The sequence below is a fragment of the Pararge aegeria genome, chromosome Z, assembly GCF_905163445.1.
Source record: "Pararge aegeria chromosome Z, ilParAegt1.1, whole genome shotgun sequence".
Lineage (NCBI taxonomy): Eukaryota > Metazoa > Arthropoda > Insecta > Lepidoptera > Nymphalidae > Pararge > Pararge aegeria.
The window spans coordinates 15,899,224-16,133,931 of record NC_053208.1 but is presented as its reverse complement, the minus strand read 5'-3'; the positions used below and the strand labels follow the sequence as shown (position 1 = coordinate 16,133,931).

The window sequence follows — 234,708 nt, the reverse complement described above, 5'->3', positions numbered from 1 at the left end:
ATACTTTTAAGCCCAGTCGAGTTAGTGAAAATAAAAGCTTAAAATATAAGTACTTCGCATTTGAATTTTCTTGTTTGTTTCTAAAATTTATCAATTTAATAATATAACCGTTTTTAGTAATTACTTGAGTCGTTACTATTTTTGTCGGAAAGCTGGCTAACCTATACGTCAAATTCAAAATGGTTACTGACGTAACGACCTACTTTGGTAGATTTTTTAATATTATAAACTAGCAATTTCTTTTATAAAGTTCCGGTCGACAGATAATTTGAAATAACTTACACGACTGGGTTATTTAGGTAACATCTAAATGTTGTTAAATAGTAGTAGATATTCTAACGTAAGTTGGGCATTTTAATTAAGGCAAATGGCATTCCAGAGCGGCTTAATCAGTCGTTAATAGAAATTATGTAGATATTTTAAAATAAATCACTACAATGTACACAATTTTATTACTTTATGCATAAAAATTAACAGAAACTTAGACGAAGTTATTCTAAATCGAACTCTGTATTCAACTATGTTAACCAAATTTATTATTTTATGAATTTACGTTTGAAATAAAGTAAACATTTATTAATAATTAATGCATTTTTCAATATATTTGCTTGTTAAGTGGCTTTTATTTTACCGTTTTGACTTTATAGAGTAGGTAAGTAACAGGATTGTTTAGGTAGAGTCCTGCTCTAAGGCCTAGTTCATCTTGCTACTTACACCTATATATGACAAACATACATTTTAGGTGGGGAATAATTTAGGGAATGTCGGTATAAAATTAACTTAAACATAGAGTATAGAAGGAATAGTACCAATTTTAAAGAAAAGAAATCATTGTGCATGCGGAAGTATTCATTTAAATCGCATGCCATTATAAACAATTTTCTGTGGCGATGTAGTATTTGAGGACACGGAAAGGCATTTTGAGATGAATTGATTCCACCATCCACTGATATACATGGCACTAGCAGCCCTGTGTACCCAAATATATACTTACCACCAAAGCGTAACACGGCATTTTGCTCCGTAGCGTCGCGTTTTCTCTCCTAGGTAAATTAAAACGGCCACGTCCTAACGCAATAAGCGTCCGGCACTCTCCAACTAGGGGTAAATACAGCGAAAAGCAACCTCTTGCTACAAGGCGTCGCGTCGCCTTAACTTTGAGTAGGTAACGTACGTACACGTATAGTGCTTTGACTATATTTCTAGATTTTTCCTAACGAAAGTTTCTAGGTAACACCCTGTCCACTGATAATAATTTACCTATGGATTGTATACTTATAATATATTGCTTTGTATTCGTATATGTATATAATTAAAGTCACCAAGATACGTCAAATATAATTGGAAATATATTGGAAAAAAAATGCCTATTAATTGGAAATATTTATTTATTCTTTTTTTTATTTGTACTTTGAGCTATTTTTAAATGGCGACAAAATTTTATTATCATTTTTCTTTATAATTAAGATATGATGTTATATTAACATTTATATTATTTATTAATTTTCATATGACTACCGTAAAAACACTTTTTTATTTAGAAGATATGTAAAGATGATACAGACAATCACAACAATCGCGCGCATCTTGTATGATTGTTGTTCTAATGTGTTCTAAGAATGTAGTCTATCTGTTTGATTATTTTAATAATGTTCAAGTACTTTTTCAGTATCCCGTCTAAAATAAATACAAGGGCTCTAAAATTGAAAACCGTTGGTTATTTATCATAACCGTTTATTATCATAACTAATCATAAAAAACAACATTTATTTAACAAACGATTTACTCACAAATGTATTGGAAAACGCAGTAAAATGTTCGAGTGCATTGAGAATTTAACTCTCGCGTTAATAAAACCCTGGCCTGCGACTTGGGCTTAGAATTGGCGCCTCAACTTGAATTCCCAACTTTACGCACTTGTATATTAGTTTACACTTATGAAGTTCCTGTTAGTTTGTGTAACTGTCGATGTTATTTTTATAAAAAAAGCAATAACTTAACTTATACTTAACTTATACCTTCCATTTTCCGCTTCTAAATATAGCTTTGCCATGACCTAATGACGATATTGCTCATCAAATTCATGACAAGTTTTCTTGTATAGAATATTTTTACCGACATAAGTTGTAATGAGCAATGACAAAACGCCAATAGGTCCGGCCATGATTTTAAAATTTACTAGAATAACATCATTCAAGGAAATAACTGTGAATTTTAAGTTTTAGGTTACATACTCAAAGTTCTCGGCCGCTTATTTGTAATGCACAATTTTAATATATATGTAGTAGTTATATAAAAAGTTTTTGGTTAGTAGAAATTACATTATAACTATAGATATCCATTTTTATGTAATTAACGGCTGGAATTAACGTGAATTTTCGTCAGAATACGCAAAAATACTTTCGAACCCATTCGGGACTCTTAACAGTAGCTCTGGCTCTGTATTATCAGATAGTTCCTGCTGATATTCGCTACCTTCACCCTCGATGTTATATAGACTTACTAGGTGTTAGGCTCCAGGTCCAACGAATGAGACATGGTGTCAAAAAACGGTTTTCACTCAAACGGCAACAATCATCTGAAGTCTTGCTTTCTGTGTAGACAGTATATTTTTAAAGCTCATCGTTTCTTGCCAGTTGCAGTACTAAAACTTTCCCCGGCCGGTACGAAGACGTTGTCGAAAGGGTTTTCGCGTATTATGACGAAAATACACGTGAATTCCAGCCGTTAATTACATAATAAAATGAACCTTCCTCACAACAGCTTAAACAATAACTTAGAAATCATGTAGTTACCATCTGTCTTGTATCTAGTTTATAAAAATGTCACAATATTAAATTAAATAAGACAGCTCGTCTAAATTAACAGAAATATGTTGATGGTCGTACGATTTTTTAAAAAATAGAATTTCAAGAGCTGTTTCTAAAATAAGGCTTTTTATTAGCTTACCACTTCTGGCTTGTTGACGCAGTTTCAGAATTATGTGGGTAAGTATGTCATATACCACTAATTTCAAAATAAAACAGTGATGGTATTAAACCCCATCCCAGAGTATCTACTGACGACATCAAAGGTCCTTAAACCATTTAGACAACTGGTAACGTCACATATTTTTCAATTATCTAACTCAGTTGTAAGTGTGTTTTTAATTTCGAAAATTGAAAAAGAAAATTGGAGAATACGAGAAAATTTGAGGATTTTTTTTCTACGCTATATTTTTAGTTAATAATGGCACTTTGAAAAATTGTCACATATGTAGTACCAGTCAATCAAAGCAGAAAGATGTGTCACAACAAAGTGTGATATTGTGTGATACAACGAAGTGTGACCTTTTGTGTGTGACACCCCCGTCACAAAATGTCACACATCGTTGATCCGCTAACTTGTGAAGTGAATTATGGAAGCCCCGCTATTAAAAACACTGACAAGTCTTTAACAAAGCAAATACAAATATTTTAAACAAAGTTAGCAGACTGAAGTTTTAATACAGGACTTTTAAAATGGCTTTTTGTATCTACTTTGCTAATGTTAGTACATGCAACTTTATTTTTATTAAGACTAAGTTTGGTTTTATATAAATAATATTTAAAAGCGTTTCAGCTGAAGGATTCGTCAGCAAAATTACGTGACCTATATGACATTAAATCTAAGTATTTTTTTTCAAGATTACATTCCTTTAGCTCTGAAATACCTCCAACACTCAGATTGGTCCAAACAGTAAGTTCTTGAATAAAGTTGCCATTCATTTCTGTGTAATCTATGTTACTATAATATTACATACCAAGGACGTATACATCCTATACTTATTTGGATATTTAAATATAAAGCAAAAACTTGTGTAACAAATAATTAATGTTACCCTACTCTTAAATGATTGTTTGATATTTATAAAGCACTTTTCCACATCATACATACTGCTAAACAGCGATAGCAACAACACGCAAAAAAATGTATACAAAGATGTTTAACTTAAAATAATATGCAAAAAATAATTACAATAAAGATTATTTATTGAATAGAAAGGCATCATACATGCTGCTCTACAACGATCAGTGGAGCAAAAAAATACAAATAGATGTTTTTGATTCAATCATACCTGTTGAGAGAAAAAAACAAATACATATTTTAATATTGATCGATTAAAAGACAAGCTAACGGGTGCAAGATACGCATGAATAGTTTAGCAATCATACAATTGCCTAGGCCTAAATATTTGGTACCAACGAGACGAAAAACGAATAAAGAATGCAATCGAAAACATTTGGTGGAATATTTGAATATTATGTGTGTCCATTTGAATATTTGAATTTGATGGGATGTAACTAAGGCTTGAGGCACTTTCTTTTGTTACCGCGAACAACTTTGTTTGTTGCAATTGTACGATTGCTGAACTTATATATAGATGTTAGTTAGTTAAGCACCTAAGTTTACTATGCTTAAGTATATAGTTATACGTAATTCGTGCAAAGTTTGCGTTTTCTTAGTAAAAATAGTAATAGAGCTCACCTCAAATAATATCTACCAATAAAATGAAAAAAAAATTCAATTTCTGGTAATATCTGCAAATACTGTCGCAGACATTAGGTGTTGGGTGTATAATCTAATAAAATTAGATATTAAGAATTGAATTGTGATTGTATGTCGAAACGAACATATCATTAAAAGTGATATATTAATCCAATTGGTTGTCGAATATCATTTATCTCTTATAAAAGCTGAACACTCGCTACCTAATATATAATATTAACACTATTAGCATCCATATTACAACAATAACACAATCCTACTCCGACTGATTTGGAATTTAGATCGGTCGTTTATTTTTATTAACACTTTTAAATGACTTAATTTTATGTTTATTTTTGTTTTAAATTAATACAGGTAACTCTATTAATTAAATTAGCACTACTTACAAAAAAAAAAATATGTACACACAATCAACTCTATTCCAAACACTCTCTCTCACTGCCACTCTCTGTCACCTCAAGATGCAAAAGATTTATAATTTCAATCAATAACCTTAGCATTTTTATCCTTAAGACCATCTGACGCCATCAAATGTACTGTACACGTACCTATTATAATCAAGTTTAATACTTTAGGATGCTGATCGTCTTATAAATGGAAGTGGTGATCTAAAATTTGTAATATAGCAAAAGCTTTAAATTAATTTTTGTCCATTTCGTTTTAATGCTCAACCCAAGTGTCGCTGACTTCACAGCAATGAAATCTTTATATTTAAGTGAATTCTCACCTTATCAGCACCTTTGGGTTGTAGTTATTTGGCCTTATTAAAAAATAATAGGAGCAACCTTATGAAATAAGTAAATAATAAACATACTTATTTAAATTATTATATTTATATTGAAGCTTAGCTAAAATACTATAAAAGCGATTAGAGTATGTACAAATACTTGATTTATAACAGCGGGAGTTTTCTTATAAAGTAACGATGCCACATTGCTCCTGTGAAGGCCGACAGCATGTACCAGGTGATAAGGTACGATAAGTGCTCGTTCCTCATTGTCACTCTAGTCTGATTTGGTAGGGGCCAACCTGAAGGCGGATCAGGGATTCCCTTTGCGTCTAACCAAACAGGTGCAGTACCAAGAGAAGCGCTCATTTGATCCAAATCTCTGCAATGAGAATAAAACACATCATTACTAATAGTTAGGTTGTTGAGAGAATGCGTTACTGACCAGTAGATTTAATGAAAGATGTTATTTTAAAGTGGCGCAGGTGTTGCTTTATGATTAAAGTTTTTTTTTGTTTTTTATTTACCCTAGTAAATAATGATTACAATATTAAATAAAACGATTATTTTGAATACATTTTTAATAATGAAATTTTTGAACTAAATATCAATTGAGGAAATGTTTTTAAAACTCATACTGTTACAAGGTTATGTCACCTTTTTATTATTGTTTTATATGACCAACTGAACATCAGGAATACATTGTTACAGCTTGGTATAGATTATATTTTGACTATTAATGTCACCATCATGATCAATATTCCACAGCTGCTGGGCGCAGGTCTCCACCCTCATAGGAGAGAGGAGTTCAGAGCTTAGTCAAGACAACAGCACGACTAGATTTGTGCCTTAACAATTATAATCATATGATACTGCCAGAACTAAAGCTTAACAAACTCGGGCAAATACTGAATTTTTTAGACATAAAACAAATACTTTACCCTACACCTCTGTGGAACTGATTGCCTGATGTTGTCTTAAGGGTCAATAATAATGCTAGCCACTAGAAAAACCCCAAATGTATCACACTAAATGTTACTCTATTATTTGAATACCTACCTAGGTCAACCAATCGAATAAATCACAATTATTAGTAGGGTTGATTATTAAATCACAATTATTAGTAGAGTTCATTTGATATTATGATAGCTGTTGCTTTATGAAAGTTGTGCAGGTCTTCAATTGTAGAAATCTATCAGATTATACAGGGTGGCAATTTATGACGTCAACTGACCGGCCACCCTGTATTGTTTATTCTGTCAGATTATTGAGTGATTTCATATGGGTCTAATACTTACTGGCTGATAAAATATATAGAATATTAAATTAATAGATAAAAATATCAAGCAATACCTGTAGAGCCATGAGCCCTTTTCTGGACTATTTTTCGGCATAAACGGGCTGCGAACTTCAGTAAGACGTACTAATCCAGTCAGCTCAACTTCACCAGAAATCATTGAGGGTTTTCGTTTTTCTTTAGGACGCATACTCTGTGGTATCCATCCTCTATTAACTAAAATTATTTTTCTGTAATAAAGCACATAATTGTCAAAACAAACACAAAGGCACAATTTTAATCTAATAATTATATTTTGATACTAGCTGTTCACAGTTACACCCATGTTAGTGTCAGTATAGGGGATGCAACCTGTACACCCACCTTCCCCCACCAGTGGGTTCAAAGGCAAGTGTACACAACAACAATGCACACATCCACAGCATTAGTCATTTATATTTACACAATTGACTTTTGAAAAGTTGTAAGTGAAATATGTATAGTTTTAGCCAATAAGTTATGAACTTCCTACAACAGGCTTTACTGCTAAATCATGTATGTTTTACTAGTCGTTTTGCATAACTTTGTCTGTGTTTTTTTGGATTGTCAAATTCACACCACATAAAATAGCAGTGTACAGTGTACAGTAGCAATTTTCTGACATTTGGGTTTAATAATATGGCTCTTATAATATGGCTGGTAGTTTCTGAGATTAGTATGTTTAAATATACAAGTCTTTAATCATAATATCAACAATCCATTAGTAGTTCCTACAGGAAACGGGACCCTCCTAAATTGAGGAAGGTTTGAGGCCCCCAAGCCAGCCAAATGCAGATTGGTGGACTTCACATACCATTTTGAGAACATTTTTGAGAATTCTTAGGTATGCAGTGATACTCAATTATTCAAAACACACAAAACTTATAAAGGTTAGAGGTGCCTGCAGGTGTTCTGCCCCTGAAAATACTACACTAAGTTTCCATTGCTCAATGAATTCTACACTGTTATCATAAAATTGTTGTAACTAATATAACTATTGATGCGAGAATTGGACCAAAGCTTTGACTGAAAGGGAAGTTAGGGATGGCTCTAAAAGTAAAAAGGGTAGACAAAGAAAGCAGTGGGTTGATGATATCAAGCAGACAGCAGGCATACTATGGTCAAGGAAAGCTCGGAACTGGCACACATGGAAACACCTGATGGAGGCCTATGCGTCAGGAGACGCGCTGATTACTATTAACTAAAGTGCAATATATTGGTGTTAATAATTTAAATTTACATAATGTACATACTGTATATCAGCAATAAAGGCTTTATTTATTTATTTATTAATATAACTATTAGCAAAGCCCATCAAGCCAACATCGGAGCAGGGTGGTGGGTCCCTAAAACCATCCTCTTATGAGAGGAAGTCTGTGTGCAACAGTGGTGCCTTAATGGATTAGAGTGATGATGATAACAGCCAAGACTGCAATGTAATTACCATAATCGGAATAGATTAATAGCAATGAAACATACACCAAATCATAAAAAATTTATAAAAATTACAACAAGACTAATCCATTTTCATGAAAGATACATTCATGTTTTTTTTATTATCAATAGGCCAGCACCTGACGATGATCTTGCCTGTGAGAAACCAAATATTTGATGCTTAACTATCTCATATTTGGTATTCCTTCTAACTCTTTGAATTTCTATTGGATACCTACATAGCCTATTCCATATTTAGAAATTGGTGGGCGAAGGAATCTATGCATGGAAACTCTTTGTCATAGAGAAACTGAAGATCTAGCTTCTTTCTATTTGTGAAGCCATATAAATTTAGATTCCTTTAAAAATCATATTGTAATAATAATAATGTTCTTACCCAGTCTCGGATAATTTAAAAGGGGTTATTACAAGCCAACCTTGGTTCTTCTTAGGATCTGATATGAGTGAACCAGTACGGGGCATAATGACATCATTTTCAATCAGAGCCCTAGGGCCAATCAGAATTTCTCTTTCGTGTAAGAACTCGCCTTTAACTTTGACTGGTCTATACTCCATACTTTCTAGTGCTTCGAAGCTGGAAAAATTTGAATGTATATTTATTTATATTCACAGAAATAAATAAATAAACTAATTAATAAATAGGTTCTTCTCATTCCAAATTTTTAAAGCTGGATATGCTTGCAAATGCCGTGTGGTGACAGCAGATTAGAATTCAGTTGTCCTTCCACCTCTGGGGCATCCAACATTCTCTGTGCTACTACTACCAGAAAGAAACCATTTACATTATCGAAGTATGTGGAATTAATACAATTTTAATCTTACTCATCTGGAATTTCTACAGGTGCAGAGTTAGATTTCGCTTGAAGGATTTCGAGTAATTCGAGCTTCCACTGCAATCGGTACACTTGCCAGCAGCCCAAACCAAATGACGTCACAGGGATCATCTTAAAAATATATAAATAAAAAGTTTAATTTCGAATTAATGTATTCGACAATTTAACATTGAATACATTACTTGTTTATTAAATCAAACAGCCAAATAAAAAACGTAAATAAAATCATACCATTAGAACCCATTTTATAACTTCACCCGGCTCCTTATCCTTTGTTTTTGGTACTTTTATTGAACCGCTAAACGTTTTATTAGTTCGCACAACGCTAAGGATTACATTTTTGGATGTCTCACGCGAGGTAAAAATATTTATTACTTTCGACAAATTTCGCAATATTGACATTTTATTTACTTCAATTTATTTTGGGGTTATTACAGTTATGGTCTATGACAAAGTTGCAAATATAAACTTTACTCTGTAACACAGATTACTGTGGAATAGAATCATGTAAAAAAACTAAAAAGTACAAGTAAAAATAATAATAATTTCTTGTACTTTATTGTTATTCTAATCTTTTTTGTACATCATATTTTAACATTGTTAATAATTCATCAGTTCAAAAGTCACGCACTTAAATCATTATATATTATTTTTAACTGTAGATTTTTAAGTTTATGTATGAAACTAACAGAGTTCGTAAAACCAATAACTTAATGTACCGTTAATTAATGTTTTTTTTCAGAATATTGCTTTTGACTTTTACATAATAAACAAAATCATGCACACATGTACATTAAACATACACAGTACACATAATGTATTTCATTTTTAGTTCCGGTGGTCTCCGTTTACTTTTTCATAGCCAATCTATAGTATTATTAAATCTATGTCTGCAATAGTTTTTTCGTTATTGTGACCTCAAAATTAGTGTGCTCGAGGAAAACCAAACATGAACCATATAAACATATAATTATGCTTTCCAAAAAAATTATATCTACATGACGATTTTTTAAATGAAAGAGGAAATTTTAAGGGTTTCGGTTTTAATTATGGAGGGTAGAGGTAAGGAGAGTCATCTGTGTATATGAAAAAGTGTCGTCAAAATGTATTAAATTAGGATGGCGCCGCATTTGCATCAGGGTAACTCTTAAAAGAAGCGCCAAATATAAATATTGTTAGAGTAGGCTTGAAAAATAAACAAGGAAGTATGGAGATACAAGGAAGTAAGGTTATATTTACCACAATATTTTGTACAACGTAAGTTGTTGAAATTCTCAATAATTAACTACTTTAGTCGATAATGACATTAAATTTTTTAACTCGGCATACTTCAATTCATCTACGATTGCTACATTCATACCATACCCTGTGCATCCACCAGCGCCATTGTGGAGGATTTTTGAACTGTTATTTAGCGCATACACTGGACACTTTTTCAACTTTTCTCCCATATAAGATGACTCTCCTTACCTCTACCCTCCATAGTTTTAATGCAAGTTAGTTTAGTGTATCTTATGTCATGGATTTGCTTCGTGGGTCTTATTCTGTGCCCACCTTAGTGCCCCAGCCGCCCGCCAATCACAGACTCAGACTAAATTGACAAGTGACACGTAGTTTCGACGTTGGCTACAGCATTTTAACAGTTGAAAACACATCACACAAAGAAATAGAACAACGTACAGTGGTTTAAAAAAATGGCGGGAAACAGTCCACATGTGAGTTTTAAAATAATAATTTAATCTAATAGGTACTCGATAAGATTGTTTATAACATTGCAGAATATAAATTTTATTTTTAAAATATGCAACAGCTCTATTTTCAATAATATTTACTTTTTTTTACCAATTTATTGATTATTAGGAAAAGAAGGTAACTAGCAATTTTTTGATTATGATAAATCAAAAAGTGCATACAACGTAATAATTAACTATTTTGTTAACCGAGTTTTAAGCTACTGTCATATATTATTCAAAAGATTTTTGCTATTTATTTAAATCTTGTTTTATGTAACATATGCTTTAAAAGAGTGGTAGGTATAATACACCTTACATAAGATTCATAATTTTGGACTACGATAGTTATCACAGTTAATTATTTAATTTCTAATGATAGGACATAATAATATATTATCAATAGATAAAGTAATTAATTCACCAAAAATTATCAAGTTAACGATAGTTTGTATTGTCAAACAGCTGTGCTGATCTAGTAATATAACGCGTGTATGTTGTCGCGGCGTTCGTCTCCCGGTAAGCACCCACCATGAGTCCTTGTCCATTTGGGAATTTATAATATCTGCCTTTTGACTGGGCTGGTGGGAAGCTTCGGCGGTGGCTAGTTAACAACCCTATCGACAAAGACGCCAAGCGATTAAGCGATGACGTGTAAAACCAATTAGGAGTTAAACATATGGCATACCACTTACAGCATAGTCTGCTGCAATTTAGGTGATAAATGCAGCACAGAATCATCGTTCAACTATTACTTCGATAAAACATAACCTATCAAGAAATTCTTAGTCAACCAGCCCGGTGTTTGGTAAATGGCGGAGAGCAAGTTAAGCTGTCTGTCCTGCGCTTGAACTATTTCCGGTCGTGTCGGATCTGCCATACCGTCGAACTACGAGAATGAGGGAATAGATAGGATCTGTGTGATCTGTGTTTGTGCACACATTGTGCACTATAACATCTTCCACGTAGTTTGAAAATCTCTCTGGAGGCCGAAACCGGTTACAACATCAACGCACCAAAAAACTGCAAGAGAAAATAACTATGTCCAAAATTATAACTTCAGCACACCATTCCAGCTTTACTTAACCGGTGTTATTTTATTTTGAAGTGGTCCGAGTGGTGGATAACAACATCGAGTTTAGAACCCCTGTGGAGGAATCAACCAACATACATTATATCTCAGGCAGTCTATATTTTTGCTGGCATCGTAACACTATTACATGGTAAACATTTTATTTTTTAATCGAAATTATTTCATTATTATCTAAAACTACATTTTTCTTTTTTGTAGCAAAAGTACTTTTAACTTCTGTATGCCAAAAATCGATCGGTTGCTTGGATAGAGCATGAGGGAACGAAATACAAAACAAACAGAATCACTTTCGTTTTTATAATATCAGTAGTATATATGGTATAAGATATGATAACATACTAAGCTAAAATTGCTTAAATAAATAATATCTAATTATTTATTTAAGCTAGTTTCGTTTAGTAGGTAGGTATGCTATTTAGCTTACGCATCGGTTAGCCATCGTTGGTCCTGTTTATTAAAATTAACGTGTGCTAATCGATAAGTCCGCCAACCTGATTGAAGCAGCGCTATTGGTCAAAGCTCTAATTCTCTCTCTCCTAGGAGAGTCCTAGGCCTTGGCCCATCGGTAGAGCATTAATAGGGTGACAATGACAATGACGATGACGATAGCTTAAAGTTCATCATCGTCACTCATCCCCAGGTGTATAACTCCCGGGGTAATCACTAACATTTTTTCCCCCAAATATTTTAAAAAATTGAGGCATTTTGCATTGAGTTGTTCTTTAGTAAAATGTTTTTCATTCATTCATATATTATCATAATGTGTGCGCCGCTGTGGACCAGAGTCCTTAGCTCCCAACGAGTAGATTAGTTTCGTTCGGTAGGTCGTTCTATTTTTTTAACAAATTTACTTTCAACATCACAAATCATTCTATGCCAACGTTAGAATACACTGTATGAAAGACGAAAAAGATACTTTTAATTTTTATTTATTGTTTTTATATTCGTTTTTGTATTCAAACTCCCTTGTCTTTGATGTACTAGCAACCACCGAGACGTGATGCCCTAGACCAAAGGGCTAATCCGGAATTAAAAATGTGTTAATTGTATCGTTATTTTTACTTTTTCATTAGATTTTATCGGGCCTGCCAGGAGGGTTTTATATAAACTATTTCTTTAGGCTGAGTTTACTAATTAACTTTGTATTTTACTAAAAATTTATGATCCAAGTCGGTCGAAATAAATGGTTTTTTTATTTTTATTTAATTTGTTAAATACTATATTATTTTGTGTAGCATTCAGGAAAGGTGGTCGTTGGCCCTATTTCTGGCTGGCAACCGTTCTACACGGCTTGTATGCTGATAATTTCTGGCACTTCGTCTTACCAGAATATGACAACTTCTGGCATTCGCAAACGTCTATAATCTTTTTGGGCGGGAGACTACCTCTGCACATCATACTTTTATGTAATACATTTTTATTTTTAATCTAGTTTCTTTTTAAATATATTAATCTAGTGAAATAAATGATTTAGTGATAATTATTATTTTGTTGCGAATGAATGTAAATTAATGAGTAAATAGAAAATATTATTTATAATTGTAGTTTTGGTATATTTATTTAATTTGCTATTCATTTTCATTGGTCATGACTTAACCCTTATTCCTATTTTAGACCCAGCATTCATATATCATGCTGCATATGCAGTCAGCCGGTTGAACTTGCCCAAATACGCTGAACCCTTTGCTGTCGGACTTCTCACCGTGCTGGTCGACATACCGTATGATATAGTAGCCGTTAAGTTCGTGCACTGGACATGGCATGACACAGACCCCAACATATACGATCGCCACTACTGGGTTCCTTGGAACTCTTATTATTTCCACTCCACCTTTGCCGCGAGTTTGTACTTCTTTTTCATCAGCAGCAGAAAATGGCTGTCGCCTAAAACACCCCAATGGCAAGCCGCTTCGTAAGTATTCATCGTTATTATTTAATTTAGGCGCGATTTATGCAAGGCTCTTTTATTTCATAAGAACGATTTCAAGGAACGATTTGAAAGCGTACCTTAAAAATTAATTTTGGGTTGCTAGATGGACCATCCGCGAATTTATGTATTCGGGGCTTGAACTAAAAACTAATTAGGTGAGATTTTGACAATGTATTAAGAACATTCAGAACCCTCATTCAGGCATTGTTGGATGCAGTGCTTAGTATCCAAAACACTGCACGCAATAATGCCAACAGTAAAAACGCTCCGCGCGCATCTCACTCCACACCCGTGGAATGTTGCTAGTTCACAATCACACCCGATTTTCCCGATTTTATGGTAAACGTTTACAACATTAGAGGTAATAATTATTGGATGCAGTGCTTTGTATCCAAAACACTGCCTGCTATAATACCAACAGTAAAAACGCTCCGCGCTAATCTTAATCCACACCTGTGGAATTTTACTAGCTCACAATTATACCCGATATTCTCCATTTTATGGTAAACGTTTTCAACATTAGAGGTAAAAGAAATACTGTTAACTGCTGAATGGAATAAAGTAACTAACCGCATGTTCAAAACACTACTAAAGTTGAATGGTTTTTGATGCTTCAATATTAGTCGTGTACACGATTTTGACCACTTGAACAAACTGAGAATTGGACCAATCGCCCCAAAGATTTATTTACGTAGTGGACAGACTAAAATTTTATAGTCTTTCCCCAACAGTATTATATTAGCAAAGTTCAAATACCACTTTTCGGTTAAGATTGTCCAAATGATTACATTAAGATTAAGATAAATTTACATTTAGATTAAGTAGTTGAATATTCATAAAGATATATACTTGCGAACCCGCGATCCACACCATAAATGCATAGTTTTTAAGGGGATGGCTAATTATGTTGGAAAATGTTTGTTACAATGTATTTTGAAAAAAATGTATCCCATCAGCTCTCGACATTGGCAAAAAATCATCAATCAGTTTCTTTCATCTCGATACAAAAATTGTGATAAGTATACAACTGGCTAAAAGAAATACAATTACATTAACTTATTAATTGTGACATGCCTCCTATGACTTTCCGAAATGATTTCGTGTAATCGTGTATTATAGAGTTTTATAGCGAAGTAATGATTCACGGGACAAACTATTTATAAATGTTTGCAGGAAGTGTGTGGAATGGAAATCTCTAATCATCGCAACAGTTTTGGGCATGCCTGGTGGAGTTCTGCTCTTCATTCCGATTTACCACCCGCTACATGACAACCTGAAGATACATTCCGAAGTCACTTTCTTCCTACTGTTCTCTGTTTTCGCTATATTCATTATCAACGGAATACTCAGTGATAGAGAAAAGTGTAAAGAGCAGTGAGTCCAATTCAATTTAGTCAGTAGCCAGTAGTTTAAGTAATTGAAATATCACTTGCGGAAAAGGAAAACATCGTGAGTTCTACATAATGTTCACAAAGGCGTGTGAAGTCCACCAATCCGCACTGGGTGAGCGTGGTGGACTACGGCCTAAACCATTCTCATTGTGGGAGGAGACCCGTAAAGGGCCGGTAATAGGTAGGTAAGTTATTCAATTGAGTTAATTAAATAACTATTAGCTTTTGCTTCGCTAACTTAGCTTAACTTAAACGGAAGTAGGTGACTATATTTTATGTGTGTATTAGGTACTTTGTTTTTTTAGTATGATTTTCTCTATGTTTCTCATGTTAGTTTTTATTTCATTATTTTAACACAATCTATTTCGCTCGTGCTTTTGGATCCAGCATTCTTTTTTTGACTTTTACAATTACGGTGTAAATTATTGAAAAATAGAAGATAAACTATTTTAATAAAAAAGATCAAGCAGTCCGTCACCCTAACCCGTGAGTGGTCGATATTTCCATGTACACTCTCGGGACTGTAAACGTCCTTTACGACTGAGACGATCAAGTTACACCCGGCCAAATCCCAATTAGGTAACACACTGGACAGCGTCTTCGCTGGCCAATACGAGAGCCTAGCGTCCTGATTTCTGACGTCCTATCCAAGGTCACGGGTGCGTTCGGACTCGACACTCGTGCAATCGTCGACCTAAGCCGAGGTCCGACCTCACTATATTAGGCACCCTTAAGTCGACTTCCCCCATTTCTTCCCGGTGTTGACGAGCTCAACTCCTAGCGAACTTTCGCGCTCACCGCCATCCTTGGTGAAGGTGTCCTGATCCCACCGAATTTATATAGAAGTAAATCGTATAGGTTACCTATTCCTGCAGAGTTGATTTGTATTTAAGTCTGTATAGTTATGATAGTTTTATTGTAATATAGTTAAACTTGACCGTATTGTTAAAATATAAATAATCCTATAGCGAAAAATACATCTGTAATACGCAGTTAACACCTGCTCAAATACTACCTAAATAAATTGGTATGACATAGTAATTTTACAATTTTCATCACGCAATATACGCTTCTCGTCTTGACGCACATACGTACCGTATTGTAAACTTGGTAACCACTAGTAAAAGGTTATGTTTATAAGAATTGTTTTATTGAAGTCTCACTTCTGACTTACATTTTAGAGACTGGGTGAGATTTCATGCATAAATAACAATTATTTTGCATGTGTACCTCATGTTTTCATATTACAGTTTTGGATACATAAATACTGAAAACGAAGCCTCGAGCTGCTTCATCAATTATTGGACATAAGTGAACAAGTAACAACAACCTACAGGCGAAAGAAGTAAAGCTTCTTAAACTTCAGAAAATTTTCTTTCGTTTGTCTCGTCTGATCTGATTCATGTGTTTTTACTTCGATTCGTTTAACAGTCGCTACCGTCCGAATGAGTTTCGCTTTAAATCTAAGACGCTGTATTCATTCCGCAGGCTTACAGCAATCGACTACGTACTGATACTTCAGTTAGCTATCCACTACGTAACATATTGGGTTTTCGTCGTGTTCTTCAACCCTGCCAAGGAGATCTCTGTGGGTCTGCACGAGCCCGTTGGCCCATGCAACGAAGTAGCCTCCCTAATAACGCCGTTCGGACAGGTAAAGCTGGACAATCACAATAGCAGAACGATTGCGTTATAGCTATAAATATATCTCGAATGTATAAACGTGCTTTTTATAAATTGCATGTTTATCTGAATTGTTATACTGAATTATATCTTGTTAATTTTAATTTAAATCCTGGGAATGATGTTATGTTTAATTTAAAGTATACAACTGTTTACCTAGCTTATATTGCTATAAGTAATTTGTGCTTTGTATAAATTTCACACAGTTACTTAAAACTAAAAACAATATTGCATATTTATATTATACTAATCTATATCTATCTATATCCTGCCACGCTTCGCTGTGGCACATTTTTATGGAATGATTGAGAAAAGAGAAACAAAACAAAGAATAAGTACATTACATATAAGTTTATTTTTGCAATGCCAGCTGATCGTTAATAAATTTGTAGTTACGCGGTCGTGGATATGTGACTGATGCAAAAAATAGATAAAAACAATTCTTGATGCGGATTATATATCATGCTAAAATTTCAGCTCGATCCATGCAGTACTTTTTGAGTTTTTGAAGCGTACACAAACCAACATAACATTTTTTATACATATATATTTAGTGCTAAGGTTAGATAGCGGGAAGTGCTGGAATAGCACGAGTCTTTAGTTATTGTATTTGAAACATTTAGGAGTGCATTTAATTGTTATTTAAAATTGTTTTAGTTGCCAAAAGATTACTCAGCAATCACAAACATAGCTACCGTATTTAAAATAGGTAAAAATAACTGTTGTAAAATATACTTTACCCCATTTTTCCCAACAACCTAAATATCTAAGTACTTCAGATGTTTCTTTCTATGAAACAAAAAGGGATTTTTTCTTCTTTATTATGAATATGTTGGTACTGCAATATTCCATCTGCTAAGTACTTTCTTTATAGTAATAATAAGTATACCTACTGGGCCATTCGTGATTGGGTGGGACACAAATCATATCATTTATTTTTAATTTATGAAATAATTGACGGAGTAGATAGCAGCAGACCCTGACACTCAGTAGGAAACCATGTAAGTATCACGTCCTACAAAGTTTCGCCTCTGTCCAACAAGCGTATCGGATATGTGACTCTTTTTAAAAGAACCCCAGAGTGGAAAACTAGTTAATTGTTCAAGTTAATATAACTTGAACAATTAACTAGTTTTCCACATTTTTTTTATAGTGGCGGGTTTGTATGGGCCAAATTTACTTAACAGAAGTTAGTACGAGCGTAGGACAGGTCTTTTGTAGAGTCCACGAATCCACGGTCCTGGGGCGCTCGTGCCCAGCGGCTCCCAGCGACTATATGACTGAAAAATATTTACATTGGGTAGCTGATTTATTGAGGAAGGTTGCATTCTATGTAGCTGTACGCTGAATCCCGTAGCTAACGCAGTCGAAACCGCTGGGCACAGCTAGTGTATATATTCAATAGTGTTACTTTTTTTAGATTTAAAATAGGCAACACATGCAATGTCATTTCCAGGATAACGTGAGAAAAACATTCATTATTGTTTTTTTTTCCATATTTTCTCATGTTTAAACCTTCCCTGGACTAATATTAGACTTGAATTAGCCAAATCGGTCCATTCGTTCTCGAATTTTAGTGAGACTAACGATCCGCATATCATTTTTATCATATAAATTTCTATGACAGTGTTTATGGTCATTACATTTTATTTGCAGACACTAAACAAAAGAAAATATTTTTGTCCCGATAATTACGACGAGGGGTATTTTGATTTCCACTGCGTCGGCGGTACAAAGCCACAGAACGGTGCTACGTGGTACGTGATATGTGGGACACCTTTCGAGTAAGTAATTTTGAGACGTTGCCATAAAGTAAGTTTTAATGTAAAATAAGTAACTTCAAGTTAACGCAAATCGATAATTTAAGGCTTCAAGTCAGTAACAAAATATTTAAGTTTAAGTGTAAAAAAAAATTAAATTTTAACATCTTCATAGTTCATACCAATAATTTACAGGCAACAATGTATACGCACGTCATTGGAGTCGGACGGGGAAGTCTTTGGAGACTGGCGATAGGAGTGAAAACTAAATCTAAATCTATACTATCTAAATCTAATATCTGTACATATAATATAAAACTGTATACTTATAGCTCACGGAAGCTTTGGGTGAAGATAGTTCCACGATTTTAGTTCACCCAAAAAGTGCTCAACGCGGCTAATGAACTTTTCATTTCAAAAATTGTTACAGAAATCGGGCGGAATACATAGCTGTAATCTCCGCTATACTTGTGCTCGCGGCTGGAATTTTCGGCGGTATATATTTCAAGAATACGCAAGCAACTCCACCTGCCGCTAAGAAGCTTAAATATAAATGATGAATACCAGACAACACATGTTTGGATTGTTATATTTTTAATAGTGTTTGATTTTTTAAGACTTGTTTGATGATTAACGCTAAATTAATATACCTGGATATCTATTTTATTTGCCTTTTCCTCAGACTTTGCCTCAGCCTTTGCCAGATCAATAGTTGATGATATCGTGACTTTGTAGATCAAATTAAGAGAATTTTCAAGTATATCTACTTAAATCAAACGCTTTGATTCATTTATGGTCACAGTGGTCAATGAATGATGACACAGTAAATACTAAGAAAAATATTTGGTAAAATCACAAAAGTCAGACATGAAACAGTATTTTAACCAGATTTTTAATTCATATGATAGGTAAATTAAAACTAAAAAACTTTATTTTAGGGACGGAGTTTTTTTCATTCAAATCGAAACTTTTAACACAACTGTAAATCCTCAGTGACGAGGATTGTCGAGCAGTGAAATAACTCAAATAACTAATTAATTTATTAATAACTAACCCGTGGCTTCGTTCGCATTTGTTTCGGTATTTCAAAAATCGTAATAAATAACGTATTTATTTAGATATTTATTAATATCATGTTTTTAAAAAACACCCGTGCAAGTCTACCTTAAAATTCCCTTTTCGTTTCATTTTTTCGTCAAATTATTTATGTACACACAAAACTATTAAAAAATGTTATTTAATAAGATATAGGAAACATCATACAAAATGATTGCATAATATAAGTGGCGCTCTCTAGAGAAGCTTCCTAAAGGAATACTTTTTCCCGTTTTTACAACATTTTTCATTAATTTTTATCGCCTTCCCCGATAAATGGACTAATAAATAAAAGTTTTTGAAGCAGTAGTTCCTGAGAGTAGCGCGTTTAAGCAAATAAACTCTATAATAATTATTATAGTTCGACCTTTTGGTTTAAAGAAAACGCTTTAAGGAATTTGTTGGAAGAAAAATCTTGACATAATCATTTTAAATTTTTTACGAAGCTTAAGAAATAATAATGCAATCAATATTCTTGAGATCTTTATTTCAAAAAAATATAGGAAATTATAGTTATCATAAACAAATCAAACAAAAAAAATTAGTTTTCACATAAGAAAGTACCTTTTAACATAATATATAATTAAAACTATGATCATTATAATAAACGCATATCAATTTGTCTAAAACACAGGTAAGTTCATAGTTGAGTAGATGTATGTAAGTAATGTTTGAAAATACGTTCATTTATTTACATATTTTATTTTAAAGAATTTGTCCCCAAACCTTATTCGCAATCAGTTTATAAAATTGTTTATCTATATATATAAAAGAGGATGTTTGTATATATGTCATCGATAAACTCCGAAACTATTTGACCGATCATTATGAAAATTGGTATGCTTATGTATTTTTTCACGGAGAAGGTTTATATGCTATGCCCATTGATGTAACTCCCCACCAGGCGGCGCTGTCAAGTATCGACTTCCGCCCCGTTCAACCGATTGTCATAAAAATTGGTATGACCATGTATTTTTCCACGGAGAAAACGAACATGCTATGTCCATTGATGTAACTCCCCACCAGGCGGCGCTGTCAAGTATCGACTTCCGCCCCGTTCAACCGATTGTCATAAAAATTGGTATGACCATGTATTTTTCCACGGAGAAAACGAACATGCTATGTCCATTGATGTAACTCCCCACCAGGCGGCGCTGTCAAGTATCGACTTCCGCCCCGTTCAACCGATTGTCATAAAAATTGGTATGACCATGTATTTTTCCTCGGAGAAAACGAACATGCTATGTCCATTGATGTAACTCCCCACCAGGCGGCGCTGTCAAGTATCGACTTCCGCCCCGTTCAACCGATTGTCATAAAAATTGGTATGACCATGTATTTTTCCACGGAGAATGTAAATATGATATATATAGATTCTTGGAAGTGTTAGAAGTAATATAGGATACTTTTTATCCCGTCATTAAGCTCGGTTCCTTTGGGAGAGGGGATGAGTGTTTGACGATTTAACATCATAACTGCGACAAATTAGAACCGATTTAAATAATTATTTTTGTACTATACAGGTATATGTGTTTAATTGTGTGCCCAAACTGTGGTTGGAGATAGACGACAGAACTCCTCAGCGGACAGCAGCAATTTAATGCCACATCAAAAAACAAACGCAGACGAAGTCGCGGACAACAGCTAGTATAATATAATATTTTATTATGCGAAATCAAATAACATTATTTATTGTATCAAAAGGTACTTCGTATCTGACAACGCAATAATCACAGACGTAATAGAAAAAAAATGGAATTATAATAATTAATAATTAATCTATAAAAATTATGAAATATATATTTAACTAAATAATACAACTCATGATAACTTTAGAATTATTAATAAATTCAATTAGAAAAAAACGTCATTTAACCTTAACATTATTAACAAAATTTTGAAATACATGGTCTAGTAATAGTAACATATTTTTGTGTATAATATATACGGCCTTACTAATAAACGTTGTATAGCGAATGAATAAAGTAGTTTCACATTCGAAAAATTATAAAGCGCAATAACGTTTATTAGTAAGGGAGATAGTATGTAAGTCGTAACACGTATAATTTCGAAGGTAAGTACGATGTATGCTATTGTTTGTTAGCGCAAATAAAGTAATTTTTACTTCGACTTTGTCTTTGACTATAGCAGGCTCAAGTTAACAGATTTTTAATGATTTCTTGTAAAATTAAATGTAACACGTTAGCTGCTAATTTGTTTATTAAAACCATAGATAACTTAACCCTGGAATGTCTTCTAGACAATAATCTACATACACATATTTTATATATTTTTTTTTAACTCTGTCATAGTTAAAACTTCTATCTATAATCATCAAATAATTACCCTCCAAATGAAAAACGGAAAATTAAAAATAACTTAACAATGCTGGAAAGGGAAAGCGTGATTAGAGTAGGGATACATAACTTTAAACGCTTATGTAGATAATCAAAAGGCTATGCATTTGACGACTTTGAATTAATGTAAATATTTTTTAATTGGATTCAGAAAATATAACGTCCAAGTGACGTCCATAAGCTAAAGCAGATGCCAAAATGTATTTGAAATAATTTTATTATAACAGTTACGACGTATACACATCTTCCTTCCCAGCGTCGATAGATTGTATGTGCTTATCTCTAAATTTAAAAAAACAAACTAAAATTAATCACTTAATATGATAAAAAAAACATTTTACCATATTCTGGTAGCGGCTGATTCTTGTTCAATATTTGACCCCATCACATACTCCGGAGGCTACAAAAGTGTTATGATGCGTGCTTAAGGCGTGTTGATGCGTGCTTAAGGCGTGTTGATTCACAAACAACTCGACTTGACTAAAATAACAGCAGAATGTGACATCTGTGCTTTATGTTGTGTGACATAAAGCAATCTTTTCAACATTATTGCTTAATATACAAAAAGAAAGGGACGCGTTGGCCACGCGTTCCCTACAAGCTCAAACAACACTTCTTTAGCTTTCAAACAACACTTTATATCCCATAATATAAAGCTCACATTTCAATGTTATAATTTGAGCGATGTGGCGTGGAGAATACAGATACAGATATGGTAAGCGCGGGCACGCTAATATTAAGATGTTTATTAAATCGCGATTAGCTCTGTTTATCTCCAGCCAAAAAAGTACGTAAAGTATCAGAGCCGTGGAATAATTTTGTCGTCTCGTAGAGGGTAGATCCGGGATCAGATGGTAACAACAGATAAGGCTAACTTCAAAGGTATTCATTACCGCCGAATGTACTAGAGACAATAGCTGATAAAATTCAAAGTTGTCCTTGTATTTGATCCACTATTGGCGCGATATCGTTACACCATTTGAATTTAGTCTTAAATACAAGTAAGCGCAGATTTGTTATCAATTCGAGTCTGAAACGATTAAGAGAATCTATATGTCAAGTGGCATGAACAAAATGCCGTTAAGAGTGTATGAACATTACCATATTATTGTTTCTAATAAATAATGGTCTAGTGATATTATTACAGCAAACTATCGTAGGTGATACAAAGTGAGACAACGTTGGAAAATGGGAATAGTAAGAAATAGCTTTAAGGCCGTTCTCAAACTATGCCCAATATCTTTATTAGCGTGCCAAAGCAAGCACAATGTAGACGAGAGCGAGTAAAGAAAAAGAGAAGGAGATAGACACACCTTGGGGTTTTTAAATTAATTATATTCAGTTTCAGATCATTCGAATCGATACCATAAAAATCCGCAAATACTGTACTAAACCTTTAGACACATTGCTATAATATTATTATTATTATTATTTTTGATGAATGTCATGGACACTTGCTATTGATATACATATATATAAGTGAATGTTTAAAATATTGTACACATTTAGTATTGTATATGGTATATATATAAATTGTTAGTGTCCTTAATAAATTGAATAAATAAATACGTATACATTTTCTTTACTCTAAATAATTTGAATTAATTAATGTCACGGGAAATATTTCTAAATAGTTTATTCTATAATATTTTATGTCATAATAATTATTCAGTGTAAAAAAAAAAAAAAAAATTTGTCCTGGTATAATTAATATTAATACGGCACTATAGCTAATGCTGTTATCGGTTTTTTATAAGTAAAGAATCAGTCGTGACCAGAATTCGGGCGCAGAAGAGAGTCCTTAGAAAAGTAGCGACGACAGTCAATCAAAAAATTTTGAAATTTTATAATCCAATTTCGTAGCTCCGCTTGAGTCGTATTACCAATCGATGTTTAAAAAAGTGTTGAAAGACCACGAGAATGACAAACTTATAGGTTTAAAAGCTTTTCGTACATTACAGCATGCCACCCATAGCATTTCGCAGTACTTAAAACATGTATTCAGTAACAGAGCAGGTACATTGAACGCACTATTTATTTATATCTACTTTTATTTATTGCTTAAAAATTGGTCGAATGCAAACCGGAATACCTCAAAAGGTTTGGCATAACTTATCTCGTATTAAAATACGCAGATGATTTTGTATTCCGAAATGCCGCCCTGAAATCTACCCCCGAAGTCATTACCTGGGGGGTAGACGCCGCTCAGAAAGAGCTAGCTTACTAAAGTAGCAAGCACTAAGTCACCTGAGTGCAAAGAGTGAGATTTTCTACCTTCGTTAACATAGGTTGAATATCGCATGTGAGTTAAATACGATTTATATGTTATCGAAAGTACGCCATGTAGTCACAGTACGGTTTTCAAATATTGTCACTAGATGGCGCTCCTTCGATACCACATAAATCGTATTTAACTTTCATCTGATCGAATAAGTAAACGTTGGTAGAAATACTCACAATTGCACTCTGATGAATTTTCAGGGATACGCGTAATACCTCGTTATTTAACGTTTTAAGTACTGTGTAACGCGTTTAATGCATTGCGTGCTGTGATGCGCGATTAGCAATTATGCTGGTACCAGAGGCACCAGCCTTACATTAACACAGGCAATATGAACTTAAAATTCAAGCGGGCAAGTCAAAATTCGACACGTGTATTTGAGGCACGTGCGTGGAGTCGATCTTGGGCGAGGTTTTGTAGTCGCACAGACCCATCTCCTTGAGTTTCCACTCCCACCCCATTAACTGTACTGCGTGCAGCGTCTCTGCCTCCGTATGCTGACGTCGAAGCATACCTTCCTGCAATACCACACATAAGTTATATATCATGTATAGCGTTTACTGACGACTTAAGCGTAACCAACAAAAAAATATACTTTTTTATATATGAGATAGCTTCTTGGCAATTGGTTCATTGTAAACAGTCAGTGTTTCTTAAGGATGCTAATGTGCCAGAGGGAATCGTGCGAAGATCTGTTTGGTGTAGAGTAGATAAAGATCGAAAAAATTAATATTACACTGTACCGATTTTCTCGGTTTTTTGGTTACTAGAAAATTAAGCTTGATGTTGTTCATGGAAAAGGTATGTATATATGTTTGCAGATAGCTTTTTAGACAGTTTTTTTGTTTCGCAATCCAATACCATATAACATATCGGTTGTAAAGTTTTACAGAAAAACACTTTTTAACGTTGAATAAAATATTATCTTAACAAATGTTTTATACCGTTAAAAATCTTCACATAATCGAGAAATGTCCTTATAGTGGCGGTGTTTTTTGTACCTATATTTATTTATAACTAGCTGTTGGCCGCGTACATTAAAGTTTTTTTACAAATCCCGTCTTTAGTTTCCCCGGGACAAAAAGTAGCCCATTTTACTCTCCGTCCTTTCATGTTACTTCATGCCAAAAATCAAGTTGGTTGGTTAGTTAGGGCGTGGACGAGTAAAAACAAACAAACAAACATAGAAACACACTTTAGCATTTATTTTATACTAGCGTACCCAGCCCGCTTCGCCGAGCTATATTTTGCTTTATTTTATTTAAACAATAAACTTACATCATTAAATCTTTAATTTAAGTCTCATAATATATTAAATAATTTATTTCTCTCCGTATTAATTTTCTTCTATTCTCTTCTTGAGCGGGTGAAGATCATTATCTACACCCATGTACACCCAACAATAGAATATCATCATAATAAATAAAAGCTGTATTTGACAGTTTGACAGTTCAAAAATAGGAGTGCTCCGATCGTCACCAAACTTTACAGGATTACTCGCCAGGTCAATCCGGAGATTCCCTAAAAGTGATCATTGAAATCGGTCCAGCCGTTTCGGAGCCTATACGGAACATACCCACACACTTTCTCTTTTATATATATATAGATTCGCAAATGAGCTTTATTATATAAAACGCCAGGCTCACCTTGATCTTCTCCCACTTGTCGTCGACCTCCTGCAGCCACGAATTGATCTGGCGTCCGTTGCAGCGGGAGCGCTGCGCGTTGCGCTTCTCCTCCTGATCCGGCGCCAGGACATTGTACACTTCCTTGTCGCGCAATATCGTGCACACCGAAAAAGGAAGAGCCTGCAAAAATTAATTAATGTATCACATCATTATTATCAACCCATTACCGGCATAATACCAGCACGGGTTATTACACCCTTCTCGGGTTGAGGTTGGTCAACTACGCTGGCCAAGTTAGGATTAGTGGAATTCGCACGTCCTTGAGAACATTATGAAACTCTCTTCCATTACGAACTTAATACAGGGCACGAATCCCCTCTCGGAATGAGATGGGTTGTGGCCGTAATAAAATAAGCTAAACAAGTGTGGATTAGTGGAATTCACATTCCCTTGAGAACATTATGAAACTCTCTTCCATTACGAGCTTAATACAGGGCACGTATCTCCTCTCGGAATGAGAAGGGGTGGGGCCGTAGAAAAATTAGAAGTGTGGATTAGTGGAATTCGCACGTCTTTGAGAACATTATGAAACTCTCTTCCATGACAAGGTTAATATAGGGCGTGGCACCTCTCAGAATGAATGTTCACTAACCAACATTTTACACTTCCTTGTCGCGCAATATCGTGCAGACCAAAAAAGGAAGTGCTCGAACCAATGAATACATGTTTCATTCATCATTATCGAGTCATTACGGTCCCAATACAGAACACGGGTCTCACCTCAGAATGAGACTGGTTTAGGCCGTTATCAACTACGCTGGCCAAGTTGTGGAATTCACAAACCTTTAAGAAAACATTATAGAACTCATATTTGTTACCAACTCAGAATGGGAAGGGTTTTGGCAGTAGTCCACTGGACCAAGTGCACATTGGTGGAATTCACACGCCTTTCATTTATACTAAATGCAAAAATAGCAACTGATTAAACTTAAAGCAAGATGGCCACTACCTCTAGTGGCCATCTTAACAGAAAGGATGAAAGCACCAACATTTTGATAAACATTTATGAATATATTCAACTGATGAATTTCTTTATCACAAGGTTGCTTGGTAGATAACCGCTCCGATTGAATCTCTCATAAAACAGAAGAGTAATTATAATAATGCTGATGTTGGAAATTGACACCTGCTGAGTTTTTTGCCGGCTTCTTCTTAGTAGAAGCTGCCTTCGAACCGGAGGTAGTAGAGTGACGTTTCTAAAGTGCTTTTGAAATAAGTTTTTATTTTATTGCCAATCACGCAAGCGTCATGTTAAGTTTAAGTCAGGCAAGTTTACATTGTACATATATGAGAGAGAAGCTGTACATACCTGATTAGCCACAGCGCGTTCGGCGCGCCCGTGAACTCTCAATATTTCTTGTTCCACGGCTAAAACTAGTTTCTCTTTTTCAACCAAATGTTGTATACGCAACCGCATCCTGTCATTCAAATGAAAACAAAATTTAATCAATGCTCATTATTTAAACCATAGTTACATAGGAATTAACGTAATTTTGATTAATGGACGGCCAAATACACCACGAATTTGACAATTTCATTATTTTATAGCGTTAACATGTTTTACTGGAAAGCTGGTCCTATTGATCCTATTAATTTGGCAGCTGTAAAATTGCGTTCCTGCTTCATATAAAGCAGTAAGAGTGCAGTATGGATTTGATAAAATATTGTTTTCTTATTAATTTAGCATTGAATTATAAATAAATTGTAGGTTCTAAACAATCGTCTCATACATTTTTAAAAATAAAATAAACAAGAATCTTATTAAAATAGAAGATTTTATTTATGTATGTATGTTTTTTACTAAGTTATAACGAGAATAATATATTAAAATTATATGAAAAGTACGAAAAAATAGTGCAAATTAATAGATTACATACCTCTCTTTTTCATGTGCCAAAAAATCATTAACCATTTGCGATGGCATCGTGTGCGGTATATCAACTTGCGGTTCAGGATTCACGGTGTTTTGCAAGGTGTACGTACACCTGTTCATTAGATATTTGTTGAAGTCCTTCGGTGGTTTTGGCTTTACAGGAAACAAACCTTTCTGACGCCGCTCGATCTGGATACATAAATTTATTTTTACATTTCGTAATATATAATTACGAAGTTGTAGTTTCAAATCATCGCAAACATTACAACACAAGTACCTCACGACATCACGCGCGTTATAATAAGAAAAAGAAACTCGTGCGGTTCCCCGTCTAAAAACAGGGTCTCTATTCTGGACTCTATACCAAAGGAAAAATAACATTTGATAATATCCGAAATAGGGGGCCTTCAATAGTTACGTGAGGCCTTAAAAGGGTAAGGTGTCGAGCCGAACCTTATCCAATCTCACGTCGGGGTGAGAGGGGTTCTCGGAAGACGTTCATGCTATTATTTTCTGCAAGAAACAATGAAACATTTCGACAAAAACGGGTTAAATTAAGTGAGAAATCTTCTCTTCTTTAACTTAAGAGCTAACTAAAATCTGGTTGGTGTAGCCCTCTCCGACCATCTCTATCAATACAACGTGTAAATGAAAATCATAGTAATACTTCGCATTCTTTAGAGGTACAAAATTAAAATCATGTGACTCATGACAGTTTATTAGGTACGCGACGCGTAGCGTAGGTACTACGCGTGTGTCGGTCTTTTGTCTTAGAAAGTTTCAAATGAATAAAATGTTTGAATTCATTTCTATGGAAAAATGAATATTGTTTGTTTTAATTTAGATTTTTACAGAGTGATCATGAAATATAATTATGCAACCTTCAATATTATTTCGTAATTCTGTCAGATGTAGTATTTGGCCCTCTTATTCACCTCTTTAAAAGTCCTCACCTTAACCTCTCATTAAACCTATACAAATAAGAAGAGGAAAAACGATTGGTCACCTACTAACATGATGAATTTATCAAGAATATAATTGAGGGAAAAGTAGAGGGGAATTCTGTTAGACAAATAAAGAAGTCTTATGTAGTCTTAGGTTAAAAGAATTAGTTTAATATGTTAGGTTTATAAATTAAATCAATCTGATTATGTTATAAACTCGACGCAATGTTACTCAGATGAACTGATTTAGATTAAAAGTATGCATGTTTGTAAATTGTTGTGAGATTTGGAAAGGGGCGGAAGGTGTCTAACTAAATCTCACGACATCTATGGAGAGGGTGGTCAAAAAATAGTCCAAATCACCTCCGATAAATAATGGACGTATCATGTACATGATGAATTAATTCTACAAAGTACTTCTTAGTTACCTGTTTCCGTATATGTATATACATCTGGTAGGGGTTACAATGTGTGATGTTGTGCGTAGCCGTGGTGCTGTCCGGCGCTTCGTTTTTATGATCCCTCGAGTGGCTTTCTCTGGAGGATTTGAGCTTACGCTTCCGAGGGTGCAACTCCGAAGACGGACCTGCGATTTTGAAATGTATTCTGTACTCTCAACACGTTCACAACTGTTGAAACTAGAAGTACCAGTCACATAACCCCAAAGAATACTACTTATAGTAATTTATTTACTGTGTTTAGTCCTCGTAGCTATACTTTCAAGTTTACAAATATAGTTATCGCCATCACCTCAATACTATTTTTAATTTTTTTATGTATTGCACGCACCGACAGTGCCATTTATGGGCGGGCCTACTTGCAAAAGACATATTTGGATTTGGCTTTATTTCTTTCGCCAGTTCATCTCAATTGAAACAGCTTTTTCCACCTTGGTGGTTGTGTCTTTTATAAACAAGTTCATATTAAAAGTAATTTTCACACAACAACACTATTAGATTAGCAACTGCATCGCTGAATGTTTAAGCCGATTTTTATATACTGACTATATTAAAAATAAGTCAATTTATAATAATTAATATTATAATACTTTCTCAAAATATTATACCTTCTATTTTTCGGTACCCTCGCAGTAGTTAGTATGTAGTAAGTTAATCGTAGCCAATAATATTACTATAATGGAAAACACATGTTTGAAGACATGTTCATATAGACACATGAAGGTGTTCATACTTAGTTACTATGAATAAAACAATTTTTATCCACTAAATTGATGAATATGATTGCAACCATATCAAATATCAAAATGACTGCACGATGCAGAGATTTTTTCAAAATATATCGCGAAATATTTTTTCGATGAAAAAAGACTCAGATAAAACGTACATAGTCCTACCTCAGATTCAAGAAACAGTTGAAATGAGACAAAATTTTGCTCCTGACTGTGATATCCCGTTTAAACACTAACTTCGTCTGAGCAACGTCAAAGTACCCTTTATACACCATGAGTCCATCAGCTTTTCGCATTAAGCCTCCATTTTAAGCTACGCCAACCGAATATCGTTAGCATTCGTTAATATACGTTTACTTTGCTTTCCCACCTCAATCTGCTAAAATTATTTTCAAATAATACTACAAAAGCTACGACCTATATAATATAATATTATCATAGCACTGTAGGTTTGTATAATTTTAAATCTGTCATTCCATATAGAAGAAGAACAAAAATTAAAGTTTGAAACTGTATAGAAATTTGGTACACAGAGACTGTACAGAGTTTCTTTGCTCCAAAGCTAAGTTTGTTAACTTGATTTTGTTTGGTTTACTGCTCCTATAACCTTTATTATCAACCGATCACAAAACCTTTATAACGAACCAAACACCAATCAGCCTGACTCTATGTTTATTAACATATAGTAATGAACTATGGAAATTAGTTCTGATTAGATGAATATGTCCATTGCCTGTTTTCCTTTTTTCAGTGTTCTGATAAATTCAAAATAAAATCCACTTCGAAAATAATATTGTTTCGTTTCTGCTTCTGAGCTGGTTCGAAACGATACTATGATATAAGTAAGACACCATCACTTTTCATAACTTATTGTGTTAATATGACGTATTATAAAAGTGTGGTCAGGTTGTTCCGAATATAAAACAATGCCTTATATCGTTCTGAAACAGACCTTGATAAATTGATATACATTAGCAGCAGGAGAAACAAAAATTTGTATTTTTATGCTTAGAATGGTCCAAGGCTTTTATAAGTGGCGTATTGTAACCATAAGTATGCAATATCATTTATATACCATCCATTGAGATCTAAAAAAAATCAAAAACACTGATATCATTGGCGTTCCTTGATAGCGTGGTTCCTTGGCGTTGAACTGTTGGAAAATATATGCACGAAAAACAATAAAGATATTGGTAGGAGAAAACCAATAAAAAAGTTTTCAGTTACGCGGTAACAGAACTCTTTTATCAGCCTACTTTTTCAAAATTACGTCTTATTATAGTTAAGAAAACTTTTACTAATTAAAATGGAGAAAATAGTATTTCTTACGTTAAATACCAAAACAACTACTGTCATGCGGATATACTAAAAACTAAGCAATGTAAGCACGGTTTTAATGACTACTAAATATAAGGATAGCTTTTGGGGTCTATTTCACAAAGTCCTTAAATATTTTTACCCTTTATAGCTGATTCAGGTGAACTAGTTTAGTTTTTATTTTTATTAGGATCTTAATTGTATTCTTAATAACCTCTTATCGATTTGGTAAGTTTTAGTTCATACGACGACTAACAGAAACAGGCATTTTTATTTCTATTAGGACTCAGTGAAACAGGCATCTAATATTATATTAACGTGAATTTTGTGTACACATACAAGTGACTACGTCCAGAACAAAATGAGTAGTCAGAGTGTTCTTGAAGAAGTATGTTTTAATATTATTTTATGTGTAAACAATGTATGAATATAGTTTTTGTTTGTTGTTGTTTTAATACTGAGAACTTTTAGAAATCTGTACAAGATAAAGTCTTTGTTGACGTCTGCACTTGATGCCTACAATAAATCCACTTTTAAGAGAGATAATAATTATATGTATAGATAGGATTGCCAACCATCTGGAATTCATACAAATCGTCTATCCCACTGTATCTTCTCATTTCCCGTTTCACTTTTGCCAAGTAGCTAGTCTCGAACACGAATAAATTGAACATTTTGCTTGCTTTTTCTGTTTGAACTAGAAAGATTGGCAAGCCTGCAGGGACTTTGGACATCGATTACACATGACAGAGAGAAATTACACATAAGATTTGGGATCTTAATTCCAAACAATGTTATATGCAGTCGTTATTATATGAACTGTTGGATATATCACATTTTAAATTGACGATGTGAACTGGATTCCTTTCCCTTAATGGGATTTAAAATTGTATAATAAAGTTTGAACAGTGAAATTACCTGCTTCGTTTCTTCCCCCCGCTCCAGATGAGGTGGAGTGCGCGTGGTCGGCATCTTGACCCTGCAATAAAAAGTTACCGTTACGCACTAATCCACGACGCGAGCTGGATACACCGAGACAAATATGAAACACCTAAGGTCTCTACTGAGATTATGGCAATAGTACTTACAGCGCGCGATGGGCTTTTGATGGAATTCAAAGCCTGATTCGATCCCGAGCGAGCCTCCGACCCCGTTGGAGAGGTCCTTCCCTTATCTTTATCACCGTCATTCGTTCTGTGGGAGCGGAGTACTCTTTGTCCTGCCTATAAGACAAGTATTTAATGTTTCTTTTGGACAATAGCGCTACTTTTTAGCGACCCTCTGGCGCAGTGGTCATAGATTGCCTTCTGCGTCAGTATGCGGTCACGGGGTTCGATTTCCTCTTTTTAATGTAGTCTAATTATAAATAACTATGCTCTAAAGCACAGTACTCGCATAAGTAATAACAGTATTTGGCCTAAAAAGAGTGGCTAACTTCTATACATGTTTTTGTTAGATTATTATGACACAAACGTTATCACCGATCTATTATTTCTAACTAATCAATTTGGCAGGACTTACTCCAAATGAGGGTGATGGAAGGCTCTACGTACATAACAAAGAAGAGAGCTGTTATTAAGTCAGTAAGCTATTTTATTCGAACAAAATGAAGACCTGTTGCAAGATTATTATAAATATTTTTACTGGACTGGTACAAACTTCGTGATAACAGAGGCTAGGAAGGTCACAGAAATAATATCAGCCACATAAACTTGTAAAGTAGGTACCTTCGTGCAATTGGTAACGTATCCAGTATATTTTTACTATATATCGTTCGGCATAAGAAGGTTGAGGAGAAAGGTAAATAATAGATAAATCATAGTAGAGACCAAAGAAAAAAAACGCTTTCGAGTATATAACGAATTCAAAAAAGTGGCCACTCGACGGTGGCGAGTCACTTTTATTGAATAAAAGTAAATCAAAACTCTACGTCTGAAACGCAATTGATTTGTTGTCATAATAAAACGTTCCACACAGACGAATTATCGGTTCTAAACAGATCTTAAAAAAAAAAAATCTCTGCTACGTGAAGACATGAATTGCATTTCGTTTAAAGGTTTGTCTAAAAAAACTACATTGATGAATTGTAACAAGTATTTCTCAGGCTTAATTTATTATAGAGATGTTTTCTTAATTGCCATAATTTCAAAACATATTTTAATTGTTATAAAGTAGAACTTAGAAACCGGTTAAATTTCGCAATTTTGAGAAAAAAAATAATGATCGGCGTCAGGGTATGATTCTATTAAATGAGAGGTTTTCTTGAGATAGCTGACTGAGTTGATTGACAGCTCGTGTTCAATCTCGCACTTAACAGCGTGGCATCTTAAGAGAGACGGGACGCGTCCCGCTAAAATTTGCAGGATCATCTACCAGTGTAACCGACCGAAGCTTCGGTGTTCGGTTCAAAGCAAAATTGGTTGCTAATACAAAACTAGCGTTCCGCGTTAGTGTAAAACATGGCTTCATAGTTCGGAATGACTACGATCTAAAATGTTAAGTAAAGACAGGCCTCTGGCACGCCAGTATTTGGCATAGATTATTAATTCGGCATACTAGGAGGTTGAGTTTCGCCCGGCTATTCAAAGTTTGATTCGTCACCCGTTTTAAAAACGTTTCGTTTTTACAAACGCAACCAACACCAATTGAGAAAATTAACTTAATTATATATTTTTGAATTAAGTGCAACATGGTATAAAGCAGGTGTACTAATAAAGCGTGCTATTACCACTATCCATCAACTTTCGCGTTCATTAGGTTCTCAGATTGGAACCATCTCGTGAGATATTTCTATATTCAATCTAAGAAACTGATAAGCCAGAACAAAGTTCTTTTTTGGTTAATCCGAATTTTAATAAGTGTGGTCCGCAAAGTTATCTATAGATTAAACAACGGCGACTTTCATCGTTATCCACACTATATGCAGTCTAGACTTTAAAAATAACTTAGCTTGTTGTTTTATCGGTAATTGAATCTGCCTTATTTATTGCCCCGAAGCTGGGTACTGGCCTACTTTCATGAGAGAAATATAAATCTAATTATACCCAGCCCATTGCTCCAATGAGGTTGACAGGGCAGCTGTTGAACATAAAAAGTACGATGTTATACAATTATCAAACAAAATCTTAACAATGTGAGTTTCAGCAACAGCAACGTTACCCAAATACTGAATGAGCTGAAAAGTAAATAAAAAAAGTAAGAGAAAAGTGATTTGGCATTCGAGCACGTTGCGCAGAAATATAATTTGCTACACTGCTGCTATCTCAGACTGCATTCTCAGTTATTGCCACCAAAAAATGTTGTGTTTCTTAGTGCAATGGCGACCTTACACGGACTGGTCGCCCGAAGCTATTCCAGTACTTTGTACTACTCAAAACCACGCAAACACATTTTCATATCAAAATATCGCCTCGTTGTGCAATGTTAGAGTGCGCAATAAACCACTACGAAATATTAATGTAAAATATTTACACATCTAAGTTCTGCCCTATTCTCCCAAAACACAAAACATAATGTCAACAAAAGCTGAACAAAAAACAAAAGTACAATCTTAGGCAAAATATAAAAAAACAATTACTTTGAAGTTTGTTTGGCAGGTTTTAGCAGCGCACTTAATAAGCGCCTCTTTACGTCATCAAGATTTAATGACTAAATTTCCAAGAGAAATATTTCTATTAATTAAGACCCTTGTTTGTCTCTTATTCAACTTATATTGCCCCGAGAAATTAACAGCTAATAATTACGAAGCATGACTCACTTTACTACTTTCATGCGCCCTCTTGTCTTCGCAATTGCCATCTGAGCTGTCAGAGGTCTGGCCGGTGTCAGTGCTGGTACACGGTATCACGTAGGGTAAAGTCGATGAGCCTCCACGACCCTTGCCGCTTCCTCTTTGCCCCGTGCCGCCTGTGTAATAACAAAATCCTAAAGTAATGTAACCAGGCCATATCAGACTAAGGGTAGATGTTTCCTCTATAGCTGAGAGGTAAAACGCGCAGTAGTTGACCAAACCGGTTATCTTGCACAACTCTGTCGCCTCCTATTAATCCTGATCGCTCGAAATACAGCTCACCTCATCTGACTATCTCACAGTGTGGATGAATTAACATTTAATACGAAAGCACAATTAGAAACCATATAAAGGTAAAGATTTCACTATATTTTGATGAAATGTTGCTTAAGCATTGCAATAACTCCCAGTTATACTAAATATAATTACCCTCAAGATTCATTTACATACATTTTTTGGGTTGAACTGTCGATAACAATGGATCTAGAGTACCCTCTGGAGGTTGGTATAGAGTTGTGACGAGCCTTTGCGTTTACTGTGTCGAGTTTTGGCGGGGTGATCGTGCGGTATACGCTTGTTTTCTCTCTTTAGCTTGTAGCTCTTACACTAACACCTTACGAGTTGTAGTGGCGTGGCGTTGACGATTTCTTGCCGCTTTAAGCAGACGTTGCACAAGGCGAAGAATCCGTTTCAGACGTTAGGTGATCGAACGCATTGATTGAATCTGTAACCTCGGTAACATTTTCTTGCCTTTGATATTGCCCATCATGAGTGATCTTGATGCGGGTAAGCTCAGGGTGCTCTTAACCAGAAAACGCCTGTTCAATTTTGTTTTTAAGGTACACAAGGGATACATATACCGAAGGGTGTTTTTTTTTATTAACGATAGGTCAGCGCTTGACGACAATCATGCCCATTAGAAAGCAATGATGAGGTCTAGTTGGAGCAGGCTTGCCTAGATAAAGCCTATTCACTCTAGCCTTGAAGGTACTCAAATTATACAAATTATACGTGGCAGGAAACACAGTTGCCGGGAGGGCGTTCCACATCTTAGCGGCACGTATCAGAAACATAATCATAATCTAATGGCTGCCATCGGAAAATTCGGACAACAAGACTACATTTAACAATCGAACATATATTGAGTAGAAAATTGTAATTCAGTATAAAGCATGTGGGTATGGGGTTCAGTGCGTCAGTGTTACAACTAAAAGAATTAACACATTAAAAACAATCGACAACATTCCAAAAATGATAGGTACGGCACATTAATTGTGCTCAGTGGAAATGGCACTTTTACAGTGGTATGCAAATTTTTTTTGTCATGAATCGATCCATTCGTCTCCGAAAAGTGATTTTAGAGAATACAATTAATAACCCAAAGATTTTGATGAGTTTAACATTAAACTTGTAGAAGGGTTAAAGTTTCCAAAAATACCTACTGGAGGCTTTATAACATACTATAAGATTTGAAGTGCTGTCAATTATAATAGTTCGTGACACAACCGCCTTTAAATACATATTTTTCCACCCAACATAATCTAAGCGAAACTGTCATGCTAAGCTTAAAGCTTTTGAGACATAAAATAAAAACAATAAAGCGTAACGAATAAAGTTCATTCAAGTGTAGCTTTCTCTTTTCTATTCAAAGTTCTCTTCAGTTTAATTGAACCATTTAGAATAGACCACATCTATAGCTTATTTAATCGATTAGTATTTGTTCATAAAGCAGTAGAAAAAAAAGGAATTAAAAACACGGATACTTAGTACGCACACATTTAGCATTTTGTATGAATATCCTGCGTTGCTTTAGAACAAAAAAATACTTCAAAGATAAAGTAAAGACAATAATTACAATTAGAATAAAAATGCACATCGACGGACTTTAAAAACATAACACACATCGGCTCAAGTAAAAATTTCAGGAACACACATAGCCATGGCAATATAGTATAAAGGTTAATACCTTGTCTTCCTACATGTTGATGAAGTGGCGAGCGTAAATGAATAAACAAGATACAAATAATTTAGATTATTTCGCTATACTATCAAAAACATACAGAGAAGTACCAATTAAAGATAGTGAGATTTGTAAACATCAGCGAATGTATTGTAAATTCTTATTAACCTCTGGACTAGGATTTCTCTTCATTAAGCGAAAATTAATTTGATGAGAAAATATAAGTTTAAACATGATTCAGTAATTTTATATGTAAAGTCAAGTAAATAAGATCAATGTCGGAATATAACATTAGGTTTTCAACAAATTATTTAGTCTCTGCGTCCTACGTCGTTGGACGATTAGAAATAAAAAAATTAAAAAAAAAAAAAACTGCTGCATCTGATACAGACTTTACATCCTAAACGGATTATATTGATGAATTTGCACATAGTGCCCGAAGACACTTTTTAAACGTGATGTTTTCTTTTAATAGTAAAAAAAAAAAATGTTGATGTTATATATAACGGTAATAATACTCGTCGATTAGTTTAGGATTTTATATTAATTAGTACTTGTTAAGCAAGTTCATAAAAAAAAATTAACTTTGTTAACCATTGTATTTGTCATTTCTGCACCAAGTCTATGGACGCAGCGGTAACGAAGGAGGTATAGTCAATAAGATACTCTATAGAATTAAACATGCCCATTCAGGGCGCGTCCAATTGCATTGAATGAAAAAATATATACCTTCTCCCTCTTGGTCGTTTCTACTGCCAGAGCCGCTTGCTCCACCGGGTATCACGATTTTTAGCGGCGGGACTTTCGGCGCAGTAGACTCGGCCTTTTGGTCTTCATCATCATTGTTATCTTTCCCCTGATGAGGTCTTGGGCTTGCGACGGGACTTTTCCTATCTTGCTTACCTGCTTGTGAACTTGAAGCACCTTTCGCTGTTCCAGATTTACCCTGTAATTACCATATTAAATTGACAACTTGTATTTACAGCGCATTTTTATTACGACAATATACGGGAAACTTGCATATTACAATAGGAATAATAAATTCCTGGGTTCGATTCCCTAGGTGGGATAAAAATTGTACCAAGTATGTCTGCGAAAAAAATCTTTTAATACCGGCGTAAAGTTACGGTATTGGCGTGTTGCACCCCTGTCTCTGTCATTATTGCTAATATACAATTGTTAAAGCACCACATTGTGGGTAGGTTTAAAATCTACAACTATCTCCATGAGATAGTTTCTTACAACTTCATATCAAAGTCTGTGCAAAGAAGATATCGCAGACAGTAAGTCAGCTAAATGTGCAACCATTTTGTGTAAATAGTAGAACTATTTATTTTTACTGTGAATTCAGTTGGTGTCTATGATGCATGTCTGTGAAAAAAAACTTACGACAGAAGATTTAAATAACATAATTACCTGATGACTCTGTGCACCAGATTTTCCACCCGCCCCACCTCCCTTTCCTTGGGTTTGTACTCCTTTCCCTGAGGCTGAGCCAGATGCTTTGCCCTGATTCCCTCCTCCCTTTAGAGGCGCTGCGCCCGTTTTGCTGGCCGGTCCCGGAGGTTTGCTACCAGTTAGGATTCTGTTAAAGCATTTTCAAACCATCCTACATTACATAGATATAGCAACTGACACTAGCCTTTCAATTTCCTTTTAAACTCAAAACTAATCAGGTAAATATTAAAGGAATACACAAAAAAAGTAAGCATTTGAACACGAAATTACAATTTTCGATGGAAGATGCATGGAGAACATAATATAGTCTTGATATCAAAAACCAGCCTTAGTTGAGGCATACTAGTATGAAGATCTTTTAAAGAATTATATTCACCGTCCAGTCCCACTCCTTGCTACAGGCGCTGGCTTGGCCATTAGTTCCCTATCTTCGTTTTCTTTCCTTTTCTTTCGCTTTGTACATTCATCTTCTGCTGGCTCAGCTTCATGACTATCTTCTACATAAGGCCGCTTATTACTACTAACTGGAACCAAATCATCTTGGGTTGATGACACTACTCCGCTACTTAACTGAACTCCATCTGTAATAAATTTATATAGATTAAAAGAGGAACTTATCTATGGATTTTTGATCTGGTGCAATCTTGAGTCCATTAAACAAATCAAGCATGAAAATGAACAACAAAGTTTCACTTCTTACACATGTACACATTTGATGATGATACATTAAACATTATTCTGTTTAACTCGGAACACATGGAAGGCATCCATCTTCTTACACTGCAACACACTGAGTAAGAAAATGCCATGTCCTACTTAACGATTTTTTAGTGAATATATATTGATTCTTCTGCATCCAAATGGTGAATAATGTTTATTCATAAGTAATGATGGATTAATACTGGTGGAATGAACTCCCTATCCCCCAAAAACATATTACTAAACTATATGTAACACAACACATGTAGCTTATGGCTCCACAGAAGATCAGTTTTCCAGCTGTAGTTCCAAAGGCATAGTAATTTCCAAGATGAGATCATTTCTTTACTATTTTTCATGCATTTCTTTGGTTTAAGTGCTTTAATATTTATTAATTTATAAAGTAAATAAAAATAAAAACAAAAATAGTAAGGGAACTGAAAGAATTTTAATTAATTGTTAGCATGTTTTATTATATTATTAGTTGAATAAAATATCTAGCTGAATGAATTTCACTTTTATTTATTATTTATACATTTTTTACCATCTCTGTTTTCAACATTGCGTTTTTCTTGTGGAGCGGCTTCCTTGCCCTCAAAATGATCGCCCTGCGCTAGGCTCTCCATATTGCTTCGTTTGTTAGAATCACTGTTTGTATTGGCATTGCAACCTTTCTTGGCACTGTCATCCCTTGTGCGACCAGTTTGAGCAGCTCTCGCGTTATCTGTTTTGTAAAACTACTGTTGTTCATAAGATTACAAAAGAAAAAGACTGCAGACAAAGGGTCAAAGAGAAGAAAATAAAAGTAATATTATAAAAAAAAAATGCAAAATAAGGCAAAAAAAAGTATAATTTTGTATAAGAATAATTAATTAATGCTCTACTTTTGTTTAAAAGTGCATGTAAATGTTTAAAACAAATAATTGACCATGCTAATGGTTGTCTCAAGTGGTCTTTTTACTTCAGTGATTTCCATTCAGCGTTAACTTCAGAAATAATGATCAGATTCCAGAATTCTCATACATTTGTAAATCTATCCAAAGTTACTATTATTAGACCTGACTTATCCTTGTGTCCATTTCAAAAGTGATTACTTTTGTATAATGGGGCCAACTCTTGCCATCCTTTCTATACAAGTATTGCCATCCTATTCACCATGTTTTTTGTTGAAAATGATATCTGTATTTTTAGACCTGTCAATTTAGTTTAAAAGAATTAGCACAAATAACAGTCTTATATTCTTCTTACAACACTAAAATCAGACAACCATCAAATTTAATGGTAAAAGATTAACCATTTCACAGCCTTAAAATAAATTTGGACGACAACTGTTGTAGTTTTTGATTATATCAATATGAAATTCATCATTGGAATAACACAAATGCTATCAAACACAACAGTTTCTTCAGATTGGGTCTCAACCTTGTAATAATAAATGCAATCTTGGTGTCACTGGATTACAATTTGTACTGGTGAATGATGTTGCACTTATAATAAGCAGAGTATATAGGTTTAAAGTACCATTAAAAATACAATTCTTACATTTAAAAAGGCCATGGTAAAACTACTGTTCAAACACCACATGCCTCACCAAACAAATTATGTTATCAATAAATTGCTACCGCAAAGTATTATTTACTTGCTATGGTCCTACTTAGTACACATGATATATAATATTTGCACAATCTGAATTTAAATATATTTGATGAACTAACATGCAGAACACTAAAGGTTAGGTTCACATGATGAGATCCATTTGTTAAAATATGTATCACTAAATTATAAAAAATTTTGCAACACACTTTTCTTACAATAATTATTGTTGAACAGGATGCACAATTGAATCACCAAACGAAATTAGCACGTATTTCATTCCACTGCAGAGAAATTTAACACAACATGTTGACGGCTGTCGCATAATCGAGTTCCACGAAAACTGCTACGTTTTCTCTCAAAACTAATTACTTTGTCACGTCAGTCGGATCATTAAAATAGCGTTTCACAAAAGGGTCACAGCACAGCATCTAATCGTGATAATATATTACTTATGTACATACGGCGTGCATTATACATTTTACGCAAATACGTAAAAAAAAAAATACCAACACCACTCCCCTTTGTTGTTTGAGAGAGTTCTTCTTTGCATTTCACGTTATCCGACACTTTTGTAAGAACAGTGCCAGTAAACAATAAATTTATCATCACTCTACAAAATTAGCCCAAAAATTCAACATCACGACGTTGACATTACGAAGAAGCCATAGCGAGTTTTAGCAACACGCCCTCACAACGTTCCTTTTTATCGATACAATTTTACGATACATTTGTATTAAGTTAAATTAGAACGCTTTATTTTTATAATTTAAAAAAACAATTATGTAAAAAATAAATTTAAAATGGCCGTTCCAAGCAGCGCGGTGGCATAACTCGAGTCACAAAACACAAACACAACACACGCAATAGTTATTATCCATCTACAATACAACCACTTTACCGACGCGTTGCGGCCATTTCGGGAACTAAAGTGAAAATTGACAACTATCAATCGACTTGAATCTGACGGCTGTGACAGCCTAAGAACAACAACGAATAATTAAGTGACAGCTTAAGACTGATTTAAACCTTTAAATTAGTTAAATTTGAAGAGCCATAATGCATGCTTGTGACTAAAGGGTTATTTAGGCTTAATGCATAACCAACCAGAGTAGTCACAATTGAAAATTTAGTCGTTCACTGATTTTGGTATAGTTCAGTAAGCAAGCCAAAATAAAGTAGTACTCACATAAAGGATTACTTATATAATATATCTTTAACTATATAAATAAATATTAAAATAGTCGTCTGATATTTTTTATCAACCCTCCTCCTTTAGTAGCAAATAATTTTACATAGGATTATTTCGAGCATGTATTATATCCGTGTATGGATACTAGTGGTCGCTTTATATTCGAAACTAGACTGAACAACTTTAAGCTTTATTCAATCATTTTTCATCATCCACAGACTATTATTGTGCCACGCTCTGTACAAGTTTCCTTGCTTATTAGGAGGTTCTAGAGCATAACCCACCATACTGCAACAAAAGCGGTGAGTATAATAGTTAGAGCTGCGGCCCCCCTTTCGGGGGAACAAAATTCCATCCCCGGCAAGCACCTTTAACTTTTTAGATTTACGTGTTTTTAAATACCACTTGCATTAACGTTGGAGAACAACATCGCAAGGAACCTGCATGCCTGAGATTTGTCTATGATGTTCTCAAAGGTGTACCTAGTGTATCTACTGATCCAAACTTGGCCAGCGTGGTGGATTACGGCCAATGCAGCTTAGCTTTAACGATTACTTTCACGTGTAAGTAATAATAACCGAAACTGAATCTTTGAAACAAATTGTGACAAAAAGTGGACAATGACAGAAAATCAAACTAAAGAATAGCTATTACAGTTAGCGAGAGCCATAAGTAACTGGGACGTTTATTTATTATATACACTAAAAATATACATATATACCATATTATACAGTTATAAACTTCTACTTGAACTGAGATGTCTCGTCCCGCTGCAAACGACACAGAGATCGATCGCAGCGACCGAGCACGTGAATGTCGATTTTTAGCGACTTCATATAGGTACTATATTATATAATTCATGGTAACTGGTAGCGGTGACTATAACGGTAAACAGGTATTTTCATTTGTCTACATAATCTGTGAATGTTACAGGGTTCTAAAATGCAGCTAATCTTGTCATATTTTATTATGGCTGAAAATCAATATTTAATAAATTTTTTATAAACGTTATTTTAAATGTTTATCGTAACATTCAAGAAACTAACTAGGTACGTACTACATCTTAAATGGATTTCATTTAAACTTATTTTCGTAGAAATTTTATCTGCAAATACAGTCCTTTAAACTCCAAATATAGGTACTTACTTAATGTTGTAATATTAAGCGCCATTACAAAAGGGATTGGATATTTCAGTATGGAACTGTCCGCCATTTTAAAACAATCCTCCGCCGAACATTCTTCGCCGTCAAAATGAAGTTAGGCCAATAAAGCTTTGTTAGCTCATATCTCGGAAACCCGACGCTTTAGAAGATTGGACGGTAGGTAAGACAAGCTCTACAGGGTTAAATAAAAAATATCAGAAAGTTTTTTTGCCTGCGATTGTTTACATTAAAATTAACAACTGCTCTAACATTTTTTTTAAATCAATTGTTTGTGAAATATTAAACATTCAATATAGATACCTCTACTTGTTACTACTCTGTAATGTAACATGCGCGATCAGCGCGCGAATGGTTTATGTGGGATCTTTATCTGTCTCTGTAGCACCGCGTAATTCCTAACTGCCCGCAGCGTTCTGGCAACATGTACAGTGGAGTATGGTGTCTGTTTCGCTGATTACATGTATTTGGTTTCACAGTGTAATGTCAATTTTCAGAAATAACATTAATATAATTTTTTTTGTATGAATTAAATTATTAATACTACTGAATTTTGGAAAGTCGTATAACAAAAGTTAGGGCCCAGAGCTGGTATTTTTTATTTAAACCTTTTTAATAAAATGTTCAAACCCCATTATCTAGTTATTTACTAAACCTAATTTTGCTAACAGTGCATGCAAGTATTTATTTATTTGCCTATAATCGATATGTTTCTAAAATCTTTTATGCCAATATAAGTCTTAAAAATAGAAAGTTTTATAGAAGCGGAGACAGAAAGCGCCCAGTGTAGCCCAGCAATCGTACAATGGGACATATCAAGCTTTAATTAAAAATAAAAACCTGTAGGGCTAACATGCATCTAATTCTAGGAAATAAGATGATTAAATGGATAGACGTAATTACTGTCTCGTAGGGCGCATCTTAGCCCTACTGGAATGCTGAAATTTAGGAAAATTCTGTCACATTACCTGTATCCTAGATCTGCATTAAGAAAAGATATCTTTATTAGAACGCTTTACTAAATGATCACTGTCAATTAGGGCGATTGTATAAGAATGTCCATAGATTGTTTATTTATTTCGATACACACATTATAGATTTATTTAAATCGGTTATAATTTGTCGGAGTTATGGTGTAAAATCGTCAAACACTCATCCCCTCTCCCAAAGGACCGAGCTTAAAGTCGGGATAAAAAGTATCCTATTACTTCTAACACTTCCAAGAATATGTGTACAAAGTTTCATGAGAATCGGTCAAGTAGTTTTTGCGTGAAAGCGCACAGACAAACTTACATTGACATTTATAATATTAAGTAAGTATAAGTAGGTAAGTTAGTCGGGATAGGTAAATTATGTATTGTTTTTTGTTATTAAAGGCTTAAAGTGACTGGTGACTTGAATACAAGAATGATGAAATTTCTTTGAGTCAACTTTATAGTTCCAACAAAAAAAATCGTTCACAATTTAAACTAATTCTATTTAATAAAAAACGATCTATTTTAAAACTTATAAGTACTAACACATTCGTTTAACTAATAAGATCGAAATTGCTATTGAAATTAGCTGTTCAACAAATTAAACCCAAAAAAATATTTGTTTAATTTATTAAACTGCAGGTTTTTATGAAGGTTTTATGGCCAATGAATACAAATTTCTTACACAATCGCCCCTCTGAATTCCGTAGTCAACCATGAATCCTTATAGTTTCGCCCTGTGCGTCTGTCTGTCTCTCCGTCCGTGGTTTAGGTCAGACTTTTAGTACTAAAAAGCTGTAATTTGCCGCGGGTTCGGTGTCTATCAGTGTTGTGGGATGGGTCATTCAAAAATTGTGGGTGGATGAAAATAATTTTAAATTTAGAGATATGTTTGCGAAATATTGACATAACTTTATAATATATTTATTTATTTTTAAGAGTCAAGTGCCCCAGCCAGCTTGTTATGTAGTTGGATATAGTAGATTAGGAAGTTAAAAGGATGACAATAACTAGTAAGGCTTTCAAGATAACATGATAAAAAGTAATAAATAGTCTTATGAAATGTATAATCAAACTTATGAAATATACTTGCGAGTCGTAACAATTTCATTGAATTGTACTTAGATGAAGTTGCTAGTTCTGTTAATCAACTAGTGAAAAGTAGTTCATGAGCCATGGAAAAACAAGCACATAACATTCTTAACAATAAATAATAATTAAGTTTTTAAAGTATACTGTGGCCCAAATTACTTTGGTTAAAGTGGGAATATTATGTTCAAAGTATCAAACAAAAAGCCACACCTTCTAGGTCCTTCTATTGTGATGGACAACCCTACCCTGTGCCTGGTCAGACATGACCAGTTTTATATAACAGTAGTGTTGAGATTTGATATCTATATGATATCTGTAAGAGATATATTTAGAATTTTCTTACAAGTGACAAATTAAGTATTTATTTATTTAACCTTGAGGAAGTAATGGCAACCATAAATAGCCAAAAACTTACATATTATGTAAAAATTAAATTCAATAAAAATGGGGTCACAAATCTTACCTTTTAAGGATTGCAGGTATTCCAAAATATGTGGTGCTGCATAATCTGAAGGTGTCCGCCCCTTCGTATTCTTAGCAAATGGATCAGCACCATGTTCAATGAGAAATTTCACCATATTAAGATTGCCAGAGGTTGTTGCATCATGTAGAGGTGTGTCATCATCTAAACCTTTTGCATTGACATTAGCACCACCTTCAACGAGAACTGTTACTACTTCTAACCAACCATAACTACATGCTTCATGAAGAGCTGTCCAACCTGTACACAAGCGTAATTGATTTAAATTAATTCTAATAAAAGTAAAAAGGAGCAGAATATAAATAAAAACACAGATTGGTGAATAAAAAAAATTATAGCACAGTAATTCAGGCAGCATACATTAAAAAATGTGCAAAGTAAAAAACAACTGCTTTGAAGAGAATATGTCAAACTTGTTTTAACCATTGTGGAAAGAAGCCATCAAGGTATAAAATTTCTAATGAGTATTCAAAACAGCTAAATAGGATGTGTCAATAACATTAGTGTTGGTTTGGTGGAAGACAGGAGCTCAATAGACTATGTAAAAAAGTCTGATGGAGTTGCCGGACACAAAGGGCCCAAAACTGTAGTTCTACCAAATACCTCTTAGAATGATCCTCATGTCCAGCAGTGGATGTAAATTAAATTATATGAGGACTACATTAAAAGATTTAGAGGAAGTTATGACAAACTTCTAATGACCAAATCATTACTGGGTAATTAAAATAGTGGTAAGACAAGCCTAAAATCTTGTCCTATATTTATAGATACATATATCAGTGATCCTGTAGCTCATCATAATAGGCAAACAAAAAGTCTCAACAGTTAGTTACTGCTTGTGCATTATTAAAATTAGATGAATTAATGATTATATAATAAAATACGAAATTTTTTTTATGAAAATGCTATTAACTTTACTTATGTAGTTTATGAGACAAAATGAAAAACATAAAAATGGACTAACATGCCACCAATAACAACATTTTAAAAGTTTAAACTTACCTTATTAACTCAATTTTGTTTGCCACAACTTAAAATGTCTATTTAATAAGTTATATTATAAAATGTCTATTTATGTATATCTATTATAAGCTATAGTTAATTTCTTCTTAACTATCTTGTAGTATATATTGTATTAAATAACTATTTTTTATTCCCATTTATATATTTATAAATAAAAGGTTTATCTAGTCTATAATGGATCCTAGAGCTAGCAGTTAAATTGGTCAGTGAAACTTTGGTTGGCAACAACAGCATTATTGCCCCTTTCACTGACCAACATGGCATTATTGCCAGGATCTTGGGTAATTTGTGTTGCTGAAGTGGAAATGGTTTGGTTTTTAATTTGGTTAAAATATTTTGTTTTGTTTTTCTCTTTTAGAAGAAATGTTAAATTTTATTTTGGTTACCTAATTTGGTTTTTAGAGATTTTGCTTTGTTTTTATTTGTTTCAACACAATTGTTTTTCTCCTATTATTATCATATTTTATACAAAAAAAGAGGAAATGAGGCATCTGGTGTTTTATTTAAGTACAGAATAATATATCTGCTTGGCCTTTATCTTATGAGTATTAACAACCATCAGTACTTCCTACAAAGCTCTGTGACCACCAACCTACATAATAAATATGATAGTGTTGCATGGCAAATAAAAGCAAGTATTCAACCTTTTGCACCAATAGGCAACCAGCCTATGGAACCACTTAACTATTGATGAGTGACTTTACATACTTTTTTGTAAGAATTTACATAAAATAATGTTTACATCAACGTTAACAAAAATACAATTTTTACAAAGGAATCACATCAAAATTTTAAAGAGTTTTCTGTTACAGCTTTGTTTACTAACAATTTATGCAAGGGTGTTTTAGCAATGCCCAATCCACTATGCCCAATCCACTATGTGGTACAGCCGGTATATAATAACACTTTAGAACTATCTTTATATTATTGCCATATGTACCTTACTAGCCGTATCTGGCCAAGGTTCAGTCTGATATACATTTATGTTCCTGCTAGAATTTAGGGATTTAAAGTATATATAAGTACTAACAAAACTCATTTCACTTAAAATACCTTCAAATAAACAATATGTGGTACTAGAATGTTTACGTATTTTTGTGTTAACAAATATTTAAAAATTATTTTGTGTTAGAATATATTGACATATATTTGAAAATTATATCTGTTTTAGTGAAATAAAGTTTTACATTAAGAAATTAACACTTAGTTACAAAGACAGAATATTCAATGATTTCATTGGATTGTAAGTAAACCCAGCCCCACTTTGCTGCTGTTCAATCTGATATTTAAAATTTCTCTTTCCTGAGGTGTTTTGTCAAAGTTTTATCACAATTAACTGTATTATTTTTTGTTTGTAAAGTTGATTTTTAAATAGTATTTATTGAACCTTAGAAAAATATTAAAGAAGAAAAATTCTTTATCAATTTTTAAAATATTTTAAATGCTGAGCAAACTATAAGTTGACAGTTATATTACAATCAGATGAATATCAGAGGAAAGCAAATAATATACAAAGAAACAAACAAATTTATATTGGATATGGGTACAACAAAATATTTGAAAAAATGGAGGACTTTTATCAGGAACAAGGCTGATATAATTTCAAAAAGGTCTGCATTAATTGTATGTCTGTTAGAACCCAGCTCTGATCTTCCGTGTAACCATAAAAAATATATTAAGACAATAACATTAACGGAGAACTGTTTGACCATGTAATAGTATATACATACTTCTACTTTGTTTTAAGTCATGTCCACATATTGTGGTTGATTTCAAGCAATACAATATCAATAAAAGACATAATACCAGCAAAGTCTGGAACATTTGGATCCTGGCCTTGGTAAAGATACTTCTTAACTTGGTTGTGGTCACCCCTAATGGCTGCTACGTGTAGAGGTGTCTCCCCCCGTTCGTTTCGTTGTTGTCTGGTCTGCTTACGTTCCTCTCCTGGTGTCGGAGCGGCTGAACACGAAAAATGGCGGGAAATCATATTTGATCAGAAGTTACATGCACATTCATGTAAATAGTACGATATTTCACCTGGAGGGGCATCTAGCGATGAGATTTGCATCACCAGTGCCAACTGCTGCCGCTCCGACATGGGCGCTATGACTTGGATCCGTGGCGCGCCGTCCGGCCCACGACCCGAGCCGCGCGAACGCGAGGTCGACGGCATGCTTCGAGCATAACCACGCTTCTACACATACAAAAACCCTATTTCACTGATCAACTTTACGCACAAAATACGCCTAAATTAATAACGCGCCAACAGCTAATATCACGACGTGAAACAATTTTTAGTACATTGCACGCACCTTTCGCACCTTTCTCTTAACACCAACCAGAGTTACGTTTTCTTAGTACTTAATTTGAAAATTTCCTGCTGTAATTACAAAGGAAAATAAAGCAACATTAAAATGACACATTTTTAGTTTCCCAATAGAATAATGTTTCATCCGACATCGCGACGTACCATGTACCAGGGATGCCAGAAGTAATAATAATAAATATCTTATACTCGGTCAAGGGAATTATACAAAATTGATTAAAGCAACACAATGTATAATCCAAGGTAAAACTGGAAATCAAAGAACACAAATCTCAGTGCTAACTGGGAAAGCCATAAACAAATTCAGTATTTATTTAATTTCGCATAATACTTCCAAAACATAACCGTATGTTAGTAGTAAAAAAGCACAAATCACACACACACAATGTCACAAATTATTGAATTAATATCAACAACACAACAGTAGAAACTTGATTTTCCAATATTTCTAGATCTAGAGGGTAAATACTAAATAGTGTATTCAGGAAAATGATTGTAATGTCATGTCCACACGCTCGCCGAATGCAGACCAGCTGTGGCAAGTGCGACTTGCGAGCATGAAGAGGGACCGCTCGCCTCGACTGCACTGGCTTCACCTCGTCACCGCTCGCCCAAGAGGGTGGTTTTTGTAAAAGATCAAAGCCCGCTCGTTTCGTATTTTTGTGTTCAAAAAACTCCTATGTAAAATACTCAGTTTTGTCTATATTTATCTCAATACTATTATTTATTTGTTATTATTAATAGAAAACAGGAAAAGTGTAGTTAAAAGTTTCGTTATAGCTCCCTATAACGAAACTTTGACGTTTATTTCTATCTTACTGAAAATGTTACCGAATCGAGTAAATAAGCCAATCATTAAGTCAAGATTAACATATCCTTTTTTGTTCTACATACATTTTTAATAGTTTAAGTTCTAATTCTTTAATCTCATTTATTAGCCTTTAATCCACGTGCATCATGTTTGACGGTTTGTCGACCACTGCATAAGTTGCTTAAGCATAAGGTGCATTTAGACCAAACAAACAAAGCTGGCTCTTTGTTTGTTTGGTCTAAATGCAGAGAAGACTATTATTTCTTTATCTTTTAGTGTTTTCGAAAGTTTGTCCCCAGCGTTTACACCAAAATAACTACGATCAATAATAAGAACCAAGAACTAGAATTCTTAGGCAAATGTTTAGTTCACCCGAACAAATCCTCATTGCTAGAACATACTCGTAACAACGCTTTGAAGAGATCGCTCCGGGGAGCGAGAGCGAAGACTATGTAAGAACGCTGTAGGTAGGTAACTGTTTGCACGCTCTAATGCACTTACATCAATCATTCTTAGAATATTCTTACGAACGCAGATAGGACAACGACAGAATGCTTCACATCTATTACACTTAAAAAAATTAATATAGTGGAAATAAAACGAGCATTTACTGGTTAAATGTATATCGGCCTTAATATGTCATAATAAAGGATGTTGTTTTTTAATTTGCCCTCTTTAGGACAGGCAGAGATCATTGATCATACATGCTTTTCAATCGTATAATTTATGCTTGAGTATTCATAATAAAGGATATAAAAATGTGTTCGATTCTCCACACGCTTGGCTATAGGGGAATCTGTTGGTTATTGGAGAGAATAAAACTTGTTGATGTCCTACTATTTCTTCCACCTACAATAGGCAACCGAGCACTAATGAAAAACAAAAAATTAAGCCTGTTTTTGGGTACGATAAAAGCATTAAAAAAAATTGTTATATTCACTGACGTAATAAGAAATGGATGGAGCACTCCGAACTAAGAGGGTATGAAAGCGAAAAAATGGTATGAAGTGTTCGCGCCAGCCAGCAGTTTGTTCGACTAACAGATTACTCGTACAACAAAATGGCATACTGCATTGTTAAAACATGTAAAAATTACTCAACATGTGCATGACAAGATGATGGTTTTTTTTTCATTATTTATATAAAAAAAGTCGCGTTTTTATTTTGTTCTATTATTTTGTTCTTCAATTTGTATGGCATGGTCAATATAATTTAGTTCAGCTTGCCTGGGGAACCTATACGCTTGTTATGGAAAAACATTGTAGCCGAGCTACTATTGACAGGTAAAATATTTTAATCCGAAAGAACGCTACCATATTTGCTAAATAACGTTTGAGTTTGCGTTTATAATTTGTTAGTAAATTGATCGATGGTATAAAATATGTCTCATTAGAACATAAAATAACATTTGTAATAATATAATGTTGGTAACATGACAAATAAAAGAGGGTTGCTCTGGAGTTTCTTCAACTTGCAATAAATTTAATTTTCTTTAACTTTGTATAGCATTAAAACGCATAATTTCGAAGTGTAATAAAAACATTATAAAAACATCAAAGAAGTACCTAGGTAAGAGAATCAGATCATCTTACCTGTAATTTTTTATGTTTATAATATTTTAAAATAAAACGCGGTCTCACTAAAACTCAATAACGGCTGTACCGCTTGCTAATTCAGTTCTTTAATATTCGTTAAAGTTGAAGGTTTAAAATGTGAGAAATTATTCAATAAAAAAAAACAAATAACTATCAACCTCTTAAATTCGAACGAAGTTTGCTGGGTCAGCCAGTATTTTATAATAATTATATATGAATATCTGATGCCTGCAGGATTATTAATATAAAATTTCTTCTTTGGTAATCTACTAAATTGGCGGGTCCTATATCCAGCTATTAACATGTTTAATCAAAGCCTAAATCTGTTGCTTTCCTTTCCTCATTCTTTCCCGTAGAAGAGGAAAGTACTATTCTTAGGCCTACCAATTTATATTCGAAAAAACAATCCCGCCAAAAACATTCCGTAAAAAACTAGCAAAGTCTCGATGGAGCTGCTTGTTTATCTCTAAAAAGTAATGAAAATGTGATTATAGCTTACTGGATGACGAAAATTTCTGCGTTCTGGTCTTATCCAGAGGTTCTCAAATAGGAGCCCGAAAATTGGCTCGACTTGGCAGGGGCATTGCCGTGCCTTCCAATTTACGCCCCCAGTATGAACACTTTATCTAGAGTCTATAATAATATAATATAATAAAGTTTTTTTATTAGAGGCATATAAACCCATATATTATCAGCTTTTATATACAAAGAAATCTACAATGAAATGTATACATTTGAATTTACATTTAACTGAATTAGTTAATAAACTTATTTCAGATGTCATAGGTTCTTAGTTTTTTTTCTGTTCCAGTCTCGATGAACAGACAGCCAATAGTCTAAAAGAGGACTCGGCAAACTTTCACAGACTACCCTCTATTGTTAGAGTTCCTAATCATTTCCCAAAAGGCGAGCACGAGCTCTAACAATACAATAAAAGTCAGGCACTCCCGATTCGCAAACATTGTCGAAGTTGTATATGCTCCTTGTATTATGTATACGTATTATCAGAAAATTATAGTCCCTTTATTCAATGTACTCTGTGATTATAGTGTTGTTTGTGTCCTCCTTGGCTGGTAACATTGAACTGTCATTGAATATTGATTGTTTTCTATGTAGAAGTCAAATACATCAAAAATTTAATTTTCCTCACACTGATATATTCATGTAATTTATTAATATAAAGCGTAAAAAATGTGGCGCCCTACTTTTACTATCTTGCGTAAAGTTGTTTTTCCTTCGATTAAAGATAATACAACATTGGCTAAATTATTTTACTCGACAAAAAGCCGCCTGCCCCGGTCAACCGCAAAATTAACCCTAATAAGTGCTAGTGTCGGTGTTTTGGTCGGAGCTGGCTATGGAGGATATACACATTATAAAATTAATATGAAGAAGCCCTCTACCTCAGTTGAGTACGAGGAATATGCGTTTTTAAAGGAGGCTCCAAAATACGAAGCTCACTGCAAGGTATAAAATATGAATAAAATTTTGTTTACTTTTATCCAAACTGTGACGTAATACTGTAATATATCTAAAGTTTCATCTAAAGTTCTGTAGTGTTACAAAATCTGCGATTCTGTAATTTTACAATAGCACACAAACATTTATTTATTTAAAATATATAAAGCTGGAGAGTTTGTTTTTTTGTATAAACATGCTAATATCTGCAACCACTTTTATTTAAAAATCTCATACTATATTGGCAAAAAAGATAGGTTAGACCATGTTTGTCTTGTATTTTTCTAAGAATATTCTTTGAAGTCCAGCAATTGTCTATTCCATAATTTTTATGTCTGTCCATCTCTTAAATATGATAAGATGAATTGATTGGAATATAATGATTATTTGAGAAGAAGCATGATGTGGCTATGATGGTTATCCTGGTGGTGGAAATGCTTTATAGCAGTGTATCTTAATGGTCATGTAGGAAATATTAACAGAAATTATAGGAGTGTGCAGAAAGGTTTAGGGTTTCAAAGGTTGAATGAAAGGTGATAATTACCACATGCAGTCTTGAAGCCATTTTATGAAATAGCATTATATAATATTAAAGTGGCAAACAACTATATCTGACATTATTTTCTTTTTAGAAAAAAAGTTTCCTAAATAAAATGCCTTAAATGGAATATGGCACTTATGGAAAGAGTTCTTAATCCAAAGATGATTTGATGATTATTTAAAATATTAAAAGCTGGAGAGTCTGTTTTTTTGTATAAACATGCTAATATCTGCAATCAGTTTAATTAAAAAATCTCATATTATAAGACAAAAAAGATAGGTAAGGTATGAAGAAGATATCTACTTCTTTCAAGACCATGTTTGTCTTGTATTTTTCTAAGAATATTTTTTGAAGTCCAGCAATTGTCCATTCCATAATTTGTATGTGTGTCCATCTCTTAAATATGATAAGATTAATTGATTGAGTAAATAGTGCCATATCATTTCAGATAATTAATGATTCTGATACCAGCAACTTACAGCTAGTACTATTCCAGTACCAAACTTGCCCATTTTGTTGTAAAGTCCGTGCTTATCTTGATGCACGTGGTATCAGCTATGAGATAGTTGAGGTTGACGCAGTTCTACGTCAAGCAATAAGGTGGTCTGAATACAAGAAAGTACCAATCCTGCTAGCCAAAGTAGATGGTGGATATCAGGTATATAATATTTTTCCTAAGCTGGTTGAGGAGATTGCTTATGATTATGCTTATGATATTACGACAAACAAACAAAATTAACATGAAATAGAAATATAAGTAGGTATTAAAAAAGAAATTATAACTACAAACATTTGTATATACATTGTTATGTCATATTTTTAACCCTTGACACTTGCTTATTTTGATTTTAGTTCACTGTAACTACCCAAAATGATAGATCAATTTAAATTTAGTTTCTTTAATATACACAGACAGAAATAGTCCAGGACATTCAGGGCCATATTAATAAATGTGGAATAATATTGCAAAAATGCCACATTTTTTTATGTCTCAAAACTGTCTTAATATGAGTTGAATTCTGATATATTATCACAAATGCAATACTAATATGGCTTTGGTGTTTACAGTGCCTCTTTAGTCTCACTGGCTATTATTTTTGATTTAGACTTATTTATTTCACTACATAATAAGTTTTACGTTGCAGCAACTACTTGACAGCACAGCTATTATATCTGTATTGGAAACATACTTGAGAGATAATTCATATCAGTTGCAAGATTTAATTAAATTCTATCCAATTACCCACTTTGTGAATGACACTGGGAAAGCTACGAGTGATGTGACTAATAAATATTTCATTATGCACAATAGTGTTGTGCCTGATGAGAAACAACGTATAATTGAGGCGTAAGTGTCATTTAATAGAATCTTTTTTCATATCATGCTCTTTCCTAATTTGCCTAAATGATGTCAAAGTTTGCTACATTCATACAATGTCATACCTATCATGGCCTATATAAGATTTCGTATATAGAGGAGAGATCTGAAGAGTCGATTGGTAGATTTTTCATTTCACTACAAATTAGTCCTTGTATGCAATCTTGCCTGGTAGTAAGATGATGATGATGCAGTCTATTATGGTAGAACTGGGACCCTGAATTACTTGGCAATATCCCTTTGTCGGTAGAGAGGAGTGGTAACTAGCTACGGCCGAAACCTTGCATCAGACTAAACCAGAGATTCAACACTTATAAATGCCCAAATTCTCCCTGCGGGAGATTGAATTTGGGGCCTCGACAATTACACAATTAGGTTAATAATTTATATTACAGGTCTGAAAGTAATTCGTATAGAAAATTAATGAATTAATTTTGAAAGGGAAATTAGTAGAAAGGCATTGCCCAATTATAGTTTGATAGTCAGACAAAAAAGTGTGATTCATTCTGATACATTCATTGTTCTATTTTTAGCGAGGAACGTGAATGGCGTCAATGGGCAGATCAGGTTCTTGTGCATACCCTCTCTCCAAATGTTTACAGAACGGCGAGTGAGTCTTTAGAAACATTCAAGTGGTTTGAAGAAGCTGGGGGCTGGAAGCGTACATTCCCTGGTTGGGAATGTGCTGTGATGGTTTATGTAGGTGCTGCGGCCATGTGGGTTATAGCTAAGAGATTGAAGAAGAGGTAAGCTTTATAAAAAAACAAGCAGTGGCCTTGAACTTTATCCACATAGAAATTGAAATAATATAGGAGCTGTGTCGCCAGTTCAGGATTATTCTCTTGGCTTGAAATTGGCAGAAGGCCGATTGGCGCAGTCGGCAGCGACCCTGCTTTCTTTGTCCAAGGACGTGGGTTCGATCCCACGACTAGAAAATGTTTGTGTGATGAACATTAATTTTTTTCAGTGTCTGGGTGTTCATATGTATATTATAAGTATTAAAGTATATTATTCATTAAAATACTCTTCAGTCATCTTAGTATCCATTAAACATTGCATTGTCGTAGTGCATTTATTTATTTATTCATCATCATCATCAAATCAACCGATATACGTCGCTGGATATAGGTCTTTTGTATTGCGTTCCAAACTCCACGGTTCTGAGCCGCTTGTATCCAGCCGCTCCCCGCGATATTAGCTTGATGTCGTCTGTCCACCTGGTTTGGTTTGACCAACACTGCGTTTACCGGTGCGGGGTTGCCACTCGAACACCTTGGAACCCCAACGTCTATCGGTTTACCGAGCTATGTGCCCCGCCCATTGCCACTTCAGCTTCGCGACTCGTTGAACTATGTCGGTAATTTTAGTTCTTCTACGGTTCTCCTCGATTCTGAATAGATCATATATACATAGCTCTTTACATCGCTCTTTACATCGCTTGCTGAGTGACTGAGCCTTCTTATGAGGCCCATTTATTTATTAAACGAATCAAATTATTTTCAGACACAACATAAAAGACGATGTCCGTCAGTCTTTGTACGATGCAGCCAATGACTGGATGAATGTAATCCAAAAGAAAGGAACAATATTTCTCGGCGGCAAGAAACCAAACTTAGCCGATATTTCAGTGTACGGAATTCTGAGTAGCATTGAAGGTTGCCAGGCGTTCCAAGATTTGAGGGATAATACAGATATTGGCAAATGGTTTGATAACATGAAGGCTAGTATGAACAGAAGCCGTGGAAAATTAATGACCGCGTAACATTCATTTATAAAAAATGTATTTCTGATAAAGTTGTCTTTATATCCATGTTATACGTTCCTGCATGTATAGATTTGAGTTGAAAATATTCATATTAATATAAAGGGAAATAATTTAAGTTTTGGTCGTTTGTTTTATAACGCTAATTTTAAACGAGAAATATAGCGTTTTATATTCAAACACAAGTAAAAAGGGCTGTTCAGGAAACCACAAAGATGTTATCAAAGTTTTTAATCATTATTAAGTATTTTTACCGTAGATTATAATGTTTATTGTTTAGACCGTCTATAAAGAAGTATTAAATAATTATTGTTATATGGCTGAATAATAAAAAAAGGCAATTTATTGTTAAGACCATCTTATATTAAGTAACTTTATTGTATGGACGAAACGTCAAAAACACGTGAAATAAAATGTAAGGTACCCTCAACTTTGTACAAGGTATTGGGTATTGTGGAGTAAGATTAGTAAATATTTTTTTAAGGCTCGCGTAATTTAACCCGCGCTGAAGTCAAAATACGTTGCAACATATATTGTTATTATAATTTTGTCTATGTTTGCAATATTGTAGGAACCTAATTGTAATTTTATGCGAATGATATTTATCGTATGGATTAGTTGTTCAGATTATAGCGAATGTTTATTGGTTTTAAAATATGTACTTGCCTACTACGACGTTATGTGTTTATCCTTTGAATAGCAGCAATACATTTATTTGGTAATTTATTAAGATCCCATATACTATAATATTTCCTTCTATATTCTGAATAAAATAATTACATAAAATTGTTATTATTGTTATTATTATCCGTATATGCTAGCTTTTATGTATATTATTCATAAAAAAAATATTCATCAGTCGTCTTAGCACCTATAACAAGCTATGCTTACTTTGTGACTAGATGGCGATGTGTTCATTGTCGTAGTAAATTTATTTGTTTATTAATAAAAATATATCAATCTTTTATTGTAACTTTCATTGTCATAAGCTTAAGAAACTTAACGTTACAGGCTAAACGTTTTTAACATTGAGTTTCTACAAAGAAATTTCATATTTCAGTTTTTAGGAGAATATTTACAAGTTTTGTCTATGGGTGGTAGAGGTTACAACCTTATCTAAAATTAAATAAATACAAAAACAAAAATCTTCTTCATATACAGTCGGGTATCGACTCAGATGTTGTCAATTACAAAGTTTATAAGTATTTTCTTAAAGATATTGTGTGCTTTTTTAATGTGATACGGTAATCTATGAGACATTAAAGCACCTTTAAAGCTTATGTTTTTCATAACGTAATTTGTTCATGGTATATATATATATATATATATATATAAAATAAACGTTATTTGTTGGTCTTTTACTTGTTCCTCTTTAGTTGTTTAATTACAGACAAATGTTTTTGAAATTGATTCCGGCCAAATAGATCCTATACTGACCAACTTTTCTGTCTGCGGCAGATTCTGGAAAAGACTCGAGAATTTAATTTCGACACCCACTACCTGTTCATAGACTTTAAAGCTGCCTATGATAGCGTACATAGAAGCTTCCTAATCCAAGCCATGAAAGATATCAACATACCACCGAAATCGATATCTTCGACAAGAATGACCCGCGAAAAAACAGACTGCAGAATAAAAATCATTCAAAATAACAAGACAAGGTGATGCGCTATCTTTCCTGCTTTTTATATTGTGCTAGACAAATGAAAATGAAAATGAAAAAATATTTATATATTTATTGTGGCAACATGATTACATTTAGTAATTAATACACAAACAAAAAGTATGGACGGTCTCTGCTGCCTAATTTAGGTAACCCTGTGCTATAGGCATCAGCGACCTACCAGGAGGGTAGGTCATCAGCGACCTACCCTCCTTAATATTGATTAAGTGCTAAAATAACAAAATCAGTGCATTCTTAATTAAATAATTTACTTTATGTGTGTGTGTGCGTGTGTGTGTGTGTGTGTGTGTGTGTGTGATTGCGTGAGTGCGAGTATGTGTATGTAAATGTATGCAAGCTTCTAAAATTTAAAAAGAAGGCAGCATATTTTATAAATCTGTTCAGGTTTTAAGATACGCCGAAGACTTGGACATTGTAAGCAGATCTCGGCAAGCCCTGAACAATGCGTACATAGGAGAGTGCTATCCAAGCAGCGGGAATGTGTGTCAACCAAGATAAGACTTAGTACATGCCGGATTTATGCGACCAAAAGACCCCACTCGAAGAAAGTATAAAAATTGGCACGAGCACCTTCGCCACAGTTAGGGATTTCGTATATCTTGGTTCTCTTGTCACGGCGGATGACGAAATATCATCCGAAAGTAACAGGAGAATCACATCGGAAAATAAATGTTACTTCGGACTTTTACCTTATCTTCGATCTAAGATCTTGTCGAGAAGTCTGGAAATACTCGTCTATAAGACCTTGCTCCGGCCAATACTTAGGTACATATGGTGCAGAGTGTTGGGTCTTAAGCAACAAAGACGAAAACAGTCTGCTCATTTTCGAACGAAAGGTCTTGCGACGAGTGTTTGGTGCTATGCAGGATAATGGGTTTTGGCGCATTCTGTATAATCACGAACTATACGAACTTTTTAAAGAACCAAATGTCGTCAAGACTATTAAACTGTTAAGAATGCTATGGGCAGGGCATGTGCAAAGCATGGGAGGCACGAGAGCTCCAAAGAGGTTGATGGAGGGCACTTTGGAGGGGCGTAGAGGCCGAGGACGACCTAGGGGTCGGTGGAGTGATGGAGTTGAGAGGGATATGAGGGTTCTGGGAGTTCTGAGCTCGAAAAAAGCAGCGTCTGACCGCCTCAAATGGAGAAATATGCTTGATCAAGCCAATGCCCACCCAGGGCTGTAGAGCTTTGATGATGATGTATGTTCCTTAAATGACTAGATGTCAGAATAAATTACAAGTATTTGTTTGTGTAAGAAAGTCATGATTAAACAAAATTTTATTATTTTATTTTGAATGAAGACAATTGTAGACAATTTAGCTTAATTTTTACAGCACTTAAGTTTAGCATGCGATTTCTGTATAGGTAAGTGAGAATCCTCGGTTGGCCACGTCAGGTGGCGAGTTAGCAGTAGCTCCTTCGTTGGTGTCCGTAACTACGTAAAGCACGAACGGCTTGGCTCCGGCTGCAATGATACATGGTAGATTTGAGAATCCAGATGTGTAAGATATAAAAAAAGCAATTGAACTATATGTGTAAGCGATTGAACTATATGTGTATCAGTATAAAAATATAAATAAGTAGTCGCTTAACTAATGTCAAATAAAGTCAGCCTGAGTGCAATAACTTTGTGTTTAATTTCCAAATTACTAGTATCCTACCGAATGTGCCAATTGTAATTTGGAAGTGGGAACACAAACTTAACATGACATTTTTTTTTGACTACCTGCTTATATTTTTATACTGATACACTACATATTGTATTCGAAACTCTAAAATAAGTTGATATGTCTCAAAGCATTTATTTAATATGGTTCTGTCTCAAAGTAAGTAGGTAAGCATTTGTCGTGAAAAAAGATAGCACTATTTTTAGTTAGTTTAGTGATTAATTTGCAACATAGTTTGCCCAAATATAATATACTAGAAATATGCTACTAATATGTACCTCTTACAAAAATAGTTCAGAACTAGGTAGGTTTGATAAAATAAATAAAATGAATAAATAAAATAAATAAATGCGATTTTCTTCAAGCGCGAGTTGAACCTAATTATATTCGCACTTTTATGTTATAGATATTTATTTATCGTATAGAAAAAGGATTAATTTATCCATAGGATTATGTTCATAAATGATATATATACAGTTTCTTGTTCAACTACAAAGTCGCCCTAAGAGATAAGCCATAGATGGTAATACGAAATCCTAAGTAGGTAGGAACTTACTTTGCACGGAAACGAAGCCCAATCCGCAAAATCTGTCCGTGTTTACAGGGGTAAGAGTACCGGGTAGCACCGGGTTAGGTATGACCACAAAGTCCGTGGTGCAGGCCGCTCCGTTGACAGCACCCACGGCTGTGCCTAAAACTGTATTGTCAGCTCCATCCACGTCCCCAGTGAGTGTGAAGGAAAAGGGATCATTAGCCGCCTGCAAGTAAATAAGAATTAAATACCGTAACCTTATCATTCCATCTTATGACCTTAAAGGTTTAACATATCATAAGTATACTTAGTTACTTATTACTGTAAAAGGTATAATACCAGTACATACTATATGTAGCACAGCCGGTCCAGTTGCTTAAAGAATAAGTCCAGACGTCTTTGAGGTTATATTTTAACATAAGTTACATAACTACCTTCACGGTAAGTTATACTGGGGGCGGTGCTAGGGGCCGGATAGAGATTGCTGCGTTTTCGTTAAAGTTCAGGAATAGAGTGGCTCCCCATAAAGTGACGCCCACCCTAGTGCAACGGTGATCGTTGTGAATTTAAGTAGGAGGTCCCGGGTCCGATTCCCGGCAGGAGAATTTATTGTTTCTGAATTTTCTCTGGTCTGGCCTGGTGGCTAGTTACCACCCTACCGACAAAGATGTGCCGCTAAGAGGCGAAACGGCTGGACCGATTTCAATGAAACTTTCAGGGAATCTCTGGATTGATCTGGCGAGTAATCCTGTAAAGTTTGGTGACGATCGGAGCACTCCTATTTTTGAACTGTCAAATACAGCTTGTATTACAAATTTAATGATGTAAGTTTATTGTTTAAATAAAATAAAGCAAAATCTAGCCCGGCGAAGCGGGCTGGATACGCTAGTTGTTCATAAAATATTAATCAGTCATCTTAGTACCCATAATACAAGCTACGCTTACTTTGGGGCTACATGGCGATGTAGTATATTTATTGATTATTATTATTATTTATTACATAAAATTCGGTTTAAAAGTTCCGTTATATTTTTTCTATTTTAACCAAGCCTCATTGGAGCAGCGTAGTAAGTCTATAAGTGGCAGCGGATTGCTTCTATTGACCCGTTGGTCTGAGTGTGAGCGATGGCGTAAAACTCCTCTCCTCTCCTATGTGAGAGAAGATCTGTGCTAAGAAGTGGGACGTTAGGGCTAATGATGGTTGACGATTTTATGAAATACCTACTTACTTGTGCGTATTGTATTTGACAGAATCCTGCTTCCATTCGAATACATATACCATAATTCAAATTTGCAAGTTGTCTGGTTCCCGTTACCAACGAGGCACTGAGAGCAGTGTTGGCTGCAGTTCCATAGTTGAAACCTCTGATAGTTCCCGAAACTCCCGTGTAGTATTGCAAACAACCGTTTGGAGCTGAAAAAAAATGCAGCTGCAAATATTTCTCTTACAACATAATAAAAACTGTATTTCGTCTAGAATGTAGTAAAACCTTTTAGAACTTTTTGTGGAATAATAATTGCTAAAATTAAAAATCTAATTGCTTAATAATAATAATTGCTTAAAAATAATAATTGCTTAAATCCTAAAAATCGAAACACAAAAGATCGTAGTATTAATTGAAACCCACTTATTGGTGAGATTTATTAAATATAAAGCATCTTCTTACTTGCAAATCCGCTAAAAACCTTACATAAAGTTGAGAATGGGAAAGGAGTAGGTTCCGACACACCTCTTTAGGATATAGTATACTGTATTCCAGCATCTTTGATGACTTTTTACTTTTTCGGATTGACACTTGCCGATAACCACCGAAGGTTTGCTACGGCGTCACCGGGGGAGTGAGGCGAGCGCGAGAGCTCGCCATAAGAAGAGCCCCAGGGCTCGACGACATCTGAGGGAAGATAGGAGACGCCGACCCGAGGATGCCTCCTGCGAGGACATGGACCTCGGCTCGGTTCGATGTTAATAGGACTGTATCTTCGATGAGCTAGCGCGAGGAAAGTAGTAGGTAGACCTTTTTGCGATCGCTGTAGTACTCAGTAGGAGAGCTTTTTGTAATGCAGTTCGTATGGGAACTACAACCACCTTGTTTATTTCCGCGGACAAGTAGCATTGCTGCATTCCAGTCTGAAGGGCGTGTTTGCTGGTGTAACTACAGGCGTAACACCGATGTCTCAGGCTTTTGGCCTTGCGAAGTGTTGCTCTATTTCTTGAGCTTAACATCACCTGCACCTCTGGTTAATAGGCATGTCCTGCAAAGTGGCTCTCTTTATTGCTGATGGTTTCCATTGACAATCACTCATCAAGTCTATTATAAGTATTGAAAAAGGAGTAGGTAAGTATTGTCGCTAAAGTACGTACCTATTCCCGGACAATCGCAGCCCAGTTGTGTAAGCCTGATGTTCCACCTCCTCGTGAACGTCGTTGCCAGTGTGGCGGTTACCGTGATAGTGATTGCTGCGTTTCCGTTAAAGTCCACGAATAGAGTTTGTCCAGTATTGTCCCCACAGAGTACGGGCACAAGGGTGTTGCCACCGGTTATGATAAGCGAATCGGTGTTGCAATTGCCGTCTCCATTTGGTTGAGCGAGCACCATGTCTAATAAGTCTATGCGCAGCTGAAAATGTTTTAAAATAAATCATTTAATAATAGGGTTAGGGTTGAGAAAAGTCCATGTAGGTACTTTATAAAATTTAAACTTGTAAGAAAGCTTCTGACAACAATATCTATGAAAGTTCCCATGCAACGGTCAATATTCGACAAAACCACAAAACAAAATACATATACGGCTAATAAGTTCAGCGGATGGGTATACGTAAATTTTTTGTAAGTTTGAATGACCCAGTTAAACCTAAATTAATATCGGCTTCTTAGAAACCTTTCTCAATCGTGGATGATATAAGTACTGATGTCTTAATACAATACAGCGGCTAGCTATTATTTTTTTAAGTTTTTTTCGACTATAGGGGAGATTAAGAGCTCAGACACTTGACCCAATGCATTTTAATACGACATCATAGAGAACCCCATGAGGCATCCATAAAATTGCATAGTCCTACCGAGAAATCGAACCCAGTTTATCCAGGACCTAGTGATTCGTTGTCATGAGAGCAGGGCAGTTTGTAAGGCTAATGTGTTTATACGGTTTACCTGACAAACATTGTTGTTGCATCGATTTACGATGATACTACATGATTGACCTCCACCATATGCTGCTGGGTAGCCTGGACTTGTAAAGTAGGTGTTGTTTACGTTTGTCGAAGTACCACATGCGCGAGAAACTGTAGAGAGAGTTTTGATAAATTAGAATTAGGCGCAACAGTTCACTCATAGAACTATGACATTCAATTCGTTAATAAAATTGATGAATGCTCATGGCATAAGAAACTGGAAGTTTTATGTATTTTATTACGTTTATCATAAGTACGTAATAATAATACACCCGCAAATCGGTTTCTCTTGGTTTTTCTAATCCTGAGGTTGCCTGGAAGAGATCGCTACTAAGCGATAAGGCCGCCCTTTGTATCCATTATTCTTTTTGTGGTGTGTAATTAAAATAAATAAATAAAACTGCCCGCAACCTCATAGAACTCAACTGAAACCGTCACCTAAGAACCCCGCAAACGTACTTTATGTCGGCTGACAGTTACGTCGGGTTTGGCTGCTAACGCACGTATTAGGCCATCTAAAAACTCCGATTACTATTGGATAAAAGTAAAGTAAAAATCTATTATCCATGACATTCACAATGAAGTCAATATCTCCTGAGGATGCTCCGGTATCGGAGCGAGCTCATTGGACTTCATTGTGAATGTCTTCGGGAATGTACTCTCACGTCTCGACGTACATTCGTTTCGGTACGTTTGGTGTGGAGTATTAAGATTAAAGAAATTACTAATTACATCATACAGATTCTTTAACTGTAGAGGAGATATTGAGATAGGCAATTCTAGTAGTTAATAAAAGCTATCGAGTCTGCAGTCTAAAGAAACGGCCAGTGTTTATACCTTGAATAGAGACCTAGGCACTAAAACAAGTTTCCCTGACATTATTATTGTGCACTGTGAACAAGTCTGTGCGCAAACACAAGGGTACTCTCTAAACCCACACACACATAGTCCGATGGGACGGCAGATCTGACACGACAGAAAAGATTTCAGGCGCAGTACCGACAACTCAACGTGCTCCCCGAGGCACGGTGTTGAATCAGCACCAATTTCTAAACTCCGGTCTGGTACTTAGAATTTCTTGATATAAAATACTACTCATTTGCCCGATCTGGGGATCGAAATTAGGACCTTGTAATCTGCAGTCGATCATGGTCACCATTACGCCAAAGTGGCAAAGGAAAATTGCACTGCAGCACGACTACGCGACACTGTGCTACCATGGAATAATAGTAGTTTACCAAGCTTGTGCTAATACGATATAGTTATGTCGTACGTAACTTTAAGCATAGTATTTTGAAGAGGAAGACAATGGTGTATATTATGTTAAATATTAATATAAATATTCCTGATTAATATAAGTTAGTTTTTAATTACAGTATCCAACACCTACCGATGCAACAGCGTCCTCTCCTACCGGCGCATGTACCTGTGATGGTACCATTCAAGTTGTGACACTCTCGACGGGCAAGGCACGTGCCGTTCATCGTGTTAGTACTCGCGCAGTCCACATTCGCGAATCGCACTATACTAATAAACGGGAATACTGCAACAAATGGGCTAATAAGGACAAAGATAATTCGCTTTAATACATTAACGGTCTCAAATATTTTATTAATATACCGTCTTTTATTTTCCATCCACCGCATTAAATCGCCCGCTGCTTAACTCTTCAAGGTTTAAGTATCGGGCACAAATTGCAAAAAGAAATTAAAAGTCTTTGGTAGATCCAGAGATTAGCGCGCTCAAACAAAATAAAAATAGAAACTCACTTAATTTTTTGTTATTTATTGATTTTCATATTTTTTTTTCAAATTCTTAACATTGCTTAAAAAAATATAAAACAATATTAATAATTTAAAAAAACAACATCCACCCTCCGCTTGTGGGGCTTTTGAATGACCAAGCAACCGGCGGTCAGGGCTCCAGAGTGAGGAACCTCCTCACAATACGCGCTGTTTCAAGGATTACTGCCTTCTGTATCCGACCCCTGGTCCAACAAACAAGCGAAAGCTTCTTAAGATGTTGGTCGAAGCATTTCGCGAGAAGACCATTGACTGAAACGACGATCGGAACAATAACGGTCGACTCAACATTCCACATGGCGGTAATCTCGTGAGCATGGTATTAGATACTTTTTCCTTTTCAGCTTTCACAAGATTATCGTCATGTGGAAAAGTAATGTCAACAATTATTGCACGGCGCACTGATCGATCGACTAGCACTATATCAGGTACATATCTTTTGTTATGTTATGGTGAATTGTGAGAATTCGCAAGAATAAATATTTTTACCTTAATTATGTAGGAAGGTAGGTAGCTTTACCTCAAAACAATTGTTATAATACTTAATATTTCTTATCACTGATATTTCTTACATACTTAAAACTACTTACATATTTTCCCCTTCCTCTCCTCATTATTATTTTCCTCAAAGTCTTCATCATCAAAATGATCGTCGTAAGCAGTAAATGCAGCAACCGCTACAAGAAAAGCCGCTACAGACAACCAAAAAAGCTTATTTTTCATATTACTTCATTTAGTTTCTATTTTTAAACCAAAATCTTCCTTTCTTTCACTTGTCGAAATAAATTCTAGAACACCTTGCGAATTAAACCAGGTTAAATATTCACTACCGATGTTATAAATTTGGTGTTCAACATAGAAATATCGGTCACGAAATGAGATAAAGCTGGTTTTACTCGACATTATATAAACTGGGCGATAACGGTTATATATTTGTGCAAGTTGTTGGGATATTACCGTTTACCATTTAGCGCTTCAGGTGACATAGGACAATAATGGTGCTATGCCACTATTAGCGACCTACAGCATAACAAACTAATGAAAGTTGAACAATTCCAAACACCAGTACCTATTTATTTTAAAATTATTTTTTTTAGGATGCTTTGAATTAAAATTAAACATCGTGGATTACGTCAATTTTAAGAATTTTCTAGTAGGTACCCACTTAGCCATTCGAGTGTTTTTTTTTGTGGAAAACGCTTTTGAAATGTTATGGTTTATCCATACTGACAATCCGTAAGGTGGAATTGTGCAAGAGAAACGATTTTTGGACGTGAAACACTGATAGTGTTTTTGTTTGAATACAGATGTATTCGCAATAAAGAATTTTGTATTTGAATTTGAAACGTCTGGGCTCCCTCAATGTTACGTCAGGGTCGGATAGTAATTATAAATAGGATAGCAAGCCTTGTCAATCCTTTAACACGGAATCCCTATAAACCAGCTATACAAAGGCATCATTGAACACCCTTCGAGTTCAATATAATGATGGTTTCAGAATGTGGGCTTATCACGTTATTGTAGTATATAAGAAATGTTCGCGAGGGCTCCAAATAGCATCCTTTATGAAAATAATGTGGGTAAGCTGTAACGTCATTCTGAAAGCATTAATAAATAGATACGACTCTCCGATTTACAAGCTTTATATTAAACTCCATGTAGGGCTGGCTGCCTGGAGGCAGAAAATGTTATTTGTAATTTATTGTTTTTGATTTAGTTTAGTTTTTAATTATTCTGTTATATAAAAAAATATAATGATTAAATATTGTTATTAAATGCTTTCATACCATTTGTATGACTACCCACACGAGCTGTTCGTCTACACTGTGTAAACTCAGAACCAAAACTGATCACATGATTCCGGATTTTCGTGACACTTTTGACCAAATTGTTAACTAAAGGGACTTAGAGCGTCCCAGAATGCCTTGACCCTGATATTTATGGGTACTTTTATTCTATACTTTTATCTGAAGCTGTTGAATTAAACCTAAGTTATTCTAACAATGATTATAAATGCATAAGTATTAAATATCTGTCGTTAGTTTCAACTTAAATATTTAAAGCAAACAACTATTTGAATACCCAAGAGGTTATTGCCGAATTTAAAGAGGGAATTGAATCCAGCTACTTCAGTTGCGGTAACTCTAGCACTGAGCTTTTAGTGTAGGTACAAGAGACCCTTGTATTCGATATTTAATTCACAATGGGCTATGGAGAAAGCGATACCGTGAATTTCTATTTATACGTAATCAAATTAGAAATGAGTAGATCGGTAGAACAACTAAAGCTCAAAGAGCCGCGAGTTTAAGTTAAGCCGCAATAGGCGGGGCACGTAGCTCGCAGAACCTGTGGACGTTGAAGTGGCGACCTCGCACCCTCGGCGTGGGTTTAGGATTTTCCTTATTGTGGTGGCGGTTGTTGGTATAGGATCGGATCTGATTAGTTAGGTCCATTTTGTATGAGTTTTTGTTAAACCGAGTATTTTTCTAACTTATGATATTTTGGTCAAAATAAGTAGTAATAGTATTGAAGAGTGTTCATTCATGCCCTGCAAAGTATTACTTTGTTTATAGGCAATGGTTTTCCACTTACCATCAGGTGGTCTATCTGCTTGGTCCATCAATTAATAATTATAAAATAAAAATAAAGTAGTATGTAGTAGAAAAACTACGTAGGTAACTCACAATTCTATTGTTATAGTCGTCAAAATGTAATAGGCCTGTTTTGACATTTGTGCAAGACCATAGAATGTAACTTGGAACGAAAATGAAAGAAACAAAAAATTTAAAATCAATTACATACAGTATTTTAAAAAATACGTAAATTTTTTTGGGACGTTAAATAATATGAAAGCAAAGCATGCAATTTATAATTGTTGCGAAACGTTCCGAAAACAGTTACGTTCTCCGTCTTTTTTTTTTTATACTAGAGCTGTAACCATTTTTTTACTGAATATCGAAATTAAATATTGTGTAGTTATTTTTACTGCAAAGAATGAGCTTGGTTCTCAAAATAGGTTCTAAATAATGAGTCTGAGTTGATGTATCTGACCAAGCGGCACATGACTGAAGCGTCCCCGCGCGCACTGCGCAGTTTTTCGTTCCTCATCTTGTAAAGTTGACTGTGCGCTCGTTTAAGTTTGATATATATTGTTTACTATTACGTTAACTATGGCTCTTCTATTTTGGACATTAATTTAAACATAGTGATTTGACTCGATTTTTGTGTTTGTTGTTATATAGTACTAACTCTGTTTCAACATGTTGAAAAGTGGACGTATAATCAACAGCCAGTGACGCGTATTGGTTGTGAAGTTAAAGGAATACTTTGAACGAACGAACACTTTACAATACATAATAATATCAATCAAGTACTGATACAAACTTGAATTGATTTATCGTGAGTATCGAGTACAGATTCTTATGGTTCCATAACTAGTTACGTCGCGATGACTAATGTCAAAACGGGCCTATTACATTTTTACGACTATAGTTCTGTGAGTATGGAGCCTAGTCATCTAAAACTTAAATAACGGGTTTCAGGAAAAAAGTTTTTTTTTTGTGTAGGTACTTTATTATAACATAAAAAGTTAGTAAATCACACATCTGGCAACTCTTACGGTACTATAAAACACCTTTAGGTAAATGTGTACATACTTAATTCATCCAAATACGTAATTCTGTATACACGTCTCTATACAAAAAAAAAGTACATTAAATTCTTATATTCATATACATAATAAAAAATAAATCAAAAACATGTCATTGGTAATAAATTATATCGTGACTTAGTCAACATATACAACTAAAATATCTTTAATTAAAAAATAACGTGAAAATATATAACTAATTTTCAAATATTTAAGGCAAATTGAAAAATTAAAAAGGTACATAAGCAAGTAGGTACAAAACAAAAGTGAGGTACAAAATCTTCTTCATACAGAAATATAGATAAGCTTAAGATAATTAAATTATTCATTAAACTAAATACCTAAAGTATGGCATCTCCTGATATTTATGGCAAAATAATTATCGTGTAGGTATGTAATGTTTACACTTAAAACTTAAGCTCCCGAAAGAAATTTGAGGAGTTACGGAACCGAAGTGCACACTTCTTGTTAAAAATTACAGATCTCAGAATAAAAGTCATGTCACTCAAAACTTTTAATCAAAGGATTAACTTACTTTTGTGGGAAAAAGTTGGTTTTAGAGACGACGTAAAAAAAAAGACAGAGAAAGTATGAGATATGTGCGTTTCTGTTTCGTCAACACTCTTTTATTAAATTCTAATAGGTACGTAATAATGAAGACAAATATGAAAAAAAAAAAACTAACGAATTTGCCCGTCGCTCTATTTATAAACTTGCGCGAAGAGAAATCGCTGGAGTGATTAATAATTACTTAATCTTAACATGTAACGAATCTGGAGATATTATGTGTTTTGGAATATTGAGTAAAGAATTGGAAATAAAAGCCTTTGAGCTATTATGTACTATTTTTTTCATTTTTCGGAAGGACACTTGCCGCTAACCACCTGAGGGTTGCTACGGCGTCACCGGGGGAGTGGGGCGAGCGCGAAAGCTCGCCATGAGAACAGCCCCAGGGCTCGACGACATCGGGGGGGAAGTGGGAGACGTCGACCCGAGGGTGCCTCCTGCGAGGACTCGGACCTCGGCTCGGTTCGACGTTAATCTGACTGTTCGACGTTAATCTGACTTTTTTTATGTACTATTTATGTACCTACTATATAAATAGCTCGCTCGTGTTGTGTTAAGCGGTGTTAAGGGATACACCCAATTGAGCAGACTAATTCGGGCTGCTCACCCCGGGGTCGAGGGTCGAGACATGTTAATTGTTACGCATCTAGTTGGCGACGAACCGTGGGGCAACAATGCGATGAGCGTATGGTTGTCCAACCTGGGCACGACCGTCTCTACTAAACCTGAACCTTACCTAAATAGATGCTACCATTCAGTGCGCTAAAAAATCAATAAATAATAATTATTTTGATTCATGGCGTACCGGGCTACTTAACTCTGTTGAGGCAATATCTTGTGTTTAAACCACCTATAACCGAGGCTGACTCCAATGGGTACAAAGCTTTAGACTTGAAGATAGTTAATAGATATAAACCTACTAAATATCGTCTTTATCTGTCTAGAGTTGAATTACTTGGACGTGCTATTAAGGTGTTGATTGGATGTCATTTGAAAATACAATTTTGAATGCACGGATGTTTTAGAACAAATGGAAGAAAAGGTACAGTAGTGTGTACATTATTAAAACATTTTTCTTATAACAATATTTGTCTTAGTATGATTCAATGAAATTCACCATAGTTCACAAATCCTGAAAATAATAATATCATCTCATACATAATAGTATCTTACACACAAATGGTTTTTGTTACAAGGTTTTTACTAACTCGAATTTTTGATCTATCAGGTGTAAGATCATTCTATTAAGGAATATTTACAGTGAGGTGTTATAACCTCTAGAGTCCCATTCCGCAAGAGCGATTCAACAAGAAGGCCGTCCTGGGACACTAGTCAGGTTTAAATGTTACACAGTCACACAATTTTAAATATTTTTTATGGCATAATTGTTCACGTAGATCATTTATTAAATACGACTTACAATACAATCTATAATAGGTACATATTATTAGTTATTTATTAAGTAAGTATAGGAATTCACAACGTACTAAATGCAAAGAAAAAGTGGCAAGACTAAATTAACACCATTGAATTGAAACAATGTTGTATTTGAATATGTGAATAATAATATGCTCCCACAATAAAGTAAAAAATATTTCTTTTGTAAAGTATGTTTTATGTTAACTATTTTGAATACTCTCAAATTTTTTTTGTGTTATTTTTATTTCTAACTAGATTCTGAATCCAACGTCGATTGTTTATTATTCAGTTATTCAAGGAATTCAATAATTCCTCCAGGAGCTTTAATTTTTTCCGGGATAAATGTTTTATATAGTAAAAAACTGTTTTTTTCTGCTAAAGATATAAATTACCATTTTGGCGATAAAACTGTTGTTTACTCAATTGTAGAAAATAAAATTCTCATGAATAAGGATAGGACCCCGGATGGGTTCGAAGTTAGTCCTTTATGGTATACCTACAAACAATCGTGACTCTCTGAAAACATGTAAAAACTTTGAGTTAGTTTATTGTACAATAATTTGAAACAATGTTTTGTTTACATCTGATTTCTAAGAAAAATTAGGTGGGAGCATCATGAATAAAAATAGTATCAATCAAAAAATAACAATGAATACGTTTACAAATCCTTAGATTATATACATGTCTATGTTAGATTAAAAACGACATCATTAAATATTTTAAATTGTAAATAGATACTACTTTACGCAACCAATGATATATAGACATAAGTTTTTTTAATTGAAATAAAGAAAAATATTACATTATATGACAACACGTACTGTATTCTTTGTGACAAATACATAACCTCGGCAATAATAAAAGCATAGCCAAAACTTGTCAAGCAGTTATTCGCGATATGTTTTTTTTAATAATAGAATAAAATTAGATACTTCATTCACATACAGACCGGGCTAATGAACGCAAACTAATGGAGTGCAGTTATTATGAATATCAACTAGATAGTACATATCTATCGAAGGAAAAAATGTTGAAGACCAAAGAGCGAAAAAAAGTTTCTTAGACACAAATTCGACAATTTTTTAATTTATGGAATCTGTATATTTTGTTGCATTGCAATTGGATTTTCATGCACCAATTCTGCATTGTGCATCTAAAATATCTTCTGTGCTTCGTGTCGCTTGAAACTTGCAGCTTAGCAAATATGATTTCTTGAGTTACCTTACGTAGGTTTTGTTAATTTAGTATGGTGTTTTTAAATTACGGCAATAAATAAATTAGACCAAATATTGCCATTGTTTAATATAACCTGATCTCATTGTTGCAGCGAATTGTTAAACTTCTAAGTTATGTTCTTGAATACCGGTGGTATAACTACATGTTGGTGAAATAACTGTGCGCGTATCAAAGAGGAAATTCGAAACCACAATAATTGTAATATCAATATCAGTAAACCCTCCAAATTTGTATAAATTTGGAGGGTTTACTGAACTGCAAAGATAAGTTTGTCAACTTGATTAGTTACACTATTTCCATATTATATAAAATTACAGATTAACGCTAGCGTAGATGTGACTATAGCGTACATGAAAATTTACACTAAATTTAAAACACAGTTAGAGCAAAAAACAGTGAATTCGCAGCTACGCTTTTGTTAACCCGGTCTGTACGTCTGTTGCTCATAACACATCATAGCCGCCGCAAGCGATGAACAATATCTGTACTAATACCTAATTCACTTTTCAATAACGAATTCAAATTTTGAATTCAGCATCTACAGTAGTATCTACTTGTTACGCGGTTCTACGCGGCTGTAATTTGACACCAGCAAAACACTTTTATGTTAAACAACTTACAGTAGTACAAAATTAGTGACTATAGGTGATGGCAAATCTTATTATATACATATATTTGTAAATATGATTTGATTTGAATATTCCATTACATTATCCTATGCGTACGACGTCAGTACGATATTTTTGTCATCATAAGTGTCGACGGTCATCGTAACATTAGCGTTACAAGAAATCTTGTTTTAAGTTGCTCTAAGTGAAATTTAATATAAAAATCACCGAGTATTGTGACATAAGACGTAATAAGGGTACAGCGATGTTTAATGGTGATTGATTTGTTTATATGGACGGAGACAATAGGGCTAATTGTAGTGATAATCTTCAGTCCTAAATATAGAGGAAGGGTTTTATATGTAATTAATATTAATTTAGTAAGACTACGCTAAGGTTTTATTTTATTATTAGTGATAAAAACAAAATATGCGTACGAATGAAATAAACACAAGATACACGAGACCCGCAGAAGAAATACGCAATGCATTTATAATTCGTTTATACGCGAAAGTCAGCTGGCGAAATTCTTTGCAGCAGTGCTTGACTGTTTCGACTGACGTCATTGCTGCGACTCTCTGCGGATCTTGAGCATATTGCAGCAGAGTGAGCAGAACTTTAGGTAAGTTTAATTATCATGTATAATAACATCGGCAGAAATATTAGTAGTGGGTGTAGGTGCATAATTTTTGCGTGAATCCTGCTGAAGAACATATAATACGAGTGATAGTGAGAACGTGCTTACAAAACAAAATAAACCGTTATAAATCGAGACTAGAAGGTGTATAGTTGCGAATCCGAATAAAACGACCAAGTTTACCCAATAATATAACTTTCCTGATATAATGAAATATTAATACTTTAATTTTATTACATAGTTCAAATAAAATCTGGCAATGAAATATCCCGCTGCCCCGTGGAAGTACTAAGTTCATCATCTAAACTGCATAATTATATCTCATCTATTTACTGCATCTTTACTGATTAAGAAAAGGTACTGTTCGAAATCTTATGTTGAGAATCGGTTCCGAGATGACGAGACCGAGTCGTTTGCAGCGGTAGGTAACTACCATGTACAATATATTGAATTCCTAAATTATTTATTAACACAACCACTCGTTTCACTTCAGTGCCATCTTTCTCGCGTATCTACGGCATTTAGATTTCGACAATAGGGTATTATTATTATTATATAATACATATTATTATTATATATATTATTATCGCATAAACATAATGAGAAACAGAGAAACAAAAAAATTTAATGCGACAATGGAATTTAAGGTAAAAAGGGTTTAAATATTGCTAATTAACCGAAGAAAGCAATACAAAGCCGTGACGTAATAGGTCTTCATCGCTAAATAGCTCCTTACAAATTTCCATTTCGCACGCACAGAACAGAATTGCCCTGACAAAAATTTATTTCTTCAATTTTTCATATTTATATGTGCAGAAGTGCGCAGGTTAAATGTTCATTATTCATTTATGTAAAACAACGCTCGATAAATATAATTAGCACAGATGATATTGCTGAAGAATAAACAAATATTTTTCTGTGTTGTTTAATAAATTTTAGAAGTCGTAAATCCTAGGTCGTATGATCCGAAAACGCTTCCGTACATTTATAACTAGTTGCTATCTAATCCTATTAATATTTAAAATCATTAACATAAAAATATCTATAATATCTTGGATATTCCTCATTTTCTTAATTTAAATTAAACTTACAATAAATTAATCATATCTAATGAATACTTAGAGCTTTTATAACTAGACGTGTTTGTGACTCCATTGCCACTCCAGTGAGCAAATTTCAATATGCATTAATATAATTATTACATTTAAGTGATAAGCACTAAAAAATCCCTGACGTATTCGCAATACGTAAATAAGTATAGTGGACCAGTGAAGTTAATGTAATGACTCTACTTTTTACATCATGCACAAAGTAGAGTCAAGATAATAACTGTGAACTGCTATTTTTTTCTGTACGGAATACTAGTGCTTTGTAACAAATAGAAATGTTGGATGAATTATTAGACCATAGAGTAAACGCCTAAGACAGCCACTTTGATAGCCTCTCAATCATTAATCATTAAAGTGGATTATTTTTTACAGAGCTAATCTTTAAAAAGGGTTTCGAACGATAACCTTCATATATTTTAGCTCTGCATACTAACGGACAGACGGGCAGACGGATGTACAATTTGGTTTTTGATTGAAGTTAACTCGGAGATCCAAACTAATCGGAGCCGATCAATTTATTCTATAAAAATATTTCAAACAGAATTTAACTAAGTAAATAGCAGGACAATGTTGATTTTCAAATTCAGATAAAAGTTAAAAACCCCAAACGTACAACAGTAAATTTCTTTGCTATAATCGTTCTGTAATATTAATTTACTCAAATGAAAATATTGGTTTATATCGACAGCAAGGCGTCACAAAACACTGCGTCCATCTATAGATAATTGTCATTTTTAATGTACATAAATATATATAAAATACTTATCAATAACATATTATTCTGGGTTGAACAATAGATGACTCTGTGCTAACAATTTACAATAATAATTAAGTATGTAAGTAGAAATGTAAAGCGATTCCTTGGTAATGATTGTACCTGTTCTGATTTTAAACAATCCATTGTAATAAATTTACAATCTGTTGATTCGCATCAGACGACAAATTCGCATTTTTATAATATTTAATGCACATTTTCTTCCACTACCTATGTCACATATTCCCGTAATAACATGTTTTAAAGACATGTATTTAAATGTTCATTTATTCTAAACAATTTGAGAAAATTGAGATAAAATGAGTTGATTTCTTGCAGCCTTTCACGTGCCCTTTTTTCTTTGTTTCCTTCCGTGTCTGCGAAGTCACAGTACACTGTAGAATGTGTCCATCAGGCTAGTCTCTAGATCGCACTCTAAAAAGAGGCTCTCGCTGCATTCGTCCTGAAAAGGAAATATCATATTAAAGTAAATGGCACCTAACTTTATTAAAGAACATACTCGAATCACACCTATTTAATAACATTACTTTCAATATTATATTATTATTATTAGTATTTGACGGCCGATTGGCGCAGTTGGCAGCAACCCTGCTTTCTGATTTTTCTTTCGGGTTCGATTCCCACTACTGGAAAATGTTTGTGTGATGAGCGTGAATGTTTTTTAGTGTCTGGGTTTTTATATTGCTATTTATTTATGTATATTATTCATAAAAATATTCATCTGTCATCCTAGTACCCATAACACAAGCTGCGCTTACTTTGGGGCTGGATGGCGATGTGTGTGTTTCAAGAACTACAATGGCTTCATGACTTTCAGATACATAGTCATACTTTCGTGCTAACAATCGTGAACGTCTGTGATCGTCGTGTTTCTAGATTAGCAATTAGTAAATAAGTTGCAATGAGTGGGATACATAGTCCCGATGGATTTTGGAGACCCAGAGTGCTAAACCGGCACTGAAAATTGCAGCGTTAATAGACAACCCAAGGTAGAAAAAATCAAATGAGTCACAAGCATTCACTGGCCACAAGCGGAACAAGAGCATGAAAGAAATTCCTAAACAATACCTTCAACCGTGTAGGTCTGTCGGTTGTTATGGTAAGGATGATGACAGAGGATATTGAAGGTCGAATATAGTTTTCGCGGATAGAGATCTTAATATAATATTCATTGAAGATTTAATATTATTGGTATACGCACTTGAGTAGGTTGAGGCGCGGAAATCTGGTCCCCGCCTCTTCTTGGGTGTCATTTAGACGTTTTGGGCAAGTGCCGCTTCATGTGCAACGCGAGGTGGTCAGATCGCGCGAAGGAACGCTCACAGACTGCGCATTTGAACGGTTTAGCTCCAGTATGCTTGCGGTAATGACGGGTCAACTCGTCAGACCGCGCGAATCTCCATTCGCACTCTGGCCATTGGCAAGTATAAGGTTTCTCTCCTGTGAACAAAGAAGGCTGTTGAAACATGCAGGTTGTATTTGCCTGGAACCATACGACATTCGCTTCTAAGGCATATAATCAAAAGCTTGTTTTAGATTCAAACGGCCCAACTCTTTCGCGAGCGCAATTTTGTAATATTCTTCGCAGTGCAATATTTTAAAATGGTTGGTAGGTTAGTTAAAAAAATGCACTTTACCTGTATGTATTCGCTGATGAGCCTTCAGATGCGAACTTTTTGTGTAAACTTTGGTGCACCCTGAAATATTATTATAAATTTTAATAAATGTTATTTTACATTAAAATTTTCTAAATTATCGACGTCTAGCCGTTACCCCTAACAAGCGGCGTTTAAAAATATAAGGCCTCTTCAACAAAACTGTTCAACGATCAAACCTAATCATATTTGGACTGGGAGTTTCTGGGCTCAAACATATTCTTAGCTGTATAATCTTACGAGTACTGATATTATTGTATTGATTAGTGAAAATCTCACTATCCAGTCATACAAATAGGGGTATTTATATGTTTACAGGTACCTAATAAATAATTTACCTATAAATTCGCAATGGTGCACTCTTCTCTTCTCTAGTCCAGGGTTGTTTTGCACATGGGACTGTTCTGCTTGAAAGGTTGAGGCGCGAGGCGCTAGTGAGGAGCTGGCGCGTACAGGTGGTGCGCAGGTTTCTGCTAGCACATAAACAATAGTCACCTATAAAATCGCAATGACGCACTTCTTCACTTCACAGGCTGGGAATTGTTTGCGGTAGGCGCGAATGGGAGACGTGCATACAAATAATATTCACCTATGAAATCGCCGTGATGCCCGTTATTTCTCATGCTGGGAGATTTAAGAGATGCGAGAAAGTAGAAGGTACGCTAAATATATTCACCGATAGTACACCATGATGTCTTCTCCATTTCACGAGCTGGTACGGACACACGAGCGAGTAAGAGATCCAGAGAGCGAGATTTAGATAGCTTATAACTAATAGTCACCTATGAAACGACGCACTCTGCACTTCCCGTACTCAGAATTCGAAGCTGTTCATGCAAGGCTCGAGTGTGGAATACAGGCACGTGGTAACAGTGGAAGGGTTTGCTAGTACACAAATAATAGTCACCTAGAAAATCACAGTGGTGAACTCTCCTCTTCTCCAACTCCGGATTGTTTCGGCGGTTGTACTTGACGGGCGGAGGTGCAAGCCGCGAGTGAGGAGGTGGTATATGAGAATGTTGCACTTGGTTAGGTTGCGGAGCCATATGCAGAGATTGCGACATACCCTGGTTTAAAAAAAAAACATTATGTTATTTTGTTCGGGTCTTCTCTGCCATTTCACTTGCATATTTCGAAGGAGATGGTGGATGTCCACCATCATCTTACCTGTGAGTGATGATGACTTTGTGACACAGGATGCGGTGGTAGGTGCGGCGCACGCAGCAGTGGTGGTGGGTGGTATGGTGGTGGTGGTGTACGTCGCGGTCCACCCTGTAATGATCATTACGATTTACGATGTAAAATTAATAATTTCTTCGAAAGTCTACTATGCAAGTCTCTAATATTTTGGAGTTTTCAATAATTTTTTTATGCACTCACAGTAGGTAGTTATTAAGATCATTATTAAATTAATATGAGTTATGTATCAAAGAGACTATTAGAATTTCGGTTCGGTAACATCTCTTGTTGTTAGTGAATCTAAGTTAATTGTTTTATATAAATAAACTTCAACTGACTGTACATTCCGCTTACCGTATTAAATTCTGGTCTTCCCTTTCTTCGATGACATTGCTAAAACGTATTAATTCGCAAAATAAAAAAGTACAGACGCGAGCAAATGATGGTACCATCTGGACGCATAATCGCTAGCAGTCGCAATGCGATGCCGATCGGCTTTTAGGATTACCTGCATTGAATTTCCCGGGCTACCCTGATCGGATCCAGGCGGCGTTAGCGGAGACATGTACACTAGCCTCGAGGGGGGGTATTTTGAGAAAGACGTTGCCGGCTGGTGTTGCATCTGTAGTTGGGGCGGTTGAGGATGCGCATATGTTGGTGGAGCACAGAGCCTCTCCGTCTTGATTTCCAGAGGGCTGAGTAAAGGAGTGGCGCATTCTTCGAGCAGTGCGTCCTCAGCTTCCAGTTTAACGTGGGTGGCTCCAAGGGGAGCGAGCATGTTCGCATTCTCAGGATCGATGTTCCTGATAGATGAGGCGATGTCCTCCCATAGAGCGGGGCGGAGGAAGGCATCATCACGCGAAGTCGTTCCGCCATCAAAAAGGTCCATGTGGCCGGGCGCGAGTGAGGCGCCCTCTTGCTTGCACAGCAGTGACTCCAGCTCAGATGTCTGCGGAAACAACAGGAAAGCATATTGAATTTGAAGCATTGAAGCAAAAAAAGTCACAGTTTAAGCCACTTCTCACAAGTTTATATTTGGAAAGGTAGGTACTACATCTATACTTAAATAAATCTGTAACTGGAAGATTTCTGTACATTTAATATATTTTGAAAATTTTGACCGGGGGATTTTTATTGAATTTTTGTCTGTCTGTCCGGGCATCACGTGAAAACTACTGAACTTACTTTTTTATTTGCAAGTGTATACTATCAAGTATGTAGTGTCTTATTTAAATAAGGATCTGATAAATATTGTCGGAGATAAAGGACATAACTCTTCACATATAACAGCACGTCTCAAGGCATTTGGGACAACGATCGAATGCATGCGTACCATCCTGGAATAGCTCAAAGGCTTCTGTTTATCCCGGAAAAGCCAACAGCTCCTACAGGATAACATCGCTTTTTTTCCGCATTTGTCTTTTAAATTCCGCGCAACGGAATTTTAGATTGACGTGGTTTTTTAGATGGGCATAGTTGAAAAGTTATCAAGCTTTTGAGTTTGTTTGGTTGAACGCGCTAATCTCAGAAAATGCTGTTTCGATTTCAATTTTATTTTGCATTGGTAGTATTAATTAAGGCTATAAAACATCACGCTACAACCAATGGGTACCATCATTAATAATGTTGAAAAAACTGCAAAAAATATCCTTTTTGAAAGAATCCGATGCGTGCGATGCGTGAACGGTAAACGTTACGCCAAACGACGGAAATATGTAGTAAGTATATAGAAATTGTTTCTTTAAAGTTCTATAAAACGGTCCGCGACAGCATACGACTACTTTTTGAAGTTGACTCATTCGCGGACGAAGTCGCGCGGATCCGCTAGTAATAAATATGTTTGTAAATTTTTTGCTTTCCGGAAATGAAATCAAAGGCATTATTCAAGTTTTTTTGCAACATCGACATTTTATAGCAACAGCTATGGATTAGGTAACTATACCTTGCAAACAATAATATTTTTGCTTTCTTAGATTGAAGTAGGTATTATAACGATGAAAATCTCATTCAAACTCAAATATGAATACACTGTCATTGTGATTTATTCTAAGAAATTCTCCGAGAAATTTATTATGCAAATCCATTGATCACTAAGACCAATCCCGAGAAACAGCATAAACGGACAACTTCGGCTTTTAAGTCAGATCCCAAGCATAGATTGTTAACAAAGATATTGTTCTGATTGAAAATCTGTCGTAAGTCTTCGAGAACTGTAAACTTCATTAGGGTTAGCTATTTATGTTTATAACTATTCATTCCTTATGAGTATTTATATTATGTAAGTATGTACCAGGTATATCAATTTAATATTAATTTGATAAACCAAAGACGTTATGATCTAGCGAAATATTAATAGTAAATTAATTCGGTTTTTGTTAAATTTACTTTCTTGTTCTTCTTCTGCCATCTTCTTTCAAAGGTCAGCGGCAAAATTGAATTTATAGATATACATTTATTTATAGTAGGTATATAACATAATATAAATTAAACAGTAAAAGATTAAGTACATTCAACGGTACAACGGTAACACTAAAATTTTAAGAATTATGGGTATAAGGAAATATTAGGAAAAGTTAATAAATAGGGAAATATTAGGAAAAGTTAAACATCTCTACCGGAAGTGAAGAATTTATTCTACGAAATCCTCCCATATTTTTGTTATTGGCAGTGTATATTTTGTGTATAGCATTAATTATTTAGGTATACGTAATAAAACCCAACCTACCTAAATAAAACAACAATCCTGTGTTCTAGTTTGGAGAAGACAAGTAGTGTTGATCGCGGCTGAGATCAAGAAAAGAAGAAGACAGAGTAGTAATAAGGTCACTTAATTATCTTATTACAATTTACATTCAATACCTAAACAAATCTAAACTAAACTATAGAGCAGTTTTAAAATTGTGCAATCAATTTTCACAAAGAACGTAGAGAAAAGGAGTGCATTTCTAAATGTGTTAATTTAGTTTCAAAAAGCAATAAGTAAGCGGGGATATTTGGGTTTTTGAAATGAATTTACAAAATATAACATGATTTTCAAACAAATATCAATAAAACATGCTACGACGTCCTGTTTCCAATATCTCTTGTGCTTAGCCCGTGCCGAGAGCCGGTATTAGCATACAATAGAGAGCTCAGCGTGCCCACGTAGCTGGGCAGGTGACGCGTTTTACACATTCACTTTATAAACCACTACCTATCTTCCAATATTAGATCACTTCGAAATTTTATAGTCGTACCTATATGCAGCAATGTACAATCTATTTGCATAACGTATAACAAAAGGAATATGCGTACATATGCACCGATGCACAATGCATACGCGAAATTCTTAAATTCCTTTATTTCTACCGACTTTAAGAAAAGTACCATCGCTATAAATTAATAAATATTGTCTTCGTCATATAAACCCATTACCTTCCCACTATAGATCACCGGTCTCTCCCACAACGTTAAGGGTTTAGGCCATAGTCCACGATTTGAGAATGTTATGAAGAACTCTCAGGCGTGCAGCTTTTCTCACAATATTACTTGCTTCAACCGGTGAAGCAAGTAATATTTAAATTCCTTAAAACGCATATAACTTAGAACAGTTCATCATCATCATCATCATCACATCAACCGATAGACGTCCACTGCTGGACATAGGTCTTTTGTAGGGAGTTCCAAGTTCCACGATTCTGAGCCGCTTGGATCCAACGGCTACCTGCGACGCGCTTAATGTCGTCTGTCCACCTCGTTGGGGGTCGACCAACGCTGCGCTTACCAGTACGGGGCTGCCATTCCAGCACCTTGGGACCCCAACGTCCATCCTTTCTCCGAACTATGTGCCCGGCCCATTGCCACTTAAGCTTCGCGACTCGTTGAGCTATGTCGGTAACTTTGGTTCTTCTACGAATCTCCACATTTCTGATTCGATCGCGTAGAGATACTCCGAGCATAGCTCTCTCCATCGCCCGCTGAGTGACTCTAAGCCTACTTATGAGGCCCATAGTTAACGACCATGTTTCAGAGCCATAGGTCATCACTGGCAACACGCACTGTTCGAAGACTTTCGTCTTCAGGCACTGAGGGATTTTTGACGAAAAGATGGCACGAAGTTTCCCGAACGCTGCCCATCCGAGTTGGATTCGGCGGTTCACCTCCTTCTCGAAATTGGACCTACCTAACTGGATCGTGTGTCCTAGGTATACGTATTCGTCAACAATTTCGAGTGCAGTGTTCTCAACGATTACTGGTTGAAGCGGAACATGAGCATTAGACATAATCTTCGTCTTGCTCATGTTCATTCGTAGGCCAACCTGTTGAGAAGCTCTGCTGAGGCCATCGAGCATCGTATTTAAGTCTCCCAGAGTCTCTGCCATTATGACTACATCGTCGGCAAACCGAAGTTGAGTGATGTACTCGCCGTTAATGTTGATGCCAAGTCCGTTCCAATCCAGAAGCTTAAAGACGTCCTCCAACGCAGCGGTAAATAGTTTCGGGGAGATAACATCTCCCTGTCGCACGCCTCGCTGCAATTGGATTGGTCTCGTAGTCTGATCCTGTATACGAACTGACATAGTGGCGTTTTTGTACAAACACTGCAACACTTGGATATACCGGTAGTCAATTCGGAATCTCTGCAGTGACCTAAACACAGCCCAAGTTTCCACCGAATCAAAGGCTTTTTCATAGTCCACAAACGCTAAGCAAAGTGGCCGGTTATACTCTTCAGTCTTCTGTATAACCTGCCGCAGCGTATGAATGTGGTCTATGGTACTAAAGCCCTTACGGAAACCGGCTTGTTCGGGAGGCTGGAAGTCATCAAACCTACGAGCGAGACGATTCGTAATGACTCTCGAAAACAGCTTGTAGATATGACTCAGTAGCGAGATGGGTCTGTAATTCTTCAACAAGGTATTATCACCTTTTTTGAAGAACAGAACCACCACACTCCTGTGCCATGCCTCTGGCGTTGTGCCTTGGTGAATAACGGAATCAAACAATCGCTGAAGGACTTTCAGTATCGGTTTTCCACCTGCCTTCAGGAGTTCTGCCGTTATTCCGTCATCACCCGGCGCCTTGCCATTTTTAAGCTGCTTGAGAGCCACACTAATCTCGTATAGGCTGACGTCTGGGATATCTTCGGTATAGTGTCGAGTTAATTTGGCTCTAGGATCCTTAGCCAAATCTTCAACAGGCGTCTGTACTGTGGTGTACAACTGTCCATAAAAGTTCTCAACCTCACCCAAGATCTCAGGTTTGGAAGAGACAAGACTACCATTATTGGTCTTCAGTCGCATCAACTGGCTCTGACCGATAGACAGATCTCTAGCGAACACTTTAGAGCCTCTGTTTTGCTCGATGGCATTTTTAACACGCTCTGTATTGAAGTGCCGCATATCACGAGTCTGTGATTTAGAGATCTGCCTATTAATCCGCCGGTAAGCGGACGCGTCTGCTATAGACTGTAGTCTCATCTCTTGCCTCTCCGTCATAAGCTTGAGTGTATTGGTTGAGAACCTATTGGCCTTGTTTCTACGGTGGGTCTTGTAGAATTTGGACCCGACTGTTTGGACAGTTTCCACCAGCCTGTTGTTCAAATCGTCCACAGTGTCGCAATCTGCTAGGCAACCGAACCGGTTCTGTAGTTCTAGTTGAAAGCTCTCGGGGTTTTGAATATGGGCACGAGTAGGCCGGAGTGTAGACTTCACCAGTCTGACTCTTTCAAGTTGAACGTTTATACTCAATGTGCCTCTTACCATACGGTGATCACTTCCGGTTTTAACCCTGTTGATCACAGAGACATCATTGAATACATGCCGTTTGGTCGACATGATGAAGTCGATCTCGTTTCTCGTGGAACCATCGGGGCTTATCCAGGTCCATTTCCTGTGTGGCCGCTTCTTGAAGAAGGAGTTCATCATATAAAGGCCCTCCTTCTCCATGAAGTCAGCCAACATTTGACCCCTGTGGTTCCGTTGCCCATACCCAAATTGCCCCACCCTCAACTCTGAACCAGTTCGCTCGCCAAGCTTCGCGTTGAAATCCCCCATCACAATATTGTAGTAGGTGTTCGAGGCATGTATGGCTTTTGAAATGTCCTCATACAAAACCTCTACATCCTCGTCTGGGTGTGCCGAAGTCGGCGCGTATACCTGTATGACCTTCAACGAATACCGTTTGGTAATTCTGAGTATAAGGTATGCTACCCTGCTCGACACACTTTCGACTTTTACAACATTGTTGACGAGAGACTTGTGGACGATAAACCCGACACCACCCTGTGACTGTTGGTCACCCTCCCGGTAGTAAAACAAGTTGCCGGATTCCAAGATTATCGAGTCCTCCCCCTCTCGCCGGACTTCAGACAATCCTATAATACCCAGCGTAACTTGCTCACCACTTCTTCCAGCTCAATCACCTTTCCATCGGTCCTCAACGTGCGTGCGTTGTATGTTGCCAGGTCAAGTCGTCGGGGTTGGCAGCGGAATCACTGCCGGAGATTCTTAACACCCCTTGCCCCGCCGTTACCATAACCGCTGCCAGAGCCAGGAATAGCGGGGCCGCCGGGAACTAGGGGCTGTGGTTTTTTTCTCCTTCCCATTAAAGATATGCCCGATAATGACCACGCTGGGCAGGCGGGTTGGTCATCGCAGGGCTAGACTGATCGCCCCGGCGTCGCTGCTGCCCGACACCGGTCTGTGCTATTTGTTCAGCCTAGCCAATTCGAAGTGGTTATACCGCCACTTGTCGGTCGCCAGAGCCTCGTCGGTTAAACGGCAGGGTGCACCACGTGCAGGTGAGGTTGGCAATTTGGGAGGCTGACTGGTACTAGCCACACCCACTTACACCCCCACTTACACTTTTCTTAGAACAGTTAGGGGCTGGGATTCGAAATCGGCCCCCATTCGAAATGAACCCGAAGTCCTTACCTCTCCGGCTATCACTGCTTCTCTTACGACATAGGAATAAACTTTTAAACTTATTTAACGCCCAAATTAATAAGCGTCATCTCTTAGAATACTTATGAACTTTAACGGACCATGAATAAATTATGTCTTATTTTTTCGTTAAGTAAATAAAGCCCTCGTTTGGAACAGCTGTAAGAAATACAGGTAAGGGATCGCTTGATGTATTCAGCCAAATTCTGCTACATTACGTACAAGGTCCTGAGCCCGCCTGGTGCTCTTTTAACGTTCAGCAGAATGGCAGCCATTTTGTTGATTCAAAGGCTCAAAGTTCAAAATCTCAAAATTCAATCGTTCAAAGTTTCAAGGCCGTACGATTTACGAAGTAATATAAACTTCAAGCTATACTTAATTCTGCGGATCTCAATGTGTACTTATAGGTATTAAAAAACTTATTTCATGTTTCGCTGATCAATTTTTTAGTTACAATAAATTATAGGTACATCTGTTATATAATATTATTGTTTTTCTATGATGAGTTTATGCCTAAGGAACAAAGTTTTCGAACAGCTATCTGTGATGGAGAGGGCAGCAGCTATCCTCAGAGTATTTCACTAACTCTACTTGTGATGAAGAGATCTATCTTCAAGAGTAACTCTACGAGTTAAAAAAAAAAGAAGAGAAGTTCTGTGGAGCTTTGTATCTTGAATTGAATTGAAATCTAAGTATTTTCTTATACTGTAATACTAATAGTATTATCAGTTAAATCTCAGATACGAAACCGCAGGCAGATCTATAAATAATCTACTTTCTTTTAGAGATTTCCCTTTTTTCAATTAAAACTTAGCACTCGACTGCACTTGGTAAGTGATAATGCAGTCCAAGATCCTAGCAGGCTAAGTTAGGGATTTTTGAAACACCCTACCCTAATCGGCTTTTATGCAGCATTGTACCAGCTAGGCTAGGCTTTTATACCAGGAAAGTAAACGGCGCCCACGGGATTTGGGAAAACCGTAATAAACGCGGACGAAAGACGCTGTTAAAACTTAGTAATGCATAAATGTTTACAGAGAATCATGTACACTCGCCTTAAATAAGTTAAGCATCGTAAAATGGCGTTCAATTTGAAACGATTATTGAGCAAATATCAAGATCAACCTGCTCCGGTGCAGCTGAGATCGGTAACCCTTTGCGCGGTAGAACCTCCTTCGTGGTGTCGCAAGCGTGCCGGACCGCGCAAATTCCTTCTTTGACCTTTGCGGATCGAAACGATTGCGCCAGAGTCTCCTCCACCACGACTAGACGAGCTTGGGCAATTGCGCCACAGATTAGATGTGTTACAGATCGCCCAGGGCGTTTGTAACTGCCGCTTTATACGTACCTAACTGCACTTCGCGTTATTTGTTTATATATTTATTTTATTACTACGTTGCGTTTAATTGATCCCGGCATCAAATTATTCTACATTTTGATGTGAAACATCTATAGGCGGAGGGTTAACCTGATTTTTGGTTATATTTTGGTCATATGGTCCCTATATGATTGAATTTTTGAATTTCGTATGTAACAATTCAAATGAATATTATTTTTTTAATAAAACAGTCATTATTAGCCGACCTACAAAAAGGGGTGGTTATCCATTTGGTTGATTTTTTTTTTTATTTGTGGAACAAATTTGTAATGCTTTATCTTTTCATTATGCAATATCTGCAATAACTTACAGAAAACAATTTCGATGTTTCACATCTGCCAGGCGTCCCGTGACGTGAATTACTACAATAAAAAAAAACGTATGAGCTACGTTTTTTTTTTATTGTAGTAATTGTTACTGAAAATAAAATCCATAAACAATAAATGCGAAAGTGTGTTAGTTTGTCCTTAACGCCTTAACTGGATTTTTGGCATAGAGTTAGTTTTTTTTTTTTTTTGGTTTTTCGGAGGTGATTAACCCTAATTATTTTAACAGTGTAACGCGGGCTTGTTGGCGTGCCTGTATCGAGTTAGTAGGACAAAGAGTAACAAAGGCATATTTTAATCCCAGTCAAACGAATGGTTTCCACGGGATTTGTAAAGAGCCGTAATAGGTAAACGAGACGGGAGACATTTAAGGTTAGGTTAGGTTATATATAAACTATATATTTTATTATAATTATAATTGATAATAAGCGCGGACGAAGAAAGGGGCAACGGCTAGTTTGATTACATATTTTTTATATACGATATAAACAGTTCGTATCTGCATAGTACCATGGTTTTCACCATGATGGCTTGGATTGTTGATGTTTTGTTTGTAAATTATAAATCTTATTTTTGGGACGACAAGGTGCAGCGATATAAATTGTAATTTTAAAATAATACTGCTTTACTAATAAGGATCCTAAACTCTTATTTGATACCTACTAACCATTGTATCTTTTTATTCCACTACAAGTTAGCCCTTGACTGCAAACTCACCTGGTGGTAAGTGATGATGCTGTCTAAGATGGTAGTGGGATAATCTGTTAGGGAGTATGATAGTCATAATCGGTTTCTACGCGACATCGCACCGGAACACTAATCGTTAGCGGCACGTCTTTGTCGGTAGGATGGTAACTAGCCACGGCCAAAGCCTAGAGGCAAACCATTGTATTTTTTAGCTTAATAACATTACTCAAGAGTGACAATTTTGATATCAATTCTCCAAATCGTCAAAACTTTTGTAAGGCAATAGTTAGTCTATTTTACAGTTTTTATACGGAGATATACCGATCTAAGACGAGCTATTTAACAAGTATTGAAAATACATTAAACGGATATACGAGTAACATCGGATTATAGATATGAAAATATTGTATTCTATTCGATTAGTTATATTTACTAATAGGTACCAGCGTTTATATTGAAAGACAAAATAAGAGTTTTACTTCTGTACTATGTAGCTTCGGTATTTGTTTTTTCTGGCGGTAAAAAATACACCAATCAAGTTACGTGATTACGGTACGAAGCCAGTTTTAATGTTGACTTTAAATTGCACTTTAACTGCCTCTTTGTCATAGCCTAGGAACGTAGTAACTTCAATTTCGCAAATGTAGGTAAATCTCTAGTACAATGCGAATAAGTAAGTAGGTATACCTTTTTATGTGTATCTCAAAAAGCATTTAATCTTAAGGGTTCCTCATTAATTAATTTATGACAAGCAAGCTGTTTCCAACGCATTATTCTGCTTTATTAAGTTTCTAAAAATCCCGTGGGAATCGTTCATTTCCTCTGGATAAAAGTACCCTACGCTACGTGTCAAATTGTGGATGTGGAAAAAAATCTGTATCACTACCTTCCAATAACTAAAACATATAACCTAGCTACTGCCCGCGACTTCGTCTGCGTGGACTTCAGAATTGGGTCCAAAGCCTCGCTCGTTAACAATTTTTAATTCCACCACGGGAACTATTTCAGAGTTCAGTATAGAGAGCACATGTCCTTTTCCATAGCATAGGTGACATGCATACCAAATTTCAAAGATGTCTGCCCGCGGCTTATCTCGTAAACAATTTTTAATTTTTCTTCGGGAACTACTTAACGAATCGGGATAAAAGGTAACCTATATTCTTTTCCATGTCAAAGGCTACATGCAAGCCAAATTTCATTCAAATCCGTTCAGTCATTTTTGCGTGATTGAGTAACAAACATCCACACTTTCACATTTATAATATTAAGTAGGATTATGGCTGGAAAAGCCGATAGCAGAGAGAGGTAATAATAAAAAAAAAAACATACCAGCAGTGGTACATAGCATCATAATGTACCACGATTATATGAGAGAGGAATTATACCAAGCGCCGCCCGGCTCTAACACGCATTTTACGTCATCCGGAATCAATAGTTTTACGTGTTCGACGCGGCACGTGGTGGACAGTACCAATTTTCTAACTCTAGCCTTGTTATAAGCATTTCTATCCGGAAAAACGCAAATTCGTAGTCGAACATTACTACTAGGTACTTATTTTTTCCAATACAAGTTAACCCCTGACTGCAATATCATCTGATTTTAAGTGATAATGAGTTCTAAAATAGTAACGAGCTTACCTTTTCGTGGAATGGAATATTTGAATATTCCATTCCGTTATATTGAACCCATATGGGGTGTGAGTTTAATATGACTGCCAAGTGCTATACCGGTTTCTATAAGCAACATCGTACCGGAACGCTGAATCGCTGAGTGGCACATCTTTTGCCAGTAGTGTGGGAACTAGCCACGACCCAATTCTCTCACCAGACAAAACTACTTGGGCTTTGGAGCCAGTTTTAACATTAACAACAAATAAAATAGTAATCTCTATTCTTTAATTACATTACAAACACAAAATGTACAAGGGGCTTAGTACATAATACCGACGGTAAAAAATTACAATAAATCACTAACTAATCACTACAAATTTATTCAGTTGGAACAAATCATCGGAACAGTCAACGATCAACATTGGTACATAATGAATAAATGAGCTAATTGAATTAGCTTCATTTACTTTTGTAGGCAATTTATATTTACATTGAAAAGATAAAGTATGTCAGACTGATAATCTACCAACTTCGCAGCGAATTAATTTATGCATTACTGATTCTGTGCCAAATAATTGATTAACTAACATTTTAACTGTTGTTCATAATTATTTATTCCACGGATAGCATACAACTTACATTCGTGTAGTAAAAATTCTGACCACTTCATGAATTGGCAGCACTTAAAAACATATGCCCTTTTTCACTAAACCTAGGCCTTTCGCCTAGATCGAATGCCTAAATATATAGGCGATGTCTATAGAAAAATACATCAACTCTTAGGTCATAACTAAGGTTGATATATGCCTAGGAATCTACTTAGATTAGGCGATACTTATTTGTGCAATGCATTGTTTATAGTTAGTGAAAACGAGCACAATGTTACTTAGCTACGTTGTCGGTAATTCTATTACAATCTGTTAAGTTTTATCAACGTTTTTCTTCGACAATAAAGGCTTGTTTTCCTATGATCAATCAAAACTTTGAGATCGATGATTAAATTGTCTAATGATTTGCTTTTTCATCTTTACTCATGGAATTTATTTTTTAATTTTAAGAATATTTTTAGCAATTGAAATCTGACTAATTTCGAGTCAGTATTAGTCAATGGTAAGAACGATGATGGCCACCTTCACCGCACAGCACTAGTCGTCTCTATTGAGTGACTGATTACTTTATACTCCAAATTAGAAATTACTTTCTTTAACATTACTTTTAAAATTTCTGTATTTAGCTTTTCTTAGTTTATGAATAGTTCAGTAATAATTGGAAACATTAAACATTATGTAGTTCGCCATTGTAAGACGGAAAACTATAAAATAATCTAACATATTTTTTTAAAAACTTTGAGCTGAATAATCCAAGGGAATTTGTCAAAGTGGAACCAAAATATGGCGGAAAAGGGTGACATTTTGGTCCCCTACGTGAACTTATCAAATATTTGGTTACTGATGTTACAGACGTTCGCTAGCTGGCAATAAAAAGGTACATTACAGATATTGGCGTGGTTGCAGTGAGCAGTTGCGTGTATGTTTTTTGTTGTTGCTATATATATCCGCATTTATACAACACATATTGTATTAACGTTTTCCAATCGTTGCGAACTAAACGTAATATTATGTGCTTAGTGCATGATCGTATTATTAACAGGGATCAGGTTCCAGAGATCTGCTTCAGAGCAGATAGTTAATTAGTTTTATTAGCAGTGACTTTATTGGTGATACATTGATTTTGTATACTTAGTAGGTTTTAGGCGTTGCGCAGTGACTCTTTTATTTCTTGTATTGGACACAAACTACCTGAGAACTTAGTTTTATACAACCAATTCATCATCATCATAATATCAAGCTAAAGACGTACATTGTTAGACATAGGTCTTTTGTAGGGAGTTAAAAATTTCACGCGACAAAACATAGGTAACCGCTTAACTGTCCACGTCCACGTCGTAAAATCATTTACGATCTAGGATTACAGAGGAAATCAATAAGTTTGTTAGACACGTCTTGTTGCTTGCATCAGAATTTTGGGCGGTAAAAAGAACAGAAGAGTAGAAAAAGATAGTATGAGAAGAGAAAACACAATCAAGAAATTAATGTTTTAATTAACATAATATGTATCGAAAAGGTAGAAAATTGCACCATTGACAGAAAAGCTGAGAAGTACCTAAGTATTGTGTAGGCTAAAAGGTGCGGCTTTGTAATGTGGAAGAAAGAAAATCCTGTTATCATTAATTAAGTATTTTTGTAAAACGACAAAGATGGCAGGTTTGAAAGAACAACAAGAAGTAGATATTATCATTATTTATTCAACCATTATCTGTGCAGATATAGACACTATTGATGACGTATTGCTCCCGGTTGATGACGAAAAATAATAATTATTAATGACGGATTTAAAAATATTCGGGTGAAAAACACGATTATCATCATCCGATTACTGGCCCACTGCAGAGTACGAGTCTCCTCCCACAGCTGGTCCAGTGCGGACTGTTGGACTCCACACACTTTTGAGAACATTTTGTAGATCTCTCAGTCATGCAGTTTTCCTCACTATGTTTTGCATCACCATTGAAGCAAGTGATATTATAATTACTTAAAACGCAGATAACTTAGAAAAGTTAGACGTGCGTACTGGGATTCACTGGGACTCGGTCCCCTGAGAGTGAAGTCTAGCTCCTACTCAATGCGCTGCCTATCACCGCTTACACAAATAAATATTAACAGTAAATTACCAAGCGACCTTTACACATTTTGTCACGTGTGTTTCAATAGGACATCCTATTGATGTAGGCTAGATACCCAAACTGACGAAGTCAAAGTCAAAGTCAAAAATATCTTTATTCAAGTAGGCCCATAGGTGGCCCTTTCGATGCGTACATTACATGGGAATTACACGGTAGTGAGATGATGGCAATAACCATATTCGTAAACTTAAAACTAAAGCTACGAGGGTTCCAAACGCGTCCTGGTCTAAGAAGAATACCACAAAAAACTTAGCCGGGATTTTTTTTGTTATCACCATCTCAAATTGTCATTTAAAATTATTATTAGTATTATTAGAGATTATTACAGACGAGAAACTAGCATCAAAGCCCGAGCCAAGTTCCCAATTGTTACCAGTTATGTTTTGTCCAGGTGGCTTTACCGGACACAGGAAGCGCAGTTTGCGTATGACCTAAAGGTTGAATTCAGACTATTCGGTACAAGCAGTTGTCGGATTACCAGTTCACACGAAACAATTTGCATTGGAATACGATAACGCAAATCCTTGGGTAAGTAATAAATAAACATTTGTATTACAGCAAATTGAAACTAAGGCTAAGTATATTAAAGAGTTTAAAAACATCGTTATCTGAGAGTCTGCCACATTTTTTCGCAATCGGATTTCAATGCATTTGTAGGAAAAAATACCAATTAAGTAAAAAATAAGGTATCAGTCATTTTGCAAACGACTAAAACTTCCAAGATCAAAATCAAAGATTGATTGAAGCTTACTGACTTCTTGTACATCATGAGTGCTCGTTAAGTCTAAAATTTAGCTGACGTATCAGTATTTTTTTTAAATATGACGCGACGCTTTCAACGCCTCTTGTTATTCTTCTAATAGTAACGATAAGATTATATCTACATTATTTTCGTTAATATGTTTAATTCTTTTCGTTCATGTGTTACACCAATAGACGTACACAGAACAAAATAGTATTAACTTCTGCTAGGTTGACTTTACTAACTTTATTTTTGAGCTGAAGATATTGCATTAGATTTATAAATTATCAGATGTTAGCTGATGAAATTTCTCACTTCGTCCTTTTCTACATCATCCATGCAGGTGGCTGCATACCGTCCTGGTGAGCGTAGCATATCGCGAGGGGATTACAATAAAGTGCTTACGTTGGGTTCAGTTAGTACAAAGGAGTTATTAGAAAGAGGAAACGTGGTATTATTTCGTTAACGTACAGTTTATGACAACAAAATATATTTGATGTTGTAGAGTCATTGATTTATCTGACCTTTTAACATAGACTTTAAAGCCGGCCTACTAAGCTTACTGAAACCTACAAAGAACTTCTGCACCTTTCGCAATCTTTCACCTTTTACGTTTCTGGTAAGTTGATTGTTAATAAAATATTTGATATAAATATTCATAATATTATCCAGCACAAAAAGGAGAAGTCGTCCATAAAACGTTATCGCGAACAAAAAGCTTCCCAAGTTTCCGCCGCCATTTCTACGTTTGCTCACCAATCACGACCCGGCGCGGCGGTTTGCGTGACGCGCAGCTATATATGAAAGCAATTTTCTCTTGCTATTAGAAATGCCTAGTCTTGCTGATCTATCTACAAGGGCTATGTACTGTACTCATTAGGCTTATAACTATGACATTATTAAAGCGCGTGTTAGTTAATTTAATTGCTCCATTAACTTACTTAAGTTATAATTATTTTTTTCAAACAATAAATAAATAAATATACTACGACCAGACACACATCGCTATCTAGCCCCAAAGTAAGCGTAGCTTGTGTTATGGGTACTAAGATAGCTGATGAATATTTTTATGAATATAATACACATGAATACTTATAATATACATATAAACACCCAGACACTGAAAAATATTCATGTTCATCACACAATAATTTTTCCAGTTGCGGGAATCTAAACCACGGCCTTGGACGCGGAAAGCAGGGTCACTGCCCACTGCGCCACTCGGCTGTCGTAATAAATGCGTAAGTTGCTGCGTGTAAAAACTAGGAATTCATACATTAACTCTCGGATCGATATTAATATCATACTTCTTACTTCTTTCTAGTCTATAGCAGAAGTAGAGCTTTTTGTGACACGGCTCGTCCGGGGAAGTTCTACCGCCATGTTTGTTTCTGCCGCTAAGCAGCATTTGTAAGGCTGTGTGTTCGGTGCCGGTGTAATTACAGACAGATGAGGCTTAACACCTTCGTATTGGATAGATATTGGATAGAAGCAGGCGTTACTTTGCGGAAATCCTTAATATATTATCAAAATTAAGCTTAATTTGCTATACTCCGCGAAAAGCAGGAGAATCTGTGTGTAATTTCTTCAATCCTTATACTCCACACATAACAGATCTTCGGCAATATACCCTCTACGCACGTTTCGCTCCGAAACCGGAGCATCCTCAGGAGATGTTGACTTTACAATGAATAATTGTTAATTGTTCAGTGAGAGTAAGTGAGTGTTTTTGTTAACACCTACGCCTCATTTAGATGGACACAGAACGGCACATTGCAGGGCGAGTTCCTTGCATGACCTGCGAAGTGTTGCTCTATTTATAACCTATGGTTTTCCACTTACCATCATGTGATCTATCTGCTAGGTCCTTCAATTATTATTATAAAAATAAAAAAAAAACTATTTACTAGTAGGTTGTTGTATAACTAAGATATTGTAATTATATTTCAACTATCTAAAAACTATCGGCGGCGTAAAAAGAGGAGCAAAAATGCATTTAGAGATAATCGCCTTTTGGATTAGAGACTTTGGGACCGTGGGATCCGGAAGTACGAGCTCTTTTTCATGAATTATCGAAAAGGATTATCGAGTCTACCGGTGATCCTAGAGCGGGCAGTTACCTTGGCCAACAAATTAGTTTGGCCATCCGAAGGGGCAATGCTGCCAGCATCTTAGGAACTGTGCCTCGCTGCGGTGGTTTCGAAGACGTTTTAGATTTTATTTAGTTTTACATAGTTAATTTTAGGTTATATTTATAAAAGAAATGTGAAAGACAAATAAATTATATTCTTTAGAGATAATATATACATGTATATATACTCATATAACATGTATATATTACACTAAAACAAAAACTTGTTAGTTGTTTTGTAAAATATTATGCTTTATTAGTTGTTTTGTATATATATCTTTGGGTTAGAGAGACCAAGGAATTATTGATTTACTAGAATGAAATAATACGAATGCGTCGTTCGCGTCGGTTTGGCAAACCATGCTCACGGCTCACCTATTTTATACTAACCTATATTTAGGTTTTTTAACTAGTGGTCGCCTAATGGTCGAAATTCAACCATAAATAATATAAATTATACTTCTATTTCGCCAAGGCTACATTGTGAGTTTATCTCACTACTGGAAACGAGTATATAAATAATATGCGTGTGTGTCAAATACATCGTAGTATGTGTAATTCGGTTTTTATAGATTTAATGTATTTTATGCACAAACATTCCACACTCCTGCTCTGCACAACTACAAGTGTGGGAAATTTCATACTCCTCCGTCTGCTTAATTTTTGTACAAAGAGGTACAAAGTTTTTGCTTCACATATTAATATACCTATAGGTCATTGAGTATCATCTTATATCTTTAAACGAGCAATCCTTGTATATATATATATAATTGGAATCTTAGAATGGGCTCCAATGATTTTCATGAAATTTAGTATACAGGGGGTTCCAGGGGCGATAAATGGATCTAGCTAGGATTAATTTTTAGAAAATGTCATTTTATTCGTGTTTTCCGGTAATAACCGATTGTGCAGACGAAGTTGCACGGGTCAGCTAGTATTTATTTATAAAGGGTATATCGTAAAAATTATAAAGCAGTCACAGTCATCTTCATAATCCTTGTTGACTCGATTTTTGCGATCACACATTCTCGAAAGGAATTAAAGCCGTCATCCCGTTATGGCATTGTTTGAGCAGCACGTCGCGTCGGCCCGTGCCGACGCTCTATTTCCATAATTCAACCGGACACCCACGCTAACTCATTCTTCAGCATACATCACCGACATTATCTAGATGCGTAAATAAATACACCCTAACACAAAGACACAGAGTTCAACTCTCAATTGTCTTTGCCCGACACTCGCACGTCGAGGGAGGTATTCGCATAATTTCCCATTTTAAACATATTAAATTATTGACTTCAAAATTTTGAATTGCTTTTACTAGGTATGAATAAATTAGGGATAATTTAAAAACTGAAAGGTAACATATGTGCGGTTTTCTTTTGCCAACTGATAGTATAGCACTATTGCCTAGTTGTAGATATAGAATTAATACTGGTAAAGGATTATCTAAGTTGAAAAAGGAGCCATTCGTATGTACCTATGTCTGCTTCTCTGTTAGAGGTAGTCTTATATCTTAAGTATACCCATATGCCTATTTAAATACGTTTTAAGGTACGCATCGGGTATGCATACCTTAAACGTATTACGGCTACAGCTATCTGCAAGTCAGACGCACGACCCGTTAGCCGCCATTTAGCTGCTAGCCGTTTTTTAAATATTTTCAAAATATGCAAAAAATTCCATAAAATCGTAGATTTTGCAAGTTTCCATGAAGACATGATAAGCAATCCATATTTTTCATACCAGTTTTATATAATCCAGAAGGATATATGTAGGATTGTTTATTTAAGATTAAAATAATGAATCTCGATTAAGTAATTAGTTTAATACAGCCAGGGTGACCTAAAGTATTGTAATGGCAATAAAATTTTACAGTCAAAAAGTATACAGTGCGAACCGGCTAGGGCAGGGCGGTTGGGCGGGCGGCGATCGATATGAAACTACGCCCCCCAAGCCGGTGGTGGGGCTACGACCACACCACACATAAATAAGCAAAAGCACACAAATGTACGTAGAACTTTAACCGTGATATTCGGATTGAATGTTTTAATGTTTTTTTTTCTTGCATAGATAGCCATAACAAATAAAGAAGATCTTTGGTAGACTGCTTTAAGTCTATGAAATGCATTTGCTTTCATTGTACCTTATATTATAAATTGTAAAAATAATAAATATTATGGACAAATATGTCTAACAATAGTTCATACTAATTTGAATACGTTTTCTATTTATAAGGTCAGTAATCGGTTTTGAAAACTTTTCAACTTGTCCGTATGGTTGTCAGGGTCCATTATGCGATGCAAATGCAGTTCATTTCCAAGAATGATACATATTTCTCGGAATAAATTTCCACAGATATACATAAATGAATGTTAGATCTGGTATTTTAGTGGAATGCACGTTGCTTTGCAACTAACCAACAATAGGGTGAAAGATTAAATGGGAGGGAAAATAAAGTTTAATGAAGCGGAATGCAAACATGTCAAACTAATAAAATAATTTCCACGTTAATTCCCACAGCACCGCTAAATAAAGGAGCAATGGCTATGTAATTTGAGTAGTATTTGCTTTTCCCATAATTTTCGGTAAACGACGTGGGGTGGCGAGGAAGCATTGCGATTCAGAAAATCAACAAAAAATACAGAAATAGGTATATGATGATATGTTTTTGAAATAGTATACTTTGCATAAACATTTTTTCGAAATTTTAACCCGTATTGCGTTGTATATTTGTTTCGAAACGAGCGTCATCTTGGTTGCTGCCCTTTAAAGGCCCAGGAAACTGATATTAATTTTGTACGCAGAAATCGAAAGTATTACTGTAACGGATTCTTAAGCATACTAGAATTATACTATTTTAATGGCAGTATAGATATTAATGTCATTTGCTTTGAATTTAGTCATTGATTTGACATAATTATAGTAAAATATTGATGTCATAATGTGTAGTTTTTCTTAAAACTAGTTATAACTACTATTTTTTATTTGCACCAACTTTTTTCATATAAAGACTTCTGATGTTTAGTAGTGATGCAGCCTAAGTATACATGAGGAACCAATTCCATTATGAAAAGCTGTTGATTATGAATGAGAACATCTGCCTTCAAAAACATTAAATTTGAAGACCTCCCTGGCAAAAAGTGAGGGCTTAGATTTTAAGTTTTCAGATATTTTTTTAGTCTGGCATGGTGGGCTACCGAAATTTTCTATATTCTACCGAAAAGCGATTTAGCGTCCCAGTACTATGTTGCATAGAAACCGATTCACTAATCGCTTTAATAAACCTGTAATACTCGCAAGAGGTTAGCCCGCTACCATCTTGTCATCAGGAATACTTGTGGGGGATGATATGGGGATGATGATGTGGGGATTTGGCAAAGTATCCTGGCGGCACCTTATTCAGAGGAAGCCAGAATGCTATTAGATTTTAAGATAAGATAAGAGAAAGGAAGTATCAATTTATGTAAAGGGAACGATGGGGCTGACATTCTTATTGTTAAGAAAAGTCCCGAATAAATAAGAATTAAAAAAAAAAAAAAAAAAAAGGAATACTTGTAGAAGACTAAACAACAAACTTAATGATATTTATGGATCTACAAGCATAAAATAATTTGGATTATTTATGTTCATGCTTGCTTGAATATGAAATTCTCACCATCCCTGTTAAAGAAACCTGGCATATCTATCGAAGGCTGTTTAATCTATGTAATTAACACCTATATGAGACGCAGACCTCTATGAGATGTATGCAGTACATATTATTATATAGAACAGCAAGAACTGGAAAAGCATGCTGACGTAACACCATCTGTCGTGTCACAGTTCATGGAATGTTCAATGCGAGCGCTCCCAACGCGTCAGTTAGACAGACACAAAGCACGCCACCAATTACGAAATAATCCATGCCACATGCTAGAAACCTTTACATCTATTTTATGAACATTATCGCTAAATCATCTAGAGTCGCTCAGAGCACCTGTTATCAAGTGCTTTACTCGTTTGACATGTGTCATTTGATGTGTGACCTTTTGTATCAATATGGGTCACACATGTTTCGATTAATCCTTGATGCTTCTTGCTTGATAGTTTAAATTCTAAGGCCAATAGCTGAAGTTCATAAAGCTGGCTGTGTTACTACATACATAGATATCACCATATCATATTATCACATATTATAATTAAAAAATGTGAAATTAAGTTTGTGCGTTTATCCTTCTTTCACGCAACAAGAACTGTTAGGAACCATGAGATTTGTTGCAAAGATAAAGAATATTTCAAAGGTACCTCTAAGGAAGTCTTTTTGTCGGTAGACCCAACAAAAGTCCAGTATTTTAATGTACTAACTTAGGCACATCAAAAGGTTAGAAGATATATCTTAGCATTGATTTTTTCTTATTTCAAAGTCCTAAATACATTACTATGTGCTGTAGTACTAAAGCAGTACCTGTACAGAATACAGGTACTGCTTTAGTACTACAGCACAACGTGACTTGTTGATAAGGTTTAAGTGGACTTTCACATATTTCACTCGGTTTCCACACAATCTTTTGTAAATGTTGATCCCGTCCGGTTTATTTGTTGCACTGTTTAAAAGTAAGAAACGTACTTCATCTTGGATGTCTACCTCTTTATCTTTACATTACATAATATAAAACAAAGTCCCCTGCCGCGTCTGTCTGTCTGTCTGGGCGCGAAAAACTGAAAAACTATCGGACTAACTAACGGATTTTCATACGGTTTTCTCTTCTGACTAGAGTAACTCATGCCGAAGGTTATGGTGTACATTTTATTATGGTTTTCTGTAAATTGGCTGAAATATAACAATGTTTGTTAAAGATGTCATACCTACTTGGAGCTTTACTGGCGTACGCCGCAAAAATGATTGATGATAGAATATAAAAAATGTACCTACTACATGTTTAAAGTAATCAATATTATCTACAAAAAAGTCCGCAGGGCTTTATATCTAACCGTTATAGTTAAGTCAAAATAACACGGGTTTTTCACGGGTAATTTTTGTCAATAGCACTGGTTCAATTGCAGATGGTGAATGGAATGTCATCATCATGATACTAATCATTATCCAAATAAATAGTTTTATAACTATGATTGATTATGTATCTGCAAATTACATTTTAAATTTTTCTAATTGGATCTATCGTTTAGAAGTTACGACGGTAAAAAAAAGGCTAAAACCAAGAAATTGTAAATTAGTTTGGAAATAAAACAGGACCCGGTTGGTGACGCTGCAAGTAGGTTCTAGGTTTTTTGAATTTGACTTTAAAAATACTAGTTTTTGAAAAAAAAAAAAACAACTGCTGAGTTAGCGTTCTTCTCGGTAGAATCTGTCTTGTAGGTATTACCGGTAGAGTCACTAAAAAAAAAAAGACAGACTTGACGTTTCAAAAGTGCTTATATTAGGCTTACTTGAAATATATGAATTTTAACTAACTGAATGATATTTGTCGATATAAATGATACATTTTTTTTTCGAATATTAACCGAGTAGCCTATTATTCTTGCGGTATTAAAAATCTGTAATCCATGCAAAGCTTTCATCGATTTTGGCGGTCATCATGGTGATATTTTTTTATTCCGGGAAAACAAACTGTACTCGCGGTGTTTTTTTTTTATAAAAAACGTGTAGTTGGCAACAGCTTTATACCTAGTTGAACATAAACAACTTGCCACTCGTATTCCTTAATAATAAAACGAACGAAATGATATAATAGAAAGGCATAAAACTCGCAAGCTTTATCATATCCTCGATCAGATCCTGTAATAAAGGAGGAAGCGGGACTTTGCCGATAGAAGCATAAAGATAACTCGGTACTAAACCCCGACATAACTCGCACGCCGATTACTCATCAGCTTTCAACATATTACAAAGACGATTTCATAAAGAAAACACCTGACTCACTGACAATGATATATAACAGTGTACCTAATAGGCACGTGTTCTCTGTCATAATAATATGTGGAAGGTTATTCCAAAAATGTTCGCAGTGAACATGAAATTGGAATTACAAAAAAAACATAGTTTTTTGTTTTCGTTTCGAAATTTAAAGTTTAGACACCACTACCAAGTATTTCAGTATAAGTAAAACATTTTTGCTTGTTATTCACGCCGGTAAATATTTCACCGATATCTGTAGATGCCCATTAGTTCCATAGATAATACACTAATACCTAAAAGATTAAATATGAAATTAAGCTTTCCAATAGCTAAATTTAATATTTAAGGCGGGTTTTCACTTTTTTATAATTTCAGTGTTGTTGACCATTTTTGTACATGAACAAAATAATTAAGTCACGTGTCGTTTGCTGTAGGTGGTTATTTGAAACAGTTTGGAATTGTAACTTAATTATTATTACCTAAAATTATCAACTACTAGTACTTAATACAATAATTTAGGTATCTACTATGAAAAAGAGCTAGGAATTATTTTATAGTAACCGCTAAGTTTACGAATACACGCATAATTAACATTAATAGACGGCATATATTGTTTGTAGATAATTATCTGATTCTTAACTCAGTTAAATTTCGTTAAAAACACAAATATTTTGTGGTCTGAAAGTGTTACTAACGGAGGCAGTAGGTATATAGATGATCCGCGAATTACAAATCTTATGCGCTATTCTGATGCTTGACAAATTATGTTGTCTGTCTAGCTCTGAAAATCATGTAAAATAAAACATTTAACGATACATTTATTCAAGGTTTTTCTTGTGTTTGAAACTAGTATCTACCTACCAACATGTTTATGTCTGCATTCATATTACGTGAAGGATTACTAAGATTCTATCATGAGCTATGTTTCCTGTACAGAATTGTGATTCTAAAAGAATTTGCAGTCTTGCGATCCCGCTATGTGTTGCATCTAAACATCCCATCAGCTAGTGTGATTATAATGTTACAATGTTTTATTGAGTTTCCAACCTGCACTAGGCTACAACAATTACAACATTTGTAAATAAAAACTTAGTTATAACAACGATTCCAATCAAGCAGAACTGAATTTATTTAACATGGCCTTCTGCCACGATAAAAAGTTTCCTACACAAGTTTTCATGACACAGTTATGATATAAATTAATACCGTATTTTGTATTAATATAATATCGTTGGGAGTTTATAATATCATTAACATGACCATTCTACTAAATTAGTACTCCAATTAAAATTGTTTTATATGTAAGCTATTAATTAGGTTATAGATTTCATTTAGTTTACTAGCTATAAACGGTTATACTGGCTGTCTTATTTATGATACTACATGTATATGTAGCTTACATAATATACACACATATTTTGTGATAGCACCTTATATATTTTTTCATTCAAAGGCATCTAATGGTTGTGTTAGGTTGGTTGAGTACTTTTTTAACTACGTAAATAAACGTTTAAATTTAATGTCAATAAAAAAATAATACATTGTTTCAATTACTGTTGGCTTCAGTCATTACGTTTACAATATTTTTTCGAAAAATTTCGAGAATGGATAAATCAATCTGTGTAATGAACTGTGTTTTTTTAAACGCATCAGAAATCCTCTTTATTTTGCACTAGGTACTTCCTGCATTTTTTAATATACTGACGATACTGACGATGATATCAGTTATCTATTTATTAAATGGCTCTTATCGCTTTCTACGCTGCACCGTACCGGAGCGCAAAATATCTTGGCGGCACGGCTCTGTCGGTAAAATTTATATTCAGCTACGGCCTTACTTCTAAGTCTCCTACCAGAGCTCGTGAAATTATTAAAATATTAATTCTCAAATTGACCCTGCCGAAATCGAACCCAGGGCCTCCCACTCACATCAGGAGCAGGGATATTTATATGTGCAAGTCATTTAATATTATTGTTCTTAACCTAATCTATTTGTATTATTTCAATAGTTTCTTTACATATTTAGAACTGAATAATTATAGTTGACGATAGTTCTTTGTCAGCAATTTAAAATTAAGCCTAGTTATAATATTGTCACGTAGGTACAAAAGATTATAAAACCAATGGAAGTATTTAGCGCTATAAACAAATCACCGCATGAATATTCATAGATCATCCCCTTGCGTCGTGAGGGATGCATACGTATAGCTTTAATAATAAAAACATATTAGCCGCATTGCATGTCTGTCTTTCCGTGACCGGGCAGTTTTACACCTGGCCGAATGGGGAGATGGGCGGCCGCAAGAAGGGGGCAGGGTGTCCGGGGATAATGGGGTAAAGAGAGGGCAGTAGGTGGCAAAGGCGCCGTTTGCCAGCGGCCACCTATTAATGAATGTTCCCATGTTTATTGTACCCGCTGAGCAGTTTTGGGCAATGGCTGTAACTCATCGTTTTATAAATTAACTGTCATGACAATCCTGTTATGAAAAGTTAACTAGGACAAACACAAAAAATTTGTCGTTTTTTTTATCGACACTTCTAGATTTAGAAAAACGAAAAGGTATTTACTTTGGTATTACTATACAATGAATTTAAAACAAACAAACTATATTATTAAAGAAATTTAAATTATATGCGAAATAAACTATGTTTATAACATGTCTATCTACTCTTAAAACTCATTAAAAAGTATACTTAACTTTTCAGAAATAGTAGAAGACTTGAAATTACTAATAATTAAAGGTGGCAAATGATAATTTATCCCGGAAAAGCTGCTAGTAAAATTTAACCACGGATTCGAAAAATAGCATTTGTTACCTACTGATCACTTAACTGTAAATTGCGATTGGATATTTAACATACCGGAAAATAACAGAAACCTGATGTTTTTAAAAATTGAAAATAAAAGCGGGCGAAAAGATGTCAACAATAAGTAAAATTATCATAGTTACAATTATAATTTAACGTGTAAAATTGTAAGTGTAACTATTATAACGTGGAAGTACCTCTAAATCGAATTGACTCCGTGTCACGAGGTCACAATTATCACGTGTTATTGTACTCTTCTGCCTCAATTTTATTGTAATAATGAAATTATTTGAGGAGCCGGGTCGCGTGCGCGCCACGTGACCGTTCATGCCCCCTGTCCGTCCATTACCTCATTAGATAGTCGTGATGATATAAACCCTTGCTAGGGAAAGTTTAACTTTTTAATTTCGTGGCGTCGTTGCGGTGAAATACGTTGCATTGTAAAAGGGTGTGATTTAAGAGGGATAGATATTACATTCATAAACCATTATCTAACAGTTTTGCTTATATCTATTTGGATTTGTAGCACTTAGGGTATTTTTTATAAGATCCTAAGTGTAAAAACTTACAACAATAAGTTACAACTTTGCATAAAGTCAGAATGGCTGGCTGACATTAGAAAAGTGCTATTAGATGAAGCGTTACAAAACACTATTCCGACATTGTGCCGCATATTATATTAGGTCATTTATGTCCTTTTGTAAGTTGGATGAACCAGATTAGTCGTGGTATTCATCAATAACCCTCAACAGTTCACTGATTGAGTAGAGGGTTCTCCCAAGAGCTTATCCATAATCGCCAAGCTAGGTAGAGAGGTAATCGCAGTAGACATTACTACTTAGGAAGCCACATACTGTTCTCCGTTATATTCCCTTACTTCTTCGTACGACACCTACGGGATTAGGAGGGTGGTGACAACATCTGATCTAACGTCATAAAACGTTACAGTCGTTTTATTACCCACGCCTAACAAGCTATTAGCTGTATTTTACCTGTATAACCAACAAACTATACAGCATCGTATATTAATCATGTTCTTGCAAATGAGATACTCCTGAACTTATACTTATTAAATCAACTTGTGATAAGCTTCCGACATTAACTTTCTTTAGTTAACTTAAACAATATATCACTCCAATATTAGCCACTTCAATATTTTGAATCGGTGATCGCGCAGAATTGAATGTAGCGCATTTTGTTCGAATCCCAGCCCACACCTCAAACTTTTCTGATTTAATTCATTTTGAGTAATTAAAATATCACTTGCTTCAACGGTGAATGAAGACATAGTGAGGAAACCTGCATTCCTGAGGGTTCTACCTAATGTTCTCAAAGGCTGGTCCAGTGCGGATTGGTGGACGCGGAGGCCAGCATGGTGGACTACGGCATTAACCACTTCTCATTGTAGGTGGAGACCCACGCTCTGTAGTGGGCCGGTAATGGGTCGATGTGATATTCGTCCGCCTGTTTTCCTCAAGAATTGTATCTTTGGGAATCAAATGCAAAAGAAAAGGTTTTTTTTTAAATCCGACAGTGTCGATATTTCTGGGAGATAAGCGCGTTCTAACAAATAAAAATTCACCCCTGTTAACCCCTAATAATTATTGAACTTATAACTTAATACCGTTCCGTTCCTAGTATTCTTCTTTATATTCTGTTAGTCGCGTCCTGCGACACCCACGAGAAGTGGAGGGGGGGGGGGGGGGGGGTGAAAAATGGGTTGAAAATTCTCCTCCAATCTTTAAAAGCAATAACATTAAATTTCTATTTTATATCACATTATATTATGTGTAGTGTAGTTTAAACCGTGAAAGTGTTTCGGAACATCTTGTCAAAATAGATACCAAAAGCAAATGACCAGAAGACAAAATAATAGGACTCGAAAATAAAACTGTGATCTTGTATCGTGACACTAGTGTCAGTCCTACCTAAATTTTATTTGATTCTTTATTTAAAAAGGAAATGTTATTCATAAATAAAGATTTAACATTTTTAAATGAGATAATAATATCCTGCAATACTATATAATATATACAAAATAGCTTTTAGTTATTATGCAAATATATTTTCGTGGTCCAATAAAAGATGGCACTGTGACCCTCCTGCATGAATTGAAATCACGTTTTGTCCCTTTAGTTGCTGATTTAGAACAATTATTTATATTTTCTTTACTGATGTTTTATAGAAACTGTTTTTTTTTTTAAATTTCATTTCGTTGACTTAATAATAAGGACATCTACTAAAACTTTCATCTTCATCTTTTTTTCACTGAGCCGCTTCTAGTTAAGTACCTATTAAAGTTATTTATCTCGAGGTCATCCCAAACTGCGGTTACTGGTCCATTGTCTCCACACCGGACCCTTCTGCCCCACAGGTCATCACAGATAGGACAAATTCATTAAATTACTTCGTCTTTGTGCTTCGAGGTACCCACCAGTTGAACACCTGGCTTAGTTTTCCGAATGCGGATTGAACCCAGGTGATTCCTTTTCAGCTTCCTTTTTGAATTTTTTACCTTTACATCATTGTCGTCGAAAAATTTGCTTCCCCTTAAGTCTTTTTTTAAATTGGGAAACAAATACAAATCACATGGGGCATCTGTAATGTAAAGTGGGTGGACTAGTTATTCGAAGCCACGCGTGTGCAGAGCCATTGCAACTCTGCTCTTGTGAACCGGCTATGGTCCTTCCCTTTTCCTTGTAATCAATTTGTATTATCCCCTCACAGCTCCTAAAAACACTAGCCATTAACTTTCCCGCCGACTCCGACACTGCCATTGAGAATTCCCAATATAATATATACTGTTTTATATTATTTAAAGCTGGTCGACTAAATGGGGATTTCACGTAACCACCCTAAAAACAAATCATACAAACTGTTCACCCATATATCTATATAATATTTTTAAAACCGTTTCTTAGTTGACTCCTACGTTCTAGAAGGAAATGAAAAAAAAAATCATGGTTGGAGTGATTCGATTTTATGAGGATCGGCGATGGACGATCCAAAAATAATACAAAATAATAAATAGATAACAGACCAACAAACCGATTTCAATCTCCCGAAGACCTGCTAAGGCTCTACGTCCTAATAATCGAGAGATGTGTGACCTACAAGTATATCCAAATAATACGCAGGTTTAGCATCATTGTCTTTAGTCAGTGGATGGGTGACCAAATTTTGAGGTATGTGGGATAAGTTAGCGTACGTTGATTTGAGCTTCTATCACCATCGACGAATATTTGTTAAATTACCTTACTCTAGTTGATTAATATAATAAGGTAAGCCAAGAAAATTCCTACAACTTTTTATGAAGTGTACGCGTGGGCCACACCCTCATAAAATATGTGGTGCGTATAAAGAAACGATAAACCTTAATTCAGTGGGCTGCCGCTGTCTGCTGAGGAGTTCAGTTCTATATCTCTAATGATACTCATCAAATATTCACCAAATTTGGGCAGAGCTAAACTTATGATACACCCATTCCGATAAAAGAAGTTTTATTAAAGTTAATTAAGATATGACGGAATCATGGTGTTAAATCGTCTAAGTTTTTGATAAAAAAAATTGCTTTAATGTCAATCCGGAGTATACTTAATTGCACTTCAATCTTTTCAGTTGTTTCCGGATAGTGCAAAACAGGCAACAAAAAAAAACTGTGTTCTCTATCGATATTTAAGCGTCCCCTAATTAAAATTTTCAAAAAATATTAAATGTAGGACACACAGTTTTACTACAAATTCAACCCCCCATTTCACTCTCTTAGGGGGGAAATTTGAAAATATCCTTTGTTAGTGGATCCAATATAAAGAGTACACTCTCCACCCCAAAATTCATGTCTTTGTCAACAATTCAGTCGAATTTTAATCCTTATTTAGCCCCGTTGTGAATAGTATTATTAAAAACTGTGGTACACACATAGCTTTAATTTTTGGAGCCAAAGTACCTAGGTTCTTGGAAATAACTTGAAAAATGAGAGATTTTAATACAAACTATTTAAACCACTTGGGAGCGGTTTTAAAAAAAATCCTTTTTGTGCGGGATCATCATAACAGAAACCTGCTCTCAAAATTGTTATTAATACTTTTCGCGTTATGATAAGTGGGTCATAAAATCGTTGGCGTCCACTCTTATAGGAGAGCTTTCGCATAGGTTGGCTCTGCACTGTTCTCAAGGGCCTTAGCGCGAAGCTTACTTTGTCCAAGAATTTAGGCTATCAAATTTGAAAAAGGTAGTTACATATAGATTAGCGCTTTCAAAAAAAAAAAGAAAAAAACAAATGAATCTGTCAAGCTTTATTATTACTTAATAATGTAATAGATGGATAACCACCACACAGAATAGTTGCAAATAATAGTATCCACACGCGTGCCTCGGAGTTAACACGTTAATCCATCTGTCGCGGTGAGCTATCACTTTTTCTTCTTCCAGTGCCATCTCCTGTCAGAGGTTGGCAACCATTAGGGTTAACTATTAATTAATTAACAACCGCTCTCGACAGTAACTTTGTACTCATGTTAGACTTCGCTCGTAAATTTTTCAGCGAGGAAATTCACCTTGTTCCAGGACTACGCTTGCCCTTTATCTTGCCTTATATAATAAGCTGAAGCAGGTCGTACTTTGCGCATTACATGTCCCAGATATTCGAGCTTTCTCCTTTGCACCCTTTTAGTATCTCTGTGGACTTCCCCGTTATTGCGAACATGGTCTCTCCAAGACATTCGAAGCATCCGCGTGTACACCCATATCTCGAAAGCTTCCAGCTTATTGCTCATTGCTTGAGTGAAAGTCCAGACTTCTAACACTACCAGATGATAATAATCGTTTCGCTCACAAAGCATTAGAGCAGCGTTGTGTGGTTTGCTCTAAAACCCGCATTTTTATAAAAAAAAGAGGAGGCCGTTGTCCGGCTAAAGGGTGATGATGATGATGATAATGATTGTATTTTATCATAAATGATCACCCGCATTGAGAAAGCTAGAATAATATTAACAAAATCAATTAGCAACCAAAGACACGGCGCGTTAACAATCTGGCAAGAAGGGGGTTCTGGTAGCGCTAATTAGCTAATGGAAGTCACCCTCCGGCCCGCGGCCGAACCGTGGTAATGGATTGCGGCACGCTCACGTCGGGACATCTCGGATTTCGTTCTTGTATCATTGGAAGCTTTTTAATTTTTTTCATTACACGAACTATAAGTATTTTTTATTTACTGAAAGTGAGGGCTTGTTGTTATCATCATCATTATCAAACTGTTACAGGGCACGGGTCTCCTCAGAAGGAGCAGGATTTTGGCCATAGCGTCAACGCTGGCGGCCAAATGCGGATTGATAGACTTTATACGCCTCTGAGACGATTAGGTTTCCTCAGTATGTTTTCCTTCACCGTTAATGCACGTATATTTAAATGCTTAAAACGTACATAGCTAAGGAAAGTTAGAGGTGTGTGTCGGGGGTTGAACTCGGTGCCAGCTGCATGGAAAGCCGAAGTTCTTACCAGTTCAAATATGCTGTTCCTCGGTTTATCCGACTTCCGGTCCGTCTATCCGGTTTTCTGTCTTTATATCTGAGAGCTCTTATATTTCTAAATTAATGCTCGTAGTAACTTCAAATTCATAAATAATTACGTAAAGGTGATAGCCAAAAGCTAAAAATAAAATTGAAAGTAATTAAAAAAAATTTTGGTCGCCTCACACAAACAATTATGGGGTTACTTTTTTAATCTTATAAATAAACGTTGGTGATAGGTTTACAAGCAGTATATAAAAATATAACGCTTGTATCGCAACATTTTTTTTTTAAATATACCGCTTTGACGTTCTGGGAGTAAAACAAAGTGATGTTTTAGAAGTATTTTTGGAATGGCTTTAACTCAAAAGCTATTTCATAATTCAGTCAACTCGTAAATGCTAAAATAAATTAGGTTATTTTGAAAAGTAACAAAACACAAGCTTATTTAATGTAGAAATTAATCAATATAATAATATTATGTTGCCTGTTTCCTGTTTATTATTTCGCGTAAACTGACAGCTGATTTATATTGTTTGAGCTCTAGACATCCAGTACTAAACCGTTTTTCTTTAATAATCGAACAGGCGTCAGTTTTATAGAGAACTGCAATAAAAAACGCATAACTTGTTCGGCGTAAATTGAATGGTTCAGGCGGGGGGCTATGGAGGCAAAACTGGCATACCAGACACCGATCTTTGGTTTATGATATTTTGATCTATTTTAGCTTGGCACCGTGAGCGCTCGTAAAGCGATATAGGGATTAAATATGGTTAGGAAATGGAGAAAATTATTATGATAGCTTCTCGATTATACGCCATTATTGTTCATTTTGTGATGAAATATGTATGAATGAAGGGAATTGGATAGTAACGTAGAATATTCAAAAAATATAGGCATTTATTTATTTTATTTATTTTTTTAATTTTGTTATCACCTGATGGTAAGTGGAAGACGGCCTATAAATATAGCAACTTTACGTAGTAAAAGGTTTTCTACTGCTCTTCTTCATAAACCAGTTTATGTATACTATGTGACCTACTTTTTTGTAACGTGCCTATTGGCTAACTATCGGAATTATTAATCTAATCCAAAATCTTCAGAAAGAAGATAAAATTTAGTTGTGCTTTATTTTTTATTTTTTTTCATTAGTTTAATAATAAAATTTTGGCTATACCGGTCTGTTTTGAAATTGGTTTGCCTTAGTATGTTATTTATTGTGGAATTCCGAACACATTTTATTCCGTGACCTTTAGCCACTGTACAAGAATAGTAACCTTTTGCCCGACAACATTGCCGAGAGCACGAGGCTATTGTGTTCCGAACTCGAAGATGTATTGGCTAATTGAGAGCTCTGATCGATTTTTAATAGACGTCACGCTGTCTTCTGCAATAGGAATTATCTTTTCTACAACTTCTTAATTATTTGTACCCTATGATGCAATCGCTGTGGAACAAAATGTTTTGTCCATACTTATATTTTTAATTCGTAAGTTATTCGTAACGAATACGGCTAAATCTGGTCAACAATATATTACTTCGTGGTTATGGACATTTTTTATCCTGGAAAAGTACCCAGGAATTGTTCCCGGGGTTTAAAAAATTGCCTTCGTTATTTATGTATGGATTTTCAGATAAGCCTATCGGGGCGAAATTGTGTATATGCTCGTATATAGCTTGTATTCCGTAGACAAACTAACTACATCCCTACTAATATTATAAAAGTCAATGTAAGTTTGTTTGTTACGCTTTCACGCATAAACTACTAAACCGATCGTCATGAAACTTTGTACACATAATTTTGGAAGTGTTAGAAGTAATATAGGATACTTTTTATTCCGACATTAAGCTCGACAAACAATTAAGCTCGGAACCGAGCTTAATTATTTGACGATTTTACACCATAACTCCGACAAATTATAACCGATTTAAATAATTATTTTTGTACTATAGAGGTTATAATATGTGTTTAATTTTGCCCAAGCTGTGGTTGGAGATAGAGGACAGAACTCCTCAGTAGACAGCAGCAAACCATTTAAGGCTTAGCGATACTGAATACTTAAATTTTTTTTAGAACTAAAACTAAATTTAATGCCAAATCAAAAAACAAAATCAAACGCAGACGAAGTCGCGGGCAACAGCTAGTTTAGAAAATAAAACAAATGACTAAAAAAAGATGTCGTAACATTGACACCTTTCAAAAATTTGTTGGATGGAACTTGCAGTCTGCGGTCGGATGTACTGTAAGATTCCCTCTTATGAAATTTCGAAACTTTGCTCATCGCAGCCTATTAATATCCCACTGCTGGGCAAAGCCCTTGTCTCTCACAAGGGAGATGGTATAGGTACGTCTGTACTATTTTTATCAACCTTCTTAATGAGTATCCAATGTATATAATTGTAATACCTACGTTGTTTTAGTTCAAATACGTAGCGATTAACATGATTCAACATTCCGTACAGTAACAGCTATAGGTGAAATTATTCTTCATAGCGGTTGTTAGTTTTTTCGTGCGTTCATCCAATCACGGCATAGGGCGGGCGGTAGGGCAGGTTAGAGGGTCAATAAATGCGCGCGCAAGTATCGAAAGCTTATTTAATCTACCTCATAATATATACATATGGAAAAGAAAATGTGCTGCTAGTTTGTTTTTCTTTCACGCAGCGAATTAAATAATGTATCAGCGTGATTTTTTGCATATTCAGAGCTGGAAACTGTCTTGTTATAATATATACTCGTATATTGTTTATATTTATATCAAGTCATGGGCAAAAGTAAGTAGGAACATGCTTATATGGTTTGTCGATCGTAAGAAAGTACACGACTCCAAATACGAGTACGTTACTTGGTATTGGCATGAATTATTTAAGAAAACAGCAAATCTGACCAATTCCGGAAAATATGGTACAATAACATTTAAAAAGTCATACATTTTTGTTATTCCTGTAGGCAACGAAATTTTTAGATACATTTTAAAATTTAAAACACTTGAAATTACTTTCCCGGTCTGAAAATTATAATGCTTTCCAAATATCTTCTTATATAACGTTAGAAATATTGACGTATTGAGTAATATGAATGGGAACACAATACGACGGCTTACATCAGGTATTTTATATCCATTCACATATTAAACTAAGCTCAAATTTATCTGAATGCGTTATAATATTACATTCTTTGTATTTAACTTTTTAATTGCACTCGTTTTTTATCTGGTTGTTGATGTCAAGATTCACTTAAGGCCTAATAAGTCCGTTTTCTCCGACTCCGTTACTATTTTTTGATACTCAAAAATGTTAGTAGACGTCGGTTCAAGGTCTTTTAGCCTCAAAGGTTTTAGAGCTTAGCATTAGTGCCATGAACCACTTTCATACGCTTAGACAAGAAAAGAAAAACCATTTGTACCATTTGTGAACTCATAATATTCTATAAAAGTTCGGTGGAAACTTAGACTTTGTTAAGATCCTTTTTATATTTGACTACAAGCTAGCCCTTGACTGCAAGCTGGTGAGTGCAGTCTAACCTGGCTAACCTGTTATGTTTATCGCAGTTATTATTGAGCCTATACCCCTAATCGCTTCTACGCAGCGGTTTCTTGTTGGTAGGTTGGTAACTAGCTACGACCGAAGCTTCGCGCCACCATGTCAGTCCCTGCACAGTAAAATACTACGTATCCAATACAATAATTGGAGCTTGATAGGGAGATGTATTCATCCCAGACCTATTTACCACTGTGTTTACCAACCGCCTTATACCAAATAATATCACAAACATTTCATCAGCAATTCTAATTAAACTACAAGATATAATAACTATTATACTTATGTTTTCAATAATTTATTAAAAAATTATAATGTTAAATAACTGCCTTTGCCAGGACTATTATTTAATCGTCCAAATAATATACAGTCAAATAAAAAGTATACTATAAGAACTCGATCTACGATTTCTGGCAATTGGAGCTACAGATAAGCAACTTATTTGCCAATATTCAGATGCTTAAACAATCACGCGTGCCCTTACGTCTCTTGCGGCAGTCTGCGACCAACTTATGTATGAACAACCAAGTCATTATATATGTATGACGTGCCAGATTGTGGCACGCGACTCTCGCAAACAATGCATATTATAATGTGCCAAATACATTCATACAGCAAACCAGTCATTTATTTACAACAAAAGAAAGTTCCTAATACTCCTATTCGTGGCTGAGGTTATTAAGAAAATGTAGTAATATTTTTAGGGAGTATGTATTTCATAATAGAATAGCATACCTAGTTCATATAGCCTAACGCCTCAATACCTCATTAGTATCAGGGAAAATATGGGGATAATGTCATAAAAACACATATATTATAGCTAAGAGTAAGGGAAAATATGGATCAGTTTTCTGAATGATTGGTACGTAATATGCAACGGATGTATATATCTATATATAAATACGTGAAGCAAAAACTTTATATCTCTTTTTTTGTATGATATTTCCCACACTTTATTAGAGAGTTTATAAAGAGATGGAGTGCAGAATGCTCATATTTTTTTGAAATAAAGCAAATAAAAACATAATTAAATCAATAAAAAACACATACAAAAACTACCAAGCATTTGACACACATTCGCATATATATACTCTTTTTTTAATATTTTTTTGGACTGTGATTTGTTTGAAAAAAAGGCATATTTACAGTGTAGCCTTGGGGAAATATGAGATTAAAGAAGTATGACCATTTTCACCATACAACCAATAGGTTTCGAACTTTTAAATGAAATTAATTAGGGTCGAATATAGGACCAGTAGGTGACCACTAGATCATTTAATTACCAACGTAAGATGACACGGAACAGATAAACGTTCATAAGTAAACATTTTGACGGCATGAATATTTTATTATAATAGTATCTATTAATTAAGCTACAATTAATGTCATGCATTATTAAAATAAATTATAATTTTTAGCCACTTACGACTTTGACTGTACAAAGCCTCTTGAATGGCGTTGCCGAGAAACAAGATTACTATTTGTCCGTTACTTGTCTCAATGAATGCTGTGCCTCAACTATCCAAAATCATTTGTAAACATCTCTGCACATGAATGTGAACCATAACTACTATATGATTAAGTTGCAACTAGGAAAGACTCACTTCTGAAGGAAGTTTTTGTGGAGATAAAAAGATAGGAAGTAGAGTGTGCGAAGTTGCGTTTTTGAAAAGTTTTCTGGTCGGGAAACTGGTTTTCTGGTCGCAACGCCCACACGGCTGCCGGAAATATCGTACAGATGGTATCGGAAGTTTATGTTGGCATGCTGCTCACGAATTCGTCATTAGAAGGAATTGTGTATTTTTTGGCCTCACAAAAAAGGAACTTGACTGTTAACGTTGAAAGTTTATCTCATCTGTAAGATGTGCCTAATTATTCACTTATCTATTAAAAATGTGCCATTATGATTATTTTTTGTTGCACTTGAAGCGACCATTTTTTCAGTACTAACAAGCGGGCAATGCGTTGCGATGGGTCGCTTGTATTTAAATGTTTCTAGAAAAAAGTCACATCGAACTATCGCGAGAAGACTGTAAGGACCGGTATTGTATACAAATGTCTAATAAAACATAACTATATTGATAAATAATAATTGCACTCTCCATGCAATTATACTATCGTCTAAAGTTCAAATTTATTATACAAGTGACCTTGATTATAAACTTACAACACTTGTAGCTGTCAGAGATACCTCCACGGACTGACTAACTGAGCAGGGTACCATTTATATATATATTTTATAAGAAAAAAGTATGTACTTTGAAACTTTATAATTTATAATTTTTTACACGCTTTATATTAGCTTCACTTGTATGTTTGTATGTTTGTAACCGACTCCTTTGGACTTGATTTTGACCTTCTCCTCAAGCGGTCTGATTTCGTTTAAACTTTGAAGATATATCGAGGACCGATGACAATATACTAATTTGATAAGATTATTCCATTTTTTTATTTGTAAAATAAGATTTTTGTTAATTTATATAATTTTCAGCTATAGTCACTAAGGCAGGTATGATGTTCATTTTAATTTCGAAACATTATCTTTAACTTCTCTCTTTGATCTCTAATTATCTCTTCGATGGTTAATGGGTTACCGATTAATTTTGCTCTAATAAAAATAATAGATCAAGAAAAACTAAAAAAAAACAGCTTTTATAAATAAACTAAAACTAAAAGGTAGAAATTAGTTTAGTTTTTTATAAGCGTGTTTTTTAGTTTTTTTGAACTATTTAATTTAATTTTGTTAATAAACATTCATTAAGTAATTTAATTCCGTGGGGCGAAGTGCCAGATGAGAATACAGTTGACCCCACCCCTCCCTCTGGGCTGCCACTAGCATCTATTGCAAACACCAACACGTCTGCCCAGCGTGGTAATAATGATGGGCACACCCTGCCTTTGAGAGTTGTTTCTTAACAAAATGATGATCCTTACTCCGTATTCTCTGAAAGTAGCTTGCATCACCATATCGAAGCAAGTTGAAGCAAATTCAACGGTGGAGGAAAACCTCCTGAGGAAACCTGCATTCCTGAGAGTTCTTAGTGTGTGTGGGGTCCACCAGTTTAAATGTTTATTAACAATACCGGTCCTCACAGTCTTCTCGCAATAATTCGATGTGAATTTTTTCTACAAACATATAAAAACAACCCATCGCATCGTATTGCCCGCCTATAGTCCCACCGTTGAATGCTATAGGCTTTTGATGGTTTCGATGAGGTAATGGAAATCTCATTCGCATGCTATTGTTATAATCTCTGTCAGTGATTATTTTACATGACAAGTTCTAAAGTAGAGCAGTATTAATAAAAGGTTTAGTTAGTCCTTTGATCTAGTGGTAAATGCTTATATCGTCTAGACAGTGCGATCGACATTATAAAGAGGCTCTGAAGGTCCCTTTATGTTGAGGCCAGCAAGAGTAGTTTCCTCGCCCCACACTTACCTTACAATTGCTCCCTCTAGATCTTTCTCTATTAGAACCTCTGTGTGATGATCCTTAGGTACTCCGTACTCTTTGAAAGTAGCTTGCATCACCACCATATGCCACAATAGCAAGTTGAAGCAAGTTCAACCTGCATGCCTGAGAGTTTTTAGTGTGTGTGGGGTCCACCAGTTCGCATAGGGCCAGTGTGGTCTTTAACCCCTTCGCATTTTTTTAGGATACCCGTGCCCTGTAGTGGGCCGGTAATGGTTTGATAAGATGATGATCATAAAGGGATGAAAGGTAGGCGTTGTAAAAAAGAAAAGTTTTGATTCTTAAGTAACAATAAAGGTATAAAAATCTGCAGTTAGATGAATATTATTAAACAAATCGATGTAGTATTTTTTAAAAACCAGAAAGGTGCAGAATGAAAGCTGGCATTTTCTGATCAGAAATTGTAAGCAGACAAATCGAAGGCAACCGCTAGTGTCATTATAATATTTACATTTCCAAAGGCTGAGAGACTTCTAAACGAAACTAATTAATAAATCACATTTGAAAAAGATTTTATTTACCTTATTCCACGACAAGCTGATTAGACCAATTAATTATATCTATGCAAGGAATTATTACGTCATGTAGCCTCGGCGACTTGTCTGCGTCGATTCATTCATTTTCACAATCAATGATATTCTTAAAGCTCCAAAACTAGTTAAGTATACTTTTTACAGTCGTTATGAATCCAATTTATGTCACGGGAAAAATGCGATGTTTACGAAGCCATCAAAGTAACTGGTTATAAAACTTGTGCCTAATTTCGTTTCAAAACACACGGACACATAAATGTTCGAGCTTTGCTTGTCACAGTTTATTTACAACTACAAAGTACTCATTTAAAATGATAATATTCATTTTTGTAGTTTATAGAAACACATTTAGGTAATAAGTAAAATTCAAAAATACTTAAAATTGCTATAATTTTTTTTAATATGTAAGAGTCTACTACGATTAAGCTAGCGAAGGCATTAAAATATAATATTGTGATCCAAGTTTAGATCCAGTTTGGATAAGATTATAATTAACTGGTAATAAGTTCTTTGAACTTGTCAATACTTTGGATTTCTATGGCGCAACAAACACTGTCGATGTACAAAGGCACTGTAGCGCCAAATTGTATGTAACAAAACTATCTGGCAAATGCTACAAATTTTGTTGAAAATGAATGTGACAGGTGACTAATATTTTTCTAGAAAAAAATATTCAATTAGTATATATAATTGCCGTAGTATATTATACAATAGTGTATAGACAAATTTAACTTGACTAATATATTATTTACCTCTCCAAGTAATTGTAAAATATATGCAAGGTTATAAATATTTTAATTGCCTAACTGCAGGGCTAGCACAGACAGGATTATATCCCCCGATTATATCCCCTGAAAGGGGATATAATTAACGTGTCCACCTGCTAAAGCGCGGGAACATGGAATGGGAGAAGTTTACCCCCGTTTTTTAATACACATATATTATTTGGATATTAATTCTACTTGTACGCCAATGCTCTGAGAGTTGATAAAGCTGTGGGAAAAAATAACTTTTCATCCTTTCCCCGGGGTCTATATATAATAGATAATTGTCTCCTCCCCATGCTAGCCGTTTAGACCTTTTCAAATTATGGTCCACCCTAGACCAAATTATGTATCATGCAATACGATTACCATGTGTTTTTAGTAAACTTGCTAACGCTGCTCGAAATATTATCCGCCCGCGAGTGTTTTTTTATGAATGAAGCCGATTGCTATAATCTGAATAAATGATAACGGTATATTTGCTATTGATACTTCATTAGCATTGGTCGTAAATAATATTAATAGTTATAAAATGGTTTATTTCAAGTTTGATAGTTCTGTAACGTTAATTTTTTTTGACCCAATGCAATTATTGTGTTCTCTCTATGGCGTTTACATACCATCTTAGTCAAAATGTATGCGCCAGAATACATCACAATAATTGTTTCAAAATGCTTAGTATAAAGAACAAAGATTGTGTTGAATGAAATAATCTATTATGTTAAGAGTTGGTATAATTTAATGTAATAATAAATGTTTTAAAATAGGTAGATATTAATAAATGCTTGTTGATCTTTATTGCGAAATAAGGTAAGGGGACTGAGCATGTAAAGTGGGGTGTTCTGTTAGTATGTCAAATGGGAAAAGTATTATACATGAAAGAGCTTTATTTGAAATTTTAGAACATTATCTTTTTAAGATTATTATTATTTTTTAGCCCATCACAAATCATCATCCGCCGCCTATTAACGTCCCACAGCTGGGTACATATCTCGCCTCTAATAGGAAAGATAAATTAAGAACATATACCCACCACGCTGCATCAATGCTAGCCGGTGGCCTTTAAGGACTATTACCACAATAAAGCGATAATAACAACAAAACCATCACGAATAAATCCAATTATTACAATTCTTTACTTTTGTTTCATGTCAAGGTGTTCAAACAATTTTAACCGCTTGTAGTTTAACTACAGAAAACTATAATATTACTGTTATAAAAACCAATTTCTTATTGGACCACACGCCTTAAATTCCTTATAATTCTTTGTTATCGAAAGAATAATAGCTAGAAGATAATTGATTCGAAAATAAGTTTGCCAGACAATAAAATTATATATGTAAATATTTAATTCAATAGGTATCCACACTAATATTATCAAAGCGAAAGTTTGTCTGTTCGTTTGTTTTTAGCCTGTATGTTTGCTTCCTATGATCAGCTAACCACTGACACGATCTTGTCGAATATCGGCACAGAGATAGCTTGTATAGACGGATATAACTAAACTCTTCATTCCGGAAGGAATTAAAAAAAATACTTATTAATAGTAACATTTGATAAAGTATTGCATTACATCCGAAATACATTCATAAGTTAATTTTGAGCCGGGGGAAATAAACAGTTTCCTTGGAATAAAAAAAAACTCAGATGAATTGTATTGTGTGATGTATAACTAAAAATATATATAGCACGAGTCGGGTACCGTTATTGAGTTTAGTATTAAAATATTGTTCATCCTCACAAATAGTTTGCGCTACCTACACTACACTAATACTACATAGGTTATTACATACAATTTATTATCATTAACATTAAACAATTAAAAATCTAAATAAACACCTATTTTAATATATAATAAGTGTAATATAACATTCACTGCATTAAGTGCCGTGTCTTTGAAGTAGCCGACGCGCGACGCCCGCATTTTAGCACGAGCTGGTGGTCGGTTTCGAACCGCACCAACTGTTTGAGCTAACGAACGATAAAATTATTGTCCGATGATGTCACCCAAGCGGTAACGGACTACCTCGATCCGAGCGACCTATAAATAATCTTAGAAACAGGGTTCTATATTATTACAATACTCGCCAAAAGATGTCATAACTTTTTATGACAATATACTCTTTGCTAATAAATAACGAGCTGTCGCCTATAACTTCATCCGCGTTTGTTTCTTTATAATTCCGAAGGAACTGTTTGTTTTCTCGGATACTAAATGTTATTTTCTCATCTCTGGGATGGAAGCTATGTCTATGCAAAAATTTACCAAGATCGGTTAAGCTGCGAAGCCATTTGAAAAAAATTCCGGGTGTTATTCCTGGATAAGCATATGCCCCACTCCAGGATGATAGCTTAATGTGTAGCAAATCACATCAGATGGTTGAAATGGTTGCGCAAAACATAGGTAGCATTCAAACAAATAAGCAAACATACAGACACCTTCACATTTATAATAGGAAAAGTTTTGATCTACTCTATTTAATTCAGCACAATTAGTTCCTGTATAATGAACTATGTAGGGCTAGCATTTTTTCGAGACTACTCTCGCACAGAATATTTTGTTTTCCTATTTTTCGTGGCATGAGGTAGCTCAGAATACCTTAGTAGTCCTTGCTCCTCTTTCGGTCTGTGAAAGAGACGTTTTCATAATGAGTGTTTTGCGTTTCTACTAATAACGATTTCGTATGATTCGATTGGATTAGTTTATCTATGTATTATATTATTTACAGACGATAATATAAACACTTCTGAAACGTCATGTATGTCTTTTTTGTAGTGACTGTACCATGAATAAAAAACAGTGCAACATTGAAGTCATGTAATAATACCTGTAATACATTTTATTGTAAAACTTTAGAGGCAGTGCCGTTAACTTTATTGCATAGAATAGTTCTTCCCTTTTGTATTATCGCTGTTCTGGGTTGAAAGCCCTTTGCACGTCATTGCGAGATGAACGTATCAAAGTCCCACAGGGACTGGGTACAGGCTTCCTCTTTCATAGGATAGAGGGATTTAGAGCCTCCACATTACTCCAATTTAAATTCAGGGCTGTAACGATTACTATCACATTTTACAGAAAAAATTGTTACCGATAACTAAACTTACTTTTAGATCTGCATGTACTTAGTTTTAATCTCCACTCTATTCACCGCGAACTTGCCACTGACACAGGCTTCCTTTCTCATATTATGAGAGCCACACTGCCGCAGGGTTCACACCCAGTATTTTCTTTATATGTATATAAATAATAGCACCTACTCCGTGCGTTGACATTATGTAAAAGTATCACCTCACCATAAAATCAATCAATCAATATAAGTCCAGTGTTGAGCTAAAGGCCTCTCTCAACGCGAGGGTTTGTTTACAATCACCACGCTGGAGCGAGGACGCTGTCTACGACGGAACACCCGCCCTTAGTTATATTCCCTTAGCCGCCTCGTACGACACCCGCTGACACCACACGGCACCAAACCAAATTCAAAAAATGGCTTTTATAACCATAGACCTAAGCACCACTGACTTTCTTGCTTGAGAAGGGACTGTGGTTGGCTATTATAGGTAATTGATATGCAGCTCTTCTGGCAGCGGATTAACGCTTGAAATGTGCAACCTTCTTTTCTTAGCTTTGTATAAGCACTAAACCTCTCCATACGGTTCTTAATTTAAGAAGAGATCATGCCGTAAGATTTTGCCTAACTGTCTTGGGATCAATCTCTTTTAATATCTATACAGCTTTGGAATCGCTCAAGTGTGAAAACAGATGAAATAAAAAATTTGAAATCAAACATCTTTCCAATCAACAGTTGTGTTGCGTCAAAATCCGGTTTAGAGTGTTTTACAATTAAAATGTATTAGAATTTTAGGGCCCAGAACGGCTAGCATGGGAAGGACACATTTTTCTCCGGGGGGAAAGGACAAAATTGTATCTTCTGCGACAGTTTTGTAAACTCTCCGAGAAATATTACACTGTACGTAATAATAATCGGAGGTAAACTTTCCCTATCTTTTGTTGCCTACATGGTGCATTTGGTAGGTTTTCATCCTCCTGTCAGTATTACAACGAGTTGTTAATTCTTTAGAGTGTTATAATCAGCTGTGCGTAAATTGTGCGCATAATTGAGTATGGCATCAACACGAGTCATTCAGCATATTGATATAACTGTCGGGGTCGCGACTCGCGTAAAGACGTGCCCGCCCACGCGGCAGCAGCCGTGCCGCGGGAACTATGGTACACTCGCATACAAAAGCGTTGTATCATCTTCAACCTATTAATATCTCAGGCTTTTTACACAAAAAAGAGGCCTCAATAGGGCCAAATCTTTACAGTATTTGCAGGGCTATAACAATTATTACTTTATGCCCGTAATAATAACTGATAACATAACGTGCTCTCCGAGGCAAGCTACTGAAAATTTAAAGAGCGTGATAGGCGATAGCCTTCCTTTCGTGTGGACCCCGGAAACATTGTGAAAAATCTGCATGCCTGAGAGTTCTCTGCCATATTCGCCACATCCACACTTGGCCAGCGTGGGAACTACGGCCTTCTTACTCTAAGGGGAGATCCCTGCCCTGTACTGAGCTGCTAATTTGTTGATAAGGATAAAGATGTCTGGAAATTTTCAATAACTAACAATTCTTCAGTCCGACCCGCGAATTGAACGAAGTACCTCGTGATCAAACATGCTTAACACTTCACGAGATACTAAGGGTGTTACAAGTATATTAGCATACTTATTTTTAAATCACAGAACTATGTTAATATATTATTTGCGAAACAATGAATATATTTTTTGTGCATAAAAGCTAAACATTAGGTAAATACGATAAGAAGTTAGCGCTTGACTGTCTTTTCGCCTTATGTTTAAGTGACGTTGCAGTCTATGACGAAAGCGCGTTTACTTTGGAGGAGTATAGTAGTTAATTGGACTCATAGCCCTAATGAGCTTCTAGGTGACAAAAAAGAAAAATACTAAAATTACAATCGATCAAGCAGTATTTGTACGAAAAATTTTACATGTATGAAAATACAGTAAAAATACAGGTGCAATTAATATTTTTTCACAAATGTGAAGAATATAAGAAAAATAAGCACAAAATGTTATTAAGTCTTAAAAACGCTATCAGCTTACAATAATAAATACAATTTACAAACTTATATTGTAAAACTTATTTGTATTATTCTTGAAAATAGTGAAACCACTATTTTCAAGAATAATACGTAAGTTTTGCAAATAGTAAAACGTAAAGCTTCACTTTACGTTTTGATATTTGCAATACCTACTGAAAACGCCTTTGTTTTAAAATACAGTGTTAAGGATGTGATGTTATTTAGCATTATATTTCTTAATTAAATGCCTTCACTCATTGAACTTTTGACAGCAAGCATACACCTATATGACATCATCTGCTATGAGGGTGCAAGTTTTAAATCTAGTTATATATATTTATGCTTTATATTATCAATTTAAAAATAAAACCTTCTTGTATAAAACCTAAGAAACATAAGAGCTTTCATATTTTTTGAGAGCATACCACAACTACATAACTCTGAACTGAATAGTAAACGCGTTAATGTGATGCCAAGACATTACATACTCGTATTATGGTTAGGTGGGGAATTTCCTTCCTAAGCTTTTTTAGAAAAACTGAAATAAAATCAAGTAATGCTTTTTGTAGGAGGTGTCCTTTACGTGACTAATTTTGTCTAGAGATGGCAGTATTAAAGCATTAACGAAAATAGCGAAAATGTATGATTTGCATTTACATTGCACATTGTTTGTCAGGTTGGTAGCTCTATTTTCAAAATGGTGTGAAGGGACGATAGGTCACGTCGTAAGAGTATTTAAAATTAAAATGGCCCCTAAAAATATAAAAAAATAACTCAAAATGGTTTGTAACAATATTAACATTGGAATTAAAATTAGACAATCGATACGATATCGATCGAGATAGATGCCGTGATTCTCAAGTAAAGTTTCATTGCACCCTTTGACAGCAAACTGTGGTCCGGACCCACACCCAAAGCACCTTATAAAAGACATCAACGACAACAGTGCTTCTAACTGATTTTATTATTTTATTTTAATTTTTAGCGGGGAAACGGGAAATTTCCGGAAATTTGCTTTAAAATGCAGATGAAGTCTCGGGTTGCAGCTAGTTTAATATGATGTTCCCTTAATAACCAAAATACTTTAGCGATGAATCGCGACGGCATCCGCAACCACGACATGATGAGACGTTTGAACACCCGTTTGTTAGCGTACAAATCGCAGGCAGCTTTCTTCAATAGCTTTTAACAGTTCATGAATGAGAGCAGACTAAACGGATCTCTAAAACTCTCGTGGAGTTTGCCCATAATCTCCGCGCTGGGCAGACAGGTTAATGATTAGTAAATACGCAGTATTTTGTAGTAGTAGGACCGACGACGCTGCTTTCTGTAGTTCTTTCGCTTAGTCGCCTCGTGCGACAACCTCAGCAAGAGGAGATGTGATTCCAACTGTATTCCGATCTGACGTTTGACACAGCAGGCAAAAAAGGCTTTTATGAAAAAATCCCTATATTTACAACATGAATACGCACAAGATATGCAGCAGATGTTCCCCAATTTATACATTATGATTTTAAACCTTGAATTGTTATATCAGAGTCTTCCCGAAATACAATAGAGGGAGTTTGAGACACATTAATGTTTCGTTACCAAAACTCACAGTAAATTCTTCCGTGTATATATAACAGTTCGAGAAGCGAGAAGAGGTACAAGTGTGGATACACGTATAAAGAAGACCATCAAAGCATTAAGTAAATAAAGGATTTAGTTTAAAGAAAGTATAATAAGAACCAGAGGTTTTGTTTTTTATATAAGTATATGTGGTTTTTATGGCATGAATATTACCGTCGTGTAGGTATTACGTAGGTAAACGTACTAAAATAAAGCGTTGCGGTTTCTAATGAATCACTTTACTGCGCCCATCTGTTATAGGTACCTCAAGCCGGTCTATTTCTTGCAGTCAAGTCAATTTGGGTTTAGAAAGCATGTTTCTGGCTGTATTTGTTTCATAGAATCTGAATCCGAAAACGTGACGCCGCCGTCAACGGCACAATATCGCGTCACAAAGGTAAAGCTCACTGCAATAGGTACATTAGACTCAGTTAGCCGAAGGCTTCCTTATTAAGACCAGTCTAAATCCTTTTTGGTCACATTTAATGACGTACCGAGTCAATCTTACCTTGTAACCAGTTTGATGGATAGTAACTTGATGTCTCGTATCAGTTTCGATATCTCGGGCAAATCAGTACGAAGAGAAATTCTTAAATAAACACATTAATTAAAACATTGCGACGACTCGTTATGTTTATTCTAACGTCGAATAGCGTTATAACTGACTGCCAGAAGAAGTTTATCAATTAGGCGGGATTTTTAAGTTTTCCGAAAGTTTAAGTTAATTAAAAAAAAATCGATTGTCTGTAAATTCGGTTTACTGACGATAGTTAAACGTGACAACGTCATAAGAGAATACTGATGGAATGGTTGCATTTTACAAAAGAAAATTTAATTTTATTTGTCTGATAGATATTTTGTATGGATATAGAAAGTAGATAGATTGAAATCACAATTTAATTGATCAAGTTACATTTATTTGTACGCATGAATACAATTATGTCAATTTTTTTTACAATGTACATAGTTTCTATCATTATCGTTGCTATAAACACCACATTCACTTTTCACTGCACTTCATACTTGACGAAAACATGTAAATGTATTATTGTATAGCAGCTGTCCACGCGGACGCATCGCTCACTCAAGTAAGAGAGAGGCAGATGTCGAACGCTGCCGAGCGCGGAAGCCGATTGTGCCACTTCAAGTCTTAAATGGAACGCCTCAGAGCGAGGTAACGCCGCGTGATTTTTCGTACGTGCTGCCGGCTCCATCGAATTATAAGACGTTGTCACGTAAAACAAATTTATCTTTTAATTTCACTGTGAGATGGTTGGTACAGCAAAAATGGTACCCGACTATAGTTAGTTATCCATGGGTATTATTTATTACTAGCTTTACTACCAGCACCGCGCTGTGTTACCCACAGTGAATAAGTTTGAACTTACACATTTTTTTTTAGTTGCAACTACATATGTCGAGTAAATATTTATTCACCGCGGGTATAACTGCGCAGCGTAGCTAGTACAAATCGAATGTCCAGCAAGTTTGCTATGGGACCTCAAAGTTATATCTCATCAACGTGTTCAGTTAAGTTTTTTAAAAATCGCAGCGCAGTACCACGCTTACCAGCTTATGTGTTATCCAGGGCATAATCAAACTCCATACCAAATTTTACGGTTGCCTTAATCTCATCGAAAATCCTACGCAGCCAAAGTTGCTGGCATACGCTTGTACGTTATATAAACCTATCACATGTCCCTAGGCAGTTACTTTGTTTAGATTGTTTATAGCATTCCAATTCTCCATTAACGTCTTGAAGCAATTGTTTAAGCGCGCAGCGATTCGACGTTGAATGGGTCAGTATAACAGTAAATTCGTAAAAAAACTGACAATAATGAAGATTTACTACTGGACTGTGCAGGTGGGGAGATTGATTGGAAGATAACGTGGCTCTATTGATCAGTCCCCTTAGCACGAGTAGCATCGTAGAATCTATTTCGAATATCGTTACGCTGTGACGGTAGTGTAAAATACTTACATCCTTTGTTTTAAATCTCAAATTTATATCCCAAAGTCTTTAGACAGTGCTCTTTGGTAGAAAATTTGTTTAATAAAAACTAGTAGTACAGAATTTGCAACTCTAAAACTTGTGATATTAAGTCCATCTTGCTATGACGGTGTAATGTTTCGATACACGAAAGCGAATTCACGTTTGCGAGCGCACATTCTATGCTAAGGGTACTGAGCTTTGATGGCTTTTAGAGTTCCGCGACAGCGCTTGCCCGATAGTCGCAGTTAAAAGATTGATGTTTGACTTTCCTTACATTCCGTTTGGAACGGTTCATCAGACGATCATTGGCGGTTCAAAATGAGAAGTCTTCATTAAATGAACAACGAAACTCGTTTTATTACAATGTTGTTGCGATACCTACAGAACAATTACAAATGGACTCCACAGATTATAAAAAACAATGAATAGAGTTATGTAACAAACTAGCTGTGCCCAGACTTTTCAAAATTAGATTATTTATAAACTACCTTCGGCCTCTGACCCATCGCGTCGCACGCCTTAACTTTGTTTTCACTTTTTTTTCGTTTCTAACTTTGTGTTAAATAGCCTATACTACGAAGAATCAATTTCTTAGAACCCGGTAAGGAGTTGTTAAATATAGCTTTCAACTAAGCGTAAAACTAAAAGTTTTATCTAGGCACCAAAAGCCTGGATGGAATTTTCTGGTTAACTTTTTTTTATATTGTAAAGAACGCTTGAGTACAACGTAGTTACTTATCATAAGAAATCGGATTCCATTAAAAGTATCTAAATATGAATAAACACTGGATCATAAAATTTAACTACCTACTTTTCCACTTAATCTCTCTGTAAACACCTATGGTAAACACGCATGTTTATACACTGTCTTGATAATTAATCAAATAGACGTAAATGATTTTACGATTTTTAAGTTTTGTTTACAATTTGTACCTCGTCGTCGAGTTTATGTAGACCATGATCATTCACAGATCATGGTCTACATAAACTCTATTTAATTAATTTTATTTACAATTTTTTATATATAACTATTTTCAGGTTTTCTATGCTTTAGATGCTATAGCTTTTGATGTTTATTTTTTGATCCAATAAAGCACATGCCAAAAGTAAGGATCGGCAAAAACTTAAATTTATGCAAGCAAAAAACAATTTTCATCATTCAGGTCATTCAGTTGGCAATATGTAAGCCGCTATTTATATCTTTCTTGCGAAAGGATGTATTTTTGAAAACGCTTTCCTTTGCAAAAGTGTTTATTTTTATCTCACACACGACCTGGTACAAAATCTTATATATAGTTTTTAATAAATGCTATGTAGAGATAATGAATACCTTCAGGATAACTTAAAGGCATAGTATAAAGAAGAGATGCAGTAGGTAATTCAAAGCCAAGTCGTAAATGGCGATATCGTTTAGACAGCGTCGCGACTGTTTTTAGTAACTATATAGATCCTTTACTACTGAATTCACTAAGTGCCCTGAATCTTATCACCCGTACCGCCCCGCATTTACTGCGCAATTGCTATGTCAAGACGGCTTCGTCAGATCTCTAGTTCGACATCATTGTTATCGTGGTAAATGCCAACATTGTTTAGACAGTGTCGAGACGGTGAACAGAGGTTATGTTAATCCCTTGCTGCTGAGGCTAGTAAGGGTTCTTACTCGTCTCGCACTTATCGCATAATTGCTTTGTCCAGGCGGCTCCGTGCGACCTCTAGTTCAACACCATTGATCTAATGTAAACAGTGACATCGTTTTGACTGCAGTGTCGCGAACTTGTTTAAAAGTTATGAAAGTCTCTAACTATTTGAGTCAGTTAGGGTTATTACTTGCCCCGCACTTACCGTACGACTGCTCTGTCTACACAGCTAAGTTGTATCTCTGTTCAACGTCATTGATTGTGGTAAATACTAACATTGCGTTGCGTACAGTCGCAATACAAGCAATGTTCGTCGCTTACAGCACTGCCCTGGCCCCTGCACTTACCGGTCGATTGTGCTGTCTAAAAAGCTTCGTCGTCGGACCTCTGTATGACTCTTGTAACTCTGTTATATAGGTACGCAAGCAGCTAGCCGGGCAATGGTGGGCCCAGATGGACGCATCGCCCCGGGCTAGTGCCGCAGGCCGCGCCACTTTCTACGCCGCCCGTCGTTCGACGACCGGCCACAATCGATCTACTCGTATCATTTAATTTCTCCAATTACAAAAGTAATATGTTTAAATCCCATTGACCTGACCAGTGACCAATACCAAACATAAAAACTCTACGCACTTCAATTAAAGGCGACTGGTTGATCAAATACTTTGCGGAATAACTAACGCACACTGTATAACTTACTATAGATATATACGAGTATATTGTCTACTAACTTATTCACACTTTTCTACTGGATATAACTCTTGATAATTTACTGTTGAAATTTATGTTCTTCATGTTCCAAGAAGATTCGTGACCAGTAAATAGTGCATTTGTGATTTTACACTTGCTGTTAAACGGTAGGTTTTGTTGACTACCCTAACGATAAAATAATATGACTTTCTGGGCGAATACGATCGACGAATATGAATCAGTAGGCATTTTCAGTTAGCTTTAAAACATCGTAAATCACAATAAACCTTTTACATTCACACAAAGCTAGTTATATTTAGAATCAGCATCATGCCCCTTCTTCTATCAGCTACATCTAAATCGGCTTAACTCTTCGCTTGATGATGCCTTTAACGTGAATATTGCTTGATCATCGAACAATGTCTGCGTACATCTACATTTACATTTAAGGACATTATAAATACAGCAATGTATACAAAACTTTTCTTGGCACCGCATAAACCTGTTGTATTATTGATGTCTCGTTGATATACCAGACGTTTGAGCTTATTTGTCATCGAAAAGATAATAGTCAACGACCATTGAATCCACAATAGTACATATTTTGTTCGTTTTAAAAGTAAGAAACACTTTCCGATTGCAAAGAATATCTGATAGAAAGTAAAATAATTTCGAATGAAGTAGAAAAACAATAAATCCCTCGGACGGTTGAATGAAACAGAGAAAGTTAGTTGTAGTAGTCCTATTCAAGCGTGCGTTTTAAAATAAAATAGAAATTAATATTATATTTACGCAACTAAAGTTTCTTCTTTAACATTTCCCACTTTAGCTACGGTTTCATTGATAGGTCACAATAAGAACGTAGTAAGAGCCGTGTATAGAGTTCGCAAGATAGGTACCTTGTGCATTTTTAACGTTCCGGTACGATTTCGAGAACTAGAATACAGGCCTAAATTGTAGAGGAATAAAATAGTTTAAATTTACTATGTGTTTTATATGGAGGGTCAAACGTCAGAATTTGGAAACTCCATACAAATGTGTTAAAACCACTTTACCTACTCCAAGTAAGAAATAAAATTAATTGAAATGAAAATTTATTTGCTGAACATGAGCTTTCATACGGTCTTATTATTATTATCTTACTACATAGGAAATTTAAGCTACACAATAAGTACAATCATTATATACAAAATCTTGCAAAAGCAAGCATTTAAAAGTATCTAATCAAATTATACAGCGAATGTCAATGTAAATTATTTTTTGACATTACTACGATAGTAATGTCAAATACTATATTAACTTCAATGTCAGATATTTGGAAATTGTATACGCCAGATTTTTCTTAACCAAATGCGTATATTAATTTTTTAGAGCTGCATCTTTGTAGACTTATTGTAGAGTTTAACGCACGAAGCTTAGAGGACTTGGTTTTAATTTATAGTTATATAGTTAGGTTTATTAACTTGATAAGTGACACTAGCGGCGTACAGGAAAGGCTTTAAAACAAAACTATACCGCACATGTTCACAGAATAGAAACAACGAGCAAAACAAAATGTCATAAAAGAAATTGTTTCCATTATGATTTACCTGCCGTTTACGAATGTGGATCGATTTAAATCGCCCAATGATACGCAATAACCATATGTCATTGTTATGGAGCATAAAAGCACAGTGGCTACCAGTGTTCAGAGCGATAAAATGTTTGGCTTTTTAGGTACCTACAGTTTGATTGATTGTGGACGTTACGAGTATATCCCAATGTATGTAGGTGAGTAAACTCCAAATGTATTAAGATTAAAAAAAAATATAATACCTTTAAATCTATTATAAAAACAATAGTTTTAATTTTAATTTCTTTTTCTATCATCTAATCGTAAAATATTTTTATTAATAAAGGCCCGTAGCGAATTCTTTAAAAGAACCCTTGATCTGCTATGGGTTCTTAAGTATAAAGTGGTAAAAATACAATTAATCAAAACTCAATACGTATCCTAAATACGTATAAACGTATCTAAAATACAATACGTATTTGCTATCTGTAGGTTCTAATTTTGTGAGTAATTAATAGTGTAGTAAATTACATATAATCGATGTCGGTGTGTGTGTGTGTGTGCGTGCGCGTGTGCGTGTAGTGTATGTCTGTCAGTCAGTTAGTCAGGCAGAGATGAGAGGTATTAAATATGCGGGGCCCCCTTTCGCGCGGGGCCCGTAGCAATTGCTACTCTTGCTACGTGGTTAATCCGGCACTGCCTGCGATTGTTGCTCTTTTTATAGGTGATGGTATTCCATTTACCATCAGGTGGGCCATATGGTGGTTCCGTCGTCGAAAATATAAGAAAACTGTAAGCTCTGCTGTGATAAAAAGTTTAAAGAAGAAAGAAGCCACGCTACTAATGCTAGTGATTTAAATCTACGATCAAATAATTCTTATCGATGTTATTTGGACATAGCTAAATCTTAAGGTTTTAATTTTATTTTCTTAACTACTACTTATCACATAATAAGAAGCTGATTATTATTCTTAGTACATACCTAATACCAGAATTATATCAGGATTTTGTTGTATTGTAGAATTCACATTTTACGGATAATTGAGCAAATTCTTTTATTTTTAGTAAATTTAAAGTGTTTCACAAGCAGTTGCAAAAATTGGAAAGAAAAATCCCAAGAAGATACTGAAATAGTAACATAAAAAATTACAGGTGTATAATTTTTTGTATTACTATACAACTTTTATGTATAACACTTTTATACCGCTTTTTCTAGTCAGCATGATTAATTTGTATAACTAACCATATTACAGTTCTAAGTATCTCTATCGCGGATTAATAGACAAACAGACGGACGGCCAAGTCGAAACTTTAAGAATTCCTCATTAACTATGGCATCCCGAAAATTAGAAGTTACTTTGCTCTTTGAGCACGGAGCAGTAAGCAAGTATTTCACGTGAAATCTACAAAAGACATAAGTTCTTAATACTAACATTCATAGTTGATCAGATGCTTTGATGTAAACTGCCGAGACGCGGAGGCATGATGCGATAAGGTGTGCGTGTCTCTCGTGATGTATGCTTGTGACTTGGCTTCCGTTCACTTGTGAAGAAATAGGTTCACTCAAAAGTTTCAGGGCGGAACTAACATACTTTCCCTTAGCCAGCCGTATAAATACAAAACATGCATACCAGTTAGAAAAATACTTACCGAAGTCATACATACACAAATTACATTTAAAACTAAATCACATCTCTCATCACAATACACGAAATAGGCATAAATTAAGATTACCCAAGACTAGAACTAAGTATGGCAGTAAAACTATACAGGTTGAGGGAGCACTACTATACAATAGTCTACCCAAAGAGATTTTTTGCGTGAAATCTTTTAAATCATTTAAAAACAAGTTAAAAAAGCATTGTTTAAATTTTTTATAAACGCGCCAACTTTTGTATTTGTTTTGTTTTTGTACAAACACACTAAACTAGATAATATATTACCACTTCTTTATGTTAATTTTTAATTTCTCACTATGTGAAACTGTTTCTTTTGAGAATAAATGTCTTTAAATTATCGCAATATAACGCAACGAAAGTCTAATAATTATTAGACTTTCGTTGCGTTATTTTCGGTACCGCAAGAATCATGCACTGCTCGGTCGAAAGCATCTCAGTATGTCCATCTCTAAGATACCTGTATACAACTTCAAAAACTGTTTCGCAGTTATTAGAAAAGATTTCAGGAATGTGATAACAACTTCTTGAGTTCGTGGCCAGATTGTGCTGCAGCCAGGTCGACTAGTTATTTTTAGGCACATATTTATTATAATTATTTATGAGTATTATTCTTTTGTCTAATAACTTTGTGGTATGTATCGTAATAATTAAAGCGGCTGTTTTTTTCCTTTGTTACTTATAATACCCGTATTTACTAATGAAGAACAACTAATTAGGTAAGTAACGCCTAATCAAAGCAGATTCATAGGCACACATTTACCTTTCACCAATCGATTTTCACTAACTCATATAACCTATCTTGTCTATGATTCTTGCCACACGGTGTGTTATTTTGTGTTTGTATTATCATATAAATCCTTTTTCGTTTGCAGTTAAGTTTATTCAAAAAAAATTTTTTTTTTTTCATCTGTCACATGTCAGTTTACGATTTCCCTAAGCAATACGCACCGCTGAATCGGTGTCAAGACTTTAGATAGGGCCTTACGTTGTTAGTCATTATCAAAGATTTTGTAAAAACGCTTTTGTTCTCTATGCATAACCCAATTTATAGAATAAGAATATAAATAATTAAATAAATAAAATGTTAGGCATCCGATAAAAGCGTTTCCTAGGTTTAGTGGAAACGGGCATAAGTATTTCAAATTATGCAAAAGCTTTTAAAAACCGCCAAATTGATTAATATTAGCATTCATTTTTTCTTCATATTATGTTTTAATAAAGTATATTCATTATTTACGAATAATCCTGTTTATTTACCATCCTGTCATTTCGTAAACAAAAACGCAGGTAATTTATGTGAGATATATAAATGTGTGAATAATTGTGTTTTCAATTAAGCGACCCTTCTTTCTGAGTCAAAGGCCGTGGGTTCGATTCCCACAACTGAAAAATGTTTGTGTGGTGAACATGGATGTTTTTAAGTGTCTGGTTGTATTGTTGTGTATTATAAGTATTTATGTGTATTACCTATATTCATAAAAATATTCATCAGTCATCTTAGTACCCATAACACAAGCTTCGCTTACTTTGGGGCTAGATGGCGGTGTGTGTATTGTCGTAGTATATTTATTTATTTAATTGTGTTTATGACTTTAAAATACCTACGTAAGTATTTGCAGATAATATTACCTTTTCATAGTCGGCTTATTTGTTAAATATGTTACGTTTCAATTTAAAGATTGAGTCATCTGAAAATCGTGGGGAGCAGAATGCCAAGCACTCGGCCTAAGAGCGACTTGTGCCGCGCATTAGCAATCTCGCTACTCTGAATTACTAATACACTCGAATAACGAACTAGCCACATTCACTAAATCGATCCATTAGGTCAAGGGTCGCTACAATGATAGACCGGGACGGATATACTTTACAAAGCTACGCTGCGCAATTCCATTTGTAATGACGAATCACGCCTCCAATAGCAGAGAGGGATAGCGCTATCGACAGTGCAAAGCTGGCAAGATACACGGATAATGCAAATGAGACTATAATAATTTTACTTAAAGTTTATTTTAGACAGGTCACGCAATGGTCACGATTTCGATATTCTGTTTAGTTGTCGGTATTTCACTTCATTGTTGTTAGTCATTTAGGTTGTCACTTAATATATTATTAATAAAACTATTTAATAAAATAAATAACAGCAAAGTAGATTGGTAAACTTTAAGAAGAGCTGATATTAGGTTGAGCTTTGTAGTGATAAAACATTGTACCTATGTAGTTGTAGCAACAATTACAAATTATTGTGACCAACCAATATTAAGTTTTTCTGGAAGCTTGCCAATAGATAAATCTGCTTCTATATTAATCGTGAATAACCTTAATTAGAATCAATTTAATCATATATTTTCAGTTGTTATAATATGTTGCGTTAAATAGCTTGAAATGCATGAAGATCGTTTACATATGTATAAAAATACAAGAAGATAATAAACCTTTTCTGTGATTTAGTGTTCGCGTGCGATGTCGCGTAGAAACCGATTAGGGGTATGCCGTATATATACTCGTATACCATACTCCCTAACTAACAGGTTGGCCCACTAATATCATAGACTGCGTCATCACTTACCATCAGGTGAGATTGCAGTCTAGGACTAACATGTAGTGGAATAAAAAAACCTACCTACTTATAAAAATGAATATTCATATCCATATTTTATAGGTAGGTTTGGTTTGGTTCTATAAGGTATGGCTCTACACCGAGACTCACTAAATACTCAGTAAGACATTGCGATCAGTGGCATGCACTTCTTATATGCACAAAAGCACTGCATACCCTAAAATTTATTGTACAACTCATAAATGCGAAGGATTTTGCCATTAGAGGGCACCCTGCGTACGCCGATATGCGTCTTTCGGTAAGTTCCTCATTGTTTATACCTTAGTTTTCCAGTAGGTAAAATATTCATTTCATTCCGTGGAATTTCCATTGATTTTACGATATTTATTTTTATGTGTAGAGCAAACTCTTTTAAAGAAATTGTACCTTTCATTACAATGTTCGCAATGTTAATTTTGTTTCTTAAAAAAGTTTCTTAAACATAGATCAACGGGTACATACCACAATAATATTTTGAATTTGTCGATATTTCGACCCAGTTGCATGGATCGTGGTCACGACGCGCGACGGGACTCAAGAGTCTTGAGTCCCGTCGACAAATTCAAAATATTATCGTAGTATGTACCCGTTGATCTATGCTTAAGAAATGTTGAATAACCACGAAAATCTTATTTTAAAATCTTAAAAAAGTAATTAGTCTAACTTGTAAGGTTTCACAAGATCCTCTAAAATCGCTTGTAAATTTCTTTAACATGAAGGAATGTTATTTCCCAGCGTGAATTCAGCTTGAGGTACCACTCGTTGGACCTTGGTTTAAACTAGAACTTACGGTAATCAAATTGCCTGATATTTTTTCATTTGTGGGTGGAAATCCTTATGCGACTTAACTCCAAATGTCAAGACCTGTATTTGCCCTTGAATGCCACAACTGTAGACGTAGATTAAATAACGGGCACTTGTGGCCTGTAATCAGTCAAAATCAATAGTAAGCCGCCATGGTATAAGCGGACGGCGGTTTGTTTAAGATACACCGTATGATAACGCGTCGACTTCGTTTGCTAAGAACATGTTACCATTACACAGAAATTATAGAAATCGTAACAGTCACTTGAAGATACAATACCGGCTAAATTATTCTTATATACCTAAGAACAGATGGTTTTTTTTTTATATTTATATTCAGGATCAGGACGAAGGAGCTACCTATGGACAGAAGAAAGCTCTGGGTCATTTCGCGGACGATCGAATTAGAAATGACGATATCCGTAGAAGGTTGCCAACACAGGCTCTTAACTCAGGGGATTGTTCGACGAGCCTTAAAGTACTTAAATGGCAACTCCAACTCCTAATGGAAAATGTCGCGCTAGTAGACCTCAAGATGGACTCGCAACATAAACGTCGGAATGCATAAGCAGTATGATAACAGTAGCACATGAATGTGAAATTCGAAAATTTCTTCATCGATTGAGGTATTGATGAGATAACTAATTTGTTTAAGATTGTTGATGCAGTTACCAACTCGTCTTTGGTGCTTATAATTGATAAGATGGCAATAACTGTATACAAATTAACGAAAGAATACGATGTAATTGGGAATGGCTACAAGATTCTATGGAGCATTTATCTTTGTTTGATTGTGTAATTCAGGTAGGTATATGAAACTATTATACATTTTGGCTATTTGTCCATGGGTGTATTATTAAATAGCATTGTAATTGCATCCTGGAGACGGAGAAAAAACTGACGCGGACAAAACCGCGGGCATTATTGATTTATTGCATGCAGTCGTATCCTGGGCGAGTCATTCTTCAAAACCACCGTACGTTGAACTATCCAGACAACGGTACGTATTTTAGTATGCCATGGTGATATCGGATTTATAATCTTGCGAATATCGTCACACAAATTTTGCGATAACCGAATAATGCATTCGCATATATATATAACATATACATAACAACTCATAATATTTTTCGGTTATCTTCTGAACCTATCAATTTGTCTTATAAACACAAAATGCACATATTTGTATTGAATATGAATTTAAATAAATCAATATTACTCTAGTTACGGTTTTTAACATACTCACCCACACACACACACACACACACAAGCGTTCAAATACACCTAGTAGTGGTAAACGTGACCAAACGGGTCCTAGATCCGATTCATGGATTGGCCCAATACATTCCATAGAGTTTTCCTGTCAACGAATATTCAGTGCGAGCCCGGAAGTTGCCGTTTTCCAATCTCGTGCCTCGGATAACACGATAAGCACTAACATTCGATAAGAATAGTTAAAACCCATCGACAGTCATTGGAGAAGCATGGTGGGTACTACTAGACGTTACTAGATCATGAATGATGGTAATAAAGACCTACCTACTTTAGAAAATGATACCGGTTCAAGTAACTTGTACCCCGGGTTGGAGAAACATAATATGAGGGAGAGAGATAATATATACTACACGTTATATATCTCTGTCTATATTACAAGTTCTAGATAATATTCCACCTCCGAAAATAAATAGTCTTGGGTTAACCATCTACAACACCAATTTTTCCAAAGTTATCCATAAATCCATTTCCAGCGTTATCTGGGACTCAGACTTTTATCAAAGTCACTATGATTTTATTCATCTCAAACAATACTGTAACAAAAGATTTAACTTAAATGTATTTGTAAACTTGAAGTCTAAATTTCTTAATTTAAATGTCTGTCTTAATTTTAATGTAGGTACTAACACACAGAATAAGATTTAACCTAGATTTAACACAAATAAAAATTTCCAATTCTCACTTCGCTCGGTTGAATATAATAATTATTACAGACGGATAAATTATAATTTATGCATAATTAATAGTTTGGCGGCAGCGGCTTCCCAACTTGAGAAACCACTGAAATTCATAACTTGTCTAAAATACTGGATGTAATTATACAAATGAATAAAATGGTCGGTGTCAGACTGTTATTTAAAATAATGATTATTTGTACGATAGCAAAATAATAACATAAAATTTTGAAGTCTGTTCGTATGCCAAGGCTAATAAATCAGCAGACCGGCAGGGGGGATTGACGGAAAACCCCGGGACTACTTCTCCAAAGCCTAAACGTATCTTTTACTGCGGAAAGGAAAGCACCAACTTTGACGAAAAGAATAAGTTAAGCCATAATTAAAAACTCGAATTAAAGCACAAAAGCTCTGCATGGAAGAAATTCATGGGTTAATTCAAAGCTTTTAAAAATACATATTTGTAAGCAATATTTTACTTCATAATTTAATACAAATGAAGAAAAAACATATTATTATGAATTGTTTGTGTATTTTCATAAGCGCCTCTGAAACCTAATAACTGCAAAATAATAATTAGGTATAGTAAAATCAAATTTAGGTCAACAAATAAAGGTGGGGTTGGCGAAATAGTGTATTTTTTTGCTTTATCTTTTATACGAAACTGAAATGTTGATTAGATAATACAAACAGATAAAGTCGTTAAAGTAAATAGAAGATGCACATTTTTTTGCTGATAGCCTCAACTGTCCACGTTGAAAATTCTTTATGTTTAAAACATAATATAATTAGATACTAGGTTAAACCCAAAATTTATTCAGAACTTCGATTAGAAAATACAAAAATTGGTTTATGAGCTTTAAAAATATAAGGTAAGACTTCGAAAATATTGAAAACAGCCAAGCTTAAGCTAGAAAGTGGTAAGTACCAGAGGTAGATTACTATCTAGTGTTTGTATCTTCATTGTAAATAAATATTTAGTAAATTCGTCTGATAAAATTTTAAAACAAACCTTCTACTATCTGTTTATTGTACTACATTATTTTGTTTAGCTGATGTCCACCAGGGTATCTGCCAGACGTAAAGTTATGTCCAGTATCATCACAGAATGAGGCTAATGCCACTGTTATTTTAATTTTACGTAATTACCTGGCCATATGTATAACGTATACGTGACTGTGATCACGCACTCGTAAGATAAAATGGCTCATAATTTGACAGTTTACTACACCCATGTTGATGATGAACCGGATTATTTTGAATAGGTAGATGTTCATTTGGTGATAAGAAAATCACCGGATCATCTTGTATCTCAATATTTATTAACGGTATAAACTTCTCTTGGGCCTAGTAGTAATAGATGGTCTTAGTGTAAAATTGACTTACATTTTGAAAATCGTTATTCATACTATCATCATCATTTTAACATATAGGCAACCTCGGGTGGACGAAGGTCTTTCGTAAAGACCTCGAAACGCCACGGTCATGTGTCGCGAGTGTCAAACGACACCCTGCAACTCGCATTTTGACAAATTACCTTCGCTACTCTATCAGTTATGTCGGTAAATGGTTCTCCTACGGATCTATTCGTTTCTGATTTAAATAGATATGGATGGATATGGATATGGATATGGATGACTGAGCCTTCTTTAAAGATCCCTGAGAGATCTTCGAGGTAAAGACGTCTTTACCTCTTCTTGATTAGTGTGTGATTACTGAAAATCCTTTAAGTATTTTAATTATTGGAGGTTAAACAGAACCCAGGTTGACTCAGATTACTGAACGTTTTACTTAAACATATTTTCATTTGGCGGGTTCTTTGTCCGGGTATCACAAAAACTAATCTGGTAATAAAATGGTATGAAAATTGGTCAGTAGTAACTCACAGTGTACTTCGTATATGTATTTATGTATGTGTAAAGACTCAACTGAAACTTTAGATTTCCTGTCTGTGACACTCAAGGTAGCAAATATCAACGTGTGATCAACGTGATATTATCAGTCTCCCCAGAATGCGGAAGAGAAAACTGCATCGGAGAACTATATATTTCGTTTTAATACAAAGCCCTCCTGTAACAAAACTAAGAATCATTTAAACTGGCACCTGATATCAATCTCATAACAGGTAAGTTGATAGTAATTATGAAGTGATGATGATTGCTTTGACAATGATGTGATGCCATTGATAGTGATAGTGAAGTCACATTGATAATGTCACACTTCACTATCACTAGAAACACTAGTGATAGTGAAGTGATAATGTGATATAGTTTCGAATTGGAGAGGGACGTGCAGCGCGACGCTACGAGTGTGAAACAAGAAAGCCTTGTGGAAACATAACAAGAACGGGTCCTGGTTATATCTAAGCATATTAAGTGAAACTGCGAGCCGATTATCAATTGCTATTTCATTACACGGCAGACCTGCCCGGCTTGCCTACTGATTTGCTGCAACAATCTTCAGTTAACTATAACCAATTTAAAGTGTTCATATAATAGTTCATTACTATTATATTAATTTAGTTTATGTTCACCAAAAGTTTATTTAAAAAGGTTTTATGTATTCGTTTTTGGGTTCAGTTTTTGTACAATATAAATCTTAAATAATATAATAAAATAATAAAAAAATGTGACTATTTCAAATCTTGTCTAAATTACGTAAACTAGTTGGTTGTGATATATCACAATGCCTAGTATAATTCAAATGTTGAGTAAAATAAATAAACTTTGATTTATAAACATGAATCCTGGGGAAAGTAATTTATGGGGCTCAAGAGTAGTCTTCATAACAGTTCTCATCTGTCAATTAGTTGGAATAACTAACATCAATAGTATACCAAATTATGCTCTGACACAAGGTGCAACAGGTTATATTATATTCCTTATAATCATCTATATATTCATGGGAATACCACTACTCTATATGGAATCTGTAGTAGGACAGTTTACAACAAGAGACTGTATAGCAGTTTGGAAAATTTGTCCTTGCTTCTCTTTCATGGGCTATGTGGTTTTAATATGGCAAGCGACAATCCTTATTTACAATCAAATAATGACTTCATTTCTGGTACATTATTTACTGGTCAGTTTTGAAAATCCAATACCATTTTACACTTGCGGTTCATGGAGTTCTAGGTATTGCAACAGCTTGGCGACGAATTACACGGTCAATCAAGATTGCATAAAATACCAGAACCTATTTCCTTACTGTGACAATCTGTACAAAACATTTCCCGAATATCAGTACTGGAGATTCTATTTAGTGAGAGGGAGAGAACATCGAGAATTCTTCATTGCATGGAAAGTCTGTGTTGCTTCAGGATTGATCAGCTTTATTCTTTACCTCAGTAGCTTCAAGAGATCGAAGTCTTTGAGATGGATTGTCGTGAGTTTATCAATTTATTCAATCTTGGCACTCACAATTATACTGACGGGCTCGATGCGGCAGAAGGGAGTGGTGGTCAAATACGAGGAATCGCTTGATTTAGATTTTAGTGAATTCACCAAGAAATTTCGACTATCGCACCTTATACAACAAATAGTGTACAATTTAAACATTGGTGCTGGAACGATGTTTACCCTATCGTCAACTTTATCATTTAGGTCTCCTTGTTTTTCAGACATTGTAATAGCTGTAGTTATCTGCACTTTGTTTACTGTAATATTTGTTTTCACTACCGCAATGATGACCTGCCCCTACGCCTACGAATACGGTACAAAACCAGGTGCAATCATAAGAACTCCGATGAATCTTAACTTCGAAACAATACCAAGATTAATCTACCAATATGAGCATAAAACTTTTTATTTAATAGTAATTTTTAGTTACGAAGCAGTCCTAGGCGTAAGTACGATGGTGATATATTTATTTAGTTTACTCGAAGTGGCCTTTAAAAGATGCCCAAAACTAGCAGAGTATCCAGGTTTAACTACTTTTTGTACTGTTGTATTGATGTTTTTTATGACAATACCATTTTTAAGTTACTATGGCGTTAATATGATTGCTCTTAGTTTTCGACGCTACTTTACTTTACTATCTACATTCATTGGCCTACTAGAGGGATTAGTGTTCATAATTTGGTACGGTGTAAATAGATTATCGGAAGATATTCATTTTATGTTGGGTATACAACCGAAAATTTTTATAAAAGCTACTTGGATTTTGTCAGTTATTTTATTGGCATATGCATTATGCAATGAATTGTATTACCAATTAAATAATTTAACTGGTTATATTTACGCGACATATGCACTTATAGCGCTATTAAGTTGTATAGCAGCACTATTTGTGACGACTTTATTAGTAGCTATTTGTACAAAAAGATTCCGAAGGTTTATTTCACTAGATCCTACATGGGGTCCCAGCACTGACATATTACAAAGAAGTCGAGCTATGTTTTCAGCACAAGCTATGACCAAAGAATACATATACCGTCAATATCACCTTCAAGCTGGGATTATGGCAAGACAAAAAAGGACCAATGGAATTATCGCTAATCGTTAAGTAGGTAAACAGATTAAATGTATCACAGGCATGTATGCATTTGAGCTTTGCAAAAGATACCTTTTAATTTAATTTTTAATAATCTTTTGTTGCCATGAGTTATGGTAAATTTGTAAAACAAACTAGTTTAATTACAAATTGACATGAAACGTTGTTAAAAAAATGAGTAACTAAGCAAATGAGTAGCGAAAGAAACATTTAAAAATCACTACTTCTTTACTACGTCTTTGTATTTTTACGTCTTTTAAATTCAACTTAAAATGTTATTCTAGAAAGCACTTACTATTATATAAAATATTAATAGTTTTTGCCAAATTAAACACATTTTATATCTTAATGGTTTAGATTAGCTTATTTTTATTTTTTAATTTAATGGATAAGAAACTGTTAAAACAGTTTTGCCTAACACATTGATTTAATATATAACTAAGTAATGCTACCTTAAATGCTACCGAACTCGACAATTGGATAAAATCAAATCAAGGTATAAAAATATTGACACCTATCCTAAAAATATACCGGATTAAGTAACGATAACAAATATTGCACCATATCTGGTTTATAATCTAGACAGACTCGATTATAAGGTGGTTATTGGGTAAACTAAATTTTCAAGTAAGCAACGATATTGTACCGCTCTTTCATCATCATATCGACCCATTACCGGATCACTAGTGGGCGTGGGTCTCTTCCCACAATGAGAAGGGGCTAAGGCCATATTCCAACGGGCTGGGCCAGTGCGGATTGGTGGACTTCAGATACCTTTGAGAACATTAGGGAGAACTCTCAGGCGTGCAGATGTCCTCACGATGTTTTCCTTCACCTTTGAAGCAAGTGATATTTAATTGCTAAAAACGCACGAAACTTAAAAGAGTTAGAGGTGCGTGCCGGGATTCAAAGTGGCCCCCTCGAAAGTGAAGTCAAAGTCCTACCCGTTGGGCTATCACCGATCTTTCCAATTCCTTTATCGTTGGTTGTTGCTTTTTGATTTAGTACCGCTGAATTAGCGAGTCGCTAACCGGCTTCTTAACTTTGTTGTTTTTAATTTATATACACCGGAGTTATACGCATTTGTGAGTCATCCTATTATTATACATGTATTCTGCCTATATGTATTAAATTATACCTGTATTAGCTATTACGTCAGTTGTGAATGAGTCATCGGCCAAAATATGACAATACATATAAGCTTTTAATATTGTTAGACTAGTTTATCATTTCGCTTAGATTATGTTAAGTTCATCTCGGCCGGAACTCGTTATCACCCTGCGGCCAAAGTTGTACGGCGTAAGGTATAACGCACTGCTTTACCTATTAGTAACTTGAGAAAAATAAGTTTTATATCTGATTATTATATCAGTAACCTCAAAGTCTCAACGCCTCATTCAAAATATTTCAGTTTAACTGTTAGATCAAATATACAGAAGACATAGGTACCTATAAAGTATCTTTGTGACATTTTTGAAGCCTATAAAAAAGAAAGTCAACAGTTTCCGACACAACGACCGCCTGCCTACTTGGCAGTGCGGGGAAAAGAAATAGGTAGGTTTATTAAAAAAAAGTGGCGCGCCAAGCTGTCTGCTCACTTCATACAGTTACGACTTACGCGACCACATTGTCATGTGACGCGTCCCCTGACTCAATAGGCTGGCAGATGAGAAATCTACGTCTTTAATCGTATCAATGTATGTTAAATAATATCTAAATTGCAACTTATTTGAACGTAGAGACTTTTATTCTATCATCGCAAAATCGCTTGGATGTATTCTAGGATAATTTTTTTGAAAACTAGCTCTTCAATCATGCGTTCTACCAATTATTTAGACAGTCTCGTTGAGAAAAGGATCCTATGGCTGTATGTACACGTTATCATGAATGTAAATTTTTAAAATTTCCATTCTAGTTCAATTTTCCTTTTTACTCGTATGTAGGATTTTTAAATTGGTATATTTTTACACAGTTTATTTATAATGAGCCTACCTTACCTACCTTATTCTACAGAAAAGCTGATTCCAGTTTCGTTAAATGATTCTAATCGAGGCGTCTATTTATTGGCTGGAAACACATTTGATGGCAATTAAGGTTTACGTAATTTAGTGAAAAATGAACGCTAGGACATATTTGAGATATTTTGAATGATTGTTAAATATTGATGTTGGTAAAAAACAACTGCTGAGTTTCTTGCCGGCTTCTTCTCGGTAGAATCTGGGTTTTAAACCTGCAGTAGAGACTGTAGATATACTTGATATTTTTAAAGGTCGACTTTCTTGAAATAAATGAATTTTCAATTTTTATTAACTCTTCATTTTAGGTACTCATATGGACAGCCGACTGGCACAGTGGGCTGCTACCCTGCTTTCTGAGTTTAATGAATGAATGTTTTTCAATATCTGGGTGTTTATCTGTATATTAGAAAATATTCATTCGTTATCTTAGTACCCATAAAAAAAGCTACGCTTACTTTGGGGCTAGATGGCTGTGTCTATTGGCGTAGTATATTTATTTATTCATTAATTTATATTTATAATATTGTGTTTGGTAGGGAAAACTTCTATATTCTTCATAATAGCATATTCTACAATTTGAATACCGAATATGTCCATTAGTATTTTTAGAGGTATTTTTATGCGTGCGTAGGCGTTGTACAAAACGGCTAAACGATAATAAATTAACGGAACGCAAGAGCCGTGCATATACCTACTTTCTCGCGTAACTGGTTTCTGTATAGGGACTGTCATTTGATTTTGGCCAATAAATAAAAGTTATGCTGAGAATGTAGATATAAAATATTATATAGTAACCAATAGCTGATGTCAAATCGTTTGTTTTCATCTTACAATACCTTCACTATAGCTAAAAATAATATATCGGCGTAAGTTTATGTAAAAATTCCCAATTCATATTATTTGATTTTCTATGACGAGTTTAGTAGTTCTTTTATAATATATCTTGTATGATAGTTAAGTGCTTAACTCGCAATAGTGTCGTGTACGTACAAAAATAATGTATGAAAATGAAGACAATACTAGACAATACGTCGATATTTAAATATGTCCACATATTGCATACACACATTTATTAATTATTACCTTTGTATTATTGGTAGGGCTCTGTAGCGTACAAGTATATACTATTTGCTTATATATAAGTATAAAGACGCCTACTTTTGATTATTAATTGAAGTATTAGTAATTTAATTAGTTAAATGTAAAAGGTTCCAAAGAACGCATATCAATGTTGATATGAAATTCTAGATTATGTTCTATTTTCTAAGTTTATCTTAATAGAAAAAATAAGGATTTCCAAAGAAAATAAGTCTTCTTGGTTGTATAATACCACACGAGATTTGGCAAATCTCAAATCCTAAGTAAGTACAATCATAAATTGAAACAAAAGTATCACATAATGTTCGAATTATGAGCCATATTGGTGCAATGGTTCAAACTTTCCGTATAAGTCGAAAAGTATATTCCCAAAGAGCAAAGTAATTACCTGGAAGTAACCCTTTACAAACCCGCTTATTTAGCGAAATTTCGGTAAACCTTGCATGAGATAATTGCATTAAACGCACTGCGTAATTACCATGCACGTGATATAAAGTACCTACCGAGAGCTTGTTTGCATTATACCCACGGCAATTCGAATCAATAAAGTAATTTTTTAAACACATTAGGTTTTTCTTTATAGCTATGTTTTAACAAGTCTGCAACATCGGTATGCCAGTGCACTTGACCAAATTTCGAGATGATATGTTACCAGTTTTTAATATTAGGGTTTGTAGTTCTATTTTCAAAATAACGCGCGTCAATTATATTGAAAGATTAGGTGACCCAGTGAAATTCGGTTCACCTAAAACACCAAAAAACCCGATGTCACAATATCTATCGACGGCCGACTGGCGCAGTGGGCAGCGAACCTGCTTTCTGAGTCGTGGCCGTGGGTTCGATTCCCACAACTGGAAAATGTTTGTGTGATGAACATGAATGTTTTTCAGTGTCTGGGTATTTATCTGTATATTATAAGTAATTCTGTGTATTATATTCATAGAAATATTCATCAGCTATCTTAGTACCCATAACACAAGCTACGCTTACTTTGGGGCTAGGTGGCGATATGTGTAATGTCGCAGTATATTTATTTATTTATCTATACAAAAATCAGAATATAGATTATTGAAAATTTTCTCAAGCAAAAAAAAAAGAATATTCCATCTATTTTTGAGATTTTGTGCGAAACACAAAAAGCGATTTATTGTTATATACATAATACATAATGAATTCGAGATTCAGCGTTACGTTTGTCAACATTTGTTTCAAAAATCAGACATCTGCATGTCTTGCATTCGAGTGGTTATAGTTGTAACTTAGTTATATTTACTAATATGATTGCGTACGTTTGAGTTAGTATAAGTGCTATTTTAAATTGAACTAAAGTTGAATAGATTTCCGGAAAGTTTTTCCTAAATCCAAAAAAATACTTTTATAGAGGCATAGAAAGATTTTTCTCTGAATTCTTCCAAATTTTTTTTCGATACAAGTCTTATAACAACACTTAAAAAAAATTCATATCGGTCAAGCTATAGCAATACCAACAGTATTTAATTTTTATTTAGAACATTGGATTAGATGTAAATGTAGCACATCTTCAAAGTTGAAAACAGACTTGTTGTTTTGTTACTGTTACAAATATTTTGCAAACGATCACCTGGTAACCCTCCGTGACAATATATATATCAAAGGTATTATATGAGCGTTTATTAAGTATGAGTTTAGATTGTCCAAATTCGATTAGTGTACAGAATCAGTGAGACGAGTGCAGACCCGGTCCGTGAAGCATTGCGTCATACTTTAGAATGTTTGACCCGCGCTAAGCGCGAGCTGTAGCCGACCGCGATGTCTCAGAATTCCAACCATTGTCACGACAACTCTGCCGCTTACCGCTACTGAGCTACTGAGCTTACAAAACCAAAGCTTCTAATACTCCACGTATGTCACTATAATATTTCAAGACACGATTTTACAACTTATTCGCTATGACCAACAGCTGAACCATTTAGGTACTTGTTTATCCATTCAAGGTATATGTGATTAAGGTAAATGTTGTGGTTATTTTACAACAATATGATTTGTTGTTGTGAAAGTCATATTGGTTTTACAAAAAAAATCTCTTTCATAAGATTCCCCACATATAGCCGTAACGATTCTGTTGTACGCGAATGTCTAAACTAGTTTACGTATCATTGATATGGTTAAAAACAGTTATGTCCTTTTTACAAAGCACAAAGGGAAAATATGGCGCTATGTTTACACTAGTCAACTGAATTTAGTTGCCTGAAGAGATTTGCGCACAAAATGACTACAATAGGTATTCGACTACTCTGGCAATTACCCCTCACTGGAATTTTTAATTCAACTATTTGAGTCATAAGAGGAAACGAAGAAAACTAATATTCTTTTCAACGTTCAAGATCACCGATAGTACCCTATAGATTTTCTGATTGGTAAGTTTAGTAAGAGTACTTTAAAAAACTATGCGTTTAACTAAATAATTAGAAACTTGCTATAAAAAGCCATTGACTTTAGTATCATTTTCCTACATTATACCTTAAGCTGTCACTGAGGAAAAGTATTTTGATATACAGAGTCAGACAGACAACAGAGTAAATCCTATTAAAGGTTCGATTTTCCATTACGAGATTCGGAAGCTTGGTAAAGTTAATGGAGACATAGGCGCTAAGAGTGGCCTGGCGGGGTTTGAGCTGGTGTTGTGATATAACGAATGTTTTTTTAACGTTAACTTCCCAAAATATAAAGATGGTCTAGCCAAGCCGCAAACTTCCTCTATTTAAATAAGTTTTAATCTAGCGTATTTGAAACAGATCAGTTATATTAATGTTATTTAATATTTTTGAAGCGGTGCTTAGTGGGCGATATAGCCCAGTGATTAGAGCTTCGATCTCCATTTCAGGCGGACTGAGTTCGATCCCTGGCACGCACTTCGAACTGTTCGAGCTATTTCGGTTTTAAATCGAAGCAATCTAATATACTTGCTTTAGCAGTATAAGAAACCTTTTGAAAAGAAGTTCTCAAAAGGCGTGTGAAATCTACCTATGTGCACTTGGCCAGCGTGGTTGAAATGAGCCTAAATGATTCTCATTCTGAGTTTATGATGGAGTGTTCTCGAAAAGATTAAAATCTCAATAACCGGTGATACAATACGCTATTAACGAATATATCGTGAATACGATAGACCGGTACATTATTTGAAAGCTATGCTAATCACTGGCCCGTTTACACAATACACACAAACTGATTGGATATTGAGATCTCTGTAAATTTACAAACAAAAGTGGTCATAAAGGAAGTAGTATGGAGTATAGATAACCTACATACAAATCGTTAATTCAGTTCAACTTTAGTTGCAGAACGACTGATAGTTTTTTTCAGTTCTGAAAATAATAGGAAAATCATTGAACAAACGGGATAATGTTCAAACCAAATGTTAAAGATTTATTTGCCCATAATAGATTTTGAATACCCTGAAATAAAATAATAAAATAAAAAATTAGCAAACGTTATCTGAAAAAAAATAGAGCTAATAAGGCGCTGGAATTTTTAAGGTACACTCACCATTTTAGAAAAAAGCAAAGTTCTGACATTCTTGAAGTTGAAAAGCAAAAAGTTTCATATAAATGCATAAAATGTCGTATTAGAAACTTCATTAATCTAAGTAACAATTATATAGAACGACCAGACAGACGTAAGATAGGTGATATGCATTGTGCTACGATAATAATTCTTATAGAGGTACTAGGGAGTGCAATAACAAAAAATAATTATAATGAAGAGTATTAAAATAAATAAGTGATCAGTTTCCCAATTCTAAAATACAATTTATTCTACGGTTACTACAACGGTTATGTATATAAAAGGTACTTTAAAACACCATCAGCATATATTCAGCGCTATCGCACAATTGTCACCGATACCCAAACACTTAGCATGGATCGTCCCATTGTCGACTCCTACAATTTCCCAACGTCACAACTTTAAGCGATATCGCTTAAATTATTTGTTATAGTGTCTAAAAAGGCTTTAAAAGAGTTGAATGGAATTACGATGGTATGTTTATCGGGCACGTTAACCTGTCTTGTTCCGCGGTCCACCTGACCAACATTCAATCGACGCCGCAGAAGATTCAGTCACAGAGGTGACACTTTACAGGTACCGCTAAGTTAGGTAACTTTGCTATTTAGTTAATCTTGAAGATTCAATGAAACTGGATATAATTCGTTCAGCGGAAAATTTACGGCCGATTGGCGCAGTGGGCAGCGACCCAGCTTTCTGAGTACAAGGTTCGATTCCCACAACTGGACAATATTTGTGTGAGGAACATGAATGTTTTTCAGTGTCTGGGTGTTTATCTATATATTTATGTAAGAAAAAATATTCATCAGTTATCTTAGTACCCATAACACAAGCTGCGCTTACTTTGGGACTAGATGGCGATGTGTGTATTGGCGTAGTATATTTATTTATTATTCATTTAAATTTATATAAGTTAACTACCTAATTAGAATGTGAATCATTTATAACTTATATTTTTAAGTAGCTACTTAAAAAATAATAATAGTTATAAATGTTCCTAATTAATAAGAGTCATGTACATAACACGGAAGTAATATCATTTTTTTTTCTCAATTTGTAGATATTATTACAAGGTTATGATAAAATTTAACAATAAAGTAGTAAGTGTAGGTTTAAACATGAAAAAATAACAAAAGTAAGTAAATACAAACACACATTGGAACTTAACCATATCGTTGTTTCGGATGGCCAAATTTCATCAAGATCGGCACAGACGTGGAACCGAACAAACGGAAACACTTCAGCATTTATTTTATTAGTGATGAAGTATGGAAGTATAATGTGAGCAGAATACGTCAGCAGTGCCGTGTCTGCAAACTGCGTGGTCTACAACGCCGATCACTTTCGTCGGCGTGCGCGCAAGCGGCCCGCCCCGCGGCCCGTGCCCCGCGTCCACTGCCGTTGCCGTGTAACGGTGCGTTTTGTTGAACAAAACTAAAGACGCATATAAAGGCTAAAGGTGTCTCTTGGTAGCACACGTCTGAGACGCTTCGCTATAATGCTGAGTGCACAGTGGCTCACCCTTTAAGTGGCTAGTCACACTGATTAGAAATAAAATATTTGTAATTGTAACATTTCCTTTACATTATGTCGAACTCTCAGGCATGATTTCCTGACGATGTTTTTCTTCACCGTCGAAGCCAGTGATATTTTTAAAACATATTAAAGTTGAGGTAGTTATAACATATTATAGTTAGAGGCTGGGGTTCGAATTCGGACCCCCGAAGGTGAAGTCGAGCTCCTACCCACTGCGCTATCACAGCTTTCAAATTCAAATTCAAATTCAAAATTTCTTTATTCATGTAGGCCTATCACAGGCACTTATGAAGCGTTCATACATATTTGTTTACATAATTGTAAGGGGATGGTGATAACTTCGTTCGCCAACTTAAATCTAAAGCTACGAGGGTTCCAAACGCGCCCTGGTCTAAGAAGAGCCCACAACAAACTTAGCCGGTAAAATGTGTATGTATGTATTGTCAAGAAGCTGTTGGTGTTCCTTTAATAAATAAATAAAATAAAACGACATAGACAACGAGTATAAAATTGTTTGAGCACATTACGAAGACTAGGTCCACGATCTTCTGATGTCATGTGGAAATGCGGACTAATCCCCGTCCGAAATCCAGTTACTCGTATCGTCGCCTGGGTCGAAGTTCGGCCTTACATGAGGCATCTATCTATTATTTCCTTACAACGAACTCTTTGCTTCTTCAATCCCTAGGGCTGAAACGCATTCCTAGCAGACTCTAATTCTGAGACTTGCCAACCCCTCTGCGTTACGTTGCTGAAACTAATAGGGTTCATCAGTCAGACCTACCTAATACTATTATTATGTGATCTAATACACACTAATATTATAATTGTAATAAGTGGTGTCTGTTTGTTTATTTGTTTGTTACCTTTGTTCGATGTAATAGTTACACTGACTAAGGAAATTTCGTACAGCGATAGTTTGCGTCCTAGAGAAATGCAATACTTGTTACCCCGGCAAACTAATGTTTATTGCAGAACTTTTAATCTGGCAATAAAGGATAGGAATATGCCTAAATTAATCTCTTATCTCAATCTCTAGTTTACAAGGTACACACATGCGCAAATTTAAAAAGCGTCGGTTGAGAAGTTATCGTTACAGATATTCGCATTCGCATTTATAATATTAGGAAGGATTGTATAATATTTTACTGGATACAAGGTTTAGTCTAAGTTACATTTTTGAGACTTGTCGACCGATAAATGGTTTGAATGTGTCAATAAGAGATAAGCAAAGCAAATATAGCAAAGGCATAAAGTCGATGACACGTTTAACTGGGACAAGGAAGAAAATGTAAGGGCGTAGAGTCACTGGACTACATAACGATATTCTAACATGAACTTATTAGTACTTATAACTTGTTTCAGTATCTGTAATTTATTGAAATATTAGTATCACTAAAGGATAATTCGGCTTAGGTCTGGTGCTATAATAAGTCTTATGAGAATTAATTAAAACAACTACGCCATTTTACAAATTAAAAGTCGTGAGAGTATAACTTAATATAGACTGAATAATGAATGGAGAGATCAATTCATGTTTTTATTATGCTACTAGTTGCCCGCGACTTCGTCTGCGTTTGTTTTTGTTTTCCGAAAGACATGTGGCATTCCATTTAGGTGTAATTCCACTGAAATTTTTAAGTTGTGTATTCTTATATAAAAAAAAAGTAAGTAAGTATTTAAATCGGTTATCATTTGACGGCATTATTTCGTCCCCTCTCCCAAAAGAACTGAGCTTAATTTCGGGATAAAAAGCATTCTATATTACTTCTAATACCTTCAGGAAAATGTGTACATAGTTTCATGATGATCAGTTTAGTAGTTTTAGCGTAACAAACAAACTTAAATTCACATTAATAATATTAGTAGGGATTTACAGAAGATTTTCATTAAACAGTAAATAAGTTCTAGACAATTGATAGTTCAGTTCAAAGGTTCATTTATTTACTAAATTTTAAGATATCCATACGATAATAGAACATCCACACCTTTCCAAACATGTTAATGCCTTTATAGCAGGTACGTACTACAGTATCCTACTACGTGCTAACCTATACTTTTACAGCTATTAAAGTGTAGGCTAATACATAACCTCACTTTCACTTAATTTCCCACAGCCCAGGTCCTAGACTGCCAAACCTCGCCAACCTTCTAGTCATTTCAAACGATAATCTTAGTAACACAGAGCTATGGAAGCGTATTGCAATCTCCGTGAAAATCCTTTATAGCTTCGGACAGCTACTAAACACTTGAGATTATTGCAATAGTTTAGCAAAAAGTATTGAAATAATATATATATATATATATATATAAGTACATCCCTATATTTTTTTTAAACCTTTTTTGCTATTTGACGCCTTCAACTAATCCTCACACTCGAACACAGCATACAAGGCTATGCGAGTGTTTTAAAAAAAAGCGAGGGGTGATGGCGTAAAGAAAAGTGTGAAGGCTCGAATGGCCCCCGCGTACCATATCTTACAAAAGGGGTTTCCGCGATGCAAGTAAGACCTAGAAAAGCCAGTACAATTAATGTGAACACGAACTTTTTAGTTTCCGATCATACAACTTAATAATAACCTAAGGGCGTATACATACCGGGCGTATTTTCGGCACATAAAGCTCAGCTCGTTTTCGTGAATAAAAACGAGCGCTCTTGCTACACACATGCCTACCTCATAAAAGCGCTTAAAAGCTCATGTCACCCGACTCATCGACCTGTGCCACGTTTGACCCAAATATGTTTGCGCGAACATGTAGGATAGGCGTTATAATGAAAAGCGCATGTAAACAAGAAATGTAATCTATATATATAAGGCAAAGGCGACTGACTGACTGATGTATCAACGCACAGCTCTAACCACTTGACACAGCTCTAACGCAGAAATTTTGCACACAGATAGTTATTACAACGTATGCATCCGCTAAGAAAGGATTTTTTAAATATTTCAACCCGAAGAGGGTTCAATGGGGGATAAAAGTTTGTATAAATTCTTCATTTATCAATTTATTTTTCAAGTTACATCGATGAAACTTTAATTTTAGGTTTTCGATGAAAGATAATAAAAGGGTGTTGCACAAATTTTAAAAATTCCAATTCCAAGGGATCGAATAGGGGATGAATAATTATATGGTAAATAAATTATGTAATTTACGTTCATATTTTTCTATTAACAGCAAGACATTATTTAAACCTTTTAAGTTAGCTTTTACCTCGTCAAAAATTGAACTTAACGTGGGCGAAACCGCGGAAAAGCTAGTATAATATAAACGACAAATGACGAGCTTATACTTGCTGAAACTTTACGCACTTTACAGTACAAAAAGCAGTAAAGCTGAAATCTTGGAAGAGAAGCATCTGAGTACCTACGAGCCCTACGGTTCCTGTAGCAATGCCATTCCCATTTCTGGGTGCCCGGTGCGGTGCATTTTCAACCAACGTTTAGGTACTTATTATCACGTCAAAATTAAGTACGATATTTATAGTATCACCATCTAGTTACAATACTGAACAGGCTTGACACTAGAGGTCGCTCTTACGATATCATATAACTTTCACGCAATCGGAAAAGTAAACTTACGTAGACATACTTTGCCCTCAGTACTAAAAAGTGTCTAAAAATTTTATACTCTTAATGTGAGATCACCTAAAGTTGACGCAGAGATATACCTATCTTTGAGCGATTTTATTTTTATTTTGATTTTAGCGATTCCGCGGTATTTCAGTAACTTGCGCCGAGGCTAGCACCCGGAATGTGTGAGGTAGCCGCAGGGTAGAAAGCAACCGTTTCCGAGATGCCTCGTTCGTATCGCGAACAGTCCAGCCCTTCGGATGACATTATCCACGAATGATAGATTAATAGATGTTTAGGTAATTTCCTCATGTATTATCTTGATTACATCGTATTTGACTTACCTACGGGTGCATTAAGTTGTTCACTTACCTCTTCTAACACTTGAGCCTTGCCTCAAGCAACAGTTTCATGCTTTTAATATAGTGGTTTAAGTTTGATGCGAGATGACGATTGTAATGTAGTCCAATAAATAACTTTATAGATTAAAATAAATAAATGGGGTTTGGGGCCAATGGGGCTCGTAGCCCTCGTCCATGAGAGAATACTTATGTACCCAGTATGTGGGTGCATAGAACGAGGATGATGTAATAAAATAAACGTTCTTTACAATACACACATACTTGTTACTTTCAATTTTGTATTTGCTACTGACTATCAACCTGTACATTATATATGAACCAACTGTCTGTTTCTGACATCTGACTGTGTGTTTTCAATCTCTTGTAATTATTGGGTGACACAGATTCTGATATTTGGTTTTGTGACTAAAGTAGAAAAAGATAGCAAGAAATTTCATCAGATTTACATCTTTGCCACATACCGTTATGACTCCTCTGTTAAACCAAAGCCGAAATGAAAATCATAAATACTTACACTAAAAAAAAGTCTCAACGGTTCGCAAAGTAAAGGCAGAGCTTTCCATTGAATGAAAAAATGCATCGTGGAGCCGGTTTCTTCATATCTTCCGGATTCCCAACCTGCCGCTCTAGGTCAGCTAGCTCTGTCTCGCTCACACATCGGCGTACGACAAAGTTTTGGGGTCGCGACGCCCTAACCCAGATTGTAACTTGGCAGATTTTGTACTGACCGGATCAATTCAATACAATAGCTTTTTAAGTGTAGATTTTAGCAACGATGACTCCTGTTTCGTTTATAAATTGCATTGTTAAGCAGGAATGATTTTTTTTTTAAAAGTTTATCATTTCTCCCTAACAAATCATGAAATCTCAGAAGGTTCCTTCTGGTGCGAAAGCATTGGCCAGATAATGACTACGAAAATCGACTGCTAACGGGATAAAATGGTGCTCCGGAAGTTTTATGAAAGTATTGTGTTACCTTAATTTAAGCGTTACAGCCTAATGGTTACGAATTTATCCTCCATTTCGGGGCGTAAGTGTTCGACCCTCTAAATTTTCGGAATTCGCGTATTAAGCAATTTAATATCACTTGCATTAACGGTGCAATAAAATATCGTCAGAAAACCCGCTCGCCTTATGAGAGTTCTTCATATTGTTCCCAAAGGCGTGTCTTTAAGTCTACCATCCGCACTGGGCTGGCCAGCGTGGTGGCGTAACCTCAACCTTTTTAATTCTAAGAAGAGATCAGTGTCCTGTAGCGGGCCGGTCACGGGTTAATATTAATGATAATGATGATTGTGTTATTGAAGTAAGCGATATGTAAATCGGTTAGCTAGTTTAGGTAAATAATTTAAAAATTCAAATTCAAAATTCAAAATTCAAAATTCATTTATTTCAAGTAGGCCTAATATAAGCACTTTTGAAACGTCAAGTCTGTCTGTTTGTAGTGATTCTACCACCGGTTCGGAAGGCAGATTCTACCGAGAAGAAGCCGGCAAGAAACTCAGCAGTTGCTCTTTTCCAACATCAACAATTTACATTTTGCATTTTAACATTCATTTTTCTATCTTGTGAGAGCTGAAAGCGGAGCCGGATGCTTCCAAGCAACCTTGTCATTAAAAAAATTCATCAAACAATTAAATACCGGTGTTAGTTTATTTCGACAATCACCCCTCTACGATTGTATGGATGTACGTTATCAGGCAAACGCTATTTGACTGTTACATGACAATAACTACGTAAGGAATTTTACCGACAACAATAACGTATTGCGGAACGAATTTGAATAATTGCACCACGGGCGCTATGGATATGCAGTTGATATCGAATTGTTTGCCGGAGATCAATAATTACTTTAATGTGTTTGTTCCATGCAAGGCTCGTTTATCATAAGATTTTTTTTAATATCAATTGGTTTTTCAACTAGCGAACCTAAACTTTTACTAGACACAAATAATTACATCAGAACCAACTAATGTTTTCGAACTAAGGTACAATGTGGAACTCTGAAGTATTTACAATATTAAGATTAAACAAAAACACGTTTCTTAAATTGCCCCATAATTCTCAACTGTCTTATTTTTATTATTGGTTGTTACAGCGTAATGTACTTTCATACGTAATGCTGGATTGTAGATTTATATTTTGTTATTGAAAAAGAAATTTACCCATAAAACTGATAAAGCTTTAACCGTTCAGTAGCTGATGCTTACCAAACTATAAAAAATACTGATTATCAATAACAATGTAAAAACTAAATGGGTTTCGGTAAAATCCCATCCAACCAAGTGTATACACACCGGCATATTTAGCGGAACACAAAAAAAAGTCCATAATTAAAAAAATCTGGTTTTATTTTAAAATCTACTTACTACACTTCTTTTGTTATTTAAAGTTTAGGTGTGAGGTAGCCGCAGGGTAGAAAGCAACCGTTTCCGAGATGCCTCGTTCGTATCGCGAACAGTCCAGCCCTTCGGATGACATTATCCACGAATGATAGATTAATAGATGTTTAGGTTATTTCCTCATGTATTATCTTGATTACATCGTATTTGGCTTACCTACGGGTGCATTAAAACGGTTTCGGTAAAATCCCATTCAAAAGATCTCAAAAGAAAAGATCCATAATTAAATGGTTTTATTTTAAAATCTACTTACTGCACTTCTTTTGTTATTTAAAGTTTAATTTTTTTACTTAAAATGAGATCACATTAAGAACATAATTTGCGAGTGAAGGGTATTTGTGAAAAATGGTACATTATGGAACTTTTCATGTAACCGGGAAAAGTAAAAATTAATATTAAAATAACAATATAGCTAATAAGTATATAAGTTTTTGTAACAGCGAATGTACAAAATCGGAATTCATCCTAAGTTAACCATTTCAAGATTCATATTTCGAATTCACTTGACTATTAAAATAGTCTGTGAATTTCGCGCGACTGCATAATTACTTGCCATTGAATTCCTCGCCATTCTTAGGATGCTGTGGAGTGGTCCAATCTTACAGTCCTTCGCCGTACCTATATTTAGTCCCCAATTATTTTGGCACCATTATGTGTTGTACATCCGTTGCGTTTGGTAGCTTTTATGCATGGGTCTTACTAGGATATCACTTTTTAAAGTAAACTCGAAGAACAAACAAGCTAGGTAGCAAGCACATTATTAGATACTATTTCACTCAACAGATTTCAAAACAATGGAAAATAAAAACGTTTAACGTATGTCATAATTTAGTTTTACTGCCTCCTAACGAGATGCCTCCATTTTTTGAAGCCTGGCAACAAATAAATACACGTATAATTTTTAGTGAATGACTCATTTTGTGACCATTAATTTTTATCGTCGTTTTAAGAAGTTTGACGTGCCTTTTTTACTAATTTCATCTTTCTTTTATACATCCTAACGTCACATAATCAATATTAAGTAATATTAAAATGCAAAAATTGGTGTGTTTTTTTTTTACCTGCGAAAATGGTTAACTTAGGATCAATTACGTTTGATGATTTCGTACATACGCTGTTACAAAAACTTATATACTTATTAGCTATAGTCGATGGATCTGTTTGGATTTTCAATAAAAGTTATTTCCACGCTAGTAGATAAAATTAACTGTATGAAATAAAAAAAAATGAAAAAAAAAGCAATTCCACACCAGTGAGATGAAATATTTCACCCAGTTAAGTAAACAACTAATTACTAATTAGGGCATATTTTAATATTCGATCGTTGTTCATGGAAGCTGAGGGGCCGAGTGAGCTGAAGTGGTCTGTCTCACCTAGCCCTATGGTTAAGCCACTGGCAGGAATAGACCAACTAGATTACTGACAGGCGCGTTGATTTCCGAAACTTCGGATACGTAATATTTATGATTAACCGTGGAACTTAATATTAGCCTACATATATTTCAACAAATAAAATCCAGTTCAAACACGGGTAGCAATCACTATGAAGAGAGATAAAAATTAGGGTATCCATAAACATAATATCAATACCAATTCATCTCTCACAAGGAAATTTTCCAAATATGCTTGACATACTGTGATATTATTATTTTTAAAATAATTAGGTGCAGTATGGTAATAATAGGACCTCCATACCCATTTTTATAATACATTTAGATCCTTTAGGGGTTGTTTTTTGAAATATTATTTAGTCTAGTGGTTAAGTTAGGGCTACAGCCCTTTCAGTGATATCGAGTTCGATCTCTGGCTTGCACTGTTCAGAGTTAGGTGGGTTTTTAATTTCTGCAATTAGATATCTCTTGCTTTAACAGTGAAGAAAACATCCTGATGAAACCTTCATGTCTGAGTGTTCTCCACAATGTTCTCAAAGGCATCTATCAACCCACCCTTGGCCAGCGCGATTGTCTAAGGACTACCGCCCTTCTTATTCCGAAACAACACCCGTGGAGCCACGAAGGAAAGATACAGTAGTTCAGCGTCTTTGATCTCATGGAATAGATGGTATTTAGTTCCCTAATACTATGGATCCTTCTTCTCCCTCTTCTAGACAGCTTCGACGGACCTCTTTATGACTATTATTACTTATGGAATAATCTACACTTCTCAACAAAATTTATATCTTAATTTAATGTTACAATCTTTAAGGGTTTAAAGTCAGTCATGCTACCGTTTGATAGGTATAAAAAAAGATAAATTGATCATGTTATCATGTTATATATGCACTAATATGAAAATAATCCAGTAATTCTTATTCCTCGGTTAGTATTTCTTTTGTCATGAGTCGTAACTAAAAAAGAGCAAACATACCTAAGCTTACAAAACCGATATTCTAAGTAACGAGGTTTCCTTCAGTTTACTTATTGATATGGTGATAAGTTTCCAGTGACACACATAAGTAGGTACGACTCGTACATGTATACACACGTAAATCGGTATTTGAACACCACAACTTATACGGTGTCTTCGCGGATTTTATCATTATCAATGGTGTAGGTATGCCTCGTGTTTTGTAAGTGCAACCATTTAGCTAGTAAGTAGGTATCCACTAGAGTTATTTAATTTAAACGAACGAAATTTTATTATCCTTTGGAAAGGTACTCTCTTTACTCATTTCTGATACAACGTCGTATAATATGGACATGTTAAAGTCTGTTAAGCCATCCTTTTGAATTTATTGAATCATTTGTTATTTATTTTACGTTTTGTTTGACAGCCGGTTGGCGCAGTGGGCAGTGACCCTGCTTTCCGCGTCCAAGGCGGTGGGTTCGATTCCTACAACTGGAAAATGTTGGTGTGATGAACATGAATGTTTTTCAGTTCTGGGTGTTTATCTGTATATTATAAGTATTTATGTGTATTATATCCATAAAAATATCTATCAGCTATCTTAGTACCCATAACACAAGCTACGCTTACTTTGGGGCTAGATAGCGATGCGTGTAGTGTCGTAGTATATTGATTTATTTATTATTATACTAGAGTCTACTTGATTCGTTACGTAAAAAAATGTCAATCCTTATGTATTGCCACGTACTTCCAGTAAAGCTCTACTATTACCAAATACTTCTCAATATTTACAAGATGGTCTTAACTGAATGACACAAGGTAAATGAATGGATATCGGTACTTAGACCTACTCAAAGTCGAAGTCAATAGTTATTGAACTAAGTAAGTTCAGAAATGGAATCGTTCTGTAATTTTTTTTTTGTCAACTGAACGAACGAAATAGTGATTTAATGCTGCAAGATTTATGAAGGACTACAGTGAGCCTTACGAATCATTTTTCTAGTTACGGTCCCGAATGCATCATCATCATCATTCCTGCCTGCCTGCCGAAACAGGGCACGGGTCTCGTCTCGAGTGGTAGAGTTCACACGCCTTTGAGAACATTATAGAAAACTCTCAGGTATTCAGGTCACCTCACGATATTTTTATAGCTTAAAAAAACGCAGATAACTCCTAAAAGTACCAGATGCCAATTATAGAACTCGGTCCCGAATGCGTTACCTGAAAATGTTTCTGCGGGCGCCTGCGGTGTTTTTAACTAGACTTTACTTACCACGGTTCATTACCGATTTATTTATACGCACATAAAATAAAATCACATACAGTTCCCTCTACGAGCGTTACGGGTACGGATACCAACGTACTCAAAGTAACAAATAATGAAACGTATACATATGTATACATCACTACAGACCCATAATCGATCACGTATTGAGTGCGATCATTGTATTCGTCAGTTGGACCGTGAATCCTGTCACTATTCCCCCTTCCCCCCTCTTCGACCCTCTTCTTTATATGAATCTCATTTACGTTTGCGCTTACGCAACTTAGTAAACTCGTTGGAGTGTGTAATGTTAATTGATATTGAGGGTGAACATCAATTCGGCATGGAGGCGCAATCATTAAATAATTTAAGGAAAAGGAATAAATAATTCTTTATAAACATAGATACCTACTTACCAAATTAAGCCAAGCTGCGGCCTAAAGCATGCGTATACACATTGGCGTGCATAGAGGGTATGCACAGGGTATGCAAATGATAGAAAATCAAGAAAATCTCCAGTATGAGAAAGGGTAGGCTTTTTATAACTCTCATAAAGCCTTTTAGCCTTAAGGTTTTTATGACTCTTACTAGAGTATATTTCATTTTGTATCAACTGCCCGCTTAATGCATACTCTGTGTATACATTATCTTTGTGACAAAGCTCGCCTGGGGACGGTGGCGGTCAGCATGGCGATAGTACACCGCCATGCTTATTACTACATTGCTATGTTCCTGTCTGGAGCGCATGGTTGCCAGTTTAATAACAATCACATGAGCCTTAAAACCCACGCCTCAGGTTGATGGAATCAAAGTTAGATCCCACGCACGCTGGTATTCAATAATGAAAAAATTTCATAAATACTTTATCACTTAATTAAACATTTTATAAAACAATAAAATGTTTAATATAACAATATTGCTTTATTGCAAATTATATTATCTAAATGATATAATTTAGAATAAAGTTGACTGTGCGTCAATTTTTATATGGTCAGTAGGTAGCTAGGTAGTAAAATGGTGTGTCGGGTGCCCTTGCGTGTGGCAAAGTATACACTTCTCCCCTGAATCTGCTGTTCCAGCTTAGCTTCAAAACCTCTAACTTTTCGCCGTGCGTGTTACGCCTTAAATTATCACTTGTTTCAACGGTGAAGGAAAACATCGTGAGGAAACCTGCATGCTTGAGAGTTCTCCGTAATTCTCGAGGGCGTGTGAAGTCTACAAATCCACACTTGTCCAACGTGGTGGACTACGGCCTAACCCTTCTCGTTCTGAGAGGAGATCTGTACCTTCTAGTGGGCATGAAATAATCAAACACATGTAAATAATTATCCCCGTTTTTTATGCAGCAGTAACAGTGTGTAAAATTAATTAATTTTGTAATAAAACAAATGAGACTTTATCAGCCAATTGCTTACATACAATAATATTCAAAGCCGATAGAGCGCATAAAATTAGTTACTAGATAGGATTACAATATCTTTGCAGTTAATAATTATTTAAATTATCATAAACTGGTATCTTACGTTTACGAGAGTGCTTTGTTAGTGGTTTACTACTCAATTCTTAAGTGACTGACAGCTTTGGTTAGCTATTCCTTATAATATATAATTAAATGCATTATAATACTACCACTAAATATACTTTATACTTACGTTGATTTAAGATTGGTTGTTTAGTTAGGGTGAAGGAAGGACAAACAAACACACTTTCGCATTTGAATCCAAATCTACTCTAACTTCTATAGTCTGATAAAAAAGCTTGAAGACTGAATGAAAATTTTTCAATATTGAATACCTGTTTTTCCATCCGTCCGGATAAATAGTGATAAATAGTGATAGAAAAACCATCAAATTTACATTTATTAATCATTTAGAAAACGGTATTTCATGATACGGACTCTGACACGTTTATTGAACTAGACTAAAAATAACAAACACAATAGAAATTTTTACTGCGCACATACCTATTTAGTTAATTCCGCCGATTTATCAGTATATATTTTTTTATGTCGATATTTTTTGTGTCCAACCTGCATGCCTAAACTCTTACATACTCCATAATCGAGTAAGCAAACTACTTTCTTCATTGGTCTGAGTAAATTTAAATTAAAAAAAATACCTTGGTTGTATAAAATTAACCCCTCAAGCAGGCATAATGATGGAACCAGTAGAAGAATGACGAAATTAGAGACCAGAACAATGCTACATGTCACAGTGCGCGCGGGTCTAATGGTGCGTTAAATATTATTTTACACGCAGCATCGACTCGGGCCCGGAAAGCGCAACGTGTGATTACCACATCGCTACTCGAGATCACAATTCATATCTAATAGACTAATAATCTGAACTAAGGGCCTCATAAGAAGGCTCAGAGCGGAACTCAGCGGGCGATAGAGAGAGCAATGTTGGGATTATATCTACGTGATCAAATCAAAATGAGGAGATCCGTCGAAGAACCAGAGTTACCGACATAGCTCAGCGAGTCGCAAAGCTGAAGTGGAAATGGACGGGGCACATAACTCGGAGAACCGATGGACGTTGGGGTTCCAAGGTGCCGGTGGCATGGTGACACTGCACAGATATACGCAGCGTTGGTCGCCCCCCAACGAGGTGGTCAGACGTCATGAAACGCTGGGAGCCGCTGAAAACCCTGGCTTTTGGAACTCCCTACAATAGTGGTCCAGCAGTGGTCTTCGATCGGTTGAAGTGATGATGATGATGAGACTCATAATAACGTTATAGATTTTTTTTTTTAATTTGAACGCTGTCTCTGAACTACAAGGATTTAAATATTCGTGCATTTGATAGATAGATTTTTGAGGAAGACTATGGGCTATATAAATTCTTCAATTTATATTTTCTTCTCGCATGAGGGGGTTGAATAGGGTATGAAACTTTGTATGAAAGTTATTCATATTTCAAGTTATAGAAGTTTAATTGTTGTCTACTCAGGAAATATATGTCCTAGTAGGATTTAAGAAATACCTTTTTATCATTTAATAGTCCAATGAGTTTTATTAGTCTGGCTAATGATCCGGGTCTTATCAAACATGTAACGCAATAAGGTTTTAAGAAAATTCTCAGTGATAGAAATTCAGAATTAGCTATTTTACTGCCTCGGTAAGCACGTTAAGGTGTCGATCCCGGTTTTACTAAATTTCACGATTATACTAAATGTCCAACCCGCTTAGGATCTGACTTAGAGAGCTTCGACTCTTTATAACTCTTATAAAAAAGAGATTTTTTTTTATACTACGACAATACACACATCGCCATCTAGCCCCAAAGTAAGCGTAGCTTGTGTTATGGGTACTGAGATAGCTGATGAATATTTTTTTATGAATATAATACACATAAATACTTATAATATACAGATAAACACCCAGACACTGAAAAACATTCATGTTCATCACACCAACATTTTCCAGTTATGGGAATCGAACCCTCGGCCTTGGACTCAGAAAGCAGGGTCGCTGCCCACTGCGCCACTCGGCCGTTAAGATGTTAATGGATCGGATGTATGGATGTTAATAAATATATTAAGTCAACCGGTATATTTAAAGACAAACTGTCCAACTTCAAAAATGCGCTACTAAAAATACTTAGCGAGTCAGTTTTGTTTGATAAGTGCATTAACATAGTTATTTTATTTCTTTTTAAAGTAATTAATACAGTTATACATTTAAATAATTTGTATAATAATAATTTTGCATAATTTTGTATATTTAGTTTCCTTTTAATTTCTTTTTCTTTTTACATTATCTTTAAGCATCGGTCCTGGTTATCATCACTAACATGTGATAATAATCGTTAAAACCCACCAACCAACAGCGGAGCAGCATGCTGGGCCTATGCTCTAAAAATACTGTGCAGCATTAGGTCGTTAAAGGGCTGAAGATGATGGATGATTATATGTAGTGCGTATTTCATTTCTTATTTATCCAGGATTCCATAATAGAAAAAATACAGTCTTATTATGGGTTTACGTTTTCAAACATCATGTTTGTATAAAGACTTTATTTCAAAAGCAGCGTATCAAGTCAACATATCAAACTAATGTATAGATATACAGATTCAATAAAGTCTCAAAAAAAATACGCCACAGATACGACTAACAGTCCCATTCGCTGACTGAACGTCGAATCCTTCTTTAGGTTAGATAAGGGCAAGATAACAGGTCAGCGGGCTCTTCTCGGCGAATTGATAATATGGTGGAAAAATTTGCAGTATTTTGGGACAAATGAAGGATTAATCCGATACCTCGTAATGCACTGGTGCTGCTCACCCTTGCAAACGCAATAAAACAGTTATATTAAGTACTGTCTCTACATCTTCTCTACATTGTATAAAACAAAGTCGCTTTTCCATAGTTAATTGTCTTCCTTTACCATTAGAACTGCAACGCTGTGGAACGCTCTCACAGACGAAATTCGTCGCTCTCAATCTTTAGCGTTGTTTAACTTAACTTGGTAATTACTTTCTTTTCTTGCTTTTACTTGTTTGTATGCACTTTGTTTATATACATATGTATTATGTTTATCTTTATTACTTTATATATTATCGAGTAGGTAGTTGTTAGTTTGTTATATTTGTATTGCTCCCGGCTCTGAAAGGTCTCACTGGCTCCATTCGCAAAGGTAGCCTGGAAGTGATCACTAATGGGTATAATGTCGCCTTTTGCTTAAAAGTTCTTTTTATTTCGTCCTGTACTTTTTATCCGTTTTTATGCAATATAGTTATTAAAATAAATAAGATTTTCTGTGGCCGTAAAATAAATTGACATAACTTACGTAGGCTAAACTTTATTTGTTACTTAAAAATAATGTCGCTAGTTTCTAATATACGGACGAAAGGTAGTTAGTTTGCAAGATAATATATTAAGGTCAGGAAGCGGCAATGCTATTAATTTAAGATAATAAGTATAAATACTACTTGGAAATGTTAGATAACTGATAAATACATATTAATAACTAAGTAGATATTCCTAATCGGCTATAATTATACATATAAACTGGGCAACGGATTCATAAAAAAATGCTCGATCGGGCAATCGCTCATGCGTGTACGCACCCCTCGCGTGCTCGTTGATAACAGAAAGCATTCACTAACGCATTACGTACAAGGTCTTCTTGCTTTATCAAACCGTTCATCGGAATTTACACGTTCTGGAAATCAATCGTTTCTAACAGGCGGTTCAGTGCTGTTTTTGTTTGATTGCAAAAACAAGTATCTGTTACTTATCATACAAAGTACAATATATTAATGCTCTAAACACGAATGCGTCTTGTCGAACTGTAAACAACACGAACGAGATGCACTCTTCCAATACTTTTCATAGTTCAACCGCTGAATATATATCGTTGCACATTTTTTTAAGGCATAAAAATTTAACCGGAGTGTTCTTAATTAGGTAGGAAGCTAAATAAGGGTCGCAGAGGAACGTGTGCGTCATCACCTAACCATTTTAAGACATATTCAGGCATTGATAAAAATATGTAAGGACCGCAAACCCGCAGAAAAGCAGTAAGAAAAGTCTTAGTTTAAAATAACAAAATTAGAAAGAAACCCGAAATTTAAGTTGCACACCCAGTATAAGTATCACCCAGATCATCATTATAATCCTTTACCGGCCCACAAGGCATGGGTATCCCACAATGAGAAGGGCTTAGGCCGTAGTTCACCAAGCTGGCTCAGTGCGTATTGGCGGGCGCTAAAAGCCTTCGAGGACATTATTTAGAACTCTCAGACCTTCTTTACCGTTGAAGCAAGTGATATTTAATTTACCTAAAACGCACATACCTTAGAAAAGTTAGTGGTGCGTGTTGGGATTCGAACTGAAAGTGAAGCCGAAGTCGTAACCCCTAGGCTATCACCGCTTCATACTGGATAATTGATAATTAATATTTTAATGGAATATGTACTAGGAGACCAGAGAGGATTCCGAAAATGATATAGTTAATTTTTGAATACAATTTCTTACCCCATCGATATAAATTCCCATGCACGACACGGTGGATGCACGTTGACATTGGTCGCCGCACACTTTATGTAGCGTGTAAATTCTTTCAACAAATAAACGTTCGAACATAATAGGATACGTTCCGGGGCCAGAAACTTTTCAAATCTACACTTATAGTATAAAAGATACTCAAGAACTACCAGCCCAATTTGAAAAGTTAGTTTTTCGATTTAAAGCCCGTTTATTGGGTATTTTTTGGTATTAAGGTGGTCGAAAACGCAATTTATAAATTGAACTATTGTACACGTGTTTTGGCGTGAGTGTAAAAAATACTCACATTCAGAGCTCATTATTCAATTATGCATATTTCCAGACACTATTGAAATGTTCATACATATTTCAACCATTGTTGTTAGGCGAAGATGATAATAAGTAAATTGGTTTAAATAAAAAAGTACCTAAAGCGTCGAGACGATCCGACGTTGTGATTCCACAACTGCGACCTCCATACAAAGGAAACAGGAATAGGTACGTACCAAAGGAACTCACAATAGAATAAGCTAGTCAAGTGCGATCAATACTCGTACTCACGAGTGTTCCAAACCATCGAAAGAAACGTATCATTATTCTTTATTAAATTAAAATTATCATTTCTTTAAGAAACAGAGATTAAGAGTATAGAACCAACACACTGCTTTAATGCGGGTTTGCGGGCATTAAACAACTGCTATTGCTGAATTAAAGTTGTGTTGTGCGTGTGTGTGTGCTTGTGTTTGGGTGAGTGTGTGTGAGCGTAAAAGTGTTTTATTCTTCATTAACATAGTTTATTCACGATTTTGTATCAATTTAATTACTTAAATAATTTATACGTATCATAATATTTTTAAAGCCAAGTATTACAAAAAATCTTTTCCTTAGTCACTTTCACTTTAGTTTATTTTAAGTTCTTGATTCATGATAAACTAATTACCCCTTAATTAAGACAAAAATTATGTCTAACGCTCATGTTCCGCTCCATCCAGTTGGAAGCTCTGCACTCGAAATTGTAGACGAGTACATATAGCTACGACACACGATCCAGTTAGGTAGGTCCAACTTCGGGAAAGAGGTGAACCGCCGAAACCAACCCGGATGGGCGTCGCTCGTCCAAAATCCCTCAGTGGGCGTCATAAGAAGGCTCAGAGTCACTCAGCGGGCGACGGAGAGAGCTATGCTAGGAGTATCTCTACGTGATCAAATCAGAAATCCGTAGAAGAACTAGAGATACCGACATAGCTCAGCGAGTCGCGAAGCCGAAGTGGCCATTTGCGGGGCACATAACTCGGAGAACCAATGGACGTTGGGGGTCTTAAGGTGCTGGATTGGCGACACCGCACCGGTAATCGCAGCGTAGGTCGGCGCCCAACGAGGTTGACAGATGACATCAGGCGAGTAGCTGGGAGCCGCTGGAGGCAAGCGGCCCAGGACCGTGTATTGTGGAACTCCCTACAAAAGACCTATGTCCAGACGTCGATTGGTTGAGGCGATGATGATCAAGATGAACTTAATGTTTATTATATTGCTGCCAATTCTATTGTAGGTACTAATCCTTATAAGAAGCAATATTTGTAGTATAAACACGACACAACCTGACTAAAAATCGCACAATCCTTTTTCGGGGGAGAAGACGTGACAAGGACAGCACTACTTTTAGATCCATCAATTTAGCTTTGGAACTCAACACAACAAGTAATTAAATACTAATATTTAAAATGATATGGATGTGTGTATAGTATCTATATAACTCATTCATACAGAAAGGCTGAACCGATCTGCATGAAATTTACCACAGAGATAGGCTATAGTAGAGAAGAGAACGTAGGCTACTTTTTATCCCGGATAAATGGACGATACCCGTGAGATACATTACATATTTGTTATACATATTTGTTTTTGATTTTTTTTTTCACAGAGGAAGATTGACATATTTTATTTTTTGGGTTCAGGGGTCAGAAAATAAGTCAATACGTCAGAACCACAAATTAAGAACATAATATATGTTCTTGATTCTGTGGTCAGAACGAAATCGCGGGCAACAACTAGTTATACAATAATTCCCACTTTGGTCTCATTGCGGAATTTCTACTTAATATTCAAACAATAGAGGTAAAGGGTATCTAATAGGCTATTAATATTTTAAGTTGCCAAACAATATAAAAAAACAGGTTATTTAGTATTTCCATTATATCAGATGTGGATATACGTAAATTATAAATGTAGGCATGTCGCTCATACGTGACAATGTCATTATTGCCTGCAGCATACAAATAAGAACAGGCTGATACATAAATAGCTTTACATTTGAGTAACATGACTTTTGGTCTTTATACCTGCGTGACAAGACTCAAATTTTTCAATACGCGTGGCTTAAAGCTCATGTACTTACGAAAATATTCACTCTGTACGACTGCTCGGTCCTACAACGGCATGTATTGAATATTTTTATGGGATAATACAATAATTTTATTCTGTTTTAGCCAACTTAAATATTATTAATTCATCATACTACAACAAATAATAGAAAATGAGTTTGTTAAAATTTACACCAAAACATATTTTGAAGCAATATGTTAAAGATTTGATTTCGAAAAAATAAGATAAGTTATATTAAAATGTTTTAGAACGAGAAGTTAGTCAATAAGTTCTATATAAAAGTTAAGCTATTTAAAACTTTTTATTACAAAGTCCACACGGGAACGAGTATCAATATCAGACTGAGGCATAGAGAAACGTGGTTGGTTTGTTTTATAAATAAATGTAGTCACATACAGTTTAAATTAGGAATTGTATTGCATTGATATGTTGTGGAGGGACTAACCTGCATCTGAAACCAGGAGTCGAGGAGGCCAACGGCGTGTGGAGTACCCCAGCGACCGCCACCCGGGACTATCTGAAATTTTTATTAATCACTTTAATCCAGTACTTTGTGCACACACCTTTTATGTCACTGTTATTCGAGCTTACATTTGCATTTCCAAGCTTAGGTAATAAAAAGGATCAAAGGAAGAAATTATCTGATAGATGGAAAGTTTGCATACGAGCACCACGTTTAGTAGTAGTAGCAGAGATTTTTGAGACTGAGCTCGTCCAGAGATGTACTACAACCATGCTCTTTGCATGCACTACGAAGAGTCGTACTGTTATATATAGGCGATGGTTTTCCGCTATACATCAGGTGAACCATCTGCTTGGTCGGTACGTTAATTACTAAGAAAATATTAATTTATTATTCCACTCCAAGTTAGCCATTGACTGCAATCTCACCTGGTGGTAAGCGCTGATGCAGTCTAAGGTGGTAGCTCGCTAACCTTTCAGGGCTATGGCATGTATATGGCGTTATATTAAACGAATGCTCCTAATCGTTAATACGCGGCATCGTACTATAACGCTAAATTAACAAATAAATAAATATAGTATGACAATACACACACCGCCATCTAGCCCCAAAGTAAGCATAGCTTGTGTTATGGGTACTAAGACGACTGATGAATATTTTTATGAATAAAATACATAAATACTTAGAATATACATATAAATACCCATACACTGACACACATTCATGCTCATCAACAGAAACATTTTCCACCCACGGCCCTGGGCTCAGAAAGCAGTGTTGCTACAAACTGCGCCCATCGGCCGTCAAATGGCTTCGTTGTACTTCTTTCTCATTAAGGTTCTAATTAGCCACAGCTGAAGCCTTCAGTCAGATTGATCGTTTTACAGTATCATCATTGTGCTATTAATATTCCATTATAAATTCCATTCCATTGTAAGTCACAGGCCCCGTCTTTTACAGGAGACACGTTTTTGGAACACCAATAAATAAATTGAAAAAGCTAATGAAATGAACTATTACCGACGACTTAACGTACTCTTCGAGTCCAATCCCGATTTCCAAACTCTGTGCTGGTACTAATAATTATTGACAAAGCTAAGTTCGAGACATATAATAGTGTCTTACACCAACATATTACCCACCTACTCTACACTCACTCCCCCACACTCACACTGACTTGTCCATAACATAGGTAATACCTAATTTACCCTCAGCTGATTGCCAGAAGTTTTTTTTTAAACGCCATTGACTATTTTTAGCTGCTGCTACCACCCATCTATTAAATATACTGTTCCTACGGTTTGCTTTATAAACAAAAACAAACGCGGACAAAATCGCGGGCAACAGCTCTTTCAAAAAAATTACACACGACATTGCGAAAATTGTATGCTTATTATGAAGTTAAACATATATATTTTTTTATAAAATAACAAAAGACGTCCAAATAAAGATTAATTATGATGTAATCTCAACAGACGCGGAACTTTTAGTGGAACCTTTTATACATTTTACTACGTTTTTAAATAACTAGGTGTGCCCGGCTACTTTTCTTTACGGTCCCGTCATCGAGAAAGTTTAAAATTTAATGTGTAAACAAATACTCTTACATTATAAAAAAAAACTTTAAAAAAATAGTTTTGGTTCCAGTATCGATTATACCCTCAGAAAAAACAATTTCAAAATATCTGCAATGTGCAGAATGTCTGTTTCAGTTTTGTATTGTTTCAAATACAGATTGCAAAGTAACTATAATTATCTTTTTAGCCTAAATCACTGAAAAGATTTCAAAAAAAATTGGCAAAAGCATAGATTATCTAGATTATCTATTTAGATTATCTAGTGGATATAGGGGCTTTAAAAGAGGCGGTTTCCGCAGGATTTAAAAGAACTAAACATACGCGGAAGAAGTCGTGGGAAACAGCTAGTAAGTATATTTAGCAAGTGCTAGATTTATTTCCTTTGTCAATATTAAAAGTGTGTAATAATTGTTCATAGATTAAGTTTTGTATAGCTACAATAAAAGTAGCTACGAGAGAGATAACATTATTCTATCCAATACAAAAGGTCAAATATTTCGGAATACAAATTCCATCGGCTTGGGTCTTAACTTTAGGCATATTCTAGGCCATACTAAATATTATTACTGTTTGAAATTTATCATCGAGAAAAGCAATAGATTTCTATGAATATTTCTTTTTTCACCTCTCATAAAGTTATAGTTGACTAATATTTTAAAGGCTTTGAATTTATTTTTAAAGCTTTACACTTATAAGGCGTTAAAATCTAAATGATTCGTTCCGTTAATGATCAATTTAATACAATAATAGGCCTATGTGGTTGAATTCACAATACGGTGGTTTAATGGTTTTACTTTATCTAAAAATAGCGTAGATCGATTATCGGTTTTGATAACTATTACTAATAATAAGCTTGCAAGTAGCATGTGATCTGTGGTCAGTAGAACGAATGTTGCAATAACTGGGTTTCACATTCCTTCATCAAAAGAAAAACACTTCTTAATTTTTTTAAACTCGTCTGAACATTATAACTTTATAAGTGATGGCCTACTTTAATTCTTAAGAGAAGATGGCTCAGATATCTATTTTGCCCGTACATTATCATTGTCCGCGAATCTTGACGAAAATTGGCAAAAAGATACCTTATATCCTGAAGACAGATAAAGGAAACCTTTTTAGCAGGTAAAAGAAACGCGAAAAAAAATTTTGTTCACTTTCACGGTTTAAGAGCAAAACGTACCTTCTCAAAACTTTGCAAACAGATTGCTAATATGCTAGAGACAAACATTGTTTAATTGTATAACCCAGAAAAATAAGTGGTGCTCCATAGAATTAAAAACAAATTATGTGTGGCTCTCAAGGTTACTTTCCAAATAGAAACAAGCGCGGAAGAAGTTACAGGTGTTAGTTATAAAATAAATTTAATTGTCGCTTACATTTAAAAAAAAAAATACCAAAAAGGTCCTATTGAGTTTACATGAAAAGCTATTTCCTTTTTAAAGTTCATTTAAAACTCATTACTCAATAGAAAAATATTAATACTTTTATTTGATTATTCGTTTTAATAATGCAAATAAGTAAATAAATCATTTTAAAATCATGTGCCTCACCGTAACATGTGAGCCACTAGCATGACACAATGATATGTATAATTAATTATACTTTACAATAAATAAAAGTCTATCAATCCAACCAAAACGTGCACGTCAAGGATAACAATCTGATTTATTTAAAACTTATTTCCATGCAACGCGGTATGAACCGCATCACCCATGATAAGCAACAGCATTCGGAGTCACCCAGCTAATATGCTAATTTGAAGAATAGGAGAGCCTTGAATGTTTACTGTGGAAAACAAACGATTATCTCAAGCCATAACAGTTATTTTATTACTGACTAGCTGTTCTGTCCATAACCTACTACGTGTTGCGGTTGCTGTCTGGTTAGAGGGAAAAGAATGTTTCGTAGATATTTGTCACAATTAAACAGAACGCACGCATTCTATGAAAACAAACGCATGCTACGAGTATGTTAAAAGTTTAGATAAACTTACTTAACATTTATGAGCCTACTAGTTCATGATGTTATGAAAAATAAATACATTTATTATATGCAGTAGAATTAGAAAAAATACTGAATATGTTGAACTAAGATTTCTTTGATTATGTAGATTATAAAAAAAAAATTGTAATTTAAACTAAATTGCTGGGCTTGTTATATGCTGCTTCTTATATGAATATTTTTGTTACACTACATTTTTCAGTTTTAGCAACTCTATCATTTTCTTTGGCTGGATGACCCCTAGAGAGTTGTCTCGACTGATAAACGAAGTTTTGCTACATACTAGTATAATAATAAAGCGCATTTCCATGTGAAACCTATACCGTACCGTAACCTGTACCGTACCTACATCGTATCATGAAAATAAATAGGAGACATTCATAATATATCCGTATAATAGTTTCGCTTCAACACCTAGTAAAACTTTACAACCATCTGAAACTATTTATTTTGATATTAACTTTTAAATAAAACTATTATAATATAAATAATTGAACTATCTATAAGATATGTTAACCTTTTTCACGGCTTCAATCGCCTGATAACCCCGCCGTGAATAACTTTTCATAAAGTTACTATACAAGAACTGTCAAAGTATCCAATTATTTTATCCCAGATTATTTTGCAATTGAAAAATTTGCACTGTTTGGTAAATAGTTACGGTGAAGTAATAAAATAAATTCACAATGGCTAAAAGATGTATCGGGATTAATATGGATCAACATTTCCATAATAACATAGAAAATAAAAAAAAATATATAGTATTTTTAAATGCTTTTAGAACGCGATGATGAGATGCCTGTGCGTATGAAATTGCGCCCGCAGTAGTTTAACATAACATAAAATTATGAAACGTTACGACTTTGTGTTTAAAATTTTTAATAATAAATAACTTTTTTTTAAGTATTTATATATTTTATTGACTATATTTTAATTCTTACCTAATGAAAATGTACTCCTATTTAAAAATATACAACAACAAAGGGGAATGCCCTTTCTCTTTTAGTTTGTTTTGCTATTCCGTCGGTCGGCGTTGATGTCTTTTCTATGAGCATACCCGAGGTGTAACATTTTTTCAATTATATAACCTAGTGATTTTTTAATTCGTAATGTTACTAGGTTTTTAAGTACAGGTAAATGTATCTATTTTTTCAATTAAATTTGAAACTTAAACTTTGGCAGATTTAAAATATTATCTTTGTATATTGTTCAAGGATTAGTTTCGGTACCTCTAATCGTTGTAAGCGACGATGTGAAGATAAAGGTGAACTTACCATGTTCTAAAATAATATTACTATTTACAGCAGAAATGATTAATTATATAAAAATAAGTCAATAAAATTTTCATGTCGTTATGTTATTTTTCATGAACATAGCAATTAAAAAAATACAATATGTTCGTTTGGCTTACTGCTGAATTATCGCTTACTGCGACAATCAACAGTGCCGCCGGAAAATCACTTTCAACGGTGGGCTCTAAACAAAGCTACTCAATTACGGTGCACCTCCTATATATAATAACTACGCGAAAAGCTGACTTTTTTTTTTGTGTGAGTCTTTAAGTCAGTTACTAAAGCTTTATTATATGGAAATAATATTATCTACTTATAACTGCACATATATGTAAACGACTGATAAGAACGTTATTGAGAATCAGTCCTAATCGCGTTGGCTAAATTTATTTTTATTTAATTGCAGTATCAGTAAATTTTTAACAACTTCTAGGCGAGCGATTTAAATGGGACAGCATTCATAAACTTCGCACTAATATTCTTGGCACTATTCGTTTCACGTGTTTTGAATTTACGATTTTATACGCAAAATACAAATGAACGCACCAAACGAACTAGTCACTATAGAAGTCACAGGCACACTTTTGTAGGGCTTGCATGTTTTTGTTGGGTCGGTGAGGGTTGGCGGCGGTCCTGGTCCGGAGTGATCGTACCTGGTCGCCCACGAGGTCCTCGGCAGGTGTGATCGCGCAGCAGGCCTCCATTCCCGGCTGCGGCCGGGTGTCGTCACGGCGCGGGCGGTGTCTCAGCGGCGTCGGTGCGCGGTGTCGGCGCACGCCTGCGCGCACCCACTGCGCGGCACGAACTGCGTGCCGTGTCGGGCCGCCCGCCGCCCGCGTGCCTGATAGCCCGCGACCTGCTTCGCGGGGTTGCAATGAAAGTGATTAGGCTCTTGCTCGACTGATAACGAGGGCTCGCCGGCTCGCAGACCGCCGCGGCACCCGCGTACACCTTACCAATCTACTCGCTTACTCGCGACTGCAGATTGCCACTAATATATTCTACCTATTTATTGGGCGCAGAGAAATTGCAAGAACTACTACGAGCTCTCGTTTGTACCTATTTCGCAAGGCTAGATGAGATTAATTAAAATTTAATCTCCTATTTAATTTCTGGGAAATAAGCAGATTGCTCCGGTCTTATGGGCGTGATTGCCCGTGTGATTACATACACATTAGGCCTACATACGCCTTTAGTTGACGGATACAAAACGGCACTGTTTACGACTTGTTCCTTGAATGCCATGCGAAATGTTGCTCTGCTTTTAGCGATAATTTTTTAGTAACCATCAGGTGTGCCATCTGCTTTGTCCGCCGATTATTACAAAAAAAAGAAATAGTCCATGAGTACTCAGAGTATAACATAAATACATACAGTATATCAGCGACGGAATCACATTATCTTATTGTATGTTTTTAAAGTGCTGAGCCCATTTCATTGAAGTTTTTACTTATAGAATAATGAGTACATGAAGTAGGTATAAGAACCGACCTAATTGTAATTACGGCAGTGTGTATAAGTAAGTAGTGATTAAGTATGCATAATAAGAGGCCATCTTAAACTTATGTAAAACTGAATGATATTTGATATACACGTACGAAATCAAAGCAGTCCGTTGGATTCTTAATTTGCTTATAATCATAACTATCCCTCTCCCAAATAATATTATAAATATGTATGTAAGTTTGTTTGTTACGCTTTCACGCAAAAACTACTTAACCGATCCTCATGAAACTTTGTACACATATTTTGACAATTTTATACCATAACTCCGACAAATTATAACCAATTTAAATTATTATTTTGAACTATAGAGGTATATAATATATATTAAATTTTGCCCAAACTTTGTGTAGATCCGATGAATGTGGTAAGAGATAGAGGACAGAACTAAATTGAATGCCACATCAAAAAGCTAAATCAAACGCAGACGAAGTCGCGGGCAACAGCTAGTAATAATATAAAGCGTATTAATTCTATACAATTAGCTTCGTTATTTAACATAGTACATACCTACTCTAAAGCTGTGCTTCTCTTAGCACTCACACAATCGACCACAATATTAATCTGTTGTTTATATTAAAGTACCAGTAATAAATATTTTATATTGTTTACTGTGTTACATAGGTAAGTTGTAATCGACTATCGGTGATAATTATTTCAAATCACTAACAAAAAAACTCGTAAAACAAACTAAACTAAATAATCATGATCATCATCATTATCATCACGTCAACCTATTACCGGTCTACTACAGAGCACGGGTCCTACAATGAGAAGGGTTTAAGGCAGCAGTCCACCACGCTGGCCCAGTACGGATTGGTGGACTCCACCCACCTTTGAGAACATTATGTAGAACTCAGGGAGGCGGCGGGTAGTTATTGGGCTAGCTACCCGTCCCTATACGAGTCTCCCTGCTGTCTGAGGGGGGTCAAGCTGTCCTGATCACCTCCTTAGCGTAGTAGCCCTGGCAATCAGTTGGGGTTGTTGGTAGACGTCTGGGAAGTGTACAACGGCATCCCCGGACGTCCAATATAGCCAACGAGAGGGACATGCCGTGGTGGTTTTTAGTTCGGGTAAACGAGTCCCACATAACCTCTGTCCTGCCCAAAAGGACAGAGGTTATATATAAAGGGTATATAAAGCTTTTCCACCACGACAAAAAAAAAAAAAAAAAAAGGCATGCCGTTTACCTCACGATGTTTCCTTCGCCGTTAAAGCAAGTGCCGTTTAATTGCTTAACTCAAAAGAGAGATCAAAAGAAGAGCAGTCCGTTTCCCTAAAAGACGATATGACGGGCTGAGGAGATGGTGAGTAGATAACCATTGCCTATATACAGCAACACCTCGCAGGGGATACGAGGAACACGTCTTATATACAAAGTGCCAACCTGTCAAATCATGCGCCTGTAATTACACCGGCTGTAAGGCCCTTCCGACTGGAAAACAGCATGCTGTTTGGTGGCAGAAATAAGCATGGCGGTAGTTTGACGAGCTCTGGCACAAAAAGCTCCACTAAAACTTTGGGAACTTTTAAGTTTAATCTTGGGCTTAGAAGCCTAGGGTAAGGCTTCGGCTTTTCTCTCTTGGAGATTGAGTTCGAGCCTTATCACGCACCACTGACTTTTAGGAGTTATGTGCGTTTTTAATTTAAGCGAAAACGTCGCTTGCTGAAACCAGCATGCCGTTGCGTGTTATTAACGGCGTATGAAATCTAAACTCTGCTCATTCTGAGAGAATACCCCTGTAGTAGAACTGTAATGGGCTGTTCAATGAATATATTCGAGGTTAGTATTTAGTAGAAATAGTGCGCAAAAGCCAAGTTACTCCGAATCATTCGCACGCTATTAACGTCCCACTGCTGTGCACAGGAATCGTCTCTCATAGGAGAGACGGTTTTAGAGCATCGACCCCCCATGCGGGTCGGTGGGCTCTAACTTCATCATCATGATATCTACCCATTTTTTGCATTTTGTCCACCATTTTCATCTGTGAGTTCAGAAGCATACTAAACGCCAGCAGCGTTCATAAAAAACAGTAGTTACCACTGCAAATATGATGTTAATCAATGGCCAAAAGCCCAAATTTAAATTAGAGGATGCAAATAAAAATATTGACACGAGAATCTCATACAAGAAATAGTAGTAGTTTATTATTTTTTTAATAGCAGTAGGATATTAACCGATATCCTACTTACCTTACCTTTAAAACGGATCATATAACAGCATATTTATCTAGTAACCTGATAAAAAAACAGAGACTCCTGCTTTGTCCTTCTTTAATTTACTTTTTTAATTCTCTACCTCTACTGTATCTACATCTTCTTCTAGAGCCTCTCCACTATTGGACGTTGGCTTTCATTTGACATGTAATTTTCGGTCTTTCGCCAAACGAAAAAGTTGAGCGACGTCGGCTATCCCAGACCACGGATGTTCCTAAGCCACGACTTTCTTTCTTCTGCCGTCGCTTCTCTTCCGCTTGGTCCATCATGATGGTGTGTTGGAGCCGGTATAACTAACCTTTCTGCATTTGATTGTCAAAATTAGGTCTCTTTTTTACCGTTCTGTAAGTATAGGTAGGTATGATGTAGCCACTGGACCGTTGGTCAAAGAAGAGACTTAAAAAACCGTTCTTTAAAAAAAAATATCAAACTTGTTCCTAATATAATCATGTCGAACATGTCATAATTTTATAAATTAAAGGTATCGGGGAAATATTCAATCCCTAAACTCTAGAAATTGAATTTGTAGGCAGCTTGGGTAAATTAAACTGTCAATGTCTAACATGTATTTTTACTCCCAACAATGAAACCATATCTTTAAAGTTGTCCTTTCATTACACAATACGATCATAATATTATGTTTGGCAGCGACGTGGGAAAGGTCTACTATGAACTGTCAATGGGAAATCGATCCGCTGATCTATAAGCCCGCAACATTAAATGTTCAAACTCGTGATTTATTGATTTTCATTGATAATGTGACTGACTCGTTGTACAAGTGATTACAACATTCGATTTTTCTCTTAAGAAACTAAAATATGAAGTTTTGACGGACGGATAAAGTGGAACTTTGTGCGTTCATACGCATTAAAGTAGCCGCTTAAATCTATATCTGTACTCTATACTAATATATAAATCGGCACGATGCCACGGACCGAGTAAATAGAGGTTTATTATAACTGCTGTATCCCTAACAGGTTAGCACGCTACCATTATATAACCAATTCTTTTTATATTTCACTTTCCGGTTATCTCTTTATATCAAAGATATTTCATACAGTTCACCAAATGTCCACCAGTTCATCATCAAACCCCATTACTTTTATTTATTTATTTATTAAACTCTTTATTTGTATACCACAACATTAAAATATATAAAATATAATAAAAACAGAAACATATCGAAAGAAGGAGAACAAAAGGCGGCCTCATCGCTTAATAGCGATCTCTGCCAGGCAACCTTAGAATGATGAAAAAAAAAATTATTACACTACTTGTACTTTCTTTATTCTATGTTTGTATTTAAGCATATTATTTAATTCATTTCATTTAGTTATTCTTAATTTTATATAGTTAATTAATGTTAGCTTTTTATGGAAACATAAAATAGCAATAGGACTACTTTTTTCAAAATGTTTTGAGGGTCTGACTGAAATTTTATACTTTCATCTTGTTTGGGTTGTTCAACACTATTTATTTGCAAGCGTTGTTTACCTATAAGTAGCTGAACATGTAGTCTTCATACTGTATAAGCTAGTGTTTTTTTAATGCAAATCTGTAACAAATAAATAAAAAAAAAATTACCGGCCTACAACCAGGGCACGGGTCTCCACGAACAATTCGGGTGGGTTTGCCGAAGTTCACCCCGATGGCCCAGTGCGAATTTGTGGGCTTCACACGCCTTTGCCTTTGGAGCCTTTGGACATTATGGAGAAGTTTAGGCATGCAACATTCGTTGCGGTGCTTTCCTTCACCGTTAAAGCAAGTAAGAGTTTATTGCTTGAAACGCACATAACTTGGGTGCGTGCTGGGATTCGATCTCGGCCCCCATAAAGCGAAACCGAAGTTCTAACCACTAGGCTATCAACATTTATGCATACTTAGAATAAAACTGTAACGGGTCAAATGTACATTGAAGATATATAAATATTTTTTTTGGAGGGCACTCTATAAATGATACTGAACCCAAAAATGTTTTTTTTTTCATTCGTGTCTGTCTGTCTGTATCTGGGCCGCGCATCACGCTGAAACTACTGAATGAATTCAAATGAAACTTTGCAAAATCAAAGTCAAAGTCAAATATTTCTTTATTAAATTAGACACATATATGGCACTTTTGATGCGTACATTCATGTAATATATAACATAGAAGTGAGTCATCTACTTAAAACTAACGGTACGAGGGTTCCAAACGCGCCCTGGTCTTAGAAGAAGCCAACAACAAACTTAGCCGGTTGTTTTTTTTTGTTATCACCATCTCACATTGTCACTTAAAACTATAAAATTTGAGTTCTTACTACGTGGATACTTTTTATCCCGAAATTGAGCTGAATTATTTTGGAGGGGAAGAGTTTTTGACGATTTATCATCATAACTTTGTCAAAGGTTAACCGATTTGAATAATACTTTTTTAACTACGTAGTTAGGTTACACTATCAGTTTAGTTTTACCTCAGTTTTTTTCTAGATTTGAAGAATATGTTGTGATAGAGGACATAACTCCTAAGCAGATAGCAGCAAATAGTCAATAGTCAATAGTCAATAGTCAATAGTCAATAGTCAATAGTCAAATCGGTCACATAAGGCTTAACGATTCTGAATACATAAAATATTGTCACATTTATGTGCATTTTAGTGCTAGCACTGAATAAAAAATGTTTGAAATTGTCTTGGTTATACGAATTAACTATTTTTGTAATATTATTTTTGTAATTTATGTTTATTATTTAAGTATTACTTTGTGTACACCCTAACTAACCTTCTTAACTTCATGTACTCAATTGGATTTGGTACGTTGTCTGGTAGAGATCGCTTTTAAGCGATAAGGCCGCCTTTGTACCTTTTCTCCTTTATTTTAATTGTGTATTTTTTTTCTTGTTTTTTTTAATTTGGTGTGCAATAAAGTGTATTTCATTCATTAACTAACAATGTGATTTCGATACATCCTTTATCGATTACTATTCTTTGTTAGTGATAGGAGCTAAGACTTGATATCAAATCATCTTTTAAATTCCAAAAGACGGATAGCCATCCCTTTACTTGAGTTGACTTGGGTCAACGTTGCTTACCGAGCGCTATCGACTAATATGAAGAGCTGCTGTTATACCACACATTATTTGCAGTCATTTGTTATAGGGACTTAAGTTTCGTAATAGATGTTTACGTGATATAAGGTTTCAAATAGTGGGTGATTAAAGCTCCAAGAACGAACTATTATATAATATATATAATTCGCCGACACCTCAGTCGTTTGTTTAAATATGTTGAAATACTAACTGTACTTAATAACATATGTTTGTAAAGTTAGCACTACCAATACCATTCAAAAAACTTTACGTTTAGTATTAGATTTGTTGAGATATGTGTTGTCTATGTAGCAGTACGCTGCGTCCCGTAATAAACTCGGGCGTAATCACAGGGCACATCTAGTAAACCGTAATAGTATACCAAATGTATAGTAGATACTAAAAACTACTGAATTATCACTAGTTTCTAATACATACTGGTAGTATTAACATAAATGAAAATACACTAATTGCACACATGAGTGAAACTACGAGAGCTAGACTCGCATTCTCTATCAGTTATAAGAACGGAGAGTTTCTTATCAGAACGGACCCGTTTGCTAAGTACCTGCATAATGGATTTACCTACACTCATATAATATCTGTATGTCTCCTCATTTCTGCTTTCACTGTTCGTCGCTACAGTTACACCGAACCGACCGGCCGTTTTTCTCCGCCCATTATGCCCTACACACACTCTCTACAAAATACCAGTTACCGATAATCTAAGTTTATTGATACTGCTGCCGATTTCATTGTACACATATCTTTTGTCGACCTTTCCGGCGAAGCGGTGTTCGCTGAGATTTTAGTATGACGTCCCGGGTCCAAGGGGGTTTGGGAATTTGTGGTCTCTGATCTGAGCTGGTGTGAGGCGTCGACCGTGGTTAGTTACTACCTTACGGACAAAGACGTGCCGCTAAGCGATTTAGTTCCGGAACGATGTCGCGTAGCAACCGACTAGGGGTATAGATTAAATATAACTGCCATACTCTCTTACAGGTTAGCCCGCTACCAACTTAGATTGCATCATCACCGGGTGAGATTGCAGTCAAGGGCTTACTTGTAGAGGTATAAAAAAAAGCTCTAAACTAAACTATACTGACCAGTCTAAATGCATATGGTCAGTACACGCAATGCTTAAAAGTAATTACTTTTTATATGTAAGTTTTTTTTTTCCACTGCATGTTAGCCCCCGACTGTAATCACACCGGGTTTCAAGTGATAATGTCTAAGATGGTAGCGGGATATCCTGTTAGGAAGGATGGCAGTTATATTAAATCCGTAACCCTAATAGGTTTCTGTGCGACTTTGTCGATATTAAGCCTCCCACACGTCCAGACCAAAGAAAAGTAAATAATAAATTTTAAATCCCCTGCCGGGAATTGAACCGTGCATCTCTAGCCAAAGCGCTCGCCGCTGCGCCAAAAAGAATAATAAGACGTCAATGCAACAATTAGGGATTTGTGTCCTTCGGAGAATCTAGTCGCGCTTCACGACACCTGGATTCTGCTGTATGACTTGGGCATATTGGACACTATTGATAAGGATTTTAGCTGCGTGCCTGGGTCCTCCATGGACCTGTCTCGATAATCTCGAAAATGTAAGTATCCTCAATTATCTATCGTGAATTGCTACAGTGAAAGGGCGAAAGCCATCCGAGTAAACAATGGTGATGTAACCGGTATAAATGCAGTGCTACCCTTTTGAACAAATAACACACTTTTAGATATTCCATTCAATCCGAAATTAATAATCAATCGAATCCAAAAACTTCAGATGGCATTGGCAGATTGAATTTAGTCGTGCTATCTTTTTTTTACTCTTTCCTGTAGTTTGAATTTAGCAATGCCATCCTAACATGGCGTTGCTAAATTAAATCTGACATCTGAAGATTTTGGATTAGATTGATTAAATAAGGGCGTTAGTTTAGAATCGAGGTTTGCGTATAAGAGAATTGGCAGCAATGTTTTTTCGTTAGTTGGATAAATAAATAATAAATAAATATACTACGACAATACACACATCGCCATCTAGCCCCAAAGTAAGCGTAGCTTGTGTTATGGGTACTAAGATAGCTGATGAAGATTTTTTTATGAATATAATACACATAAATACTTATAATATACAGATAAACACCCAGACACTGAAAAACATTCACGTTCATCACACAAACATTTTCCAGTTGTGGGAATCGAACCCACGACCTTGGACTCAGAAAGCAGGGTTGCTGCACACTGCGCCACTCGGCCGTCGTCGTTATCCACTCATGGATAATTTAGACTGTTAAAATAATTAATAAGTATGTTCGACTCAACCGTTGAACCAATCTTGATGAAATTTGGCATACATGTAGCTTTCATCCTGGAGATGGGTTGGGATTGGTAAAAGATACACGCGTATTAAAAAAAATGCTTATTTTAACTTATATGTGTGAAATATTGTATCGAAATAGATTGCATTATTGAGATGGCCTTAGGATATATTTTCCCAGGAAGATAAACGTACCTGCAGAATTTTAAAACTAATAATATAATTATTAATAATATAAAAATTATGGAAAACTGTGTTTTTTTTGTTTATTTGAATACTTCCAGCTCATTCCCTACACTGATTTTAATGAACTTTATATCCCGGATATTAATCAGGGAATTATGGCGAAAGGCGATTTTTATGATATTTAACTAAGATATAGCTTACATCCTGGAGACGGAAAATACTTTTCATTCGTTATAAACATGCAGTTCCAAACGTTGTTTATCGCTGTGTTGGAAGAATAATTTAAGCTTCTGAGTTAAATGCACTTGGCATAAACATCAACGGCGTGTTCATCACTCAACTTCATTGTGCCGATAATTTAGTCATAATATACTTAATATTAGAAGAGACTCTTGGAGACCTTCATAAAATGCTCAATAATCTCAGCAGAGTATCTCAACTTGGGGGCTACGAATGAGCAAGAGGTACGTATATAGCACCCATGTTCTGCGGTATAAGTAATGATTGGGAGCTTTACAATCGAAATTGTAGACCACGCTACTCCAATGGGGTTAAGTTGGCTTTAACGTCTTACAACAATTAAGCGATTATAAACGGGACTGGCGGTTTTTTGTGCTCTCCGAGGCATGGGGGGGCATGCCAAAGTTCTGACTCCGGGCTGGTATTGACAATTCTTTAATAAAAAATTATATTTTTTACATTTGCCTGTAATAAAGAAGCAATACTAATACAGCTCGAATTCGGTATTACAAAAGTCGTAGGCGTGTAATAACTATCTATCTTATCTATCTATATATATAAAAGAGAAAGTGTGTGGGTATGTTCCGTATAGGACCCGAAACGGCTGGACCGATTTCAATGAAACTTTCAGGCAATCTCCGGATTGACCTGGCGAGTAATCCTGTAAAATTTGGTGTCGATCGGAGCACTCCTATTTTTGAACTGTCAAACTCAAATACAGCTTTTATTTACTATGATGATATTCTATTGTTGGGTGTACATGGGTGTAGATAATGATCTTCATCCGCTCGAGAAGAGCATAGAAGAGAATGAATACGGAGAGAAATAAATGATTTAAAATATTATGAGACTGAAATTAAAAATTTAATGATGTAAGTTTATTGTTTAAATAAAATAAAGCAAAATCTAGCCCGACGAAGCGGGCTGGGTACGCTAAATCTGTATAATTATGAATTGCAAAACAAGTTTCATAATACTTAGTAGGAATATCGTATTACAGTTGACTGCAATATTTTGTTGTCATGAGCACTTTTACCCAAGAAGCATTTTATCAGCGTAGAAGGTTAACTCCAAAACTCTATTCTATGAGAGATATGGGCGTATCCAGCTTCTTGTCAAGTGAGATTTTATTAGAACAGATTTTCTGCGGCTGTTTGTTGAAACATTTTTAGAGGGCTTTCTATAATCGAAGCCAAATCTTTATTTTTTCTTCCCTTTTTTAAGAGAGTTCATACATTTCCTGCGAGAGAGAGAGAGGGACGCTGCCTTCCCCTCCCCTGGGAACGCCCATGACGAGAGAAAAGGGAAATTATGAATCATTAATCATCGTTGGGCACAGTTCTCTTGTGTGGAGAGCACGTTTTTAGAACATGGACCCACCAGTCACCACGCCGTTTCCATCCGGGTTGGCGGGCTTTATATATGTAGGTGATATTTTAATCGTTCATAGTCGATAGCCCCTATAAGCTGTATAATCTACGGCCACTCTAAGCCAAATTCAAAAAAAGATAATTCCATTGTTGTGAAAAGACTAAGGAAAAAAACGTCCTCTGACACAAGTGTGGTGATCTTCCTATTCCAAATTGCTCCTGCCCTACCAGAAAATTTTTCATATTGCTCCATTAGATTTACTCTAAAAAAAAAATATTTTGCTCTGGCTCAATCCATATCTACCTACTGTATACCTGTATGGGGAGGTGCTGGCGAGACGAGATTTAGCGATAGCGATTTCAGCGTTATTTATTAAAGGTCATGCATTTTAAGTGTTTTCGGCATCCCACTAATTCATTATATTCCCTCAGCAATGCCCTAACAGTCAGACAATTATATATACTCCTAGTAATCTTAAATATTCATAAAGCACTACACTTTGATCCGAAAACTTTATATAAAAGAACAAATAGTCACTTCTAATTACTACACACTTACACTTCTAAGGACTAATTGTTTCTATGTTTCCTGTGTTTGGCCCTTTGGTTGGTCACTGCAAGGATCTTGACGAAATTTGGCACTGCGCGGTATCGAAATTTGTATGAAGAAAATAAAGGAAATTTAATTAGTTCCCTAGGAAATTACGGAAACATTTGATTCCAATTCTGGTTCGGCTGAACCGATCTTGATCTATTGACAATATTTGCCACAGATTTACTGTGGCAAATATCGTCAATATCTTATATTTTGGATATTTTAATAACCTAAAACGCACATAGCTTAGAAATGTTAGAGGTGCATGCTGGGATTCGAACTCGGCCTCCCGATAGTGAAGTCGAGCTCCTACACACTGGGCTATCACCGCTTCTTTTTATTGTATTTTAATTGTGCTTATTGTTGTATAAGGCATAGCAAACGCATGGATGAAGCGTGGCATCAAGTATGTTTTAACATGAAGTGATCTTTTATTTCCTTATCCTTATCTACAGGAAAATTACCGCTGTCACAAATCTTATAAATAATCTAATTGCAAATAAACTCAAGATAAACTCCACTCGTTTAATTAAACTCTGTGATTAAGCGGTTTACGGAAAGGACCGGATTCGTCGAGCCTGAAAGGTTGTATGTTCATATCCCGCCAGCTGGAGACGTCGTACCTACGTTAAACTTAAGACTTATTAGCTCTTGCTAGTGTTGCCCAAATGCAAGAACAAGACGAGACTTAGCCAGTCTTGGTCTTGGTCTTGCGCCAATACACCTGGTCTTGGTCTTGGTCTTGGTCTTGCGCTCCCAGTCTTGGTCTTGGTCTTGGTCTTGCAGCAAGAGTCTTGCAAGTCTTGCAATTACCTATTAGTCTATTACTATTTATTAAAGTTTACTTTAAATCTTAGAAAAACGTATTAGAATTGGAACATTGTGAGCTTGAATTAACATAGCCATGGTCTTGCTAAAAATACGCGGTCTTGTTCTTGGTCTTGGTCTTGCAAAAACGCAAGAACAAGACCAAGACTGCAAGACCAAGACTGAATTTGGGCAACACTAGCTCTTGCCCGCATTATTCGACCGTTCAACCGTTCGGTTTCGAGGGATAAAAAGTCCATGTTACTTTCCTTCCTTTCAACTAGCTCTATGCCAAAATTTAAGTTCGGTCGCGTTAAGGCAGGATAAAAGAACACACTTTTATATTTATAATATTAGTAAGGATGCCCGTACGTAAAGGTATGTTCTATATTCACGATACGACCCACATACAAAGTAAAACTGCGGGGCTAGAAAACTAGTGAATTTTAAATTTATAATTTTATTTTTTCAACTAGAATAAGCATTATTCATAACTATTCCTTCACCTGAGAAGAGAGAGACAAGGTAGGTATTATTTAAGTCGCATCAAAAATCTAAATTTTTACAATTTTAATAACGTAACTTTAAAAAGTTTCCGGAGTGCGTTGCCCGGAAAGTTATGTGCTAATTTAAGCAATTTTAATATCATTTGTAACCGTACGCAAAAAAAATCGTAAAGAAAAATATCTGGGAGTTCTGCATAACGTTCTCGAAGGCATGTGAAGTCTACCTATCCGCACTTGGACAGCGTGGTTTCACTCTTCTCATATAGCGCGAGGGGGACTCTGTAGTGGGCCGTGGTAATGGGTTGATAGTGATGATGACAAACCCTAAAAAATACTTCTTATTCCTGTTGCTTTTATATTAAAATAGACATTTCAACAAGTGTTATTGGATATTATTGAGGTGGTTAATAAGGACAAGTTATTATACCTACCAATCTATCTTCAATTAGGCGCCGCTTTATTATTATCGTACAAACTCCACTCGCTCAGCGTGATATCGATGATTACCTATAGGTATATCTTTGAGCAATGAAGAACAATTCAAAATCAAAGTAGGTACTAAGTAAAAAGTATTTGCTTATTCAAAAGGGCCCATAGATGGTACTTTTGATGCACAGGTACATTAGATACATAAAAACTGCATTCGTAAACTTAAAACTAAAGCTACTTACGAGGGTCCCAAACCGTAGCCGGGTATTCTATTCTATTTGACGGCCGACTGGCGCAGTGGGCAGCGACCCTGCTTTCTGAGTCCAAGGCCGTGGGTTCGATTCCCACAACTGGAAAATGTTTGTGTGATGAGCAATAAGTGTTTTTCAGTGTCTGGGTGTTTATATGTATTTTCTAAGTATTTATGTATATATAATTTATAAAAAAAAATATTCATCAGTCATCTTAGTACCCATAACACAAGCTACGCTTACTTTGGGGCTAGGTGGCGATGTGTGTATTGTCGTAGTATATTTATTTATTTATATTATTATTCTTTTTGTTACCATCTCATTAATTCACAACTAAAAATGTGGTCGTATACTTCATACTAAGGTTTCTTTATGTGACCAGCACCTAGCTTAGCTATTAAAACTTAACAATTATTCATTGTAAAGTCATCATCTCCTGAGGATGTTCCGGTTTCGGAGAGGGTAGGTACATTGCCGAAGGTCTGTTTGGTGTGCAGTATAAGGATTGAAGAAATTATAAATTACACCATTCAGATTCTCTTGTTTTTCGCGGAGTATAGCAAATTAAGCTTAATTTTCATAATATGGCTGCTATTTACTGGCACTCTACATAAATGAGATTCTTATATTATGTACTAGCTGTTGCCCGCGACTTCGTCTGCGTTTGATTTTGTTTTTTGATGGGGCATTCAATTTAGTTGTAGTTCTAAAAAAAAATTAAAGTATTCAGTATCGCTAAGCCTTAAATGAGGGGTTTGCTGCTGTCCGCTCAGGAGTTCTGTCCTCTATCTCCAACCACATTCATCAGATCAACACAAAGTAAATAAAATTATTTAAATCGGCTATAATTTGTCGGAGTTATGGTGTAAAATCGTCAAACACTTTCATACCTTATCCCAAAGGAACCGAGCTTAATGTCGGGATAAAAAGTATTCAATATTACTTCTTACACTTTCAAGAATATGTGTACAAAGTTTCATGAGGATCGGTTAAGCAGTTTTTGCGTGAAAGCGTAACAAACAAACTTACATTGACTTTTATAATATTAGTAGGGAAGTAGGGATAGGGATATGAAAAATGAATGTAGTACAACTAGTAACTAAACCAAGTACCTACTAGGAAAAATGCTAAGAAAAATTATACTGGCATTCTGAAAATAAACTCTGATGAATTCGCAGGTTCGCTGTTCAATAACAACCTAATAGTAAAATTAACTCTTCATGAAGTAGATTTACAAATATGATGTTATTAATAATGATGGCATTAAATTGACTTAAATAAACTTTTAATTTTTACACAATCTGTGTCTATACGTATACACAAATTGTCTCGTTGGTCTTATTGTTAGTATGTTGAACTATGAATCATGACGCCTTTGATTGCCTGCAAGAGATCGCTACGTAGCGATAAGGCCGCCAAATTGTATACATATTGTTAAATTTTTATTTATAATTTTACTATATGTTTATGTGGTGTACAATAAAAGTGTATTCATTCATTGATTCATGAGGTCCTGGACTCAAATCCTGGGTCTGGTCAGTAGTGTTGGGTATTGGGTTTTCTTGTCTAGAAATTATCAATTAATTTAGGAAATTAGCTACGAGTATATCCAACCTCATTCAACAGAGAGCACATAAGCACGACAGAACGTATCGGTTATTATTCACACTAATCTATAATGCCCGTTGTAGCTCTTTGGTAGGTCCATACTCTAAATTCATCCATCCATTGAAGGCCTGTGTCCAATAGTGTGTCATTAATAGGCTGAGGATTCTTTTGAAGGTTATTTGTTACACTCCAACAATTGTCTTCAATTCAGATTTTCAATGCCATTTAAATTTATTACAATCTACTTATATTCCGAGAGGGTGTGGTCAGTTTTGAAGGGGCGATACCTTTACTGGACCTGTGATCAGTTGTGACAGTGCTCAGTGTAGGATTCATTTGCAACTGCGTGATTGGTGTTAATCATATGCTGTAAAGCAGTGGCGTGCATAGAGAGTATGCACAGGGTATGCATATGATATAAAATGAAGAAAATCTCCAGTACGAGGCATAAATACTTATAGGTAGGCTTATAATAACTCGTACAGTGTATATCCTTAAGTTTTTTATAACTCAGACAGGAGATATTCTTCATTTTATATCATCTATTATTATTAAGTGTATTTCTAAAATTACTATACACATGCCAACTAAACGAATTGCGTGTCAATGATTAGTTTATGTATAAAATAGGATATACTTATGTTACATATTCCGTATAGTTAATATTTAAAATATTGTTTTCAAAAATAACATAACCTACCACGGACATACAACCCAGGTTTGCCACATTATAGGAAGGTAGAGAGACCACCACACAAACTTTCAACTATAATCTGACACGCCATCGAAATTCCTTCAGCTCTCTCGGCCTATAAAGTATTGAGTGATTAATTTTTTAAGTGTTTTTATTTTCATCATATAGTCTCAAGAAGATTTTATTTACCCAAAATAGTAGGTTTAACAATACCAACGAATTCGAAATTGCATCCTCCTGCCATGAAGGCCTTCCGGTAATCTAACTTCTACTTATAATCACATTTTTAATGATTAAATAGTAACAAACATTCTAATGTATTTGAAACTAAGATAAAACTAGGATTGCTTATGCGATCATTTATGGGCTGAGTTTGAGATAACTGCGTGGAGAGCACTCATGTTATAAAGATAAATTAATTACGTCGACATAGAATTCTCACAAGGAAATGTGTTATAGTAATAATTATTATCATTATATCGATTGTTTGTGTATTATAAAATAAAAAAAGGCACACGCCTGCGTTAGGCAAAGTTTCGGGCTACATTATGATATAACCGATAAGAGTTAAAAACCGACGGCCGAAAGCCGCAAAGGACCTGACCCCGACATCTGCCCAATACCGAGCTGGTACTGAATGTTCTTTTATAGAAAATCTTATATAATTTGGCCCAACCTGGGGTTCGAACCCAAGACCTCGTGATCCGTAGTTGAACATAGTAACCGCTAGACCAACGATGCAGATTATTTTTGACCGATTATAAGTAAAAAAATATAAGATTAAAATTTAAAATACATATCCAGACATAATGCCACTAGATAAGCCCTTTTATTTGAGACCCTTATTAAAGGAATATGGAAAAAAATGCAATTCGCCATTTTGTGGTCGTAGCCATCTTGATTTGAAATTTATCATAGTGTATTGTATTCTACTAGTCAAGCCTATTCATTTGATTCCCATATTAAGAGAGTAAGTAATTCGCCATCTTGGACGTATTTTGATCAAACGTAGCTAAGAATACTCCCGACTAATTATTTACATTTAAAAAAAAAAAACAAAATCGGTTCATCCGCTCGGGAGCTATGATACCACAGACACAGACACATTAAACTTATAGCACCCCGTCGTTTTTGTGTCTGGGGTTAATAACACCTTATTTACCTACTCAATTTTACTATACATGAACCTTTTATTGCTAAGCTTTAAACAATACAAGTGGCAATTATAGATGAGTGCATTTTAGATATAGTTTCCGTGTAGTGTCGCTATATTATTGATATATTAGATTTAGCACATTGATATTCAATAAAACTATATGTTACATTAGATCGCAGCATTTACCTGCGTTTTTTTATAGTGGTAGTTGACTTTGCGGAAATCCATGATATAATAGAAAATTAAGCTTAATTTGCTATACTCCGCGAAAAGCAGGAGAATCTGTTTGGTGTAATTTATAATTTATTTAATCCTTATACTCCACACCAAACAGAACTTCGGCAATGTAACCTCCACGCACGGTTTGCTCCGAAACCGGAGCATCCTCAGGATATGTTGACTTTACCATGAATAATTGTTAACAATAGTGATGTCTGTTAGAAGATATTTTAAATCACACCATACAGATTCTCCTGCTTCTCGCGGAGTATAGCAAATTAAGCTTAATTTTCAAAATAGAGAAGATACCTCAAAACAATGTGTTACGTCCAATCGCAGCATTAGCGGTGCATCTTTGAACTTGGTCGCTAACTCTTGATTACACGAGAACTTGTATTTAAATACTAATAATATGCTGGTTCTGTATTTTAATATTAATAAAGAGCGGCGATAGCCTAGTGTAATATACACTGCAGGTATATGCTGAGTCTAATGTAACCGACGCGTGACGCCTGACTTTAGGCATGGGCCGGTGTTGCCAAAGAACGCAAACTATTTGAGGGAATTAACTATGTTACTATACTTTTATGGTCCAATAGTTGTGAGACTATGGATCACAAGGAATCTGCTTTCCTTTCGTGGAGACTAAGTTCGAAGACCACTGACTTCCGGAAGTTAAATACTTTATCATATTAAATTAAATAGGTATTAAATTAAAATCATTATTATTTATAATGATTATGATAATGATTTTAATTTAATATTGCACACCTGAGAGTTCTCCATAATGTTCTCAACGGCGCGGCGTGGGAAGTCTACTAATTCGCACTTTGCCAGCGTGGTAGTGGAAGGCATAAACCCTTGTATAGAAGCAGTTACTTTGCGGAATTCCATGGTATATTAAGAAAATTAAGCTTAATTTGCTATACCTACTCCGCGGAAAGTAGGAGAATCTGTATGGTAATTTATATTTTCTTTAATCTTTGTACTCCACACCAAACAGATTTTCGACACATTTGAAGGCACATTATCGATGGTGGAGTGTAAAGATTGAAGAAATTTTAAATTACTCCTTACAGATTCTCCTACTCTTCGCGAAGAAGGTATAGCAAATTAAGCTTAACTTTCATAACATGCCCAAACCCTTCAAACTCTGAGAGGAGTCCCCTGCTCTGTAGTGGGACTGTAATGGTTTGATGATGACGATGATGATGTTAAATATGCTGAACCGATGGACGTTGGGGTCCCAACGTGCTAGAACGGTGACCTATCACCGGTAAACGCAGCGTTTGTAGCGGGGGTCTACCAAGGTGGACAGGTGACAGAAACGAGTCGCAGAAAGCCGCCTGGACTCAAGCGATACAAGACCGTGGTATTTGGAACTCCCTATAAAAGAATTATGACCTGCTGTGGACGTGAATCGGTTTATACGATGACGATGAGGATGAGGGTATGCTTTTGTGTGTTTTAGGTATTTATTAATAACTAGCGTACCCAGCCCGCTTCGCGGGGCTAGATTTTGGTTTATTTTATTTAAACAATAAACTTACAACATTCAATTTTTAATTTAAGTCTCATAATATATTAAACCATTTATTTCTCTCCGTATTCATTCTCTTCTATTCTCTTCTCGAGCGGGGTGAAGATCATTATCTACACCCATGTACACCCAACAATAGAATATCATTATCGTAAATAAAAGCTGTATTTGACAGTTCAAAAATAGGAGTGCTCCAATCGTCACCAAATTTTACAGGATTACTCGCTAGGTCAATCCGGAGATTCCCTGAAAGTTTCATTGAAATCGGTCCAGCCGTTTCGGAGCCTATACGGAACATACCCACACACTTTCTCTTTTATAGTATTAAAATAAAAAAAATATTAATAATAATAACAAGTTAAGATTTTAAGAATCACCAGCAATTTTCTCCTTTTTTCTCCTGCTAATTAAATACAAACAAATGTGTGGAAATTGAGACATTGCCATTTAAAGGTTAATCTTTTTGACTCACTTGATCAGTGTGCCCTAAAGCATTTTCATTAACATGAACATCTATAAAAGTTGTTAGTATAGTACATCACTTCTTTGAGCAGTGGCGTGCATAGAGGGTATGGACACGATATAGAATGAAGAAAATCTCCAGGACGATCTATAAATAATTAAGAGTAGGGTTTTTTATAACTCCTACATTGCCTAAAGTTCCTATCCTTAAGGTTTTTACAACGCGTACTGGAGGTTTTTTTTTATTTTATATCATCTTCATACCCTGTGCATACACTCTATGCACTCCACTGTGTGTGTGTGTGTGTGTGTGTGTGTGTGTGTGTGCCTGTTGGTGAGGCCGTTTAATATGGTAGGGTAGGGTTCATATAACAATGTTGTTCTAACAGTATAAGAAATACGAACCGCATGACCCCGCGGGTAATCCGAACCCGCCTCGTGGTATACGACATCGCGCTTCTATATACCTAATTCAATGATTGCTACATGATATATGGTAGATATTTAAATGCAAAAAAAGAGGTAATTGAAACTAAATTTGTCATTTACAATTTCTAACACATTTTATCATAGATGTCAATTATAATTTCAATTACTAATACAAGGAGAGGCAAGCTTCGCTCGTTAAAAAGTATACAAGAGCTCATTGATGCTATTGTCTATATTAAAGTGTGTTCAAGGACTTTAATGCCTCAAATGAACTATGGACAGGGCACCGCAATCTTACGTAAATGTACAAGTAGGTACCGCTCTCGTATATTTAGAATATTAGAAACTAAGGCGATGCGCAAATGTAGACTCTTCTGTCTCCACCACTCGTAGCTTTAGATTTAAGTTGGCGAACGAAGTTATCACCATCCCCTTACAATTATGTAAACAAATATGTACGAAGGCTTCATAATAAAGATATTTTGTATTTGAATTTGGATACAACAACTTTCAATAAACCAGTGATTATTTTGATTTCACTGAATCACTGAAGATTCCAGCTAGCTCCGAGAATTGCCAAAAAAATGAACTTAAAGCTTGAAACATAAAGCGCAAGCCACGAGCAATATTAATTATTTTACATACTATCTATAACGTAATATAAATGTCTATAGCCCGGTGAAAGTCCGGTGTTTAGGGCTTTATCCTCCCTTTGGGGGGACCGAGCTAGATCCCCGGCTCGAACGTCTAACATTCTAGAGTTAGGTGCGTTTTGAAATTATGCAATTAAATATCACTTTCTATAACTGTGAAGGAAAACATCGTAAGGAATCTTTTGAACTCTTTGCGCCATAACAAAATCGTTTATCGGCTGCTTTGCCCCATAACAAAATCCCTTAGGTCATTATCCTATGAAAGCACCCAAGAAGGTAAACTAGCCTAGCAGTTTCAACGGCGGTAAATTGCTCAGCTGAGCTCAGTTCACCAGCTAGTGTCTCTATAGAAATAGTAAGAGAAAATGGTAGACATAATTATTCCGTAGCGTTTATGTTAGCACTACAGTCGTAACGTGATAATATTACTAATAAATTATAACTACTTGTAATAACTAATATAAAGGACTACGTAATCGATAAAAAGCTTGGGTATGAATTATTGCTCTAACCAGGTTGCTCTAATAATAATTTTTAATGACATTGTTTGATGGTGCTAACAAGTAAAAAACACCCGGCTAAGTTTGTTGTGGGCTTTTTCTTAGACTAGGACGCGTTTGGAACCCTCGTAGCTTTAGTTTTAAGTTTACGAATGTGGTTATCGCCATCATCTCACTACCGTGTAATTCTTATGTACGCATCAAAAGTGCCAACTATGGGCCTACTTGAATAAAGATATTTTTGACTTTGACTTTGACTTAACCTTATATATAAACAGGTGTAATATTGCTAAAATATTAACACATACAAATAACATTCAGCTTTCAATTAAAGGTAGGTACTAACTAGGAGAAGTTCTTTTTAGTTCTTTTTTTATATATAGCCAACTAGCTGTTGCCCGCGACTTCGTCTGCGTTTGTTTTTGTTTTTCGAAAGACATGAGGCATTCAATTTAGGTGTAATTCTACTGAAATTTTTAAGTTGTGTATTCTTTTATAAAAAAAGAACTCGTGTAGTTTTTAAATTTAAATTTGTGGCGGTCTCCACATTACATAACTAGATGGCGCTACTAAAATCCTACATCGCGCTAGCGAAGTGTTCACTAAGAATGCCTATATATACAACTTCCAAAAAATGAAAGTTCGGACCTCGGTCCCCGAGCACGATCACCCGCTCGGAGGAAGATCTTCCTATTGTTACGGTCGAGCGTATCACGATAGCTCCCGTACAAATTTATCATTTGACGGCGTTATGGTGTAAAACACTTTCGTCCCCCTCTCCCAAAAGAACTGAGCTGAATTTCGGGATAAATAGCATCCTATATTACTTCTAATACCTTCAGGACTATGTGTAAAACGTCTCGTGATGATCGGTTAAGTAGTTTTTGAGTGAAATCGTAACAAACAAACTTACATTCACATTTATAATATTAGTAGGGATAGGGATAGGGATGACACTCCACAATAACGTAGGTTTCTATTGGTGAAACAATTTAGAAAATCGTTTTAAAACGTCACAAACTCAAAACGTTACTTCTTTATAATACCTATTATTATAGATAAAGATATGAATCTTCATTATAATTTTTAACCAAATGCTTAAGGTGCTGAGTGTGTCTATTTATAATATGAACTAATAATAATCTTTATAGCTCTTCAGAACGAAAAATATCATGTTATTCTTGAGCATTAACCTAGCGAAAATTTAAAGTACGTTTTTCTTTGTAAAATTACTACGCTAACTAGCGACCTGTCTCGGCTTCGTGCGGATGCAATTTATACATACATTGCATTGGAAAATTTTGATCTACATGCAATGCACAACATATCTAATGCATTTAATTAGACATACAATGATACTGTTCTCTTCAAATAGCTTCAAATAGCTAGGTAAGCTAAAGGTCGGGAGAAGCTTTTATCCAGCATTGGACTGTAACAGGCATTGATGAATGTAGGTATATATACTCGTACCGTCTCAATTTGTTCCTTTTTCACAACTTCACTGATGATCCTATCTTGTGGAATAAGCGCATCCCAGAAAGCTGACATATGAACCATTTTGGCCGCAAGACCTTATTATCCCTATCCCTATCCCTATAGTCCACGAAACGAAAAAGCATGAAAAAATATATAGGTACAACGTGAATATAGTCGAGAGAAACATGGGTTTTTGAAATTTCAAAATGTCTACATATTCGTTATTACACTACAACGTCCTTTGAACGCCATCGTGAGCCAGTCTTTATCAATCAAACATACCTATGCCAATCGCAAAATATCAATCAATTTGTGAAACGATTTAAATCAATAACGTACTGTTTCCTCCGCGCAAGCTAAATAGAACAAGCGTGAGGCTGACGCAAGCCAATTGATAACAAATTGTTGATACCTCCTTAAGTAGGTAGGTGGGTAGTATAGCTTTATTTACCCAACTAATATTGTATACTCATTCTGATATGCAAATTTTAAAACTTAATTACTTCAGTATGCTATAACAACCAAACAGTTAAAGGATTATCCAATTTTACAAGATAATATGTTAATCCGCAATTGTGGTTTGTGATAAGGAAACGAATAATAACTTATTTCAGTTTCATTGTGACTACAAAGGGTTTTGGTAATTTCTTGTTTTTATTATAACTATATCATCATCATGAACTCATTACCGTCCACTATAGGGCAAGGGTCTTTTCTCAGGACGAGAAGGGTATAGCCCATAGTCTACCATGCTGGCCAAGAACGGCAGGGCGATTACGTAACTCGCGACAGGTTTGCGACAGGCGTAAATCTTGCAATCACTGCTGTCAAACGTCACTTTTCCATACAATAAATAAACAAAAGTGACGTTTGACAGCAGTGATTGCAAGATTTACGCCTATCGCAAACCTGTCGTGAGAATCGTAATCACCCCGCGGATTGTTAGACTTAAATGCCGTTGAGAACATCATGGAAAACTATCAGGCATGAATTTCCTCACGATATTTTTCTTCAGCGTCAAAGCAAGTGATATTTAAATTACAACGCTTACAACTCCGAAAGTCAGTGGTACATGCCGGGGCTCGAAGTCGCTCTCCACGATAGGAAAGCCGAAGCCTTACCCGTAGGGCATCACCGCTTAACGTCTTTTATTATAACCCTTGAAGTCAATATCAGCAAGAGTGGTTAAAATTCACCAGAAGGACGTAACTGCGATAGCCAGATAACTACTCGTATTTCTATTTATACGAATGACTCTGGTTCGTTATTTTAAAGTGTACTAGATGTGCCCTGCGGGTTTGCCTGCGTAAATTACTTAAGCAAAGCAGGACGCCACGCACTGCTACATAGTCTACACCTACCTCAATAAATCAGATACATAAAGAAATCTTTTTGAATCATACCGGAAGTGCTAAATATACAAACCCTATGATAGTCTAGATAGTATTTCAACATATTTACAGCTGAATTGCGGGATAAAAGTATCCTATGTCGTAGTATGAACTCAAAACGTGCAAAGTTTAATTTTAATTCATTCAGTGGTTTCAGCATGATGCGCGGAAATGATACAGACACACAGACAGACAAAATAAAAAAAAAATGCAGTTTTAGCTTACGCATAGATTATACAGTACCATGCAAAAAAAAATGAACTATCTTCAATGTATCGAATTCGAACCGTTACAGTTTTCTTATAAGAAAAGATTAAACAAAAGTCGACTTCAAATATTTTAAATTTCAAGTTAATTTATGTCTTCGATAACGATCCAAAAGCTGGAATACGGTGGCATAAAGAAAAGTATAGCAGTTTAAATGAGCTACTTCACTTATTGATCATGATCACCATTATCATCTCAACCAAACGATGAGGTTCACTGCTTATACGTTTGTTTTAGTGATTCCACACGTCAAGGTCATCATTTCATGGAACCCCTGATAACTATTTTATTTCGTCTGTCCAACTTGTGAGGGTCTACCACTACTAATTACTTTTAACTAAATAACATGCCGTTAAGCTATTTGACTTTGCCAAAAGGTTCACCGGCGGGTCGTAATGCTTATCGAACTATACCTGATGCAGGAATCTAAATCTTTAAAAATAACCACGTTTTGGTCCGGCTTCTTCGCGGCATCATACCGGATAACTAAACCGCTGGATCTTACCTGAGCCAATGTAGTCAATTAGAATTATAATATCCCTCATTGATTTTCTTTACAATAAGACTCAGCGTTCAGTGCTGTTACAGAGAAGTTATTGAAAGTAGGTTTTCGAAAATTTCACAAAATAAAAATTTTATCATCCACTGAAAATTCTTTAGAAGCCTGTTTTCAATACCATCGAAATTCATATGCTGTAGTTGTGTCGAATAGAAGAACCGGTAACTTTGATTAGTGTTTGTGGACTATGTTAAAGTCTTCAATCGGGTTTAAACTTGGGCAGTGTTAAGGTTTCTGCAGAGATGCCTAATCGACTACTGGAATATCGAAAACGAACGTCTTTCGTTTGTACGAAAACGTCATTAGGAACCTGTTTAGCTCCTGGAACGGAGTTGGAATCTTATGGCATAATTTTATGACAAGTCAACGGTGAGCATATAAGTCAAATGTAATATGCTGAAAATAAAGTCGTGATGGTAGAGACTCTGAAAAAATATAGGTACCGAAAATATAGTATAGGTACCTAAAATACTTGATTACCTCAAATATATACCTAAAGGGCTGAAATTGGCGTTAGAAGGTTACTCTGCATAAAATATCTCTAAAAGCGACATTTTAAAACAGACCTCGAAGGTCTAGAATATGGCATAATTGTAAAAATTGTATTTAGTTTTTACAAACTGTACACGGACAAAGTCGCACGTAACTGCTAGTTCATGGAGCTTAAATATTCCATCAATCTATCTAGAAACAATCTATGTTAATTTTTTTTTTATTTATATAATATATATATATATATATACTATATATATATATATATATATGTGTTATGGGTACTGAGATAGCTGATGAATATTTTTTTATGAATATAATACACATAAATACTTATAATATACAGATAAACACCCAGACACTGAAAAACATTCATGTTCATCACACAAACATTTTCCAGTTGTGGGAATCGAACCCACGACCTTGGACTCAGAAAGCAGGGTCGCTGCCCACTGCGCCACTCGGCCGTGTAATTTTTGGACCAAATAATAACATTACATATTGGATAGAAGCAGACGTTACTTGCGGAATTCCAGGATATAATTTGAAATTAAGCTCAATTTGCTGTACTTTGCAAAAAACAGGAGAATATGTATGCTGTAATTTATAATTTCTTGAATATCTATACTCCGCACAAAACCTTGTTAACAATATTATTCATTGTAAAGTCAACATCTCCTGAGGATGTGCCGGTGTCGGAGTGAAACGTGAGCAGCCTTGCCGAAGGTTGTTTTTGGTATGCAGAATAAAGATTGCAAAAACTGAAAATATATCCTTTTTAAGAGATTCCGATACGTGTGATGCGTGAACGGTAAACGTTACGCCCAATGTCGGAAGTGTGTATGTAGTGAATATATCGGAATTGTCAGAAATGTTTGTTTAAAGTTCCAAAAAACAGTCCGCGACAACTAACGACAATTTTTTAAAGTTGACTCATACGCGGACGAAGTCGCGAAGGTCAGCTAGTTTTTGTATAAAGTTGTGACAGAAGTTCAGAAAGTTGCACCATACCTAAAGATTTAATTTTTACAATTTTGTAAAACACTGAAAAATCAAAATCAAAATAAACCATCATTTGACAAAACGGCAATTCATAGATGAAGACAAAATATTATAATAATGTTTAATGGTTTTGATCAACTGTACAACGACAGCTGCGAAGTTTTATTGCAAATGATCGTAAGCAATATCAATTAGGTCGGGCTCTATCGAGTATTCTCAATTGTTACTATTTACGATGTATCAAAGTCTATAATACATTGTCGTGGATTATTTGGAGTCCTATTACGCAAGAGGTAAGGTTACATGTTTTTTTAAATTTTTTGCAATCGTCGGCCTGATTTATACTTCGTAGTGACTATTGCAATTATTATTTGAAGTGTTATTTTACACCTATGCTACCACAATTAAAAGTAAACAGCAATTTATTCAATTTTGTGTATTTTTGTTGAAAAAACTGGTGAACTGGTTCAGAAGAACCGAGTTAGAACCTCGGCACGCACCTTTAACTACTCTGAGTTATGTGCGTTTTAAATATAATACTTGCTTCAACGGTGGTAGAAAACAACGTGATGAAACCTGCATGCCCTGTGAGTTCTCCTTAATGTTCTCCAAGGCGAGTGAAGCCTACCATTCCGCACTTGGTCAGAGTGGTGGACTACGGCCTATACCCTTGTTAATAAGGGATGAAATCCGTGCCCAGTAGTGGGCCGGAAATGGTTTGATGACGATGTGCACAACTTGACCTGTCATAAAAATTAGTTCAGCTGAAAACAAATGAATGAATCACAATGTTAAGATATTAAAAAAGATTTTCATATATAATTCGGAAAATTTGCGTTCTATATCCTAAGTTGCGGGTGGAAAACACCTCATTACCTCCTTTCTGGGCAGAACTTTTTTATTTAGTCGTATATTTTTTTATCAATTATTTTTTCGTCAAACATAGGTGTTAATAAGTAAACTTGGTGTTTTTTTCAAGTGGTTAGGTAACGAGACTATCGAATTAGTTTTCTTGTGTGCTCATTTGACGCCGCTCTTACTCTTAAAGTGAGTGTCAGTAAGCCACAGCAAAACTTTACTAAAAAAAATATTTCTACTATTGTAACTTTTTTCGTAGCTAGTGCTACACTATTTACGAATGTAACGGCATTTAGTCTTCATCACATTTCCTTTAGAAGCGTTCCTACTTAAATGCTCAAAAACAGACAAATTTTCCGTTTACATGAGGACTAATTACGGGTAATACTCGGGTAATTTCGAAGTATCCGTTGGAGATTATTTTGTTTTAATTTTCTAGTTTAAATTAAGATGAGGTCAATCTTTTCATGGTCATTTAGTTTTACAATGATTAGTTTGGAGTCATAGGATTATACGAAGAAATACAAGTTTTAAATAATAATTTCCCTTAAAATTTGGTTTTAATATTGGTGATTTTTGACATTATTTATATATATGTAGTATATATGAGTAAGGGTTCGGCTTTCCTTTCTTAGAAGTTCATTTTTAATTAAAGCAATTTAAATATCACTTGCTTCAACGGTAAATATAAACGTTCTGATGAAAACTGCATGCCTGGGAGTTCTCCATAATGTTCACAAAGGTCCACCAATTCGCACTGGGCCAGCGTGGTGAACTACGGCCACCCTTCTCATTGTCGGAGGAGACACGTGAAATTTCGTGGACCGGTAATAAATTGGTATGATGATGAAGATAATCTGTATTTGATGATCAGTTAATATAAGCCAAAATAAATTACAATCTATTAGGCAATGTTTCCTCTCACAATAGTAATAAATAGTTTATGAGCAACAGTTATTATGAGTACTTGTTATCGCTAAGCATGTAGCTTGTAGGTACACAGATGAATCGCGTTTACAAGAGTATATTACGTGGGGATTGAGATATATGTGTTTAATAGTCAACAAACCGTCGTCACACACGCGCCAGCGCTCATTGCGCCGGGATAGTGGATAGGCTTGCCTGTGCCCCGTAGGCTCATTCCGAAGTCGAGCTTCCTCAAGCGTCGGCCAACAGTGCGTTCCTGATGATATAAAGATCCTTTTTTTTTTTTTTAATCAACATGGTGCAAAAAAAGAAGAAGTCGCAGTGAGTCTTATAATATGCTTGAAATACAATTTTAATTTAACGGATAATACTGTAACATGGCCGAATATTGAAAAGTAAAATGACTATTTTTTATGTTTGATTGATGACTAAGATGTAAAGTAGTATTCTTAAAATGTAAGATGCTTTTCTTTACAATTAACTCCCGAATGAGCTAATTGTTTTGTACTCGTCTGTAAAAGGGCAATTTTTAATATTAAGTGATTTTAGCTATGCGAATTTATATACTAAAGACAGGTAGCTGTGGTGTGAATATTGAATGCGAAGTATTACCTATATAATCCAATATTTCTATAGTCATATTCATTCAGCTTTCTCCACAAATAATTCACTGAAACCAATATTGTAGAAATGTTTAGATTTAGGCCTCGAACTCACGTCAATATTATTGAAAATTATCTAAATATTGATAATAATATCGTCTTTGTGCCGTAATATAGAATTGAAGTATTATTATTTTAAATATATTGTAAGTATATATTTTATTGAAAATCATATTGACTGTGTACCTTATAAAAGATAACCATTACATCACAAACTATTTTGAATCAATCTCATCTCCTCTATTATGACATTAAAATAATTTGTATATCCTTTAGCTAAAAGATTACTATGCAACTCAAAACCCAAGTAATCGATTAGTACGAGTAGTTTGAAGGCATAGGTCCAAACATTTGTAACTGCTTAATTTTACTTACTTATTCCCAGTAGTCCGAGTGATGGTTAGACCTAAACTTGGACACAAAGATTATTTCACCTGCAGTCTATTTAGACTGATAAAAATAAAGAAGGAAATATCATTAGGTGTACCTATAGAAACTGTTTATTGATAGGCAGGCCTCAATTACCAGAATAATGCGGTTTGAAATCCCATTCCCTCTGAAAATTTGATATGTTCATCATTATCGTCCTACTACAGAGCACATGTCTCATCTCAGAATGCGAAGTGTTTAGGTCGTAGTCCACTACGTTGGCCATTTCTGGGATGGTAAACTTGACACAACCAATCAGCCCTCTGTCGCGATTCCTGCACATAATTATTTTTTAAACTGTAATCGGTGGAAGGTTTATTATGGATGTTTAGATAATAAGCCCAAAGAAGATTTTTGTATTCTTTTCTGTCTGCCTTTCCGCGAAAAACATTGAAGGATGTTTTACCCTCAATTCGATTCCTCGACGATTCCTTTAGGATATGGGTTTAAAAGTTTTCGTTAGTTTTGCCGAATTTTCATGAGAATCTGGTAAATTTTCAACCAACTTAAAAAACAGAGGTGGTTCTCAATTCGTCTGTATTTTTTTTTCTGTTGGTGAAGATTTTAGAAAAATCGAGGGAACTCTTCAAATATTTTAGGCACACCTATAGCAATCTCAGTATTTTTTAAAGATACTCTTCTTTCAAGTGGAACTGATGATGAAGAGCATAGGTGGCCACCGGAATTTTACCATAATTAGTACTACACGGCTTCGATTACGGTATATGGCTGGTAAGAAATGTATGCTCATTACAGTAAACCAGCTAATGGTGAAGTACTGGAAGAACTCCTCAACCATCCACACCCTGGCCTTGGTAAAGCAATGTCTTACGCACTAATAAGCGTGAAAAAAAATGTAGAAAATTACTGGGTGCTTTCTTTGTTACCTACTCTAAAAAAGGAAACCATATATAGACTTTGTATATGGTATCTTTTTTTAATTAGTAATTTTACATTTTACTTGGCACCGACTTAAATATGTTTTAGAAGTTATTTATTTCTTGCTCTTTAGTTGTTTACCCAAGTCGGTTCTTTTTGGCAGTTTTTTTTTATTAAAGAACCATCACATAAGACCTAACTATACTAACTAAATGAAGATATGCCACATAAATGACAGCGTGGTTGCTAAAACTACTCAAATAAGTTGTTCGACCATCCATTTACTGGCTTAAGTCAACGTTGATAACAAAGCTCAAAAACTCATATTTGGTACTTCTACTACTCATATTAGATCTCACATCATCCGATTATTTGTTGTATTTTGTGAACAAACATAAAAAGTATAAAAGGTCAAGTAAAAATGTAGTTATAGGTCCTCGGAACTATCATTTGCTAATGTAAATGTTTACGTTATTGGAAGTTTCAATTGATTGATGATAATACTCCCATAAGTATGTTTTTCTTACACACCTTAGTCATTTATAAAGTTTCATCGCTGTCTTTATTATCCTTACGTTCTTTGTGTTACATAGCTTAACGGATCGTACCTCTGCAACTAGTTGAGTCCTAATGATAGAAATATTTGCACTGCCCATTAATTGAGGAGGTTATAAACTATGAAGCATTGCGCTGCACACTTATTTGACGCGGGTAAAAACGCCGGGCATAGTTAGTGAGACAGTATAAATTTAGTCAAAACTGAGAAATGTCTAAGAAATCAAGGCTCTTCATACTCCTATTACTAACTAAGTATTTGTTGAATGACCTATATACGAAGAATTAATATGTTGTGCCCATATTTCGGGTCCATGTTGTTGTATATTTGATTCCATGTTGATTACTGATGAATTCGAACTTTTGTATACCTACATCATCAGTAATTCAATATTGGCAATGTATAATTCTTTTTATTAACTAACACTTTCATATAATTGTTATTTGTTCCAGGAAAAAAATAGAACCACCGGAACCCAAAGTATCATATTTCCAAATCGTAAGTTATTCGTTTGCTATTATTTAAATCATTTGACACTTTTTACGTATGTCTATTACTACTTATATTTCACTGGCTGTAGGTAAAATTGGTAGCGGAAACATCAGGATCATCCCACTTAAAAACCTCATAGCAAAGTACTACGGGAGGTCGTCATAAACTTACATACACTCAAATACAAGTCAATTCCAAGGCATCAAAATAAATCAATAGTTAGTTAAGTAGGTATTAAGAAACGTTTATAACTGAATCGAAACGAATTGACTGTATCAAATTCAATCAAATTAAAAAAGCGAAATGCGAATAGGTTCCGATAACAGGATTCATATAGACCTGTCTGTGATATTTTTCTTTTTATTCAAATAATTATCATCGTATCATATCAACCCATTACTGGCCCACTGCAGGGCGCGGGTCTCCCACATATGAGAAGGGTTTAAGGAACACTATAGAAAACTCTTAGGCATGCCGGTTTCCACACGATGTTTTCGCTCACCGTTGAAGCAAGTGGTATTTTATTTGCGCACACAATTTAAATAAGTTAGTGGGTAGCGGCGATTCGATATAATAGACGTGAGTTATTATAGCCGAGACCATATAACCGCGACCAACCTACGTACGCGATGGCGTTTAGGAATAAGCTCGTGCCAGGTCGAGTCTGATGCTTCGAGCAAGGTCGCGGTTAGGTACCACCGTACCCTCAAAACGTACCGCGAAACAACCTATGATGACACGCAGAAACTGATAATAAACTGATATCTTATGCTGGATCAGGTGAAATCACAGTCAAGCTCTAATGTCCTTGAAAAAAATGATAATGATAAAGATAATGATCGTAAATGTACGTTAGAATCACCTCTATGTTATTATAGGTATTCTTTTGAAAGAGACATTCCCAAAGAGGGTTTTCGTCAAGCAAGCCTATTGCAGTCCACTACTAGACTAAAGGTCTGTCCCAACAGGAGAGTTTGCCTTTGTTGTTTGGTTTGGTTTGTTAACTAGTGTAGTAGCACACAGGACGTTGCTGCCCGTTCTGAGGGTCTGCCCGTTTCTCATGGTCTGCCCGTCTGTTCATAGTGGTCACAACTGTATTCTGATCAACCGTCTCCAAGATACCAAAACAACAAGTTTGTCTTCAAAATTGAAGAAGACATATTTTCCGGATAAGCGTGGGAAAAGAAGTTAGGTACTATTTTGGAGTTTTAAGAGAAGATATTTCTGTTATAGTTCCGATATGCTAAGTGGGTGGAAATACTGGCCACGATCATCGGGATCATAGCTGGACTGCTGAGTGGAGGCGGTGTGTCCTACAATCTCGTGCAATTTGGGGAATTAAGCACAGCCTTCGTGGAGAGGACCGCTCAACAAGAACAATGCTCCAGTCATCTTCCCCTTACGTCGATATTCGGAGGTGGCCGACGGCTGTAAGTAGTTATAAGGCAGATTTTTTTAAATCAGATTTCTGACTCTTCTACAATTAAGCGTTAAAATGCTTTAAAAAATTCCGCGGTAAAGGTCCTGAAATAAAAAGTATCCTACATCCGTCTCCAGGATACATAGTTATTCAGAAATTCGTCACGATCGGCAGACGTGCACGGTGGCAAAAGTTTATTTTCTGTCTCCTGAAAATGTGACTGCAGCTTTTCTGGAATAAAAAGTATCCTATGTCCATCTCCAGGATGTAAGCTATATACTCAATTTCAGCTGAATTTCATCTACATCACATGCAGTGGGTGCATGAGTGGATGAATTAAATACGTAAGTAGATACTTATTGAATTCATCATGAGCCCTTAATGATAATAATCTTTATTTACAGGCAGGTAATGTTAGAAACAATGGTGACTTATTAGCTATGATAATAAGTAAGGCACTATAGCAGTCCAATGCTAAATAAAGGCGTTTGCCCATAATCACCATGCTGCGCAGACGGGTGATCTCATTAGATGTCAGTAGTGTCACTGAACACGCTGCTGCCCTCTCTTTGTCGTTGTGTGTGTCTGTCTGACTGTTATATTCACTTCGTCTTCTCATACGACACCCGCGGGAAAAGGAGAGGTGGTGGCAACTGTATTCTGATCAGACATAAGCCACACGGAATGAAAATTATTATAACTCGTTTGAATTAAATAATTATTTACCTTGTATTCAGATGCAACGCCTCAAACGACGAAAATATGAAGGCGCTGGTTGAAGACGCAACGTCGATGGCAATAGGAATGTTCATCAGCATTGCAATATCTCTGATACTATGTATGCTTTCCGTTGCCCTTATAAGTTGGAGTGCTTTGAGACAGGTAGCGTACATCTCTTTAAATAGTTTTGTTGATTGTTTTGATTAAGCTATAAATTTCATCATCACTATCAACCGATCGACGTTCACTGCTGGACATTGGTCTTTCGAAACTCTACCTACGGTTGCTCCATCCGTGTCCAGCAGCTCGTCGATTTTGTCTGTCAACCCAGTGGGTGGGTCTGTGTTTTCCGGTACTGGAGCATCAGTACCCCCCACATATTGCCACTTAGCTACTGGTACTGGTGATTATGACTTAATTACATTTAAAAAATCACATTACGAAAATATGTTAATTCTTGTTCCATTTAGCTAAACTTTATTGCACCTATTTTAAATCGTGACGTGTAGGTAATTAGTGTTTGTACTCCCAGTAGGTTCTCAATATTACTAGAGAAAGAATTGTCTATGCTACTAGCAAGCGTTTCAATATTATCAAAGGGCACAAAATGCGCACTTACAATTTTTAAATACTAAGAGCATTTTCTGGAAATGCCGCTGGAATAGCTGCCCCGCACTGGTAAACGCAGCGTTTGTCGACCCCCGACGAGGTGGACAGACGACATTCGTCGCAGGTAGCCGCTGGATTCAGGCGGCTCAAAACCGTGGAATTTGGACCTCCCTACAAAAGACCTATGTCCAGCAGTGAATCTCTATCGGTTGATATATTATGAACAGCATTTTTAAATACTGACAGCGTCAGCCACTAAAAGACGGAAGCGCGTAATTATCCTGAAGCTTCTGCGTCCTTACGGCAGTCTGCAAACAACAGAAGTTTTTAAAGCTATTTTATTCATTTCTAGATAACTAGAATCCGCATAATATTCCTTGAAGCAGTCCTGCGCCAAGATATGTCATGGTTCGACACAGATTCCGAGTTCAACTTGGCCACAAAAATGACAGAGTAAGTCACTGCGAATTTCTTGACAGTAAACCGGGATTGTATTTTAACGTTTACCAATTTATGGTTCGATTACTGGATCGATATATGATCTTTCAACTTTGCCTACTGTTAAGTAGGTATTATTTAAGTTAGCCTCCCTATACGAAATTTCTAGAGCTTTTATACCTGTGCTCGAAAAAATCTCTTTAATTTTAAAATAGACCAGATTTTTTTTATTTAACACTTGATATAAATATCCAGGTAATTTTTTAAGATAATGGTATGAATTTTCTTTAAATGTACTAAATTCGTTTTACTATAATAAAAATTAAAGAGGAACAATTCCGTCTTACTTACTTTTTGCCATTTTGGCAATGTTTGCCGTTTACGCATCGCACGCATCGGAATCTCAAAAAAGTATTTTTTTTTTGCAGTTTTTGAGACATATCTCAGTGATGATCGTAGCATGTCGTCGTAGCTATTGGCCGTAGCGTGATGTTTTATAGCCTTAAGCCGATACTACAGACACAAAAAAAATTAAATCGAAACAGCATTTCCTAAGATTAGCGCGTTCAACCAAACAAACTCACAAGCTTTATAATTTTATAATATTATAACAGAGCGGTGCTAATTGGGCGTTAAACATTTTTACTCGTGGTGCAATAATGAATGTGGTTCGGTTAGTACTGAGTGCTATGATTTATTTCCTGACTTCCAAGAGGAGGGTTATATTTTACCTACCTATGACATTCAGGAGTTCCAATACGATAAAAGCCAACATGGATTATTTCGAAATAGATGGACATGTTGAACATATAAAAAACCGCCTAGTCAATTAATATCACTCAAAAGATTACGACATGGTCGCAGTTCCCTATCTTGTTAATTTATTATTACCTCTTTAAGTATTTGTCGAAATTATATGCAGTAAAAAGTCTTTTGTTTGAAATAATTGAGACGATAAGTTCACTTATTAATATCAGAATTCATAATTTTAGATAATATGACCAATAAACTTGACCTAAGGATTTTTTTTTTATTTAAAAAAAATACTTTTTATCCCTTGTTAGGGCAGCTTTAAAGTACTGTGCCTATCCTGCTACCTCGAAGAGTTCTTTTCAGTATTCAGGTTAATGTATGGCCTATGGCACTTACAAATAATGTGGCTTTATATTGGTGAAAGAATCGGTTCAGTAGATACATAGATTACCCCCGACAGTGTTTCAAACTCACAAACTTTACCTCTTTATAATATTAGTATAGAAGTATAGATATATACTACCGTAGGATATTGAAATCATATCTAGGTCTTTTGTAAGTGTTATGTTTTTTCTATAGTAATATGGTGAAGCTAAAAGAGGGAATCGGTGAGAAGTTGGGCGTTGTGGCGAATCTCGTCGGCACGGCAATAATATGCTTATGTCAGGCATTCCCCATGGGATGGGAGCTAACCCTTGCCTGCGTCACAGTGGTCCCCTTCTCTATTACTGCATCTGTTATTCTGTCAAAGGTAAGCACTGTAATTTTTTTCTACTTTTTTTCCAGTAAGACTTCCACTTTGAACCATAAAATTTTAAAAGCCCTCAACGACAATGAACGAACCGAATCCTAACTCAACGTTAATGCCATTATTTTTTATATAGCTGCAGAATCTGGCTACAGACATAGTATTCCATTGAATTTCAGATAGAATTTAAAAAGAAGAAGCTGTATATTATAAGTAACTCTATCTCTTGCTGAAAAGATTCAAAAAATTAAAATCCGTTGCAAAGTTTAAAAGATCTAAGCGTACAAACAGCGAGAACGACTTTGGATTCTACTGTGTAAAGAAGTAGGGTTCGTTGAAGTCAATGGTTATTTTTGTAAGTTTGCTGTCAACCGGTCAGTGATGTCCACACGGTGTTTGACCAAGACAGTCATAAATCAGGTAGATCACATATGATAGAAAATTCCTTCACTAATAGTTCTTGTTATTTGTTATTATATAAGAGTAAGTAAAAAAAAAAGTTAGGCAGCGCTTCAGTGTACTTAAGAAGTGCACGCCACTGTCATTTAAATATTAGTCCCAAATAAAATCATAATTAACAAAACATAACTATAGAACATAAATTATATTGAACAGAAATTATATCTACAGATAGCGTCACGATTCTTATTCGTAATAGCAATGTACACATTTAAACAGTTTTAATATCTTTTGATTACTCACAATTTACAATATTGATATGACATTGAAGCAAAGCAAACGCCATATTGGTTAAACATAGTGCAAAGGTTTAATTTTTTTCAGTACCAAACTAAATCTTCTATTCGCGAACTAGAGTCTTACAGTCAAGCTGGTAAACAAGCAGAAGAAGTTTTGAAATCAATAAGGACAGTCGTTGCTTTTGGCGGAGAAAGTAAAGAAGTTGACAGGTAAAATGTGTTATTCATTATTTGAAATCTTGTCTATAAATATTTTACACGTCAAAGAGGATACAAATTCTACGATATACAGTAAAGCACTTAATATCAAATACTTCGCACAGATTTATAGCAGAAAACCAGCCCTACATCGGAAAACAAAGGCTCTATCTTTCTAATTAATAACTTTTGTTTAATAAGTTCATCTTGTGCATTTCTGATAAAAAGATAATTAAATAGTTATTTAATATTGTAGATTAATTTCATATTATATGCGTACTTAAGTTAATATAATATAATCTTCAGGTATCGGCGTCTTCTGGAGCCGGCAGAGCGTTATGGCAAGAAACGTGGATTATATACCGGACTAGGCACTGGGTTTAATTGGGTATTAACATATTCGCTAAATGCAATCGGTCTCACATACGGAACGAGACTGGTCCTACTCGACTTAGATAAGCCGACAGATGAAAGAAAGTACCTCGTTGGAATTTTATTCAGCGTTAGTACATTTGTTTGTCTTTAAAAGAATGTGTACAATTATTTTTACTCTGAATAGTAATCACTGCAACATATGTTTTTTATTTTATGATAAGGCTCTATACACTAATATTGGCTTACTTTATATTATACTCGTATTATGATACGAATCATATATAGTTCATAGTCAGCCAGTAAAATTTAGTTGGCTAGGTAATATAGGCCTTGTGGTTAGAATTTCAACCTCCTTTACGGAGGGACTGAGTACGAACCTCGGCATGCACATCTTATTTTACTGAGTTTAGTGCTTTTTATTTTGTAAGTTAAAAGCTTCTAATATATCACTTGCTTTAACGGTTAAACATTGTCAGGAAACCTGCATGTCTGAGAGTTGAACTCTCAATAATGTTCTCAATGGCTTGTGAAGTTTATCAATCCGCACTTGGCCAGCGTGGTGGACTACCTTTACTCTTCTCTAAGAGTAAAGGTAGTCCGTTGCTGCATCGCATATTGGACGGTAATGGGTTTGTTAAGAGTAATGAAGATAAGAAAGTCAAAGTTAACTGAAATTAAGGAAATTTTCGATATCAAAAAAATTATAAAGTTCAATACTTTTTCAGATTTTATTCAGCGTTTACATGGCTACCCAATCGATCACTTTCTGCGTCCCTCACTCCGAAGTATTCGCTTCGGCTCGTGGTGCTGCCGCGAGTATATTCAAGCTGCTTGATAGAGAACCTACTATCGACTCACTCAAACACACTGGAGTTTCACCAAGACGAGTCCTAGGTGATATTTCACTTGAAGACGTGCACTTTAGCTATCCATCAAGACCCAATGTAAAGGTGCGTATGCTTACTTTAGTTTTTACATAAAAATATACGTACTTCAAAGAATCCTGGGCCTGAGTCTCGATTTAGTAACGGTATTGTCAGTCCTCTATATGAAATGGTACCATTAAGTCACAAAATGCACTTCGGACTTCGATGCCATATATAATCCTGAAATATATTAATATTTCACAGGTCCCAAAAGTCAAAGTTGGCTAATTATAACTTATAACTGCCTTATTAGTGGTTGGCATTTTTTTATTACGCATCGCGTGCGTCGGGATTTGAATCTCGGGTCAGGCCACGTATTGTTAGGTATTGAGTTGAACTCATATAAGTTCCCAGAAGTTACTCTCTCGCCCAAGAGAGCACGTTAAGCTAAGATGGTAGCAGGCTAACCTGTTAAGCAACTACGGCAGTATTAAACCCATACCAATAAGTTTCTACGCGACATCGTACCGGAACTCTAAATCGCTAAGCGACATGTTCGGGTCCGCTAGATCGCTTCCGGCCAGACCAACCAGGAGAAAGTTCATAAATTATGAATTTTAAGGTTGTCTGGAAGATATTGCTTTAGCAATAAGGCCGCTTTTGCATAGCAATGTTTTCATAATTTTTTTATTGTATCTTAATTTTGTTTTTTCATATGAATTTGTATGCAATGAAGCGTTCATCTATCTATCAAAAATTGCCCATTTAAGCCGGGACCTCCAACTTAGAACCACAGCGCTAACCGCTAGGGGTCGTCGTTAATTAGTTGTTAACCTAACTACTGATATATACCTTGCTTTTAATTTCTAGGTGCTTCAAGGATTCTCTATACACATCAAAGCTGGTGAATGTGTTGCACTTGTAGGAGCATCCGGTTGCGGCAAGTCAACAATACTACAGTTACTACAAAGATTGTATGACCCTCTCGTCGGCAGCGTAAAATTAGATGGTAGAAATCTTAAAAACTTAAATCTGAGCTGGCTTCGATCTTCTTTGGGTAAGCAAAATAATCACGAAAACTCATCATTGGCTGCCCGTATTAATAAATCGCCCTCAAGCTACCCTGGCCTACTGCAGATTGGTAGACTTTACAACCCTTTGAGATTCATTGGAATAACTCTCAGGAATGAAGGTTTCGTCAAGATGTTTTCCTTCACCGTTAAAGAATGTGATGTTTTTGTTGCTTTTAATTAAAAAATAAAAAGCTTAGTGTAAGAGGTGCGTGCCGAGCTACTTAGTCCCCCCGAAAAGGAGGCTAGAGTTCTAACCACTAGGCTATTACCTTGCAAACTGACTGCATTTTATTGGCTAACTATGTTATATACAGCAAGCCAATATTAGCGTGTAGAGACTAATCATAAAATAAAAACATATGTTGACACAGTCGTTACTTTTCATAGTAAAAATACATACAATTTTTAAAGACAAACAACATTACTTACGCTGAATACAATTCCAACGAGGTACTTATCGTTGCTTAAATTAATAATAACAAGTCCTAAAGTATCGGTCAATCTATCAAACTTGGCGAGCTGTTGTTAACTCAAGACGGTTTATTACTACGGGCCCTAAAGCATGAACTTCTAAGAACTCTGTGCTTAAAATACCCTGTACGTTGTTTTAGGAGTGGTAGGTCAAGAACCAGTGCTGTTCCGAGGAACCATTCATGACAACATTGCTATTGGAAGCCCTGAAGCTACTCGGGAGGACGTGGAAAGGGTCGCTGATATGGCATATGCACATGATTTTATCACACACTTACGTAATGTAAGCATTTGAAATTTAACTTTTATACCTTAATACTAGTAGGGTATCTCTATAGTGAGGATGAAGCATGGATTGCGATGGTCACTTTCTGCGAGATCGTTATGGCTAAAAAGGAGGCGTGCCGAGCGCGATCGAGAGAGAGCCGATCCTTCTCGGAGACGACCGAGGCGGGCGGATGGCAATCATCGCCCAATTCCGACAGATCAATAGTCCCAGATGAAGGGTCATCGGGTCGTGTCGGACAGGATGGGGCTCTTGCCGTTTAACATCAATTTACACGACCCGGGTAGGGCAGCAACTTGCCATAGCCATAGCGAGGCAAATGTGGTCGGGGGAATATTTTTTCCCGGGACGAGCTCTACATGCGCTGTACGAGGGAGGCACCGGTGCGTTCTTAGGAGATCCCGGAGCCTCCGGGTATCTCTATAGTAGAGATTTTTGCATATTTTTTTTACCACAATTTCTGCCACAAAGTAGCACTACTGTGTTCCGCTCTGAAGGGCCCGGTTTAATTACAGTCACATAAAGCTTTACATCTACGATTCAGGTTGGCACTTTGTAGGACATATTCCTTGCAAGGCCTGCAAAATGTTGCTCCTTAAAAAATGAAATGAAATGAAATTTTATATTTGCCCACAAAATCGCTTACAATTGTATACAAAAATATATCTAACAAAAAGCATGGGGACTAATAGGGTTCCGCCTCAGCACGAAGCCACAGCGAGCTGCGGCGCTGGTTTTCAGGGGGACCCTGTGTGCTCACAGACGTGTTTGCGACATGTCAAAACCTTAAGTCTATCCCTACTAATATTATAAATGTGAATGTAAGTTTGTTTGTTACGCTTTCACGCAAAAACTACTTAATCGATCCTCATGATACTTTGTACACATATTCTTGGAGGTAATAGAAGTAATATAGGATACTTTTTATTCCGAAATTAAGCTTAGTTCCGTTGGGAGAGGTGATGAGAAAGTTTGACGATTTTACACAAGGACTATATAAAAAATGATAGAAATGTTCTTCGTTAACCTTTAGCATATAAATCAACTAACAATGCGATGTCGATTCGTCCTATAACGATTACTATTTTTTGTAAGTGATAGGAGGAGCTGAGACTGGTTATACAGTTCTATTCAGATATTGTTTATGCGAAGGTTATTTTTTTTTATAAGATTACACCACTTAAAAATGTCAGTACAACTACACCTAAATTTCCATGTGTCTCAAAAGACAAAAACAAACGCATACGAAGTCGCGGGCAATAGCTAGTACATAATAAAAATAACGTAAAAATAAAAGACGGTACGGAATATAAAATTGACAGAGCTAAACCAAGAAGCTTACCACAAAGTCGGGCAGTGTCCATGGCAACGTTAGATACGCCGTATGTACAAACGCCAGAAATAAATTACGGCCCTGCTACTATAGTGTTTTTCACACACAGTTTAGAGACTATGGTTCCGACTTTCCATATAGTCGGCATCTCCTCAGTCCGTCAATTATTTTATTCTTGCAAAAATGGGTATATGGGTTTAGCAATAAACACAGGTTAAATGGTCGCGGGAAGTTACGATACGAAACACGAAATATCACAACACCCCGTTGTTATTTCGTGTGTCTTTAAATTCATTTCTTTTTTTTTTTATTCCAATTTGAAACAGTTTTGATAATATTTGGATTATGGATGAATTAAGCACCGTTACTAAATAACGATGCTTTTTCCCGTGAATATAATATTATACTAGTATTTAAATGTAATATTCTTTTTTTTTTGTCTATAATTTTAACATAATGGAGGTTTTAAGTACCTATATTTTTATTTTAGGCCTCAGTAATCTACATTTATATGCTCTTATTCCTAAGAATGAACACCTAAGAATAATCGTTACCTAAGATCCTAATACCCGTTTTCACTAAACCAAGGCACCGCCTAAATCGATTGCCTAATAATTTGTATTAAATAAAACGTTACACCAACCCTTAGGTGATAACTATTGGTACCTCAACCGCTCGGTCGAGGTACGCCTTCTCCTCTGTTAGGCGTTAGGTCCTTATTTAGGCATTGCCTTGTTCGTCTTTAGTGAAAACGGGCATAACCCTGACAACCTGCACTGTAGCAACTTGGTGGATCTAAGCTCTTAATAAAACCTGTGCCTAGTAAGATATTAGCCTATGTTAAGGTAGGTCTTAGCTTTATAACCCGAGGTTTTAATGTTTTCTTATACGAGGGATGATTGCATGGAACATTTGTGTGATGTGAATAGAACAAATTATTCTTCGGAATGACTTTTAATCATAAATTTATTACCAGGGCTACGACACAGTTATTGGCGAACGAGGAGCGTCTCTTTCCGGGGGTCAAAAGCAGCGTATAGCTATTGCGCGCTCACTGCTTCGAGAGCCAGCTGTCCTTTTGCTTGACGAAGCCACATCAGCTCTTGATCCGCATTCAGAGCGGCAGGTACAAGCTGCTTTAGACAGGGCGAGTGTGGGACGAACTACGCTTATGGTATCTCACAGGTAAGTTGATAAATGTTTCTGAACAGATACCGGAAGCGGGAAACTCTGGTATCTTTTCAGAAAAATAGTGATAAATCAGTTTAACATCGGTGAGTGGTTTTTGCAACTTTATACGAAGGAAACTTATGCCCGTTTTTTCCTAACGACGGACAAAGTAAATAACGTCCAATCAAAGGAGATTCCTAGGCACCTCTCACCAATCGATATTCACTTGTCCAACCAACTTACCTTTGGTTCTTTATATGATTTTAAAAATAATTTTAGGTTATCCACCATCGTTAATGCTGATCGTATAATTTGTATGGACCAGGGAGCAATAGTTGAACAAGGGACACATGAAGAACTTATGAAAGCAAAAAGTAAGCAGCTCTTATACATAAGTACTTATTTTAGAGATATGCATAATGAATATGACAAAATGTTGTCAAATTCCCCTAACAAGAATGTATAAAATAGGCCATGAATACTTCGTTATTTGTTTACCGGGGTCAACAAATAACAAAAATAATGAAGAAAATTCATCCTATAGGTTTTCCCTAGTATATTTTTTTTTAATTCCTTTCGCACGAAATTTGAGGAGCCAGATTGCATTTATTAGTGCTTTTATGCACTTATAAATTCAATCTGCCCTCTGGGATATGAAGATTTTGGATTAGAGCGTATACCTATCTGCATTGTGACGTAAAAATGCTAAAGCCCTCCCACTCACAAAGGAGCATTGAGGAAGGTCTAAGCTCTATCCTTGTCTCATGGGGCAGAACTTCAGAAGGAATGTTCCTGTTAAAGAGTGAATTTGACATACTTAACAATGACGCGAATTTAATTTCAAACGACTGGCATAACCTTTTTCCTAATAAATTGCAGGTTTCTACTATAAACTTGTGACTACTGGCAACGAAAGTAAGGAACCGGATGTAATAGAAACTTTACCTGAAGAAGAAAACGATAACGCAGATGGAGGTGACTTGGCTTTCGTATCAAGGGTCGAGGTGAAGCGAAGATCCACTAGAAGATTAGCCAGGCATCATTCATCAAAGAGGGGTAAGTGAAAAATAATGAATATTTGAACGCAATAACACAATAATTATATTCAGTAAACATTGACAACTTAATAAAGAGTTGATCCGGTTAACTACCTAAATAAATTTAATCCTAAATACTTTTAGAACGACATCTTTTAATGTGGGAAAATAATACTTCTTACTCTTAAATGGTAATTTAATACAGTGGCATAAAACACTTCTCTTGGGCTATCCTAATTTTTCTTTTTGGAACATTAGGATAGCCCAAAAAAAAAACAATTATATATATATGAATCGGTTGTGCCATTTTCTGGTTTATGCAGGACACGCGCACAGCAACTTATTTTTTATAACATATATATAGAAGAAGAAGAGGAAGGAGATGATAACACTGGCCATGCCCTATGGTTTTACCATTATTAACGGTTGGCCATAGTATAAAGCTTATCTGTCTAGGTATTTTCAAATACCAGCCCGGAGGTAAGAAATTGGCGGTGTACAATCCCATGGCTCACAAAGCACTAAGCCACCAATAAAACAGTGCCGAGATTCAATGCTCTAATTCCTTGTATCTTATGATTATTAGGCTAAGATTTTTGGGTTGATTATATGGTGAGATGAACGTTTTAAAAGAAAAAGATAATTACAGAATCACACGATTGGATGACACCGAGAGGTTCGATCACATCAGTGATGTCCGCTGGCATACAAAACTTTGTTTACAACGCAGACTATGATTCTGATGAGGAGAAACAGGATAATGACGAGGTACGTTTATTTATACATGTATTCAGATAAATGAAAGTGGAGTGTCTATTTGTAATGTCAAAGGAACGTCTAAATCGTCTAAAACTAAACAAAAATCTTACATTTTTTAATCCAGTTAGAGGAATACAAAGAAAGTAACATACATGACTTAAATTTTGCCATTAAGATCTGCATGGTAAAAACAAAACACCTACTACCACGTTTTTAAGTACTTACGTACTTGAAACTCACTGGTTAAGCACCTAGAAATGGTACGTTTAATCGTTTTTATCAGACGATTAAAAACGAACTGGATTGCAGCATGTTGAATTTTGTACTCCCTACTCCCAGTTTGTTGACGTGATGTCGAAGATGTGATTGTTATAATAGATATTTATTGTTTTTAGGAAGTAAAACCTGTTAGTGATTGGCAACTCCTGAAGCTAAACGCACCGGAATGGCCTTTCATAGTTATAGGTTCCATCGCTGCCTTCATACAAGGATCTTGTTTCCCGATGTTCGCATTGCTGTTCGGATACACATCGGGGGTACGTAAATAAAAATGACACGAGACATGGGCACCCAGTAAATAGGTGCAAGAGGATAATAATACACATATATTTGGACATTATTTCCACTTGTGCGCCAGTGCTCTGAGAGTTGATAAAGCTGTGGGAGAAGGTAATTTTTTATCCTTTCCCCGGGGAGATAATTGTCTCCTGCCAATGCTAGCCGTGTCGGTTGTTAAAGGCAAACCCTCCGACTAAGAGAGATCTTTATGCCCGTTTTCACTATACCTAGGCATCACCTAAATTGTATGCCTAATGATTTGGGGATGTCTATAGAAAAAAACGTTTCACCAACTCTTAGGGGATAACTACGGTGAACGGTTTAATCTGCTTAGAGTAGGCGTTACTCATTTAGGCAATGCCTTGTTCGTCGTTAGTGAAAACTGGCAATGGTCCAGCAAAGGACTGTTATGCTGTTGATGACGCAAATAATCTTGGCGGCGCATAGATCTAAGGAAGACACTGCCTCCTGTAACATAGTATAAACTATCTGTGTTACAGGAGGCAGTGTCTGTGTACGTAACTCTATACGTTTCTTGATAAATAGGTTAAAGATATTACTACTAGTATTACGAACGGTGTAGGAAAGCATCATGCGGAAATCTACGTTCCGCTGAGTTCTCCATAAAGTTCTAAAAGTTGTTTGGAGTCCACCAACCCGCACTGGGCGGAGCGCGGTGGCCAGTAATGGGTTGATATGATGATTATTATCTTAAATACTCTGTCTCCATTTTCAGATATTTATTTTGGAAAATCGTAGCGAGATCATATACCTGGCTGACTTCTATTCTGGCATGTTCCTCGTGGTAGCAGCAGTCGCCGGTTTATCTATGTTCCTTCAAAGCACTACGTTTACAAACGCTGGCCTCAACATGACAACCAGACTACGGCAACAATATTTCGCTGCTCTACTCAGACAAGTAAGCAATATAATCTAAGCATTCTTACTACCTAGTTTATATTATACTCACCCGGATAGCAAAGGTACATCAGCCTTCAAGGTTGAAAAAAATAAAATTCACCTCTGCGTAACTCTCTGAACGTGATCAACTCAAAAAATACTGAACCTAAACTATATAAAGGGATTAATTAAAAAAACGGAAAGCTATCATTGTATACATTAAAACTATCAAGTTTTGCTCTACGACTTTTTTTAACTCTATGGATTGTGATTTTTTTTTTGGCCTAGATACTCAACATTTTACTACTCCGTAAAATAACATGGACAACAGCGCGCGAACCACGACATCACATGTATTTGTTTTCACAGTGTATTGCCGCTTAACATAAATAACGTGATTTCTTATTTTTTTGTATGAAATAATTTAATACTGAATGAATTTGGAAAAGACGTCGAATAAAACTTGTTCCTTTTAATGATATAAACTAGAAGGTCGAGAGCTTTCTGGTATTATTAATTGAACCCTATATTATATTTATACGGTTTTGATGAATGGCCACAGTGATTCAAGAGCAAGGTGATACCTAACGTAAGCACAAAATATACAATTAGACCCGGTAGGTGATTAGATAGGCATTTTTTTAATGGCAGGACGAAGCGAAAATATGGCTAGCTTTTTGTTTACCTACTTTTATTTACATTTGGATAAAATGTTATGATACATGTTTAATATTAATAGAAATATGTAATTTTTTGTTTCCAGGAAATCGCGTTTTTCGATAAAGAAACGAACACAGTAGGAGCTTTGTGCTCTCGACTCAGCGGGGACGCGGCGGAAGTCCAGGGAGCGACCGGACTAAGGATCGGTCTAATCTTGCAAGGCACTAGTTCTGTGGTAGTTGGCTTCATCATGGCGATCTGTTACAACTGGAAGCTTACCCTTGTCGGCACTGCCTTTCTGCCTTTGGTTGGTCTTTTTCTATTCCACTAGAAGTTAGCCCCTTGACTGAAATCCCACCTGCACAGCTAGAATACACATTTTCACAGGCAAAATGTTGATTTTCTCAAACTCAGGTTGACAAAAAGACGCTGACGCCGACACTAAGATTTATTATAATATTGCATACTTTGTCTGGCTATCTATGCAACTGGTCTACATCACCATTTTACTAGAGCAAAGGGTCACTGCAATTATGTTTTGAATTTAATATTGTTACCATTTTCCTGTATTATGTGCTAAACACACGCCCTAAATAAGAGGTTCCCACTTTTTTAAGGTAATTTATAGGTCATTAATATGTGGGGTTGAGGATGATTTTTTTTTTGAGTTTTATGAAAATATTTTATTACTTTGTGACAGATGGTTGGAAGTATATGGCTAGAAGGAATAGTTTCACAACAATCGCAGTCAGATGAGCGAAATGCTATGGAGTCGGCGACATCGATCGCTACAGAGGCAGTTGTCAGCATAAAAACTGTTCAAAGTTTAGGTAAATATAATAGTATTTATTTAAATATACATCTATTTTAGCTTTGAAAATAGCTGCCGAGCCACAATATTTAGTTGAACGAAAAAAAAGTTCCACGCTTATTTTTTTGCTTTGCCATTGGGCTCCACACTAGGTGGCCTGTATGCGGAGGCCATTGGTTTCCTAAGAAACAATAACCGAAAGACTAGGCAATTAAAGTAACAAACAATTGTGTTTTACTAAAACTAAATGTTATACTCGTATACGTAATGTGTGCCGTCAAGGCATTGACACTTACAATTTGTCACTACCCCTCCTCTTCCCAGTGTCGTACAAGGTGACAGGTTATATAAAGGAGAAAGAACAGCAGCGTCGTCTGTGCTACTAAGTACTACCATATATGATATACTGCGATCACCAATCTATCTGCCCAGACAGGTTGTGCCCTGTAGTGATTGCAGGCAAACCCCGTTTGAAGAAGCTTAGCTTAGACTAAGTCTAGCAATGGACTGTTAAAAGCTATTAATGGATGAATTAAGTATGCATATTACTCGAAGCGGTTATAGCCTAATGGTTCAACTTCGGCTTCGCACCTCTAGTCTTTCTAAGTTATGTGCGTTGCGTATCGTTGAAGGAAATCATCGTGAGTAAGCCTACATACCTGAGAGTTCTCCATAATGTTCTCAAAGACGTGAGAAGTCCACCAATATGCACTGGGCCAGCATTGTGGACTACGACCTAAGCCGTTCTCATTGTGGGCGGAGACCCGTGCCTTGGAGTGGGCCGGTAATGTATTGATATAATGATAATGATACAAACTTTTACATAGTAAATTATTTGCAGGCGTTGAAGAGATATTCCTCGCAAAGTTCAAGGAAGCCTTGGCGGTTTCATGCGCTGCCGTAGCCAGGAAGACTAGATGGAGAGGTCTCGTACTGGGTCTGGGTGTTTATGTGCCATTCCTCTCCTACTGCAGTGCGACTGTTTACGGAGCGGTTCTCGTCGCATACGAAGGACTTGAATACAAAGTTGTACTGCTGTAAGCAATCATTTTATTATTTACTAGCGGACCCGACGGACGTCAATGTGTTATTAACATATTATTTTAATAAAATTTGGTAACATGCCGACAGCAGCGCCCCCTACAAGTCCAATAGGGTTATAGGTATTTATGACACGACATAAAAAAAATTAGATCCTCTAATCACCTAGCTTTGTGAAATATTAAGTCCTAATTATCATACCTACCCTTACTTTACCTTATTTTTTATTATCTTTTAGGTATATAGAAATAATGTCTTCTTACTAACAAAAAATATGTGCCTAGATGATGATATAGGTTTATAATTTTAAATCTATAGAACTAATGCATAAAAATCGATCGAGCCGTTTCGGAATGACCACAAACACCTTTTTATAAATACCTACTTAAGGTTTCTACGCGAAAATTTAGTTTTTTTTTTAACTCTCCTCTCTGCCAACAGAAAACCACTGCCACCACTTAAATTTCATAGCCATCCGTGCAGTTTTTGAACCGAACAGGGAACAAATAAAAAAACAGAAACACCGGCAGTGTTTCTGTTTTTTTATAATATTGGAGTGTACTAATTCTGTCAGCGACTTCGCCCACGTGTGTTCTAAAAGTTGCTTTGTGAAAGGTCAAATAAATATACTATACCAAACTATAAAAAAGTAATTAAGAGACGTAGGATACTTAGCAGTTTCGCTGCCCTTTCGTCCTAAAGGCGTAAAGCTGGAATGTGTGCGGCCCGTCGTCCCTCGACGCGAGTAATTATCGTTATCATAAAAGTTTTCGAGTTCCATCGAGTAGGTATTATCACATGTTAGTGATAAAAACATCTGAGAACTGTTTATTTCCTCTAAGGGTTCGAAGTATTCAAAAAGTTGACAAACAGACCTTTAACGATGGTTTTTATGAATAAGAAGATAATTTTAAATTAAATTGACTTATTTTATAGGGTTAATGAAGCTATTATGTATGGAGCATACATGTTGGGACAGTCACTAGTCTACGCACCGAGTTTTAACTCAGCTAAAGCTTGCGGAGCGAGGATTTTGTCTATCATATACAGAGAACCAAAAGTAAAAACTGAAGCAGAAGTAAAAGACAGGAAAGAATGGGTGAGAGAAACTTGTTACAACGAGGTATTTTATCTCGCACATTTTTTTTCTTTCAAGAGCTGAAAAAAGACTACTACAGGCCACAGATTTGTGAAATGTTTGGAAAATTTGGAAAACGATAGACGATTAACCCACGAAAACTCATCTCAATTATTAAATCGCGTATTACTTACATCAAATGGTTTGAAAGCTTATTTAGTTATTAAATATAAACGAAAAGAATACCAAGATGAATACTGTGCTAAAGACTGCCAAGTCGAACAGCATAAAAAGTAACTTTTATTTTTTCATACGCAGTCGGCGACAGGCAACTTCAATATCAAGGACGTGGAGTTCACCTATCCAACGCGTCCAAACCAGCCAGTACTTCGAGGCATAGATCTGAAAGTTGATGCTGGCAAGACAGTTGCTCTAGTGGGATCTTCAGGGTGCGGCAAGTCTACTGTATTACAGCTGATGCAGAGATTTTACGACCCTGACTCGGGCAATATAGTGAGTAAAAACCTTGCTTTTATTTTTGACGTGAAAAGTCAATTTGCTCTTTACTACTAAAAGAACAATGTATAATAGACAATAAATCAAGACATGCGGGCGCGTATCAGCTAAGTTCCAGCCAATAATAAGGAACTGGCGACGCAGCTACCGTGTGTTATATTACACGAACCATATAGAGCAACTTTTACCCTATGAAGAATTACAAATCTGTTTAACATAATCACATTAAATATTAGAATAGGTTTATGGATCTTAATTATAATGTCATTGAAGCCGACAAGATCCCATATTCTTCATATGGAACTTTGTTTTAAATTGTATAAGTATACATTATTCTAATTCTAACTTTTTCGCTCTAATAAAAATACGGCTAAGCGAACTACGCGAATTACTTTGCTTTATGAACGTAATGTTTGTATCTTCATTGGTTCTAAATGTAAGTCTGTAAGGCGTATTAGTATTATTTTTAGATAAACTCATTGGACATTGATTTCGGCATTAAGTCATCATAGTCAGTCAGATAGTAGTCAGATGATAGTTCGTTAATGCAAAGCGGATTTATTAGAGTATTATCAAACTGACTAATGACATTTACCAAATTTATTCAAATACTTGAGCATTTGATCGAAATATTTAAATTAAAATAAGCTTACCGAAAGCTTAAGCTCTGAAATGGGGCAAATTTTCGGCACAATATGGACAAGACATTTGGATTTGAAAATGGACGACTGTCCGACATTTGATCATAAAACTGGTTTCTCTTATACCAGGGAAAAACGCAAGATGGTGGCGAAAGAAGATCATCTTATATCCGCGCGAATACCTCCCAAGTACAGGGACTACTGTGCGCATCTTCTTCTGAGCTACCAATCTTGTCGCTACAAAAATATGCCCCTTCTTTACAAATGTCACCATGAACGGCATTCGTACCTTGCATGTGAACATGACGATTACGTTATTCGGATGAAGGAATTCGAAAGAGAAAGAAGATTGAGGGAACGAGAATTGAGGGTCAAAAAGGGAACCTGCTAAATAAGCGTTTCTATTTTCCTTACAATACGATCCTCAGTATTTATGTAATAAAATTTGTTGAATTTAATTTAAGTAGTAATTTATTTTTATAACCAGAAGTTCCCCGTGACTTCCCGCGCGTATCTATCAATAATAATTTGTACTCACCATCAATTTTCCAAACTTTTATTCCGTATCTGGCACCCTTAAAAGTTGTTTTAAAAACCTTTTATGGAGTGTTTATTTAACAAAATGTTTATTAAGTAGGTACCTACTGTAAAGTCATAAGACTTTCATTCTTAAGACCCCCGTGTATCCCCATATGGAGGAGATTGAGCAGGTCAACACCCTAAAAATCTTAACTTTTACATTTCCGACAAGATTCGAGGTAGCTCTTGGCTGCCATCCCCCAGCTAGTAAATGATGATACAGTCTTAAGATGATAGCGAGCTAACCTTTTAGGGGATATGGCAAATAATTATACCCTGGTATACATACATTATATTTGCCATATTCGGTTTTGGTGCTAAATTACTTGACGGCAGGGTGGTGACAAGCTCGTAGCCTCCTACTAGTGCGCTTGGTATAACATTATTTGCTCGCAATCGTGGAGTCGTTTCCGAGTATGGAAACGTTTTACGTCAAAGCAAAATGGCTTTTTAATTTGTGTTTTGCTGTTGTGGTGTAGACGAATTTTAACAAAAAAAAAGAAAGCCATAAAAGTTCCGTTTTACTCAGAATTTACAGAGTATCAATCATAACCGCCCTTCGATTGTGAACGTACCAATCCTGTACTAGCGCTACAGACAAAAAGGAATTCCACTAGCAATAGCTAGTTATTCTTATAATAATGTACAGGAACTGGATAACCGTGACACTCGGGCAAGTCTCACGCTTCCGCGGCTACGACGACAGCTGGGCGTGGTCCAGCAGGAGCCGGTGCTCTTCGATCGTACCATTGCTGACAATATAGCGTATGGAGACAGCAACCGAAAAGTCACCACACAAGAAATTATCGCCGCTGCGAAAGCTGCCAACATCCATAGCTTTATTGTCTCTCTTCCTAAGGTAAGACAGCATTTTCGAAACTTATTACACATTGGCTTGGTATGCAATTGCTATTTCAATAGGTACAATCAAGAAGTATTAAAAACTAATACATTTCGTGTTGACCCGTACACCAATCCGCTTCTCTCGCAATTGACTGCAAGGGGAATACCACCCACTCACGACATTTTGTCTAGTCTGTGGCAGTTCTTAGGGTAATTAAAAGTAGACCAAGAAGAAATCGTAACAGAATAAGTAGTAAATGGTGCCATCCTATTATAGGTCCACAAATCTCTAAAGTTATTTGAAAGGTCTCAGAATATTGTTCTCATTTCCCGCAGGACAGCATTGTGATAAGAATAGTAACACTTTAAGACCTGCAGTCATTCCAGTTCAGCTGAGAGATTAGTTTACAACAGAATTGGCCGAACTGCAAGTGCCTAGTTAATAAATGTGGTACAAAGTTTGAATAGTTAGTTTTTTCACGCTTTGACACTTTAAAGGTGCTGTCGGTTAAAGTGTTTTATAGCAGTGTATAATTATTCCGACGTTATGCTACGTTTATTAATAAGGACCTAGCCGTCTTATGATTTAGGCATACAATCTTTTTACTACTTTTATTGTACATAAATGTTCTTCCTATGTATTAAAGAAAGGAAAAACAGTGTTAAAATAAATAACAGAATATCAAATGATATGGGAGTTTTTTAAGTAGGTATAGGTATGAATGTACAATCATCACTTCAACCGATTGAAGTCAACTGCTGGACATAGTTCTTTTGTAGAGAGTTCCAAAATCCACGGTCCTGGGCCGCTTGTTTCCAGCGGCTCCCAGCGACTCGTTTGATGAGGTCTGTCCACTGTCCACCTTATTGGGGGCCAACCAACACTGCGTTTACCTGTGCGGGGTCGCCATTCCAACACCTTGGCACCCCAACGTCCGTCGGTTCTCCAAGCTATGTGCCCCGCCCATTTCCACTTCAGCTTAGCAACTCGCTGAGCTATGTCGGTAACTCTGGTTCTTCTACAGATCTCCTCATTTCTGATTTGATCACGTAGAGATACTCCCAACATTGCTCTTTCCAATGTAATGTACAATAGTATTTTATAAAAGTTTTGGAACATATTGTACCTACACTGAAAGTAGCGAAATGATTGTTTGTTTACATTATTAAATTAATCTGGTCTCGTATTTCAAGCTTGTAACGCTAGAAGGTAAGTTACTTCTTATTAAGATTTAGTAGACAAGTGTCTAATATTGCAAATTTCTCTAGGGATACGAAACAAACCTAGGCTCAAGCGGTGCACAGTTGTCCGGTGGTCAAAAACAAAGAGTTTGTATTGCAAGAGCGCTGATAAGATCCCCTCGTCTGCTGCTTCTAGATGAAGCAACTTCTGCACTGGACGCTAACAGCGAAAGAGTAAGCCTAAAATATATTTCCACTTCACCCTTATTTTACTTAATTTAACCTACTTATCCATATTTTTACAAAGAGCAATGAGCATAAAGTTTTTCTAGATAAGACATTATAAATCTAGTAAGCCGGATAATGGCCATATCGAATCAACCATTGATTTAATATGTTACTCTGGACTCAATACTGACATGTCTTAATTCAAGCATTGGAATTCCAGCTTTATGTTGTCTTTATATTTTATTTCATTTTTCAGGCGGTTTCAGAAGCTTTGGAAAAGGCGGCTAAGGGTAGAACCTGCATAACAATTGCCCATCGTCTTTCTACTATAAAAGATGCAGATTTAATTTGCGTTATAGACAAAGGTGAGCTTTCACGATTATTATGTTTTGAAGACAATGCTAACCTTTGGCATCCAACTTGTTTTTTAACTGTGTTCAAGATTGCTTGCAACGTGAGACCAATCCCAATGGCGCACGTCCGAGCAGGTGTCTTGTGATTGGCCGCTCGCATGACAAATTTTAAAGCCGGTAACGAAGCTGGTAGCATGTTGCGGTTATGCCCTCGCCTTAATCATGCGCGTGTTTAACATTCCTATGAATAACAGTAATTAATAACGGAAAGATGCAGGCAGAACTCCTTAATTATTAATGCATATGTCAACTTACTCGATACATTACTGACGATGTGATGATAGATTATACTCGTGGGTAAAAACATCATCCTATCAACCATTCATAACTACTTCGGCAGAATTAACAGTAGTCAGTTATACGCGTGATACTAGAGCTGATATTAGAAATCACCTTGTCGTCCGCTTGTCTGTATGTCTATTTGTCCATCTCTCCGCGTATCTTTCCGTTCGTCCATGTGGAAAGGCCATGTTGTAAAGAAATTTTATAACCGCAAAGAAATTCGTAAAGTTTATTTTTTGCGAATATTTAGGAGTTAACTTAAACTAATGATCATAAACAAAACCTAATACTTAAATTAATAAGGGTACACAATTAATTTTGTAATTAGGTATAGGTAGGTAATCAAAACCTGCAGCCTCCCATGGTCGCGTCCGTCGCGGTCCATTATTCGGCACTTGGCAATATTTTTATTATTTATTAATTACAAAACATCTCGTTTTGTAATACACTTGAACATTTGATTGTTACTGCCTGGACATCCACTATCTTAGGCTTACGTTCTGGATTCACAGATTGTTGTTTATTTTTCAGGAAAAATCGTTGAACAGGGAACACATACAGAACTACTCAACCTGAAGGGCTACTATTGGCGGATGGGTAAAGGGCAGAATATAGCTTAGAAACAACCCTAGGAATGAAGGCAATGAAAATCGAAAAGATGCTGGAAGCACTTCCTAAATATAAGTGGATATAATGTCAATTACTCGTTTAGTTCTATGGTATCCTACTGATTTTTAGTTGAATGCCGCGACATTTAAGTAATAGGTATAATAGTATTAAGCCCAGTATAAGTGTGTTAAATAATAACCAACGCGAATGCTATTAATATAACTATTAGAGCCTCTTATAGTCCCGGTGTATCCATTATGTTTATTTAATTATAATAAGCGAAAGGCGCTCGCCAGGTTATTCAAAAATGATCAGTTAGATCATTGGCACGATTTGTTTTGCATTACAAGTCAACGCTTCTGTTGTCAAAAATATGATCATTTGTAAGATATCTAGGTACGCCTAAAGCGTGCTACTCTCATGGTAGTAGGTTAGTGTTTCGCTACTTGAAAAGAACTTCAGACTGTGAGCATTCAAATCTCATTTTACCCGGAATACATACAATATTCTGTAGCCTAAAGATATTTGGTATTTAGAATATTTTTTAACGTTTATACATTATAAGTTCGTATCTAAAATTTATAATTAAGATGTAGTAAGAATAGAAATAAGATTTTGATATAAAATAAAACGATTGATTGTTAAATCATTTATTTGTTTTTTTTTTACAGATAAGTACTACAACATATTAAAGAGAAAAATCAAAATGTACCAACATTTCTGGGGTATACATATTGGTATTACCCTGTCTCCTTAGGCCGCGTTCCCACTCTGACGTGACGACTGATACGGTTGTACAGGTACAACTAAATCGTGAGGCAAATCGTTTATCGTTATTGCATCTATCTATCGTAGCCACGATCAAAAGTAATACGTTATTAAAATTTGCTCTTCATCCACTGTACTCGCGGGAAAAAACGACAAGGCAACTGTCGTGAACCGGTAAAATATCGTCACAATCCAATGGGAACAACTTGTCGTCGTTCTACGATAAAAATAATGACAAGACAATGCGATAATGTTTATATAGAAACGACAGCTGTCTAACGATAAATTACTCGTCACGACAAAGTGGAAACGCAGCCTTACATTAGCAGGTTATCCTATTTTCGTTTCGGTTAGTTTTTATTTATGAGTTACAAACTCATACAGGTACTGCGGCTATTTTGCAACGTCTTTATTTTTTGACTAGACGTTATGCGAAGTGTTAGACGTTACGAAGAAGGGCTGATAGTACTTAATCCAAAGTTCATTATGAAATTCATAAGATCCTTTTACACAGTATCAGCCTTAACTTCTCGTGTTGTGACAGACAAACACGTTGAAATAAAATGTTATTTACTCTCCGATGTGATCTATTTGAACTGACACTAAACTATTTTCACAAAGCTTACAATTAATATATTTAAGTGATTACACATAAAACGTTAATACATTATGGTAAACATACACATAACGTGAACGCCGCAAAATATCTTAAAAATTACCAAATTTCTTAAATCTATAATTCCAAAAATTCAAAATTCAAAATTCATTTATTTCAAGTACGCCTAATATAAGCACTTTTGAAACGTCAAGTCTGTCTGTTTGTAGTGATTCTACCACCGGTTCGGAAGGCAGATTCTACCGAGAAAAAGCCGGCAAGAAACTCAGCAGTTGCTCTTTTCCAACATCAACAATTTGCATTTTGCATTTTAACATTCATTTTTCTATCTTGTGAGAGCTGAAAGCGGAGCCGGATGCTTCCAAGCAACCTTGTCATTCCTTGTCATCCAGCTCCTGTATTAATGATTTTTTTGACTCAATATAATAAATATTAAAATATATAATTTATTTTAAAATACCATCACACAATAGTAGTCAGTCAACCATTAAGAATCGGAAACTTCATTATAAACTTATATACATAAATATATAAATAAACTACGAAAATACACACATCGCCGCCATCTAGCACAAAAGTAAGCGTAGCTTGTGGTATGTGTGTATGTATGTGTTGTTACTAAGATAGCTGATGAATATTTTTATGAATATAATACACATAAATACTTAAGCCGACCGGCTGTCAAACATGAATATTCGTACTTATAATAATATTTTGGAATAATCAAAAAATTGGAGGGTCTAATCCAATTTGTGTCACTATTACGGTATGTTGGTATTATTATAATCATTATTGTCATAACACAAATACGAGTGAATTTATAGTAGCTTATGTAGAATTATTTATATTTGAAGTAAAGAATACGTCCTTCAGGTTAAGTGAATAATTTTTTATAAATACCTACGCCAAAACTTTTTAAAACACGGATGTAAATATCCCTAAAATATTATCATTATTAGCTGTTTATGATTTAACAAATAAAAACAGCATTCATTAATACACTTGAAATTCTTTTTTCAAATGGTCGCGTGATATATTCAATTGGGTATAAAACCCATTTGATTCATGCGATGGGTAAAGAGGCGCCTAAGGCGAAATTACCCCGCATTGAATATTGGTACTTTTATATACCTCGCGAGACAATTAAATCAAGTATAATAAAAACATTTGAGCATATATCTTAAAAACTTTCAAAGCACCACAATATAACATTTTGGAGGGAATTTTTAATAATCTACACTCTATGGTTAGCGCTTCAAGTGAAATGCATCAAAGCGAGAAAGTAACTTTCAAAAACTCGAGAGTGGAAGATAAAGATCATTTATCGAAGCGACGTTGCAATATTAGAATGAGTAGAACTTCTTCGGACGCAGGATAATTCCTAATTCAAATAACATTACTGCCCATAAGGGCAAATTACAACCACAGTAGGTAAGCCTTGTCAATGTAATTAACTACTTTAACATTATATGCTTTGGCAGGCTTACGTAACGGATTCGGGTTCTTAGAGATAGCGATTGTCATTATCACTATTGACCGGAATCGACGGCTTAGAATGCTCTCTGAAGCAAGAACAATTTTTACTCTTAATTTATACCACGTAAATAGATTTATTCTAAAATAATAAACGAATGATTTTACTAGACTTTGCTTTAAATTGAGCATCATCATCATTACTCACTAAGAGCCACGACCACGTTCCCAATTTAATTGGACATAAAAAAATAAAGATTTTTAGCTAATACGTTTACACAGACAGTATCAAAAATATGGTACGAACGGCACGTAAAGAGAAAACGATAAAATACAAGGCTAGTTGGAAAGAGGGTATTTTCTTGGCAGAATTAAAATATTGTGAAATAAACAGCTTTTGTCCACGCCGTTTTTCCTGGGGTCTATACTTTTGGTGAAATAACAAAGTTTTCATAATACATACGTTTTCATAAAAATAAAAACCCGCGTATTACTGTGACATCAGAAAAATGGTAAGGTACCTTTTAGATAATACTGAAAGAATAATTCATTTCAGTAAATGAAAACGGTTATAAATTGCTTTAAATTATAATCAATTCCCTTAACTTAATATAGTCGATGGCGGGGCAAAGTATTTTTACCGTTAGTGGAAAAATTGCGAAGAATTTATATAAGTAATTAAACTCTTCGGTGTAATGGTTTGGCCTTACTTTAGGGAGTACCAAATTCAGTACAAGTTTTTCAGTTATGTGCGTTTTTTAAGGAAATTAAATGTTACTTGCTTCGATGATAAAGAAAAACATCGGGAGAAAATCAGCATCCTGATATTACTATATAATGTTCTCAAAGGCATGTGAAGTCTACCAATCCCCACTAAGCTAGGCGTTGACTAGCGTAGATTGAGAGGAGACCCGCAGAGAGAATACGTATCTCACGACAGGCTTGCTATAGGGTACATGTAGTTGGACGTATTTTGGACTTCAATGGTTTTTATTTTGCGCAAAATGTCCTTACATTAGAATATAGTAAAAAAGGAGTTCACTCTTGTTGTGAAGTCTTTTGCGTAAGCGCATAAAAAAAATTGTAACGCTGGGAGATCGAAGGAAAATGATAATATTTAATATATCGCCACTTAGCTAACTTAGTGCTCAAAAAACTTGAGTTATGGTTTAGACAAAAGTGTGCACTATGGTGCGTAGTTAACTTAGAATTTTACTTTAACCCTAATATCTAAAACTATAAAATACTTTTATATGTGGTTTCCTAATAACCCCTTTCTTAATGACTTTGTAGAAGCCAGCTAACAGCCGAAGTTGTCGAGAATAACATAAGTGCGATATAAAGAAACAGAGTCAATGTCAATGTAACGCCAAGCATATTGAGACAAATCTAATATTAGTACTTTGGATGCCTTGAAAGCACTTGGCCACCTGGGCGGCCTGCTAAGCTTCTGGAGTGAGCTCGGCTGGCTGGAGTGACCGAGCGGGGAGCCGTACCAGTAGCACTACGTACAACGGAAGGTTCCGGCCGACCAAGTACGGAGACAAGCCCAGGGAAAGAAGAAGAATGTGCCTTGAAACATTACTGTTACGTCATGGCAGAAATGCGTCTCTGGGCATGCAAAATGCACATCTTAGATTATTGTCCAACGCCTGGGAAAACAAGAAAGTAAACATCAACAGGTGATGGTTTTTCAGTGATTATATTGACAGGATTGACAGCTAATAATGCTCTCCGAAAGATAGCATCCGCTAGATATTATAATTATTCGTATTATATATATTTTTAAAAAAACGTACGAATTGTTCTGAAATAAGGATTTAAATTTTCTGGAATAAGCATATAATAATAAAATTAAATTAAAATAATTCGAGACTTGAATGAACGAAAAATAAACTATAATGCAAAAAAATATATTGGTAAAAAACATTGATAGAACAACCCTATCCCCTATGCCATCTTATCCAGTAAATGTAAGCAAATGTACGTCGTAATTTTTTTTTTGCAGTATAGTATTTACGTTAAATCTAAATTAATTACTAATCTAAGTTAATAATACTACAATATGACCGCTAGACTAAATGGTGTTTGTGTGTATGTGATATAAAAATATATCTCCTAAAATAAATTCAAAGACAACATTATCGATAATATAAATAATAATATCAATGTCACATTTAATTTTATAATTATAATTAAATTATAATAAAAATATTGAGATAATAAAATTTTATGATAAAACTCTTCTAGAGTAAACTCAAAACATAACACTACGATTATTATCGATTAATATAATAAAAAGACGCAATGCATTTTCGGGATTAAAAATGTTTATAAGTCTTTAGATGCTATAATTAGCTGAGCTAATCACGAGCTGAATGATTCTGAAATATATTATATTAAATTATATAAAGATATTTCAATAACAATCAACGCTTGAGCACAATAACTAGAGTATTTGGGGAAGTCACCTACGGAGATTTTTAAAGCGATGCAGTAGCACGATTTGTCGACGCGCATGCGATACGGTAGCACGATTATTCAATGTGCGTCTGTATTGCTACTCTTGGACGTTGGTCGCATTTACCACGCGCGAAAGAAGCGATAAATACGCATAGTAAGAACTGTATTTATTATAAGTACTACCTTGTCTTATAGATTGAAAATAAAAAGGTAAAAAAAGCCCGTTATATTACCGACTTAAAACACTCCCCGATCACCATGTCAACAAAGAAGATACACTCGCATCGCATAGTAGTTCCGCTTCGATGCAACCCCGCGAGTGTTTCGAGGGACATCGGGGCAGCGGAGACATAAATCGATATGGTCATGGGTACGAGATTGAATTGCGTCTGTATCGCGATAGACGCGATGCAAAGATATACAACCGTCAACCAGAGTCAGAATCGCGACTGTATGACTGCAAAAAATTTCCGTGGGCGACCTCCCTTAGTAGCCAGTTTTTAGATTTTATATAATAAAGCTAAATGATAGTAGACATATAAAAATCAGAAACATTACCCTAATATAACATATGCAACGTGAGTTCTTGAGACGGTCATCGTATTCCAACTATGGGAACCGTTATCAAAAAGACTATCTTAAAAATGAAAGCATTTGAATTTTACAAACGGATAATAACTGCATTCAATGAATTTTAACAAAAATGAGCATTGTGTTTGCCCAAAAACTAACCATCTACTTGAAAGTTGAAAATTGAAAAAAAAAAAAATTGCGATAATATTTAAACAAGACTTTTTAAAGCCTGTTTGATATATAGCCTGGTATTCAACCAGCAGTATTAAAATCATTCATATTAGCATTTCTTCGTACATCATTATATATTATTTAGTGGATTAAAAATGTCTAAGTCCGATTATAGCGTTTATTTATCGAATTTACTTATTACTTACTATTACTTACTTAATTAAAACAGGATTTCAACAAGAAATTAACATAACATTTTTTATACTCGAAATAAATTAGAGGCCTAAAACATTTTTTCAGACTTCGCTGGGACCGACTACTAATAAATTTCAACGGTTTTAGTATTTGTAATAAGATGATCGCCTCAAAAACTTACTGTTCACGTATATATATATATATATACATATATATTTATAAGAAATTGCACAGCCCATCAGTAAAAAACAAAATAAATAACAGCAATAATAAAATGAAACTTATATTATACTAACTTAAATAACAGTAAAGTTTATTTATTTTTACATCTTGTTAGAACGGCAGCGACACCTGCACTAATAAGATGGAACTATATAATTTAATGGAACATGACATTAAACATTATAAAAGATCATGTCTTTTATAATGTTTAATGTCATATACATACATATATATATATATATATATATATATATATATGTATATATATATATATATGTATATAAATGCATATATATATGTATATATATATATATATATAGTGATACTCTGCAAATATTGGAGTAAAGGTCATTAAATATTCCCAGAGTACCTAAACAATTCACGGAACAATGCTGTCCATCCGTCATGGAATATATACCATTGAGCATTGCTGTCCAAGCGCGTTGAATGACGACAATGGAAGATTTATAGGTGTCATGCTTGGTATAACAACTTTACAAGAAGGGACATTTATTGAAATTTGATGTACTAACCTATGATAATTATATACCTACAGCTTTTATGCCATAGTTAAACGGTTCTATTTAATAAAAAGATATATTATTAACTACGCAATTTATTCTTTTGTAGGTCAGCACGAGATTCTAATGCATAATGCATACATGGCACGTAAGTAATCATAGACGATGATAATATCGTTTTATGTACCTACATAGTACTCACATACAATACTTGTAATAGTAAAAATAAGAATATCTTATCTGCGTAAATAACACATAACTTGAAATATTAAAAACCTTTCATTTTTTTTTTGCTAATTTAGTCCACCACAAATCTACGTAAATACCACGACTACAAATATGAAAATTTTCCGAAATTCGTTTTTTTTTCAAATTCAATAACGACAAATGCCGATCTATGTACTGAATTGAAAAAAAACAAATCTGTTGAGACGATTAAACGTTACCGAGTTCAAACATTTACACAAACTTTAATATTTATAGT

The 234,708-nt window shown here is 35.4% G+C and overlaps 8 protein-coding genes across 20 annotated transcripts; 4 read left to right on the top strand and 4 right to left on the bottom strand.

The window, feature by feature from the left end:
* Positions 1-5,344: 5,344 nt before the first annotated feature.
* Positions 5,345-9,299, bottom strand: LOC120636158 (surfeit locus protein 1). The gene is made up of 5 exons (XM_039907493.1): positions 9,089-9,299; positions 8,847-8,968; positions 8,401-8,598; positions 6,608-6,781; positions 5,345-5,636 (listed from the first exon to the last, which is right to left on the bottom strand). The coding sequence occupies exons 1-5, from the start codon at positions 9,257-9,259 to the stop codon at positions 5,420-5,422; spliced, it is 882 nt and encodes a 293-aa protein (XP_039763427.1). The 5' UTR covers positions 9,260-9,299; the 3' UTR covers positions 5,345-5,419.
* A 1,147-nt stretch (positions 9,300-10,446) lies between these two features.
* Positions 10,447-19,110, top strand: LOC120636237. The gene is made up of 8 exons (XM_039907613.1): positions 10,447-10,572; positions 11,696-11,810; positions 12,916-13,086; positions 13,295-13,592; positions 14,784-14,984; positions 16,490-16,655; positions 18,341-18,468; positions 18,875-19,110. The coding sequence occupies exons 1-8, from the start codon at positions 10,552-10,554 to the stop codon at positions 18,999-19,001; spliced, it is 1,227 nt and encodes a 408-aa protein (XP_039763547.1). The 5' UTR covers positions 10,447-10,551; the 3' UTR covers positions 19,002-19,110.
* A 4,453-nt stretch (positions 19,111-23,563) lies between these two features.
* On the bottom strand, positions 23,564-49,345 carry LOC120636614 (ankyrin repeat domain-containing protein 11). Of its 13 annotated transcripts, XM_039908161.1 has the most exons (17): positions 49,085-49,345; positions 48,927-48,994; positions 48,652-48,808; positions 48,418-48,573; positions 45,571-45,828; positions 39,640-39,819; positions 38,773-38,977; positions 38,355-38,523; positions 37,668-37,884; positions 34,946-35,094; positions 32,277-32,411; positions 32,107-32,167; positions 29,111-29,268; positions 27,743-27,927; positions 27,175-27,283; positions 25,824-25,985; positions 23,564-24,695 (listed from the first exon to the last, which is right to left on the bottom strand). In XM_039908161.1, the coding sequence occupies exons 3-17, from the start codon at positions 48,785-48,787 to the stop codon at positions 24,522-24,524; spliced, it is 2,454 nt and encodes an 817-aa protein (XP_039764095.1). In that variant the 5' UTR covers positions 48,788-48,808; positions 48,927-48,994; positions 49,085-49,345; the 3' UTR covers positions 23,564-24,521. The 13 variants fall into 13 exon arrangements, with proteins under 13 accessions (XP_039764095.1, XP_039764097.1, XP_039764096.1 ...); XM_039908163.1 differs by lacking the exon at positions 49,085-49,345 and having other exon boundaries at positions 38,355-38,508; positions 48,927-49,068; XM_039908162.1 differs by lacking the exon at positions 49,085-49,345 and having other exon boundaries at positions 48,936-49,068.
* Positions 49,346-52,303: 2,958 nt separating this feature from the next.
* LOC120636566 (prostaglandin E synthase 2) lies at positions 52,304-57,252 on the top strand. The gene is made up of 5 exons (XM_039908102.1): positions 52,304-52,813; positions 53,794-54,003; positions 54,491-54,693; positions 55,257-55,469; positions 56,227-57,252. The coding sequence occupies exons 1-5, from the start codon at positions 52,538-52,540 to the stop codon at positions 56,483-56,485; spliced, it is 1,161 nt and encodes a 386-aa protein (XP_039764036.1). The 5' UTR covers positions 52,304-52,537; the 3' UTR covers positions 56,486-57,252.
* Positions 57,253-59,515: 2,263 nt separating this feature from the next.
* Positions 59,516-73,959, bottom strand: LOC120636252. The gene is made up of 8 exons (XM_039907639.1): positions 73,949-73,959; positions 65,935-66,071; positions 64,933-65,085; positions 63,523-63,653; positions 62,734-62,989; positions 61,601-61,785; positions 60,396-60,597; positions 59,516-59,637 (listed from the first exon to the last, which is right to left on the bottom strand). Exons 1-8 carry the CDS (start codon positions 73,957-73,959, stop codon positions 59,516-59,518), a joined length of 1,197 nt encoding a protein of 398 aa, XP_039763573.1.
* Positions 73,960-75,363: 1,404 nt separating this feature from the next.
* Positions 75,364-173,972, bottom strand: LOC120636257 (dendritic arbor reduction protein 1-like). Its single transcript, XM_039907643.1, has 9 exons — positions 173,849-173,972; positions 168,308-168,379; positions 78,687-79,127; positions 78,167-78,271; positions 77,907-78,066; positions 77,338-77,469; positions 76,982-77,041; positions 76,546-76,784; positions 75,364-75,786 (listed from the first exon to the last, which is right to left on the bottom strand). Exons 1-8 carry the CDS (start codon positions 173,897-173,899, stop codon positions 76,594-76,596), a joined length of 1,212 nt encoding a protein of 403 aa, XP_039763577.1. The 5' UTR covers positions 173,900-173,972; the 3' UTR covers positions 75,364-75,786; positions 76,546-76,593.
* Positions 139,545-141,404, top strand: LOC120636255 (sodium-dependent serotonin transporter-like). Its single transcript, XM_039907642.1, has one exon. It carries the CDS (start codon positions 139,600-139,602, stop codon positions 141,361-141,363), a length of 1,764 nt encoding a protein of 587 aa, XP_039763576.1. The 5' UTR covers positions 139,545-139,599; the 3' UTR covers positions 141,364-141,404.
* A 27,084-nt stretch (positions 173,973-201,056) lies between the features above and the next one.
* Positions 201,057-227,873, top strand: LOC120635988 (multidrug resistance protein homolog 49-like). Its single transcript, XM_039907207.1, has 26 exons — positions 201,057-201,230; positions 203,888-203,933; positions 205,161-205,357; positions 206,085-206,229; positions 207,029-207,129; positions 208,447-208,618; positions 209,399-209,523; positions 209,818-210,013; positions 210,612-210,836; positions 211,623-211,809; positions 212,437-212,579; positions 214,892-215,100; positions 215,365-215,459; positions 215,965-216,141; positions 216,772-216,890; positions 217,277-217,417; positions 218,176-218,358; positions 219,103-219,306; positions 219,700-219,829; positions 220,652-220,847; positions 221,788-221,950; positions 222,248-222,442; positions 224,315-224,524; positions 225,778-225,924; positions 226,175-226,283; positions 227,145-227,873. Exons 1-26 carry the CDS (start codon positions 201,205-201,207, stop codon positions 227,231-227,233), a joined length of 3,930 nt encoding a protein of 1,309 aa, XP_039763141.1. The 5' UTR covers positions 201,057-201,204; the 3' UTR covers positions 227,234-227,873.
* Positions 227,874-234,708: the final 6,835 nt, after the last annotated feature.

What these genes read in the sequence shown, in the direction of transcription:
- LOC120636158 (XM_039907493.1), bottom strand. Translation starts at nt 9,259, where the DNA reads ATGTCAATATTGCGAAATTTGTCGAAAGTAATAAATATTTTTACCTCG. An exon ending in TTATAAAATGGGTTCTAATG is followed by an intron (nt 8,969 to 9,088) that starts GTATGATTTTAT and finishes TATATTTTTAAG; the next exon opens with ATGATCCCTGTGACGTCATT. An exon ending in CCTGTAGAAATTCCAGATGA is followed by an intron (nt 8,599 to 8,846) that starts GTAAGATTAAAA and finishes AAATTTTTCCAG; the next exon opens with CTTCGAAGCACTAGAAAGTA.
- LOC120636237 (XM_039907613.1), top strand. Translation starts at nt 10,552, where the DNA reads ATGGCGGGAAACAGTCCACAT. An exon ending in TGGCGGGAAACAGTCCACAT is followed by an intron (nt 10,573 to 11,695) that starts GTGAGTTTTAAA and finishes TTTATTTTGAAG; the next exon opens with TGGTCCGAGTGGTGGATAAC. An exon ending in CATCGTAACACTATTACATG is followed by an intron (nt 11,811 to 12,915) that starts GTAAACATTTTA and finishes TATTTTGTGTAG; the next exon opens with CATTCAGGAAAGGTGGTCGT.
- LOC120636614 (XM_039908161.1), bottom strand. Translation starts at nt 48,787, where the DNA reads ATGCCGTCGACCTCGCGTTCGCGCGGCTCGGGTCGTGGGCCGGACGGC. An exon ending in ATATACATATACGGAAACAG is followed by an intron (nt 27,928 to 29,110) that starts GTAACTAAGAAG and finishes TTATGTATCCAG; the next exon opens with ATCGAGCGGCGTCAGAAAGG. An exon ending in ACAAGTGGGAGAAGATCAAG is followed by an intron (nt 24,696 to 25,823) that starts GTGAGCCTGGCG and finishes GTGGTATTGCAG; the next exon opens with GAAGGTATGCTTCGACGTCA.
- LOC120636566 (XM_039908102.1), top strand. Translation starts at nt 52,538, where the DNA reads ATGTGGCGCCCTACTTTTACTATCTTGCGTAAAGTTGTTTTTCCTTCG. An exon ending in AATACGAAGCTCACTGCAAG is followed by an intron (nt 52,814 to 53,793) that starts GTATAAAATATG and finishes ATATCATTTCAG; the next exon opens with ATAATTAATGATTCTGATAC. An exon ending in AAGTAGATGGTGGATATCAG is followed by an intron (nt 54,004 to 54,490) that starts GTATATAATATT and finishes TTTACGTTGCAG; the next exon opens with CAACTACTTGACAGCACAGC.
- LOC120636252 (XM_039907639.1), bottom strand. An exon ending in GTCAAATACAATACGCACAA is followed by an intron (nt 60,598 to 61,600) that starts GTAAGTAGGTAT and finishes ATTTACTTGCAG; the next exon opens with GCGGCTAATGATCCCTTTTC. An exon ending in GGGCTTCGTTTCCGTGCAAA is followed by an intron (nt 59,638 to 60,395) that starts GTAAGTTCCTAC and finishes GTATCATTGCAG; the next exon opens with CCGGAGCCAAGCCGTTCGTG.
- LOC120636255 (XM_039907642.1), top strand. Translation starts at nt 139,600, where the DNA reads ATGAATCCTGGGGAAAGTAATTTATGGGGCTCAAGAGTAGTCTTCATA.
- LOC120636257 (XM_039907643.1), bottom strand. Translation starts at nt 173,899, where the DNA reads ATGGAGGCCTGCTGCGCGATCACACCTGCCGAGGACCTCGTGGGCGAC. An exon ending in GCCCGGGAAATTCAATGCAG is followed by an intron (nt 78,272 to 78,686) that starts GTAATCCTAAAA and finishes TGATCATTACAG; the next exon opens with GGTGGACCGCGACGTACACC. An exon ending in TCATCAGCGAATACATACAG is followed by an intron (nt 76,785 to 76,981) that starts GTAAAGTGCATT and finishes CTTTGTTCACAG; the next exon opens with GAGAGAAACCTTATACTTGC.
- LOC120635988 (XM_039907207.1), top strand. Translation starts at nt 201,205, where the DNA reads ATGGTGCAAAAAAAGAAGAAGTCGCA. An exon ending in TTATTGTCTCTCTTCCTAAG is followed by an intron (nt 224,525 to 225,777) that starts GTAAGACAGCAT and finishes AAATTTCTCTAG; the next exon opens with GGATACGAAACAAACCTAGG. An exon ending in TGGACGCTAACAGCGAAAGA is followed by an intron (nt 225,925 to 226,174) that starts GTAAGCCTAAAA and finishes TTCATTTTTCAG; the next exon opens with GCGGTTTCAGAAGCTTTGGA.